Below are 288,358 nucleotides of genomic sequence, written 5' to 3'. Positions count from 1 at the left end.
TTACTAGGGGACGTAGGTTTAAGGTGCGAGGGGCAAAGTTTAGAGGGGATGTGCGAGGCAAGTTTTTTTACATAGAGGGTGGTGAGTGCCTGGAACTTGCTGCTGGGGGAGGTGGTGGAAGCAGGTACGATAAGGACGTTGAAGAGGCATCTTGACAAATACATGAAATGGTTGGGAATAGAGGGATACGGACCCCGGAAGTGCAGAAGGTTTTAGTTTAGACAGGCATCATGATCGGCGGAGGCTTGGAGGGCCGAATGGCCTGTTCCTGTGCTGTACTGTTCGTTGTTCTTTGTTAATTGTACATGCAATGTATGCCAGAAGTACAGAAATTCACAACAGAAAGAGGAGATGATAGCTACTGAATTACCACCCAGACCATGGCATACTGTAGGAGTCGATTTATTCGCACATAATCAAGAATGGTATCTCAAGTATGGGTTCAGCACCATCACCTCATCACCACACTACCCACGGGGACACAGATTTATAGAGAGACACGTCCAGACGGTCAAAAGAACACTTATGAAATGCCAAGAGACAAAGGAAGACCCAAACCTGGCCTTATTGTCACTCTGATCCACAACTCTCAAGGCTGACATGAAATCACCCGCAGAACTGTTTAATGGAAGAAAATATAAGACAACTCTGTCAAGCAAAATACATCCTTCAAGTGACCAGAGGAAGTGGGACAACAACTCACTGAAGCACAGGTAACAGGAGAGCAACACTTCAACAAATATGCTAAATCCCTACCTGAGCTGTTGAAAGGACAAACTGTACACGTACAGGATCCAATCATGAAAACCTGGAGCCCAGCAAAAGTTGTTGTTGAAGCTGAGACTTCAAGGTCATATATCATTGAGACTGAAACCAGTAACCAAATGAGAAGGAACAGAATCCATATTCGACATACACCTGAGCTGGAACAACAGAAAAGACCATCAACAACACTGAAAACATCACTTTCCAGTGAGACAACATTAACAACATCACCAGCAAGTGACACGACATCGCCTGTACAGCGTGTCAACTCAACGCTGAGAGCAACAAATGCCAAGTCTACAAGATGGAGGCACAACATCTTACCATCCAAGCAATACAGTGAATAATACTTTTTAAAAAAATACATGCTATAAAAGACTCTAAAAAGGGGTTCAGATTAATTCCACAAGTCGGATGATAACCTTTTTTATTTATATTGACAGTTATATTGATATAGGGGCATTATGTTTTAAAGAAAGAGGGATGTTATATATGTATATATTGTTATACTATCTGTAAAGTGTTAGGAACTAATTAGCTGGGAACTAGTTGTTATGTGTAAGTGTTCTATCAGGGGGCCACATTCACGGATGCACTGGGGAGTGTGTTATATGTTATATGTAACACAAGAACCAGTGAATCAGGTTCTATATCACAGAGCATGGGTGCTGTAATAAACAAGACTGACTCCAGCCTTTTCCAAATTTAAAATGTGATTCTTTCCAACATCTGGGCATCAGAAACAACATAAAGATGAAACAAGGAAGAAAATAAATGAGAATTAGAAGGGAGAGAAACAGAAGGGAGAGAAACAGAAGTTAAGGGGAGAGAGACACAAGCAAAAGTTAGGAAGGAGAATGCCAAAGACTTGCAGGTGATAGGTAAATTGGCTGTTGTAAATTGCCCCTAGTGTAGGTAGGTGGTAGGGAATATGGGATTACTGTAGGGTTAGTATAAATGGGTGGTTGTTGGTCGGCACAGACTCAGTGGGCCGAAGGGCCTGTTTCAGTGCTGTATTTCTAAATAAATAAAAAAAATAAATAAATGATAATATGAGGGGGGAGAGAGAGAAAAGCAAAGGAAGGAAGGAAAACAGAAATGGAGGAGGAGAGTTTTTTTTTAAATCACCAACAGTGTCCTTAGCTAGAGAAGGCCTGAGATCAGAGTTAATGTTTCAGGTCTGTGACCTTTCATCAGAAAGGTTAGTTCTGATGAAAGATCACAGATCTGAAACGTTATTTCTGTTTCTCTCTCCACAGAAGCTGCTAGACTTGTTGAGTATTTCCAGCACTTCCTGTTTTTATTTTAGATTTCCAGCTTCCGCAGTATTTTGCTTTGTTTAAGGCCTAAGATCAGTTTTCTTTGGAAAGCATTTCTAAGTGAGGATTTAAAGATTAGAGGACTGAATCCACAATGGGAAAATTAGATAAACAGATTAAAGAAATCACTAAAAAGGCAATGGGTATTAGAATATCGATGGAAATAAATGAGTGGTTAAGAGAGACTGAACAAGGGGGGAAAAGAGTCAAGATAAGGAACATCTACTTCAACAGGCCAAACTGAAACTGTGATTGATAGGGCGTTTTGTCTTGTACTTACTTACCACCTAATAAACCTTTGCATTTGTTGGATCATTTTCCACCACTATTTGATTTGATTTGCGCAACAAAATTGCATCTTAACAAAGCATCTAATATCCTCTGTCCTCACCATCCAAGGCCCCAAACACTCCTTCCAGGTGAAGCAGTGATTTACTTGTACTTCCATCAATTTAGTATACTGTATTCACTGCTCACAATATGGTCGTCTCTATATTGGGGAGCCCAATCGCAGACTGGGTGACCACTTTGCGGAATACCTCCACTCAGTCCAAAAACATGACCTGAGCTTCCAGTTGCTTGCCATATCAACACTCCCCCCTGCTCTCATGCCAACATTTCTGTCTTTGGACTGCTCCAGTGTTCCAGTGAACATCAACGCAAGCTCGAGGAGCAGCACCTGATCTTTCGATTAGACACTCTTCAGCCTTGCGGACTGAACATTGAGTTCAATAACTTCAAAGTATGACTGGCCATTTTAAAATATTTTTATTTTATTTTATTTTTTAACCATGTGCCTGGTTTTCATGTAGACAGAACTGCTCACTATTCCGCTATTAACACTCTCTCTGGACTAGTGCTTTGACTTGCACTACAGGCACAGTGGTGCAGTGGTTGGCACTGCAGCCTCACAGCTCCAGTACCTGGGTTCAGTTCTGGGTACTGTCTGTGTGGAGTTTGCAAGTTCTCCCTGTGGCCGCGTGAGTTTCTGCCGGGTGCCCCGGTTTCCTCCCACTGCCAAAGATTTGCAGGTTGATAGGTAAATTGGCCATTGTAAATTGCCCCTAGTGTAGGTAGGTGGTAGGAGAATGGTAGGGAATATGGGATTAATGTAGGATTAGTATAAATGGGTGGTTGATGATCGGCACAGACTCAGTGGGCTGAAGGGCCTGTTTCAGTGCTGTATCTATGACTATGACAGGGCGATGCAGTGGTTAGTACTACAGCCTCACAGCTCCAGCAACCCAGGTTCGGTTCTGGGTACTGCCTGTGTGGAGTTTGCAAGTTCTTCCTGTGACTGCATGGGTTTCCACTGGGTGCTCTGGTTACCTCCCACAGCCAAAGACTTGCAGGTTGATAGGTAAATTGGCCATTATAAATTGCCCCTAGTGTATGTAGGTGGTAGGAGAATTGAGGGAAGGTGGGGATATGGTAGGGAAATTGGGATTAATGTAGGATTAGTATAAATGGGTGGTTGATGGTGGGCCAAAGGGCCTGTTTCAAGGGCTGTATCTCTCTATGTGGTAGGGAATATGGGATTAATGTAGGATTAGTATAAATGGGTGGTTGATGGTCAGCACAGACTCGGTGAGCCGAAGGGCCTGTTTCATTTCTGTATCTCTCTATGACAAGCATTAACACACTCTGCCTTTGTCCCAGGACAGCTTTGTTATTTAATCTCTCCTGCCCTCTGCCCCATCACACACGTCCCCTTTTGTTCTCTTCCAAACCAACCCCCACCCCATTCACTTGCTTAAAACCTAATTATTTTCTAACCTTTGCCAGTTCTGATGAAAGGTCACAGACCTGAAACGTTAACTCTGCTTCTCTCTCCACAGATGCTGCCAGACCTGCAGAATATTTCCAGCATTTTTGTTTTGTTTCAGATTTCCAGCATCTGCAATATTTTGCTTTTATTAAAGCAAAAATGTACTCAATAACCAAACAAGTAGTTTGCAAGAAAGCAGTGATATTACTACTCTCATTATTAGATATTTTTATCTATATTGCTTCTGTCATTATATCCATTATTCTATTTCAGGTACGTTATCCTTGAATTGTGCCACTCGTCCATCTAGTTTAATAGGTTTTTCTTTACAAAACACTCATTCTGTCATAGTTACATCTTTTATCCATAACTATGTTTCTCTAAAGCCGATCCATCAGATGTATCTTATAATGTTCTTTGCATTCATATAAAAGTGTTTACGTTTTTATACTTCACTGCTTTTATATCCCTATTGATGCTTTTATATTAGACTGTGTTCATTTGCCATGATACAGAACTTCAGTCACCTGAAACATTTTGAAATGAATCATAAAGGATTATCAGGTCACCCAGAAGCCATGAAGCCTACGGCTCCGGAGCTGCATGCGGCTCGAGAACATCTCATTTGCGGCTCCCAAACTTTACCAATTGGATTGCATTGACATGAAAAAGCCTAAAAAAATTAAGTCAAGAAAAGTAAGAGCCGTGTTTTTATTGTGGGGATAAAAGGCTGATCATTATGCTGCACTTTATGGTTTCAAATGATTATTTTAACAAAAAACATCATCAAGCTCTAAGTAAACCTGTTCAAGTGGTGCAGCGACAGCATGGTTACAGATAATACCTTTGGTTTAAGGAACAGGTTTTTTACTTGGGACCATTATTGCTTCTAATATAGTAGAGACGATAAATTATTCTGAATGTGCTATTAGAAGCTTTTCTTTATCATGAGTGTCAATAGCCAAAAAAACTGTCTTCCTTTTATGCATCTTAAGTTATAGTTTATTTTAAAGATGACTTTACTGACAAATTTATAGTAAAAAAAATTCAAAAAGCATGATAATTCAGAATTAGGTCTATTTTAATTTTGATTTTTTTTCTTTGATACATAAATTCAATACATGTATTTTATTTATTATATCTGCAAATTATGCATTCTATCAGAGAGACTAGGCAATTTGCCAAGTATTTGGTTTAGAAATGCCAAACTTTCAGCTTGCAGCTCCCCATAGTTTTTATTTTTTGGCAATTTTTTTTTAAAAGGCTCTTCAGCTAAAAAAGGTTGCTGACCCCTGCACCAGACAAGCTTCATTCTCACATAAACTGCAAAAGGAAAACTATGAGAAAAACAAAAAGCCACAACAGGAATCAAACAAGACGAATTGTCAAGCATCTCACAATGTAGATGGGTATAATGTACAATCTGAATATGCAACACTTTTTATATTATGAAAAACTGCTTATATCAATGAAATTGGCTGGATGGGCATATGGCACAGTCAGTGGCCTCCAGAATCTGTTCCTAACTGCTGTTGTAAGGTTGAATAGAGTAATACTGCAATGATTTGAAAGATTCATTTTGGCACTGGCACTTTACCAAAGGTTGCAGTGTCTGCATCCAAGTCTTTAAGGTTACCAGTAACATAATGCTGGCATTGCAAAAACTATTGGGTGCCAACCTGCTAATTCCTCTTTTTACCCACCTGATCAAAACACATTTACTTGGTGAGTCTAAATTGCTTGGTTCATTGTGTGTAATTCCACTGTATACTATCTATAGGGAACATATCAACTGGAAAGGTTATGTGACGTCTCTAGCAGAACTGGAACTTCATGCCAACATAAATATAGGGGGGAATTTTATGCTCTCCCCCACGTCCGGTTTGGAGGTGGGGAGAGAATGCAAGGGGACCCCACCACCTTCCCGCCTTCACCCAAATTAAGTCTGTGGCGGGAAGGCCTGTGAATGGCCTTCCTTCTCGCCCCCAATTGAGCCCCTTGAGTAGGCAATTAATGCCCAATTAAGGGCCTCATCCCGCCAGCACCGGAATTAGCCCAGCAAGGGGTAGAGCTGTCAACACACGTGGAGCACACCAAGCAAAACTGTGTTGGTTGCTTGCAGGCTCCGGGGTGGGGGGCAGTGTGGGGCGGTCCCTCATTAAAAAGCATTTAGTACCTGATAAGAGACACCCGGCATCAGGAAGGGGGGGGGCCGCTGAGAGCCCGCCTTCTGCCCTTGCTGCTGAACCCCCACACCCCCATCCCTGTGACTCCCACCCCATGAAACCCCTCCTGCTGTGACTTACCAGTGGCCTGGTTCCACGGCCTCAAGTGAGTCCAGCACCGGGAGCAGCTACTGCCTTCGCAGTGCTGCTCAGTTAAAGAGCTGCCGGGTCTGATTGGCTGGCAGCTCTCAGCAGGCGGGACTTCCGTCACCAGGGCCCTTGATCCTAAGTGCCTAATTGGAACTTGATTTGGTGGGCCTTCCCCAGAGGAGGCAACACCGGGCTCTCGTCAGCACTTTAGCGGGTGGTCAAGACCCTGTCGCCAAGACAAAATTCTGGCCATAGAGTTTATAATATAATAATGTTACGAACAAATGCCTGCAAATTGCTTTATAAATGAGCAAGGGTAGTGCTATATTTACCACTTCAAATTATTTACATAGACACAAAAATTGCATACATACAATGGCATATGTAGCTGAGTTTAAAAAATGTAAAAATAGGGTGCAGCAGCAATTAATATGCAAGACCGGATTAATTCTTCAGCACAATTTATGCTCAAATCTGCAGAACAGCAAAATATATATTAGTGGGCTTTGTGTATAACTTGTGTAACTCTGTGGTCTTGTAACAGTATCAGTAACCTTAGGCATGACAGCAATATTTTTTTCAAAGTTTCTAAAAGATAAACACAAACTTAGCCATGAATTAAGTTATTTGAGTTAGGCAACTTTCTCTTTATTTACTTGAAGGGGAAACATGTTGCAGCGAAGTGTTTGGCTGATAGTTTGGTTTCTTCTTTGCAAATGCAATCTACTGTTCACTGAATCGGTTTGCTTTACAGTTGTTAGCATTTCAACTGTAACTTTTTAAATGATATCACATAAACTGAAGACAGCCAATCTTTGCTGTGAATGATGTAACAGTTGTAGAATTCACAGAATGTGTATTGGCAGAGTTGCAGAATAAATGACTAACGGTCATTGAGAGCACAAACTAAATCTCTTCTGAGTTGCACAATTATCCAAAATTAAGCAAACTGAAAAACTACAAGTTGAAACAGAATTTATGTTCCAATTTAAGATATATTAAAAGATTTTATAATTTATTAGGCCCATATTGAACGGCTCTTTTTACATAGTAGGACAAAGCTAAGGAACTGTTGATAACAGAGGAACAGTCTTCTGTGACCTTTTTGCTGTCTGACACTGATTTGAATAAAACAGATATAGCCGAGAGGCTGTCACCATCCCAGAAACACGGATTCCCTTCAAAGCAAACTGGGTCAGAAACATGCAATGCTTAAAAGCATTATAGCCTGTAGATGGTTTTTAAGATTCGTAATGCAAATAAATGCTACAAGCTATGCTATTTTTAACTTGGTAGTAAAGTCAAATAAGGGCCAATATGGAAGATACATATTCTTATACATGGTGCCTTTTTGCCAGCCTAGTGGTCCCATTCTGGGTCAAACTGCTTCCAAATATTACTGAGGGTGTGTTTCTGTATGCAAAAGCCTAAATGCTTAGATTTTTAAAAATCCTTAAAATATTGACAAACCATGCTCTAGTAAAATGAGTTCTGAAATGTTGGGCTGGATTTTATAAGCTCGCCGCTTCAAAAATGGAAGAGCCACCACAATCTCAAGGACAGCGGCTCATTTAAATAGCCAGGGCGGGCCCCCCCCCCCAAGATTATGCGGAGGGGGTGGGATGTCCGTCCCCAGCAATGGCGTCAGCTGCCTGTACGCAGGCGCTGATGCCATTTTTAAAGGGCTGTTAGCCCTACTGGCTTATTTAAATGTTTAAAGAAAGATTGAATTAAATTAAATAAATACATTTTTTGCCCCCTTCACTCCCCCAAGTAACAATAAAATTAATTATTTGCCCTTCCCCTAAAACATTTACCTTTACCATCTGATCTTCCCCCCCAAACTGCACAAACTTTAAACTACAACCCTTCCCACCATCCCCTACACCCATGACGTTAATTTGACCCCATTCCACCCACCTCCCCCCCCACCCCCCCACACTGATAATCTTACTTCCTCCCCTCTCCCCACCAGGGGATTGAAGGCATGGGAGTGCCAGCCACTGGACCGAAGATTGCAGCGGGCTATCAAGAGGAGCCATGAGTATACTTAAATTAATTATTTTAATTGATTTGACTATTCAAATTGTGGTCCCATCACCCAGCGCTGAGGAGGCCACCATGGTGCCTTGCCACCGCCAGGAGGATCGGGCTGGGCCCTGCTGGTGTCAAGGTCCGTGGCGGGCCATCTTCAGACACCGCCCCCAACACCACCACAGATCCAGATGGCGAGGGCTCCTTAAAATCCAGTCCCTTAACACTGTTCCTCTCTCCACAGTTGCTGCCAGACCTGCTGAGTATTGCCAGCAATTTTTATTTTTATTTCAGATTTCCAGCATGTTTGCAGTGTGTAGAAACGGTGCTATGTGAACAAATTTTTTTCCCTATAGAATTGACAACATAGGAAAAGGCTTGACAACATAGGAAAAGGCTAGACAACCAGCTGGTTCATCCAGTGTTTATACTCCAAATGAGCCACCTTCCAATCTCATTAACTCTTCCTGCTCTGAACTCATATCCCTCTATTTCCTCACCATAATTGCTTCAATGCTGTCTGATACACTTGCTCACTATTCTCTGTGTAGAGATGTTCCATCTAAATTGTTCATATGATCTATTACTGGCTATCATATTTATTCACTTATGTTCTTGACTCACACACAAGAGGAAAAAATTTCCCCATGTCTGCCTGATCAAAATTCTTACTTAAAGACCTCTATCAGGTCTGCTCTTAGTCTTCCTTTTTTCAGGAAAGATGAACCCCAGCCTGCTCAATGTTTATTAATAGCTGCATCCCCTCAATTCTGGTAACGCTCTTGTAAATCTTTTCTGCACTTTCTCTGGTGCTTCTATATCCTTTCTGTAATATGGAGATCAAAATAGTGCACCATACTCTACGTGTGACCTAACCATGCTTCTATACAAATTTAATATTACCTCCTTTCTTTTATATTGTATTCCTCTAGAAACGCTTTGCACTCTTTATGGCCTTAACAACTTGTGTTGCTACTTTTAGTTATTAATGTGGCTATATTCACAGATTTCTTTGCTCTGCTACCGCATTTAATTTCTTACTTTCCAAGAAATGAGTGGCTTCCTTATTCCTTCCATCAAAATAAGCCACCTCACACTTTGCTACATTGTATTTCATTTGTCATTTGTCACCCACTCTACAAGCCTTTTTGTCTTCCTGTATTTTGGTGCAGTCCTCCAAATGAGCTGTAAAGCGTGAGAGAAGCAGCTGAGAGGAGAGGTCTCTCTGGGACACAGGGAAGAACCTGAAAAAATAATTCCAAATATGAAAGTGATGTCAGAGGAGTGGTGGAGCCAAGAAAATACAGGTAAGTGATTAATTTATTTTATAACTAAGTCAAGTGTATAATTTATCATATAATTAGGTTTAGTATTTAATTAATTAATCAGTTCCAGTGGGATAAAATTAAAATTAACTGAATAGAGGAAATTAACATTGAGGGTTCTGAATTTCCATTAAATTAAAACCTGATATATAAATAATGAGAGTTAAGTAAATAATTAAACAAAGAACCTGATATAAAAAAAACACAAGGAACAGAAGAGTAAAGGAGCAGGAATCAATGTAGTTTAAAAAGGACCCCCTAATTTTAATTAATTAAGTTCAATAGATAAAACAATGTTATATAGGGATGACCCTGGTTGGGGAGTCTAGAACTAGGGGTCACAGCCTCAAAACAAAGGGGTCAGCTATTTAGGACTGAGATGAGGAGAAATCCTCTTCAGTCAAATTGTTGTGACTCTTTGCAATTCTCTACCTCAGAGACCTGTGGATGCTCAGTTGTTGAGTATATTCAAGACAGAAATTGATAGATTTTTGGATAATAAGGGAATTAAGGGATATGGGGATCGTGTGGGAGGGTGGAGATGAAATAGAACATCAGCCATATTTTGATTGGATGGTGGAATAGGCTCAAAGGGCCAAATGGCCTATTCCTGCCCCTATTTCTTATGTTCTTCCGATTAAAAATACCCCCAATTTCGTATTATCTGCAAATTTTGACACAATTACGGTGCCCATGTTATTTATGTATATGGTGACCGACAATTGTCCCAGCAAAGATCACTGGAAGATACCATTTCCTACTTTGTCATCCAAGAAACAACCCCTTAACTCCTGTTTTCTGTTTCACAGCCATTTTTCAATCTATTCTGCTACTTCGCCGCAACTTCACATGCCCTGGCCATTGCCATGAGTTTTAATATAGCAACTTATTGAAGGCCTTTTGTAAGTCCATTTATACCCATACACTGCATTGCGCTTGACTACTCTTCCTCTTAGTTATTCAAAGAATTCAATAAGATTGGTTAGACAAGACTTTCCTCTTAGAAATCCATTCTGACTTCTCTTTTTATATTGTATTCTCAGTCTCTAGATGTTTTGTTATCTCGGGTAGACTTTCAGCTTTGGGCGCAATCGGGAAACTGGGCACAAATTGTGTCTGGAATTGTGTTGTTTGTCCAAAGTGAAGTTATTGTATAGTTCCACCCAAACTTATTTGCATAATCACAAATGTTAAAATTTTCCATGAACCAGCACAATCAGGCAATGTAACAGAACGTAATTGTTTACTTTTTCTTTGCATTACAATATATTGATTTATGTGTTTGATAATGTTAACCTGAAACAATTTTATTGATACAGTTGAAAATGGGCTTATCACAAAAACAGCATTTTTAATAAACATGTCAAGTCCTCCACCTGTGAATAACCTGATTTTAAACCACTGAAAACTACTGAACTATTTACTAATTTCACTGATGTACACTAGTCGGTTTCTTAGTAAATTTAGTTTTTAATATGTAGAAACTTTTAAATATGCATACTAGCATCTGTGTGCGTAAGGAAACAAACTCAATTTGAAGAGCCTCCTCAAACCGTCATGAACAGGTGCAATTGGCAGAAACTCACCATCCTCATTATTTCAATCTGGGGACATTGCCATTTTTGTGGGCAGGGTCAGCTTCAGGCAAAATGATATTTAAACCAAAATTAAAAATCACTAGAAACTAGACTTACGCTTGACATAACTTACTTTAAAATTCCTCAATATTTTGCATGGTTCGGCCGATTTCACCTACTGTGCACAGTTAATGTAGTGCAATCTGGCAGAAACTTTACTCCTTGATCTTTTAGCAAACATTCTAATATATTTCTTACCACTGACATTAAGCTAGCTGATCAATATTTCACTGGATTATTTCTTTCACCCTTTTTGAAGATAGAAATTACATTTGTTGTTTGACAGTCCTCTGGAATTGTTCTCTTTTCTATTGAATTTTTAAATATAGTATTACTGTCTTGGGGTCTCCTTTCTCCTACAAACAATAGTTTGAAGAAACTCTCCAACTCCCAGGCTCTTTCAGCCTTTTTTCCATTCTCTTCAACCTCACTCTTTTATGCTCAGCTCAATCTTACCCACTCCAGTTGCAATTACCTTTTCATGCAAAGGTTCTTAAAGGGCTATACCCTTACTTGAGGATCAGGGCCCTCATCAGCCTGCACTGGCCCTCAGTCACCTGACTATATTAGAGACTGGTGCCTCTGCTATCCCCTACCTTTTCTTTTGTGTATCTGTGGGTGCAATCCATCTGGACACAGGGTCTTGTCCTCCTTAAGGGTAACTACTTTGAACGGTATCTCCATTCCTTCTATTTTAACTATTCTAACATCGCTTTTGACTTCTTTTCCTGTTGACATTTACTGTCTGTTAGACTGAGGTGAAGGACTGAATTTTTACCACAGAGGCGGGTAACAGGAGCTCAGTGTGTTTTCTAGTGAGAAACCCGCTTCTGGGGGAAACTGATTAAAATTAAGGTTTTCATGTGGGTGAGCCCTTAATTAACATGGAGACAGGTTTCCTGTCCAACTAAGGGCGGCGGGTGGGCTGTCAAGGCTGGAGGGTCAATCAGAGGCCTTCCAGCTTCAGAGGAGCTCCCAGCTGCAATACAGGGTAAGCAACTGGAAGGATACCTCAACCAGAAGGTGCACTCTTAGCAATTTTTAAAAAACTTTTAATTAAAAAACAGAAAAATCTGCCAGGCCACCACTGTTGGGGGTGGGGGAATGATAGCATCCTCTCTACAGGGTGGTCTTTGGCTGTACCCCCACCCAGGCAGGCAGGAAGGGCCTGTGGGCCTGTCAGGAGTGCTGACAGGCACCCCCCGGCCTCTTGCTGGGATCCAGGCAGTTGATCTGCCCCACCCTGTTGAGTCAGTAAACCGTCGGCCGAATGGAAAACCCCAGTCAGCCTCCTCAATTTGCCTTGAACAAGATTGATAATGAGTCTAATGGACTGCCTGGTGGGGGCAGATGGCTTTCCGAGCCCTGAACTCACCTCCCCCAAAATGACCAGTGCCAGGAACAGCGTCGCGATACTGACATGCTGGCCAGTGGCAGTATGTTCGGACCCAACCCGTCCACGTTCCTGACTGCGGTGGCCTAAAAATTCAGCCCAATGTATCAGTACAGTATCTCTACCAATTCAATATAATCTCCTATGAGTTTATCTTGTTCATGCCTTTGTGGCCCTATCTGTATCTTAATTCTCCTTTTGCTACTTATGTGCAGATAGAATATGTTACCATTTCTTTGCATTTTCTTTGATATTTTCATTTCCTCTTTTCCTTCCTAATTGTCTTTTTAACCTCTGTCCTTAGCTCGTCATATTCCCTTTGACATAGTCTCTATTATTGCATATGTATTGTAGGTGCCTTTTCCTTTAGATTCAATTTTATCCTCATCTCATTATTTATCCATGGCATCTCATTCTTGGCTAGTTTGTTATTATTTAGTGGAACATTTTTCACCTGAACTCCACGAAACTCTTCTTTACATATTGCCTACTGTTGTTCTACCTCTTCATCTGTCAATATTTTTCTCCAGTTTACCTTCCTTAGCTCCATCCTCATTCCCTCACAGTTGTTATACTGTGTATACCTCTGTCAATCACTATTTTAAATCATATTACTTTGAGGTCACTCCTTATATATTCCCCAACCCTTACTTCCCTTATCTGCTTTGGTTCACTTCTCATGATTAGGTCAAACAATACTTCCTCCCTTGTTGGGTTTCTTGCATACTGGGTCAAAAAACAGTTTCGTTTACACTGTTAAAACTTCACCCCATTTCCCATTTCGCTCCCTCTACCCCATGATTATATTCTGTTTTTTTTTTACACATTTCATATACTTGTCTACTTATTTTTCCCTGCACTTGCTTGCCACTATTTGGTGGTCTGTGGTACCTCTAAATGTGTGCCAAACCCTTCCTATCCTTTAATGCAATCCATATGTATCCTATTTCTATCTCTCTGTAAGTTATGTCCTTTCTTACCACTGCCATTCTGTTATTTTTAATTAACACAGGTGCCCCGGTACCTGTTTTCCTTCTCTCTCATTTCTAAATATATTGTAGTCTGCAATACTTAACTGCCAATCCTGTCCTGCCTATGGCCAGGTTTCCATTATTGCTATTGCATCGATTTCCTTACTTTTAAATATGCATCAAATTTCCTAATTGTGTTGCTGATATTCTGCAATTTAATATACTCTTATTTTCATTTCTCCTTCTTTATATTTATCAGGTATTTTATTAGGCTGCATTTGCTGACAATGCAACCACTAGGTGGCGCAGTACCAGCACATGCGCAAATGCAGCCTCTTCCACTGGAACGTCACTGTCTGCGACGTTCAGGCAGCTGCCAAGATTAAAGATGGCACTGCTCAATTTATCACAGAAAAACAAACGGAACACGAAAATCCATTCAATGGCTGCCATCGCCACCTCCATCCAATGCCCAACAGTCCCCCACTCCCCCCTTGCCATTGAGCGTCTCTCTGTCCGTCATTCCTCTGCCCGTCTTCTCACGGCTGCTTTCCCTTAAGCCAGTTCCCCCCCTCCATCAGCCGTTCCACACCTCGCCACTGCTCCCCCTGCCCCCCGCCACCCTGCTCTCCGGCTGCTTGATTCCCACTTCCCCCACCCCCCTCCAGATGCTAGATCTAGACTGCGCTGCTTTCCTCCTCTCAGCTGCTTGCTTCCATGTTTGATTATTCTCCACACGCTGCTCAAAGAAGCAAGGTGGGCTGCGAGGGGTGATGGGGCAATGTAGGAGCGAGTGGCCGAGAGGAGGGAAGCGGCGCGGCATACAGCTAGCTGCTAGAGCGGTGGTGAGGGAAGCGGGGAGCGAGTGGCTGGAGAGTGGGGTGGCGAGGGTGGGGGCGGGGGGGAAGCAAGGACTGGGGAGCGATCGGCTGATGGAAGTGAGGGGAGCAGTGGCGAGGTCTGGAGCGAGCGGCTGAGCGGGGGAAGTGGCCGGTTGGGAGGAGGGGGGAGGGGGAGAAAGCGTCGAGGCCTGGAGTTGCCGAGGGGGGAGAGCAGCCAGTGGGGCGGGAGCGAGTACTCAATGCCATTGCAGTGCGTGGTGACGCTTTACCGCATGCACGAACACCAGGTACATGCACGAAGACCAATCAGGCCGGGATACGCGATGTAGTCATGACATGTTGCCGCACATGCGCCAGTTTGTCCTGGCAAGACGTAGGCTGCGCACGTGCAGAATCTCTCTGAGAGCAGGAGACTGTTTGCGCATGTGCGCAGCTTGGAGTGCTCTGATGGCGTCAGCTGGCCACTGTGTTGTCAGGAGTCACTTTGATTTTATTATTAGTTCCAGTAACCTCTGGTGATATTAAACATAACATTATGATGTCAAAATCATAAATCAATTTACATCACCTTTCCAATTATTGTTTTTGGTTGAAATTAAATTAAATCTACAATAGACAGTCAGAAATATAATGTTTCAATTTAACTATTAATCAATCTGAAGTAGGGCAAAAGATATTTATTCAAGCTAAAATTAGGGGCTGGATTTTCCGTTTGATTGTATTGGCGCAATTTGCCCAAAATAATTCGCTAAAAAGTATGCCAGGAGATCGGAAACTGGATATAAAGGAGCAGGAGCCAAATCAACCAGGAGAAATCAAGTAAGTAACATCAGAGTGACATCACAATCAACACAGAGGGAGGAGAAGCAGAGCCAAGGATTTTAAAGTGAGTCTATGGGTTAAGTACCTATACTCCGACTATTGTCTGTTTAGTATTTTTAGCATCTGTTCAACTAGTTCAAGAATCGGAGAGTCCAGATGTAAAGGAGCAAGGTATCAGAAAGAGAGGTAAAAACACCTAAGGTGACATCAGCACAAGGGAAGGAGCTGATTGGTGAGTAGCTGATAAGTTTTTTTTTAGTCTTTAGTTTATATCTGTTAAGTTTCTTAATAGCCCATTAAATAGAGGCATGGCAGGGCACTTCAGCCTGCATCTTACTACATGTGGGAACTCCAGAACACTTCTTATGTCCTGGACAACCACAGGTGCTGGAAATATCATCAGCTGGAGGTGCTTGAGCTCTGGGTTTCAGAGCTTGAGCAGCAGCTGGTGTCAGTGCATCCGTGAGACTGAGAATTTCACGGATAGCACCTTTCAGGAGGTGGGAACCCTGCAGCTGAAGACAATGCAAGCAGAGAGGGGATGAGTGACTGCCAGGCAATCAAGGAGAGCCAGGCAGGTACTACAGGAGTCCGCTGAGTACATCTCACTCTCTAACTGGTATTCAGTTATGAATACTGGCGAGGAGGATGGTTCCTCTGGGGAGTAGAGCTGGAGTTAAGTCCACAGCACCAGTTTAACCTCGGTGGTGGGAAAGCTTTTGGAAACGAAAATCCAGGACAAAATTAACAGTCACTTGGACAAGTATGGATTAATTAAGGAAAGACTGCATGAACTTGTTAAAGGCAAATCATGTTTAACTAACTTAATTGAGTTTTTGAATAAGGTAACAGAGAGGGTTGATGAGGGTAAAGTGCTTGATGTAGTGTACATGGACTTCCAAAATGCACTTGATAAAGTGCGACACAACAGGTTGCCAGCAAAGCTAAGTCCAAGGAATAAAAGGGAGAATGGCAGCATGGACATGAAGTTGGCTGAGTGATAAGAAACAGAGTAGTAGTGAATGGTTGTTTTTTGGACTCGTGGAAATTATATAGTGGGGTTCGGCAGGGGTCGGTATTATAATCACTGCTTTTCTTGATATATATTAATGACCAAAACTGGGTATACAGGACACAATTTCTAAAGTTGCAGATGAGACAAAACACGTAAGTATTCTGAATTGTGAAGAGGGTAGTAACAGACATAGATGGACTGGTGGAATGGGCAGACACATTGCAGATGAAAGTTAATGCAGAGGAGTGTGAAGTGATATATTTTGATAGGAACAACAAGGAGAGGCAATATAAACTAAAGGGTACAATTCTAAAAGGGGTACAGAAACCAAGAAACCTGAGGCTATATGTGCACAAATCGTTGAAGGTGGGGGGAAGGGAGAACGCAATTAAAAAGGCATACAGGACCCTGGGCTTTATAAATAGAGGCATAGAGTACAAAAGCAAGGAAATTATGATGAACCTTTATAAAACTCTAGTTCGGCTTCAACTGTAGTATTGTATCCAATTCTGGGCACCACATTTTAGGAAGGATATGAAGGTTTTAGAGAGGATGCAGAAAAGATTTACAAAAATGGTTCCAGGGATGAGAGTCTTCAGTTGCATGGACAGATTGGAGAAGTTGGAGTTGTTCTCCTTGGAGAAGAGAAGACTGAGAGGAGAGTTGATAGAGGTGTTCAAAATCTTGCGGGGTCTAGACAGAGTAGACAGAGAGGAACTGTTCCCAATGGTGGAAGGGTTGAGAACCAGAAGACACAGATTTAAGGTGATTGGCAAAAGAACCAAAGGCAACATGAGGAAAAACATTTTTACACAGCGAGTGGTTATGATCTGAAATGCACTGCCAAAGCCATCTGTTTTCACCCTTGTCAACTTCTGTGTGCTCTGCCCCACTCCATCAACCTCCCCACCCATCACTTCTGATTATTTTTTGTGATGGGCAATATTGAGTTCAATTCAACATTCACCACTGGTCCGTTATCAAGATCATATTCTCAGAAACATTGGGCTGAACTTTCCCTGCCTCATGGAGGCAGGACGCTGGGAAAACGGGGCGGAGACTGCCTCGGACAGCTCCCTGACACCTTCCTGCATCCAGGCAAATTTCCCAGCAACAGCCTGGGACTGGGAATGGAGGCCTGCTGGCCAAAGGCGGGCATCCAATTGAAGCTATTAAGGGGTCATTAACAGTGATTTTGCACAGCAATTTGAATTTTGCAGACAGCACACTGATTTCCCAGAGCTTTAGTGGCTTACCAGCTCAAACGAGGCGAGAGTACAACAGGAGGTGATTGTTGCCTGAAACTGACAGGCTTTCAGTTATGCAGAGTTTCCAAGCAGGAAGGCTCAGGGCTGCCATTGGAAGGGAGTGCACTTCTAAGGGATTGTTGTGCAGAAGGACTGCTGCAGAGGCCAGTAAATGGAAGGTTTTCTCTGAGGCAATGCAAGAGGTTGGGGTGGGGTGGGGCGGTGACACCCATTGAGCATTGAAGAATGCAAAGGGAGATGAGTGTCCTGCACTCAAGAGTTCACCTCCAGTCAGGAGGAGAGTGAGAGAGGGGAACTTCAGCAGCCATATGGGGAGGGGTAGCAGTAGGCAGAGGTGCACCAGAGGTATGCCACTGTGCTAGCATGTGCATGTGGAGGGCACATCAGAGCATAAGGTCGTTGGAGGCTCAAGAAGGCGCAGGTTCCTGCAGGCAACGACTCAGCTTCATGAACCTGTCAGAGCACCAGTGTCGCCAAAGATTGCATTTATCAAGACAGATGGTTGATGACCTGCGTGGAATGCTGGAGGAGGAGATGAGGTGGGCACCCATTGCCTATGGTGGTGAAGGTGACCGTGGCACTCAACATTTCCATGACAGGGTTGTTCCAGGAATAGGCTGGGGACATTTCTGGGATCTCTCAGTCAGCGGCCCATCATTGCATAAGGCAGGTGATGGATGACTTGTTTGTGAGGGCAGGGGAGTACATAAAGTTCCGAACTGATAATGCAAGTCAGGCTGAGAGGGCACTGGGCTCTGCCACTGTGGCAGGATTCTCTGAGATACAGGGAGTGATAGATTGCACGCATGTGACCATCAAGGCTCCCTCAGAGCAGCTAAGTGCTTTCATCAACAGGAAGGGGTTCCACTCCCTCAATGTGCAAATCATGTGCAACCATAGCAAAAGGATCCTGCAAATGTGCGCTAGGTTCCTGGGAAACTGCCATGATTCATTCATTCTGATATGGTCCCAGGTGTGGTTGGAGAGCATTTAAACTAAATTGGCAGGGGGGTGGATGTAGTGTTTGATTGAACTGAATTTGATGGTTTGGTCTATGTTCACTGGTTTGATTACTTAAGCTTCCAGGTGGAGCTAGAGCGACCAGAAGCTTCCAGAAATCAGACAGTTTGAATCTGCTCTCACATCCACAGGCTGCTGTTAAGACATGTGCCAAAATGTGTAAGACCTTTATAGTTAATGTTGATGTGCTTTAAATAAACCAGTTGGTTAATTAACACAAATGTGATATCTCTATTGCTCAGAGTTAAGTTGGATTCATTCCATCTTCGCTGCCTTCGGAGAATACTTGGCATCAGGTGGCAGGACTATATCTCCAACACAGAAGTCCTTGAAGCGGCCAACACCCCCAGCTTGTACACACTACTGAGTCAGCGGCGCTTGAGATGGCTTGGCCATGTGAGCCGCATGGAAGATGGCAGGATCCCCAAAGACACATTGTACAGCGAGCTCGCCACTGGTATCAGACCCACCGGCCGTCCATGTCTCCGTTATAAAGACGTCTGCAAACGCGACATGAAATCGTGTGACATTGATCACAAGTCGTGGGAGTCAGTTGCCAGCATTCGCCAGAGCTGGCGGGCAGCCATAAAGACAGGGCTAAATTGTGGCGAGTCGAAGAGACTTAGTAGTTGGCAGGAAAAAAGACAGAGGCGCAAGGGGAGAGCCAACTGTGCAACAGCCCCAACAAACAAATTTCTCTGCAGCACCTGTGGAAGAGCCTGTCACTCCAGAATTGGCCTTTATAGCCACTCCAGGCGCTGCTTCACAAACCACTGACCACCTCCAGGCGCGTATCCATTGTCTCTCGAGATAAGGAGGCCCAAAAGAAGTTGGATATCAAAATTAAACCCAGTAACCCTGCGTAAACATAACAAAAACTTGGCGACAAAGATGAGTGAACAAAATCTAGTGTTACCGGTTCCAAAACCTTTCTTTCCGACGCCAGGAAATTATCCTTTGTGTTGGGAGTGATGGATTTCGGGGTTCAAGACCTATTTGCTCGTTGCAAGGATGGACAGCCCAGATATAGTAGCAAAGCATAAGAAAGCAATACTTGTACATTGCTTAGGGGCAGAAGGACAGTGTGTCTTCGAGCAGCTCACAGAAGATAAGTCCATGTTCGATGCGACAGTGAGTACTCTCGGAAAATACTGCGGGCCAAAGAAAAGCATGATGATAAAGCAATGCACGTTCCGCAGGAAATCCCAGGGAAATGATGAGTCCATTAAACAATACGTGACAGCATTGCAGCAACTGGCATCTACATGTAAATTTGACACACTAACCAACGAACTGATTTGTGACCAATTAATTGAAAAGACTTCAATTCCATGAATTAGGGAACGTCTCCTCATAGAGGATGATGATTTAACCTTGAAAAAAGCCATAACCCTAGCAGTCCAGATCGAATCTGCCATGTTAGATTCAAAGAGGTTACGCGCACATGCATCCTTAGACTTAGGGACGCAGGCACAGTTTGCCCAACCAGCTTCAATGCAAGGGTTAAGGCCAAGAAAACCTCAGCAACCTCATCAAAATGTGCCCTATCATGGTCAGTTCCCTGCAAAACTGTGCCCAAATTGCAGAAATGGAAAAAGTGTAATTCATGTTCAAAGTGGAACCATTTTGCCAAGAGGTGCAGGTTGTCAAAAGAAAAGACTTCATTGGTTCGACATGTAGAGGAGTCCCTTCCTGAGAGTGAGGTACAACATGTATATTCCATCAACAAAAGTAAAGAACCAGGTCACTTTAAGGAGCACTCAGTCGAGATTGCAGGCATCTCAGTGTCATTTCTTATCAATATTGGCGCGAAACTATCTATTTTGAGTGACAAACTCTGACCATCAATATTTTGCACAATTCTCTCTTACTCCTGCGACAGACGATCTTCAAGCTTATAACGACACCTTCAATCCTGTTTCAGGGATGATCACAGTTCCAGTACACTACAAAAACGTCACCCTAAACAGCTTCATGTTCTATGTAGCTAAAAGCCGAAGCCCTTATTGGGGTAAACCTTTTCGATAGGCTTGGATTAAAACTTGAAGACCCCACCAGAGGACACATTAATGGGATTGATAATGCAGATTATACATGCCAGTATCTTTCCGTATTTACTGGATTTGGGGAGATCAAAGGGTACTGTCATGCTCCTCATGTCGACACATCAATTTGACCAGTTTCACAGAGTTTGAGCCGGTTGCCATTTGCAATCCATGCTGAAGTGTCACAGGAGCTGAAACAACTAGACACAGAAAGTATCATTGAACGAATCAATTCATCACCGTGGATATCAAATCTAGTCATTGCACAACGGAACAATGGTGAACTTCGACTATGCATTGAGCTAAAGGCAGTCAACAATGCTATCAAACCAGACAAGTATCCACTTCCTACAATTCAAGAACTGTCAGATAACTGCGACAAAGTTATCTTCAGATACCTCTAGCAGAACAAAGCCGATATCTTACAGCTTTTGTTACTCATGAAGGTGTGTTTCATTACTGAAGAATGCCATATGGACTAAGTTCAGCACCTAGCACATTCCAGAAGATAGTTTCTTCAGTCTTGTCGGATGATGAGGGGACTCTCAACCTACTTGACGATGTCATTGCCCACGGACAGGACAAAGCTGAACATGATCAACAATTATATCAGCAGTGCTCACTCGACTTGTAAAACACCATTTGATGCTCAAAAAGGACAAATGCATATTTGCTGCTCCCGAGATTGACTTTCGAGGTTACAGAGTGACAGCAGCTGGAGTAAAGCCTACACATGATAACATCAAAGCTCTTCATGCACTTCCAACACTGTCTCATGTGAGACATCTTTTCTAGGTACTACTAACTTCTATCATAAATTCATTCTGAATTGCACAGAGATCATGCAGCCTCTGAGGAAACTGCTTCCTAAGGAGGCTCACTGGGAATGGACTGTCGCACAGCAATCAGCATTTGAAACGTTAAAGGCGAAGATAGCATCTCCAACAGTCCTTGCGCATTTCAGCCCACAGGCGGAAACGTATGTCACGATAGATGCGTTGGGAACTGCAATTGGCGCTGTATTCTCACAGAACATTGATGGATGCGAATGACCAATAGCTTATGCATCATGCCCATTGTCAGACACTGAATGTAAATATTCTACTGGAGAGCGGGAAGCACTAGCCTGCATCAATGCATGCGAACATTGGCACATGTATCTTTTTGGTAGAAAGTTTACTCTTCACACCAATCACCAAGCGTTGACTAAATTATTAGCTATGCCGGGATCTGTTCATTGGCCTCTATGCATCTACAGATGGTCAGATCGTCTACATCAGTATAACTTTGAGGATCAGATCTAAGCTCTGCAGTCCTGCCACATCCAGTCATGAATGGTGGTGGACAATTAAACAACTGACAGGGGGAGGAGGCTCCACAAATATCCCCATCCTTAATGATGGGGGAGCCCAGCTCATCAGTGCAAAAGACAAGGCTGAAGCATTTGCATCCACCTTCAGCCTGAAGTGCCGAGTCGATGATCCATCTCGGCCTCCTCCTGAGGTCCCCAGCATCACAGATGCCAGTCTTCAGCCAATTCAATTCACTCCACGTGATATCAAGGAAAGGCTGAAGGCACTGGATACTCCAAAGGCTATGGGCCCTAACAACATTCCAGCAATAGTACTGAAGACGTCTGCTCCAGAACTAGCCACACCCCTAGCCAAGCTGTTCCAGTAGAGCTACAACACTGGCATCTACTCGGCAATGTGGAAAATTGTCCAGGTATGTTCTGTACACAAAAAGCAGGGCAAATCCAATCAGGCCAATTACCGCCCCATCAGTCTTCTCCCGATCATCAGCAAATTGATGGAAGGGATCACGACAGTGCTATCAAACGGCACTTGCTTAGCAATAGCCTGCTCACTGACACTCAGTTTGGGTTCTGCCAGGACCACTCAGCTCCTGACCTCATTACAGCCTTCATTCAAACATGGACAAAAGAGCTGAACTCCAGAGGTAAGGTGAGTGTGATTGCCCTTGACATCAAGGCAGCATTTGACCGATAATGGCATCCAGGTGCCCTAACAAAATTGGAGTCAATGGGAATCAAGGGGAAAACTCGCCCTGGTTGGAGTCATGCCTAGCACAAAGGAAGTTGGTTGTGGTTGTTGGAGGTCAATCATCACAGTCCCAGGACATCACTGCAGCAGTTCCTCAGGATAGTGTCCGAGGCCCAACCATCTTCAGCTGCTTCATCAATGACCTTCCCCCCATCATAAGGTCAGCAGTGGGGACGTTTGCTGATGATTGCACAATGTTCAGCACCATTCGCGACTCCTCAGATACTGAACCAGTTCATGTCCATATGCAGCAAGACCTGGATAACATTTAGGCTTGGGCTAATAAGCGGCAAGTTGCATTCACACCACACAAGTGCCAGGCAATGACCATCTCAAGCAAGAGAGAATCTAACCATCTCCCCTTGACATTCAATGGCATTACCATTGCTGAATCCCCCACTATCAACATCGTGGGGGTCACCATTGACCAGAAACTGAACTGGACCAGCCACATAAATTCTGTGGCTACAAGAACAGGTCAGAAGCTGGGAATTCTGCAGCAAATAACTCAACTCCTGTCTCCCCAAAGCCTGTCCATCATCTCAAGGTACAAGTCAGGAGTGCAATGGAATACTCTCCACTTGCCTGGATGGGTGCAGCTCCAACAACACTCAAGAAGCTCGACACCATCCAAGACAATGCAGCCCGCTTGATTGGCACCCCATCCACCACTTTCAACGTTCACTCCATTCACCACCGACACGCAGTGGCAGCAGTGTTTATTATCTACAAGATGCACTGCAGCAACTCACCAAGGCTCCTTAGACAGCACCTTCCAAACCCGTGACCTCTACCACGTAGAAGGACAAGGGCAGCGGATGCATGGGAACACCATCACCTACAAGTTCCTTTCCAAGCCACACACCATCTAGACTTGGAACTATATCGCCGTTCCTTCACTGTCGCTGGGTCAAAATCCTGGAACTCCCTTCCTAACAGTATTGTGGGTGTACCTACACCCCAAGGACTGCAGCGGTTCAAGAAGGCAGTTCATCACCACCTTCTCAAGGGCAATTAGGGATGGGCAATAAATGCTGGTTTAGCCAGTGATGCCCAAATCCCACAAACGAATAAAAAAAACTTCTCCACACTATTACTAAATAGACTGTAGCCATTTGTCAACGCCACAGTGTTTGTTTCTGAGACTCCAGATTATAGTTTGTTCATCACTCTCCATTCCAGGAATCAGGGCTAATCATTCCGTCATCACACCTCTGTCCTCTGAGATTCTCTCCCCAATGCACTTTGTATTGCTTGCTTTCGAAGACCTCCTAAAAACCCATCTCCCTGAATTTGTTCTCCACTCCTTCCCAGATGTCTTCACTCTTCCTGCTGAGCATAGTATTATTTAATTTCTTTATTTATTAGTTTTTCCTCTAGATATCACTCAATAGGACATTTATTTAAGGTTTTAGGACTAGCTAGCACTCCCATGTTGTCAGAGGAAACACTAGACAGCACAGTGAGAACTAGGAACATAGATTATATATCAGAGGAGGTGTTTCCATTTCAGATCACACCATAGCACACAGGGATTCTGATTTGTTCCAGTAATATAAGAGGCTCTTGCTCCAAAATTGTATAGTTAGTTGAGTTAGGAGCACTGCATTGCAGTGGAAGGAAAAAATAGCATTGCTTTCTTCAGCATAGAACAGTGCCTGTGATTGTTTTTGTGTCAGTCCTCCCTTCAATAATAATTATGCAGATGAGCTAGTAATTCCAACTTCTTTTCTGTCATGGGAGGAAAGACAATGTTATTCTTTCAACGTGGAGTAACTGGGATGAGGAGAGTCAACCTTTTTCCTCCTAAGGTCTTTTCAATATTCTGGTTGATTAAATACAACAATGTACATTCCATTAGATTAGCAGAGCCCAGTCAAAATACCTTATCTATCTATATTATAAAAATTGCACTTCCTATTTATCATACTTCAGTTGTCACATACTGTCTAATGCAACTATCATGAGGTCGTTGCCTGGCAGCACATCTAGAATATATTCTTTTACTTTTACTCAAGAATTCTTTCTTCTGCCTTCTGTAGTCCTGTTATTACAAGAGCTTCTATGCTCCAACCTAGAGGCTAAAATCCCTTTTTATCAAATGCAACAGACAGACAGCAGGTGACATTGTGGCTAAAGATTATTCTGCAGTTGCCACAGACAAAAGGAAGCAAACAGTAACAAAGGAGTCCATCAGTTAACTTGACATTTGTAACAGATGCATTTTAAAATACTTCAGAGGGAAACAAAGCAGAATGGATGAAATGGCAAGGTTCAAGCGGTAAGGCTATGTCACAGATTTATAGAGAACAGGTTTGCAACCTTATACTCTAAAGGTATTTTTACATTCTTAAAGAAACATGGAACTGTTTGACTGCCTGATTAAGCGAAGGCAAGAATTATTAAAAAGAAAAAGGTCCGGCAAGTACTGTTGCCATTTGGCAAACTTCTTTCATGATAGTCTTCCTGTAAAGGAAAAACAAAGATTTACTGTCTAAGAGGGGATATGCGAAAGCTCTGGCTGGTAAAAGTAGGGAAAATCCCAAGAAAGTATTGTATTTTTGTACTAAATCCCCAGGAGTGATCTTCCTTGCTTGTGGAGTTATATCAATAACATTGCCTAAATCCCAGTCAAAGGCAAGGTTATTAGCCTTGAGTTTCACTTGCCTACTTATTGCAGAGAGCCAGAATGATTATTTTAGTATGTTAAAAATGAATAAATTCACGATTACCTCAAACTTGTTTAAAATGATCATTCCACACTCACAGAAACTAGAAGGCACGGTAACCCCCCCCCCCCCCCCACCCCCCACCCCCGCCTTCAAAGAGGGCACAGATTTAAGATAATTGGTAATTGAACCAGATGGGAGATAAGGATCTTTTTTTATAAAAACATAAGTTATGATGATCTGGAATGCCTACCTGAAAGGGTGGTGGAAGCAGATTCAACAGTAGCTTTCACAAGGAAATTGGATATATTCTTGAAAATGAAAATATTGAGAAAGGGCAAGAGAGGTAGACTAATTGGATAGATCTTGCAAAGAGCCAGCATAAGTATAATGGGTTGAATGTCTTCCTTCTATGCTGTAACATTCTATGATTGTATTCTGTAATTCAAAGTTATTATTGACTATGTATATTTTACCATGAAATTGCTTCTCTCCACCCAAAACTTGAAAAGAGGCTGGTTTCTCAGGATCTGGCAAAACGGTAGTGGCAGCAGTCAATTAAAGGGGAGTCCGTGACTGCATATTCAACTGGTGTCAAAGCTTTGCACATCTATGAAATCAGGTCATAACACATAATGAAACTAGGAAAGGTCAAAGGCAGGGACACTGAAGGATCTTTGGGGCTACCTAGGTATGTGATACCTCTATGAAGCCTTACTGATGAAATGGGACAAGTATGGGTTTTAGGTTGTTGTGGCTTATGAAAGAGAACACAGGTAAATGTTCTGAAAAAATTCCATAAATTAGGTAATGAGTTTCCAAATGGTATGGGATGTTTATTTTTATAAAACCTTAACTGCAGCATAACCCAAGCTTGACATCAGTTAACTACTACATCTACTAAAGGCCTTAGCCCTTCACATACGTCTCTCAATCAAAATGCCAATACACCAACATTAGTTTTAGTTTCAGAGATACAGCACTGAAACAGGCCCTTCGGCTCATCGAGTCTGTGCCAACCATCAACCACCCATTTATACTAATCCTACACTAATCCCATATTCCTACCACATCCCCACCTGTCCCTATATTTCCCTACCACCTACCTATACTAGGGGCAATTTATAATGGCCAATTTACCTACCAACCTGCAAGTCTTTTGGGAGGAAACCGGAGCACCCGGAGAAAACCCACGCAGACACAGGGAGAACTTGCAAACTCCACACGGGCAGTACCCAGAATTGAACCCGGGTCGCTGGAGCTGTGAGGCTGTGGTGCTAACCACTGTGCCACTGTGCCGCCCCTTTGTATAAAATGAAATAACATGCAATTGGTCAAAGCAGGAACCTTACTTATCAGTGACTAAGGGCAAGAGAATGTCCATTTTTATATTAATAAATAATCCCACTCAAACGCTAAATATCTCACACTAAAAAATAAAAAAAATATAGACTAAGCTATAAGGCTTTACGGAACAATAAAATCATTAGGGACTTTTATTACTTAATTAAACGTTTCACAAACTTTACTCTGAACTTCAGCCTACCTGGAGCCCTCGTAAAGAGAGTAATTTCCTAGTTCATTTTAAGCATGCTCCATAGTTGTGACAGACAATTCAAAGCACTTAAATGTCAGCCATTGTTCTCCAGCAAAATGTGATTGACAGGATTCTTGAGGAAATGCTAGGGTAACCAATCAAATGTAGCCAGGGCATTTAAAGAAAGAGTAGCAGCAATACAAAAATAGTTCTTTCTCAGGCAATTAGATTTCCCACAGGCTGGGCTGAGGCTGAGGATAGCTCAACATTCTAAATCCTAGTAAAATAGAATCAAGTTTCGAAACAACTCAGTAAACCAGTGCAGTTGAAATTTTACTGTTATGTAGCTACTGAGGGATAGAAAACATGGAGTGAAATTTCATAGAAAACCAATTGAAGAAAGAAATAAACCCAACAGTAGCCTGGCACTAACTCTAGTTCTTATGTATTCCAATTATTTTTGGTGCCAGTTGCCAGTCCTACTAATGGATATTAAATGACAGAAGCAATACATGAAACTTAGATCACAGAAATGTCTCCCAGATAGGGACTCCAATTTACCATACAGAAATGTATGAATTTGGGTTACTCTATTGTTTAATTATTGATTTTTAATTCCATCAAAATCACATTTATGCTATCAAAGAATTGTTCATGATTTATTAACAAAAATACTCCCCACGAAAAGCTTACCCAACTCCTGAAGTTTATCAGAAACAGTGAAATAAACATGTAGGCCTGGATTTTACGTTGGGCGGACGGTAGCTGGCCACTGACGTAAAAGTTGGTGGCAAACCCGCTTCTGCCTAGCCTGGGGATCTGTCTTGCATTTTACGGGTCCCCTGTGAGGCGGGACTTCCATCTGCTTGACGGAGGAAGTCCTGCCTTATTCAGCTGCTGGCCAATCAGTGGGCCAGCAGCTCTTAGTCCCAGCAGCGCCACCGGGAGCGGTGGTCACTGCTGAAACCGCAGCCCAGCTGACGGCAGATGAAGACATGGAGCTGGAATTTCAGTTGAGTTTTGGTTTCCTCACCAGGGGCAATCGGTCAGGCCCCAGTGAGACAAGGGTGGTCGTTTGGGGGAAGGGGGACGTGTTGGGGGAAGGGGGTGTTTGGGAAGCGGGGGCTACCCGCAATTGGGGACCCTGCTAAAATCTGCGTGGAGGCAGGCTAAGGCCTTTAAATGGCTGTTAATTGGCAACTTAAAGGCCTTAATTGGCCTGGGGCGGACGACCCGTTTTTTGCCCCCACCCCCACCCTACATAAAGTGGGGTGGAGGCGGGAGCAGGCCAGGAAGGCCTCCCGGAGCTTCCTGCTCCATTTTACGCCACCCCCCTGCTACCATCCAGCTTGTTGGGGTGGCGTAAAATTCCAGCCGTGGTCTCATGGGTTCTGAATTCTTTGCAAATGATATACACATACATTTAAATACACTCTGACCCTAAAGATACATGGCAGAACAAGGAATGATTTCACCCCATAAAAGGTAAAGGTGGTGTTCAATAATAATTGCAAGACGATTACTGCAAAGGTGTGATTCCAGGATCCCATCCAACCTCTTGTACTGTAGATATTTCTAGCCTAGCTAACATGTTCAACAAGGATTTGCTCACAGAAAGTTGTTGTGCTAGACTTGTTGTCCTTATTTGCTTTCCTTATTTGATGTCGGCATATGGCACACTCTCCAGCAAAAATCACTGGAAAGTAATGGGGAGTGGAATCTCTCTGATTTCCAGTACTCTTGCCCAGTGGTACTGAGACTTTAATTGCTGATCCTACTGAAAGCAGCTAATTCAGCAGAAACCAAGCAACATTTAATTTTAATAATCTTTTTCTGTACTTTGAAGTATGCAAAATGGTCCTTTGCCTGCGGATCCTTTAGATAGTAACCTTACATTTTCACAGACATTATATGGTCAATTTTCAGGCCAGAAGCATTTTTCCAGATGCATTAACCCATTCCCTCAGTGCATGATACTGCAGATTTGAATCTCTAGTAAAAAGAAATGATAAAAAATGTACAACTGTGTGCTGATTGCCTTTTTCCACAAAGGATTCCAGTTCTGCACAGTCCAGTCTTTTTAAGAATGCTTGGCGCTATATAATGTTGCTGTTAATAGCAAAGAATTTGTTGATTAAGGCAACAGTTGCAGATGCCTTTCAGCACTTAGATAAAGTCATTTAACACAGTGTGAGATTCTGATGAAAATATACCAGTCCTTAGCCCTAACAATGCCATCGATTTGCTGCATCATTTTGTCAAAACACCTGAGTCAACTCTATCCTAGAATTTCCATAAACAATTCCAGAGAGCCCTTTATAATATAATGTAATAACCTGCTAAAAATTTCTGTCCATTTGTTGTGGAAAGCAAGTCAAATTGTATCATTTAATAATGAAGTACAACTTGACCTCTACTAGTTATTTATTAATAGTGCAACTTAAGTCCTGATGGAGCTGTGATCAGATGAATTCAATCCCGCCAACCATTGTCTATATACAGTTACCTCTCATCACCCAATCCAGAATACTTTAAGCTCATTTGATTTCCCTTGTTGCTGCTATTTATTTGTGTTCTCTCCTTATTTTGGGAGGAAGGACTTGAGCGTGACAAATTTTGCTTTCGTCATCTGCTAATTCTCACCGGTTACTTATCTCGGGTTTGAAATCCACTTATACTTTTTACCTGACAGTTTACATATTGAAGTTACCCATTTGCCCTGCAATTGTACCCAATTGCAGATTTTATCATACTTCTATGATTTCTATGCCGTTTCAATGTGTTATTGATAATGATCGTATATTAAAGGCATTTAAATCTTCCTTATAATTTTATTTAACCTGAGTCAGAAAACAGCAGTGTGTCATGTATGTAAACTGGCGGTTGCTTGTGAACCTATAATACTTGTATGGAAGATATCAGTCAGTATATTCAACAAATACCAAAGATCGGAATTGAAACACTACATACTGAATGCAATGGATCTCAATTACAACATGCCAGAGCAATCAGGGGGTTAAATAATGTAGCTAACAGCAGTGGTTGACACATGAGCTGACCCAGCATCTGCGTGACGAGTTTCATTAGCTCTTGTGCCAGGCCATTGCGGCAGCCTGTCGTGAGTGTAAAATGATGAGTGCAAAATCTGTCTTGCTCCCTCTTGCGGTTGTTGAACTGCAGGTTAGAAGTCTTGAGGAGCCTTAGCCTGATCACCTGTTTTCTCAAACAATAGAAAAGTTGTTGAAGAACAAAAAAGGAACACCGAAGAAAAAATAATTAAATTACACAACTGTGAAGAAGAATGCAAAAGAGGAGGAGAACGTAAACAGGTCTGCGGAGAAGACAAATACGTAGCAGATGAAGTTCAATGGGGAGGTATGTGGGAGAGTACATTTTGGGAAAAAGAACAGTGCAAGGAGGTATATGCTAAAAAGTAAAACTATGAACAGTGTAGAAGATGACAGAGATCTAGAGGTGCAAAAACACAGATATACAAAGGCAGGAGTGCAGGTAGTAATAGTTATAATAGAGCAAATGGAATTTTGATTTTTATTTAACAGCAAGGAAGTGGCATTGAATTTGCATGAGAAATTGATTGTCATAATTGGAGTATTGAATGTAATCCTAGGCAGCCAGCTATAGGAAGAATGGGGTAGAAATTGATCCTTGAATGAAGAAAACAATTTTGTAGGACAATGTTCCCTGGCCTGAAAACCACTGAAATACATCTGATACAATTTGGCTTCCCAGCGCTATTGTGGGCCGTTGCCAACTTGTACTCAGCTATCCACCCCCACTTCACCACCCCTTATCTCCTAAAACACAGAAGGTAAAATTGGGGTTCCAATAGAGGTTTTTGAAATTCTTAAAGACTTTGAAAGGAAAAAAGAAAGTAAAAGATTGTTTTCATTGGTAGCAAGGGGACACAGACCAAAAATATATATTGATGGGATTAGGTGAAGAGGAGTGGAAGGAGGTGGACCATAAATATTGACATGGACCTGTTGGGCTGAATGACGTTTTTTTTTTATACTTTGTAAGAATGATGATGAAAGTTAGAACATTTTTAAGAGAGTGCTTAGCACATGAAATGCTTTACCAAAAGTGGCTATTGACAGAAAAAAATACATATTTATACAGTGCCTTTCATAACCACAGAACTTTCCAAAGTGCTTTACAGCCGATGAAATACTTTTGAAGTTTAATCACTGTTGTAACGTAGGAAATGCAGCAGCCAATTTGCACACAGCAAGCTCCCACAAACAATAACGTGATAATGACCAGCTAACTGTTTTTGTGATGTTAATTGAGGGATAAATATTGACCAGAAGACCAGAGACAACACCCCTATTCTTCAAAATAGTTCCATGGAATCTTTTATGTCCACCAGTGAGGGCAGATGGGTTTCATGTCAAAACATTGTACCTCGACAGTGCTTCTAACTGGTGCTCGGTTCTCAGAGCGGGAGACTTGTTGGATCAGATGTCTGCTGCCTTGGAAAGGTTCATGGGGAAACAGTCATTTCCTTCAGCCTTTATGGATCAAATGGGACATTCTACGGTGACACAAAGAATAGAGGACTTAATGATTGCCACATTTCAAAATGGCCCAGACATTAAATGAAGGCATCAATACAATGGATAGATTAAAGCCAGGCAGAATGAGGATGAAAATACCTGGAGGAAAATACCACTCAGTCTCTGGGGATAGGTTGTCTACTAATATCTATTATAAGCCCACCGACTCCCACAGCTACCTCGACTACACTTCTTCACACCCTACCTCCTGTAAGGACTCCATTCCATTCTCCCAGTTTCTCCGTCTCCGACGCATCTGCTCTGATGATGCTACCTTCCATGACGGTGCTTCTGATATGACCTCCTTTTTCCTCAACCAAGGATTCCCCGCACTGTTGTTGGCAGGCCCCTCAACCGTGTCCGGCCCATTTCCCGCACCTCTACCCTCAATCCTTCCCCTCCCTCCCAGAACGGTGACAGGGTTCCCCTTGTCCTCACTTTCCACCCCATCAGCCTCCATATCCAAAGGATCATCCTCCGCCATTTCCGCCACCTCCAGCGTGATGCCACTACCAAACGCATCTTCCCCTCCCTTCCCCTGTCAGCATTCCGAAGGGATCATTCCCTCCGTGACACCCTGGTCCACTCTTCCATTACCCCCACCGCCTCGTCCCCGTCCCATGGCACCTTCACCTGCAATCGCAGGAGGTGTAACACCTGCCTATTTACCTTCTCTCTCCTCATTATCTCAGGCCCCAAACACTCCTTTCAGGTGAAGCAGCGATTTACTTGTACTTCTTTCAATGTAGTATACTATATTCGCTGCTCACAATGTGGTCTCCTCTACATTGGGGAGACCAAATGCAGACTGGGTGACCGCTTTGCGGAACACCTCCACTCAGTCCGCAAGCAGGACCGTGAGCTTCCGGTTGCTTGCCATTTCAACACTCCCCCCTGCTCTCATGCTCACATCTCTATCCTGGGATTGCTGCAATGTTCCAGTGAACATCAACGCAAGCTCGAGGAACAGCATCTCATTTACCAATTCGGCACACTACAGCCTGCCAGACTGAACATTGAGTTCAATAATTTCAGAGCATGACGGGCCCCCCATTTTACTTTTATTTTTAGTTATTTTTTCTTTTTTCTTTTTTTCTTTTTAAAATTTTTACAATTTTTTTTTTAAGTTTATTTCATTTCATATGACACCTGCCACTGGTGAAAAAGAACTTTTCAGAAATGGAATAAAATCAGACTCTTATGAATTTTATGATATATTGTAAATTATAATGCAGGCCTGACTGTCAAAGCTGCAAGTCTTAAAGTTGAGATGGCATGGATAAACCTCTCAAGTTTGTTGTCTTCAGTTTATGATGGTTGGACAGACCCCACCTGGAGTATTGCATTCAGTTTTAGGCTCTGCACCTAAAGGAATCGGTGCAGGGCCAGTTCACCAGAATGATACCTGGGTTCCAAGGGTTTAATTATGAGGGCAGGTTGCATAAACCTGACTTGTGTTCCTTTGAGTTTAGAAGAATGAGGAGTGATATAAGAGAGGTCTTTAAAATGATCATGTATTTCAAAAGGGTAGATTCAATGGAGGAATACAAAACGTGGGGTATACTCTTAAAATTAGAGCTGGACCACTTAGGAGTGAAATCAAGAAGCATTTTTCTTCATACAAATAGTGGAAATCTGGAACCCTCAACCTGAAAAGGCTGTGCAAGACAGAAATCGATAGATTTTAATGTTAGGGTATCTGCAGATATGGGGAAAAGGTGTAGTAGTACGGATCAGCCATGATCTAATAAAATGTTGGAACAGGCTGGAGGGGCTGAAAGATTAAAATTGCCTCCTAACAGGAGTAGACCAATCAGTCCTTCGGGTGCCACGCCAGTTTTACACCCGTCCGATTTTACTCTCCATTAAAGTCAATACAGAATAATATTGGATGGGGTGTTAAACCAGCATGTTACCTGATCCCGTGTGCTTCCCACCCAACTAGTTGCTCCCAATGTTCCTATGTTTATTACTTTGTTGTCCACAAATTATCTTGGATTTTCTTAATGGTGCCACTTTCTGGTTCAAATATGTAATGGGTAACAGAGAAAGTGAATACAATCACTCATTAAAGGCCTGCTTGGGTCTGCAAAATAAAAACCCGATCCAATCCCGACAGAATCACATCTGACCCAAGCCCAACCCGACCCAAATCCTTCCATTTGTTCCCGTGCCCGACCCGACCATCAGTTACTTACCTTCCATTTTTCACTTAGTTGCTGATCTGCACAAGCTTAAAATAACTATAGTAAAACCACCTTTCTACTCCAAAAATTAAATTAACTGTGGAGCCACTCACCTGTGATAGAGCCTGTCCAGCCTGAAGCAACCCGACCTGAGCCCGAATGCCTGACCTGAAAGTGCAACCTGACCCGACCCGAACCCGACACATGTCGTCAGGTCCCGTTGGGTTCGGGACGGGTAGCCTGCGTTTATCACTCATTGTTCAACATTGTTGTCAGTTCTCCTTAATTTTGAAAATTCAGAAAATTATTTCCCTCTCTAAAAAAGAGCATGCACACTAAAGACTGGCTCGGTTATAAAATTAAAACCCGACCCAGGCCTGACCCGACAACAGTCAACCTGAACCCGACCCGGGCCTGAGTCCTTTAACTTTTTTAAATGCCCGACCCAAAAATAATAAACATATTAGACTGAATGTAGATTAAAATGAAAACAATACAAAACAAAACAGTACAGTCCAGCCCGACCCGACCCGAGCCCAAATGCTGGACGCAGAATACAGACCCGAACCCGACACATGTCAGGTTTAGTCGGGTTCGGGTCGGGTTCTGATCGGGTTTGGCTTCGGGTCGGGTAGCTTTAATGCACACTAAATTTCAAATAGAATTATTGGCAAGTCAGATATTCTTGTTACAATGGGTAGAACAACTTAAAAGCTAGAGCTTAACAAGCAACTATTATATCAATAATTAACAAAAATTATTTTTGAATTAAAAATGATCAAAGTAAGTGATTAGCATGACATGCCCCATATTATCCTTTTCAACATCATAAACATTTCAGATGAAAGGAAAATCCTACACTTCTCAATGGCTCATTCAGTTATCCAATGAGTAACCATTCCACTCAAACCGGTAATTATCCAGTTTTGATCGTAATCTATGCTGAATTAGCTCTCAGACTGGTAGAGGAACTAAAATTTACCTCCATGTTCTGGATTAAAGAGGGAAAAAGCTGACCGGACGTCCATTCCTGATCACTATCCAGCAATGAGAAGGGTGCATGTTGTGGATGTTTGATGAGCACAGGACTGGGTTTGGCTGTGGTGCTCAGTGTGGTTGAATAGCTTTGTTACACTGGGTCCAGTGTCCTTGAAACCATAGGCCAGTAAGGAAGCACCACTGTTAGGTGAGTAATTGAATGTAGATAAAGGATGAGGGGAAAAAAGACAGTCTTTCAGTAATTTAACTTAGATACCCATCACTCCTATCTATTTTTCTTCATTTTCCTTGATTCATGGCTTCCAGGACTTTGGCACATAATTCAGACTGTCATTCCAGTGGAGTAGTGAGACAGTACTGCATTGTTGGAGGTTCTATTCTTCAGATGAAATATCAAGCTGAGGTTCCATCTGCCTGTATTATAATGTTCCAGCTGGACATAAAATATCCCATGGAACTATTCAAAGAGGGGGGAGTTCTCCTGGAGGTCTGATTAATATTATTTCCTCAAAACAACAGAAAAGTATATTAAGCATAGAAGTAGACTAACTGGTCATTCATTTTACTATTGTGTGCGAAATGCTCCCTACGTAACAACAGTGAATGAACAATGCAATTCATAGGCTCCAACATTTACTGGGAAGCTGAGAAGGAGGGGAGTGCACTTGCGGGATCAGGGGTTGGGGCGGGAAATCCAGAAATTCTGATAGCACAGAGGTACTGCTAAATTTAAAGGTAGGCACTCATTATCATTTTTGTTAATCCATCTCTCGCCCGGAAGCCAACCAGATTGACAGGAAATCTGACATGGAGTCTGCTTTCCCTGGAAGACAGAATAAGATGACAGACTTCTCAAATGACTACCGCTGTGTTTTTAGTTGACAGGTGGCTGTTTGCAATTGGGTTGATAAGACTTAATTTCATTTATCTGTCAGGAAATTCTCTTATTTTGTTCTTTCAGTTAACATCCATGGTGAGAAATGACAAAATTTACACCCAAACTGACAAACCCAGAATCATATCGGTGTGAAGTAAATCATATGGTTAGCGAAAATTTTGGTGATCAGAACTGAAGGCTGTTATTTTTGAATCCCTAACTCCATTTTTTACTGTTGTTCCAGATTTGGGTGTTTACACAATGAAATGAAAGTTAAATCCGCATGGAAGTAATGTCACAGTTTATTTTTCAAAAGCTGAAAGAGTAACCATGAGAGTCCCTTCTAGGTTTTTTTTGCAAAATTTAAAAAGAAAGGGTTTGCAAATTTAGAATAGCAAACATCTGTCAACACACCTGCACCCCTGCAGTTTGACAGGTGCTGTGTAAATTCACCAGATTGATTGTCACAACATTGGCATCAATTCTCTGTCTAGTGGAACTTTAATCTAGAAATGATACTAGATTTAGTAACTGAAAAGAGCTTTGTAAAAAGCTGAAGGAAAGAGGACCTGAAAGATTGTATAAGATACTAAAAAATTAGAAATGGTCAGTCCAGAGCACTATTTCAGAATAAACCATGGTGGCAAGAAAAAGGGAGATAAGTACAAAATGGTAAAAGGCATGTACAGAACTGTAAACAGGAAGCACATGATCACACAAGCAGTGATTAATACCTGTAATAGTCTTCTGAATGGGACAGTAGAGGCTATACTGAACACAGTACTAGGACCCTGTACACTTTTAGCATGATGTCCTTCGCCTTAAATTCCAGTGATCTAGCAGCATAATTAAGCATTCACTTTATATATTGATTTAATATGTTAAGTGCCAAATTTATTATTACCCGCTGATCCCTATCAACATTGTCTTTATCTATTTCTACTCCATCCATAGACTAACTAGCTATGAGAACTATTTTACTTTACAATTTGCAGTAGCCTGCACTGGTATGTGCTGAATTTCATCTGCTTCTGTTCGGCCCATTTACAAGTTTTATCTAATTCCTTTTGTAGATCTGTGGTTCCTGCTTGCAATTTGACTGTCCACCCTAGTTTTGCATCATCTGTAAATTTACCCACTTTGCAGTGGGTTTCTGAATCCAAGTCATTACTGTAGGATTAGTAAGAGCTCCAGCAAAAATTTGGGAATACTCATTACTTATCCTCCATTCCAGAATCTCTCATAGAATCATACAGCACAGGAGACCATTCAGCCCATTGTGCCTGTGCAGCTCTTGGAATGAGTTATTCAATTAGTCCCATACCCCTGCTCTTTCCCCATAGCCCTGAAAAAAATTTGTTTACAAGTGTATATCCAATTCCCCTTTCTCTGACGAGAGGTTTACAAAGTTATGAGCGGCATGGACAGAGTGGATAGTCAGAAGCTTTTTCCCAGGGTGGAAGAGTCAGTTACTAGGGGACATAGGTTTAAGGTGCAAGGGGCAAAGTTTAGAGGGGATGTGCGAGGCAAGTTTTTTACACAGAGGGTGATGAGTGCCTGGAACTTGCTGCCAGGGGAGGTGGTGGAAGCAGATATGATGGCGACGTTTAAGAGACGTCTTGACAAATACATGAATAGGAAGGGAATAGAGGGATATGGGCCCTGGAAGTGCAGAAGGTGTTAGTTTAGGCAGGCATCAAGATCGGCGCAGGCTTGGAGGGCCGAATGGCCTGTTCCTGTGCTGTACTGTTCTTTGTTCTTTGTTCACTCACTGTTTCCTTTAATTCAGCTAATTCTGTATCCACATGCAGATTTTTAATCAAATTTCCATTAAATTCAGTTTCAGTGGTGGTCTTACTTGAACAATTTTATTGGAGAATTTTTAGAAATCTAGTACACCATGTCATATGGTTTTCCACTGTCAACTTCAGATGTCACTTCTAACAAAAGTCAAGGAGATTAGTCAGGCAGGATCATCCCCTTCTGAAGTAATGTCAGCTTTAATTACTATATTATTGATGCACAGGTAGTCCTCAGAATTGCTCCTGATATTGATGCAATTACTTTCCCTGGAAAAACTGATGAGTCTGTATTTAGATTAGAAATAACCCCCTTTTTAAAATATGGTACTTCTTTGGTGCTAAATCAGAATAACCACTTGTTAAATTATAATAATGTTAATTTTTTCTCTTTTTTCTTAATTAAAAGCTGCAATTTCTTTCTCTTGCTTTCGCAATTACATATAAAATTTAAGACTGGAAAACCTAGGCAGTGAGGTTACAGTTTGATGATCTAGCGAATAGCCACATCAGGCCCTTTCTGACAGGATCCAAATGACAGCGACAGCAGTTCCCGTTTAACTTGGCACTACATGAGAGATCAGATCCAGACAGACCACTCAACTGATTTTACTGGCTCTGCAAAGTGCTATGACCGAGGCAGGAGGACAGCACTGTTAATTCAGTCCCACTACTCCATTGTGTCCTCAGTACCTTGCTCTATGGCAGCGAGGCCTGGACAACGTATGTCAGCCAAGAGCGACGTCTCAATTCATTCCATCTTCGCTGCCTCCGGAGAATATTTGGCATCAGGTGGCAGGACCGTATCTCCAACACAGAAGTCTCGAGGCGGCCAACATCCCCAGCTTATACACACTACTGAGTCAGCGGCGCTTGAGATGGCTTGGCCATGTGAGCCACATGGAAGATGGCAGGATCCCCAAAGACACATTGTACAGCGAGCTCGCCACTGGTATCAGATCCATCGGCCGTCCATGTCTCCGCTTTAAAGACATCTGCAAATGCGACATGAAATCCTGTGACATTGATCACAAGTCGTGGGAGTCATTTGCCAGTGTTCGCCAGAGCTGGTGAACAGCCATAAAGGCGGGGCTAAAGTGTGGCAAGTCGAAGAGACTTAGCAGTTGGCAGGAAAAAAGACAGAGGCGCAAGGGAAGAGCCAACTGTGTAACAGCCCCGACAATCACATTTTTCTGCAGCACCTGTAGAAAAGCCTATCACTCTAGAATTGGCCTTTATAGCCACTCTAGGTGCTGCTCCACACACCACTGACCACCTCCAGGCGCTTACCCATTGTCTCTCGAGATAAGGAGGCCAAAGAGAACTCCACTGGTCACAACATATCTTTAAATTTTTCCACGTACTGAAACAGTCACTATTTTCCCCCAGAATAGAACACACTAACCAAGTTTCTTTACTGGATGACAAAATTAACAGTTTATTATAAAACAAGTATTAAAACAAGTAAAAACAATATCACATAGATCAAATTTTTAAAAATCCAACATTAAATTTAGAAGTCCCCTTTCTACCTTAACCAAATTTTAAAGTCCCTTTTTACCTTAGTCCCTTCACACTCTCACACACACATATACACCAGTTAACCGAAAAAATAAAAAAGGGATTTTTAGATCAGAGCTCTGTTACAGACAAAAAGCATTTGGGTTAACTACTTGCTTGTTTTTGAATGATTAGGATACTGTAATCAGGCAACAACAGGAAGAGAACTGGCAACTGGTAGAACGTTGGAAATAATTTCACATTTTTTTTCAGAAAAAAATCAGCTGAAACAGCTTGAAAATTCTCCCTCAATTCTCCATATCATTACTGGCAGCTGCCACATGCAAATAGAAAGGGCTTAAGCAGCAGCTGAATCCCTAGGGCTAAATTTTATGAGCGTGGCAGGGGAGCCTGGAAAATTCTTCCGGGAGAGGTCTGCTATGACCCCCGATGCCGAGAAGGCCCTGCCGCATTTTACCGGTGGTGGCGAGGCCTCGGTGCTGCCCCCCAACCCCCACACAGCCAAGCGGCGGGGCCTTCATCTCCATATTGAAAGCAATGCAAATAAATTCAAATAAACTTACCTCGTCCCGACAGCCGTCCCACACTGATATTCCAGCCCCCCGCCCAGAGCTCCTGCGCCTTCGGATCTCTGTATGGATATCCGAGGCATGGCACTGGTGGGGAGGGGGGGAGGAGTGAAATTTTCAGGGCAGGGGGTGGGGAGAGAGGTGAAAACAGTTTCAATTGGCTGTTGGGATGGTGGGAAGGGATGGAAGGGCAAAGATTATGAAGTTTGGGGGTGAAAGGTTGGGGCTGGCAAAAATCGTTTTTCAGGGGGAGGGGGAAATGAATATATTGTTTGATCATTGTGGGGGGGGGGTTGGAGGACGGGCTTTGATGTTTAATTAACTGTTTTTATTGAAATAAAAGGTGATGTTCCCTTTAAAATTTGAAATCATCAGTCAGGGCTTGAAGCCCTTTAAAAATGACACTGGCGCCGTTGCCGGGGACAGAGCGGCTGCCCCCTCTATGTTATCGGGGCGGCCGCTCCGCCCCCTCCATTTAAATGAGCCTCTGCATGAAATATTGCGGGGGCTCAGCGACGGCCGCTCCACACGGGCAGACCGGCGAGATCAGAGCATGCCGCCACAATTTGTGGTGTGCTCATAAAATCCTGCCCCTATATATCTCTTCTAACACGGATGATGGAGTACCTGTATGGCAAAAAAACGTAAAAGGCACACAGCATCGATGTAATAGCAAAATATTCTAACTGGCCCTTTGTGGGCCTACTTAACGCTCTTCGGGAGGTCAGTATGCCTCACTTCACTGTGCATACTGACCTCCCACATTTACACTAGGTTTAACTGAGGCTGGGCAGGTTGGTGCTCCCAGCGTAGAAAGCTCCTGCCTCTCTGAGAAGGGGGATTCATATCTGGGGTGGACACAAGTTTCTCCCCAAAAAAGGCCCACATCCAGTAACTCAGGCCCCCTGGAAACTACCAGAGAAGGCCAGGAACTGGCGTACCTGAGTCTCAGCCTATTTCTTGGGCGTTCCACTGCACTGCCAGAAGGGTCATGCATTTCTGGTGCCTGTTTTTTTTTGCAAAGCATTTATTATAAGATAATAGCCAATTAAGAATCTGCAATTGTAGCAATGAATGAACCACACCAAAATCACAGAGATGTGCAAGAACTAGAGAGTGGTGATTTTGGGGGACTTTAATTACCCAAATATCGATTGGGATAGTATTAGAGTAAAGGGAAAGGAGGGGGAGGAATTTCTGAAATGTGTTCAGGAGAACTTCCTTGACCAGTATGTTCTCAGTCCAACCAGGAAGGCTGAATCTGGTCCTGGGGAATGAGGTGGGCCAAGTGGATCAAGTGTCTGAGGGGTAACACTTGAGTAACAGTGATCATTGTATCATAAGGTTCAGATTATCGATGGAGAAGAGCAAGGAACAATCTAAAGTAGAACTTCTAAATTGAAAGGGGACTAACTTCAATGGGACAAGAAGGTTTCTAAAATGGAACCAAAGATTGACAGGAAAAACTGTAATGGAGCAATGGGTGATTGTTAAGGAGGAGATGTTACAGATTCAGGCTAGGTACATTCCAACCAGGGTAAAAGGTAAGGGAACAAATGCCAGGGATGCTTGGACGATGAGGGAGATAGAGAATATGATTAAACAAGAAAAGAGGGTGTAAGATGCATGTCAGGTGAATTCTTCAAGCCAGAACCGGGCCTAATACAATAAGTTGAGAGGTGAAGTGAAGGGGAAAATATGACTGGCAAAGAGAGAATATGAGAATAGAAAGGCAGTTAACATAAAAGGGAATCCAAAAATCAAATCAAATCAATCTCAGAGAGTTACAGCACTGAAACAGGCCCTTTGGCCCACTGAGTCTGTGCCAACCATCAACCACCCATTTATACTAATCCTACATTAATCCCAGATTCCCTACCACATCCCCATCTTCCCTCAATTCTCCTACCACCTACCTACACTAGGGGCAATTTACAATGGCCAATTTACCTATCAACCTGCAAGCCTTTGGCTGTGGGAGGAAACTGGAGCACCTGGCGGAAACCCACACGGTCACAGGGAGAACTTGCAAACTCCGCACAGGTGGTACCCAGAACCGAACCCAGATCGCTGGAGCTGTGAGGCTGCAGTGCTAACCACTGCGCCACTGTGCCACCCTTCTACCAGCATGTAAATAGTAAGTGGGTAGTAAGAGGTGGAGTAAGACCTATTAGGGCCAAAAAGGATGATATATCCTTAGAGGCACAGAGCAAGGATAGAATATTTAATGAGTTACTTTGTATTGGTGTTTTCCTAAGGAAGTGGATGCTGACAAAATGTTAACAGAAACAGAGATGGTAGAGGTAATGGATGAAGTGAAAATTGATAGGCAGAGTGTACTGGAAAGGTTGGCTATGCTTGGAGTGGATAGGTCGCCTGGTCCGGATGGCTTGCATCCCAGGTTGCTAAAGGAAGTGGGGGTGGAGATAGCAGAAGGGCTTGCCATAATCTTCCAATCTTCCCTAGATATGGGGGAAGTGCCAGAAGATTGGAGAGTGGCAAAAGTGACACCTTTATTCGAGAAAGGGTGTAAGGACAAACCTAGTAACTACAGGCTAGTCAATTTAACATCTGTGGTGGGTAAGCTATGAGAAACAATAATGAGGGGGAAAAATCATCTGGCACTTGGAAAGGTTGGAGTTAATTAGGGAGAACCAACATGGATTTGTAAAAAGCAGATCGTGCTTGACTAATTGAATTTTTTGATGACGTAACAGGGAAGATTGATGAAGGGAAGGCAATGGAAGTTGTTTATACATATTTTAAGAAAGCCTTCAACAAAGTACCACATAAAAGACTGGTTTACAAAATTGAGGCCCATGGAATAGGAGGGTCAGTGTCAGCTTGGATAAAAAAATGGGCTTAAGGACAGAAAATAGTGAGGCGTGGTCAATGCTTCTTTTTCAGACTGGAGGATGGTAGTCAGCAATATTCCCTAAGGTTCAGTGCTAGGAGCATTGTTTTTTTTGATATATATTATATATATATGACTTGGCATACAAAGTAAAATTTCAAAATTTGCCAAAACTAAGAAACTTGGAGGTGAGGCAATGAGGATGATACCAATCGACTGCAACAGGACATAGATAGGCTAACAGAAGGAGCAGACAAGTGGCAGATGGAATCAAATACAGAGAAATGTGAGGTGATGCATTTTGGCAAAAGAGATAGGGAGCGGCAATATAGATTAAATGGCACGGTTCTAAAGAGCTCACAGGGACAGAGGGTGGTGGTGCAGTGGTAATGTCAATTGACTAGTAATCCAGAGCCTAAGCTAATGCCCTGGGAACATGGGTTTGAATCCCACCACGGCAGATGGTGAAATTCGAATTCAATTAATAAATTTGGAATTAAAAGCTAGTCTAATGAAACCATTGTCAACTGTTCTAAAAATCCATCTGGTTCATTAATGTCCTTTAGGAAAGGAAATCTGCTGTCCTTACCTAGTCTGGCCTACATGTGACTCCAGACCCACAGCAATGTGATTGACTCTTAAATTGCCCTCTGAAATGGCCGAGCAAGCCATTCAGTTCAAAGCCAGCGACTCCCACAAATGAATTAAAAAAAAGTGCACAGATCTTTGAAGGTGGCAGGACATATTGAGAGAGTAGTTAGCAAAGCAGATGGGATCTTGGGATTCATAACTAGAGATATTGAGTACAAAGCAGGGAGGTTATGCTAAACCTTTATAAAGCTCTGGTTGCGTCACAACTAGAGTATTGCATCCAGTTCTGGTCACCACACTTCAGGAAGAATGTTTGGGTCCTTAAACGGGTGCAGGAGATTTACTAGAATGGTTCCAGGGATGAAGGATTTTAGCTGCAAGGTTAGGTTGGAGAAGCTGGGGTTGTTCACCTTGGAGCAAAGGAGATTGAGGGGAGATTTGATAGAGGTATACAAGATTCTGACACGTTTGGATAGGGTAGACAAAGAAAAACTGTTTTCATTAGCTGATGGTATAAGGACTAGGGGACATAGATTGAAGGTTTTGGGTAAGAGATGCAGGTGGAATGTGAGGAAGAACTTTTTTACGCAATGACTGGTAATGACCTGGAACTCGCTGCCTATGAGGGTGGTGGAAGTGGAGAATATGAATGTTTTCAAAAGGAAATTGGATGGGCACTTGAGAGAAATAAACCTACAAGGCCATGCGGATACAGCAGGAGAATGGGACTGATTGGTTTGCTCTACAGAGAGCTGGCACGTACTTGCTGGGCCAAATGGCCTCCTTCTGTGCTGTTTTGACTCTAAGACTTAAACATGAAAGTTCAGCAATGCTGTTATATATTCAAAACCAATTTTCTCTTTATAAAGTAAAAACGAGAAGGATTTGAAATAAAAACCAATAAATCACATGGGAGGAGATCTGCTGTCTTGCACACAGTGGTCAGCCCTCCACTCTGCTTTGTCAGCAGAGTGCCAACTTTACTATAAATCCACTTTGTAGTAGATTGCATTAACAAATTCCTTTGGAAGCAAAGGGTTAAAATAACATTCTTTCAATGACACAGCAACATGACTAAGCTCAGAACTGGGGTACTGCAAATTTAATGTTACATATATCCTCCAAAGCAGTACATTATCATGCTTGCAATTTACATCTCAAGTCTTTTAAAAAAGGAAACTTACCTTTCTTTGTGTAATTTCAAAACTAGAAAATAACCTGATATCGCCTTCAAGTGAAACAGTTTCATTCATTAAACTGTAATATATTTTGAAATGGTGAATTTCTCATTAACACACATAAAGGTGAATTTTAATACAAGACAACTAAATCTATTTTAAAAACTCATTATTCAGCAATATTCCTCGTTTTTCCAGTCAATAAGTGGCAGAGAAGAAAGCCTTGGAGCAGATAACCTCCTCATTCAGTTGGTCAATTTATTGATGAATTGTACTTGACATATATAACAATTTCTTCCACATGTACTTTTCCCAAATGTTATACATGCAGATAATTAAAACACATTCCATCACCTCAGTTACAAAGAGACACAATAATATCACCCAGTTGATTAATCATCTGCTATTATCAAGGTTTAAAAAGGAATAATTGTTTGGTACTGGGGCAAAAAATACCAGGGAACATCTGGAGCCCAACAAACTTTACCCCAGCCAGGAATCAACACTGGGAGGAAAGGGGAAAATTGGAGAGGGAAAAAAATGACAGTAGTCGGGAGTGTGTTGAACAGTCACTTTGGGTCTTTAATCACTGAATTATGGAATATATTTTGTATGTGCTTTAAAACTCACTCATGAGGTCCTATCAATTTTTAGACATTTGTTACTTAGAATTCTGAGATGTAAGTAATAGTGGACTCTTCTGCTGGCCACTGAGATTTTCAATTATTACCAGTTATAATATTTAACTTGCCACCTTTAACATTTTTTTACTAGACTAGGCAGGTCAGTCAAAATATCCCTTGTTTTTCTTTTGCTTATTCTCTCCTCCCCCAAAGTGTTGACTCCTTCCTGGGATACAATTTGACAGGCACCAGTCATCCTTCAGTACATTGCCCTATCATTGATCATTCACATGTGGGACTTAACTGTTGGTGTCAGCAATTTATCTAACCTGGGCTTTTCTGATCCCAATTCTGTCCTTATTCAATTTGATACACTCACATTTTTCCCTCCCTAACCCAGGGGAAATGAGGCTAATTATCATGCCCCTACCAAGGTCAGCCAATCCAGCACAGACTGAAGATTGAACCGAAGCTTTCTTGGCCTGTATGATTCAACTACTCATTATCTAAATTGACCCATTTCTTTAGACATAGGAAAATCAAAGATAACATGGACACCTTACTGTAATTGTGACCTCTTCAGACCTTCTTTAAAGGGCACTGCCCTAATTAAAGTATGTTAATACATTTGTTTTATTTGGAGAGACAAAGCACGGTGAGAAAAGCCATCAGAGCACTTCACCAGTGACATAATAATGTGTCCTAATGCAATTCCATGGCTTGGCCATGTGAGCCACATGGCAGATGGCAGGATCCCCAAGGACACATTGTACAGCAAGCTCGCCACTGGTATCAGACCTACCGGCCGTCCATGTCTCCGCTTTAAAGACGTCTGCAAACGCGACATGAAGTCCTGTAACATTGATCACAAGCCGTGGGAGTCAGTTGCCAGTGATCGCCAGAGCTGGCGGGCAGCCATAAAGGCGGGGCTAAAGTGTGGCGAGTCGAAGAGACTTAGCAGTTGGCAGGAAAAAAAAGACAGAAGTGCAAGGGAATTTGTCAATGTATGATAAATAAGAACGGTCAAATAGCACAGCTCTTGTTCAGATATTGATCCAACCAAATATTTAAGAATCTTTAAAGTCAGTTTTTATTGACAAGTTAAACCCTTGTTTTGTCAGGTTTAAATTTAAGAGTTAAAAAATGGGACTAATTCATTGGGAAAACGTTGGACCTCAAAAACCCAGATTCATTCAGAAAAAACAACCTTTTAAAAATTCTTTCATGGATGTGGGCGTCGCTGGCTAGGCCAGCATTTATTGCCCATTCCTAATTGACCAAGGCAGCTGCCAACATGGAGTGATTAAAATCGGGGATGTGCAAGAGGCTGTAATTGGATGAGCACAGAAATCTCGAAGGCTTTTAGGACTTGAGGAGGTTACAGAGATAGGGAGGTGCGAGGCCATGAAGGGATTTGAAATGAAGGATGGGAATCAAGATGTTGCCTGATCAGGAGCCAGTCTTGGTCAGCGAGCACATGGGTGATAGATGAATGAGATGTGGAGCAAGTTAAGATAGGGACAGCAGAGTTATGGTAGAGCACAAGTTTATGTAGAATGGAAGATGGGAGGCTGGCCAGAAGTGTGTTAGAATAGGCAAGTCTAGAGTCATGGATGAGGGTTTCAGCAGTAAACGAGCTGATGCAGGGTTGGAGACAAGTGATGTTATGGAAGTGAAAGTAGATAATCTTGGTGATGATGTGGATTGGTGGTTGGAAATTCATCTCAGGGTCAAGCACAACATCAATATTTCGAACGATCTTACTCAACTTAAGACAGTTGCCAGGATAGAAACAGTGGTCAGGGAGCAGGTTTTGTGGCAGGGCCCGAGGATAATAGCTTTAGTCTTCCCGATATTTTGTTGGAGAAAATTTCAGGTCACCCAATATTGGATGTCACTTATTTAATTAACTGAATTTAAATTCCCCAGCTGCTGTGGTGGGATTTGAACTCATGTCTAGATCAGTAATCCAGACCTCTGGGTTACTAGTTCCATAACATGTACTATGCGACTATCATTTTCCATATATTTTTTTTTTATTCATTCATAGGATGTGGGCATCGCTGGCCAGGCCAGCATTTATTGCCCATCCCTAATTGCCCTTGAGAAGGTGGTGGTGAGCTGCCTTCTTGAACCGCTGCAGTCCATGTGGGGTAGGTACACCCACAGTGCTGTTAGGAAGGGAGCTCCAGGATTTTGACCCAGCGACAGTGAAGGAATATAGCATGCTTGGCAGCAGCAGGTGACTTTGGATCAATGATTCCCAAAGTTTTACACAACTGTGGGTTTCCTCAACTCATGTCTGGCTCTATTATAGACTAATTGATAGAGATTGATTTCTATGATTAACCAACAACTCCATTATCATTGTGTCATGTGACTCCCAAGATGATAGATAGACTACGGTCTTTTCTCATCTAACAATTCCTACGGTCTGGCCAAAAAGATGCTCGTGATCGGTTATGATTGGGAGGGTGATGCAACCCCAACACCCCCTTATAGAACATAGAACAGTACAGCACAGTACAGGCCCTTCGCCCACAATGTTGTGCCGAACCTTTAACCTACTCTAAGATCAAACTAACTACCTACTCTTCATTCTACTATCATCCATGTACCTATCCAAGAGTCGCTTAAATGCCCCTAATGTATCTGCTTCTACTACCACCGCTGTCAGCGCATTCCACGCACCCACCACTCTCTGTGTAAAGAACCTACCTCCGACATCTCCCTGAAACCTTCCTCCAATCACCCTAAAATTATGCCCCCTGGTGATAGCCTTTTCCACCCTGGGAAAAAGTCTCTGACTATCCACTCTATCTATGCCTCTCATCATCTTGTACCCCTCTATCAAGTCACCTCTCATCCTTCTTCGCTCCAATGAGAAAAGCCCTAGCTCCCTCAATCTTTCTTCGTAGGACATGCCCTCCAGTCCAGGCAGCATCCTGGTAAATCTCCTCTGCACCCTCTCCAAAGCTTCCACATCCTTCCTATAATGAGGCGACCAGAACTGAACACAATATTCCAAGTGTGGTCAAACCAGGGCCTTATAGAGCTGCAGCATAACCTTGTGGCTCTTAAACTCAATCCCCCTGTTAATGAAAGCCAACACACCATACGCCTTCTTAACAACCCTATCAACTTGGGTGGCAACTTTGAGCGATCTATGGACATGGACGCCAAGATCCCTCTGTTCCTCCACACTACCAAGAATCCTGTCTTTAAGCCTGTATTCCGCATTCAAATTCGACCTTCCAAAATGAATCACTTCACACTTTTCCAGGTTGAACTCCATCTGCATACTTTTTAAAATATTGCAGCCAGAGAGTGAGATTGTGAAGATCATTTTCAGCTATCTGAATGCGAGCACTTTACAGTGTGTAAGTTTGTAATAAGTGTCAGTTGAGAAATCTTTGGGGTTAGAGTCGTGCATTGTAGCCTTGTATTATTTGAGAAACTATCAATTTTCACATTAGCGCATGAGATGGTTCTGAACAAGTTAAGAGTTGGATTTGTGAGAAGCCTCCTGTGCAGCATTTTGCAGATAAATGATCTGGAGTGAATGATCTGAAAGGGTGGTGGAAACAGATTCAATAACAACTTGAATAAGGGAATTTGCTAAACACGTGAGGTGAAAAAATTTTCATGGCTATGGGGCAAGAGCTGGGGAGTGGGACTAATTGGATAGATCTTTCAAAGAACTGGCACAGACATAATGGACCAAATGGTCTATTTCTGTGATGTATCATTCGATGATTATGCATAGGGAGATGTTTGCAACTTTGCTCCACACCTAACCAAGAGTGAAAGACTGACATGAGTTCATTTGCTAAAATATAAATGTTATCCTCACAGTATTACCCAAAGTTGATCCAGAGAAAATCCAAATTGCACGATCTTCTCTTATTTTCCTGCTGAAATTCAGGTTGAGAAGGCATGTGTATTCCATCAGTAACATCAGCACAGACAGTGCGCGTGTGCTGAAATCGCAGGTATGGATTTTTACAACTGTTTTTGGTTAAACAAATGAGGGATTTCAGTGTCATTTTCTCAAACTCTACAGGAAATCAGTTTTTTACCAATTCATCTACCCCCCCAAATTATGTATTTTCAATGGTGGGAACCAATAAAAGCTGATGAATGATCCCTAAGAATTTATCAGTGTATTTATTGACCACAATGTCTGCTTGACCCAGTTGGCAGGACTCTTGCCTCGAGTCAATAGGTTGTGGGTTCAAGCCTCACTCCCAGAGTTAGCCACACAATCTAGGTTGATTTCCTTACAACAGTGACTCCACTTGAAAAAGTATGTTTTGAGCTGCAAAGCAGCTTGGGGCTCCTAAGGTTGTGAAAAGCACTATACAAACGAGAATTCTTTCCGAATGCTTCAGTGCAGCAATGAGTGAGTGCTGCACTGTCAGAGGTGTCAATCCAAATAATACATTAAACTGAGATTCAGGCTGTCTATTTTAAGATCAGATCTATCTGGTGAATGTTTTTTCTTTATTCATTCTCAAGATGTGGGCATCGCTGGCAAAGGAAATATTTATTGCCCTTAAGAAGGGGTGCCAGGATTTCCATATGAACTGCTGGCAATGGTTTGAGACAGCTGTGGCTTGCTAGGTCACTTCAGAGGGCAGTTAAGAAGTTAAGAGTCAAATGATTGAATTTAGGTTTGACAGCTCTCCCGGATTGCCCGGAATGTGGCATGGAATACTGGGGCGTTGCTACAAGCAGCCCAGGAGACTTTTGCCCTTTAAATTTCCCACCAGAGCAGCTTCCTGCTCCCATGACATCAGCCACCTCGCACCCCACTCCCCCCCACATCTCTCCCAAATACAGAGACAGGACTAGCAGATGCTCCGGGAACAATCTGCATGGAGGTGGATGGGAGCTCGAGAGTCTGAGTCAGGAGCCAGTGGGGGGTAGACAGTGGGTGAGTCCGGGTGGGGGGAGTGGGTGGGGGAGACTGGGGAGTGGGGCTCGTGAATGAGGGAGAATGGGAATGAGGGCAAAAGAGAGATTGGAGTCACATATCGGCTAGATGGGTAAGGGCAGTAGATTACTTCCTTTGAATTACAACAACCTAACAGCTTCCTGATCATTTTTACTGATATCAGCTTTACACTTACAATTTTTTTTTTATGAATTCAAATTTTCAAACTGAAATGGTTTGAACTCAATTTGTTAAAATTATTTCTTAAGGCCTCTGGAGTATTAACCCAGTAACATAACAGCAATGCTCCTATCTTCTTTGGCCTCCTTGTCTCAAGAGCGCCTGGAGGTGGTTAGTGGTTTGTGAAGCAGCGCCTGGAGTGGCTATAAAGGCCAATTCTAGAGTGACAGACTCTTCCACAGGTGCTGCAGATAAAATTGGTTGTCGGGGCTGTTACACAGTTGGCTCTCTCCTTGCGCTTCTGTCTTTTTTGCTGCCAACTCTTCAACATGCCACACTTCAGCCCCGCCTTTATGGCTGCCTGCCAGCTCTGGCGATCACTGGCAACTGACTCCCATGACTTGTGATCAATGTCACAGGACTTCATGTCGCGTTTGCAGACGTCTTTAAAGCGGAGACATGGACGGCCGGTGGGTCTGATACCAGTGACAATGCTCCTATAGCCAGTACATTATACTATAAATACGTAGTAACCAGAGCAGTTATAGATAGGTACGCGGTTACTAGAGGGAGAAGCTAACATCTCCTTACTCTAGGCAATAGGGAGCTTGCTACTGAGCAAATTCCAAGCTTCAAGGGTATGGGAGCAGGCGGGTCCACCAGACGGCAGGGGGCGCAGGTTTGCGCCTTCCTGCCCGCTCTCGGGTGCTCGGCGTCGGCCGATCCTCCAGACGGCTGGGGGCGCAGTTTTGCGCCTTCCTGCCCGCTCTCAGGTGTTCGGCGCCGGCCGATCCTCCAGACGGCAGGGGGCGCAGGGCTACGATTTTATAGCCGCTCTTGGGGGACAGGCGATTGCAGGGAGCCGAATGTTGCGGAGTTCCGAGTGATGGAAGCCCAATGCAGACAGTTCCACTCATATCACTTTGCGGCTGATGTGGTGTTCCAGCGAGGCTTGGCCCAGCTCGGAGAGGGGGTGCGGAGGTCCGAGGAGGGGCTCCTTCAGGCGAAGATCTACTACTACTCCAGGTTAGAGGGTGAGCGAGTCAGGCCTGGCTCAGCCTCACCCGTCCAGCAGCGCTGTCTGGGTTGTGTCCCACTGTCCCTAACCTGGCATATTGAGTCTACTTACAGTACTGCTTTACCCATCTGCTCACCCATCCCGGGAGCCAAGCTGCAGCTGTTTTAAGTGGATTTGCCAATCTTGTTAATCATAAACCTTATTCTTAACACCTCCTCCACCTCTGATTGTATTTCCATCTACCTCCACCTGTGTCCATTTGATATGCCTTTTGTCCTCCATTTCTTTGTTCTGTTTTCTGCGGAGAGGGGCTGCTGATCTTTGCTCCTGGATGACAGCAGTTTTTCCAGGTGTGGGCAGTTCAATTAAGATAAAAAAGGAAAACTGCAATGACGGATATCTGAAATTTTTTTTTTAACAGTGGTAGAAATGCACAGCAAGTTTGTGAGGACCTGTTAAGAGAAAAGACAGAAATAAAAACAAAGTACTGGAAATACTCGCATGAGTCCTAGTTATGCCTGTCTTTTTTTGTGGGATATGTCGAGCATTCTTTGTTCCAGTCCTACTCAGGCCCCCTCCCCCAACTCTTTTTCTGGTACATTGATGACTGTATCGGTGCCGTTTCCTGCTCCCTCCCCGAACTGGAAAACGTTATCAACTTTGCTTCCAATTTCCACCCTTCTCTCACCTTTACATGGTCCATCTCCGACACTTCCCTTCCTCGACTTCGCTGTCTCCATCTCTGGGGATAAGTTGTCTACTAATATCCATTATAAGCCCACCGACTCCCACAGCTACCTCGACTACACTTCTTCACACCCTACCTCCTGTAAGGACTCCATTCCATTCTCCCAGTTTCTCCGTCTCATCTGCTCTGATGATGCTACGTTCCATGATGGTGCTTCTGATAGGACCTCCTTTTTCCTCAACCGAGGACTTTCCCCCACTGTTGTTGACAGGGCCCTCAACCGTGTTCGACCCATTTCCCGCACCTCTACCCTCACCCTCACCCCTCCCTCCCAGAACCGTGACAGGGTTTCCCTTGTCCTCACTTTCCACCCCATCAGCCTCCATATCCAAAGGATCATCCTCCGCCATCTCCAGCGTGATGCCACTACCAGTCGCATCTTCCCCTCCCTTCCCCTGTCAGCATTCCGAAGGGATCGTACCCTCCGCGACACCCTGGTCCACTCCTCCATTACCCCCACCACCTCGTCCCTGTCCCATGGCACCTTCCCCTGCAATCGCAGGAGGTGTAATACCTGCCCATTTACCTCCTCTCCTCACTATCCCAGGCCCCAAACACTCCTTTCAGGTGAAGCAGCGATTTACTTGTACTTCTTTCAATGTCGTATACTATATTCGCTGCTCACAATGTGGTGGTCTCTACATTGGGAAGACCAAGCGCAGACTGGGTGACCGCTTTGCGGAACACCTCCGCTCAGTCCGCAAGTAGGACCCTGAGCTTCCGGTTGCTTGCCATTTCAACACTCCCCCCTGCTCTCATGCTCACATCTCTGTCCTGGGATTGCTGCAGTGTTCCACTGAATATCAACGCAAGCTCGAGGAACAGCATCTCATCTACTGATATAGGCACACTACAGCCTGCCGGACTGAACATTGAGTTCCATAATTTCAGAGCATGACAGCCCCCCATTTTATTTTCATTTTTAGTTATTTTTTCTTTTATTTTTTACAGTTTTGTTTTGCATTTATTTCATTTCGTCTTAGTTTGTTCAGTTTGCTTACCCACTTTTTTTTTCATGTTTGCACTTGCTGCTGTTCAATATTCAGTCCATTAACACCTAATCTGTACTAATGCTTTGTCTTTCAACACACCATTAACATATTGTTTGCCTTTGCTCCATGACCTTTTGGTCAGCTATGTGGCCTTGTCCAATCTACACCACCTCCTTTGTTATCTCTTGCCCCACCCCCACCTCACTTGCTTATAACCTGTGACTTTTCTAATATTTGTTAGTTCTGAAGAAGGGTCACTGACCCGAAACGTTAACTCTGCTTCTCTTTTTACAGATGCTGCCAGACCTGCTGAGTGGTTCCAGCATTTCTTGTTTTTATTATGCTGGAAATACTAATCAGGTCTGAAAGATGAAAGATCAGACCTGAAACGTTAACTCGGCTTCTCCCTGAGATATTGCCAGACCTGAGTATTTCCAGCACTTTGTTTTTATAAGAGAAAAGACAGGTCATGGTGTAATGCAAGTCAGCCAAAGAGAAACAAAAATAGTGAACTAAAAAGTGAGACCAGTCAAAAGTGCCTTTACATCAAGACAATGGTGTTCCCCAAGGGTCAGTGCTGGGACCACTGCTTTTTTTTTACTATATATAAATGACTTGGATCTTGGAATATAGAGCAGAATTTCAACATTTGCGAATGATACCAAACTTGGAGTGGCAAGCTAAGGATAATATGAACTGCCTGCAAGAGGATCACAGAATGGGCAGACAAGTGACAGATGGAATTTAATACAGACAAATGTGAGGTGAGGCATTTTGGCAGAAGGAATAGGGTGAGGCAGTATATACTTAATGGCACAGTTCTAGAGTGCAGGAACCGGGGGTCCTGAGAGTGCATATGCATCAATCTTTGCAGGTGGCAGGAGATGTTGAGAGAGTGGTTAGCAAAGCATATGGGATCTTGGGTTTCATAAATAGAGGCATAGAGTACAAAAGCAAGGAAGTTATGCTGAACCTTTATGAAGTTCTGGTTAGGCCCCAACTAGAGTATTGCGTCCAGTTCTACTCGCCACACTTTAGGAAGGATGTGAGGGTCCTTGAGAGGGTGCAGAGGAGACTTACCAGAATGGTTCCAGGGATGGGGGATTTTAGTTACAAGGTTAGGTTAGAAAAGCTGGATTTGTTCTTGCTGGAGCAAACGAAATTGTGGGGAGATTTGATAGCGGTGTACAACATTATGACAGGCTTGGACAAGTTAGACAAGGAAAAACTGTTCCCATTAACTGATGGTACAAGGGGACATATTGGAGGTTTTGGGCGAGAGATGCAGGTAAAATGTGAAGAACCGCATTTTTATGCAGTAACTGGTAATGACCCCGAATACACTGCCCACAAGGGTGGTGGAAGCAGAAACAATCAATTCCAAAAGGAAATTGGATGGCCAGTTGAAGGAAATAATCTTGTAGGGCCATGGGGATCAAGCGGGGCAGTGGCGCTGACTGGATTGCTGGTATGGATTCTATGGGCTGAATGGCCTCCTTCTATGTTGTTAATGACTGATTCTTGTAGCTATGCTAAACATACAAGCCTGTTCTCATGTGTTTACACTGCTCTGATAATTGGTTTCTACATTTCACTTTAAAGGTGTCCCGAGATGAAGGAAAATAAGGAAGAGAAGCCATGTCTGTAAGACAGGGACAAACAACTAAATAGTAAAGATAGCAGGAGGAAGTGGATATAACAACTGAACAACAGCAAAATGTTAGGACTGTTTAAGGATGCAGTCCCTTTTTTAAGTTTTTAATACCAGTATATTTTGTGGTCATCTGGAGTATGCCAAGGACAAACATTTATCAAAAGTGGTTTCCAATTCAAGCTACTGAGAAATCTGTGTAGGGTTCCATTTGCCCATTATGGAGTGTACACATTCTTCCTGTCAGGATATATTCCAAATTCCTAACTCCAGGGAGCATAGGTACAGATTGACCATGCTAAATCTTAGGGAGTCTCAAGTATGTGAAACTGTAATTTGCAGGAGCAGATCATTGGTCAGTTATCCTGACTGGCTGAACTAAAACCATTTGATCATTGACCCGCAGAGTTAGCTGGAGCTAACGGGAAGAAGCCCAATTCTAGTACTAAGTCCACCCCGTCAGGTTCTATTAAGAATCTAGGCTGGATGGGGCTGGTCATCAGTGGTGCCCTGAACTCCTGTGGAACTGATGAGCTCAGTACGGGATTAACAAAGCTGCTATAGAGGGTTGATTTGCTTCCAAATTTCCAACTCCAGGCCTCTTGTTTTGAGTCACTTTGTCGTCTCAGCAACCCTGTATACTTTCCCTGCTGTCATCACAAGGAGGATAGTTATTAGTTAGTTGTTAAGCAACTAACAAGCATAGGTTTAACCCCTTACTTGCTTAACAGGTAGGTGGTGCTCCTCATGATGAGCATGTCACTCATTATTAAATAGCAGTGCATTGCAACCCTTCTCCTGATTACAGCATACCCCTTTGACTGGTGATTCTACCAAATGGATGTGCAGAGCTTTAGCAACAGCACGCTGAATATTTTTGCCTTTGAGTAAGTGGTTAAACTGAGGCCCTGTCTACCTGCTGTAGTTAAGTGAAATGACTATTAAAATATTCTGGAAAACATTCAGCTCTTTTTTTTAAAAAAAGTGCCAAAATATACTGATTTACTGATCCTTCATCTCATGATTGCATATGGGGCCTCGCTGGCGTAGAATGCTGCTGTATTTGTTTACCCAAGTTTCTACAGTTCAAAATTATTGAATGAAATGCTTTGAAACAAGGCACTAAATAAGTGATTATACAATTAATTTCTTTAATTTTTCTATATGAATAAGCAAATCCATTTTAATTTCTGTTGTGACCAAGTGAGAAAGGGTTCCCTCAGCCTTCACCTGGTCTTGCTGTAACAGGATTTAATTTTAAACACTTTTTTTTTAGCTCCCCCTTAGTGAATCTTTGTTCACCAACTTCCAATTATAAGGCAAAGAAACTAGCCAAACAGGTTTTCTAATTCAGTTAATGCCTGGATAGTCGACGTGCCCACGCTAGCATACATACGTGATACACACATGCAGATAGAGACAGAAAAGAGAAGAAATAAAGTGGAAAAGTTTGAGGCAATATCTGAAGATGGTTTTGGTTACTGTTCTTCGGGCTCGCTGTAAAGTCCTTGATTGTAGGTAGGTCTTGCTTTTTGTTGGGGCCCAGTATTCCTCTTAAACCTTGTTCGATGTAGGAGACTTTTCTGTCTCGAAATTCATGCGTCCTCAGTGGGTCCAGAGGCTTGTGAGAAAGAAATGGAAGCAGACAGGAGAAGTGTTCTCCCTCCAGGAGCGAACAGTTTTTTGAGTTCAAAAACTGTGGCTAGTTCAAAAAAACCCTGGATCAGCCAGTTAGTCATGTGACAAGCTGGTTTAACCAGTCCTGGCTTTTGTGGATTCTCTCACCTTAGCAGTCTTTGGAATGCTCTTCCTTGCACCTCCAATGTCTGGTGATCAAAATCCATTGTAGGTTGAATGCATCAGGGAATGGTCCTTTTGTCTCCACAAGCAGTCAGTATGCAAATATTTTTCAGTTAAGTGTCTGGCAGCCCTTGTAACAGGCCTTCTCTTCCCAGTAAGTTTGAAATCTTTGTTCATATGACATAATTAATATGCCTCATTCTTGGCAGTTGGGGGCCTGCATGACAATTTGTGAATACAAATTACCAGTTTTCTGCTTATATGCTGCACCCTACAGCATTTTGAGGGTCAGCATGATATTGGAAAGTGTTGATCAGATTGGCTGAGAATTTGGGGCTTAAATTTTCAACATCAAAAAGAAGCACACTACTGCTTCCTGTTTTTCTCCTTTATGGTGCCAATATCATGACTGTATCCAAGTCAGTTTACTTATCTGGTATAGCAGCAGATAACCTTTGTTTAAAAAAAAATGCAAGTTTAGAGTTGAGTTTTGCCTTTTAGCCAAGTGTGACACTATGATTCATGAGACGTAATAGGAAGAAACAGCTGTAAAAAAGCCTCCACACTTACATAGAAATTAGGAGCAGGAGTAGGCCCTTTGGGCCTGCTCTGCCATTCATAAAAGATCATGGCTGATTATGTAATTCAGTACCCTGTTCCCACTTTCTCTCCATATCCCTTGATCCCTTTGGCATTAAGAAATATATCTATCTCCTTCTTGAATATATTTAATGACTTGGCCTCCACAGCCTTCTGCGGTAGAGAATTCCACAGGTTCACCACCCTCCGAGTGAAGAAATTTCTCTTCAGTTCTAAATGGTATACCCTGTATCCTGAGACTGTGACCCCTGGTTCTGGACTCCCCAGCCATCGGGAACATCCTCCCTGCATCTAGCCTGTCTAGTCGTGTTAGAATTTTATAGGTTTCTATGAGATACCCTCTCATTCTTCTAAACTCTAGTGAATATAGGCCTAGTCAACGCAATCTCTTCTCATATGTCAATCCTGCCATCCCAGGAATCAGTCTAGTAAATCTTCTTTGCACTCCCTCCATGGCAAGAACATCCTTCCTCAGATAAGGAGACCAAAACTGCACACAATACTCCAGATGTGGTCTCACCAAGTCCCTGCATAACTGCAGTTCAGACATCCTTGTTCCTGTACTCAAATCCTCTTGCAATGAAGGCCAACATACCATTCGCTTTCCTAATTGCTTGCTGTACCTGAATGTTTGCTTTCAGCAACTGGTGTACAAGGACACCCAGGTCTCGTTGCGCCTTTCCCAATCTATCACCATTCAGATAATCTGCCTTCCTGTTTTTACAACCAATGTGGATAACCTCACATTTATTTACGTTATACTGCATCTGCCATGGATTTGCCTACTCCCCCAACTTGTCCAAATCACATTCGAGCCGCTTTGCATCCTCTTTACAGCTCAGATTCCCCCCAGCTTGGAAATGTTACATTTAGTTCCCTCTCCCAAGTCATTACTATATATTGTGAATAGCTGGGGCTCAAGCACAGATCCCTGCGGTACCTCAATTATCCAAGTAATTCAGTATTTTCTCTACAAATGCTTAACAAAAATAGAAGTTTGGAGATTTCCAGTTATTTCCAATGAACTGGTATACAAATAAAAACCTGATAAGCTCTCCATTTCAGATTGACACTGAGCGCCATGTAATTGTAGAATGGTGCAGCATAGAAACTAATCTGCATTCTACATCAAAATCAAAGAATCCTATTGTGCAAAAATGTAATTATATTGGGTTTTTTTTATACATGACTGATAAAGTGGTAACACAACCAAGGTTGACACTTGGGAGTCTGAGGGGTGGATTCTGTGTCATCTAAATGCCTAAGTGCTACTGCCTTGGAACATACTTAAGAACTCATTGTTTCGTATAATATAGAAATACAGCACTTTTTTTTTTTTAAGTTTAGTTCACTGTTTCCACTTTCCTTTGGGTTATTGTGAGACTATCAGCTCCTGCTTGGTTATGGTTAGGCAGTGGTATTTATTTATTTTGACTAAGATTAGCACTTTATAAAAAAAACATTTTCCCGACTTTTTCCAGGTTTATCGGACCTATTGATCTTGAAAGCTACAAAGGATGGCTATCATCACAAATTATTGAGCCCACGAATCAGAATAACTTAGCTGCCGAGGAAGATGTAACAAAAGCTTTTGAGAATCTGCTCAGACAGACTCCAAGTGATCCAGGACAAAATGACCAATCTGCTACAATAGAGACCACAAAGGTCAGTTGCAAGCCACCCAAAGATCAGCAAAGAGAGAAAATGGATGATGCAAGAGTGTATTTTCAGATTAGTAAAGAAATAGAAGGTAAAGGTCACAATGTTCCTTATGAATCAACAGAAAAGAGTCAAATAATGGAACCCCATGAAAATAGAACTGTTGGTGACATTGCAAAACTTTCTTCTGTGACCACAATGAATGAAGAAAACTGCAACCTATCTTTCTCTCAAGTACTTTATTTTGTGCAAAGTGGACAAGAAATCCCTGGGATTCAAAAATGGAACATTACTTCATCCAACAGTATGCCTACTGTTTCACAAATGGCAAGGAAGCCCAAACCTTGGGAAATTTTCTAATAGTATTTAATTAAAATTAGGAAAGCCTTAATTTATAACAGTCAATGTAATTAAAATACTTGCACAAATAGTTTTGGCTGATTTAGAGGCAGAATCGTGGGCTTCCAGCTGACATTTGAATCTTTGCCATAGCAGGCATTTGAACACTGCTACCAGATTTCTCCAGTTCTGCTGGACATCAGGCTTGGTCTAGAAAGGGTTTCATGGTGAGGAAAAGCCATGTCCAGGTATTTACCTACAGAGCTCCTATTCTTGATGATCATAAAGAGATGCTGCTGATCCAGAGTATTCTACCTTCCTGCTTGAAGAATAAGCATAGCAATACTGGGTATTGTAAGCTGGGGTAGAGAAGAGGAAAGCAGACGATGGATTTGCAATTCTAAAATTGGATGTTACTGTATATTAACTTTTTTCATTTTTGTAACATACATGGTATATGTTGATCAATCCCTGCTGCGTGTTTCACCTGTTTGAGATAATCCAATTGCTTTTTGTTTTGTATCATAAGCCTGGTCTACATTCTTCACAGAAATTGTAGGGTTAATTGGCTGCTCCATGTTCAAAGGGAGCAAAGATGAGTGATGCCCTCCTTTGAACCATGCTTCCTGTGAGCATGGAATTAATCTTAATAAATTGCTATATGCTCTTAAGATGAGTGAAATAAATACTCTTTTGCAAGACAGTTTAATAAGTGTTCCTCCTAGTATGTGTTCACTGGAGTTTACATCCCAAAATTCCTGACTTTTTTTTGTGCTGCTTGCACCCCAAGTAACCAATATGTCAGCCATGTGCAAACTTATTTTAAGAAAAAAACTCCTTCTGAAAGAAAATTGCTTAAGCCATCAATTCTTCCACAGCAGGTGTTAGCTGTGGCTCAGTTGGTAGCACTCTTGCCTCAGAGTTAGAAGATTGTGTGTTCAAGTTCCACTCTCGGACTTGAGCACTAAAATCAAGGTGGACTCTCCAGTGCAGTACTGAGGCAGGTGTTGTCTTTTGCATGAGACATTAAATCGAGGCCAGGTCAGCCTTCTGAGGTGAGGGTGAAAGATCCTATGGTACTTTTTTGAAGAGCAGGGGGAAATATCCCTGGTGTCTGGCCAATATTTATCCAATCTATTAGGGACAAAGAGGGTAATATATGCTTAGAGGTGTAGGGCAAGGCTTATGTATTTAATGAGTACTTTGAATCAGTGTTCACTAAGGAAGTGGAATCTGACAAAATAGTGGTAGAAGTGGAGAGGGTAGAGGTAATTGAGGGGGGAGATACTAAAAAGGCTGGCTACTCTTACAGTAAGCCTGGATGGCTTGCATCCCAGATTGCTAAAGTGGGGATGGAGATAGTGGAGGTCTTCCAATCTTCCCTGGATATGGGGAAGGTGCCAGAGGATTGGAGACCGGTAAATGTGACACCCTTATTCAAGAAAAGGTGTAAGGACAGTCCTAGCAACTACAGACCAGTTTAACATCTGGTGGGTAAGATTTGAGAAACAATAATCAGGGAAAAGAATCAACACACACTTGGAGAGGTTCGAATTAAAGATAGCCAGCATGGATTTGTAAAAGGTAGATCATGCTTGACAAATCTAATTACATTTTTGATGCAGTAACAGAGAAGGCTGATGAAGGGAATGCAATGTATGTTTATATGGATTTTAAGAAAGCATTTGATAAAGTACCACATAAAAGGCTGGTTAACAAAATTGAGGCTCATGCAATAGGAGAGTCAGTGTCCAATTGCACAAAAATTGGTTTAAGGACAGAAAACAGTGAGTTGTAGTAAATGGTTGTTTTTCAGACTGGAGGATGGTAGACAGTGGTGTTCCCCACATGCTGGGAGCTGGAAAGGGAAGTTGACAACTTAGTTTGCTCAAGAATCATTTTCATAAAAACACCAAGTTTGCTCACAGTCAATCAAAACATAAAATCTGTCTTACCTGTATCCCATCTGCTTCTCTCTCCTGAGCAGTAGTTAGTGTGGAGTGGCAGAGAAGGGAGCTGACGAGCTGCTGGTCACATTTTTAGATGGTGGGTGCTGGTCACAGGAGAGATCCAGCCAAGGCCATGGACTACTTTTGGTTAACAGTGAATTACAAGGTGACTTCCTGACTGCAGTTATTGGATGTGGCCAGAGGCACAAGCTGGATTTTGTGTTGTGATTTCCCCCTCATTTTCTTTCTCATCTCCCCATTGGAAGGAGGTGTTCATCGAAGAGAACAGGCTAAGAGGCCAGAATCCCATTAGAAAACAAGGTTAGCTGTTTGTGGGCTGATGGGTAAAATATTCCTAAAATTGGTGCGTGGGGGGGGTGATCAACATAAGATTAAATAAACTTTACCTGGCATCAATCTGATTAATAAAATGTAAATAAAACTTGACAGCACCACAGAGAAACAGAACATGGGAGTTGGAGGAGCAGTGGTAAGTATACATAACTAACAGAGTAATAACTAGCTGTTAAAAAGCTGTTGCATTTAGGCTCAATTTTATTGCGCGCACCCCCCCCCCCCCCCCCGAGTCATGTTCGGGGAGGGGGGGGGGGGCCACAGCATTGCGATGGGGGTGGGGGCAGAGGGCCCGTTGCCTCCTTGTTGCAATGCAATTTTGTCAGTGGTGGGTTAGGCCGATGATGGCCTTCCTGCCCAGAGGCCAATTGAGGCCCATTACAGTAAACTAAGGGCTTTTCCTCCCCACCCCCCATGGCTTCCCTGCCATGCGTGAAGGTTGCCCAGTAAAATGAGGTGATCTTCCTGCAGGCTTGGTGATGAGGGGTCCTCCGTGGCCTGCGAATCGCCCATGCCAGCAAACAAAGCACCTCCTTGTACCCGCTATCCCTATACTCAATGCCCAACCCCCCCCCTTCGCCGGGGTCTTTTGGACTGGCCTCTGCCTCACTTACCTGAGGTCTGCATCTCCAGTACTGTGTATGGGCCCAAGGCCTCTGCAGTGCCCACCACTCCCAACGGCGTGCCGTCCTTCTGATTGGCTGGCAGCTCTTGGAGGCAGGATCCCTGTCCTTAAAGGGATGGGGATCCCGGCACTGGGCTGCTAATTGGCCTGTGCTGTAGAATCGCTCCAGTGGGGGTGAGGGTGGCTCCAGCTGGCTGAGATGGGATTCTTCCCTGCCTTTTAGGCATGGCGCTGGGAGCCCCATCGTGCACAGGAAATTCTGCCCAAAGTGTGACAAACCGAAAGGATGTACGAGATGCAAGAGCTTTAATATAGATAAAATCACAATGGTTCCCTTCCTTAGGGACCTTTACTAATGTGCTTACTCTGATGATTATTGATGTAATTACATAGGAGTTAGTTTGCTAATTGGAAAATGTGGAGTGACAAAGTATTAAGCATTTTCAGCTTTTTGTGTTTTAGCCAGCACAATGTTGAACAAAATGGAGGTTGGAGATTAATTAATTGTAACTGGGAGTAAAATATTGGTATGAGGGAGGACTGTTTAAGAGAGTGCTGTCATTAGGCATGTGTAGGTATTTGAATTTGGGAGCCAAAAAATTGGTTAGGAAAAATAATCAACTCCAAACAAATCATCAATAGTTAATCTAGACATGATTTATAAGAAAAGCTTTAATTGGAGAATACACATCACAATCACATTTAACAGTTAAAGATAACTAGCAGTGTCTCAGACTAGTGCAAAGTACAGTAGTTGCAAGCATAAATATTGTCATTTTTGTTCAATAAAAATATGGCTTTCTACAAGTCTAATTGTTCCACAGTAACAAAGGTTGCTCATCTGGTAAATAAACAGGAACTCCATAGTTAGCAGAAGAAATGCTGGGACTAATGCTTCAAGAATTAAAAGAATAATCCACTTTTAATATTCCCCCCCCCCCCCCCACCCCCAAAAATAAACTTTCCCCAATTACACTGTTTAAAAATAAAGTATGTAAGATAGCATGCCCATAATTGTTAACACTCCAGACAGAAATTGACAATTGTAATCTGAATTGGTGTGGGACAGGGAAAGCAAATAACACAATACAGCCTGATATTTTTCCACTCCACAATGTGAAATATTTATCAATCAACACATTTTCATTTGTTTTAATAAGTGTTGTATATTTGTTAAGATAATTTTTTTATACTCATGTTTTAAACAGTTTTGGAATGTTTGGTTATATTGAGCCCAAATTGAAGAAAATTTGTGTAATGCAGGTGGCCTAAGGGGAGCTCAGAGGGCAGAAACCTCCTGTGAAGCAGAAGGGCTCCACAGCAGAAAAATACAAAACAATGCAAACACAAGAAAAATATTCAAAGCGGTGCTTTTTAAAAAGTTATAGCCATTTAATAAATCAAACTTATTGCTAATGGATAGTTTATTCCTATTAATTGCTCATTACAAGATATGCATTATAAACAAAGTAACAAGACAATTACCCACAAGTCAATCATTTATCACCATAATCTATATAATTAGTGCTTCTTCTGGTCTTTTGGACTCAGGCTTCCTATAGATCTGGTATGCTCTTCCCCAAGCATGCACATATACTTATTAAATTACAAGTCATACATTGCAATCTAGGTCAAAAGAATCTCTGTCTTAAATTGTTTTAGACCTGTTGCTGAAGAGTTCTTCTATAACTGTTCCATCTGCAAGAGTTGATGTATCTCCAAGATCCCTTTCATTTCGGGCAATCTGCCTCAGAATGCGTCTCATAATTTTACCTTTAAGGTAAAAAATCCAAAACTCAATACAAAAGGTTTAAACATATTTAATAGTGAATAGATGTATTTACACTATATACCTTACCAGAACGAGTTTTGGGCATCCCAGGAGCATTCTGTATGTAATCAGGAGTGGCAATAGGTCCTATTTTGTCTCGAACTGCAATATTCAAAAATAAAATTGTTAATGAAAATTGACTTTCCAAAATATGCAAACATAGTTAAAAAATTTCCTTAAGGAAGACTCATTATATAACTGCATATTATATAGTGTAACCTAGAAACCCAGCATCGGAATAAGATGTTTTCCTCAATGATTCGGTATCTGAATTTTTGAAAAATCATCTACAGAATGGAGAAAAACATGCACAAATCCAATTGACATGTTAGCTAAAGAAGACAGATTCCAGGTTCCCAGCCAGAAAAAGTATGAGTTCTGAAACCCATGCCTAACACTCCAGTCTGATTAGCCCCTGCATTTCTATTTACATTTGTGGGTGAGTTTACTTCATTATGAACCCAGCAGATGGGCCACCCAATGATGGGTGGGGAGGTATTTCATCAAAAGAGTGGTGAGGACCTGAATTTATTCAATTTCTGCAATAAAAGAGTGCAGGATGTTCTGTAATGTTAGGTTACAAAATGCTCCGGGAACATATCCACTTCCTAATAGTAGATCACACTTTTTTCACACACCAATTTCTAAGCAAAATTTCCTGAGCTGAAGTTTGGAAAGAGACAGGAGTGAAGTGGTAGGACATTGGTCTGCCTTGCAACATTGGCAAAAAATTATTGAGCACATCATCTGCCAACTTCTGAGACTGGGATTGGTGTGTGCTGAAGCATTTAAATTTCTAAACTTCCAGTTCTCAACATCAGAGTAATCTTGCTGCAGAGCTTTTATAAATATCTAATGCCAATGTCCTGTTCTTTCCCACAGGATAAAAACCATACAATATATCAGACTGCTAAGTCTACACGGCTCAATGCAAAGAATCAGAGCAACCCATGAGAACCAAGTGATCGGAATTATGAATTACTTTATATGTTTGAGTTACTTCGAACAAAACCGAATCTATGTGGCGGCTATTTAAAAATAGGTTAATCATACTCTCCATCTGCACTGTGCTAATACTTAACATGTAGTATAATGCTGCTTAAATTCATCATTGTTAGTAAGAACTTTGAACATACAATTTCAAACTGGAGTTCTGAAGTTGCAAGAGGATTTCTGGAGTTCGCAAGGTCAGATGTTTGTATTTTTCTGCACTCTCTGCAATGTTAGTAGTGCTTTCCGTAGAACAGCTGATAGGCTTTTTCAGCAATTAGAACTGTGGATGCTTACAAATATGCCAATATTTGCAAACAGAAAAAGGTTGAAAACCACTGACTTTGAAAGGGAGATGAACATTTACCATTAATGCTGGATTACCACTGCAGTGTAACTGCAACCAGTATGAATCCAACTTTTTAAGTTTTACATTAATAACTGAAAAACTGTACTGTCTTAAGTTTCCAACAATAGAGTACAGTTGAATAACCCAGTGGCTACTTTCCAACTTTAGAAATTTTGTTGGTGGTGAGAGATTGCTGAACAGAGTGCGCTTAGATTTAAATTTAAATATGCACCTCCCTGCTTTCCCAAATTCAAGCATGATGCATGCAGGTAAAATAGTCACAGCTGCCCACACCAATCTCAAATGCTCTGGCCTTGCACTACTTAGGGCAGTGGAGTTACTACTGATTTAAAGCTACAATGTCCCATAAGTGCAACTCCTTAGAAACATACAGACACAGCTGTGCTAACCAGTCTTTGACTGCCAATAAAAGTTTCATACTTAATGAGCGAGTTATCCTATCGTTGTTCCATTATTCATTTAAATGTATTCCCCAGTTGTTATTCTTAAATCTTTTCAGTTCGTCAATATTTTGACATGCACCAGAATGGTCCTATAAATAAACATTCCCATGCAGAATTTGGTGGTGTGCTAAGATCACTGTACTTCAGGTCCATTCGGTCACTGCCTTATTGAAAAGGCTGGAAACTAAATAAAGGAAGATGACACTGTGGGGCTTACCTTCCACCTATTCCTTACTTGTACCTTCTCCAGCCACAACTGCAACTTCAGAGCAGCACAAGGCCCGCACTGCCAGTGGCTGTGAAGATGGCCATGTCGATTAATTTTTATGCGTCTGGTTCCTTCCAGGCTGGAGCTGGAGATATTTGTAACATCTTGCAGTTTGTCATCAATAGTTGCATAATGGAGGCCACTGAGAAACGATGAGAGCTAACTACATATTCTATCCTGAGACAAGCAGGTGGCTTTGTTAGCACTGCAGGCTTCCCCATGGTAAAGGGCGCCATTGGGTGCACACACATCGTTTTGCGGGCCCTACATCTCATCTCTGCCATATACCAAAACTAAAAAGGATTCCCTCAATGTTCAGCTAGTGTGTGTGACCACAGGCAGTGAATCATGAAGGTCAATGCCCAGTATTCTGGCTGCAGTCAGGATGTTTTCATTCTGTGGCCATCCACTGTGCCAGCTGCTCTTGAGCCACCAAAGCAAACCAAAGGGGTGACTACTGGGTGACAAGGGCTATCTGCTGAAAACACGGCTGATGACTCTAGTACACAACCAACACACACGTGCAGCATCCATACAATGAAAGCTATGCTGCCACACAAAATCTGATACAGCAGACCACTGGCATGTTGAAAGAACACTTTTGATGCTTGAATCACTCTTGAAGAGCCCTGCTGTATTTGGCAGAGAGGGTGTCCAGATTCATGGTGGTCCGCTGCGCTACACAACCTCACCATCATGAGGCAATAGCTCTTGCCCCAGTTATAAAGCAAGTAGCTGAGGAGCAGGAGGAGAACAGAGAGGTGGCACCCTAGACAACTCCTTTCTATCTGTGAAGAATTCATCAGAGTGCGATTCTGCTATTCGCAATTCCAATTCCCTATTCATTAATAGTCCTACATCTTACCTTCCTTGTTACTGACCATCACAGCATCTGCTTGACCACAATGCAACAATAAAAGCCACCACAAAATAAAAATTCCAAACCAAATTTGTAAGTGAAATCATATCATGTTGCATATAAAGATCAGCTAAGCACCCTTGTGCACTCCCTTAGTGTCCATCTTCGGTGTGCCTTTGCTTATCCTAGTGCTTCTACACAATGCTATCCCAGTGGTTACAGCATGGCTGGTGGAAGGCTACTATAGATGGCCTTGGAGGGCAACCTCAAGTAGCTCTGGGCCTAGAAGGCCCAGTGGTGGACTGTTCCATCTTGGCATGGGCGACTCTCGTCAGGGCTGATTGGCTGGCTGCAAGGCAACAGCAAGGGAACTGGTACAGTGGCAGGGATGGCAGGATGAATGCTATTTCCTGAGAGAGGACAGCAAGTTCATCTGCCTCAGCAATCCTAGTAAACTGTTGGAAGACAGATTATTGAACTGCTGTGACACCCTGCAATCCCCTTTGCACACTTTAATTCACAGCCACGATGGAAGCACTCAGCTTCCACTGCAGCACTCAGATGTTGGATGGCTGCTGCTTGTGCTGCAAATGAACTTGTGACATTGGCCATCAGATGCTGCATCATGGTTGGGTCCACAAGTGTGCAGCATGAGTTGGCCAGCAATTCCTTGCTACGCTATCCTTGCCCCTGCTCTGACTGCAGCCCACTCATGCCAGGTGTTTCAACATGTGCAGATTTCACCTCTAATCTATCCTCTAAAGATACACAGTGTCAGTATCAGAGCTGGTGGCTGCGAGTGTGAAATCAAGTGATGGTGCTGTTGCTTTCAGAATCACTCTCTTCTTGGTGTTCCTTCACTGCCAGGATAGGTTGCACCTCTTGATTTTCTGAAAAGAAAAAGGCACAAGGGTAAGGTTGTGAGGTAGGGATTGGGCAGGTGAGATGCATGCTGACACCATTTGCAGCTTGTAAATCAGAAGTGTGAGATAAGGGGGCAAGTGGTATGTAAGGAGGAGGATTAGGTATGACAATACTGTCACGTTCGATGCTTTCAGCCCTGCTACTAACCACAGCCTCAGCAGCGGGTGTCCCAATAACATCTGTACCGTCTCCTTCATGCGGTGAGGACATGCAGGCTGCCTGCCCCTCTTTGGTTCCTGCCATGTCAAGTTGTGTGCCACCTCGTCCTGGACGAGGGGGATGTGTGCGAGTGTCATGCAATCTGGCTGTTGTGGCTGTCATGATTGAAAAGCTGGCAGTATGTGTAAGCTGTGACATGTAGGTGTGAGGCTTACAGCAGTGCCAAGTCTGAGAGGGAGGGAAGCTATGAATTTCAGCTGAGTTCTGACTGATAGAGATTGTTGGTAGGTGAGTGATGAGTGTGGTGTCTGAGGCTGGTGGTGCAGCTAGTGGGACATAGGATTTGAAGATGCATTCACTGACCTTGACCACTCATGCGAGATCATTGAATTTTCGCAGCACTGCATCCAGGTCCCCGGGGCTGGACTCATGGCATTGACCATCACAGCTATCTGGTCCCACTGCCTTCCGAGGACTTGTCTAGAGGCCCTCCAGGCCACCTATAGATCTCTCCTCCTCTGCAACTCCTCAACCAAGGCCTCCAATGGAGTGTTGGAAAATCTTGGAGCCTGCTCTGATCCATGTTGTGCCATTATTGAGTGTGTTCCGGGTCAGTATCAGCTGCAGAATGACATTCAGCTCCTGATGCAGCCACAATGTACCTGCCCTTTAAGAGGTGCCAGCTAGCTTTAAGAAGTGCAGGCTAGCTTTAACCAGTGCCAGCAAGTATCGATGTTGGGCCCCCTGCTGATGATAGCAGCCAATAAACAGTGTGGTTAGTGCTGGCAACACACAGAAACCAAATGAGCAGACATCATGAAGATGGCACGCTAACTGCATTACATTGAATGGGTGCGGGTTAGTCGTACATCGTGATCCCCATGCTCCTGTTTTTGGGGCAATCCAATTTAGACCAAATACACTTTAGAGAATTTCTTTGGTGGGGATGGGGGAAAGGAGGCGACAGAAAACTTTTTTAAACAATGTAACTAAAGAATACATCAGGAAGCAATAAATCATCTGGAACACACATTTTTCAAATGTATTACACAGATTTTTACCAGTTTTTAAAAAATTACTTGTTGAGCTTAAATCTGCAGTAGTCTAGAAACTATTACCTTTATCTTTAAGTTCAGCAACTAGTGTTTCAGTAAATTCATGTCCATCTCTCAGAGTGACAAAGCAGTAGAGGCATTCTCCTTTTATGGGATGGGGGTGACTAACTGCAGCAGCTTCTGCTATGGCAGCATGTTCTATTAATGCAGACTCCACTTCAGCAGAACTCAAAAGATGCCCTGTAATATAAACAGTTAATATTTTCTTCTCTAAGGTAGTGTTACAAAGTAATAAAATAGTAATTCATGTTTTGTATACACAACTGAACATTCTTAAAACATTTTTCTATCAGTATGAATCTATGATGGATAATTGCTTATGTACCATTAAGTGACTAAGTATTTAAACTAGGACAGGAAGAGGGGGCTGAAAAATAGAAGTGGATAATATGCATCCAGGAAATAATTTAGAACAGGGATATGGAGTACAGGAATAAAACCAAATGGACCAGTTATAAATAGGCAAATCTGAAGTAAAGGTAGGGGAGTAGTTAGAAAATAAAATCCAAGAGAAACAGAGTGGTGTGTTAAAAAAAAAAGCAAACGAGAGGTTAAAATATATGTATTGCAATTGGCAGATTGTGGAAAATAAACTGGGGGAACTGGAAGCAATTACTTGATAAGAAGATCTAAACCTGACAGCATTAACAGAAACTTGGTGAAAAATGGAAAATCAACATATCAGGATATAATAATATTAAGGAGGGATAGAAAAGATAAAGAGGTGTAGAGTGGCAATATTGATAAAAGAGGGAATACTGTAGATTGCGGGGTATACATCGCCCTTTGAAGCCGCCAAACTTTGTTCCAAAAATGCAGGTTGACTTATACACAGAGTATAAAATGTGATCCTCTGGTGTGTGTGATTGTCATTTTGAAATGTGAGGAAATATAACACCAATAATTCATAATAAATTAATGTGGCACAGTTTACTGAATAAATTAATTCTACAAATTTACCTTTAACCACAATCAAAAAGTGTTTTAAAACTATTCAACTACAAATTTACCTTTAACCACAATCAAAAAGTGTTTTAAACCCGTCAAATTAATTGTCATTAGCATCCGACACAAAGAGTTTATCAAATTCATTTTGAGTCACTTTGACTATGGCATCGTCATAAGGATCCCACTCTGGATCAGATGTGGCTCTTTTAGTTTCATAATCATCCCTCCACAACAAATCATCTTCCTCTCCATCCATTGCAATGGATATTCCACATTTTTTGAACGATCTGATGACAGTTTGTGCACTGATAGCATCTCACGATTTGATGATGAAACTACACAAAACATCAAGCAGGGAGGCGTGCAAATTTCTATTCTTTGTGAAGTTTTTTTCTCTGTCAGCCATTCACCTATTCCATTTGGCATGAACAGATCCTTCAATGGCTCGTTCAGGCATACAGCCAAAGGTTGAACTACGGGAATTAGACCCCCTGGTGTAACTGCAATGTGGATGTTATTTCTTCACAGGCACCTCTTAATCACATCGGTTATACGGGATCTTGAATATTTTCTACACATATAAGCTGCATTCTTTACGTCGGCCACCGGGACACCGATTCCACACATTATTGATCCATATCCTCATCCAAACAACCGTTGTCAGGGACATTCACAAAAACTCCAGCAGGGAGCTTGATTTCGGCATGGTTTTACATTTGAAAATTACCAGAGGCTTTAATTTTGTTCAGTTGGCTGTTCAGGCTAGTACTGCTGTGAATCTGGTCTTCTCATGTCCTGTAGTTTTCACTAGGACTGTTTTTGAACCTTTCCACTCCACAGTTTAGTTGCTGGGGCATATAAAAATTCATGGGCATTTCATTCATGTTGCCAATGCGGCTGAATGGGTATTCTTGCTGCTGCTGTCTGATGAAAAATCACTGGAACCTGGTAATTTTGGCATTGAGGTCTTTTGGTAGTCTCTGAGAAATCTTGATCTACTGCCACAACACTAGACATTTTCATTCCATAAAGCGGCTACACCAACTAGCTGTGGCACTGAAATCTTTGCTGGACACAGGGTTTGATTTGGCCCATTTAAGTGCGTATATACATACTGCATTTCTGGTGGTAACCATTCTGATGATTTTCGTGGACCCATTCCGATACATACTTCTCAAGATCAGGCCAGCGACTGGTCCCTGTTCTCAGGGCACATTTGCTCTTGGGCATCTTCCCTTTTATTGTATGGGTTCTATCTTTCTCAACAAGCTTGTTAGGTGGCACTTTATCAAATCCCTTTTTTGAGGTCTATGTACACCACATCAACTGCTTTATCTTCATCAACCCTCTCTATTACCTCATCAAAAAAACCCAAGCAAGTTAGTTAAACAAGATTTGGCCATAACAAATCCATGTTGGCTTTCCTTAATTAATCCACACTTGTCTAAATCACTGAATTTTTTCCAGAATTATCATTTCTAAAAGCTTTACACCACCGAGGTTAAACTTGAAGTTGCTAGGCTCATCCTTAGACCCTTTCTTGAACAAGGGTGTAACATTTACAATTCTCCAGTCGTCTGGCATGACCCCTGTATCTAAGGAGATTTGGAAGATTATAGCCAGTGCCTCCGCAATTTCCACCCTTACTTCCCTGAGTATCCTTGGATGCATCTCATACTGTCCTGGTGAATTATCAACTTTAAGTACAGCCAGCCTATCTAATAACTCCATTTTTGCAATGTTATCAATTTTTCAATGTCTCAACTACCTCCTCTTTCACTATGACTTGTGCAGCATCTTCTTCCTTGATACAAGATAGATGCAAAGTACTCATTTAGTATCTCAGCCATATCCTCTGTCTCCAAGCAAAAGTTCCTTTAAGGTCCCTAATAGGCCCCACCCATCGGGGTGGTTTTTGATTCTGGATAAATTCTACAGACTTTGAGAAATCTGCAGGCTGTGCGGAAGGCCAGAACAACCACCAGGAATGGCAGCTTCAGGAGGGTGAGAGAGAAGGAATGCCTGCTCTCAGAACACTGACAGAGCAAAAACCTGTGAAGCTTTGAACCTGATTTGAAAGTTGAAGTTTGTAGAGAAGGAAAAGACCAACAGGTTCACCAGAGATCACCTTATTCAAGGAAGTCCAGGTCGAAAGTGCTCAGAAGAAGTGAGCAAAGTGGACTTTGACTTTGAAAAGGTCTGGGAGATCCAACTCAATACGACTGGGAGGAGTTTGGGACTTTTAGCTGCAAAGATATTGCTTCAAGGAGGACTGCAAAACCTATAAATGTGATGTGAGATTTTCAAGTGAAGGAAAATATCTTTCTCTGTAATTTGTAGTATTAGCTACTTATAAAGTTCTGTTCAGTTAATGGGGATTTTTAGTTTAGCTGTTACAATAAAAGTCTTCAAACATGAGATCTTGTGTAATCCTGTAAGTTGGTCTGGGACTTCATATCTCGTGTTTTAACATCAACAGTCTCACTCTGTTCATAACATGATTGAAATTAATAATGCCATCCATGAATTTATTGTGGATGATTGCATCAACATCATGGCCTTAATGTAAACCTGGCTGAGGGATGATGACACCTTGCCACTTAATGAAGCCTCCCCCCTTGGCTGCATCTTCCACCATTTGCTCTGTCAAGGCCGTCACGGTGGCAGTGTGGTGCTTATCACCAGATTACACCTTGGCGTGACTCCCTACTCCTCTGGCACTTTTTCCTCCTTCGAGCATCTCACCTCGTTCCACCCACTCACCTCTCTTTCAAAATCATCGATTTCTATCACCCTCCCAGGTATGATAAAAATTTTCTTACCGGAATAGCTTCACTGCTTTCCTCCCTCAGCCTCTGCACCAAGCAACTTCTCATCCTCAATGATTTCAATCTCCATTTCGACTCATCATGTTCTCTTTCCTCTGAGTTCTCTGCCCTTTCTCCTCCCAAAATCTCCCCCTCCATGTAAACTCCTCGACCCTTTGGGGGAGGTGGTGGTGTAGTGGTAATGTCACTGGACTAGTAATCCAGAGGCCTAGGCTAATGCTCTGGAGACATGGGACATGGTGAAATTGGAATTCAATTAATAAATCAGGAATTAAAAAGCTAGTCTAATGGTGAGCTTGAAACCATTGTCAATTGTTGGTTCACTAAGGTCCTTTAGGGAAGGAAATCTGCCGTCCTTACCTGGTCAGGCCCATGCGTGACTCCAGACCCACAGCAATGTGGTTGACTCTTAAATGCCCTCTGAAATGACCTACCAAGCCACTCAGTAGTCAAGGGCAATTAGTGATGGGCAATAAACGCTGGCCTAGCCAGCGACGCCCACATCGCATGAACGGATTAAAAAAAAAATTTTCATGGCCACCACTCAACCTTGCCATCTCAGATGGTCTTGCTAGTCCCATCGTATTAATTAGAGATAAGGCATCTCATCACTTTCTTGTATCACTGTCCACCCACATCCTCCTTTCACATCCCAACCCTACCTCGTTCTGTTTCCGTCCCTGGAAATACTAGCCCCATTCATTTACAACTACACTTTCAAAATCCCAGCTATTGAGCCTTTTGGCCCTCTGTTCGCCACAACATTTTTGCAGCTACTGATTTGCTCAACCATACCCTTACGCCCTAGTTCCCAATAAAAGATCAGTCTCTCTTACCTTGGCTGTTCCCCCTGGTACAGCCCTCACCTTCGCTCCCTTAAGTCTAAGGGAGGGATTGGAAAGAACAGGGCGGACAACTGGTATAGCTAACCACGACCAGATTTAGGAGGACATCATAAAACAGTATCGGGTCCTGCTCTCGTCTGCTAAGTCTATTCCAGGATTATATTGGAATGCAAAGATAATCCATGGCTTCTATTCTCTACTGCAAACCGTCTTCTTAAACCCCTCTCACCTGTCCCCTCCATCCTCACCTCCAACAATGAGTGCAAGGACCTCATGGACCTCTTTGTCATTAAAATGACCATCCGATCACTGTCTCTGCCACATCCCTCCCTTCCACTGGTCCACCTGGCCAAACTTCCTACTATGCTCCCCCCCACACCCCCTAGCCCTGAACTCGCATCTTTCTCTAGTTCCTCGCCTATCTCCCTTCATGCCCTCTCTGAGCTCATCTTGTCCATGAAGCCCACCTCCTGTTCCCTCAATCCTATTCCCACTAAGCTGATCACCCAACTTCCCCTCCCGGTCCCCATGTCAGCTAATATTGTGAAAGGTTCTCTCTCTTCAGGTGTTGTCCCTCTCTCCTTTAAATATGCCATCATCACCCCTCTCCTCAAAAAACAACCCTTGACACTACCACCCTTGCAAACTACTGTCCCATCTCCTCTTTAAAGTCCTTGAATGTGTCGTTGCCTCCCAAATCCATTCCCACCTTTCCTGGAACTCTATGTTTGAATCCCTCCAATCAGGTTTCTGCCCCTGTCACAATACTGAAACAGCTCTTATCAACATCACAAATGACATCCTATGTGATTGTGACAAAGGTTAACTTTCCCTCCTTGTCCTTCTTGACCTGTCTGCAGCCTTTGACAAGGTTGACCACACCATCCTCCAATGCCTCTCCACTGTCGTCCAGCTGGGTGAGACTGCTCTCACCTGGTTCCAGAATCCATTCTGATCTATTTAGTTGTAGCCAATCACTTGCAATGTCTTCTCTTCCTGCTCCCGCATCGTTACCTCTGGTGTCCCCCAAGGATTTATCCTAGGCCCCCTCCTATTTCTTGTCCACATGCTGTCCCTCGGCAACATCATCTGAAAGCATGGCGTTAGTTTTCACATGTACGCTGAAGACACTCAGCTCTACTTTACGATCACTTCTCTCGACTCTTCCACTGTTACTAAGTTATCAGACTGCTTATCCGACATCCAGTACTGGATCAGCAGAAATTTCCTCCAATTAAATATTGGGAAGTAGAAGCCATTGTTTTTGGTCCCCACTCCAAACTCCATTCCCTAGCTACCGACTCCATCCCTCTCTTTGGCACAATCTGAGATTAAGCCAGTCTATTCGCAACCTTAGTGTGACATCTGACCCCAGCATCCAACCTCATATTCGTGCCATCACTAAGAAAGCCTACTTCCATCTCCGTAATATCTCCCAACTTTGACCCTGTTTCAGCTCATCTGTTGATGAAACCCTCATTCATGCCTTTGTTACCTCTAGACATGACTATTCCAATGCACTCCTGGCTGATCTTCCATATTTTACTCTCCATAAACTTCAGATCATCCAAAACTCTGCTGGCCGTGTCTTAACTTGAGTCATGATGGCGCTTCCAGTATTAAAATTTTTTGAGGACTTGTGTTTAAAGATTGTGAAAATTGGGTCATTTGAAAGACTGCGGAGATGTATGCCTGGATTTGTTATTTTTTAAAAGATTACTGAAAGGGCACTTTGGATTTTTTTTTTTTAAACGCTTATTGGAAGAAACAATGAAGAGTTGAGTAAACATAAGGAGCCTTGCTGGCTATTGGAGTTGTTTACAGAGAACTCACATGCCTAGGTTTATGGTTGTCAGGAGTTTTTGGCTTTCTGACTTGGGGCTTGGACTGTTTGAATGTGTAGCCTGCTAAGAGAAAAGCCACCCAAATCATCCTTTTCCACCTGTTTTGAAAAATCTTCTCAGAATCCAGTATGATAGCTGAAGCCACTGATGCAGTAATTCTCCCGAAAAGCCTGCAAGACTCTTGTGGCTCGGTGTCATACTTTTTAAAAAAATGCTCCTTAAAGCCCCTTGGGATGTTTATTACGTTAAAGGTGCTATAGAAATATAAGTTGTTGTTGAAACTGAATTTCAACGTAATAACTATTGGAAAGCAAACTGAATAAATACAGAAATATTTCTTTAAGTGACTGCAGTAGATTTAGTTTATTTTGCTGCTGCTAAGCTGGCTGCTATCGTTTTATTCTGCGCCTGGGCCTCCAGATCCTGTTCAACTGTTGGTCACAAACGTTCCAGCGATTAAAAATTAACAAACCCCTTTGGCAATTTTGATACTTTCTCCTAACTTTAAAAAATGGTGTTATGTATTCATTAATATTATTATAGACATCTCTGCTTCTAGGATCATAGAATGGTTACAGCACAGAAGGAGGCCATTGGTCTGTTGTCTCCATACTGCCATTCTATAAGAGCAACTCACCTAGTCCCACTCCCTCACCCACTTCCCTGTAGCCCTGCAAATTGTTTTCTCTACAGATAATTATCAAATTATTTTTGAAAGCCATGATTGAATCTTCCTCCATCACACTCTCAGGCAGTGCATTCCAGATTGTAACCACTTGCTGCTTAAAAAAAGTTTTTCCCCCTCATATCACATTTGATTCTTTTACCATTCACCTTACATTGGTGTTCTCTGGTTCTTAACCCTTCTGCCAATGGGAACAGTTCCTCCTTGTCTACTTTGTCCAGACCTCTGATGATTTTGAGCACCTCTATCAAATCTTCTCTTAATCCCCTCTTCTCCAAGGAGAACAGCCCCAACTTCTCCAATCTATCCATGTAACTGAAGTCCTTCATCCCTGGAACTATCTCCTAAATCTTTCCTGTACTCTGTCTTTTTTTTAATTCTTTCATGGGATGTGTATGTCACTGGCAAGGCCAGCATTTGTTGCCCATCCCTAATTGCCCTTGACAACTGAGTGGCTTGCTCGGCCATTGCTGTGGGTCTGGAGTCACATGTCAGCCAGACTAGGTAAGGACGGCAGATTCCCTTCCTAAAGGACATTAGTGAACCAGATGGGTTTGTACAACAACGAACTGATAGTTCCATGGCACCATTACTATAACTGGCTTTCATTTCCAGATTTTAAAATTTTTTGAATTTATGAATTAATTGAATTTAAATTCCACCAGCTGCTGTGGTGGGATTTGAACCAGTGTCCCCAGGACATTAGCCAGGGTCTCTGGATTACTAGTCCAGTGACATTAGCACTATGCCACATTTTCCCTACTAAATGTCTTCACATCGCTCCTAAAGTGTGATGCCCAGAATTGGGCACAATACTCCAGTTGAGGGCAAACCAATGTTTCATAAAGGTTATGTTCTGCATAGAATTAGAAATGCACAGCTCTTTGTGGGATATGTAATTTATAATTTTAAGAAGAAGCTGGGGCAAATTCTTTGGGACATTGTCTTGTCCCGCTGCAAGCTCAGAAATGTCCTGGTGACGGTGTACCAAAATTGCGCTGCAGCCTGTCCATTGATTACCATGTGACCACCACTTACAAACATGAATAAACTGAGTTTGCTAACAAAATAAGTTCCTGGGCCTTTCCACAAGATCATGATAATTACAGATGAAGTATGCCCAACTTAATCCAACCATCCAAGTTTCACATTAAGTAAGTAAAATAAAAATATATACTTTTTATTGTACAAGTTTTTCAATGCAGAAACAAATACTTGTGTTGAGTTGCAGTCGGTCCATGGAATTTTTATAACGTGCAAAAAGGTTCCGAATCCCTGTCTTACAGCAAGTAGTTTCACTCAACTTCACTTGAGTTAGTTCAGTCCTTCATACTTAACTTGCGCTTCAGATTTAGATTTCATGAGAAGTGGTTACATCTTAACATCCATTCTAAACTTGTGATACATAGCACAAAAAATATGATCTATAAATCTTACCAGATACATTCAGCATGTCATCAATCCTTCCAGTGATCCAGTAATAACCATCTTTATCTCTCTTGCAACCTGTCGGTCAAGATTCAGGAACTTTAAACTTAAGTTGTGTTCAAATTCAATTTATAATTATTCAGTAAAAATAGGAACCAGAATACAGACGGTACCAAAATATTGCTGGCTAATCTGATTTTAAAAAACAAATCATGTATGAGTAAAATGTACAAATATTCAGGACCTGATTGGTTCACAGACAAAGAAGGAAAGAACTTGCATCAATGTAACACTTTCATGACCTTTCAACATGCAAGCGATGAAGTACTTTTGAAGTATTGTCACTATTGTAGTGTAGGGAAATATGGCAGCCAATATTCACACAGCTCGATCTCACAAACAGCAATGAGTTAAATAACCAGATATCTGCTTTATTAGTTATGGTGCATGAAGGTTAATTGTTGCCTAGGACACCAGGAAAACTCCAGTTTTCCTTCGAATAGTGCCACGGGAACTTTTATGTCCACCCAAGGGCAGGCAGGATCTCAGTTTAACATCTCACCTAAAAGACGACACCTCATATAGTACTGCACTCCCTCAGTACTGCACTGAATGTCAGTCTGGATTATGTGCTGTAGTGGGGCTTGAGCCCACAGCCCTCTAGCTTAGAGGCAGGAGTGCTACCACTCAACCAAGACTGACCCCTTGGCCAAAATGCCAAAGTCACTTTAAGAAGCTCCTCCAGTGAATTTATTTAGAAGCCTAGTTACTCAGTTTGTTGTTTAGTACATTTGCCAACGTTTCTAAAAAAAAATTCAAGACAATTATATTTAAGGATGAAAAAGTGCATTTTAAAGCTCAAGTGGTTCCTATGCATCTGACACCGAGCATTTGATGTCATCGCATAAATTAGATTTCCAAATTGCATTTACTGGCACTCATCGAGTCCCCATTTGTACAAGTAAATCTGTAATCTACAAAGGTCTGTTACAATTCTCAAGAATCTTTGGGCAACAATAGTGTTTCAGTAATAGTATGAAAACCATAGGGACGTGTAAACATTTGAATTAATAGAAATGAATACAGTGATTCAGGATTTGTTTGTGGTACAGTTGATATAGTACATGTTTATCAAAGATATATAATTTTGTGAGACTGTCCAATTGGTCTGTGCTAAACACATAGTGCTGTCAGTGGTTAGTATGCACCAATCACATTAGACAAATCACTTACTAGAACAAACATAAAGTCATTTTTCTCCACACAATAATAAAAAGATTTAAATAAATTGAGATGAAGCATTTCAAAGTGGTAACAAAGTTGAATTAAATAAAAAAAAATTATGAAGTAGCAACTGAAAGTAAGTGTTTCAATTAAGCACTTTTGAAGTGAAGACACTGTTGTAATGTAGAAAGGCTGAGCTGCCTGGTGGGGCGAAGGGAGGAAGAAATATTCAAGAGGTCAGAATCAGAGAAATGGAGAATTTGGGGAGGGTTATTTTGAATAGTTTTAGATTATTTATAAACCGAATTGTTATAGTATTAGTTGTAGGGGGAAAAATTTGTTTGCGTAGTGCCACTTGCAGCGCGCTACGCAGACTTAGCTCGATTCCCTGGGGCAGGTAGCACTATGGGCCGCTATCTGAACAGCATTTTTCAATGCTAGAAGCAGTGCTACACAAATAAATTTCCCCCCTGCAAAACTTACATTTGCACCAGAATTTACTTCAATTCACTCAAAACATTATGTAGGGATTCTAAACAAACAAATATACAAAGCACAAAGAGTAATGGCCAAAATGGGCACTGATGTAGTCATGTGGAGCACATAAATAACATTTTGCAATGGGATTGTGCTGAAAACAATTGCAAATCACAATGAAAAAGATACACACTTCCTCGATTCAAGAATCATTACAAGTCTGGTTTAAGAAACTCACCATCTCCTGTGACAAAATATCCAGGAAATCTTTTAAAATAGGTGGTTTCAAACCGTTGATGGTTACCATAAATTGTACGCATTATGGATGGCCAAGGCTTCTTGAATACCTGTATGTAAAGGGGTTTAAAGAGTAGTAGCTTAAATGAAGAATGTATATGTATAGAAGTATTTAAAACAATGCATTTTGGTATAAAAAATACAAGCCACACATAGATAAGTTACACTAAGTTTATGGGTCAAACGACACAACAGAATTAATCTGCATAGTTCAATGTTCAATCATAGCTGCAGTGTATGGAATCAACTTAATACTGTTAAATTGAAGTTTTAATAAAGTATTACTAATGTTGTGCTGCTATTATTGATGTTATAATGATTACAAGAATGTCTATTTTAAAAATAATGCTCTCAGTAACAGAAATAAACTGCAATCAATATAGTGCTCAGGCAGGTCATGTCTTTAGAGGGGAGGGGGTAGAGAGACAGAGAAATGTACTGGAGTATAAATGCAACAGATACTACCACAACAGGAACAGAGACCTGACCAATTTCAGAGACTAGCTGAAAATTGTGCTACTACTTCCTTTTAAAGGTTACATTTCTGCTTTTTAAGATTTTGCTGCTTTTCTGTCCAACTCACACACTCCCATTCCTCAGCTAACAGTTTGCATGCTGCTAATCTATATTGTTCCAGTCAGCTACCAGGAGGTGTGCACAATCATCTCAGGGCACCTGCCCTTCAATTTTTCCCACTGTTCCTGCAGGAACACCTCCCACAGATGTCAATGGTAAGATCAGGAACACATCATCTATAGGTGTGAACCATGTTCTACAACTCTGTAGTAGTGTCCTTGGCCACCAATTAAATCATTTAGAATTGAACTGAGTGCTGGATTATAGATCAGGAAAAGCAAGAAAAAAAATGAAGGAAATGTGCTTGTGAACCGATGTTCTAAAATGCATATATGACATGGATGCCCCCTAATGGAAGTAATGGGAAGCAAAGATTCGACATCAACTGGACACATTCAAAGCATCAGTGACAGACTTTGATTGCATCCATTACATTTTCTTTCGAAGACTGCCACAATTGTTTGAAATCCAAATTAATATATTAGTCTTTGAATATTTAAGATCAAACGCAGTACTTTGCTTCAAACAATATAAAAATTTGGTTACAATGAGTACATTTAGCAGCTTGAGACCTGTAGTTACTGGTTCAGCCCAGCAGTTCCTGGCTTTTGCTTTGCGTCTAATCTTACTTCAATCGGCAGTGCTTGATGCTGACACTGGGGAAAACTAACTCTGCTACCCAGGAAACAAACTTTGTGCATGTGTCATTATACTTCCCTGTGCAAAGCTCTTGGTCCAACAGTAACATTTTAAATGTTAAATCTTTGGAGAGCAAAGACAGCAATGTCTGCATTGCTGGTAGGTTTAGGAAGTGTCCTAGATATCCAAGAGACCACTATTTACAGCTGGTTTGAAACTGCATTAGGTTTATGTCCCATAAGATGTCATACTGCTTCAATCAGGAGTTAGGTCAAGCTCCTCCGTCAGATTTTCAGTGCAAGTTCAGCAGCGAGGTGAAGGAGAAACAACTTCACTAAAATTGAAGCTGTAATGTAAATGCACTTACATTACTAGGAATAGAGGTTTTCATAGCTGCTTAGAAGTCTTTAGAACATCCAGTAAGTCAACAGTGGCTAACCAAAAATAAAGTGGTATTCTTCACTGGAGTTTAAAAAAAATTTAGGCTGCGTTTGCTGACAATGCTACCACTAGGTGGGGCTGCAGTGGCACATGCGCAAATGCAGCCTATGCCACTAAAACGCCAGCAGCTGCCAGGACTAAAGATGGCGCTGCTCAGAAAATCACACGAAGGCAACCTAAACACCTGGCAGCACACAATGGCAGGAAGGAGAGAGCGATCAGGCAGGCCGGGGGGGGGTGGGGGGGGTGGTGAAGAGAGTGAGCGGGTAGGCGGGGGGGCGGAGGAGCGGGCCAGGGCGGTGAGAGCCAGCGGGCGGGCCGGGGCAGCGGGAGTGAGCTGGTGGGCCAGGGGAGGGATGCACCCACCGCCACCACCAAGGTCTTCGGCCGCGCTCTCCCCGCTTCCCCCACCCCCGCTCTCTCCCCGCTTCCCCCACCCCTGCTCTCTGCACACGTTACTCGATGACGTAATCTGCGCATGTGCGCAGATTGGCATCGTCTGATGACGTCAGACTGCGTTGTCGAAAATCACTTTGAAAAATTTATTGATTCACAAGACGTGAGCATCACTGGCAAAGCCCTTATTGATTTTCCATTCCAAATTACCTTTGAGAAGGTAATGATGAGTTGCTGTCTTGACTACTGCAGTCCGTATGGTATGAAGGTCCGTATGAAGGTAGTCTCACAGTGCTGTTCAGTAGGGAGTGTCAGGATTTTGAAACAGCAGCAATGAAGGAACAGCAATATATTTCCAAGACAGGATGGTGTGTAACTTGGAGATCGTGGTGTTTCCACCAACACATGCCTGCTGAACTTGTCTTTCGAGGTGGTAAAGGTTGCAAGTCTGTCAAAGCCGCCTTGGTGAGTTGATGCAGTGCATCATGCAGATGGTATACACTTTAGCCATGGTAGAGTAAATGTTTAAGATGGTGGATAGGGTGCCGATCAAGCGAGTTCCTTTGACCTGGATGGCGTTGAGCTTCTTGAGTGTTACTGGTGCCTCATTCATCCAGCCAGGCAAGTGGGGTGCATATTCCATCACACTCCTGCCTTATGCTTTGTAGTTGGTGGAAGGTTTTGGGGAGACAGGAGGTGAGTCACTCACTGCAAAATACTCAGCTTCTAGTCTGCTCGTAGTCACAGTAACTATATGGCTGGCCGAGTTATGTTCCTGGTCAATGGTAACCCCCAGGATGTTAATGGTGGGCGTTTCAAAGATGGTAATGCTGTTGAATGTCAAGGGGAGATGGTTAGTCTTGTTGCAGATGCCCATTGCCTGGCACTTGTGTGGCAAGAATGTTGCTTGCCACTTATCAGCCCAAGTGTGGATGTTGTCCAGGTCTTGCTGCATGTTTCACAGACTGCTTCAGTACCTGAGGAATTGTGAATGGAAAGGGACACTGTGCAATCATCAGCAAACATCAACTTTTGACCTTATGATGGGGGTTAAAGTCATTGATGAAGCAGCTGAAGCTGGTTGGACCTAGGGCACTGCCCTTAGGGTATAGATAATCTTCAAATTGTAAGTTGATTGTTGGTACCCATCATTAGTATGTCACAAACCATTTATTATATGGGCCAAGCAGCTGAAAGGAAATACGTTTTTAAAAAAATGACCTCAGGAGAATAAAAATTATTAACATTAATTATCTCTCCTCCAACTTTCATCCCTCTCTCCTGCCATTTGATAGCAGCAGTGATCAGATTTTTCTCCCTCTGGCTTGCGGAGCTGGGGCCAATTGCAACACTAACTGTTGCCCTGGTTGAGATCAATTAAAACACAAAGAATTGAACTTGGGACCTTCTCTATGACTTAATGAAGAACAATAGAACAAACTATGATTTATGTACCACCCTATACAATGTAAGGACATCCCTTAGCATTTCACAACCAATGAGACTTATGAAGTGTGATTGCTAAAACAATGTAAGGAAATGTGGCAACAAAATTACACACAGAAATTAGATAAACAACCAGATAATCTGTTTTAGTTATGTTGGTTGAGAAATAAATGTTGACCTGGATACTGGGAAAACTTCCCTGTTCTTCTTCAAATAGTGCCATACAATCTCTTATACCCATCTGAGAGGTTGAACACATCATCCAAATGAAGGCATTCCAATAGTACAGCATATCTTCAATACTGCGCTGAACTATCAGCCTAGATTGTGTTTGTAAGGGCTCTGGAGTGGGGATTGATCCTAGGACCTTCTGACTCAGAGCCAAGAGTACCACCACTGAGTCAAAGATACTTTAGTACTACACACACCTGTGCACAGGTATGTGCACACACACATCCAATAAAGAACTCAAAAGCTAAATAACATGAAGGATTTTTCTAAAATCAGTTCTAGTTTTGGCTAACAAACTGAATTTGAGGTTTCTGTTGCACTGCCAGTTACGCAATTTGTATTGTACTTTTTATACCATTCTTAAAGAGCTACAGTACATTTGTAGAACAAATTTCATTGGTCCTATAAAACTGCTAATTGGCAATGCACATAGACAAAAGCATTACATTACAGGTCTCAGACTGGTACCTACAGAATGTAATGTGCAGTTGACAGATAAGGGCTATACTGTGGCTGTGCATCATATTCTGCAAACAGAATAACAGCAAAGCAGCTCAGTACAAGGCTGCAGGTATACACAGACTTCTACTGACTCACCCATCCTTGATATTAGGAAAAAGAGAGTAGGTACATGATGGCTGGAATTTTATGCTGCCCCGGCGGGTCCGCCCCACCCCGCTTCTGCCTCCGGACAAGTTTATGGCGTTGGGCGGGGGGGGTAGGAAACGGCCCGCCTGCCCGAGGCCAATCAAGGCCCTTAAGTGGCCACTTAACGGCCCTCACCCACCTCCATGGGTATTTTACCCGTGGCAAGCGGGTGTGCTGGGGACGTGAAAGGCTGCCTAGCGATAGCTGCCAGCCTTTCCGCGCGCCCTGGCGGGGGGGCATGGCAGTCAGGCACAGGGTGCCTCGCCTCCCAACCCACCTCAGTGACCCAAGACGCTACCCCCCCCCCCCACCACCCCCAAAAACGACCACTCCAGCCTCACCAGGAAGGACCGATCCCCCTGGTGAGGCATGCCCCTACTTACCTTCCCTTCTGGATCCATGGCGTCGGCTGGGCTACAGTCCCAGCAGTGGCCACCGCTCTCGGTGGAGGTGCTGGGACTAAGAGCTGCCATCCGCTGATTGGCCGGCAGCTCACTGAGGCGGGACCTCCTCCCTCAAGCGGGTGGAAGTCCCGCCTCGGGACAATAAATGCCTGGGGACCCGTAAAATACAGGACGGATCCCCGGGCTAAGCGGAAGCGGGTTCACCACCAACTTTCACATCTGAGTCTGGCTCCCGTCCATCCACCGTAAAATTCTGGCCGATGTCTGTCCGAATATGACAATTTAGTTCCAAAAAAATTCCAAGACTATCCAATGACCATCGATTCACACCCAGGGGGAGTTAATCTACAGCAAGTGTGAAACCCAAATTATGTGACATTGCCTATTAGAGATAGTCTCACTTTGTTTGGCTTCAGTACACTTTGGGAGTTAAGCTGCCAACCTGACTCCCAACTTGTATTATTGAGCACCAATGTGCATCAACTTGAAAGTAGTAAAATAGGGCATAAATAGAGAAGCCATCACACCATACTTAGTTGATAAGGCTTTCGTATTTATGAAGCAACCTTAATGCATTTTCTAATATCTAATGCTATACAACATTTTTAAGTATTAAAACAAGACAACATTCAGTCTTTCATACCAAATAACCTTCTGCCTCTCCTTCCAGTTCTTTTCCACATTCATTGAGAACGGCAGGAACAACACCAAAGAAGGGAAAAGTCTGAAAATTAATGAATATCTTACTTGTAAGATCTAAAATTGTAATAAATGTTATAACGAAACACCTCCAAAAGCTGGAGTATTTATAGGCTATTTAAAATAAATCAAAAATCAGGGCTTTGGATTTAGCTAAAGGGACCAAATTTCAGCTGGGACAATGGTGGGATCATTACAATTGTCCTCAACATCCCTGAGCTGTTGAAGGAAAATTGGCTGCGTCTGCTGAAGTGATATATAGACAAGACAGGACTGCACTGAATGGCTTGCCAAGATTACTTTGAGGCTCACACACAAATGAAGCATCACTTGAGTAAAGTACTGGCAGGCATCAAACCCTTTGTCACCAGAACCTAAGAAAGAAGTCAATGCTTTCAAGCAAGACAAGAGGGTCTCCGGATATGGAAGTAAAAGAACCTGAGGAGAAAAGGAAGAAAAAACGGTTCCAGGGGATATCTTTGTTTTTAAAAAATGAAAAAGGTTGAGCAGTAGAAATTTGGAACAGAGCTCTGCATCTGTTAAGGAAACACTAAGATTTAGTTAACATCTGGTGAAACGATATTCAGACTTGAAGTCATAAGCTGGTGTTCGCAAGCATTGTCTCAACAATACCCCATGTTTCAAATGTGAAATGGTGTGGAAAGGACAGAACAGCCAACTCAATTAAATGTTATTGTCCATATGAAATGACATAATTACAAGATTTCCGAATGCAAATTGATTATACAGAAATATAACAAAGAAATGTTTTATGTCTCGGCTGATAAATGACATTTTACTCACAGCTGACCCTGGCTTCAGTGGGATGGCAGCTGGAAGTGGAGTCAACATATGGCCACCCTGCAAACAACACAGAATCTTCATTACAATATAACAAATAGCTGAGTATCAAGACTGAAGTGAACACAAAAATAAATACTGCAAAAGTGGTAACATGCCATCCTGATAATGGAATACCATATTTATTGACTAAAATAAGAGCAAAATACTGCAGATGCTGAACTTTGAAATGAGAACAGAAAGTGCCAGAAATACTTAGCAGGCCTGGCAGCATCTGTGGAGAGAGAAACAGAGTTAACATTTCAGGTCTGCGACCCTTCATCAGAACTGATGATGTTTGATTCACTGGCATTCATTCTCACCTCACCATCCAAGGCCCCAAACACTGCTTCCAGGTGAAGCAGCGATTCACTTGTACTTCTTTCAACTTAGTATACTGTATTCGCTGCTCACAGTGCGGTCTACGTTGGGGAGACCAAACGCAGATTGGGTGACCACTTTTGCAGAGCACACCTCCGCTCAGTCCGCAAGCATGATCCTGAGCTTCCAGTTGCTTGCCATTTTTATTCACCACCTTATTCTCATGCCCACATTTTGTTCTCGGCCTGCTGCAGTGTTCCAGTGAATATCAACACAAGCTCAAGGAACAGCTCCTCATCTTCCGATTAGGCACTCTACAGCCTTCTGGACTCAATATTGAGTTCAATAATTTCAGATCACAAGCCTGATTATTTTTTTGTTTATTTATTATTTTTATTTTTTAAATTTATTGTATACATATATATTTTCTTCTCTTTTTTAATTATTGATTTTTTAACCATGTTTGCTTTCGTACAGAGCTGTTCATCATTCTGCCATTAACACTCTCTCTGGACTCATGCTTTGTCTTTCGCTACAACTATTCAGCACTCCATTTGCATTCTGTTCCATGACATCTGTCCTTTAATCTCTCCCCCCTCCATCCTATCACAGTCCTTCCTTCATGTTCTTCTTCCCACCCCCCACCTTTCACTTGCACAACGACTGTTACATTTCTAACTTTTGCCAGTTCTGATGAAGGGCCACAGACCTGAAACCTTAACTCGGTTTCCCTCTACACAGATGCTGCCAGACCTACTGAGTATTTCCGGCATTTTCTGTTCTCATACCACATTTATTGGTTTAGACCAATTTTCCTTCAATCCGAGGTTTCAAATCAGGAGAAATGTATAGTTCAATCCAAATAATTCAAATACCAAATTTTCCATATTGGCCCAAATCCACAGAATCATAAATTGTGAGCAAATAAACTTGAAACAAACAGAATTCTTTATTCTGGAGGCGAGAAAAAAACATCGACACTATGATGAAATTCAGTATGCAGTAGGTCAATGGCCATAATGTCAATATTCACCAGCAAAGTTAAAAAATTACTTGAAAGTCTGAATTTTATGCGATGTAATAGTGCACAAACAGCACACAAAAACTGAAAGGTGAAACATTCGAGGCAAGACAAGTGGTCCAATCGGCAAATCATTTAATTAGAATCTATAATAATAATGTGTAATTTATAAACTTTCTTTTAAAATATCAGTTCTGAGATTTTAAAGTTGCACATGTATATTTAAAAAAAAACTTACAGTCTCAGTCTGCCAAAAGGTATCCATAATTGGACATTTCCTGTTACCCACTACATTATAGTACCAATGCCAGGCCTCTGGGTTTATTGGTTCTCCCACGGTACCAAGGATTTTCAAAGACTCCCGACTAAACCTATATGGGACAAAATCCAAAAATCAAGCTTCACAACTTCAAAATAAACACAAAAATGTAAGTTTACTGCACCCCCCACATCACACATCTGATTATCTCTCACAAATATTTTGCTCCCAATAATATTGTCATGCCAAGGATGGAGTGCATGGATTATAAACCTAAAAACAGAAATGAAAAGATTTCATCATTAACCACGCAGAAATCTTTCACACTCACTATAATTTATATTTTAATACATTAAACATCACCGGGAAACAGCGAGATCGGAGCGGGACATAAACAGCCTGGCACAGAGGGAGGGAGATCGACAGCGAGAATTCATGGGGAAACAGCGAGATTGGAGCGGGGCATAAAGAGCCCAGGAGAAAAAAAAAACACAGCGGGAGCACAGCTTTAAAAAGCGCGCCAAAAGGAACAGAGTCAGAGACCAGAGAGAGAGAGAGGGAGACAGAAAACACAGCAGAAGCAGAGCCGGGGAAAAATCGAAAACTGACATCAGAGTGAGGTCACAATCAACAGAGCGAGCAGGGAAACAGAGAGCCGCTGGGGTGAGTATACAGGTAAGCTGGGTTAGTAACTAAAGTAAAGAGAAAGGCAAGGTCTATAGTTTTTTTTATACAGTAAGTAGTGTTTTTTTGGGATCAAGGTCCTAAGTGTAAATAATCACTAATTTTTGAGTAATTTAAGGGAGTAAATTAAGAGTAAGTCATGGCAGGGCAGCTCCGCAGCGTGGAGTGCTCCTCCTGTGCAATGTCGGAAGTCAGGGACACTTCCAGTGTCCAGGGCGACCACGTGTGCAGGAAGTGCAGGAAATCCGCATTTCGGATCTGGAGCAGTGGCTGGGGACACTGTGGCTGAGATCATCGTGGACCACCAGGGAGGTGGTCACACTGCAGGTAGAGACTGCTTAGGCAGAAAGGGAATGGTTGACTGCCTGGCAGATTAGAAGAACTAGGCAGGTAGTGCAGGAGTCCCCTGGGTGCATCTCCCTATCTAACAGATTTTCTACTTTGGATACTGTTGGGGGAAGATAGTTTCTCAGGGAAATGCAGCAAGAGCCATGTCTTTGGCATCAAGAGTGGCTCAGCTGCACAGAAGGGAAGGAAAAAAAGTGGGAGAGCTATAGTGATAGGGGATTCTGTCGTATCGGGTACAATAGGCATTTCTGTGGCCACAAACGTGACTCCAGGATGGTATGTTGCCTCCCTGGTACTAGGGTCAAGGATGTCAAAGAGCGGTTGCAGGACATTCTGAAGGGGAAGGGTGTACAGTCAGAGGTCGTGGTTCACATTGGTACCAACGACATAGGTAGAAAGAGGGATGAGGTCCTGCAACAAGAATTTAGGGAGCTAGGTAGCAGATTAAAAAGCAGGACCTCAAAAGTTGTAATCTCTGGATTACTCCCAGTACCATGTGCTAGTGAGTATAGGAATAGGAGGGTAGAGCAGATGAATGCTTGGCTAAAGAGATGGTACAGGAGGGAAGGCTTTAGTTTCCTGGATCACTGGGTCTGTTTCTGGTGACCTGTACTAGTCGGGCTTGTTGCACCTGAACTGGAACGGGACCAACATCCTTGCTGGGAGGTATGCTAGTGCTGTTGTGGGGGGGGGGGGCGTGGGTTTAAACAAATTTGGCAGGGGAATGGGATATAGAGCGGAGGTACAGTAGGGGGTGATGCACAGACAAATACAGAAGAGAAACTAAGTCAGTCTGGAAGGCAGAGCAAATATCGACCTGTTAAGGCACCAGCGAATAATGCAAGGCTGGATTGCATCTATTTTAACACAAGGAGTCTTAAAAGTAAGGCAGATGAATTGAGGGTGTAGATCAACACACGGGAATATGATATCATTGCTATCACAGAGACATGGTTGAGGGAAGGGCAAGACTGGCAGCTCAATATCCCAGGGTATAGAATCTTCAGGCATGACAGAGGAACTTGAAAAAGAGGTGGCATTGCACTGTTGATCAAGGAGTCAATTACTGCAGTAAGGAGGGACAATATCTGAGAAGGTTCCTCAAATAAGGTCATATGGGTAGAGCTTAAAATCAAAAAGGGGGCAATCACTTGGCTGGGAGTGTACTACAGGCCTCCAAACAGGAGGAGGAGAGATACAGGAGCAGATATGTAGGCAAATCTCAGAGAGGTATAAAAACAATAGTGTAATAATAGTAGGGGATTTCAATTTCCCCAATATTAACTGGGATAGTCTTAGTGCAAAAGTCTTAAAGGAGGCGGAATTCTTAAAGTGCATCCAGGAGAACTTTTTGAGCCAGCATGTAGAAAGTTCTACAAGAGAAGGGGCGGTACTGGACCTAATGTTAGGGAATGAAGCCAGACAAGTGTCAGTGGGGGAGCATTTCAGGAATAGGGACCATAACTCTATGATTTAAGGTAGTTATGGAAAAGGACAAAGATGGACTGGAGATAAAGGTACTGAATTGGGGAAGGCCGATTTCAATATGATAAAACAGGATCTGGCCAAAGTGGACTGGGAGCTGCTACTTGTAGGAAAGTCTACATCAGACCAGTGGGAATCATTCAAAAAGGAAACAGCGAGAGTTCAGGGCCAATGTGTTCCCGTAAAGGTGAAGAGTAGGACCAATAAGTCCAGGGAACCATGATGTCACTGGCTATAGAGGATTGGATAAGAAAAAAAAAAAGAGGCTTATGGCAGATTCAGAAAGCTGAAAACAGCGGAGGATCGCCAGGAGTATAGAAAGAGTGGGGGGTACTTAAAGTAATTAGGAGAGCGAAGAGGGGGCACGAAAAAACACTGGTGGGCAAGATAAAGGAAAATCCCAAGGTATTTTATAAGTATATTAAGGGCAAGAGGATAAGCAGGGAAAGAGTAGGGCCCATTAGGAACCAAAGTGGTAATCTGTATGTGGAGCTGGAGGACATAGGTGAGGTTTTAAATGATTACTTTTCATCTGTGTTCACTATGGAGAAGGACGATGTAGGTGTAGCGATCAGGGAGGGGGATTGTGATGTACTTGAACAAATTAGCATTGAAAGGGAGGAGGTATTAGCAGTTTTAGCATGCTTAAAAGTGGATAAATTCCCAGGCCCAGATGAGATGTTTAGTTTAGTTTAGAGATACAGCACTGAAACAGGCCCTTTGGCCCACCGAGTCTGTGCCGACCAACAACCACCCATTTTTCTAATCCTACACTAATTCCATATTCCTACCACATCCCCAACTGTCCCTATATTTCCCTACCACCTACCTATACTAGGGGCAATTTATAATGGCCAATTTACCTATCAACCTGCAAGTCTTTGGCATGTGGGAGGAAACCGGAGCACCCGGAGGAAACCCACACAAACACAGGGAGAACTTGCAAACTCCACACAGGCAGGACCCAGATTTGAACCCAGGTCGTTGGAGCTGTGAGGCTGCGGTGCTAACCACTGCGCCAGCCATGCTGCTACATGAGGCAAGGGAGGAGATTGCAGGGGCTCTGACACAAATTTTCAAATCCTCTCTGGCCACAGGAGGTGCCAGAGGACAGCGAATGTGGTACCATTATTCAAGAAAGGTAGTAGGGATAAACCAGGTAACTACAGGCCAGTGAGTCTAACATCAGTGGTAGGGAAACTATTGGAAAAAATTCTGAGGGACAGGATTAATCTCCACTTGGAGAGGCAAGGGTTAATCAAGGATAGTCATCATGGCTTTGTCGGGAGAGATCGAGTCTAACAAATTTGATTGAATTTTTCTTGGAGGTGACTAGGTGTGTAGATGAGGGTAAAGCAGTTGATGTAGTCTACATGGACGTCAGTAAGGCTTTTGATAAGGTCCCGCAAGGGAGACTGATCAAGAAGGTAAGAGCCCATGGGATCCAGGGCAATTTGGCAAATTGGATCCAAAATTGGCTTAGCGGCAAGAGGCAGAGTGTAATGGTCGAGGGTTGCTTTTGCGATTGGAAGCCTGTGACCAGTGGCGTACTGTAGGGATCGGTGCTGGGACCCTTGCTGCTTGCAGTGTACGTTCATGATTTAGACGTGAATATAGGAGGTATGATCAGTAAGTTCGCAGATGACACGAAGATTGGTGGTGTCGTAAATAGTGAGGAGGAAAGCCTTAGATTACAGCGTGATATAGATGGGCTGGTAAGATGGGCAGAGCAGTGGCAAATGGAATTTAATCCTGAGAAGTGTGAGGTGATGCATTTTGGGAGGGCTAACAAGACAAGGGAATATACAATGGATGGTAGGACCCTAGGAAGTACAACGGATCAGAGGGACTTTGGTGTACTTTTCCATAGATCACTGAAGGCAGCAGCACAGGTAGATAAGGTGGCTACGAAGGCAAGTGCGATACTTGCCTTTATTAGCCGAGGCATAGAATACAACAGCAGGGAGGTTATGATGGAGCTGTGTAAAACGCTAGTTAGGTCACAGCTGGAGTACTGTGTAAAGTTCTGGTTGCCACTCTATAGGAAGAATGTGATTGCACTGGAGAGGGTGCAGAGGAGATTCACCAGGATGTTGCCTGGGTTGGAGCATTTCAGCTATGAAGAGAGACTAGATAGGCTAGGGTTGATTTCCTTAGAGCAGAGAAGGCTGAGAGAGGACCTGACTGAGGTATACAAAATTATGAGGGGCACAGATTGGGTAGATAGGAAGAAACCTTTTTCCCTTAGCGGAGGTGTCAATAACCAGGAGGCATAGATTTAAGGTAAGAGGCAGGAGGTTTAGAGGGGATTTGAGGAAATATTTTTTCACCCAGAGGGTGGTTGGAAGCTGTAACGCACTGCCTGAGGGGGTGTAGAGGCAGGAACCCTCAGAATATTTAAGAAGTATTTAGATAAGCACTTGAAACGCCATAGCATACAAGGTTATGGGCCAAGTGCAGGAAAATGGGATTAGAATAGATAGGTGCTTGATGGACGGCGTGGACATGATGGGCCGGAGGGCCCATTTCTGTGCTGTATAACTCTATGATTCTAACTTGAACTTAGTATGAAACGATTAATATATACAATATTAATTAATAGTTGTACCTATCAGTTACTATATTGGGATTTTCTTGATTTATGGTTGTAAGATTCAGTAACATATAAAAGAACATATAAACTTGAAATGAAAAAACACTGTCCATCAAGCCTGCTCTTTCTGCAGCACATATACAATCCATTCCATCAAAGGCTCCTTTCCATCGATTTAATTTCCTGAGGAAATGTCTTGCATAACACTTCCTGATACCCAAAGATAGTCAAGGAAAACTCCAGAATATTCAGCTTCATTCATCGCATCTCCACTATCCAAACATGGACTGATGTCATCCACAGATAACTTACACCCCAAAATGTTCTAATTTCCAGCCTAATCCAACATAGGAACCTCAGGTTCCACTGCAGCATTTGATCATTTCAATAACCCAAGCCCTTTACATTCTTGTTCCCGAGAAGATGGAAGTAATTAAGCATTCATCTAAATTTACAATAGCTCTGGACAAGCAACTAATGGAAATAGTATCTATTAAAACTGATTAGAGAGGTAGTAATTCTTTTTAAAAAACATTTCTCACTTTTTAACTGGTTCTTCTCCATATTTCATTAGCAATCGAACAGCGGTGGGTGAAGTGTAAAATGTTGTCACTTTATATTTGTCAACAATCTCCCAGAGTCGACTTGCATCTGGATAAATTGGTACACCTTCAAACTGGAAATTAATTTTTTTTTAAATTATGAAAAAGTTAAAACAAAGTTAGCTTTTTCGCAGTTAAATATGCTTATGAAATCTATGTAGTTTTACTCTGCTCAGACAACTGCCTGGGTCTGTTCAATTACATGCTTTTCTATTCAATCAAAGGGTTGGCACTACTGATCTTGACTGCAACAAAGCTGAATTTTCTGATGATGCAGCTGTACCAATTTGAGACCTATCAAAAATAGTACAGTGTTAAAGACATTGCCCTCATATTCAGTGCAACGAATGTTACTACTGGAAAATAAACAAAGATGATTGGAAGTATAAATGCATGCTATTATAGAGTGCATAAGGGAAAGTCAGGTGAGTGTCACCATTTTCTTTCCGATCTTACCCATTTGTTAGAGTAATTTACCTATCGCACATGGAGTATAATACTGGAGCGATTCTGCTTTAAGAACTTCTCCACTCAATTGATCTGTAGATAATATTGATACTTCAAAACTAACCATAACACTTGTAGCACCGTTGGCCAGAGGTCCGTAAGTGAAATAGGAGTGGCCTGTAATCCACCCTATATCAGCTGTACACCAATACACATCATTAGGTTTGTAGTCAAACACATATTTAAAGGTTGTAGCTGTATAAAGAAGATAGCCCCCAACTGTGTGCTGCACACCCTGTAAGAGAACAAACAGATTTGATTATAAACTTCACAGCTTTTATTAAATAGACCAACATACAGGAAAAAATTACCAACTGTAGAATGTATATATAATATACACTAGTTTTAGTTAAATCTCATATTTAATACTGAAAATTACATGCATCAAAAAAGCATTTTGGAAATAGCATCTGGAAATAATGTTAGAAATTGATGTGGAAAATTGAAACTCCAAAGTGAAGGCCAAAGCCTACCTTCTAAATGGCAAGACACTAGGAATTGCAGAGGAAGAGAAAGATAAATTTAGAGGTCCAAGTACAAAAATCAATAAAAGCTAGTGGGCAGGTACAAAAGGAAATTAAAAGGCTAATGGCATGTCAGCCTTTATACCAAGAGGGCTGGAATACAAACAGGTGGAGGTCATGTTGCAGTAACAAATCTCTAGTTAGACCCCATTTAGAGTACCATGTTTAGTTTTGGCCACTGTAATTCAGGAAGGATATATATCGGCCTTGGAGGGAGTGCAGCGCGGATTCACCAGAATGTTAGAAGAGTTAAAAGAGTTAAATGAAGACAGGCATCGTAGACAAGACTTGTATTCCCTTGAGTATAGAAGATGACGAGGTGCTCTAATTGAGGTGTTTATGATGATTAAAGGAATTGTTAGGGCAGATAGAAACTACTTCCCCTGGTGCGGTGTCCAGAACAAGAGAGCATAACCTGAAAGTTAGAGCCAGGCCACTCAGGGGTGATGTCAGGAAACACTTCTTCATATAAAGAGTAATGGCAATTGGGAACTTTCACCCCCCAAAAAGCTGTTTAGGCTAAGTCAATTGAAAATTTCAAAACTGAAATTCATAGATTTTTGTTAGGCAAGCGTATTAACGGTTACAGAACCAAGGCAGGTAGATGGAGTTAAGATACAGATCAACCATGATCTAAATCAATGGTGGAGGGGAGCTGAATAGCCTACTTCTGTTTCTATGTTCCTACAAAGTACGCCTTCAAGATTGGAAATAGGAAGAACAAAACTAAGATAAGTCACTAAGCAGTAGGTATCAGCTGTGGCTTCATGGGTTGCACTCTCACCTCTGAGTCATGTCCTACTCCAGAGACGAGCACAAAATATAGTGTTACGACCAGGTGAGAAAGAGGTCTAGGGTTCCCTTTCAGCCTTCACCTGGTCTTACTGTTACAGGGTTTTATTTTTTAAAGACACTGTGTTTTTGGCTCCTCCCTTGGTGAATCATTATTCACCGCTTTCCGATTAGAAGGCAAAGAAATGAGCACAAACAGGCTTTCTTAGATTTAAAGAAGAAAAGTGAAATTTATTAAACTTAAACTCTAATTCGGTTAATGCCTACAGATACACGAAGCGCCCATGGTAGCATGCATACACGATATACACATACCGATAGGGAAAGAAAAGAGAAGAAAAAATAAAGTAGAAATGTTTGAGGCAATCTCTGAGGAGCTTTTTGTAATGGGTCTTCGAGCTCACTGTATTGTCCTTGCTTGTAGGTAGATCTTGCTTTTCGTTGGGGCCCAGTATTCTTCTTAAACCTTGTTCACTGTAGGAGACTTTTCTCTCTTGGGATTCATGTGTCTTCGGCGGATTCAGAGGTTTGTGAGAGAGAGATGGGAACTGACTGGAGACGGATATTCAGTCCAGGAACAAAACTGCATTCTGCCAGTTCAAACACTGTCTCTACATCTAAAAACTCCCCGAGTTGGCCAGCAAGCTGGTCATTTGACTGACTGGTTTGAGCAGGTCAGTACTGTGTATTGTATGGCAGCAGGGGAAAGCTCCTTTGTTCCAACACTGCTAATATGCAAAAATGTCTTTCCAGCCAGGGGGCCTGTCAACCACTTGTAACAGGCCTTCTCTTCTTCCCAGCAACAACTTGAAATTTAATGTCCATGTGGTGAAATGAATGTGCCTCATTCCTAGCAGGTGGGGGCCTGCATGACACCTCTACACCCAGGGTAATGAAATGCGATCTGAAAAAAGGCGCATTTCATTAAAAGAGTTGAGAGAAAAATAAGATGCAGAAAACCATGCATTTCTCTCATTCATTCCCATTCATTCATAAATCTGAAAACTTATTAAAACTGCCTTTTCTTGCTGCCAGTGCTGCTTTAATTGTCCCCTTTTTGGCATCACAGTAAACATTTGGTTCTTTGAGGAAGTTTTTCTTCAGTTCGCCCATTTCCATGACTGCCATGGTCTTTGTTCCTGCTGAGGTAATTTTTTTTCCAGGAGAGTTAGTAGTGGGCGGGATAATCTTGAACTCTCTTTCAGTGCTTTGCTGAGTCATGTAAAGGCTTCTGACTTCAGGGGATGGGTGGTTCCCTTTTTCTCTAACTGTGGGGGAGGCTTATTTGTTAATCTCCCCTTTGTTCTCTGGGACATTCCTGCCTGCAGGTATTTGTGCAGACTCTGCTGCACTCCCCTGTGGCACTTCGACTAGGTGAGGCATCACCCTCACAATTTCTCTGCCCCCTGGACGTCTTTCTTTGTCTCTGCAGGTTCCTGCAAATGCTGTTAGCAAAGCTGGGGTGTTTCTTGTGTCTGCCTTTACGTAGGAGGATGTGGGGTCTAATGTTTCACATTTTTCGGGGTTGACTGACCGGACAGTAGGGGTTTTCATCTGGGATTCCTCCCGGACTTCCTTTAACCTGCCCTCTTGGTCACCGTTTCCCCTTACCTGTCTAACCTTTTGCCAGCCTTGTGCCTGCCTGTCCCTTACAATTCACCAGCCTTCTGTTGGAGGGTCCTCCTAAAACCGGTACAGCTCTTAGGGGTGCAGGTTTCGCTGTAGGTTGAGGTTTCCCCTCAATCTGGCACATGTGTCAACTCTTGAAGTACTCTACAACATTTTGGTGGAGTTTTGGCCAGTCAAACTGCTGTCTCATGTGGGCTTTGGTCTTTCATATACTGGCACGTACAACCACCGTAATCTCATGGGCCCTTCTTAGTGTTTCTCCCCGGTACTTCTGTGGCACCACTAACTGGTGAACTAATGTCCACTCCTTGCGCTCAGGTCTGTGAGGAGAACTCTATTTCCTCATCAGTACCTCATTCTTTAAATAGTAGCAATCAGGGACTCCCGCTGCTTCACTTTTACACTGGGCAGCCCTGTGCTAAATCTTGCATTACTGGGTCAGCTCGCTGAGCCTCAGCAAAGCAAAATCCATTTAATTCATTCCCTGGGTCTCCTAACTTTCCAAAGAAAGACCTGGTCATCTGCCTGCAGTGCTAATTCAGTCTCCTCTGGGGAGCTGGTTTGATCATGGCCTGACCTACTACACATTCAGGGAAAATGTAGGGGTCCATCTCCTGCCAAGGCCCTGTCTCTCTGACCCTCTGCAGTCTTTCTTTCACTACTGGGGGGGATACCACCTTCACTCCTGCCAGATGATTACCGAAGAACAGGTCAACCCCGTTCACAAGCAAACTAGGGACAATCCTTACGGTCACCGGTCCCAAAACTAAGTCGCACTCCGGGTGCACCCGGTGTACAGGTACTGGCATACACTACACTCCAATACTATTCACCACCATTTTGCTGTGCACTGCACACTCTGGGAGAAAGGTCAGGCCTTTTCCCAGTAAAAGGGATCTTGTGACCCGTGTCCCTGAGAATCACTATGGGCTTGCTTGCCCAACTCGAGGGGAATGGGGTTACTTTCCTTTCAGATACAAAACCCTGGTAACCTTCAGGAATCCTATTTAATTTTCCTGCACGTGCAGCGGTAAATGGTGACAAATGGGGGTAAATACCGTTTGAAGATTTGAAATTGATCATGGAGATGATGATGAATTATACTTGTGGCATGCAGCTTCTATGAAAATTAATGGACAGTAAATGGATCAAACTGCACATGGGTGGGTGCAAATATAAAATGTAGTTTTTTTGAATTGATCCATGTCAAAACTAATTCTGGCGATGATACAAAAGGGTTTAATACGAGCAATCTGCTAAATTAGAGAGCAATTTCATTCTTGACCCATCAACCAAATCCTTCCCAAGGCACAGTTGTCCTTGAAGCAACTTGTATAAGATAGTGCAACAACCTATCATTTCAGTTAATATTTAAACTGTTTCTACAGTAAGCAGGAAGGACGTAATTCCCAAGACACAGTTCTAATTAACTGTTACAGATCTTCAGGGAAAGTGTCCCTAGGTGTTGAGGAACTTTGTTCACAAATTACTATTCCATATAACCTGGGACCATTCTGTATCATGGGGGATTTCAAGTTTCCTAGCATTCTAAAGGTTAAACATAGAAAATAGGAGCAGGAGTAGGCCCTTCGAGACTGCTCTGCCATTCATTATGATCATGGGTGATCATCCAAATCAGTAACCTGTTCCCGCTTTCGCCTTTGATCCCTTTAGACCCAAGAGCTATATCTAACTCCTTCTTGAAAACATACAATGTTTTGGCCTCAACTGCTTTCTGTGGTAGCGAATTCCAAAGGCTCACCACTCTCTGTGTGAAGAAATTTCTCCTCATCTCAGTCCTGAAAGGTTTACCCTGTATCCTTAGACTATGACCCCCTGGTTCTGGACTACCCCACCATCAGGAACATCCTTCCTGCATCTACCCTGTCAAGTCCTGTTAGAATTTTATAGGTTTCTATGAGATCTCCCCCTCACTCTTCTGAACTCTAGCGAATATAACCATCTGGTTTGGTAGGGAGAGTAGTTGAAATTTTTATGTATACTATTAATGATTGTATTCTTACACAAGTTGGTGAAGCAATTCAGGGTAATCAAATTCCAGAACTCCTTTTTGGCAGTGACTCTGGTGTTGCATCAGCTCTATGTAGGCAAATACCTGGTCAGCTCTGATCATAATGCGATTAGATTTAATCTTATTAGCCAAACAAACACTGTGTCCAGTTGTGGTCCCCTCACATAGTGGCCTTAGAAAAGGTTCACTGAAGAGCCACAAGAATGATTCCCAGCTTAAAGAACTTCAGCTACTCAGATAGGCTTAAAGAGCTGGGTCTATTTACTTCAGAGAGGAATGGACTTAGAAGTGATCTGATAGAGTTATACAAAACAATGGAAGAGCTGGACTGCATACCCACTGATAGATTATTTCAGTTTTACAGATTGGGGAGGACCAGGAGTCATACATTTAAACCATGCAAGAGTCCTTATAGGTTAGATTTCGGGTGGTTCTTCTGTTCCAAGAAAGTAGTAGCCTTTGCATGTGTGCTATGTGCTGACTCTGCATGCCTTCAGAAAAGAACGGGACTGGTTCTTGGCTGGGGCAGAAATCACATTTTATATTAAAAAAAGAGTGGTTTACTAGTTGACAAGCATGATCAATGTGGTCTCCTGGACTAGTTTTGATTGCCCTATTTTCCCGTGTTTTTGCCTCGCCCAGGAGATTACATGGCTGCAGGTTGGAGGGGGCAGTAGGAGTCTCTCATTATGATGCTCTAGGTATCATGAATGTAGGGCAGACTTGATGGAGCAGTTGGATTTTTCCTGCCCATCATGTTCAAATGTTCTGCTGTTCTGGGAGGAGTGATGTTATTACCTTTGGTTTTCCAGTTGATCCACTAGTATAAAGGATAAATAGAGGATCTTCAGAGTCACACCATTCTGGTTCACATTTATCACTGGCTTTCTTCATTAGCTCATGCCACCAGATGTCGACATCTGCATTCCATAGAGTCTAAAATGTATAAAGTCCAGTAAACATTACAAAAAATTATCAAAACAACAAGCTGCAGCAATTAAAATACATCAATCATAGTGTAAATTAATAACATGGAACTTTATTCTGTCATGAATTCATAGTATGCTTTGATGCTGAAGCACTTGTGTTCTACAAGAACTGCATCAGGGCTAAACAAGCATCAAATACTCAATCATGATCCTACGGACAACTTTTGATTCTCCAATCTTGGGATAGGTGACAACAACAAAGTAAAAGAGCAGTAAAAGTAGTAAATAAATGCTGGAAAACTGAAACAAAATTATGCTGAAAAAGTACAGATCAGTCAGCACCTGCAAAGAGGGAATGTGAGTTACAGTTTCAGGTATTCTGATGAAGGGTACACTGAAAATTTTAAAGCTGCCCCTTAAAGATGCTGACTGAAGTGCTCATCTTCTGCTTTTGTTATAAGGAAACAGAAGAATCATAGTAGAGTCATATAACAGTTTGAGCCCATTTGGCCTGTTGTCTCCATGCCAGCTCCCTGCAAGAGCAACTCAGCTTGTCCCACTCCCCTGCCTTTACCCCATAGCCCTGCAAATTTTTTCTCTTTAGGTAATTATCCAATTCCCTTTTGAAAGCCATGATTGAATTCGCCTCCACCATACTCTCAGGCAGTGCATTCCAGATCCTAGCCACTCAGGCAGCTTTCAAAAGGGAATTGGATAATTACCTGAAGAGGGCTTGCCCAAATAATATTTGTATTTATATACTTTCTTGTCACAAAATGGCTTCAATTCTTCATTAAAAAACTGCAGTGACTTAAGTCGGCAAATATATTTAATTTGTGTCATTAACATCTCACAAACAACAATGAGATCTGGTGATATTCGCTGAATCAGGAAAGTCAGCTGGGACACCGGCAGCACTTCCTGCTCTATTTCAAAACTGTGCAACAAGATCTGCAGGACCCATCTGAACTCAGAACAGGCAAAAAGGAGCCCACATTAACATTTCATCTGATGATATGGCAGCCTAGATTAGGAGCTCAAAGCCTGATGCTCAAATATACAACTGCTTGAGGCCAGAATGCTTCCAATTGAGACAAGCTAAAGGAGGGTGGAAAAACAATGGCTTTAAAAAAAAACTTTTGGTATTTTAATGGGCTGTTTGAACAAAAAAGAACTGGTTTTAAGATTCAGATATTAAAATTAAGACAATGACCCGACCACATATTAAATTGCTCAATAAATATATTATATACTAATGTACTAAAAACATTGCAGCAAAGTCACAACAGAAGTTTGCAGAGTTCATATTAATATATGTTAATATGGCATGCAGTTCTTAAGGTCAAGAATTATGCAGCAGTATTAGTATACAAGGGATTATACTATGAGCTATTTTGACATTTCTTTATTTACAGGCTGAAGCCATGCAGTCAATGTACAGCAGATCAGCATGATAATTTTTAAAAAGTGCAGCATCACTGATGGTTAAATGATGATTAGTTTTCTGTACCACAACTACAGTATTTGATCAAGATAAATCATTAACACTAAAGAATCCCCATTAATTTGCAGAATGGAATGAAGCCTAAAATTTGAACGGCCTCAAAAATGCAGAAAGGCATTTTTCAAACACCATTGGTATTATGTAAAGCCAGAACAGACATGCATCTGCATGTTGTGGGAGAGGTAAAATGTCTGCAAGACAGCAATGTATTATATATAATTTTTACTTTAGTCAATATAGGTCCCAAACCCAAAATATAATCTCCCTTTTCAGTTCCCTGTGGTCATCAGTGCATTTGCCCAAGGATACTTTAGGAACTTCTATGGTCTTGAAGGGTGCTTTACAGAGTCATAGAGAGATACAGCACTGAAACAGGCCCTTCGGCCCACCGAGTCCATGCCGACCATCAACCACCCATTTATACTAATCCTACATTAATCCCATATTCCCTACTACATCCCCACCTTCGTTCAATTCTCCTACCACCTACCTACACTAGGGGCAATTTACAATGGCCAATTTACCCATCAACCTGCAAGTCTTTGGCTGTGGGAGGAAACCGGAGCATCCAGCGGAAACCCACGCGATCACAGGGAGAACTTGCAAACTCCACACAGGCAGTACCCAGAACCGAACCCGGGTCGCTGGAGCTGTGAAGCTGCGGTGCTAACCACTGCGCCGCCCATGTTTGTTTTATTTGGCAAACTGCCATTGAATACAAAGCACATGCTATTTTAAACACACTGTTACGATCAGGTGAGGAGGGTTTGAAAGGCTCCCCTCTTGTCCTTCTCCTTGTTTGACCACAACAGGGTTTATTTCTTTTAAACAGTGAATGTGCTTACCAATTCAGTGAGTGTTTAATCCTTTATGTGCTATGATCTTAAAAGAACCAATCGGACAGGTTTTCTTGAGCTTAATCAAGAAAGAGGTTAGTTTATTGTACTTAATATCAAAACTCGATCCAAGTAAAAAAAAGATAAACTACGCTCCAAGTTTTCACAGAGATGGACAGACTGTCACATGATTGTCTCAGTGTCTTCTCTGTTACACTTTAATAAGATTCAAAACTAAGAATTTCAATCTCTCTCAGGCCTTATTGTTTCAATGATTATCCCTCTGGACGTTTGTCTCTACTAGGGTTAATTTTCCAAGATGGCTTTGAATGTCTTGCTAATGAAAGCAATATCAGGTAGTTCATTCAACTGTTCAAGGCATTGTTCTGGATGACAGCTATTTAGACATGCGTCTCCACTTCGATACCTTGAAATGTGAGGTATTTCAATGCAAATTGTGGTGGCCATCGTAGCTGCCAGCTTTTTAAAAAGTTGAATGTAGGATTCCAGCTTTCCTTTTAAAAGCTTAATGTAGGTTTCCAACCGATGAATTAAAATTATCATTCAGCATAGCACATTTTCACGACAACTCAAACATTAAAACATTCTAACTTATACAGTGTATAAAAAGCTAAGGCTGCTTAGATAACTCCTATTGTCCAGAGCACACTAGATCATTTGCTTTCAGCAAGGTCTCCCTCATTTTTTGACATTCATAATCCATATACTTTAGAATAGATCAGTTATCCAACAGAGTTCACTCGGACAATGCTGATTTTCAGTCTTGTTCTCTAAAACCTTGCAGGAACCAATTGGTTCTTGATAGCCTTTTTTCTGCGCAAGCAGAAGACTTTGTTTGCACAGAAGGTAGCCAGCTGGATATAGGCCATGTTTACATAATGTGAAACAATGGGGGGAACTTTAACCCCCAAAAATGGGTGGGTTTGTGTTGGGGGGTATTTAAAAATGTTAAAAATCTCAAACTCATAAAAACTGTCCAGCTAAAGAGGAGTGAGGACTGCTGGATTCAACAGGTAAGTGCCTTTCCAGCACTGCTTGTGGGCCAGGTGGAGCTGGGGTGCTTCCCCCACTCCCCCAGCTCAGCAAGCTTACCTGAAGAAAAGTCATCGATCTGAAACGATACAGATTTTTTTCTCTACCTATACTGCCTAACTTGAGTATTTCAAGCATTTTCTGTTTTTCAGATTTTCAGCATCTGTAGTATTTTGCATTATTACCTGTAAATCACTCCCAAGATAGAAGGCCCACTCCCACCCACGATACTTGTCTACATTCCAAGAGCTGTGATCTCACAGGAACATGGCCTCTCCAATCCCCAGCTACCCCCCGAACCCAACCCCAAAGCTTCCGATCTCCCCCAGCCTTTCTGATCATCCCACCATGCCCCTAGCAACCCTTAGCCTCCCATCTCCTGGCCTCCAATTTCTCCCACTGTCCCCCAGCCTCTAGTCTCTCCCTCCCACTCCCCAGCCTCTGATCTCCTCTACTCCAACACACCTCTAGCTTCAGATATTCCCATGTCCTTTCCAGCCTCTGATCTCCCACACCCCCATCCCTTCCAGCATCCGATCTCCCCCACTATCCATTCCAACCTCCAATCTCCAATCTCTTCCCCCCGTCCCCCCCACCACCATCCCTTCCAGCCTCTGATCTCCCACACCCGTCCCTTCCAGCATCCGATCTCCCCCACTATCCATTCCAACCTCCAATCTCTTCAGCAAACCCCCCACCACCATCCCTTCCAGCCTCTGATCTCCAACTCCCCAATCCTTTACAGCCTCCAATATCATCCTGTCCCTTCCAGCCTCCGATTTCCCCTGCTATCCCTTCCAGCCTCTAATCTCTCCCCCCACCCGCCCACCATCACCTCCAGCCTCCAATCTCTCCCCCTCAACATTCCTATCTCCCCCCACCACTGTGCTTTCCAGCCTCTGATCTCCCCCCCACCACTGTCCCTTCCAGCTTCCGATCTCCCCCTGTTCCTTCCAGTCCCTCAATCTCTACCCCACCCTGCTTGCTTTTCCGATCCCACTTGATCGAATCTCTACCCCACCCTGCTTGCTTTTCCGATCCCACTTGATAGCTGTGGCCAGGAAACCGAGGCAAAAAAAATGTTAATCGCATCCTGTGGTTAAAATTAGGTAGGTGCGGAGGGAAACCAATTCTCCCAGGTTTTCTGAACTGCACTACCCACCTCCCCTGCCCACCAACCACCTCACCACCACCCCCACCCCACAAATAACGATGCCAATGTTTCCACAATCAATAACATCTATTTACATGTGGGTTGTACAAGGGCAGGAACATAGGAACAGGAGCAGTCCCTCAAGCCTGTTCTGCCATTCAGTGAGATGATGCTGATCTGTGACCTAATCCACATGGCCGTCTTTGCCCCGTATCCCTTAATATGTTTGAATAACAAAAATCTATCAATCTCAGATTTAGTTTAGTTTAGAGATACAGCACTGAAACAGGCCCTTCGGCCCACCGAGTCTGTGCCGACCATCAACCACCCATTTATACTAATCCTACACTAATCCCATATTCCTACAACATCCCCACCTGTCCCTATATTTCCCTACCACCTACCTATACTAGGGGCAATTTATAATGGCCAATTTACCTATCAACCTGCAAGTCTTTGGCATGTGGGAGGAAACCGGAGCACCCGGAGGAAACCCACGCAGACACAGGGAGAACTTGCAAACTCCACACAGGCAGTACCCAGAATTGAACCCGGGTCGCTGGAGCTGTGAGGCTGCGGTACTAACCACTGCGCCACTGTGCCACCACGGCAATTGATATTGATCAATTGCCATTTGTGGAGGAGAGTTCCAGAGTTCTACTACCCTTCGTGTATAAAAGTTTTCCCTAATTTCACTCCTGAAAGGTCTGGTTGTAATTTTTTGACACTGCCCCCTAGTTCTAGACTTCCCAACCACTGGAAATAGTTTCTCTCTATTTAGCCTGTTTCCCTTCACATCTTGAAAACTTCGATCAAATCAACACTTAACCTTCTAAATGCCAGGGAATACAACTCTGATTTGTGTAATCCCTCCTCATAATTTACCCCTTGGAAGCCAGGTATTATTCTGGTAAACCTAAGCTGCACTCCCTCCAAGGACAATATGTTCTTCCTAACATGTGGTGCTCAGTACTCCAGGTGTGGTCCAACTAGGGCTTTGTATAGCTGAAGCATGACTTCTACCCCCTTGTATTCTACTCCTCTGGATATAAAGACCAGCATTCCATTAGCCTTTTTGATTATTTTCTGTACCTGTTCATGATATTTCAATGATCTGTGTACCTGGACCCCCAAATCTCTCTGGACAGCCACTGTTTCTAGCTATTCCCTATTTAGAAAGAGCCCTGTTCTATTCATTTTAGGTCTAAAGAGCATTATTTCATATTTGCCTACATTGAAATCCATCTATCACAATTTTGTCTATTCACTTAATCTATCAATATCTCTGTAATTTTATGAGATATTTGATAGATAGGAATTACCTACAGGGAAGATGAACTTCAGAGAAAGATAGCCATGCCAAATGTAAATTTCCTACTTCATTCATTTGTTTTCCACATACTTAATGTCACAATAAGTATGGTAATAGATGTAAGATTCAAATTAAGGATTGTATAGCATGCCAGTGGAGCTGGTGTGTTGAGAAAAGCCATCTTGTCTTTGCAGATCACTTTCTAGAATTTCAATCTGGACACTTAAAATAAATTAAAATGAGCTTCAAACTCTTCAGAAATGCATTTGCTGGAACACCACAAAACAGTGTTACAACCAAGACGGGAGTTCCACTTCTCCACAAGTCACAACATATATTTAAATGTGTACCCAGTTACCAATGTGACCACTTATATACTCTATCTATTTCAGTTTCAGAATAAAATCCACCAACCAGGTTTCTTTAATAAACAAATGTATTAATTTATTATAAAACAAGACTTAGTCAATAAAGATGCAAAGCTTTAGCACACAGTTTGAAATATGACAGTAAATATATACATTTCCTTCTAAATACCCAACACACACACACACATTCAAGAAAAATAAAGATGCTTTGGCCAAAGTACTTGTTAGTTTTTGAAGAAAAAGGCTAAAATATGTTATGTTCCAGATGGCATACAGTCTGGCGTCCGAGTACACGCAGATGGGCCACTGGGCTCTTTTCAGAAGCAGTTTTTGTTCAGGAGATGTCGAGAGGAAGTCTTCCAAAAGCTTCTCAGGAAAAAGGCGGCATCAGGCGTTACAACTATCACACACTGGATTTTTTTTTCAGGGTTTCTCAGAGGGGTAGAGAAGAGATGAGCTGGATGTTTCTTTCAGCAGGCTACAAACCCAACTGGCTCAAAACGGTATTCAGAAATGAAACGCACGCTTGAGCACCATAAATCTTGACAGGTCACTTTTCTTGTAAACAACTCCCATAGTCAGAAGGCACCTGTTGTTTACTTAACTGAAGACATGTGACACCCAGTAAATGTTGTTTTTAAACAGAGTCCTTCCAGTGACCCTTTAAGTCCAGCATCTATGGAATCCCTTCAGTCCTCCAATGAATCCATCTCCACATTTCTAAACCATGAGACCTCAAAAAATATTTAAAAATAGAAGCACTTTCATAACAGCATGGACATCTGGCTCCAGAACATGATGTACAGAAATGAAGCGAACTAAATCTTCAATTTGATCAAAACACACAAGATAAAAAAATGGAGAAATGGCTAGGGCGCTAAACTGGAGCTTCAGTTGTAAAATGATTTCACCAGCTGAAGGAGAAACACTGAAAATAGGAGGTGCAGATACAAATAAAAAGGAGATCCAAATAAGATAATTCAGAAGTAATTGCAACTGGCAATGAACCATAGCTACCAATGGGAAGAAAGAACTGAAGACAAACATAGAACTTAATACAATATATCTGGAAAGGTGGAAAGAAATTCATGGCACTAAAGAGGGTACCACAAGTTCTTAAATGGTAAGTTGTCTCATGTAATTTCTTCCTCTATACACACCAGTAAAATAGTGTCTCGTGCTTCAGCTTGAGGACACCTCTGAACCAGTATGGATACGGATCACAGTCTCATGGTATGGTAATACAAATAGTTCAATACTCTTCACTTATCTTCTTCTTGGCCACTATATTAGGCATGGTTAAGTTATAAACTGTTTCTCAGTTTCACAATAACAAATAACATGTCTATGCAGTATCAGTTTATAAATATGGGAAAAGGACATGAATAGTTCATAGCCCATCCTTGTCCCATCTTGATTCGTTTAGTGAATCTTGAACGAAACTTGGATGGAATTCACAAACATTGAGATTCTACTGAATCCCTAATTTAAGTGTTTTTTTTTTAATTTTTAAAAACTTTTGATAGCATCAGTAAGTTGCTCAGACTGTGTGGAACAGGATATGTAAAAACTTGTATTAGGATAATCTTAAAAGAACATTGACAACCACAAGGGCATTCAGTAGAAAAAGTACGCAGCAGCTATCATATTGCCAGGCAGTTCCACAAATAATGTTAATAAACTGGGAGGAGGGGGACGGGGTTGCGAAAGAGAAACATGTAGCCAAAGCAAATGTGCAGATTTCAAAGTTGGCAGCTACATTTTGACTAAAATACCTGTATTTTATGATGAATATTCTTTGCTTTCTCATTGTCTTTATCCTGTAGAAAGTCCATAGATGAAAGACGCACATTTTGGCAAATACAGATTCTCCTTTTGAAAATTTTACACTTTTGTAACTAAGACAGATTTTCTGAGACCTCTCCCATCCAACACTATTGCACATAAATTCCAAAGTAATTCTAAGCAGGAAACGGACTAGTAGTTTGCATTCTTCATATTAGTGATGTTAGAATATTTTTTTTAAGAAATGGGAAGAACACAATTGCTTTTCATATTAAAAAAAGTCAAGGTTTGCTGTTCACACTTTTGGAAAACAAAATGAATCACCACAGCCGTTATCAAGACAAACAATTGATGTTAATCGGTTATAATGAAGAGTGGATTGAGGGAAGAGCAATACAATACTATATTCAAAGAAATATGTGCAGACCAAAGCAAATTCAAAGTGAATCACTTCTGAACCAAGCAACTGCAAAGAGGGGGAAAAAATCTTCTCAGCACAATGAACTTTATCCTACTTTACAGTGTCTGTTAAAATATTACTGCTTTTCCTTACCTGCAGGTTGTGGCAGGATCGTTTTGCAGGTGGAGACTGTGTGTTGGTTGAAGTTTTATTTGTACAGGTTTCTTCTGTATCGCCGAGGTGCTTTACGACAATGCACTTCCCAAGAGGAAAATTCCTTCAAAGTTAAGAAAATTACTTTAGAGCAACTTTCAGAACTTAAAAAAGAAATTAAGAAAGGAGAAGGAACAAAAAATAATTATAGAAGACACCAGAAAGTCTCCTTAGCAACTTTATGATTCACATACCCTAAAAAGGACAGACGTTTGAAGATTACACAATACATACCTCTCTCTGCACTTCCTGAGTGCTTCATCCGCTATCTGTTTCAAGTTTATGAATTTATCCCCTCTGTAAAATCCATCTAAGATAAGAGTTATACATGTTAGATATTTAGTCTTAAATATAGCACTTTTACTGGATTGCTAACCTAGTGTAAATCAGCCAAAAGGGAATGCTGCTACCGACTGAAGATGCCTGACAACTCTCTTCCCCTATTTGGCACAATCACAAACCCCCAGATGCCCTACAACAGCAGTTTTAAAGACCTACTTGAGAAAAGGCATCAGAGGAAGATCAATTACTCCACACTGCATAATTTCTTTCCCTCTACAGACCTGCCAGCAAACACCAGCTCACCCTATAGGAAAATAGGGACAGGACCAGGCCATTTAGCCCCTCGAGCCTGTTCTGTCACTCAATGGCAGAACATGACTGATTGTGACCAAACTCCATATAACCAGCCTTTTCCCCATATTCCTTAATACCTTTGGTTAACAAAAATCTATCAATCTTAAAGTTAACATTTGATCCAGCAGCAACTATCATTTATGGAAGAGAATTCCAAACTTCTACTACCCTTTGTGTGTAGGAATGTTTTCTAACTTCACTCCTGCATGGCCTGGCTCTTATTTTTTGGCTATGTCCCTAGTGTCTTCTTAACTAGCAGAAATAGTTTTTCTCTATTTACCCTATCTGTTCCCCTTAATATCTTGAAAATTTGACCAAATCATCTCTTAATCTTCTAAATTCCAAAGAATACAACACTAGCTTGTGCAACCTCTCATTGTAATTTAACCTTTGGAGGCTGTATTATTAACACTGAGCTTTATCAAAACCCCTTTTGTAGTATAGTGAGGCAGGAAATAAAGCACAATATAAATTGATGCCAGGCTAGAAGGATCATGGGAAATGATGTCAGGCTTTAAAACACTTGCAGCAGCTAAAAAGCGAAGTCCTTGTAGAAACTTCAAATTGGTTATGTAAACTAAAAAAGCAGATGTGCTGGAGACTGTCTAAGATAAGAGACCACGACATGTAGCAGCTCAAGATAAGAACAAGTAGAACAGTGGTGAGTATGGAGAGTTGGAGAGGTAAAGTGAGGGGTATGAGACTGAGGAAAAGTGGACGACTGACTTTCAGAAGTCGCAACCTGTAGCAATAACATTTATTGTGAAACGGGAAGGCAATGGCTGCAACAAGAGGATGACTGTAACTGAGTCAAGGCCTTTGACTCATTCCAACGCGGAGTGCATGGCTCAAGAACTAGGGCCCATACAGGACAGAGATAACCCGATCGCTGAGAACCAGGGGTGGGCTATCTTTAGACAAATCCACCCCGAACTGCTGAAGGGGGCAGGTGGATCTTTAAAGGATCCTTTTTAGTGCTCTGGGCGACAACCTTAAGGCCAATTTTGATGCGCACATTTGGGACCAACATGCGACCATTTACTCAAGCTGCCCTTGATCATTTAGGTATTTGGAATCTGAACCTAACCCCAAAGGCATTCAGCAATCGATTGTACAACCTTTTTTTATTCGTTCATTTCTTTATTTTTTATTTATTTAGAGATACAGCACTGAAACAGGCCCTTCGGCCCACCGAGTCTGTGCCGACCATCAACCACCTATTTATACTAATCCTACACTAATCCCATATTCCTACAACATCTCCACCTGTCCCTATATTTCCCTGCCACCTACCTCTACCAGGGGCAATTTAGAACGGCCAATTTACCTACCAACCGCAAGTCTTTTGGCGGTGGGAGGAAACCGGAGCACCTGGCGAAAACCCACGCAGACACAGGGAGAACTTGCAAACTCCACACAGGCAGTACCTAGAATTGAACCCGGGTCACTGGAGCTGTGAGGCTGCGGTGCTAACCACTGCGCCACTGTGCCGCCCCTTGCGCAACTGTGCCGCCCCTGCGCCACTGTGCTGGGATGTGGGCGTCGCAGGCCAGGCCAACATTTATTGCCCACCCCAATTGCCCTGGAGAAGTTGGCGGTGAGCTGCCTTCTTGAACCGCTGCCGACCATGTGGGGTAGGTACACCCAAAGTGCTATTAGGAAGGGAGTTCCAGGATGTTGACCCAGCGACAGTGAAGGAACGGCGATATAATTCCAAGTCAGGATGGAGTGTGGCTTGGAGGGGAAGTTGCAGGTGGTGGTGTTCCCACTCATCTGCTGCCCTTGTCCTTCTAGGTTTTAGAGGTCGCGGGTTTGGAAGGTGCTGCCTGAGTAGCCTTGGAGTGTTTCTGCAGTGCAACTTGTAGATGGTACACACTGCTGCCACTGTGCGGCAGTGGTTGAGGGAGTGAATGTTTGTAGATGGGGTGCCAATCAGGCGGGCTGCTTTGGCCTGGATGGTGTCGTGCATCTTGAGTGTTGTTGGAGCTGCACCCATCCAGGCAAGTGGAGAGTATTCCACCACACTCCTGACTTGTTCCTTGTAGATGGTGGACAGGCTTTGGGGAGTCAGAAGGTGAGTTACTCGCCAAGGATTCCTAGCCTCTGACCTGCTCTTGTAGCCATGATATTTATATGGCTACTCCAGTTCAGTTTCTTGTCAATGGTAACCCACAGGATGTTGACAGTGGGGGATTCAGCAATCATAATGCTGTTGAATGTCAAGGGGAGATGGTTAGATTCTCTCTTGCTGGAGATGGTCATTGTCTGGCACTTGTGTGGCGCGAATGTTACTTGCCACTTATCAGCTCGAGCCTGGATATTGTCCAGGTCTTGCAGCATTTCTACACGGACTGCTTCTGTATCTGAGGAGTCGCGAATGGTGCTGAACTTTGTGCAATCATCAGCGAACATCCCCACTTCTACCTTATGATTGAAGTAAGGTCGTTGATGAAGCAGCTGAAGATGGTTGGGCCTAGGACACTACCCTGAGGAACTCCTGCAGTCCTGGAGCTGAGATGACTGACCTCCAACAACCACAATCATCTTCCTTTGCGCTAGGTATGATTCCAACCAGAGGAGAGTTTCCCCCCCGATTCCCATTGACCACAGTTTTGCTAGGGCTCCTTGATGCCATATTCGGTCAAATGCTGCCTTGATGTCAAGGGCAATCACCTTCACCTCACCTCTTGATTCAGCTCTTTTGTCCATGTTTGAACCAAGTCTGTAATGAGGTCAGGAGCTGAGTGGCCCTGGTGGAACCCAAACAAAGCTTCACTGAGCAGATTATTGCTAAAGCAAGTGCTGCTTGATAGCACTGTCAATGTCACCTTCCATCACTTTACTGATGATCAAGAGCAGACTGATGGGGTGGTAACTGGCCAGGTGGAATTTGTCCTGCTTTTTGTGCACAGGACATGCCTGAGCAATTTTCCACATTGCTGGGCAGATGCCAGTGTTGCAGCTGTACTGGAACAGCTTGGCTAGGGGCGCAGCAAGTTCTGAAGCCCAGGTCTTCAGTACTATTGTCGGAATATTGTCAGGGCCCATAGCCTTTGCAGTATCCAGTGCCTTCAGTCGTTTCTTGACATTACGCTGAGTGAATCAAATTATGTGAAGTCTGGCATCTGTGCTGCTGGGGACTTCAGGAGGAGGCAGAGATGGATCAACTCGGCACTTCAGGCTGAAGATTGTTGCAAATGCTTCAGCCTCATCTTTTGCACTGGGCTCACCCATCATTGGGGATGGGGATATTTGTGGAGCCAGCTCCTCCTGTTAGCTGTTTAATTGTCCAGCACCATTCACGACTGGATGTGACAGGACTGCAGAGCTTAGATCTGATCCGTTGGTTGTGGGATCGCTTAGCTCTGCCTATCGCATGATGCTTATGCTGCTTGGCCTGCAAGTAGTCCTGTGTTGTAGCTTCACCAGGTTGACACCTCATTTTGAGGTATAGCTGGTGCTGCCCCTGGCATGCCCTCCTGCACTCTTCATTAAACCAGAGTTGATCCCCTAGCCTGATGGTAATCGTAGAGTAGGGGATATGCCGGGCCATGAGGTTACAGATTGTGGTTGAGTACAATTCTGCTGCTGCTGATGATCCACAGCGCCTCATGGATGCCCAATTTTGCACTGCCAGATCTGTTTAAAATCTATCCCATTTAGCATGGTGGTAGTGCCAGAAAACATGATGGAAGGTATCCTCAATGTGAAGACAGGACTTTGTCTACATAAGGACTGTGCAGTGGTCACTCCTACCAATACTGTCATGGACAGTTGAATCTGCGGCAGGCAGTTTGGTGAGGACGAGGTCAAGTATGTTTTTCCCTCTTGTTGGTTCCCTCACCACCTGCCGCAGACCCAGTCGAGCAGCTATGTGCTTTAGGACTCGGCCAGCCCGGTCAGCAGTGGTGCTGCTGAGCCACTCTTGGTGATAGACATTGAAGTCTACAACTCAGTGTACATTCTGCACCCTTGCCACCCTCCTTGCTTCCTCCAAGTGATGTTCAACATGGAGGAGTACTGATTCATCAACTGTGGGAGGGGGGTAGGTGATAATCAGCAGGAGGTTTCCTTGCCCATGTTTGACTTGATGCCATGAGACTTCATGGGGTTCGGATTCGATGTTGAGAACTCCCAGGGCAACTCCCTCCCGACTGTATACCATTGTGCCATCACCTGCCGGTGGGACAGGACATACCCAGAAATGGTGATGGCAGTATCTGGGACATTGTCTGTAAGGTACGATTCCGTGAGTATGACTATATCAGGCTGTTGCTTGACTAGTCTGTGAGACAGCTCTCCCAACTTTGGCACAAGCCGCCAGATGTTAGTAAGGAGGACTTTGCCGGGTTGACAGGCCTGGGTTTGCCATTGCCGTTTCAGGTGCCTAGGTCGATGCCGGGTGGTCTGTCCGATTTTATTCCTTATCGACATTTAAGCGGTTAGGTATAACTGAGTGGCTTGCTAGGCCATTTCTGAGGGCATTTTAAGACTCAACCACATTGCTGTGGGTCTGGAGTCACATGTAGGCCAGGTGAGGACTGCAGATTTCCTTCCCTAAAGGACATTAGTGAACCAGATGGGTTTTTGCAACAATCGACAATGGCTTCATGGCCATTAGACTAGCTTTTTAATTCCAGATCTTTTAATTGATTAAATTCAAATTCCACCTTCTGCCATGGTGGGATTCAAACGCATGACCCCAGAGGAATACCCTGGGTCTCTGGGTTACTAGTCCAGTGACAATACTACTACGCCACCGCCTTCCCCAAGTACCTAAATATCTGTACCAGCACTCCCAGCATCGGGCTCTCAGTGCCCACGGGAGGGATCATGTACAATTTAAAACTATGTTTCTAGCCCAACTACAACCATTAGCAAAGAAGGCTATGGGTATAACCACCCACCAGGAGCAACAGTGGGCGGAGATAACTGAGACTGCCCAATGGACACGGGGCTGTGCCTCTAACAAAAGCCATAACCATTATGGAAGGACCAAAAAAGTATCCTGACTGGACAAGGAGGACCCTGTTACAATTGTACTAAGATGGGACACGTGGCTAGGGATTGTTGCTCTCCCACAAAGGGGCCACCGCTATGCTTCTAACCCCCTCCCACTACCCCCCGCAAACCCGACCCTAAACCATCTGGTGTCAAGCAAAAGTTCAGATAGACAGCTTGCCCTGATAACCCTGGCAAATGCCATGGGGGAGGACAAAGGAAGGCAGCCGGTTAGTGGTGCCCTTCAGGCAAATCCATCTGCACCATCCTCAGAGGGTTTCTTTTTCTCAGTGCCCCCACCCCTGGAAAGCCTCCCTACCCAATGAAAAAGGTCAGCCTCCTTCTAAAAGTCGGTAGCAGGGTTCCAACGTGATAATCACGACAACCTGTGATCCCTGTAGTTTTAAAAAGGGGGCTGGCAACAGTTATGCTAATGGCACAGGATCAGCTGTCCCCATCATAAACACCTCATGCCCTGAAAGCTACGCTATGGCAAGAAGGGATCGCTTGCTACTCACAAGCTTCGACAGGACTGTGACTGCTTCCGCTTATATGGGAGAGAGCTCCCAGCTGCAAATGAGAGGCTTAGTCTGGGAGCTCTCGTCACCCATTTTCATGACCACCGCAGATGGGAGGGGGATTTTGGGAACTGACATACTGAACCAGTATGGGACAATAATTGACTATAATCATAATTGCTTACGGTTGACTTCCACAGCCGATGGAAAAAGGGCATGAACTCTATGAGTATGCAGGAATATACCCAAGGGCTGGGACTAGCATTGACACCTGGAGTGGTAAGCAACATAGTTTTAATGGGCCTAAAGATTGCCTCTATTAATGTGCGTAGCAATAAGTCCAATGCGATGTGTTTCGACCTTGGGTTACTTTGCCAAGGTCAAAGCGGACCTGCTGTTTCTGCAGGTGTGTGGAATACTGCACCTCAGCACCTACAGGCAATGGTTGCGATGGTAGTCCCACTGGCCATTTGGTCGGGGGGTAACGATTCCCGTTCCTCTAGCCTGGGCATTCTGCTGCGGGGAGGCAACTTCACCATCTCCAAAGTTAAGGAGGTGGTTGCCTCCTCATAGCAGATGCAGTGTACACAAAAGATCTGCTCTGGTTAATCAACATATACACCCGGGTTCAAAACAGCGAGCGGCTGACCGTTCTCCAGCAGCTCCCAGTACTGTCTGCAACGTCCAGGCCTGTCACTCTAGGTGATGACTTCAACAGCACCATCGATGCAGCTGGATGTTCGAGTAGGGCCAACAGCAAACTGGACACCAAGTCCAGATTCCTGATGGAAATGGTAAAAGACGCCAAGCTGCACAACGTCTTCAGCAATCCTGCAAGTGGAGGACTGTGTAGATAAACCTGGTCGAGGTCAGACGGATCCATCTGTTCCAGGATCGACTTCCTGTTCTTGTGTTCCAAACGTTCACAGTCAGATCCACCAACGTCAAACCAGTGTTCTTCTCTGACTACTGCATCCTACTGGCTGACTGTCACTTAGAGGAAAAGCAGAAGGTTGCCAGGAGGACATGGAAGCTGAATGTAAAACGAGAGCCTGCTCAGGTCGGGAAAAAGAACCCGACCGAACCACTGCGGACCCGAGCCTGACCAGAGTCCCTTCGATTCTGCCTCGAGCCTGACCCGACCCGAACCCTCCCCGAGCCTGACCCGACCATCCCTGTACTTACCTTCAGACTTGGGATCGCCACGAAGCTGCAACGCATGCGCGATGACGTCATAGTGAAGTCACTCGCACACTGTGCAAACTCAGTTTCGTCCTGGACTCCCAGCTCAGGGAAGTTATTTTTAATTTCAATACTTACCAGCAGAACACTTACTGTGTGTGTCCGGCCCGACCTGACTCAACCTGGACTCGGCCCAACCACCGTACCCTGAAGATGGCCCGACCTGACCCCGACACATGTCGTTGGGTCCCGTCGGGTTCGGGTCGGGTAGCAGGCCTCTACGTGAAACTACTGACCCCAGAAAACATTGAAGAACTCATAAGGGATTACAAAGGTTGGAGAACCGTGAAACCACACTTTGAGTCCCCGATGCACTGGTGGGAAGTGATCAAGGTGAACAACAAGAAGTTCTCCGTCCTCAAAGGTGTTGTCCTGTGACAAGAAGTGCGACGATGAAAAATTATGGGCAAAAAACTTAGAGTTATAAAAACTGACAATGTCTTAAAAAAATGGACCTTCCTTTTAAAAAGAAAACAATATGCTCCAAAACGGTCACCAAAGGAAAAGGACTTGACCTTTGTATATTCAAACTGTCTGACAGGGAGAAAGGAACATTTTCAAAGCTAAGAGGTGCCAATTGCACCCATCCTAAAATATTCCAGAATTAAATGGGTTCTTCTGAAACAAAGGCGGTGTGAAGTAGCCGGTGGGGGGGGGGGGGGCGGGGGGAAGAGACCAAAGCATCTCCCTCCAGCAGGCAAGATGTAACACATCTTTTAGTATAAAAGGTAGTCTAAAGAGAGCGGCGGAGAAAGAGAGACACCCAGAAAGCAGCATCCAAGAAGCTTGTTTTCCAGCAAAGCAGAAGGGACGTGCCTTGCTGTAAAATTCTACATCTACACTTTATACAGCAGTGAACTAGAAGTGATCCACTGTCTTAAACTGAACTTTCAACAAAGAGAGAAATCTACAAAGAGGTTAAACGCCAATAGCAAAACACACTTGCTGCGGTCAGGTGGGAGTTGAACAGTGGGACCCACCCAAATCTCACCACGTGGCCGTTACAGTGTTCAGTAGGTGAGAAAGAGAGACTGAAGGAAATGTGCTGACTCCAGAAAAGCAAGCAGAGTCGTCTCCTGCTGCAGTCAATGGACTGGGGTGGGGTTGGGGGGGGGGGGGCAATGTCAAGGAGGATCTCCAAAAAGTGATGAGCCAGCAGGCCTCACTCTTTTCTGAGGAGGCCTCCAAGATCATCTTTCGGCCCAGAGTCCGCTCCCTGGAGCAGGATCAGACGTGCTCACGTTTTTTCTTCCAAAAAGTACACAGAGAGCTCTGTGATCAGCAGCCTGAAGGAAGAGGATGGCTTGGTAACATCACAGCCCAACATAACAAGGAGCAGCCAATCCTTTCATGCAGGCTGTACAACATGAAGCCCACAGACAACATGGTCTGCCAGTCCTTCCTGTCCTCTATTACGGAGGTCTTAGATGACAGTATGTGGTCCAGTCTGGACAAACCGCTAAGTCTGGACGAGCGGATAAAGGCCGTCAGCTCCTTCAAGACAAGTAAAATTCGCAGAAGCGACACCTTACTAGTTGAGTTGTATTCGACTCTGTGGGACTGGATCAGCCCAGACCTGCTGGAAGTATAGGAGAGTATGCTTCCGGCCGGCAGCATGTCAGAATCCATGAGGAAAGGCATCATCATCCTCATCTACAAGCGAAAAAGGGAGAAGAAGGAAATCAGAAATTGGCAGCCCATCTCACTGCTGAATGTGGACAACAAAATTCTGTCCAAGGTCATCGCCAATCGGGTCAAGACTACTCCAGAGTTGGTGATTCACCCTGACCAGACCTGCACTGTACCAGGTAGGAAGATCTCTGACAGCCTCGCACTACTCAGGGATACGATCACCTATGTACGGCTCAGCGGGGTGGACACCTGCCTCATCAGCTTGGACCAGAAGAAGGCTTTTGACAGGATATCACACACCTACATGATGGACCTGCTCTCCAAAATGGGGTCTGGGGAGGGAATCTGCAATTGGATCCAACTGCTGTACACCAACATCAATGGGTAGGAATCGGAGAGTTTTCCAATCAAATCTGGAGTCAGACAGGGCTGTCCTTTCTCCCGTCTTGTTCCTGTGCTGTATCGAACCTTTTGCCAAGTCTATCAGGAAGGATGCTGGCGTAAGAGGAGTGGTGATCCCAGGCAGTGGAGACACTCAGGTCAAAGCCTCCCTGTAAATGGATGATGTCGCTGTCTTCTGCTCGGATCCGCTGTTAGTTCGCAGACTGATAAGCATCTGCGACCAGTTCGAATTGGCCTCGAGAGCCAAAGTAAATCGCAGCAAGAGGAGGCCATGTTCTCTGGGAACTGGGCTGACCGATCCTTTGTTTCCTTCACCGTCAGGTCAGACTACCTGAAGATGTTGGGGATATGGTTCAGAAGGGCCGGGGCACGGGCCAAAAACTGGAAGGAGCGAGTAGCCATGGTGAAACAGAAACTGGGCATGTGGGAACGATGTTCCCTCTCCACTGCAGGTCAGAACTTGGTCATCAGGGGCGGGATGCTCTCAGTGTTACTGTATGTGGCGCAGATCTATCATATACCCCAATCCAGCACTGTGGCAGTCACCCAAGCCATCTCCTCAAACCTCTAGACAAAGGGTGAAAAAAACATGCCCAACGTCGTCCTCATTCTGATGGCCACCTTTGTGTGCAGCTGCATCAAGCTGTGTGTAGACCCCTGGTATGCGAACACAAGGTGTCACGAAGTGCTGTGGTTTTATCTGTCACCGTTGTTAGGAAGGTCTGGCCACGTTGCCTCGGAACCCTCCATTTAGTTAGAGCGTGCCGTACCACCTGTCCCTCATGAAAAAGTGTGTACAGAGGAACACCTTTAACCACAAGTCCATCAGGCACTTGCCTGAACGTAACATCCTCAAGACCCAGAGGGAAAAGATGATGCATCCTGTCGGATGGTCCCACGAGTAGACTGTCAAACTCATTTGGCAGATTGCCTCATAGCCAGAACTTTCAAACAAGCACCAAGATGTAGCTTGGCTGGTGGTGAGAAGGGCCCTCCCCGTCAAATCCTTCACGCCCAGAGTCTCAGCGCCTCTGCATGTTGCCCTCGAAGAGGCTGCAGTGGGGAAGAGACCATTGTCCACCTTCTTCTAGAATGTGCCTTTGCAAAGCAGGTCTGGAAAGAGATGTAGTGTTTTTTGTCGAGGTTCCTCCAGAGCAGCTCTGTAACACAGGACTCTATGCTCTCCAGGCTGTTCCCAGGAACGGACACCGAGATAAACATCAACTGCTGCTGGAGGATCATCAATTCGGTGAAAGATGCACTTTGGCCTGCCCGAAACTTGGTCTTCCAGTGCAAAGAGCTGTCCACGACCGAGTGTTGCAGACTGGCACATTCCACAGTCCAGGACTACGTGCTGAGGATGTACTAAAGCTTGGGGCAGCTGCTGCAAAGGTTCAATAAGAAAGGCCACTGTGAAAGGCCCACTCGCCATAGTATACCAAGGGGCTGGAAACCGTGTAAAACCCCTTGGGCTGTATGCACCAGAAAATGTTTGACATGTCATGCAAATGTACATTGTAAACAGAACCTGAAATGGCAAGTGCAGTGAGGCACTTCATATACTGTATTGAAAGAAACTGATCTATATTGCACTTTATGTAATGTCCAATTTGAATTATGCAATGTACTTTTACAAATTTTATTAACAAAGTATATTTTTGGTAAAAAAGGAAGGGACCAGTCCCAGCTGTGGATCACTTGTGTCCCGCAGTCTGATTCAGTTCCTGGGAAAAAGGCGTTCAAAGTACACAAAATGGTGTCACGTAAACCAGCTGTAAACTGTACAAGTGGATCAAAAAACACATAGCTTGGAGTTTGCAGTTTCCCTAAAAATAGCCAATGAGGGGTCAATAAAGATATCTCCCCCCTCAAAGTGGGGGAGTTTGTAAGATTAATACTGAGCTTTGTTAAGACCCCTTTTGTAGTAGCGAGGTAGGAAAATATAGAAATAGGGCACGATATAAACTGATGCCAAGGTAGAAGGATCATGGGAAATGATGTCAGGCTTTAGAACACTTGCAGCAGCTAAAAAACTAAGTCCTTGTAGAAACTTCAAATTGCTTATATGAAAGCTAAAAGAACAGATGTGCTGCAGAATCTGAGATAAGAGACCACAGGCAGGATGTAGCAACTCGAGATGAGAGGAAGTAGAACAATGCTGAAAATGGAGAACCTTACTTGATCATGTTCAGGCTAACACAGTTAATGTGGAATGTATATGATTGGTTGAGAAAAGCATGCACAGGACATGACCACGAGGATGAGCATAATTGGTTACTGGAAGGGGCTAACTGGATAAGAGCCAGGATAAAGAGACCATCCCAATCGAGCCTGCGTGACAGAGAAGAACCAGAGACCAGAAGGTAAGAGACAAGAGGGAAGAGAAAGAAGCCTGAAGACCAAAGCGAAAAAAGGAAATGTGCGCTCTTCCAGCCCGACTTAATACCGGTAGTACAGCCCACGTTAAAATATAAATCGCTGCCCGAGTTTATTGCCGAAGTCTGCATGATACCTAATAAACTTGTCTGGACTTTGTCTCAATAAAAGTAGTTTCATAACTGAACTTTGTTACCACATATGTTCCTGTACCAGTAAGGGGGACAAACCTTACAAAATTACAAGGTTAGATATCATTCCAGTAAATTTAGGCTGCACTCCCTCCAAAGCCAATATATCCTCTTTAAAGGTGAGGTGCCCAGAACTGAACACAGTACTCCAGGTTTGGTCAGACCAGGGCTTTGTATAGCTGCAGAATGACTTCTACCCCTTGTATTCTAGTCCTCTGGATTTTATATTTATTTTTTTGTACCTGTCCATGGCATTTTAATTATCTATGTACACAGACCACCCACTGTTTCTATCTTTCTTAGTTCCAAAGTGGATAATCTCACACGTCTATATTGAAATCTATTTGCCACATTTTTGCCCATTCACTTAATGTATGCTTCCACTGACACTGCTTACAATGCCACCTATTTTTGGGTCACTGGAAAACTTGGATATGTGGCTCTCTTTCTATCCCATCACCTTAGTTGTTAATAAATACAGGGAATAGTTGAGGCCCAAACTCAGATCCCTGTGGGACATCACTAGCCTTCAGCTTGAATGCCATTTTATCTCATACAACAATCTCCATGCCACACTTTTCTGGTTCTAAATTGCTTAATTGCCTCTATTAATGCAGAATTGTGCAGAATTAATGCAAATGTGCTGTTATTGAATTGTCCATTTATATGCTGTTCTTTTTTTCGTTTTCACAAATTAAAATCTAGCCAGCATAAATCACTTCTGAATGAAAATCCATACCCAAAACAACAACTTGCCTTTTCTTTTTACAGATACCGGCAGACATCATTGCCTCTACGTTCACGGCAGGTAGGGGGAGGGGTGCGTGGGTATTGGTGGGGGTGCGCACAAGCCTGGTAACAAGCAGCACAGCCAGAGGCTTTGGCGACGTGGAGGCAGTACTGATCTTAATGGCGGGGTCTAATTTTGTCACAAAACCATATTCATTTTCGCCTCAGATTAAAACAGTGTACCTTTAAGACTCTGTTAAAAACTGTGCACTTTTAAGACAGAGAGAGAAGCTTTTGGATTTCTGAGGCAGTGTGCCAGCTGCATTTTGTTACCCAGGTGACAGCAGGGGAGAGAGAGGTCACATGGCATAATATTTCCACTTAACTGTACAAAAACTGGCTGAAACCAGTTTTGAGAGACTCTCCAGCAAAGCATGCTACTAAAGAGAAGAGCTGCCTATTTTCCTCAGCAAAAATTCTACAAGGAGCTACAGGCCAAGTTAATTGCCCAAGGAAGAAAAAACCCTTTGAAGAGATCGTTCGTATTTCTGAAGTAAAGTTTCGACTGAGAAACTGTCGGTTTTAAAATTCAAGTTGACTGATTTCTGTCCTCATTGATGAAAGAACTGCTTGATGCCTACTGCAGCCGAAGTGTCTTGAATGCCTATCAAGAACAGACTATTTCATCAAATCCGCGAGGAGACTTCGAATAGCATTTGATTATTTTCACATTAGAATACCTCACCCATTAGGAATGTAGTCCACAAAGACTTATTTATTTATTCTTAAGAAACAGCTACTTTTTAAAAACACCACTTTTAAAACCGGTTAACTGTTAGTTTTGAATGTATGTGTGTGAATGGGGGAGTTAGATTAAGATATGAAATTATAAGGTCTATAGACATAGGGTTATCTTAATAGTGTTTCAGATTTAGTTTTAACAAATAGTTAATTTGTTGTTGTCCAAAGGTTTGGTCTGGTGTATTCTGGGGGTTACGAGAGGGTTTAATTTGGCTGTTTTCCTGTTGGGTGGGAAAACTTTAATAATATGCTGCGACCTATGGAGTGATGGGACTGAATTAATGGTGCATTGCTCCCGGCTTGGTCGTAACAATTTAAATAAAAGTTCCTGGAGGCCTGCCCGACACCAGTCAGATTCACTACCTGGCTGGCCGGTGGGAGTGGGAAATTGGAGGCAGACGTTTGCTATTAGAAAAGCATGGGTGCAATGTTATTTACAAAATGCATTTTTATCGTATAACGGAGTTATTTTTGCCTACTCTACACTAATTCTATTCTAATGTCAATCAACAGGATTATTATGGGGGAATTTTTACTTTCTGACACACCGAAGATGTGAAGATTGTGATGTTAGGTACTGTGTGGCAAAGCCATAAGTCTGCACGCTGTGGAGTTTTATTTCCACAACATGAGACTTTTGGCCCTGATGGGTTCCCTGGCAGCAAGTCAACCTAACTGACTAGTTTGGCTTCCAGCTGAGCAGGGAGGGTTCTGGAGGAGGCCGTAGGATCAGGTAGATCTGATCTCCCACCCCAGAGAGGTTGGGGTCCATACTAATCACCAATCCCGGTTGTGGTGGTGGTGGTGGTGGGGAGGGATGTCCGATGGTGAGGGAGCATAGGAGGCCAGGAGGACGCATTCCTACTCATCCTGGCCCCAAGGCCGCCCCATATTCGCCCTTCCAGCCTCATTTTTTAAAAATCCTTTCATGGGATGTGAGCGTCATTGGCCAAGCCAGCATTTGTTGCCCATCCCTCACTGCCCTCGAGAAGGTGGTGCTCAGCCTCATTCTTGAAATGCTGCAGTTCATTGGTGTAGGTACACCAACAGTGCTGTTAGGAAGGGAGTGCCAGGATTTTGACCTAGCGACAGTGAAGAATGGTGATATAGTTCCAAGTCAGGTTGGTGTGTGGCTTGGAGAACTTTCAAGTGGTGATGTTCCCATGCGTCTGCTGCCCTTGTTCTTCTAGGTGATATAGATCACAGATTTGGAAAGTGTTGAAGGAGCCTTGGTGAGTTGCTGCAATGCTTCTTGTAAATGATACAGCTACTGCCACTGGGCACTGGTGCTGGAGAAGAGTGAATGTTGACGGTGTTGGATGCGGTGATCAAGCGGGCTGCTTTGTCCTGGATGGTGTCAAGCCTCTTGAGTGTTGTTGGAGCTGCACTCATCCAGCAAAGTGAAGAGCATTCAATCTCACTCCTGACTTGATTTGTGCCTTGTAAATGGTGAACAGGCTTTGGGGAGTCAGGTGGTGAGTTAATTGCGACACAATTCCCAGCCTCTGACCTGCTCTTGTAGTCACAATATCTATATGGCTGGTCCAATTAGTTTCTGGTCATATAGTAACCCCCAGTATGTTGATAGTGGGAATTTAGGGTAAATGATTTAATGGTTTAGGGAGATGGTTAGATTCTTTCTTATTGGAGATCATCATTGCCTGGCACTTAAGTGGCCTGTATATTACTTACCACTTATGAGCCTAAGCCTGAATGTGGTCCAGGTCTTGCTGCATATGGACATGGACTGTTTCAGTATCTGAGGAGTTACAAGTGATACTGAACATTGTACAATCACCAACAAACATCTCCATTTCTGACCTTATGATGGAGGGAAGGTCATTGATGAAGCAGCTGAAGATAGTTGGGCCGAGTACACTACCCTGAGGAACTCCTGCAGCAGTGTCCCGGGGCTTAGATATTTGGCTTTCAACAACGACAAACATATTCCTTTGTGCTAGGTATGACACCAACCAGTGGAGAGTCTTCCTCCTGATTCCCATTGACTTCAATTTTGCTCGGGGTCCTTGATGCCACTCTCAGTCAAATGCTGCCTTGATGTCAAGGACAGTCACTGTCACCTCAACTCTTGAATTCAGTTCTTTTGTCCATGTTGGACCAAGGCTGTAATGAGGTCAGGAGCTGAGTGGCCCTGGCAAAACCCAAACGGAGGATCACTGAGCAGGTTATTGCTGAGTAAGTGCCGCTTGATAACACTGTTGATGACACCGTCCATCACTGCTGATGATTGAGAATAGACTGATGGGGCGATAATTGGCCAGATTGGATTTGTCCTGCTTTTTGTGGATAAGACATATCTGGGCAATATTCCACATTGTCAGGTAGATACCAGTATTGTAGTTGTACTGGAACAGCTTAGCTAATGGCTCGGCTATTTCCGGAGCCCAAGTCTTCAGTATTACAGCCGGGATGTTGTCAGGGCCCATAGCTTTTGCCATATCTAGTACCTTTAGCCGTTTCTTGATATCACGTGGAGTGAATCGAACTGGCTGAAAACTGGCATCTATGATGCTGGGGACTTTAGGAAGAGGCCAAGATGGATCATCCACTTGGCCCTTCTGGCTGAAGATGGTCGCAAATGCTTCAGGCTTGTCTTTTGCACCGACGTGCTGGGCCCGCCCATCAGTCAGGATTGGAATGTTTGTGGAGCCACCTCCTCTATTTTGTTGTTTAATTGTCCACCACCACTCATGACTGGATGTGGTAGGTCGACAGATCTTTGATCGGATCCGTTGGTTGTGGGATCACTTAGCTCTATTGCATGCTGCTTCTGCTGTTTAGCATGCATATAGTCCTGTGTTGTAGCTTGACCAGGTTGGCACCTCATTTATAGGTATGCCTGATGCTGCTCCTGGCATTCTCTCCTGCTCTCCTCATTGAACCAGGGTTGATCCCCTGGCTTGACGGTAATGGTGCAGCGAGGGATATGCCAGGCCATGAGGTCACAGATTGTGGTTAAATACAACTCTGCAGTTTTTGATGGCCCACAGTGCCTCATGGATGCCTAGTTTTGAGCTGCTAGATCTGATCTGAATCTACTTATATCTATTAACATTTTTAAATTGCCAACCTGCCCCTTGTCCTGCCTCAGTAAAACCCAGAATTCAGTGGGTTGGAGTTGGCTTCCTGACACAAAGAACAAAGAAAATTACAGCACAGGAACAGGCCCTTCGGCCCTCCAAGCCTGCGCCGATCCAGATCGTCTATCTAAACATGTCGCCTATTTTCTAAGGGTCTGTATCTCTTTGCTTCCTGCCCATTCATGTATCTGTCTAGATACATCTTAAAAGACGCTATCGTGCCCGCGTCTACCACCTCCGCTGGCAATGTGTTCCAGGCACCCACCACCCTCTGCGTAAAGAACTTTCCACTCATATCCCCCCTAAACTTTTCCCCTCTCACTTTGAACTCGTGACCCCTAGTAATTGAATCCCCCACTCTGGGGAAAAAGCTTCTTGCTATCCACTCTGTCTATACCTCTCATGATTTTGTACACCTCAATCAGGTCCCCCCTCAACCTCCGTCTTTCTAATGAAAATAATCCTAATCTACTCAACCTCTCTTCATAGCTAGCGCCCTCCATACCAGGCAACATCCTGGTGAACCTCCTCTGCACCCTCTCCAAAGCATCTACATCCATTTGGTAATGTGGCGACCAGAACTGCACGCAGTATTCCAAATGTGGTTGAACCAAAGTCTTATACAACTGTAACATGACCTGCCAACCCTTGTACTCAATATCCCGTCTGATGAAGGAAAGCATGCCGTATGCCTTCTTGACCACTCTATTGACCTGCGTTGCCACCTTCAGGGAACAATGGACCTGAACACCCAAATCTCTCTGTACATCAATTTTCCCCAGGACTTTTCCATTTACTGTATAGTTCACTCTTGAATTGGATCTTCCAAAATGCATCACCTCGCAATTGCCCTGATTGAACTCCATCTGCCATTTCTCTGCCCAACTCTCCAATCTATCTATATTCTGCTGTATTCTCTGACAGTCCCCTTCACTATCTGCTACTCCACCAATCTTAGTGTCGTCTGCAAATTTGCTAATCAGTCCACCTATACTTTCCTCCAAATCATTTATGTATATCACAAACAGTGGTCCCAGCATGGATCCCTGTGGAACACCACAGGCCACACGTCTCCATTTTGAGAAACTCCCTTCCACTGCTACTCTCTGTCTCCTGTTGCCCAGCCAGTTCTTTATCCATCTAGCTAGTACACCCTGGACCCCATGCGACTTCACTTTCTCCATCAGCCTACCATGGGGAACCTTATCAAACGCCTTACTGAAGTCCATGTATATGACATCTACAGCCCTTCCCTCATCAATCAACTTTGTCACTTCCTCAAAGAATTCTATTAAGTTGGTAAGACATGACCTTCCCTGCACAAAACCATGTTGCCTATCACTGATAAGCTCATTTTCTTCCAAATGGGAATAGATCCTATCCCTCAGTATCTTCTCCAGCAGCTTCCCTACCACTGACGTCAGGCTCACCGGTCTATAATTACCTGGATTTTCCTTGCTACCCTTCTTAAACAAGGGGACAACATTAGCAATTCTCCAGTCCTCCGGGACCTCACCCGTGTTTAAGGATGCTGCAAAGATATCTGTTAAGGCCCCAGCTATTTCCTCTCTCGTTTCCCTCAGTAACCTGGGATAGATCCCATCCGGACCTGGGGACTTGTCCACCTTAATGCCTTTTAGAGTACCCATCACTTCCTCCCTCCTTGTGCCGACTTGACCGAGAGTAATCAAACATCTGTCCCTAACCTCAACATCCGTCATGTCCCTCTCCTCGGTGAATACCGATGCAAAGTACTCGTTTAGAATCTCACCCATTTTCCCTGACTCCACGCATAACTTTCCTCCTTTGTCCTTGAGTGGGCCAATCCTTTCTCTAGTTACCCTCTTGCTCCTTATATATGAATAAAAGGCTTTGGGATTTTCCTTAACCCTGTTTGCTAAAGATATTTCATGACCCCTTTTAGCCCTCTTAATTCCTCGTTTCAGATTGGTCCTACATTCCCGATATTCTTTCAAAGCTTCGTCTTTCTTCAGCCGCCTAGACCTTATGTATGCTTCCTCTTTCCTCTTAGCTAGTCTCACAATTTCACCTGTCATCCATGGTTCCCTAATCTTGCCATTTCTATCCCTCATTTTCACAGGAACTTGTCTCTCCTGCATGCTAATCAACCTCTCTTTAAAAGCCTCCCACATATCAAATGTGGATTTACCTTCAAACAGCTGCTCCCAATCTACATTCCCCAGCTCCTGCCGAATTTTGGTTTAGTTGGCCTTCCCCCAATTTAGCACTCTTCCTTTAGGACCACTCTCGTCTTTGTCCATGAGTATTCTAAAACGTACGGAATAGTGATCACTATTCCCAAAGTAGTCCCCTCCTGAAACTTCAACCACCTGGCCGGGCTCATTCCCCAACACCAGGTCCAGTATGGCCCCTTCCCGAGTTGGACTATTTACATACTGCTCCAGAAAACCCTCCTGGATGCTCCTTACAAATTCTGCTCCATCTAGACCTCTAACACTAAGTGAATCCCAGTCAATGTTGAGAAAATTAAAATCTCCCATTGCCACCACCCTGTTGCTCCTACATCTTCCCATAATCTGTTTACATATTTGTACCTCTATCTCACGCTCGCTGTTGGGAGGCCTGTAGTACAGCCCCAACATTGTTACCGCACCCTTCCAATTTCTGAGTTCTGCCCATATTGCCTCACTGCTCGAGTCCTCCATAGTGCCCTCCTTCAGCACAGCTGTGATATCCTCTTTGACCAGTAATGCAACTCCTCCACCCCTTTTACCTCCCTCTCTATCCCGCCTGAAGCATCGATATCCTGGGATATTTAGTTGCCAATCATGCCCTTCCCACAACCAAGTCTCAGTAATAGCAATAACATCATACTCCCAGGTACTAATCCAAGCCCTAGGTTCATCTGCCTTACCTACTACACTTCTTGCATTAAAACAAATGCACCTCAGACCACCAGTCCCTTTGCGTTCATCATCTGCTCCCTGCCTACTCTTTCCCTTAGTCACTCTGACTTCATTATCTAGTTCCTTACAGGCTTTAGTTACTACCTCCTTACTGTCCACTGACCTCCTCATTTGGTTCCCATCCCCCCGCCACATTAGTTTAAACCCTCCCCAACAGCGTTAGCAAAAGCACCCCCAAGGACATTGGTTCCAGTCCGGCCCAGGTGTGGACCGTCCAATTTGTAATAGTCCCACCTCCCCCAGAACCGGTCCCAATGTCCCAAAAATCTGAACCCCTCCCTCCTGCACCATCTCTCAAGCCACGCATTCATCCTGACTATTCTTTCATTTCTACTCTGACTATCACGTGGCACTGGTAGCAATCCTGAGATTACTACCTCTGAGGTCCTACTTTTTAACTTGGCTCCTAACTCCCTAAATTCTGCTTGTAGGACCTCATCCCGTTTTTTACCTATATCATTGGTGCCTATGTGCACAACAACAACTGGCTGCTCACCCTCCCCCTTCAGAATGTTCTGCAGCCGATCTGAGACATCCCTGACCCGTGCACCTGGGAGGCAACATACCATTCGGGAGTCTCGTTTTCGACCACAGAACCACCTATCTACTCCCCTTACAATCGAATCCCCTATGACTATAGCCCTTCCACTCTTTTTCCCGCCCTTCCGAACAGCAGAGCCAGCCACGGTGCCATGAACCTGGCTACTGCTACCTTCTCCTGGTGAGCCATCTCCCCCAACAGTATCCAAAACGGTATACCTGTTTTGGAGGGAGATGACCGCAGGGGACACCTGCGCTGCCTTCCTGCTCTTTCTCTGCCTTTTGGTCACCCATTCCCTTTCTCCCTCAGCAATCCTAATCTGCGGTGTGACCAATTCGTTAAACGTGCTATCCACGACCTCCTCAGCATCGCGGATGCTCCAAAGTGAGTCCACCCGCAGCTCCAGAGCCGTCATGCGGTCTAACAAGAGCTGCACTGGACACACTTCCTGCACGTGAAGGAGTCAGGGACATCAGCCGTGTCCCTGAGCTCCCACATTGAGCAAGAGGAGCATAACACGGTTCTGAGATCTCCTGCCATTTTTAATCTTTAATTTTTAATCTCGAATGTTCACCTATTTAACTCCCCACCAGCACCCAATTCCACCCACTTATGTTAAAATTCTCAATAACTCTGCAGTTTATGATGAATTTATATTGCAACTACAAATTAAGTACTAAAAGTGCTTCACGAATGGTACAGCAGGAAGCCTGGATGCATTACTATAGGGTAGGCAATAGGCAGAGTTTGTGCAAAATACAACATTAGAGAAATGGCTGTTTATTTACCTGCTGTAATCAACATTGAACAGCGAGAATCCAGAATTCGTTCACAAAGAGATTCTGCAGAAAATCCTGCAAACTGATTAAAATTATAATTATTCGACAATTCAACCATTGTAAATTGGACTTACATAGAGCATCTAGTCTAATTACTCAGATTGTAAATTTGGTACTTTTGTGGCAGTGAGTGAGCTTCTATGTTTAGTTAGAGTTGTAGACATCCTCAGTAGTCATGGTGACACTGTTGTTTATGCCTGATATTTTGGTCGTGTCACTAGGTATTTGACATTAACCTGGTTAGGCAGCAGAAACTCCAGATGAAATGCATGAAATGTGCTGCTGCAAAGGACCAGGAATAGTGGCAGATTTTAAAGAATTTCTCTGGAAACATATGATCTTCTTAGACTGGGCCAACTTTCATTGTATCTCAATGAACATTACTAGGTTGGGTGGGGTGGGGGGAGCTCCTTCTGCCACCACCTCAGTGAGATGCAGTCATGGGCTGTAAATAGGAGAAAACACAATTTTTTTTTTAAAACCAGTGTTGGCACCTTGTTTGGGGGGGCCTGGGGGGAGATGAGGAGCACCCTATTGCAGAAAATACGGAAGTATGGGGTTGAAGGTGATTTAGAGCTTTGGATCAGAAATTGGCTAGCTGAAAGAAGACAGAGGGTGGTGGTTGATGGCAAATGTTCATCCTGGAGTTTAGTTACTAGTGGTGTACCGCAAGAATCTGTTTTGGGGCCACTGCTGTTTGTCATTTTTATAAATGACCTGGAAGAGGGTGTAGAAGGGTGGGTTAGTAAATTTGCAGATGACACTAAGGTCAGTGGAGTTGTGGATAGTGCCGAAGGATGTTGTAGGGTACAGAGGGACATAGATAGGCTGCAGAGCTGGGCTGAGAGATGGCAAATGGAGTTTAATGCGGAAAAGTGTGAGGTGATTCACTTTGGAAGGAGTAACAGGAATGCAGAGTACTGGGCTAATGGGAAGATTCTTGGTAGTGTAGATGAACAGAGAGATCTTGGTGTCCAGGTGCATAAATCCCTGAAGGGTGCTAACCAGGTTAATGGGGCTGTTAAGAAGGCATATGGCGTGTTAGCTTTTATTAGTAGGGGGGTCGAGTTTCGGAGCCACGAGGTCATGCTGCAGCTGTACAAAACTCTGGTGAGACCGCACCTGGAGTATTGCGTGCAGTTCTGGTCATCGCATTATCGGAAGGATGTGGAAGCTATGGAAAGGGTGCAGAGGAGATTTACTAGGATGTTGCCTGGTATGGAGGGAAGGTCTTACGAGGAAAGGCTGAGGGACTTGAGGTTGTTTTCGTTGGAGAGAAGGAGGAGGAGAGGTGACTTAATAGAGACATATAAGATAATCAGAGGGTTAGATAGGGTGGATAGTGAGCGTCTTTTTCCTCGGATGGTGATGGCAAACACGAGGGGACATAGCTTCAAGTTGAGGGGTGATAGATATAGGACAGATGTGAGAGGCAGTTTCTTTACTCAAGAGTAGTAAGGGCGTGGAACGCCCTGCCTGCAGCAGTAGTAGATTCGCCAACTTTAAGGGCATTTAAGTGGTCATTGGATAGACATATGGATGAAAATGGAATAGTGTAGGTCAGATGGTTTCACAGGTCGGCGCAACATCGAGGGCCGAAGGGCCTGTACTGCGCTGTAATGTTCTAATAAAAAAAAAAATTCATAGGAAGTGTATTGATTCGGGTACAGTGGTATGCTTTGTGATTTATGGATGTCACACAACACCTTCTGCTAAGAGGGCTGGATCTTTGGGCTTTGCCAGTAAACTTGGAGGATTGTGCCCTCCCACCACAGCTTCTCCAACACTCTGGTTTGACACTGGGAGGTTCTAACTGCAGTGACAGATGGGATATGGCATTCCTTAAGATTCATTTTAATTTGTCCTTCTACTAGTTTATTACAAATTGAGACAATGCGCACTGCTTTACAAATGGAGTCTCAATTACCTGACAGGGTCATCCTCAGGTCCCTCTTCCAGAGCATTTTTGCTGCCGTTATGTTTTCCAGACTCATTGAAATGAAGATTCTGTATACCCTTAAAATGTGTTCTACTGTATTTTTGTTGGGAGGAGGAGGAGATTTCTAGGGCTGTGAATGGCCATGTAACGCTACCCCAATTGGTCTGGTCAATGAAGATATTTATTAAACAACTGAACAGATCCTAACATTTAAATTTCCAAACAGTCTATAATTATAGTCACCATGATTATGGAGGCTAACAATCAGATAATTTTTTTCTTACCACAATGGAATGTATGGCCCCTATTCTGGCACAAGCTAACATGGCAACAACCAATTCTATAATCATTGGCATGTAGATTGAAATTCTGTCTCCCTTCTTCACTCCTGTGGATTTGAAATGGAAAGACATAAATAGTGGCTCATCATAGCAGGAAACAACATCTTGGGGTTTTGGTTAGTCCATGAACATTCACATTACAAATCTTGCAAGAGAATGTGCAGCAATTGAAGTTTGCGTCATATCTTGACGCATTTTATGCACAATATTCAAATGTTTGCGTGCTGATTTTCACCTACACGATTTATCTATTCCAATCAGTCAACTGAAAGACATCATTCCCTTCATAAAAAAATGGAACAACGGTCCAAAGTCTTCAGATGATTTATTTCTGTGTCCCTTCCACCTCCTCCAACCGCCCCTCCCCCCCCCACAAATATAAAAATCAAAGCATACTAGATTTATATCCAGTCACTACCTATGTTACTTCCAATTGATGGTCATCAACAGGACCTTAAAAATTCAGACAACTATTTGTAGTTGGAAAAGCTACTTATGACCAAATGAAGCAATGGGAAGTTAAGAAAGTATAGGTACCTCTTTGTTTACAAAGAAATAACAGTACTTAAACATATATAACAGAACATATGGTAAATATCATCAGAAGGAAACAGCTAGGGGAGTTAACGAGCCAGATAAGTGCAGAAAATTAAGCTACTGAGGCTGACCCAGGTTCTTGAGTTGCTATTTCAGGAACATAGTTTTGTCATATTTTCAAGATCCAGATGCACCGATGCATACTATTAGGACAAGGGTTCATACTTGTGACCCTCCATCATACAGATTATCCAACCTCAGTCTACTCCTGTAGGAAGGTAGTTAGAAAAAGCTAGGCATTGCCACACTGGGAAGGTTGAGAACGAATGGTCATAACCAGTGCTGTTCCCATACAAACTCTCACATATTTGTACTAAGTTCCACTGTGCACTTGCATTCACTGGTTTAAAGTGTGGTGGATTTCGATATGAACACAATAAGTGTTGTAACCCTGCTATTTATGAATAGGTAGATTTGTAACATATGCCACCCTCTTTACTTCAGGTGACACCCATATGAGGCATACCGCAGAGCGGATAATGGCAGCTACATAGAAGTACACAAAATGTTTTCTTTTTGAGCCCGAGACAATGGCTGGATTATCTCATTCAAAAAAAAGACAGATGCATCCCGTTAGAAATGTACATGTATATTTTCTGACCAGTGCTTTCCCATATGAACATTTACCACACTTGTATCATAGTCCATTCTGCACTTGCATTACCATACCCAACATAAATATATGAGTTACTCAGAAGGAGTTTGGAAGAACAGCCAATGTCTCAGGAGTTCATTAGGCTTCACTGTGAAGCAGAATATTTGCATAAGGATGGTATATTATATGTCAATATTATTCTGCTTTTATGGAGAGTAAACATTCTATGCACTTGTCACACTTCAATTTTTAGCAAATTTAGCCCATCGTGGCACAGTCAAAGAATAATCACACCTCACCTACTGATATCCACCTAAGTTGTTGGTTAGTCAAGTAATAGTGGCCAGGGTTTTCCACTTCTGTGCTCACCAATCTTTCGGCCCATTAAAGTGAATGGATGGAAAACCTTGGTCACTGCCTCAGCCTCAGTAGGGTCGCTAATCCTTCAGGGTTATCGTCCAGTCTCCACAAATTAAACACTAATATCCTGGACACTGCTGTGAGCAACCCACAAGAAAAATCAGAGGGGCATTTCAAAAAAGACGAGTTTTTTCCTTTTCTTTGAACACTTTTGCTTATTAGTGATAAAAATATTGGATCGGAGATGGGACAAAGCCAGTTTGACTGGGCAAGGTGGTTGGAAGTGGACGGTCCTGTGATGATACTTCCAGGAACACATCCAACCATATTGGGCAACCCTAGCCCTCAGCGCAACAACCTGAGATGACAACATTCTAGAATCAATTATCCATCATGATCATCAACTAAATTGCTCTATACCTACATGTACAAATCTGCACCCAAACCTATAATTATACTTATATTTAAAGAGGAGAAATATAACTTGCCCAGAGAACTACAAACCAGTCAGCTTAACATTGGTAGTAGGAAAAATAATGGAATCCCATCGAGGAACCAAAACTATAATAATGAATAGTCAGCATGGATTTCAAAAGGGAAAGTCTGGCTTGACCAACCTAATTGAATTTTTTGAAGAGGTAACAGTGAGAGTAGATAAGAGCAATGCAGTAGGTGTAATTTATCTAGATTTTCAAAAGGCCTTTGATAGGGTACCACATAACAGACTAATAATGTTCGAGAATGTGGAGTCAGGCGACAAGTAGCAGAATGGATAGCTGGCTGGCTTCAAGACAGAGTAGGGGGTAAAGGGTAGTTATTCAGAGTGGCAGAAGGTGGCAAGTGGTATTCCACAAGGATCAGTGCTGGAACCTCTGTTGTTCACAATTTATATTAACCATTTAATCTTTGGAATCAAAAACACAATTTCTAAATTTGCAGATGACATCACTTGAGAGGATAGTCAATACTGAGGAGGACTGCAGCAAATTACATGATGATATTAACAAACTTGCAGAATGGGCATATAATTGGCAAATGAATTTCAACATAGATAAATATGAGGTATTACATTTTGGCAAGAAAAATGTGGAGGCTGTCCATTGGAAAATAAGAATCTAAATGGGGTGGGGGAGCAAAGGAATTTGGGAATCCAATTACACAAATCATTAAAAATAGTAACACAGGTTTAATTAGGCCATAAAAAAGCAAACCAAGCACAAAGGTTTATTTCTGGACAGATAGAATTGAAAAGTAGTTATGTTAAATTTGTACTGATCCTTGGTTAGCCTACACCTGGAGTACTGCATACAATTCTGGTCGCTAAATTATAAAAAAGAGATAAAGGCACTGGAAAGGGTGCAAAAAAGATTTACAAGGATGTCACCAGAAATGCAGGAGTGTACCTATGAGGAAAGGATGAACAGGGTGGGTCTCTTTTCTTGAGAAGGGAAGGCTGAGGATGACCTAGTAGAGGTCTTTAAAATTACAAAGTGGTTCTTGACAAGGCAGCCGGCAGGGACGTCATCCGCCTGTGCCAACCTGCACACATGCGCAAACGGGCTCCTGCTCTCTGCGCGTGAGCTGCGTTCCGCATTGCAGAGTACTGACCTTACTCAACCAGCCCATACCTGCTAAACTTAGAACACAACGTTTAACGTTAGGTGTGAGTCTGTGATTGGACAGCACTTACTGAACAATCCTTAGTGTGCTAAGAATTACACCAATAACCAATTTAAGATCATCAGTAGAGCTTGCAATGTGGCTCACTTACAATCGTTAGAAGCTACGTATATTCATACTCGGGGACCCGTCCTCTGCAGGCGAAAGGAACATATCCAGACTTCCACCTTTTTGAATTAAACAAAAACATGGGGGACAATAGTTCCCTGCTACATTTCCCATGGCAACGCCTCAACCAGAGTTGACTTACCAACCAATCAGCACCCTTTTCTCATGCAGTATAAATTGTTGCTCCCTTTGAAATTTGGCATTCTTGCGTCTGTCCTGATGAGTGCAAGAAGAAAGCTTCGACAGTATGTCTCTTTTTTTCAGCAATACTCAAGTTCTGTACTACCCAGTGACCAGCGCGTATGCCCATGTATTCTTGGTGGTGCAACTGAGACAGCATTATTTCACATGGTCCAGTCACAAATGGTCAGGTTAGAAAACAAAGGTGTAACGTATCCGAGTTGAATGAGGACAGAGAACTGCCATCACTGCGACTGATTCAAAGTAGGCAAGTTTTTTTTAACAATGCAATCGATAACTTGATATGCCATATCATTTACAGTGATTTTTAGTATTCTAATTTAGTGTCTTGGTACCAATATACAAAACTGAAATAATCATCAATCCATATGCCTGTGGAGCAGAGAGTCAATAAAAGAAAAAAATTCAGATGAATTTTGAAGTTTCAAAATAGCCGCCTTAAAGTTTAGTGTTCTATGAAAAACAGCAAGCATTTTTTGGGGTAAACTTATATTAAAATTCACCAACTTTCTTCTAAAGGATTAGATAACAACAGCACCTTCCTCACAACGTTTAGTTTAATATATACATGAACTATTCATTGTATACTAATAAAAGTTTGTTTTCCCCCACATTATTGCTAACAATTTATGTAAAGTTAGAGGTGTAAGCAGTGCAGCAGGACTCAGCAGCCCATTTTATCTGAAAAGCCTGTTTTAAAAAAATTATCGAAAATGAAAACTATTGGGAGCCACAAGATAAAAATTGGCAAATTGTCAAGTGTCTCTGGTAGAATGCATAATTTGCATATATTATAAATAAAATACTTGTTGAATTTTCGTATCAATCGAAAAAAACAAAGTTAAAATAGACCTAAATTGCGTGTTTTGACTTTTATTTACTATAATTTTGTCAGTTAAGTCAGCTTTAAAACAAACTATAACTTAAGTTGCGTAGAATTAAGACAATTTTTTTCAGATATTGATTCTCGTGATTAAAAAAATGCTTCTAATAGCACATTTCAGAATAATTTATTAACCCAGTTATGTTAGAAATAATGGTTGCAACCATAAAACCTGTCCCTCAAACCAAAGGCATTGTCTATAACCATGGTGTAACTATACCACTTGAACAGGTTTATTTAGAGCACGATGATCTTTTTTGTTAAAATAATCATTTGAAACCCTAACTGCAGCATAAATAATGAGCTTTTTATCCTCACAATAAAAACACGGCTCTTACTTTTCTTGACTTAATTTTTTTTTTAGGTTTTTTCATGTTAATACGATCCAACTGGAAAACATTGGAAGATGCAAATGAGATGTTAAAGATTCGCATGCAGCTCCGGAGCTGCAGGTTGCAAACCCCTGAAATAGAGGAATTATCAAGATTGATGGCCCTGTTAGCCAAAACAATGGGCTGGATGAAGTGCTGGCGGTGGGAGTCCCCCTCAACGGGCTCGAAAACAGGGCGGAAGGGATGGGGATGGCGACCCACATCGGCAGTCAGTAGGACCCAGGGCACATCTGGTCAGTGGCAGGCAATATAGGCTGCCGCCGAGGTGGCCGTTCCTATTAGGGAGGGCTGCCCACCTCCAAGAACTACCAGCCAATCAGAATGCCACAGCTCAGTAGTACCACTGGAAGCAGTGGACACTGCTGGGGTTGCACCTGGAGGAGAAGAAGAGCGTAGCAATGTATGGCGCCCTCACAGCCAGGTAAGTGGGGTCTGGGGGGCACCGTGGCCAGTCAGGCAGGCCCCCAGCAAGGGGCGAAAGGTGTTGGTAAGGGAAGGCGGCACCATCGCTGCAGGGACGGCTATTGCCACTTTGGGGAGTGGGGGGGGGTTAGGGGAGGGGGTGGTGGGAGGGAGCCCTTCCATGGACCAGAGTGCCCGAAAAGGGGCCCCCCCTGGAGCCCGCCAGTGTTTACCTCGCTGTCTCTCCATGCAGTGCCAGGCCACCCCCACCGCTGGCAAAATGCCAACAGAGGTGGGATGAGGCCCTAAATTAGCCACATAAATAATTCAATTGGAGCCATCCGCCGCCTTCCCCGCTGCTGGCAAGACAGCATTATGGCGGGAAGATGACGGGCATGCCAACCCCTGCTTTCCCATGCCATTTTACGCATTTCCCCCACCACCAACTCCCAGCCCATCTCCAGAGGGCTAGTAAAATCCAGTCAAACAGCCCTATATTCTGTTGTACCTTAAGATGTTACTTATAACCAGTGCAGCTAAACGTTTTACATAGTTTTACGACAGTTTTCATTTTCACAACACAAAATAAGTCAATAAAGTATAGCATAAACCATATTGGGGGGCAACATTAGAAAAAAAAATGCAATATAAATCCTTGTCTTTTCCAGCTGCATCAACCCTTAATAAAAATTCAGGTATATAAATCTCGGTAAGTACCACTTACTTAAGTTATTTAAAGGATTTTGCTCTTATTTAGGCCCCTTTATATGTGCCAAAAATAACTAACTTGGAAGGAAACTTACCAGCAGTAGACCAGCATTAAAGATCATGATTCTGGTTTCCATCTTCAACAGCTTCCTTTTACAAAAGTGAAGTTGAATTAGGGAAATTTTAGTTGAGGAACTTACCGAGAGTTCGTAGGACATTGGCAAATTTGCAGACCTGCTGCAAGAGTCCTTTGTAAGTTATTTGCATACAATCCCCAGGTTCATTCCCTTCCCTGCAGTGAAATAACAGAAAGATATATTTCTATGAACTTCGTGTAAATGCATGTGATGTATAGCATTAAGACAAGCATAGAAATATTGGCAATTTACATGTACAAGGGAAGTAACATTTATTGTTCAACAGAATTAAAAGCAAAAATATACTAAGGTACACATGGTCACTAATGTTGTATGGAGTACATTTACTACCTTCCTAATGGATTCTTGGTTGTGCCTGTGCTGTAGTTGAGAAGCCAGGCACCTCCAAATGGAAAGGTTGGGCATGGGGGTTTAAATTGTGTGGAAAATACAGTTGGCAAGCCATTCTCACTTACCTACTAATGGCCAGCTAAAAAACATTGACAGAGCTCTGACAAAACATCTGCTACCCATCCTACCAGTTGCAGAAGATTCAGATGGGGAAAGTTTTTTGTTTTGGAAAAAGAAAAGCACTTTGTACTTACAAGCATTTCACAAATATCCAAACCAAAACAGTTGATGGTATGATAAGAAATCCAAGAAAACTGCACAGATATTGCAATGATCTAGCACTCCAAAGTGGCTTTTAAATGTGTTTTGTTAGATAAAAAATAAGACATTAAAACACACCAGTAAAGGATAATTCACATGATATGTTAATTACCTGGCGATGCCTTCCGTTTGGTAGCGTAACTGGCTTAAGAGTGTTTGAGAATTGTGCTGACAAATAATAAGAACTGATACAAGTGCTGCATTAGGTTGGGAGAGGGGTTTGGGCTGCCAACCTTTCTGGAATGCCAGAAACAGAGGGCTGAATTTCCCAGCTTCTTGTTGGCAGGCATGGAGGCCAGGGGAAAGGGGGGGGGGGCAAGAAACCGGATCAGCTGCCCATAGAGATGGGCAGCCAATTTACAGAGTTAAGTACCCAATTAGGGACAATTTTGTGAGGTTGCCGGCATTTTGCCAGCAGCAGAGAGGTCCCGCGCCGCACACGGAGGCCGCCAGCTCAACGGAGGTGGCCTCCCAGCAGCAGTCCAGGGGGCCAACAGCACCAAAGGCTCCATTCAACAGGGAAGGAGCCGTGCTAGTAAACAGCTGCAATCTTGGCAGTGCCCATTACTGTGGGGGTCTTTCCCTCTTCTGTCCGATGGCCCCAACCCTTTTGGCCCTTATATCCCACATTTGCGGTGGTCACCGGGAACAAAGGAGCCCTCATGCCACCTTACATATACTTCAGCAGCGCCCAGATGGTGGGGCTGCCAAGACTCTAGAGATGCTAGCTCGCTGATTGCTGCCGGCAGCATCGGGAGTCTGTCCATCGTCCCGTTAGTGTGGAGGTGGCCAAACAGGAGGCCGGCTCTAGGAAGATTGCAGTGCCAGTCTCACTGATGGCGGGGTCCCAAAGCCCACTGGAAAATCCTGCCGAGTCTCCCAGAATGGGGCATGACCCCCCAGCTGCTTATGTTAGGAACTAGGGAATGCTGCACTAAAAGTCCATAGTAAGGTGCAGACTAGATGATTTAAAGATTAGGTAGACATTTGAAAAGAAATTTAAAGATTATGGGGAGAAAAGCAAGGAGATTGGATGAGATTAGACAATTCCAGATGAAGAGCTATCACTAGCACAGATGCAAGTGACTGCATTGCCTCTTTTGTGCTATTAATTTCCATGGTTCTGAACGTTAGAATGCAACCATAAATTTGTGTATTTACATACTACAATGATAGTTATTGTGCACTTACACACTACGTTGATTGTACATTCATTAGACAAGTGTAGCCTTTTTGCACCGAACCCCCCGCCTGACCACATTACTGTCTTTATGGAGAGTTTCTCCCATTTCACACTTTCTCTGAATATCTCAAATGTTGATAAATTCAGTTACCAATTTGGCACTCACAAAAAAGAAATCTGTTAATAGCATACAAATGTGATAGAACAGTCAGGAGGGAACTACAGCTACTGCAAAGCAATTCAGATTAAACTTAGCCACAGCTGTAGTTATTGAAAATTTCAGAAGTCAAATAATGCTTATATGTCCTTTGCTCAAATATTTATTCTGTTTTCCTACATTACAACAGTGACTAACTACAAAAGTACTTAATTGGCTGTTGGACACCCTGAGGTCATGGAGGGAGATAGCTAGAAAAGATAGATACAGTGGCTTGCGTCTACAAAATCAGTCCAATTTGTTGTTATACTCCAGAAAGCTTCTTGTTGAAGGATTATGCTGGAACCAATCTTTACTCAGTCTTGCATTTATTTTACAAAGCAAAAAGATTACAAACATGCAGCTCCTCACTCAAACCTTCACTCAGTTTCAGTAAGTGTCTCATATATTTAAAAAAATACACGCACACACACACACCCACACGAAAGACCCTGATTAACACCATCCACCTGCATATGATTAAAATACAATTAACAGATTCTCTTTTTCTTAAAAAGAAACTTAAGAATTTAACATGCACACTCATTTCAAAACAAATCAAAATAAATTTCATATTCTGCACAAAGCATTACATTGCGAGACAACCCCTCCTCTAGGACCCCTAACAAATATTTTGTACAAGCATTTCTTTTTGTAAAATAATCACGTAGTTGATGACTTGCACCCACCCATTTAATTTTAGAGATTTCCTTTTCAGCATTTGTTTCAACCCAGCAGGGTCAATCAGTAACCTGTTTCTGCTCACACTTTTTATAAAGTGTACATTATCCCACAAGGAATGATTATCTACCTAACATTCAATGGATATCTTATCTTCAGTATATCCCTTGTACAAAATCTCACCTAAAATAATTGACAATTAGAACCCGATATCCACTGCCTCCACAAGAGCCAGTGTTTCCGCAGCTAAAGTACTTTTAACAACCCCTTCTATTTTCTTAGCTTCACAAGCTATAAGAGGGCATTTCCCATTTTCACCCACCAAAAATATTATGAAACCAGCTGCATTCGAATACCCATCAGCAAGATTAGTATGTGGAGCATCACTAAAAATAGCTAGTTTCATATTCTTTAGCTCACCCGAGGAATGGAATTTAAGTCCTCATTTCCCTCAACTGAGAACATTTGGTTGAGTTTTGAGACAAATTTCAATCTGTTTAGAACAGTGGACACACCACCTTCAAAAGGGTATAATGGAGACATTGTTCAAAGAAAAAAAAGGTAGAATGCATAATGAAGAGAGTCACCAAGTTGAATTAATTCTTACTGTGGAAAATAATGAAAATGATTCACTGATCTGGTTCTTTAAAATGAATAGTAAAAATTGCATTGTATACAATTATTAAACTTTTCACTATGATAGAAGACGTACAGGACTCAAGTATGAAATTACAAGGCCTTAAACAGCATTACAAATTGAAATCTGCTGTAGCTACCTGCTTGGATTCAGTGGTGTTAATCACTCCCTTACATGCTGGAGTAGAATCTCACTGCCCAATATCTACTTAAATGTAGCATAATGCCCTTGTGATCAAAATCATATATTCATGTTTTTCACATGTGCCACTCCAATCTGTTGTAAAGTAGACTGAGAAAAAGTCAGGTCAGACAAGGCCATATATGAACCATTACGCCACTTTATTTCACAGCAAGTGAAGATACACCGCAACAGTTATAATTGATCTCACTTAATTCAATTATTCTAACTTGTTTTAATGTAATAATACATAAATAGTAATTGCAATGCATCCCCACATCACTAAGTCATCTTGTTTAACCTGAACAAATTAACTCCCAACTGTGCTCCTGCACTGTCCTTCTGAGCCTGGCACACTCTCGCAGCTGTACAAAAACTGACTACCCGTGTCTCTGTCTTTTTATCTTCATGTCCACAACCCAAAAGGAGGATCTAAGCCAGGAAACCCCTGCTGACTGCTCAGGACCAGAGAGCTGCCAACACAATGGCTGGGATTTTGGTGCACTCCTGACATCAGGCTCTGCAGCGGAAGGGCCGGAAGATGGTACCAGCTGCGGCCCGCCAAGGAGCCAGATGCCAGAATTACCAGGCCCAATCTCCCTGGCGGCGGCGAGGCTCCATGGCAGCAGCCCCCCTCCCCGCTGCTTGGCGACGGGACCCAACTTTAAATATTGAAATAAAGGACATGAATATATTAACATACCATTCCCCGCGATCCTACCGGCTGACTGTGATCTTCCATGCGACGGCCGACACTCAGGCGCCTCACTTTCCCGTCCAAGGAGGTGGGAAAGTTAGGATTTTTAGTGTAGTGAGGGTGAGGAGGTCAACTCTGCATGTGTAGTATAGGGGGGAGGAGGGGTGACCTCTGCACTATATTCATGGGTGGGGGGGGAAAAAAAAAAAAAGGTCAACTATTCAATTTAAGTCATTTTGCGGGGGGAGGGATGCGTGGAGAACGGGGCTACCATTTATTTTCTGTGTATGGTGGGAGGGGCGGGGTGTTTCACATTTATGTACAGCGTTGTGGAGGGGGTGGGGGGGGCTGGTTCTGGGGTTGAATTTATATTCAACCCCAGATCTGGCAGCCCTTTAAAAATGGCACTAGCACCTGCACAGAGGCAGCTGACGCCACTGTCGGCATCACAGAGCCCACCCCCGCCACGTGATTGGGAGGGCAGACCGCCCTGCGTATGGAAATGAGCCGCCGCATGCTAGATCACGGCAGCATGACACCGCGTGGCCCATGTATGCGGGCCGCCCTTTTTTTTCAGCCCAATGAATATGACTTAGGCGAATGAATTGCTTATAGTTTGTAGTCTTTGGCTAAACAACATCAAACATTGGCTCGTTTACATTTTAATCACTTTCCATGTCTGCCCTTTGTAAAAATATAAGCTTGCCTGAATATACTATTTTAAAGCACAATGTTTAAATATTACTCCACCGGCAATTCTGTGGAAAAATAAATAGTCATTTAATATGATTATGTGCAAGAATTCCGAACAATGCAATGTTGCTTAAAGAGGGCAATCAGTAATAATTAACTTGTACCAATATTTTAAATGTCTTAACAAATCAAGAGCACAGTGTTTCTTCTCCCCAGTATCTCAAAATTCGTCATCTATTACATTATGCATAACTACATCTTGCAAAGAGGCTCAACAATAGAGCAACAAGTACAAACTCCTAAAACCATAACAGACCAGGAAAGCAACAGTGAAAATGAGGAAGTAGCTGAGGAAACACTAGCACAGGTTCAGGCTGCACTGCATGCTGCAAGTTGAAGATATTTATTCCTTCTGTGGTGCACCTTTAAGAAAGGGTTTTGTGTACACAGACTTCTACTTCTACTTCCTAATTATGACAGCATCCTTATTTAAACAATTCATTTCTTGACCTGGTTGTATTGTGATAACTTTGCATTTAGGTGACCTATTCTTACTGTTTAGCATCTTCTGCCAATAAAAGGATCAAATGGTTAACAGGGAACACTTTCTTGTACGTGTACCTAAGGCAGATCTGGTTATCAATAACAATATTGTTGGTGTACCTCAAGTCTGCTTTTCCTTAACTTGCCAACTCCTGAAAACATAATACACCTACTTTGTCATCTCCTCCCCCCTTGTCTGCTGAACCAGACACATCCAGACAGTTTTCCATCAGTCCCATGGTTTATCTGGCTTCTCCTTAACTCATACAATATGGTTTCTAGCTCAAGGGCAGTAATCCTAGCTTTTCTCAGTAACTGAGCAAAAAAAAATTGTCAAGTTAACATGTTATTGTCCCACTGATTATGAAGATTGTTCTTTCTTCCTTTTCATTGGCTGTACACAGAGGAAGATTGGCCATGTGGGAAATTAACAGTTTCACAGGTAAACACGGGAATGGTTCCACAGTGCTCAGCAAACTCTTGTCTCTTGAGAATCATGAAGAATCATCGGTCTTACAGGCAGCCAATCTGCCCTTGGCTGGCCCTACAACATGGAAGATATAGCTCACAACAAGTTTGTAATTTCCAGGGTTTATAGTTTACAATATTGTTGAAATGCAAAAACAGTACGGCACAGTGGCGCAGTGGTTAGCACCGCAGCCTCACAGCTCCAGCAACCCGGGTTCAGTTCTGGGTACTGCTTGTGCGGAGTTTGCAAGTTCTCCCTGTGACCGTGTGGGTTTTCGGCAGGTGCTCCGGTTTCCTCCCACAGCCAAAGACTTACGGGTTGATAGGTAAATTGGCCATTGTAAATTACCCCTAGTGTAGGTAGGTGAATGGTGGGGATGTGGTAGGGAATATGGAACTAATGTAGGATTAGTATAAATGGGTGGTTGTTGGTCGGCACAGACTCGGTGGGCCGAAGGGCCTGTTTCAGTGCTGTATCTCTAAATAGAAATAAATAAAATTTTTTTAGATGCAACCCACGAATGCACTCCTAAAGTTGATTCGGCCCAGCAACTGGAGTTTCTTTTGGTAAAAATGCCACAAATTTAAAATTCTTGTGTTTAAATCCCTTCATAGACTCGTTCCTCTCCATCTTTGTTAACCCTCCCCAGCCCTACAACCGTGCACAAATTCTCTGTTTCTCCGACTCTAGCCTTCTATGCATCCCCCACACCCAAAATTGGCGACTGCCAATTCAGCAGCGTAAGCGCCACACGCTAGAATTTTCTACTGCCTTTCCATCTCCCTTTTTCCTTTAGGGCCATTCTTAAATCCCACCTCACTATATTCTAATGGCTCAGCGTATACTTTTATCTGAGGACACCTTAGTGAAGCCTTGGGAAGTTTTTCTATGTTAGAACAATTTATTGTTCAAAATCATGACATCAAAAAATGCAATACTGAAGATGGAACTTATTGTAGAGGATACCCAGAACTTAAGCATCGCTTAAGTACATAACCATGAAAGAACAAACACCACCAATTAACTATTGTTTAATGCAAAACTCATCTGGATTTCTCAAAAGTCAAACTGTCCTGTGCTGTTATATTAGTAGATTATACTTTACAAATTCAAAGACTTCATAAAAATTGTAGAAAATTACTACAGCTACCACAAGCGAGCAATGGTTAATTATGACTTTATTTTAAGTCAGGTCTTTCAAATTAAAATCTAAAAGTGCATGAGTCCATTCCAGTTTTATAGCTAAGATCACAGATGTTAGTGTAATAGCAATGCTATTTATAGTGAATCAAGAGAAAAACAAAACAATCGGAGGGCACCAGCTGCAGGAAGTGAGAAAGCAAATACCAAAAATGAGACACGCACCCACCAGGGCCAAGACATATGTACAGAAAGTCCAGAAGTAAGTATGTGGTAATGTTTTGGCAATGTCTGTGGGATTTTACTCACATCAGATGACATTTCTTATCAAGAAAGTAGATATCAAAGCACATGCCTCATATAAAGCAGAGATCGACAACAGTCGCATCATAAATTACTGTATTTGCATACAGTTTATCTGGTGCAGCAATTGTAACGTCCTTGTTAAATTTTGTTACCAACTGCTTGATATGCTCTTTCATCAAACATCTTCAAACAGGAGTACTTTGAGTTGGCATTAGTCACTGCCCCACAGGTAGTAAAAAAAAACTCGAGAGAATCAACACAGGCTTCCTTTGCATGCGTCCTAACAGATGGCTCATGAGCAGGATTGGCAAAGGCTTCTAAGCAGATAGCTAGTTCTTTCACCCACCAGGGTAGATTACCCAAGAGAACAAGCATATGGCAAAGAGGGAGGGAACAAAATTGGGGTAAAAGTGAAAGCAGAAACAAGTTCCTACACGTGCGGTGTTAGCATTAATTACAGGGGCCAGCATTCCAATGCAACACTACTGCACAAGTCTGTTTGGATAGCCTCTGTGACCAAGATGCTCAAAATTCTGCACTGTACCCAATTACATACTTTTATAGTAACAGTGCACTGGAATGAAAGTTTTGTTACAAATTTGGCAACAACTCTTCCCCATTTCAATGTTATGAGATCTGGATAATATTCAGGCTTGGGCTGATAAGTGGCAAGTAGCATTCACACAAGTGCCAGGCAATGACAATCTCTAACCATCTCCTCTTTTCATTCAACTGCATTAACATCACTGAATCCCTTATCATTAGCATCCTGGGGGCCACCATTGACCAGATACTTAACTGAAGTTGCCATATAACTACTGTGGCTACAAGAGCTAGTCAGAGCCTGGATATTCTGCGGTGAGTAACTCACCTCCCAACTCCCCAAAGCCTTTCCAACACCTATAAGACACAAGTCAGGAATGTGATGGAATACTCTCCACTTGCCTGGATGGGTGCAGCTTCAACAACACTCAAGAAGCTCGACACCCTCCAGGACAAAACAGCCCGCTTGATTGGCACCCCATCCACCACCGGTGCACAGTGGCTGCAGTGTGTACCAGTTACAGGATGCGGTACGGCAGCTTGTCAAAGCTTTTTTGACAGCATCTTCCAAACCCGTGAACTCTACCACCTAGAAGGACAAGAGCAGCAGGTGCAAGGGAACACCACCACCTGCAAGTTCCCCTCCAAGTCACATACCATCTTGACTTGGAACTATATTGCCATTCCTTCACCATCACTGGATCAAAATCCTGGAATTCCTTACCAAACAGCACTGTGGGTGTACCTACACCACTCAGACTGCAGCAGTTCAAGAAGGCGACTCTCCATCACCTTCACAAGAGCAATTATGGATGGACAATAGACGCTGGCCTTGCCAACGGCACCCACATCAAATTAAAAAAAACATTGAAAGTTTTTTTTTAAAAAATGCTTCACAGTATCAAAATAAAACAAGTGATGTTCTTGAAAATGGGCTTTTAATTCACCCAGTCTCGTGCCTGCAATACAAATCTATCAAGTTGCAAAGATTCATTTGGTTCAGAAAATTGACTAACAACTTTATCCAAAACACTAATGTTCACATTACAACAATGATTCAACAGCTTGAAAAATTTGAGGGGCATTATGCTTTGGCTAATAAAAACAGAAGTGCTGGAAATACTCAGCAGGTTTGACAGCATCTATGGAGAGAGAAGCAGAGTTAATGTTTCGGTTGGTGACCTTTTATTGGGACAGTGTTGATGAAAGGTCACAGACCTGAAATGCTAACTCTGCTTCTCTCTCCACAGATGCTGCCAGGCCTGCTGAGTATTTCCAGCACTTTGTTTTTATTTCAGATTTCCAGCGTCCGCAGTATTTTGCTTTTATTATGCTTTGGCTAATGTTGCTCACGGTAATACAAGAATGAAAATATGAAACCAGTCAACACAAAAGCAAACACCTATTTTTTTTTTTAATAAGAACCCTTAAAATTGTACGTTTCAACAGGTTAATCTCCAGTGTCTTTGCTATTTGAGAAAAGTGAAAGAAAACTGCCTTGTTCAGTAGATCTGTGAATCTCCCCCTCCCCCTTTATCTTCTACTCATTCTTCTGCCCTCTCTATATGGCTCACACTTTTCTTTTGTTTCTTTGGATTTCAGCTTCTGTACTTTTTTTCATCCTTTTTATCCCCCCTTTTCTGCAAGAAAAAAAGCCAGACACTTCAGGAAGGATGTGAGGGTCCTTGAGAGGGTGCAGAGGGGATTTACCAGAATGGTTCCAGGGATGGGGGATTTTAGTTACAAGGTTAGGTTGGAAAAGCTGAGTTTGTTCTCTTCAGAACAGAGGAGATTGAGGGAGATTTGATAGAGGTGTACAGGATTATGACAGGCTTAGATAAATTAGACAAGGAAAAGCTATTCCCATTAACAAATGGTACAAGGATTAGGGGACACAGATTGAAAGTTGTGGGCAAAAGATGCAGGGGGAATATGAGGAAGCACTTTTTTTTTTAAGCAGCAGGATGTAATGACCTGGCACGCACTGCCCATAAGGGTGGTAGAAGCAAGGATGATCAATGACTTCAAGGCAGTTGGATGGCCACCTGAGAAATAGACTTGCAGGTCTACGGGGATCAAGCCGGGGAATAGGACTGACTGCATATCTCCATGGAGAGCCGGCATGGACCATTGGGTCGAATGGCCTCCTTCTGTGCTGTAACCGACTCTATTCCTTTGACAGACATAGGCTCCTTACAGAGGCTTGGTTATTTTCAGAAAACAAAGCACGAGCTAAGACCAGTATTGCTGTTTCAGCCTATTTATTCTGCTTCCGTATATAACTGTCTTTTAATTCGTAGCTTGGCTTGATATCTTTCTGCTCATCAGAATGATCAGCAGAATAAAGAAGGCATCCTGTACTTCTTTCCAGAGTGCAACTCCAGACCAGGGAAATTCACTATATGCATCAGATTTATGGAGTTTCAGATCACAAGAGGTGTAGCTCTGCTAAGGAGAACTGTCTTAATATGATAAACGAATAAAATGTTGGGAGAAGCTCAACTACAACATTTCCCTTCCATAATAAATCTACACAAGCTTTCTACAATACAGTGCATGGTTGCATTGGCAATGATTGAGAGTTACTGCAAAGATATTCCCAGCAAATATACACACACATCTGCAATGGTTAATGCATCTGATCTAATTTACAAATATGCTGCCCAGTTGTGCGGGGGAGTCTGCCACTAACTTTGATAATGAGGTAGCTCTGACGTTACTTTTCCCTTCTATTTATTGCCTTTCTCAACAGATCTGCAGAAGGAAATTTCCTGAGAAATGTGCTGAAGGTCTAGGCTCATTCACCTCTCCAGGACTGACTAAACCCCATTGTTTGCCACTGTCGGGGTACTACCTGTTTAGAGGCTAAGAGTTTTCTCCTGGCTGGGATTTCTGTTAGTCATTTTTTCATCTAAATATTTGAGATGTTTCAATTGACAACTGCTAATTACAGCTTCTCACCAAACTTTCTCAGCTTGATACTACATCCAGGGTACTGCAATATAATGGAAGAGGAACACTGGACAGCAAGAAGGGTAACTCCTGGCAAATAATTTTCAATAATGCAACTTAGAGATCTAGAAACAGGGATCTTTCTAGGCGGAAAAAACTGGTTTTGTGGTATATATTTTTTACAAAGGCCAACTGAAAACGTCCCTCAAGGAATCTTGACCTGATTCCTACTTTAATTCCTGCTTATCTCCTTTCTTACAAATCTGCTGACTCATGACACTCAAGTTACTTAGCTTAAAACAAGATATATTCTGTAGGAAACTCAAGTATTCAGAACTCCAAAACCTGGATAAGTAACCCCAAAAACTATGCTTGCACCTTTATTAAAATATTACCCATCATTCTTTATATGTTTTTATAGCAGCTCGAGGTCAGGAGAACACTATTTTTTTAAGGAATTTAACTGATAAAATTAGACCAAGAGGAAAATGAAATTGGAGATCTTTCAAATTGCCTATGACAAATGTTAATAGCTGTAAAATGCTTTGGAATGTCCTAAGTACATGAAAGACTTTATATAAATTTTTAAGCTCTTTCTTTCTTTGACCAGCAGGTGATGTGATCCTTAGAAAGAAAACAAAGCAGAAATATCACTACATACATGTTCAATTTTCTATAAACATGATACCATAGTTTACGGTCTGGAATCAGAGCAAGTAGTTTCTACTGGTACATTATAAATTTGGAACCAACAATTCATAAAATTCACTCAATCTGAAATCCTGTGTCCAAACACAATTTGATACCAGCTCCAGTACACCTAAAGATATCTCAATACATAATATATAATGGGATGCATGGGTTTTAATAATACCAAGTAAAATTACTCTATGTGCTTACCAAAAGACTAAATTCACTCCCTACAGTTGTACTTGTACTAATCGATTACATGAGTAAAGCCAGTGAAGCAGCAGCACATTGCACTCTGTGGCATCCTCTAAAAGATGGTCAGCTCTAAAACAAAGCATTACAGCTAGCTGGGTACTTACCCTATTAATTACAAAACTTAACTGTGTCTGCTTTATTGGGCAAATGCAGCAAGTTCACGAAATCAAGGGGAGGTTAAGGCGAAATTCTATTTTTGTGAAGCTAACTACGGAGCAGCACAAATTGACCAGCAACTTGTGGCGATTTGCAATTCACTGGGTATCTCTCCATTGCCACAGTTGGCTGACCAATAATAACAGCATGCACTGTTCACATGCTGTTTTTTTTCAGCAAACTCTGGACCAATATTTCTCACTGCATTTGCAATCATAATGAATGTAAAGTCAGTGCCTTTCAAAACAATTGAAGCTCTCATCAAGTGCTCAAAAATTTAGACTGAGGCTCCCAAAGCAGAAGAGAAAACATTTTTCAAGGATTTACAACACAGTAAATGAAAATCTGAATAAGAAAAAGCATTTTATTAAATTAAATTTTTTCTAGGTTCCTGATAATAACAATGTTACTTTTACCAGTAAAATTTCAAGATGAAAAATTGAAGATCACTGCTGAAACCCACTTCCTAAAATTATTTGTGTGATTTGATTTCCTGCTGTTCAATTCCCATGCCAAACTGACATTAGAAAATAGTTTGCAATATGCAATTATTGTTTTTAGGAGTAGTGTCCCTAACAGCATCACAACTGGTTGTGCTGTCTTAAGGGCAGTGAAAGCAGAATATGCATTGCACCTTGAAAGTTTTATGAATCTTTTTATAGCAGTGCCAATATTGAACCAGTGTGCAACATAAAGGTGTGTGTATCACTGACTGGTAGAATGTATGGCCCCCACCTATGATTCAAAAAGTATAGCATTCTAATCTCAATTGTGTTATTGCTTACATACAGTGAGAAGAATACAGCAATGTGACAGCCAACCTTAATTGCTTTTGTGCCCTGCTCACAAATAGAATTAAAGCAGACAGTCCATATCCTTGACTGAAGAAGAACGTGGAAGCAAGGAAAGGGGATAGGGCAATCTGCAAATTCATTAAAAACAGAAACATCAGTAAAAAGGCTAACTAATATGGAATGCAGACTATAGGTACAATTTAAGAGGCTGAAATTGATCTTTGCACCATATTATCTACTGCATCCTTTGGTAAACCCAAAGTAGTTTGAGAAGCAAATAGTCTTTTGTATGGAATACAAAAGGAGTACATTTTTCAATTAAATTGACACAATCTCAAAGCATTAGGTTTCGCGGCAAAAATAATGGTGAGGCTGATAGCACTCACCATCATCTATGTGGAAATCAGACAGCAAAATCTGATGACTGTGCATGCAGTTAAGTTAAACGTGGAAATCTGGCAGCTGGTAGTCGAGATAAGTTCCTCCGCAAGCTTCCTGAAAATGGCATTTCACAATCAGACTCACCATTTCAATACAACGAACGCCACGAATTTCCTATACTTATCTCATAGATATGCACTAAACTCCCAGAAAAAGCTAGGGTTTGCCCATTCCAGTACAAGTACCCTTTTAACAGTGGGGTAGGTCTTAATTACTGACAAATAACCTGTCTGGCATTGAAAATTAACTTTTACAAGTATAGCATCTCATTCCTTCAGATTTTAATTAACTACTGTTCAAAAAATGTTTTAAAAAAAAACTTTTCCTTTGTCTTTTTTATCTCTGTTAATGCAATCTTTCTTTCCCCTTCTCTATTTTGCTTTCTGTAGATGATTTGACCCTGAAGTCAATATTCTAACTGGCATTTCTTGGTTCAGACTCTAAGCTGCTCAATAACAATTCGTCAACCTGACTGATGAACCTGAAGAGATACAGTTTCTTGCCCTGTTTACACAGAGCCCCTGTAGAGAGCACTGCACTTTTTGGATGGTTGGCTGACAGGAACATCCAGTGCAAAAGCCCATGGAAAGTCTATGGGCAAGTGCAAGTCAGCATTGATTCGTCACACAGAGTAAAACCCAGCACAAAAGGAACATTAGGTCGAAATTGAAATACAATCGCTATTTGTGCAAATTTAGTTTTTTCCCTTTTGAGAGACAAATGTGCATGAACGGGCTTCAAACTGTCCCATTATAGTTCAATTTAACTAACAACAGCGTGAAAAGCTTAGACTCTGTCTCTTTGCCAAACTATTAGCACTAAATGAAAGCAGAAGATTAACATTAAATCCTCCCTAAAAAAATGAAAGTAGTGAATTAAAATTAACTCCTCCCTAAGCAAATATTGTCATTTGACTAGATCCGCAGATTAACTTAGTCAGGCCAAAAAACCGTCTAACTTTTGAGACTTTGAAAAGTACTTTTATTGCCAAGCTAAGTGCTTAAAAGAGTCAGACCTCAAAATCTATCCCAATTAAATTATATTTAACTTTTGGAAGGGAAGAGAGAAAATTTGTACAGAAATGGGGCAAATACCAAATATTCATTCAGCAAATACAGCTCATTACCCTACATTTTGAGAGATTATAATAAAAGGAGACAAAATAAAAATGGAAGTAGAAAGTGGCAGCATAAGGAATAGAAAACATTTGCAGATCAAATACAGCAAAAGGTGGTTTGACAGCACAAAGATGGCAGCAGGAAGAGACTTGAACATCACGACGAATGTGAAAATGAGAAGTCCAAGGGTTTTCCAAATGGGAGCAGGCTCAATATACCTCAACAAACCACAAGGCTAAGGACAGAAGAGTCAGTTAAGTGCCATGTATGGTCTGATTAGCTGAACACGGTCATGAAGCCTGAGTATTCCTTGGACAGGACCAAAGTTAGCACAGATCTGGCTTAGTATTGATCATTTTTGAGTACAGAAAGACTGGAATTGGTGAAACTAAAGGAAAACATCTCTCATACAAAGTTACAGCAACACATTGGGAAGGTATGAGATGACCTATAATAGTGCAAGGTAAACTGGTTGACAATGGATTGCTGCAGATGGTAAAGGAAGTAACCACAACTAATTTAGACAGCAAGATCATTCTGCATCTTATGTATTTGTGAGATAAATTATATAGTCCAATTTACTGTTAAGTGACCTTTGATAATGGATTGCACTGTCAAATTTAAAAGCAACTCATTATTTCAGTCAGTAAGTGTTGAAAACCAATTGATAAGCTACTTATTGAGTCTGTAAATCCTTTGACAAATCCATCTTAATAAATGATAACCCCTGCCATATTATTCTTCTTCTTTGGCCTCCTTATCTCGAGAGACAATGGGTAAGTGCCTGGAGGTGGTCAGTGGTGTGTGGAGCAGCACCTGGAGTGGCTATAAAGGCCAATTCTAGAGTGACAGGCTCTTCCACAGGTGCTGCAGAAAAATTTGTTTGTCGGGGCTGTTACACAGTTGGCTCTCCCTTTGCGCTTCTGTCTTTTTTCCTGCCAACTGCTAAGTCTCTTCGACTCGCCACACTTGAGCCCCGCCTTTATGGCTGCCCGCCAGCTCTGGCGAACGCTGGCAACTGACTCCCACGACTTGTGATCAATGTCACAGGACTTCATGTCACGTTTGCAGACGTCTTTAAAGCGGAGACATGGACGGCCGGTGGGTCTGATACCATTGTCAGTGACGCTGCTCCCTGTACAATGTGTCTTTGGGGATCCTGCCATCTTCCATGCGGCTCACATGGCCAAGCCATTTCAAGCGCCACTGACTCAGTAGTGTGTATAAGCTGGGGATGTTGGCCACCTCGAGGACTTCTGTGTTGGAGATACAGTCCTGCCACCTGATGCCAAGTATTCTCCGGAGGCAGCGAAGATGGAATGAATTGAGACGTCGCTCTTGGCTGACATACGTTGTCCAGGCCTCGCTGCCATAAAGCAAGGTACTGAGGACACAGGCTTGATACACTTGGACTTTTGTGTTCCGTGTCAGTGCGCCATTTTCCCACACTCTCTTGGCCAATCTGGACATAGCAGTGGAAGCCTTTCCCATGCGCTTGTTGATTTCTGCATCTAGAGACAAGTTACTGGTGATAGTTGAGCTTAGGTAGGTGAACTCTTGAACCACTTCCAGAGCGTGGTCGCCAATATTGATGGATGGAGCATTTCTGACGTCCTGCCCCATGATGTTCGTTTTCTTGAGGCTGATGGTTAGGCCAAATTCACTGCAGGCAGCCGCAAACCTGTCGATGAGACTCTGCAGGCATTCTTCAGTGTGAGATGTTAAAGCAGCATCATCAGCAAAGAGGAGTTCCCTGATGAGGACTTTCCGTACTTTGGACTTCACTCTTAGACGGGCAAGGTTGAACAACCTGCCCCCTGATCTTGTGTGGAGGAAAATTCCTTCTTCAGAAGACTTGAACGCATGTGAGAGCAGCAGGGAGAAGAAAATCCCAAAGAGTTGTGGGTGCGAGAACACAGCCCTGTTTCACGCCACTCAGGATAGGAAAGGGGTCTGATGAGGTGCCGCCATGTTGAATTGTGCCTTTCATATTGTCATGGAATGAGGTGATGATACTTAGTAGCTTTGGTGGACATCCAATCTTTTCTAGTAGTCTGAAGAGACCACATCTGCTGACGAGGTCAAAGGCTTTGGTGAGATCAATGAAAGCAATGTAGAGGGACATCTTTTGTTCACAGCATTTCTCCTGTATCTGACAAAGGGAGAACAGCATGTCAACAGTCGATCTCTCTGCATGAAAGCCACACTGTGCCTCAGGGTAGACGCGCTCGGCCAGCTTCTGGAGCCTGTTTAGTGCGACTCGAGCAAAGACTTTCTCCACTATGCTGAGCTGGGAGATTCCACGGTAGTTGTTGCAGTCACCGCGGTCACCTTTGTTTTTATAGAGGGTGATGATATTGGCATCACGCATGTCCTGAGGTACTGCTCAGGTTTAGCAGTTCATATAGTGCTGAGAGTATAGCAGGCTTGGCACTCTTGATTATTTCAGGAGTAATGCTGTCCTTCCCAGGGGCTTTTCCACTGGCTAGAGAATCAATGGCATCACTGAGTTCCAATTTTGTTGGCTGTATGTCCAGCTCATTCATGACTGGTAGAGGCTGGGCTGCATTGAGGGCAGTCTCAGTGACAACATTCTCCCTGGAGTACAGTTCTAGGTAGTGCTCAACCCAGCGGTCCATTTGTTTGCGTTGGTCAGTAATTATGTCCCCTGATTTAGATTTGAGGGGGCGATCTTCTTGATGATTGGCCCAAAAGCTCTCTTAATGCCATCATACATTCCTCTGATGTTTCCGGTGTCTGAGGCCAGCTGACTATGACTGCATAGGTGTTTCCAGTAGTCATTAGCACAGCGCCTGGCTGTTCTTTGTGCAGTGCTTCTGGCGGCTTTAAGTGCTACGGATGTTAACTCGCTGGGGGCTTTCTTGTAGTTCAACAGTGCAATGCGCTTAGCGGCTATGACAGGTTCCAGCTCTTCATTATGAGATTGAAATCAGTCTGCATTTCTCTTCGCAAGTTTGCCGTAGGTGGTCAAAGCTGATTCATAGATGGCGTCTCTGATGTGGGCCCACTTGGTCTCAGCATCCCCTGTGGGAGTGTTTTGAAGGGCTGTTACAAGTGAATTTAGAAATTTTTGTAACAGCTGTGGATGAGAAATTCTGCTCGTGTTGATGCGCGGGTGGCCCTTCTGCTTGGAATGATGCAACTTCTTTGGTCTGAATCTAACCTTGCTGCACACCAGGGAGTGGTCGGTGTCGCAGTCCGCACTGTGGAAGCTGCGTGTGATTTGAACACTGTTTAAGGAGGCTCGCCTTGTGACGATGAGGTCTAGCTGGTGCCAACGATGTGATCTTGGGTGCCTCCATGAAACCTGGTGACAGGGTTTAGTGTGAAAGAACGAGTTGGTGATGCAGAGGTTATGATAGGTACACAACTCAAGCAGTCTCTGCCCATTCTCATTCATCCTTCCAACGCCATAGCGCCCAAGGCAGGAAGGCCATGAGTCATGGTCGGCTCCAACCCTGGCATTAAAGTCCCCCAGCAGAAACAGGTGTTTGGTGTTGGGGATGCTGCTAATGATGTTGTGGAGTTCCCCGTAGAACTGGTCTTTTGCTTCAGGTGGGGAGCAGAGTGTTGGAGCATAGATGCTGAGTAGGTGTACTGGACCAGAGGTGGTGAGCAGTCGGATGGACAGTATGCGTTCCGAGCTATTTGAGGGAGGCTCTATCACGCTGAGCAAGGAGTCTCTGATGGCGAAGCCCACTCCATGCTGTCTTGGTTCTTCAGGATCCCTGCCCTGCAAGAATGTGTAGTCTTGCTCTGCTAGAGATCCACTCGCGGGGAGGCGTGTCCCCTGAAGTGCTGCAATGTCTACATTGAGTCTACTGAGCTCGTTGTTAATGATGGCGGTCTTCCGAGAATCGTTGATTTGTGTAAGGTCTTCCGACAGGCCAGGACACATAGTTCTGACGTTCCAGCTTGCAAAGCGAAGGACTGGTACCTTCTTTCCTTTTTTCATGTTGTTTGGTGCAGTGTTGCAGTCCACTTATTATTATTGGAGCATTAAAAATACATAAATTGAACAAATAGTTATATACGAAGCAGCATTATGTACTAAGGTTATTCATGTCACAATTGACTACAATTCAGATGAAGAAGCTGGGTATCAACAGTATCTGTTCAGTATGAATTATCTTCCTGAGGCCAGGTTTCAGGTAAGACAGCATTGGGTAAATATGATTTGACGTCCAAGAGAGTAGGTTCTGAAATCAAGAAATAAAAATGGGTCTTCCCAAGGATAATTATTGTATCACTGCCAATTTAGTTTCAAACTGCAGCAGTCTAGGAGAGATCCAAGCATCAGGAAATAGCTTCATTGGCACAGACTTTCTACAAATAATAAAGGTGCTTTAGAAAAGCATAAATTTAGAGCAACCATTTTGTAGCACTTTGAACCTCGAATAAGATGCCAGAAACAAAAGCATCTGATTAGTGGGGATGAAAATTCTGTTGGAAGATGCAATAGTCAACAAAAGAATTTCACTCATTCGTGATCATTGTGTCTCACAAAACCAAGAAAGATACTGAGGTGTCATTTCTAATTGGTTCGATATCTCTGTAACCTCCTCCAGTCCTGCAACCTTCAATTCTCCCTTCTTGCACATCAATTTCAACTGCTTCACCATTGCCGGCCATGTTTTCAGCTGTCCTGGCAGTAAGCAGCTGACCATGTGTGGCATCAAGGAGCCCAAGCAAAACTGAAGTCAATAGGAATCGGACAAAAATTCTTCACTGGCTGGAGTCATGCCTAGCAAAAAGGAAGATGGTTGCAGTTGTGCTTGTTGGAAGCCAATTATCTCAGCCCCAGGACATCACTGCAGGAATTCCTCAGGACAATGTGCTAAGGCCAACCATCTTCAGCTGCTTTATCAATGACCTCCCCTTCATTTTAATGCCAGAAGTGGGGATGCTTGATGATTGCACAGCATACATTTCCATTTGCAATCCTTCAGATAATGAAGCAATCCGTGCCCGAATGCAATAAGACCTGGACAACATTCAGGCTTGGGCTGACATGTGGCAAGTAATATTTGCATCACATAAGTAGAGGCAATGAATATCTCCAACAAGAGAGAGTCTAACCTCCTCTCCTTGGTATTCAATGATATTACCATCTCTATATTCCTAACCATCAACATACAGGGATCACCACTGACCAGAAACTTAACTGTATCAGCCACATAAAGATGTGGCTACAAGTACAGGTCAGAGGCTGGATATTCTGTGGCGAGTAACTCACCTCCTGACTCTCCAAAGCCTGTCCACCATCCACAAGGCACAAATCAGGAGTGAGATGGAATACTGAATGAATTCTCTAATAACACTCATGAAGCTTGACACCATCCAGGACAAAGCTGCCCACTTGATTGGTAACCCATCCACCACATTAAAACATTCACTCCCTCCACCAATGGCGAACTGTGGCAGCAGTGTGTACCATCTACAAGATGCACTGCTGCAATTCACCAAGAATTCTTCAACAACACTTTCTAAACCCATGCACCTAATGCCTAGAAGGACAAGGATGACAGGTGCATGGGCACACCGCCACCTCCAAGTTTCCATCCAAGTCACGCACCATCCTGACTTGAAAATATATCAGCGTACCTTCGCTGTCACTGGGTTAAAATCCTGGAACTCCATCTGCAACTGTACTGTGGACGTACCTACCCCACACAGACTGCAGTAGTTCAAGCAGACGGATCACCATGACCTGGGGCGGCACAGTGGCGCAGTGGTTAGCACTGCAGCCTCACAGCTCCAGCGACCCGGGTTCAATACTGGGTACTGCCTGTGTGGAGTTTGCAAGTTCTCCCTGTGTCTGCGTGGGTTTCCTCCGGGTGCTCCGGTTTCCTCCCACATGCCAAAGACTTGCAGGTTGATAGGTAAATTGGCCATTATAAATTGCCCCTAGTATAGGTAGGTGGTAAGGAAATATAGGGACAGGTGGGGATGTGGTAGGAATATGGGATTAGTGTAGGAGTAGTATAAATGGGTGGTTGATGGTCGGCACAGACTCGGTGGGCTGAAGGGCCTGTTTCAGTGCTGTATCTCTAAACTAAACCTCCTTAACGGCAATTAAGGATAGACAACAAATGATGATTTTGCCAGTGACGCCCACATTCCATGAACAAATAAAACAAAATCCACAATCTTCTCAAGCATGTCGTTTGACCCAATTTGCACACAGAGGGAAAGAACACAACCGCACATTAAACTTAATCTCTGTAAGTAGCCTTCACAATGAACAGTCATTCAATTAGTCTTCAACCAGGCTGCTTTTCCCTCAACCCAATTGAATTTGCTGCAAAAAGTTTAAAATTGGTATACGCTGCACAACATCAGCTTAATTGCTTTTGCTCATAAATCTTTCACTGTCTGCAAAATATCAATATTAATAAATTGCAGATGACTGTTGACATCATTGAGAGATGTACCAGAAGACTAGCCATTCAAAAACAAAATGTAGGACCTTACCAATACTTTTACCCAGTCTCTGGTAAACAAACAGCATCTGTTTACTAAAGTACTAAATAAAGCTTGATTAAATGTGACACTGATACAAGATGTAGGGGAGGCGGTGGCGTAGTGGTATGGTTACTGGACTAGTAACCCAGAGACCCAAAGTATTGCTCTAGGGACATTGGTTAGAATCCCACCACATCAGAAGGTGGAATTTGAATTTAATTAATAAATCTGGATTTAAAAGCTAGTCTAATGATGGCCATGAAACCATTATCGATTGTTGTAAAAACCAATCTGGTTCACTAATGCCCTTTAGGGAAGGAAATCTGCTGTCCTTACCTGGTCTGTCCTTACCTGGTGACTCCAGACCCACAGCAATGTGGTTGACTCTTACATGCTCTCTGAAATGGCCGAGACAGCCACTCAGTTGTATCTAACTGCTAAGTAATCAATAAAAAGGAATGAAACTGGACGGACCACCCGGAATCGACCTAGGCACTGGAAACGACAACAGCAAACCCAGCCCTTTGACCCTGTAAGTCCTCCTTACTAACATCTTGTACCAAAGTTGGGAGAGCTGTCCCACAGACAAGTCAAGCAACAGCCTGACATAGTCATACTCAAGGAATCATACCTTACAGACAATATCCCAGACTCTGCCATCACTATCCCCGGGTATGTCCTGTCCCACTGGCAGGACAGACCCAGCAGAGATGGTGGCACAGTGGCATACAGTGGGGAGGGAGTTGCCCTGGGAGTCCTTAACATCGATTCCAGACCCTATGAAGTCTCATGGCATCAGGTCAAACATGGGCAAGGAAACCTCTTGCTCATTACCACCCACCGCTCTCTCTCAGCTGATGAGTCAGTACTCCTCCATGTTGAACACCACTTGGAGGAAGCACTGAGGGTGGCAAGGGCATAGAATGTACTCTGGGTGGGGGACTTCAATGTCCATCACCAACAGTGGCTCGGTAGCACCACTAATGACCAAGCTGGCCGAGTCCTAAAGCACATAGCTGCTATACTGGGTCTGCAGCAGGTGGTGAGGGAATCAACAAGGGGGAAAAACATACTTGACCTCATCCTCATCAATCTGCCTGCCGCAGATACTTCTGTCCATGACAGTATTGGTAGGAGTGACCACCGCACAGTCCGTATGGAGACTAAGTCCTGTCTTCACATTGAGGATACCCACCATCGTGTTGTGTGGCACTATCACCGTACTAAATGGGATAGATTTCGAACAGATCTAGCAATGCAAAACTGGCCATCCATGAGGCGCTGTGGGCCATCAGCAGCAGCAGAATTGTACTCAACCACAATCTGTAACCTCATGGCCCGGCATATCCCCTACTCTACCATTACCATCAAGCCAGGAGACCAACCCTGGTTCAATGAAGAGTGCAGCAGGGCATGCCAGGAGTAGCAACAGGCTTACCTCAAAAAGAGGTGTCAACCTGGTGACGCTACAACAGAGGACTACTTGCACGCCAAACTGCCTAAGCAGCATGCAATAACTAGAGCTAAGCGATCCCAAAACCAAAGGATCAGATCTAAGCTCTGCAGTCCTGCCACATCCGAGTCGTGAATGGTGGTAGACAATTAAACAACTAACTGGAGGAGGTGGCTCCACAAATATCCCCATCCTCAATGATAGGGGAGCCCAGCACATCAGCGCAAAAGATAAGGCTGAAGCATTTGCAACAATCTTCAGCCTGAAGTGCCGAGTTGATGACCCATCTCGGCCTCCTCCTGAAGTCCCCAGCATCCCAGATGCCAGACTTCAGCCAATTCGATTTACTCCGTGTGATATCAAGAAACAACTGAAGGCACTGGATACTGCGAAGGCTATGGGCCCTGACAATATTCCAGCAATAGTACTGAAGACCTGTGCTCCAGAACTTGCTGCGCCCCTAGCCAAGCTGTTCCAGTACAGCTACAACACTGGCATCTACCCTGCAATGTGGAAAATTGCCCAGGTATGTCCTGTACACAAAAAGTAAGATAAGTCCAACCCGGCCAATTGCCGTCCCATCAGTCTACTCTCAATCATCAGCAAAATGATGGAAAATGTCATCAACAGTGCCATCAAGCAGCAGTTGCTTCGCAATAACCTGCTCAGTGACGCTCAGTTTGGGTTCCGCCAGGGCCACTCAGCTCCTGACCTCATTACAGCCTTGTTTCAAACATGGACAAAAGAGCTGAAATCAAGAGGTGAGGGGAGAGTGACTGCCCTTGACATCAAGGCAGCATTTGACAGAGTATGGCATCAAGGAGCCCTAGCAAAACTGAAGTCAATGGGAATCAGGGGGAAAACTCTCCACTGGTTGGAGTCATACCTAACACAAAGGAAGATGGTTGTAGTTGTTGGAGGTCAATCATCTCAGCTCCAGGACATCATTGCAGGAGTTCCTCAGGGTAGTGTCCTAGGCCCAACCAACTTCAGCTGCTTCATCAATGACCTTCCTTCAACATAAAGTCAGAAGTGGGGATGTTTGCTGATGATTGCACGACGTTCAGCACCATTTGTGACTCCTTAGATACTGAAGCAGTCCTTGTAGAAATGCTGCAAGACCTGGCCAATATCCAGGCTTGGGCTGATAAGTGGCAAGTAACATTCGCGCCACACAAGTGCCAGACAATGACCACCTGCAACAAGAGAGAATCTAACCATCTCCCTTGACATTCAATGACATTACCATTGCTGAATCCCCCACTATCAACATCCCAGGGGGCTACCACTGACCAGAAACTGAACTGGAGTAGCCATATAAATACCATGGCTACAAGAGCAGGTCAGAGGCTAGGAATCCTGCGGCGAGTAACTCACCTCCTGACTCCCAAAAGCCTGTCCACCATCTACAAGGCACAAGTCAGGAGTGTGATGGAATACTCTCCACTTGCCCGGATGGGTGCAGCTCCAACAACCATCACGAAGCTCAACACCATCTAGGACAAAGCAGCCAGCTTGATTGGCAACCCATCCACAAACATTCACTCCCTCCACCACCAAGGCACAGTGGCAGCAGTGTGTACCATCTACAAGATGCACTGCAGCAACACACCAAGGCTCCTTAGACAGCACCTTCCAAACCCACGACCTCTACCAACTAGAAGGACAAGGGCAGCAAGTGCATGGAGCACCACCACTTGCAAGTTCCCCTCCAGGTCACACACCATCCTTACTTGGAACTATATCGCCGTTCCTTCACTGTCGCTGGGTCAAAATCCTGGAACTCCCTTCCTAACAGCACTGTGGGTGTACCTACCTCACATGGACTGCAGCGGTTCAAGAAGGCAGCTCTGAATGGCAATTAAGGATGGGCAATAAATGCTGGCCTAGCCAGCGACGCCCACAAACCACGAATGAATAAACAAAAAGGACAGTACGCAGACAAGAAAAATTATAGTAGTACTAATTTTTCTCAATTTTATTGAAAGGAGTTATTCTTGCTAATTTTATATAAATACAAGTGATTTTCTGTAAAATCACAAATAGAAATTAGGAGCAGAATTTTTAACATGCAATGTTCTTCAGGCACAGAAGACCCTCTTCCAATCCTATAATCGTCACCGCCCCCACCCCCACCCCACACACGCCATTCCTCTGACACTGGCCCCTTGTGCACCCCCCCCCCCCCACTTTCTTCCACCACTGGCATCTACGCCTTCAACACTCTGGGCCCTACACTCTGGAATTTACATGGAGAGCACGTAGGGCCGAATGATTATAATACAGCAAAACTCTAGGGAAAAACTGCACTGAGCAAGCATTCAGCCCTCAACCTCTTCCATCCTCAGCAAATGTGGAGACTCTCCAGTCTTCCAAACAGAAACTGCAGACCCTCAGCTATATTCTGTATTCTGTACAGTTTCTACAAATAATAACTGCACTGATTATACATACAAGAGAATTCTACTTGCCTAAGGATGCATCGCCTACTGTGGTGCACAGCGGCACAGTGGCGCAGTGGTTAGCACCGCAGCCTCACAACTCCAGGGACCCGGATTCGATTCCAGGTACTGCCTGTGTGGAGTTTGCAAGTTCTCCGTGTGTCTGTGTGGGTTTTCTCCGGGTGGTCCGGTTTCCTCCCACAAGCCAAAAGACTTGCAGGTTGATAGGTAAATTGGCCATTATAAATTGTCACTAGTATAGGTAGGTGGTAGGGAAATATAGGGACAGGTGGGGATGTTTGGTAGGAATATGGGATTAGTGTAGGATTAGTATAAATGGGTGGTTGATGTTCGGCACAGACTCGGTGGGCCGAAGGGCCTGTTTCAGTGCTGTATCTCTAATCTAATCTAATCTCATCACTCTCAAATATGGATTCCATCTTTACAAATCTTTAACCCTGCAAGACATCTGAATAGTGCATAGATCTCAGTTTTATAGTGTGTAATAGTCTCTTAATAAATTACATTACAAAAGAGCATTGGCATTCTCACAAGACAACAGAAAGTATGGAATTATTCAAGACTACATTTAAACATTACCAGACAATGGAACAAAACATAATGTTAGTTAATTTATTGCCTTACATATTTGTATCACAGATGGAACATTTGAATACACAAGACAGTTTCAGTGTTCCAACAAGATACTTCAGCATAATGCATTAAATAACCACAAAGAATCAGGATTTTTTTTTTTTTAATTGAGAAATCTGGATGAATGGTCCAAGCCAGCAGTGCAAGATTGTCTAAGGAAGTGAACACTGTAGACTGTATTCGCTGCTGTTGATGCAGTCTCCCCTATATGGGGAGACCAAACACATATTTGGGTCACTGCTTTGCGGAACACCTCCATTTAGTCTACAGTGTGACCTCAAGCTTTCGGTCACCTATCATTTTAATTCACTGCCGCTCTCCCACTCTGACCGCAGCCTTCTACACTGTTCCAATGAAGCTCAAGGAACAGCATTCCATCTTTCAACGAGGCAAATTACAGCCTTTCGGACTCAACACTGAGATCAACAATTTCAGATCATAACCACTGCCCCCATTTTTTCAGACAGCAGCTGTCGATCATGATTCTGCTATTCCTATTTACACCTCCTCTAGACCTATCTTTTATTTCTTTACGTGTCCCATAAACATCTCCTTTTGCCTTGCACCATCATCCCTTTTGTCATTTAATCTCTCCTGCCGTCCACCCTATACCAGACCTTCCCTTTTGTTCTTTCCTCCCCTCCCCACTTTTCCTGCCTCTGTACTAGTTCAAACCTGCTACATCCCCTTTTCCAGTTCTGATGAAAGGGTCATTGATATGAGGCATTAATTTTGTTTTTCTCTCTCCACAGATGCTGCCTGACCTGCTGAGTATTTCCAACATTTTCTGTTTGTGTAAACAGAACATATGATTACACCACCAATGTTTGAATAATAGGAGATGGTAAGGGAAAAAAACACACACACAATTTCATCATTTTTCTACTCCTTCTCTCCTTCAGTTCCTCCATGGAGTTTCATTTGACAATATAATTATCTGCATTCAACATTCTTAAATTAATTGCAGAGAACCACCTCCCTTATTATTGTTAGACACATCACAATCTACACTGAAACAATGAATATGCTTAGAAGTACAAAAAAGGAATTTATACAGCTGCAGTTATTCAGCCAAGGAGAACAGATCTGATTTCTGCAGATGTTGATTGGAAACTTGAAGATCCATAGTTTTGGGAAGGGGTATGAAAAGGGGGAAGCGTTGCACTGGCATTAGTAAAAAGCTTGTACATCATTATCCTGTGCTGAAAAGAGTCCCTGGCACGTAGTTTAACTGTGAAGCAGAGCAAAAAAGCAAAGACATATAATACAAAAATGAAGCTACCGAAGTAAAAGAATGAAAATCTATTTGTACTGCCACACTATCAATCTAGATCCCCATCATTCTTGTGACAGTCAGTCACAAAGCATACATACAATAAAGAATCTCACAGAAGTACCATCCATTGGCATGAAGGAACATGTATGATGGCCAGTTTTTAAACCCAGCTCTTCAAAGATGGAAGCGAGCTTTCTGGACTAGTCAGGTTGACCTGACTCTAGCCACCCAGTTCTATTAATCTGAAGGAACACAAACAGGAACGTAATGCTTGCTTGTATTGTGTATTGCCCCAGTCTTAATCATTATGACATGACCACGTACCTGCCTCCAGGTGATACCAAGGAAGCCAGGTTTATACCATCGACAGCCTTGTTTAGTCAATGCATACAGTATTTTGCTTCATGACAAACAGAATGCATCTATATGCTCCAATCTCAGACTTGGCAACATTCCTGATCTGTACAAGAATACAAGTCTCTAATACAGATCTTGTTTGTTTAGGGCTTGCCTGGTAGATGAGAGATAATATGATGGATTATACCACGAAGATGTATAGAGGGGTGGAAGGCAAATAAAGAGACACAAGATCTAGTGTTCAGTAGCCGATTGGTAGGTGGGTTTTGATAGCAAATTGTGTCAGTCCTTCACCAATCAAATGATAGACAACAGATTTAGTAGAGTTTTGTGCCGCCATTTGCTAAAAACTGATAGTAATATATTAGTTATATTAACTACATTATTAAAACAAAAATGACACAGCAATTAATCTCAGATACTTTCTTGCCAGACAACAAATAGCCAGCAGCAACACTAATGACTGTATATGAGAAAGTACTGTAGAAGCTGGAAACCTGAAATAAAAATACAAAATGCTGGGAAAAGGGGGCAAGTAAAGAACAAAAGGAAAAGCTTGTAAAAGGGCAGGGAACGATAAAATGACAGAAGTCCCTTGCTCTGTACCTGCTTATAGGTTGCCCATGTGACATCTTCCAGCTCTGAAGAAAGGTCACCGGCCAGAAAAATTAACCCTCTGTTTCCCATTTCACAGATGCTGCCTGACCTGCTGTGTGTTTCCAGTATTTTCTGTTTTTATGTCAAAATTAATGACTGTCTGGCAATTACAAAGTACGGATTACTGTGGGCTGCTTCTCAATGGCAATCTTCAATTCTTTGGAGTCTCTAATTATTTGTTCATTTGCAACTTTGTTCTTACTGCTTTAGCTTTAGATCCCTAGATCTATTCCAACTGATTTTGGTTTCTTCTTCTGGCTTATAATTGTTCCAATTTCATTGTCCTTCCCTATTAATATTAGGGATAGAGGAAATTGGGCATTTTCCCCTTACACAACAAGTGATAAAACAGATCACCTTTAGGGTAGTTACGACACTGTTAAATATTTGATAAGGCTTCCTTTATACCTCCAGTAATGTTCCTTGAACTATGTATGATCAGTGTGACATTTTTGGCTCTCATAACAATCAGAATTATAGCCTCTGAGTGAGATGGAATCACTCACTCATACCAAATAATGAAAGTTTTGAAATTAAAGCAGAAGTCTCAAAAAGTGCATGGGTATGAAAAAACACACATACACGCACAGACTTTGTTCTAGAAGTCCTCTAAAAGGAATTTAAAAATATGAAACTTTAAAATATGATAGTGAAATCAACCAAGATAGGCACAACTACATAAATACAATGAGTTGAAGCAAGGCAAACAGTTCCCTTTGCATATACTGTCTCCTCAATCATCTTCCAGTCGATTAACTCAAAAGATGCTGGACGATTAGGAGCAGGTATAAACACACTTAACTATTCACAGGAATAAAACAAGAGGAGCCCAGTGCAATAAACCACAGAACAGTCAATGTCAAGAAACTAGAAATTTTAGCATTGCTTTCAAATATAGCAAATATCTACGGATCAAACTGTTACAGGGTTTAAAAATTAAAATCTGAAGAAAATTATCAGGTAATTGATATATATCATTGGCGTCAGCAAATTACTAGCATTTATATTGATACAAAAAAGAAACCATAACATCTGCTTGAATAAGGAAATTAAAAATGGTATTTGAAATGAGCTAGAAAAGAAAATTACTTCCTATTTCCTTTCTTTCCCGCATTGTAAAACAACTCATCTTTTGATTTTCTGTTTTAAAATCCCAGGACATTGATCAAATGGCTTATTTATACTGATCTTACATCTCACAATCTGGATTCAGTATATATATCTACTGGTGAAAAATGAGAGCAGTTACCCTGTTAAAAGCCAGCAGTACAAACACAATAATACTACAGGATTTTTATAAGCAATACCTGACCAACAATATTAGACTATCTTCAAACTGGATACAGCATAAACTTTTCTCCTAAAAAGTTAGTACATATTGAACAAGGATTAATTCATAAATGCAACAAACAGATTGTGGCACCAACCAAAAAACTCAAGTTTGATCCTTTATCCAATCCAAGCAATAGTATAGGACTTCAACAGCACCGGCATTACATAAAAAAAGTAACAAACTTATCGAATCAACTTCTATACCTTGGTTAAATAGCTTCACATTCATTTGAATATTTTTGCTGTGTGTGTATAATGCTGGAGTCCTTCAATAATTTTCAGCAATAATATACCAGGTAGGTGAAATTATAATTAAGGAAACTTGACATAATGGAGCAAAGAAGATTTTTAAACCATTAGGGCAAGTAAGATAAAATTGTTACCTTTAGTTGTGAGAGTCAGTGACAAGGGATCATCAATTTAAAATTATCACTAAGAGTGAAGAGGAGTTTGACAAATTTTTGTATATAGTTTGTTAAAATATGGAATGCTTTGCCACAGGGAGTTGCTGATGCAGACACCTTGCATCTCAAAGGACTATTATTTGATGGAGAGAAAAATATAGATTATGAGGGAGAAGGACAATAATTTTGAATTGCTCAAAAAGCCACCACAGTCAAAATGTGCAAAATGGTCTCCATCGTCCTTTAATCTTCTATGGTTCTACAGCACAATTAAGATTACCATGATTTCAACAGCATTCTAACATCAAGATCACAGTCCGTTTATTTCAATTTCTCAATTTGGTGCAAACTCACCACTTACCAGTAAAATGCAATTTTATCCCCCTGTTTTTTCTCATTAACATTTCTGTCCAAGACATTATAGCATATGTTGGTGGTAGCACCTTCCATCCATTTGATGTAAATTTTCCCTTTCGTGTGATCAAAGTTATAATCCAAGAATCTGCCAGTTCTGGGGCATTTCCAGTAGTACTCTTTTGCAATTTTTCCCCAGAACTCTGCACACAAAATTAAAAAAAACGTAAATATATACAGCACAATGTATTTTGACAAGTGTTCCTGCTAAAGTGAGAAATAGAATGGGGGGGAGGGGTGAACTCTGTGTTTATAAAGAGATAAGTTTCTTATCAAAAGGTACGAGTTCCATTTTTGACTTCGGGTGGTGTGTAAATGTGTAAACATTTGCTCTTTCAGGACATGGTATCTTTGCAGCCTGGTTTCGCATTATGATAATTCTCTGCTTCAGCTGCAACATTGAGGCTCACTATACCAGGCGAGTCACAGACGGAAACAAAAATTAATACGTTCATATTATTCAAGTTATGCAGACGGACGCCGCCAGAGACAAGACAAAAAATAAAGTGCAAGAAGGCCCCGATACCTGAAAACAGGCCTCCTGGAAATGACAATCCAACGCTCTCAAGACACAGCAAAATGTAGCGCAAACATGAAACGTTACAGGTTGCATAGAGTATAAAAAATGTGCCGCGCTCACTAGTTATACCTTCCGGATTCTGTATGGACTGTAAGTAAAGATCCTTGTACTTTTGGAAATTCGGGACATAAGCTCCATTAACAACTTCAGGAGCAGCATGATAGACGTCTTGGTCAACAGGTGTTTTGTCAGGAATCATTGTGGCTGTCAGAGAGGCAGTCAGGGCTGGGCCGAGGCGAGCCGATCGTCGCTGGAGATCAGGGAAAAGCTTCACCTACCAGTCCTTCAGCGAGAAGAGGAGACGGACTCGGGGCCGGGGCTGGGGCTGGAGCTGACAGCAGACACCCACGACCCCTCCCCCGCCGCCCATTGGTTACAGCGCCGCCAATCACAGCCCGGTTCCTTTCTTTCACCTCCACCAATGGCGCAACAGGAATCCGAGCGCTGAACCAATCAAAGCTCAGCGCGCCGGACGTGCTTCAGCGGGCTGCTACAAAGTGACTAGCTACAAAGGGTTTAGTAACTTTCATTGGAGTTCTCAACCCTGTGGGGGCCGCAGCTACAGTAAGAGCTGCATCTTCAGCCAGAGTTATGAGGGGGGGCAACTGGGACACTAGTCTCAATAGCCGCGAAGGTATTCATGATGGACAACAGCAGCTGCTGGAAATCTGATTTGCTTTAAAAAACACAGAAAATGCTGCAAAAGCTCAGCACGTCAGGAAGTATCTGTGGGGAGAGAAAAACCCAGAGTAATAAAAGCAAAATACTGCAGATGCTGGAAATCTGAAATAAAAGCAAGAAATGCTGGAAATACTCGGCAGGTCTGGCAGCATCTATGGAGCGAGAAGCAGAGTTAACGTTTCAGGTCAGTGACCTTTCAGCAGAAGTGGAAGTTAGAGATTTAACTTTTTTTTAAGCACGTGTAGTGCCAGTGAAAGGTCATTGAGCTGAAACCTTGAGCAGAATTTTCGCCACTTCTGGATTAAGGGCAGAGGCAGGCATATGCCAAAAGTCACTGCCAGCTGGTAGACTGGCACCATCCCACCCCCGCCCATGAGCTGTTTTTCCAGAGGTGGGGTCGGGGACGGAAGGGCTATCCACCTGCAGGTGGCACGTAGCCTATTGAGGTAAGTTAATGGTCAATTATCAGAGGCCAACTAGAATTTTACGGTCAGCCTGTGGGAGCCCCGCGGCTTTGGGAACAGGCCAACTGTCCAGAGATGGTCTCCAGGCAGAAGATAGAGGTGGGGTGGGGAGTCAACACTCCAGGCATACTTTGAGGCCTTCCCTGCCTACCTGACATCAACTGCAGACGACCCTGTGGAGGGGATCCCCCTCCACAACGGAGGCCCACTGGCTGTGACCATTTTTTAATTTAAAAGTTACCTGAAATGGCATGCTGCAGATCCTTGCAAGGGCTGGGGTTACATGTGGGCCACACCAGGTAGGTCACCTTTCCTGAAGCATTTTAGTGAATCAGTTGGATTTTTGCAACAATTAAGGCAGGCCTGAGTCATTTTTTTCCTCCATTATAAAATGCATTAAATGTCATAAAACATCTAAAGTACATAACAGAGGCAAGTACTTAAAAAGGAATGGAGGGAGAATGGATGAATTTGTCAGAATGATACTGCGGCTGAAAAGGGTTAAAATATGAGAACAGATTGCAAAGACTAGGTTTTTACACCATTGCATATAGAAGATCATGGGGTGATCTAATTGAGGTGTTTGTGACTAAAGGAATTGTTAAGTTAGAAAAAGTACGTCCTCTGGTGGAGGTTGTTGTGAATAAGGGAATGGTGACCTTAAAATTAGAGTTATGCTGTTGAGGGGTACTGATGATGGGGAAAGCTTATAATAGGATGTCTAGCTGGCTAGCCATTCAATGGCCTTTTGTGATACCAAGTAGAGAAATGAGGTGCCTCCCACAACAGATCTTAGTCGACAAGTTAATGTAACTTGTTCCATGGTTTAGAACTCATGACCACAATCGCACTTCAGGCGTCCCTCATCTTCACCTTATGGAGCAAGTGAGGTCAGGAAGTAGTTCTTTACACAAAAGGGTAGTGGAAATCTGGAACTCTCCCAAAAGCTGTTGAGGTTAGGTCAATTGAAAAATTCAGAACTAAGATTGCTAAATTTTTGTTAAGCAAATAGTATCAACAGTTACAGAATCAAGGCAAATAGATGGATTTAAGATAAAGATCAGCCATAATCTAATTGAATGGCAGAACAGGCTTGAGGGCTGAATGATCTACTCCTGTTCTTATGTTCCAAGAAGGAATAAGGATAGTGCCTGAAAACAAGATTGAAGAAAAGTTTTTGAGGAGGCTTTTAAAGGAAGGCATAGAGGTAGCAAGAGGCTTAGGAAACAGATTCCAGAAAGTCTTCCAGATGGCTGAAAGTTCTGCAACTAAAAGAGGAGTGAAAAGAAGTGTAATTGCAGAGGCCACAATTGGAAAAACAGAAAGTGTGCACAGGAACATCAGACTGAATGAGATTGCTGAGGTATGGAAGGTTGGAGAGATTTGTCGAAAAGCAAAATACTGCAGATGCTGGAAATCTGAAATAAAAACAGAATACTAGAAATTTTCAGCAAGTAAGGTAGCATCTGTGGAGAGAGAAACAAATAAACAAAGTCAGCGTGATCAACTTTTGGGAGAGTTCCAGATTTCCACCGCCCTTTTGTGTGAAGAACTACTTCCTGACCTCACTTGCTCCATAAGGCAGTAGGAATGGACGTGGCGGGCATCTGGTAAAATAGTAGGGATCCACGTCAGGATGGCTCCCTGTCGCTGGCCCGCCACTTGTGAAATTTCCCACTTTTGGGCTGCAAGATGGATCAGCGGCCCACTCCACAGAGGCAGGCAGCCAATTTCTGTAATTAAAGGCCTTATTAAGGTTTATAGGGCTGCCAGCATTTATCCGAAGGTTGGGCACAGCCCCATAAAATGGGAGACAGCCAGCTTCATGGAGACAGCCTCTTTGCAGCAGCCCAGGGTGTGAGGGGGCATCGGAGCTCGAGGTTCCATGGCCCAAAGAGGGGGCCATGGGCACGAAGGGCAGCCCCGTGGCCCCAATGTGCTCGTCGGAGGGGTTTCTCCTCCATCCTGCGTGGCCTACTGACCTCGGCCCCCTAAATTTTATTTTTACTTATCTGTCTGAGGACGCCTCCATTTTGAGGTTACCCAACGTCTCCGACCTGCCTCAATGGGGCTGCTGAGGCTTCAAAGCTGCCAGCCCTCTGCTTGGTGGGTGGGCTCCTAATGCTGCAGGCCCATCCTCAAGGAGGCCACCTGCTGTAAAATCACTGAGCTGGCCTGTTGCTGACAAGTGCAGGCCCACAGCCTGCTTTTTGGCCGGCATCAGGGTCCCGAAGCTTGTAAAATTCAGCCCAGTGATTCAGGTTGATGACTAGTTGTGACAAAAAGTCATCAACTAGAGACATTTGTAGGTGAAGATATAGATTTTGAAACTGATGCGTAGACAGAGTCAGTCATCTGTTTCCTATATGTGTGACCAGTATATTAGCTGACAGTTGTGCTAGCTCAATGAATCAGAGGGAGAAAAATTAAGCAGCTGATGACTTTGAATGCCACTGGCAGTATTGTGCCTAAAGTGCAAGTAGGCAACAGGTGTCCTTGCAGACGATGACAAAGATCTGCTACGAGCACACTGTTGACCATGGCAACAGTTATACAGGGCCGCTGGCAAGTTGGTGTATCCAGTCTTGCCGGTATGGGTGGTGGCATATTGAATGTTTAGCTAATGAGAGCCCTCCCATGCCTTCTTTCATTTTGTATTGCTTCAATTGTAAAAGTGTGTATCCAAACCTACCTCCATCATAAACTTTATCATCACAGCTTGTAAAATAAAAAATAAATTTAAAAATCAAGAATGTAAAATAAACATTAGCATTTTTTCACTCACACATTAAACACAATAGACAACACTATGAACAAATAATTACAGTATGAAATATGTAATTGAATTTTTGAAATTTTGTTTAAATCTTTGTTTTGGACATTATAAATTTCAGTTTACTGAGAAAAAGATTTAAGTGAAAAAATTGCTGATTTTGGCAGGGAACATTGAGGAAGCTATTAGGAAGCATTTAAACAAAGTGAGCTTAGGGGTAGTTCAGCTGACACAAAGTGTAGCTTTACTGGCATAGGCAGGCAGAGTACAACAAAGGTAACTTATAGGAAGATAGGAACAGGAGTAGGCCATTCAGCCCCTCGAGCCTGTCCCGCCATTCAATGAGATCATGGCTGATCTGCGGCCGAACTCCATATACCTGCCTTTGGCCCTTATCCCTTAATATCTTTGCTTAACAAAAATCTATCTCAGATTTAAAATTAAGAACTGTTCTAGCTTCAACTGCTGTTTGTGGGAGAGAGTTCCAAACCTCTACCACCCTTTGCATGAAGAAGTGCTTCCTAACATCTCTCCTGAATGGTCTGGTCCTAATTTTTAGACTCTGCCCCCCTAGTTTTAGAATCTCCAACCAGTAGAAATAGTTTATCTTTATCTAGCCTGTCTTTTCCTGTTAATATCTTGAAGATTTTGATCAGATCACCCCTTAACCTTCTAAAGTCTAGCGAAGACAGGCCTAATTTGTGTAATCAATCCTTGTAATTAACCCCTGTAGTCCAGGTATCATTCTTGTAAACCTACGTTGCACTCCCTCCAAGGCCAATATATCCTTCCTAAGGTGTGGTGCCCAGAATTGCTCACAGTACTCCAAGTGGGGTCTAACCAGGGTTTTATACACCAATCCTCTAGATACAAAGGCTAGGCGTTTCATTAGCCTTTTTGATTATTTTCTGCACTTGCTCGTGGCATTTTAAAGATCTATGCACCTGAACCCCCAAGTCTCTTTGAATATCCACTGTACTTAACCTCTTCCCATTTAGAAAGTACCCTGCTCAATCCTTTTTTGGTCCAAAATGAATAATCTCACACTTGCCAGCATTGAAATCTATCTGCCACAGTTTTGCCCACTCATGTAGTCTGTCAATATCTCTTTGTAATTTTATGCTATCTAGACTGTCTACAATGCCGCCTAACTTTGTATCATCAGCAAATTTGGATATATGACTTACTATGCCATCATCCAAGTCGTTAACGAATAATGTGAATAATTGAGGCCCCAACACAGATCCCCGCAGGACACCACTAGTCACATCCTGCCAATCAGATCCCCACTCTGTCGCCTATCACTCAACCAACTTCCTAACCATGTCAATAATTTGCCCTCAACTCCATGGGCTTCTACCTTAGTTAACAGTCTCTTATGTGGGACTTTATCAAATGCCTTCTGGAAGTCCATATAAATAACATCCATAGACATTCCCCTGTCCACTACCTTAGTCACCTCTTCAAAAAATTCAATGAGATTTGTCAGGCATGACCTTCCCGTCATGAATCCATGCTGGCAATCCCCTGATTAACTGAAATTTTTCTAGGTGTTCAGTCACCCTATCCTTGATTATAGACTCCAGCAACTTGCCCACCACATATGTCAGGCTAACTGGTCTATAACTTCCTTGGTTCCCCCTTTCACCCTTCTTAAAAGGAGTGACATGTGCAACTTTCCAATCCAGAGGAACCACTCCTGAATCTAGGGAACTCTGAAAGACTATAGTTAGGCATCTACAATGTGCTCCCCTACTTCCTTTAACACCCTCGGATGGAAACAGTCAGGTCCTGGGGATTTCTCACTCTTTAGTTCCATTAATTTCCTTGTTACTGATGTTTTACTTATGTTGACCCCTATCGGCTATTAATTTTTTCGGGACTTCCGACAAGTTATCCTCCTTTTCAACTGTAAATACTGAGGCAAAGTAATTGTTCAACATGTCTGCCATTTCCCCATTATCAATGACAATATCTCCATTTTCAGCTTTTAGTGGGCCGTCACTGCTCTTGACCACCCGCTTTCCCTTTATGTAACTAAAAAAAAATTTTCTTATTGATTTTGATGTCCCTTGCAAGTTTCCCTTCATAATCTCTTTTTAGTAGCTCTTATAAGCTGCTTTGTGACCCTTTGCTGGTCTTTGTATCGATCCCATTCGACCGGATCTGTGCTGTGTTTTGCATTTTTGTAAGCCCTTTTTGTTTTATGTTATCCCTAATCTCTTTAGTTGTCCATGGCTGTTTTTTCTGTGAAGTGGAGCTTTTTCCTGTCAGGGGTATATACTCACTCTGTATTTCGTTAAATGTTTCTTTAAATATTCTCCACTGTTCTTCAGTCGTTTGACCCATTAACAGATCTACCCAGTTTACTGTGGACAGTCTCAAATTCTAGTAGCTGATTCGTGCTTTTCCCTTTCAAACGCTACCTTGAATTCGATCATGTTGTGATCACTATTTGATAAATGTTCACGCACAGTTAGGCTACTAATTAAATTTGGCTCATTACTCATAACTAAATCTAATATTGCCTGTCCCCTTGTTACATCTAGTACATATTGCTGTAGGAAACTATCCCGGACATATTCCAGAAATTCACTACCTTTCTGACAGGTGCTAGTCTGCCTCTCCCAATCTATGTGTAAGTTCAAATCCCCCCATTAATACTACTCTGCCTTTGTGACACTTGCCTAATTTTTGCATTTATACAATCTAATGCCTCAGAACTGCTACCAGGGGGTCTATACACAAAACCTATTACAGTTTTCGATCCTTTTCTGTTCCTCAATTCCACCCATAAGGTCTCCACTGGATGCTTTCCCCTCATATCCTCCCTCACCAATGAGGTGATATTATTTCTAATCAGTAAGGCGACTCAACCCCATCTGCCATTTTCCCTGTCCCTCCTGTAAACTTTATAACCAGGTATATTTAGTTCCCAGTCCCGACCATCCTGCAGCCACGTCTCCGCAATGGCCACCACATCATAATCTTCCATTTGAATTTGCGCCTGAAGCTCATCTAGTTTATTCCTTACACTCTGTGCATTTGTACATAGAACTTTTATTTGAGCTATACCCCTTTACCTGTCCCTCAGCACTGATGCTTTATTCGCCTGTTTATTATTTCTCCCTTCTGGTTTAACCAATATACTTCTTGCAGTTTGGTAACAATCAACCTCACCACTAACCTGCACTCCTACCTTCTCCTTTAACTTCCTGTTTCTCCATGCAACATTCCCTCCCCCCCACTATTTAGTTTAAAGCCCTATCTACAGCCCTAGTTATGCAATTCGCCAGGACTCTGGTCCCAGCATGATTCAGGTGGAGCCTATCCCATCGGAACAGCTCCCTCCTTCCCCAGTACTGGTGCCAATGTCCCACGAATTCGAACCCATTTCTCCCACACCAATCTTTGAGCCATGCATTTACCTCTTTAATCTTATTGACCCTTTGCCAATTTGTTCGTGGCTCAGGTAGTAATCCGGAGATTATTACATTTTTGGTTCTGCTTTTTAATTTAGCCCCTAGCTGCTCATATTCCCTGAGCAGAACCTCTAACCTTGTTCTACCTACATTGTTGGTACCTACGTGGACCAGGACAACTGGATCTTTCCCCTCCCACTCCAAGTTCCTCTGCAGCCCAGATGAGATATCCCAAACCCTGGCATCAGGTAGACAACAGAGCCTTCGGGACTCTCGATCCTGGCCACAGAACAGTGTCTATGCCCCTAACTATACTATCCCCGATTATGACTACATTTCTCTTTTCTCCCCCCCACTTGAATGGCTCCCTGTACCACAGGGCTGTGGTCCATTTGCTCATCCTCCCTACAGTCCCTGCTCTCGTCCACACAGGGATCAAGAATCTGGAACCTGTTGGACAAGGACAATGGTTGAGGCTCCTGCAGCACTACCTCCTGGATCCCTCTACCTGCCTCACTCAGAGTAGACTGATAGGTCGGTAATTGGCCAGGTTGGACTTGTCCTACTTTTTGTGTACAGAACATACTTGGGCAATTTTCCACATTGCAGGGTAGATGCCAGTGTTGTAGCTGTACTGGAACAGCTTGGCTAGGGGCACGGCTAGTTCTAGAGCACAAGTCTTCAGTACTATTGCCGGAATGTTGTCAGGGCCCATAGCCTTTATAGTATCCAGTGCCTTCAGCCATTTCTTCATATCACGTGGAGTGAATCGGATTGGCTGAAGACTGGCATCTGTGTTGCATCAGAAGGAGGCCAAGATGGATCATCCACTTGGCACTTCTGGCTGAAGATGGATGTAAATGCATCAGCCTTATCTTTTACACTGATGTGCTGGGCTCCCCCATCGTTGAGGATGGGGATACTCGTGGAGCCTCCTCCTCCTGTTAGTTGTTTAATTGTCCACCACATTCACGACTGGATGTGGCAGGACTGCAGAGCTTAGATCTGATCCATTGATTGTGGGATCACTTAGTCTTGTCTATCACATGCTGCTTCCGCTGTTTGGCATGGAAGTAATTCTGTGTTGTAGCTTCACCAGGCTGACACCTGATTTTTAGGTATGCCTGGTGCTGCTCCTGGCATGCCCTCCTGCACTTATCATTGAACCAGAGTTGGTCCCCCGACTTGATGGTATTGGTAGAGTGGGGGATATGCCAGACCATGAGTTTACAGATTATGGTTGAATACAATTCTGCTGCTGCTGATGGACCACAGCACCTCATGGCTGCCCAGTTTTGAGTTGCTAGATGCTAGTCACTAGAGAGGGTACAGAGGAGATTTACAACGATGTTGCCAGGACTAGAAAAATGCAGCTATAAGTGGGGTTATTCTCCTTGGAACAGAGAAGGCTGAGGGGAGATCTGATTGAAATGTACAAAACAGAGTGGAGGTGAGAGGGCAGTGATGAGAGAGCATAGATTTAAAGTGAATGGTAGAAAAATTAGAGGGGAGATCAGGAAAAACTTTTTCACCCAGAGTGTGGTGGGAATCTGAAACTCACTGCCTGAAAGGGTAGTTGAGGCAGAGACCCTCAACTCATTCAAAAGGAGTCTGGATGTGCACCTCAAATGCCGTAATCTGCAAGGCTACGGACCAAATGCTGTACGGTGGGATTAGAATAGATGGATCGATTTTTGGCCGACACAGACATGATGGGCCAAGTGGCCTCTTTCTGTACCTTAAACTTTCTATGATTCTAGATCTGTTTGAAATCTATCCCATTTAGCATAGTGGTAGTGCCACACAACACCAGGGTGGGTATCCTCAATGTGAAGATCGGATTTTGTCTGTGTGGTGGTCACTCCTACCAAACCTGTCATGGATAGATGCATCAGTGACAGGTAGATTGGTGAGGACAAGATCACATAGGTTTTTCCTTCTTGTTGGGTCCTCACCACTTGCCGCAGACCCAGTCTAGCAGCTATGTCCTTTAGGACTCGGCCAGTTTGGTCAGTAGTGGTGCTACCGAGCCACTCTTGGTGATGGACATTGAAGTCCCCCACTCAGAGTACATTCTGTGCCCTTGCTACTGAGTACTTCTTCCAATTGGTTTTCAATACGGAGAAGCACTGATTCATCAGCCGAGGGCAGGGATGTGGGCGGCGGTAGGTGGTAATCAGCAGGTGGTTTTCTTGCCCATGTTTGACCTGATGCCATGAATCTTCATGGAGTCTGGAGTCAATGTTGAGGACTTCCAGGGTAACTCCCTACGTATACCCCTGTGACTATGTTAGGCTTTTGCTTGACTCGTCTGTGAGACAGCTCTCCTAATTTTGGCACAAGCCAAAGGAGGACTTTGCAGGGTCGACTGGGTTGGATTTGCCACTGTCATTTCCAGTGCCTAGGTCGATGCCGGGTGGTCCGACTGGTTTCATTCCTTTTTACACTTGTAGCGGTTTAATACAACTGAGTATTCAGAGGGCATTTAAGAGTCAACCACATTGCTGTGGGTCAGACCAGGTAAGGATGGCAGATTTCCTTCCCTAAAGCAGTGAACCAGATGGGTTTTTACAACAATCAACAATGGTTTCATGCTCACCATTAGACCTAGCTTTTAATTCCATCTGTCGTGGTGGGATTTGAACCCATGTCCCCAGAGCATTAGCCTAGGCATCTGGATTACTAGCCCAATGACATTACCACTATGCCACCGCCTCCCCCTCAGAGGGAACAGTTTCTCTTTAGCTACAGTGTCTAGACCTCTGAAGATTTTGAACACCTGTCAAATTTCCTCTCAACTTTCTCTTTAAAGGAGAACCCCAGCTTCTTCAATTTATCCATGTACCTGAAGTCCCTGCAGTGTCTTAAAGTGCATATTAATAACAGTAGCTTCTCAAATGTACATTGGACTGCACATATATTCAAGCAAAAGATTAGTTTTCAATTAAGCCACATTCATGTTGCAGCATACAAGGCACAACTTGCAAATAGCAGGTACGTAAACAAACCAGTGGGAGTTGAAGGGGATTCAGGCACAAGGCTCAATTGCAAGAATAAACTTCAGGATCCAAGTGTAGCAGTATCAAGTCCTTGGGTACTGTGGGGTGGAGGCAAATTAATGATGCCCATCGCTGTGGGACTTCATATAGCTAAATATCATAGCAATGATAGTGACAGAGACCAATGTGCAATCTTAGCTAGTCACCATAGCCCAGATAACATCTCTGTGCATGACCTACTTTTCTGAAATTCAAGTCATGGCTTCATTTAGCAGCTATTGGGTTTTCCTGGAAATACCACTCCTAAGATTTGGATCTGAGCCAACATTCTTAGCCACACCCAAATTAGTAAAGCCTTAAAAGTCACAGCTGCAGCAGAAATCCTTTTGGCCTTTCCTAATGAATGAAGTATTGGAAGACCATTTAAAAAAAAAATGACCCAGTGAAGATTGAGACAGGACCATACTCTTGGGAAAAATTATTTTTACGTTTGAGTACCACATAAAAGGCTGGTTAAAAAAATGAGTCTCATGGAAGAGGGGCATCAGTGTCCAATTGGATAAAATAATTGGCGTAAGGACAGAAAACAGCAATTCTTGCTAAATGGTTGTTTTACAGACTGGAGAATTGTAGACAGTGGTGTTCCCCAAGGGGTCAGTGCTGGGACAATTGCTTTTTTGCTATATATAAATGACTTGGATCTTGAAATACAGAGTAGAATTTCAAAATCTAATGATTCCAAACACAGCATAGTAAACAGTGAAGATGATACGAACTGCCTGCAACACGATAGATAGGATAGCAGGCAAGTGGCAGATGGAATTTAATACAGACAAGTGTGACGTGATGCATTTTGACAGAAGGGATAGGGTGAGGCAATTTAGTCTTAATGGCAGTTCTAAAGAATGTGCAGAAACAAAGGGATCTGGGGGTGCATGTGCATCGATCTTTGAAGGTGGTAGGACATATTGGGAGAGTGGTTAGCAAAGTATATGGGATCTTGGGTTTCATAAATAGAGGCATAGTGTACAAAAGTAGGGAAGCTATGCTGAACCTTTACAAAGTTCTAGTTACGCCCCAACTAGAGTACTGTATCCAGTTCTGGTCACCACACTTTAGGAAAGATGTGTGGGTCCTTGAGAGGATGCAGAGATTTACCAGAATGGTTCCAGAGATAGGGGATTTTAGTTACAAGGTTAGATTGGAAAAGCTGGGATTGTTCTCGCTGGAGTAAAGGAGATTGAGGGGAGATTTGATAGAGGTGTACAGGCTTAGATAAATTAGACAAGGAAAAACAGTTCCCATTAACTGATGGTACAAGGATGAGTGGACACAGATTGAAGATTTTGGGAAAGAGATGCAGGGGAATGTGAGGAAGAACCTTTTTTATGCAGTGAGTGGTAATGGCCTGGAACTCACTGCTTCCACCACCTTCATGGGCAGAGACAATGATTTCAAAAGGAAATTGGATGGGCACTTGAAGGAAATAAACTTGCAGAATTATGGGGATTAAGCATGGGAATGGGATTGACTGGATTGCTTCATGGACAGCTGGCATGGACTCGAGGGGCTGAATGGCCTCCTATGCCATAAATGACTGACTCTATGACATGGCTCATCATAAAAATGGTTAATTTCTACTCCTAGGTGTTTTTTAAGAATCAAATAAAATTGAGGTAGCATATTGACAGATAGCTAGAACAGCTTGTGCTGTGACAAATATTACATATCTCAGGCCTGAGAATCCTCCAAGGTAATAAAAGATTTGTTTGACAGAATTCCCCTCTAATTTGAAGAACTGCTGGAGCATTTACCATAAAATTTGTAAGCTATTATATATTTGGCTCAACAACTCAGAACAAGGCAATCAGAATCAGCATATTTTACTTTACTGCAGCACATAACTCACCATTAGTAATCCATTTATAGAAGCTGATAAGATGGGAATATTTTTTGGGAATGACGAACAACAGAAGAACCTTTGACTTCAGCTGCTTTTTCTTAAAAATGAGAAACTGACATTGAGATTTTCTAGCTGGAGCCAAAGCTTCCTAAGTATCAAAAACTCGACAGATAAGTAGTAAGTTCACAATTGGAACTTAATCAGTGTTGTTTGAGTGATCCCATCTCCGCAAAATCAGAAACTTAAGACTACTTATACATGTAGTACTTGTGGCTATAAAGAAATTTGAGACTTATGGTGAAATAGTTATAAAGGGCGCCGAACCCCCTCCCTAGACACAAGGGCATGGTTACATGTCTCAAGTTAGCTTGCAGCATTGTTTGTCACTCTTTGATCAGTGTTTCCATGAGCTTTTCCTACCTCCAAATGATTGCCTGTATGACCTGGACCCACAAGAAAACTTCTTCCATAGGTCCAACTGTAGGAGGGTTGCTTAAGCCATTGGAGGTGAGGATGAGCATCTTGCAAGCCAAGTTAGCAGACGACCTTCTCCTTAAGCTCCACTAGAGTTTATAATAAATTTCATATTTCAGTATTTCTACAATATTGGAACACTGTTACATTATCTGCTGTACGAGTTTTTGCGAAGGACGCAAGATATTTTACACAAATCTTAATGTTGGGTTTTAGCAACAAAATAAGGCAAGTTCACTTGAGTTACAGCTTGAAAAAGGATATTGACCAAACCAAGCCCTTCAGAATTAGTATAAAATGGGAAAAAATGTTCAATACAGATCATCCAACAGAACAGTATGCAACTTTTATACTTTGCAACAATGTTCCTCAATCAAGGCATGAACAGAAAAAGTGGAATATCCAAAACAGGACAATATACTGTGGATTGCAGCGTATAAGACAATTCTATTTTTGCAGCCCCCAAAATCATGCTTTTACATATACTCTGTGTATAAGTCGACCCTCCTTTTCAGCGACAATATGCTATACTTGTATTAGTTGTCAGCCTCAATTTTTCGCCCCACATATGCATGTTTTAATTACCTTATAACTGGGAGCAAGGGATCAAGCAGGCAATACAAGCTGCACTGCTCAGATGCAAGGGAGTTTAAGACATGTCCACAGAGCAGACACCGCTTGGCAAAGGATGAACAGAAATGGGTCCTCCAGCAAAACGAATCAAGTATGAAGCTGCTTTCAAACTAAAAATCATGACATTTGCTAACTTGTCAAATAACTGTGCTGCAGCAAGGGAGTTCAGTGTTAGTGAAAAACTGGTGGGAGAACGGAAGAAGAAATCCACCCTGAAGATACCCAGGAACAAATCTGCTAGGAGAACAGGGACCAGTCACTAACCTGATGTTGAGAAGCATGTACTGGAATGGGTCCTTGAAAATCATCAGAATGGTTACATCATCACCAGAAATGCAATGCCTACATACGCTCTTAAGTGGGCCAAATCAATGAAACCAGCAAAAATCTCAGAGCAACAGCTAGTTGGCGTAGCCACTTTATGGAACAAAAATGTTGTGTTACGGTAGAAAACCAAGATTACTGAGAGACTACCAAAAGACCTCAAAGCCAAAATTATCAGTTTCCAGCAATTCATCAGACAGCGGCAAAAACATGAGTACCCATTATGCCACATTGGCAACATGGATGAAATGCCCATGAATTCTGATATGCCCAGCAACCAAACTGTGGAGTGGAAAGGTTTGAAAACAGTCCTAGTGAAAACTACAGGACATGAGAAGGCAAGATTCACAATGGTACTAGCCTGCATGGCCGACAGAACGATATTAAAGCTGATGGTAACTTTCAAATGCAAAACCATGCCAAACCTCAAGGTCCCTTCAGGAGTTTTTGTGCACGTCCCTGACAACGGTTGTATGGACGAGGATGGAGTGAAGTTATAATGTGTGGAATAGGCACCCTGGTGGCCTACATAAAGAAAGCAGCTTATTAGTGTGAGGCATGTTCAGATCCCATATAATCAATGAGATCGAGGTGCCTGCAAAGAAATAACACCTATATTAGTTACATAGGGGGAAACTAACGTCCATAGATCAACCTTTGGATATGTGCCTCAACAAGTCATTGAAGGATCTGTTCGCGCCGAATGACGGAGAAAAAAAACCTTCAGTGAAAATATGCACACTGCCCTGCTTGATATTGTACAGTTTAATCATCAAATCGCGGGATGCTATTACTGCATAAACTGTCATCAGATCATTCAAAAAAAATACAGAATATGCAATTCAATGTGGAGGGACGATCATGAAACTGAAAATGCCACATCTGATCCAGAGTGGGAACCTTCCGATGATGCCATAGTGACTCAATGAATTGGAGGAATTCTTTGCGCTGGATGCCAAAGACCATGAAATTGATGGCTTCTATAACGCTTTGATTATGGTTAAAGGTATCTTTGTAGAATTAATGTGCCACGATTTATTGAATAAAATTAATTTAGTATGAATTTCCAGTTTTTTTTTCACATTTCAAAATGGTGACAACCCACACCGGCAGATCACATTTTATACTGTGTGTACAAGTCAATCCCCATTTTTGGAATGATATTTGGCAGCTTCAAGTCAGCTTAGACACCTCAATCGATAACAAAGTGGAGAAGGGTCAACCAAATGGGTGGGAAGTTCCTAACAGGGACAGTGTCCAAGTATGATCACTCCCCCTCAAATAACTATGACAGATGAATATTCTAGATGATATAGTTAATCCACGCACCATCCCCCCCACCACCCCCCAAACATGACTGAAGATTTTTGTTATGTTTCTTTGACCACCACAAATGTAACAGATCTAAAGTATGACAGAGGAAAATACGTCTAAAGCCATTACTAGACAAAATATAACCACAAAAGGTGGCAAGTAAATGACAAAATACATCTTAGATTGGTTTTTAATAATTTTCAATATACAAAAGATGGGCATTTTATTTGTAACACTAAAAAAAGGACAAATTTCCAACTAGGAAGGAAATAGAGGCAGAGAAAAATCATATTTCCATAATGCAGCCTAATTAACCTCCTTTCTGGTTCTAATCTTTACTTTATTGAATAAACTAAAATATCAACATCAGAACAAATGCAGCAATTAGCTTTAAATATTACAACTGATCGAATTAAATTAGCAATAAACTATTCTTTAGTAGCAATGTTCTATAATCAGAATATTTCAAAAATTATAAATGTACCAACATTTCCGATAATTTTGTTGAAATATCAAACTTTATTGTTAGTAGAAATTGATTTGAGTAGAAAAACACCCTGTAGTTTTAAAGACCAAGTTTGATTTTTCTTACAGCATACTGAAATCTTAGGGCAGTAAAAGGAAGAAAGGCCACAGAAGAATTCAGGAAATATTTTACCGCTGTAGTTACAACCACAAAGGGTAGTAGGAACTTTTGGCACCACAACGATTTCCTGCAGTTGATCCAATGTCAATTTCACCATACAAAATTCATGCAAGGTATTTATCACCAACTCATTTCTTGCACGTCAAATGAACTGGCTTGCCACATACACACAACATATTTTGGGACACGCTATAGCTATCAACATACAACTGATAATGTATAAAGATCTGAACCATTCTATACACTTTCCATTACAGTGCAATTTACAGTCATCATGCAGTGATCATTCTATCAACCTGTTTAACACTGTCCAAGAGCATGTCTGCTTTCAGTGGTGGCAAGAGCATCAAGATATTACAATAGCACTCTGAAGGACTTTTGAGAATTTCACTTCCACCATCTGCAAATACTCCTCAGATGTGAAGTGTAGAAGCAATCATTGTTAAATATGGACTGAAACTTCTGCAAAGTGCACTTATTTAGAAAGGAGGTACATTTTAAATTTTGCTTACACTAACAAAATTACAAACAAAGCTCTTTTGACTTTACAGAAAATAAGAGTGTCTTTTCCTTTGTGGATGTGCACATGCACACATGATTTTTGACAGGATATTCCAACCATGGGTATGCTGCATCCAAGCAATAAGTTTAATACTCTTCTTGTTCTTCTGGTTGTTCATCTGCTACATCTGGCACAGCAAATCCCTCCTGAAACAAAAAGATTGAGAATTTATTAAGCAACATTCAAATTAGTCAGATCACATTACTGAAAATGGTTAAATGGATTTGTCACAGGTCAGCATCTACTGACCATTTTCAACCGAGATTTAAAAAAAATTAAAGTTCCTTAAAATGTGGTTTAAAGCCTAGTATATTCATGCAAGTAAATGGAATCTGAAATAGTTAGCAGTTAAGATGCTCATAATTTAACTTCAATTATATTTTCTCATTGCAAGCAAGCAATTTATTAACTCATCTCAGTAACTGATAAAACAGCACACATCCAATGTGTTGGAAGTTTTGTTTTTTCAGGGAGTGAAGAGCCAGAAATAAAGCAGAATCATCAATGCAGACGGTCTTGCTCTTGAAAACAGGACACTTACTGTCCTTGCAGTCAGACAGCAAAAGGCTGTGAGGAGGATGAAATGCAGGAGAAAAATGTCAAGTGAGGTGATTTGCTGGAGTTAGGTAGCATAGCATCTTAATTTTTTTTTTTCCATACACAAGTTGTATTAATGGAAATTAAATTAATCCAATCATAACTGTTGTTTTGTATATTCATCCATTGGGAAATAAAGCAGATTAAGGATTCATATAAAGTCTCGCATCACTAAGTGGCCACTTGGTCCACCCTCAGAAATTATAAAAAATGCATGTGCAAAAACAAATCTGATCCACATCACGAGGAGATCCTGCAGTCAGATCCTTGGGTTATGCTATTGCACAAGCAGATAGAGAACAATGCAAGACAACTCTCATAAGAATTATGGAGCTCAAAACAAATGAATGGCACAGGTTTCTACAAGAGACCTGAATGAATAGGAATTGGTTGCAGTGGTGGAAGAGTTGAGCTGGTGATGAAAGAGATTTTAAAGTGGTTGGAATTGAAAATGTGAATAGAATGAAACAAAAATATCAAAAAACGTCAAAAGTCGAGCTCAAGTTGACAGCCAACGAGTGAGTGAATGAGTTTCAGTTAGAGATCGGAGGAAGTAGACAGGAAGAGCAACACCAGTAGGAAGAGATGGAATGTGAATTAGAGGCCGAGAAAAAGAACAGCATCAGCATGGGCAAGTCGAAAGGAAACGGAGTACAGATTGCAAGCTGAGTGTGGAGAATTGAATTTGGTGAATGTGGATTTTAAGTCAATACCTTTCTAAAAATCTGGTCTGCAGTTAGCATTTAACTGGGATTTACCTTCTAGATAACGTAAGGTTAAGAAAGTAAAGTAAGTTTCTTGCAGTCTTAGGCAGGGATTAACAGGCTCTACTGCAGAATAGCTGATTATTAAAGTAGCTGACCAGTCCAATCTGGTTGCTGCAGTTTCAGCTTCAAAAAGTGTAAATACAGATGTCTGGGTACCGCCTGCAAATACAGTGCAGATTGCAAGCTGAGTGTGGAGATGAGAGTTTGGTGAGTGGCGAGTTCGGTGAAGTGGGGAGGAGGTGCTTTTTTTTTTAAAATAAACACTCCAGCATTTGGTTCTTGCTTCGGTGCAGTAGAAGGAGCTGGTTGTTGAGTAACTGGTAAGCTATTCTGCTTACAATAAATAGTCTGTAAAATTAAGATTTGGCAGGGCAGTTCAGCCAAGTGGTATGCACAGTAACACATCTGCAGGAAGTGTCACCAGCTGCACAAGCTTGAGCTCCAGGTTTCAGAACTCAAGCGGCGGCTGGAGTCACTGTGGTGCATCCGTGAGGCAGAGAACTATGTGGATAGCATATTTAGGGAGGTGGTTACACCACAGGTTAGGAGCATGCAGGCAGACAGACTGCCTGGTGGTCACCCATTCCCTAAGAGAACCAGGCAGGTAGTGCAGGAGTCCCCAGAGACAATCTTGCTTGCAAATCAGTTTTCCATTTTGGATATACTAGTGACGGTGATGGTTCCTCAGAGGAATGCAGTCAGAGCCAAGTTTGTGGCACCCGGGTGGCTCAGCTGCACAGGACAGGAGGAAGAAGAGTGTAAAAGCAGTAGTGATAGGGGATTCATTAGTCAGGAGAACAGACAGGCATTTCTGCAGCGATAGACATGACTCCAGGATGGTGTGTTGCCTCTATGGTGCCAGGGTCAAGGATGGAAAGGAACAGCTACAGGACATTCTTCTGGGGGAAGGTGAACAACTAGAGGTCGTGGTCCACACTGGTACCAATGACATTGGTGGGAAAGAGGATGAGATCCTGAAAGCAGATTTTAGGATCTAGGAAAGAGATTAAAAAGCAGGATCTCAAAAGCAGTAATCTCAGGATTACTCCCAGTCCCACATGCAAGTGAGCATAGGAATAGGAGAACAGAGCAATTGAACAAGTGGCTGGAGAACTGGTGTAGGAGGGAGGGCATCAGATTTCTGAGGCATTGTGACCTGTACAAGATGGACAGGTTGCATCTGAGCAGGACTGGGACTAATATCCTTGCAGGGAGATTTGCTAGTGCTGTTGGGAAGGGAACCTGAGAGCGCGCTCAGATTGAAGGGAAGCAAAACTGGTAACTTGTCAGGGTTGTGGGAACCAGGAGCAAATATCAGACAGGAATACCAAGGTGCACAGAAGACTGGGGGAGATAGATAGCATGAGAGTAGGGAATAGGAAGTTATTAGGTGGGGTCAGAGTAAGGGAGAAAGTAATAAAGTCTAAATCAGGGTTAATATGCATGTATGTGAATGCGTGGAGTGTGGTTAATAAGATTGGTCAGTTACAGGCACACATTGACATTGTAAGGAAATTACAGAAAAGGTGCAAAAATTATTCTTTGGCCTCCTTGTCTCAAGAGACAATGGGTAAGCGCCTTGAGGTGGTCAGTGGTTTGTGCAGCAGTGCCTGGAGTGGCTATAAAGGCCAATTCTAGAGTGACAGACTCTTCCACAAGCACTGCAGATAAGATTGGTTGTCGGGGCTGTTACATAGTTGGCTCTCTCCTTGCACTTGTCTTTTTTCCTACCAACTGCTGAGTCCCTTCAACTCGCCTCTCTTTAGCCCCGCCTTTATAGCTGTCCACCGGCAACTGACTCCCACAAGTTGTGGTCAATGTCACAGGACTTCATGTCACGTTTGCAGACGTCTTTAAAGCGGAGACATGGATGGCCGGTGGGTCTGATACCAGTGACGAGCTCACATGGCCTTTTCTTGGGAATCCTGCCATCTTCCATGCGGCTCACATGGCCAAGCCATGTCAAGCGCCGCTGGCTCAGTAGGGTGTATATGCTGGGGATGTTGGCTGCCTCGAGGACTTCTGCGTAACAGATACGGTCCTGCCACCTGATACCAAGGATTCTTTGGAGGCAGCGAAGATGGAATGAGTTGAGACATACATTGTCCAGGCCTCGCTGCCATAGAGCAAGGCACTGAGGACACAGGCTGTAAACACTCGGATTTTTGTGTTCCGTGTCAGTGCGCCATTTTCCCACACCCTCTTGGCCAGTCTGGACATAGCAGCGGATGCCTTTCCCATGCACTTGTTGATTTCTGCATCAAGAGACAGGTTACTGGTGATAGTTCAGCCTAGGTAGGTGAACTCTTGAACCACTTCCAGAGCGTGGTCGCCGATATTGATGGATGGAGCATTTCTGACGTCCTGTCCCGTGATGTTCGGTTTCTTGAGGCTGATGGTTAGGCCAAATTCGTTGCAGGCAGCCGGAATCCTGTCAATGAGTCTCTGCAGACACTCTTCTGTGCAGGAGTCAATGCAGCATTGTCAGCAAAGAGGAGTTCCCTGATGAGGACTTTCCGCAATTTGGTCTTCGCTCTTAGACGGGCAAGGTTGAACAACCTGCCATCTGATCTTGTGTGGAGGAAAATTCCTTCTTAAGACTTGAACGCATAGGAGAGCAGCAGTGAGATGATGATCCCAAACAGTGCAAGTGCGAGAACATAGCCCTGCTTCACGCCACACAGGATAGGAAAGGGGTCTGCTGAATTGTGCCTTTCAGATTCTTATGGAATGAGGTGATAGTAGCTTTGGTGGACATCCGATCTTTGCTAATAGTCTGAAGAGACCACGTCTGCTGACGAGATCAAAGGCTTTGGTGAGATCTATGAAAACAACATAGAGGGGCATCTGTTGTTCGCGGCATCTCTCCTGTAGCTGGTGAAGGGAGAACAGCACGTCAATGGTGGATCTCGCAGCTCGAAAGCCGCACTGCGCCTTAGGGTAGACACGCTCAGCCAGCTTCTGCAGTCTGTTTAAAACGACTCGAACAAAGACTTTCCCCACTATGCTGAGCAGGGAGATTCTACAGTAGTTGTTGCAGTCACCACGGTCACCCTTGTTCTTACAGAGGGTGATGATATTGGCATCGCGCATGTCCTATGGTACTGCTCCCTCAACCCAGCATAGACAAAGCAGTTCATGGAGTGCTGAGTAAAGCAGGCTTGGCACTCTTGATTATTTCAGGGGTAATGCCAGCCTTTCCAGGGGCTTTTCCACTGGCTAGAGAATCAATGGCATCAGAGTTCCGATTTTGTTGGCCGTTCGTCCAGCTCATCCATAATTGGCATGGACTGGGCTGCATTGAGGGCGGTATCAATGACAACATTTTCCCTGGAGTACAGTTCTAGGTAGTGCTCCACCCAGCAGTCCATTTGCTTGTGTTGGTCAGTGATTGTATCCCCTGATATAGGCTTGCAGGGGAGGAGGGGGTGATGGAGGCGATCTTCTTGATGGTTGGCCAAAAGCTCTCTTAATGCCATCATACACTCCTCTGATGTTTCCGGTGTCGGAGGCCAGCTGAATATAACTGCATAGGTGTTGCCAGTAGTCATTTGCACAGCGCCTGGCTGTTCTTTGTGCAGCACTTCGGGCTACTTTACGTGCTACGGATCTTAACTCGCCGGGGGCTTTCTTGTAGTTCAGCAGTGCAGTGCGTTTAGCTGCTATGACAGGTTCCAGTTTTTCAAAGTGAGATTGAAACCAGTCTGCTTCTCACGTTTGCCAAAGGTGGTCATTGCTGAGTCATAGATGGCGTCACTGCTGTGGGCCCACTTGGTCTCTGCATCCCCTGCCAGAGTGTTTTGAAGGGCTTTTTCAAGTGAATTTAGAAACTTATGTAACAGCTGTGGATAAGAAATTGTATTAGTGTTGATGCGCGGGTGGCCCTTCTGCTTGGAGTGATGTAGCTTCTTTGGTTTGAGGGTAGTGATAATGGGGGACTTTAATTATCAAAACAGACAGAGCCAGTAGTAGTGTAAAGGGCAGTGAGAGGCAAGAGTTCAGAAGAGTGTTCAGGAAACTTTTGTTTTTTTTTTTACAGCAGTACAACGAAAAAGGAGGCATTGCTAAACTTGGTTCTTTGGAATGAGGTGGGCCAACTGGATCAAGTGTTCGGAGAGCATTTCGGGGGCAGTGATCATTGTATCATTACGTTTAGGCTGACTATGGAAAAGGACAAAGAATAATCTAGAGCAAGATTAACTAACTGGGGGAAAGCCAACATCAATGGGGTAAGAATGGAGCTGGGGGCGAATATATTGGAGTCAAAAGTTGGTAGGAAAACCAGTAGCTGAACAATGGGCTACCTTCAAAGAAGAGATAGTCCGGGCAAAGTCAAGGTATGTTCCTTCGAAGGGGAAAGGTAGAGCAAACAAATCCAGAGCTCCCTGGATGACCAAAGAGGTAGAGATTAAGACAAAGAAGAAGTGTGCTTATGACAGAAGCCAGGTAGAAAATTGAGAACCAGGCTGTATATAGAAGGTCCAGAGGGGAGATGATAAAACAAAGAGCATGAAAACAGACTGGCAGCTGACATTAAAGGAAATCCCAAAGTTTCCTATGAACATATAAATAGCAAAAGGGTGGTGAAAGGAGGAGTGGGGCCGATTAGGGACCATAAATGGGATTACACATGGAGGTAGAGGGCATAGCTGAGGTATTAAATGAATACTTTGCATCTGACTTTACCAAGGAAGATGCAGCAGCCCAGGCAATGGTGAAAGAGGAGGCAAGATAAAGGTGACGTATTAGATATGCTGCCTGTACTTAAAGTGGACCGGATGGGATGCATCCAATTATACTGAAGGAAGTGGGGGTGGAAATCGTGGAGGCACTGGCTATAATTTTTCAGTCTTCCTTAGACTTGGGGATGGTGCCAGAGGACTGGAGAATTGCAAACATTACACCCTTGTTCAAAAAATGGGTGTAAAGGTAAGTCCAGCGACTACAAGACGAAACTTATAGCTCATGGTATAAAAGGGAAACTAGCAACATGGATACAGAATTAGCTGAGTGACAGGAAACAAAAAGTGTAGTGGTTAATGGATGTTTTTCAGGCTGGAGGAAGGTTTGTAGTGGAGTTTCCCAGGGGTCAATGTTGGGACCGTCGCTTTTCCTGATTTATATTAATGACCTAGACCTTGGCACACAGGGCACAATTTAAAAGTTTGCAGATGATACAAAACTTGGAAGCATTGTGAACGGTGAGAAGGATAGTGTTGAGCTCCAAAAGGACATAGACAAGTTGGTAGAATGGGCAGACGGGTGGCAGATGAGGTTCAATGCAGAGAAATCGGAAGTGATTTATTTTGGTAGGAAGAACATGGAGAGACAATATAAAATAAAGGGTATAATTCTAAAAGGGGGTGCAGGAGCTGAGGGACCTTGGTGTATATGTGCAAAAATCATTGAAGGTGGCAGGACAAGTTGTGAGAGTGGTTAATTAAGCATACAGCATCCGGGCTTTATTAATAGGGGCATCGAGTAAAAAGGAAGTTATGTTGAGCTCGTGTAAGACATTAGTTTGGCCTCAGCTAGAATAGTGCGTCCAGTTCTGGGTGCCACACTTTAGAAAAGACTGAGGACATTGGAGAGAGTGCAGAAAAGATTCACGAGAATGGTTCCAGGGATGAGGGACTTCAGTTATGAAGACAGATTGGAGAAGTTAGGACTGTTTTCCTTGGAGAGAAGGCAGAGAAGTGATTTGATAAAGGCATTCAAAATCTTGAGGGGTCTGGATAGAGTAGACAGAGAAACTGTTCTCGATCCTTTCACGAGTGGGAACAAGGGTACAGATTTAAAGTATTTGATAAGAGAAACAAAAGTGTCGAGGAAAAACTTTTTCATGCACAGAGTGGTTAAGATCTGAAATGCACTGCCCGAGTGTTATGGAGGCAGGTTCAATTGAAGCATTTGAAAGGAAATTAGACTGTTATATGAAAAGGAAGAATGTGCAGGGTTACGGGGAGAAGGCATGGGAATGGAACTGAGAAAATTGCTCTTTCAGAGAGTCAATGCAGACACGATGGGCCGAATGATCTCCTTCTGCGCTGTAACAATTCTGTGAAAAAAGAATGTTGTCACAGCTTTGTACTGGCACACAAAACCTTGAGTAGCAAGTGTGGCATGTGGGGTTGTAAAACTTAAGGGGAAACCATTTTATTAATTCAAATCTTATTCCAAATTTTTAAGAGGGGGTTGATAGCTTTGCCCCAACATTTGAATTGTTAACTGATCACATGGCACTGCCCACTCTGTCAATACAGTCTTCCAAGTGAGGTATTGGGTAGGTGTCTGCCTTTGTTACAGCATGAACTTTTCTGTTGACTAAGCAAAATCTAGTTGATCTGTCAGGTTTAGGCTCTAAAACCACTGGCGAACTTCAGCTACTTTGACTGGGTTCTATTAGGTGGTTTTCCAGCATGTATTGGATTTCTGCTTTTACCTGGGTCAGTTTCTCTGGACTTAAGCAATAAGGATGCTGTTTTATAGGAAAGGATTCCCCTACACCCACATCATGTTTGGCTAAGGTTGTACATCCTGGCTTATCCCTACAGACTCTTAAATGCTGCGAGTAGCCTTGCTAGTCTTCTTCTTGTTCTGCATCTAAATGTGAAAGCATAGTGTCCAATCTCCTTCGCAATTCAGTATTAGCTAACCGGATAGTAGGAGGTTCAATTTGAGAATGGTCTAGGCCTCCTTCTGCTTCATCCTCACTATCCATTTCATCCTTAACTGTCCCTACTCTCTCATACCCGTGCTTGCTTCTCCTCCTCCTGGCGATATTGTTTCATGTTATTGTTTTATGACACAGCTGATCCTTTTTCCAGCAATCTGGGATGTCAAATAATTTACCTTACCAATTTTCTTGACCACTTTCTATAGACCATTGAACCGTGATTTTAACGGTTCACCCTGTTGAAATACTAACACCTCATCCCCTGGTTGAAATGTTTGGGTCTTGGCACGCTTGTCTGCCCATTTTTTCATTGTTGTTTGGGAAGCGTTAAAGTGTTCTTGAGCCACTTTGCGTGCTGTCGTAAGCCATTCCCAGAACACAGATACATAATCTAGCACAGAAGATTCATCCCTCGGTTTTTAAAACCTTTCTTTAATTAGTTTTAGAGGACCTCTCATCTCATGTCCGTAAACAAATTTTAAAGGATTAAAACCTGTAGACTCATTAGGCGAATCCCTAACTCAAAACAAAATAAATTCTATCCCTTTATCCCAATCATGAGGATATTCATGACAGTATGCCCTGATGTGCTTATCTAGGAATATATTCTCTGGGAAAACACCAATTTGCATGCACAGCAATGTCCCATACATGACGTGAATTGTTCAATGAAAGGAATATTGACATCCTGGGGAACTTCCTGTTCCTCTTCAGTCCTATGAGATCTTTAACATCCCTAATAGGGTGGTGGATACAGATCCAATAGTCACCTTCAAAAGGTAATTGGATAAATATTTGGAGAAAAAAAATTGCAGGGATGTAGAGAAAGAGCGGGAGAGTGGAACTAACTGGATTGCTCATTGTAAGAGCCAGTGCAGACTCGATGGGCCAAATGGCTTCCTTCTGTGCAGTACTATTCTATGATCATTGTTTTGAGGGTCTGTTGGTATCTTTCTAAAGCTCCGCTCCCTGTGTCTGTGGGTGGGATGAAGACTGACCGTTCTACTCAAATTACCCATAACTTCCTGAAAATTTTTAGACATAAAATTGGAACCTTGATCCGATTGAATTGCAATCGGTAATCCATATCTAGTGAATAACTGGGTTAACTTCTCTACCACTACCGTAGCAGAAATTGTTCAAGAGAATGGACTCTGGGAACCGAGTAGCCATATCCATGAGTGATTATATATTGGTGTCCTGCTTTTGTTTTCGGCAAAGGTCCTACACAGTCTTCCAACGCCCTCTTAAATGGTTCCCCAATAACTGGTATGGGAATTAGAGGTGCCGGTTTTATGGCAGGTTGTGGTTTTCCTGACACGTATAGCACGATCTACGAAACTGCACTAGGTCTTTGGAAAGATCTGGCCAGTAAAAATGTCGACTTACATAAATTTGGTCTTCTGGATTCCCACATGTCCAATTATAGGAATTTCAAGCGCTATCCTTAATAGTTCCCAGCAATACTTTGATGGTACCACTATCTGATGAACAACCATCCATTCTTCGTCCACAAGTCTGTGAGGAGGTCTCCACCTCCTCATCAGAATCCCATTTTTAACATAATAGCCTTCCGGAACTCCTTTTGCCTCAGCTGGTGTTAGAGCTGATTGTCTTCTCTGATCACGGCTCAACAAGTTGATCCAGAATTAAGTAAAGTGGCACAAACATTTCCTTCGGATTATCCAAATTCCCAAAGAAAGTTTCAGATATTCGACTAACTGACAGTGCCAACTTTACCTCCGACAATGTAATTTGTTTAGCTATTGCTTGGGTTACTACACATGAAGTAAAAATTCCTGGAACTTTTTCCTGCAACTGTTCTGGCTCTTTAACTTCACTTGGTTTTTCTGTGACTACTGGAGAAGCTACTACCTTCGCTCCGGCCAAATCATTCCCAGGAGTAGGTTAACTCCATCTACTGGCAAACTATGGACAACTCCTACAGTTACCGTCCCAGTCATTAGGTCACACTCTAGGTGCACCCGATACAAAGGTACGGTATATACTCCCCGCCAATACCATTCACTAAAACTTTAACATTCAGTGCACTCTCTGGTGGAAATGTTATGCCTTTCCCCAGCAAAAGAATTTGGGTGGCTCCTGTATCCCTGAGTATAATTATAGTAAAGTGGGACCAGTAGGGCAACATTAGAAGATTATTTAGCTTTTGGATACGTCAACAGTCTTAGAGGGAATAAGGAAAAACACTCTAGTTGTGGGGAACCAGGGCATGATGGGATACATGGCCAGAGCCCGGGGAAAGTAGTACAACCAGAGCCTAATTGCCTCCACATCTGTGTAAACATGCTTCACTAATCAAGGAGATAAGGGTGCAAAACTACAGATGGAACAGGAAGCCATAAACTGTGGTATTTGCCAGCCTCAAGGCTGACAAAGGAACGACAGGAGAATGTTGTTAGTGGGGCAATACAATCCAGTTTATTGATCAAGCTGCAGACTTGGAATGTGTTGTGGTAGTGTGAACAAATGAGTAATGGTTATTGTATTCTATAAACTTATGCTACAGATTCTTTCACTATGAAGCCTCTGGATGTTTCACCAGACACTTCTCCCTTGCACCGTGATCGAATAAACCTTTATTTCCTTTAATCCCGTAGATTCGAAAGAGTGGTTATTTTCTCAATAGGTTTACCTGCTTCACTTGAGGGATAAGGAGCTACTTTTCCATTCGACAAGAATTTCCTATAACTCTCATATCTTATTCACAACCTCTGCACTCAAATTTATTTATTTATTTTTTTAAACTTGGCCTTACAACTGCAGTCGGAGCTACAGCCTGATCTGCTGTGCTGTCGATCAGGGCCCCTTTCACAGCATTGGCTTCGTGTACCCCAATAAGTCCCATGGATTTCCCCCACAACTTCCAGCATTCGGCACAAAGATGTCCCACCTTGTGGGCAATGGTAATATTTAGACTTGCAGAGCTCACTTACACCCTCAGCATCTTCCTTTCTAGCCTGAGAAGATCCCGGGGCATTCCCAGCTGTCCCTTCCGGTCGCCGGCTACTTGCCTTCCTTTCACTCACCCACCTTCTATCCTTCTTAGGTTTGTGTGGGGTGACGGACAAAGGGTTTGGTGTTATACACAAGCTCAATCATCCATTTCTGCTGCCTGTCTGGACCTTGAAACCTTCTGGTTCTCTACATGGGTTCTTACTGATGGAGTGAATTTTTAAAATTCTTCCAGGAGAATTAGTTCCTTCAGCTTCTCATATGTGGCTTCCCTCTTTAACGCCCGTATCCAACGATCAAAATTAATTGGCTTTACCCTCTCAAATTCTATGCAAGTCTTCCCAGACAATCTCCAGAGGTTCCGAAATTTCTGTCTGTATGCTTTCAGGAGCAAGAATAACCTTTTTTGCCATCTGAATCTGCAGAAGCCTCCTCAGAAAGGATGGCATATACTTCATGAGCTCTGCCCATCAACCTCCTTTGCATAAGCAGTGTCCAGCTTTCTTTTGGCCACTTCATCTGTCTGGCTATCTTTTCCAAAGGAAATGAAAATGCTCCACTGGGTCCTGGGCTGGAGTCAGATTTTTCCTCACCAGAACTTTCCTTGGAGTCAAAGCCACTCTTCTGTCTTAGTTCCATCTTTTTTTAAATTCCAATTCTTTTCCTTCTTTCACTTTCCTTTTCCTCAAGTTCAAGTTCCTTTATTGTCAATTCTCTTTCAAGTTTTTTCAATTCTTTTTCCTCCTTTTTCTGTTCAAGCTTAAGTTCTTCTATTTCCCGTTCCTGCTCAAGTTTGTTCAATTTTTTTTCTGTTCGAGCTGCTTCATTTGTCACTGAATTTTAGGTAATTCAACTGCACTACCCTCTGGTTTGCTTTCTTCTTCCAATTGCAAATAATGTGCTATTACTTCAATTAGTCTGCTTTCTTCACTCCTGGTTTTAACTCCAACTCCAATTTGCTGCCAATGCTATTTGCTTAACCTTGATTAAGCTCCTCAAATTACTCAGGGATACATCCTCCGTCCCCAGAAAAGTCGCAGCAACCGTTAAAGACATTCCGGTGGCGTAGACTTTACAATATTACACAAGAAATCTGGTTCTTTTAACTTTTCCTTTTTCAATTATTACCCCACTTACAATTGTATGTTGTTGGTGTTGGGTTTATCCCACAAAGAGCCCCCAATTATATGTTACGATTGAGGCGAGGGGAGTGCACTGTTTATTCTAGTTCCACTTCTCCACAGGTCACAACATACATTTAAATTTTCCCACTTACTGATACAATCGTAGACTCCATTTTTCATGGAATTAAACACAACCAGATTTCTTTAACAAAATTATCAGATTATAAAACAAGTCCTAACCAGATTGAAGTATAGCAGTTTCCTTTTTACCTTAGCCCCTCACACACATACATAGGTTAACCAGAAAAATGAAAGGGATTTTGGTTTTAGAGCTAGATTATAAAAAAGACAAAAAAAAACTTAGGCTGAATACTTGCTCATTCTTGAAGGGAAAAAAAATGGAAAGATGTCCTTTATTTATGGTTTGGTGTGGCTATTACTGGAATCGTCCCAGAACAGTTCTTTCCAGATGATGTTGATGATCAGTTGGGTAGGCTTTCCAAGAAATGCAGCTACAGAGGCTTCAGACAGGCCTTACAGCAGAAATGTGGCTACAGGGGTTTCAGTTCCCACACATTTGATATGCAGGGTTTCTTTCGGGGGGGGGGGGGGGGGGGGGGGGAGGAAAGAGGGGAAGAGTGATGAGCTGGGTTTTTCTTGGTAGGCAAAAACCAACTGTCTTCAACAATTCAAAAAAGTGCAACAATAAACCTTCTAGAAGTCAAGCTTCCTGACCTCTATAAATCTTGACCCGTCACTTCTCTGTAAACATCTTCTCCAAGTCAAAACAATAAGCTCCCTGCCGGTATTTTATCTGAAAACTGGTGCCTTCCAGTAAGGGCCTGTTTACAAGTCAAGTCCAGGTACCTTATGGTGACTTTTTAAAAAAACATGTTCGGCAACTCTTCAAGCTTCCAGATGAATCAATGTCCATAATTCAACTATAAGTCCTTAAAAACATATTTTACAAAAAATAGAAGCACTCTCGAAACATACAGCATCTTAGGCTTCATTAATAGGGGAATAGAGTACAAAAGCAAGGAAGTTATGTTAAACTTGTATACAACACTGGTTCAGCCTCAACTGGAGTACTGTGTCCAGTCGTGGTGCCACACTTTAGGAAAAGGTGTGAAGGTATTGAACAGAGTGGACAAAACATTCACAAGAGTAATATCGGTGATGAGGAACTCCAGTTATGTGGATAGACTGGAGAAGTTGGGATGGTTTTCCTTTGTGAAGAGAAGATTGAGAGGAGATTTGATAGAGATGTTAAAAATCATGAAGGGTCTGGACAGAGCAGATAGGGAAAACATACTGGTGGAAGGATCAAGAACAAGAGGGTACAGTTTTAAGGTAATTGACAAAAGAAACAATGGCGACCTGAGGAAAAACTTTTTCACGCAACAAGCGGTTAGGATCTGGAATGCACTACCTGAATGTGTGGTGGAGGCAGGTTCAATCAAGGCATTCAAAAGGGAATTCGATTGTTGTCTGAAAAGAAGAATGTGTAGGGCTATGGGGAGGCAGCAGAGGAATGTCACTAGGTAAACTGCTCTTTTGGAGAGCCAGCACAGACACGATGGACTGAATGGCCTCTTTCTGCGCTGTAACAATTCCGCGATTTCCATCTAGCGCATGCTGTTGCACAAGTTACGAACTGTGTGCAGTGTCTAGGGTCCATCATACCTGAAAAGACTGTAGGAGTTGAGCGGGGATTATATTAAATGGCACTGAATGGGATTCTAAGGGTTTCAAAGTCCAGGAAGGCCACAATGGTATAAACAGAGTTTGTGGGGGTGGTGGGGAAAGGGGGGTAAAAGGACTTGCTGGACGCAATGCAACTTTACAAATCACACCAAGGGCTCAAGCAAAAGCAAACCAAATCACCTCACATCGCAGACTGAAATTTACAAAGGCATCAAAACCTACAAGTGTGTGTTGTTACACAAAGGAGGGAATGGGTGTTCAGGATGCAGGTCTACATCACATGGCGTGCAGGAAGAAATAGCCTTGTGTTTCATTGGCTCAAGAGGGAGAAATGGGAGATTATGTAGAATGCAGTAAGCCAGTGAGCAATGATAGTTTATTAAGGGAGTAGATGCACAATCAAGGCAGAACCCAGGCTTCTGCCCCAAGAGCAAGCTGGGCGGGGGGTTCATGGTAGTCCAGCTGCAGGGCTGCATAAATAATTCAGGGCACTACAATGGCACAGGCACATCCCACAGCACAATATGTGGAATAATAATAATATTGTAGGTGGTAACAGCTGATCACAGGGCTTTACTTCTTTTGGGTAGTTTTTCATGCAGCTTGCAGACTTCTCAGGGTCCAGAAGGATCAGAAATCAGAATGATGGTCTTGTGTGCAAAGTACCTAATTGGGATGTAGTAATTGAATTTGGAATTTAACATTTTCTTCCATCCCCAGAAAGCATACGTACATATAAAAAAGCAATTAAAAATGCTACTTAAAATGTCTGACTACAAAGCCTAGGTGTTAGCCATGGCTCAGTTGGTCGAACTCTTAGCTCTTCAGTTACAAGGGTGTAGGTTCAAGACCTACTCCAGAACTTCAGCGCAAAAATATAGGTTAACACTCCACTGCAAGTACTGAGAGTGCGCTGCACTGTTGGAGGCACTGTCTTTCAGACGAGACTTTAAACAAAGGTACGGCCTGCCCACTCAAGTGGACATAAAAGATCACACGGCACTATTTCGAAGATGAGCAGGAGAGTTCGCTTCAATGTCCTGGCCAATATTTATCCCTCAATTATCACCACAAAAACAAATTACCTGGCTGTTATCACATTGCTTGTGGGAGCTTGCTGTGCACAAATTGGCTACCACATTTTCTACAACAATGACTACACTTCAAAAGTACTTCATTGTCTGTAAAGCACTTTAGAACGTCTGATGGTTGTGAAAGGCACTATATAAATGCAAGTCTATTTCTTTTCATAATACAAGGGCCTAGAGTTTCCACTAGCTTGCACTGCTTTTTTTTTTAAAAGCACAGTTCACCTGAAAGTGGCTAAACCAGCTTAAAGTTTGAGGAAGTTCAAGCGCTAATTACATCCAGCACAAATTGAGTTTGTGATCTTTTACGCTGATTTAAACACATCATGCTGGAAGCTGGCCGCGCTCTCAAAATTCCACCATACCCGCAAACCAAATGAATCACGATGGAGAGTTTCTACTAACTGCATCTGTTTGCAGGCTTGAGGAAACACAAGTTAGCTTTTTAAAAACTATTTAATTTACTCCAAAACTGACTACTGTACACCAAAAATTAGATAATGGATCTCGATTAGTCATTTCCAATTATTTAAAATCAGGTTACTCACAGGTGGTGGACTGACTCTCATTAAGCATATTTTTTTTTGTCATAAACCCATTTTTAACTGTTAATAAAACTGACCAGGTTACCACATAATATAAAAGGATTTTTTTAGTGCAAGAAAAAAATTACATTTTAAGCACTACCTGATTACGCTTACGCATGGCAGATTTTATGTTCAGTGATATGCCAACTAGTGGAAATTGAGGGGGAATTTTTAAAAAAATTCAGAAAACTAGCACAATTTTGAGTAAAATTTGTGCCCAGATTGCTGAAAGCACCCAAAGTGGAAACACTGCTCCAAGCTAGACAAATGAAATAAAGGAATCCAATCTTAATTGTTCAGTCTGTTCACTTGTTAGGAAATAAAGCAGTTTAACGATATAGATCGTGTTGCATCTCACTAAGTGCTCATTCCGTCCCCTTTGAGATTGAAAAAAAAATACAAGCAAAAGACAGAGGTATGAGAGCCGGATCACATGGGGCTGCTGGTGTTACATCGTTGAGTTACGCTATCATAGAAGTATACACAAGGTAGAGTACTAATTGACATTTGAAAAACTAAAATACAATTTTCTTTTTCAGTACTTAAATTGAAATGTATAGATATTTTCACTTAAAACTAGGTTCTTTCCTCAATTAAAACAATTTCAATTTTAAATTACCAGATTTTCTTGGGAACATAACTATCCAGGCAATACTCTCCACCACATGGTCAACCTGTGATAATAAAAGTTCAGGCATATACACAAAGAAAGCCAATCTAAATACAGGGAGAAATAAAAAGGTTCTTACGTCTGTTGCATACAAAATCTCCACAATTCGCTGGATCACTGGATCATTATCTTGTTCATTTTCTTGACAGATTAATTCAATATTTCTCAGTTTCCCAAAATAAAAGTCTCTTTCCTTTTCAAGATCTTCAACTGTAATTTTTAGTACATTGATCTGTGTAAGCAGAGATACTTTCATGATCATTTCAAAGTCAAACCAATTAACCTTTAAAAGATTAAAACAAGGTTCATTGTGAAACATAAAAGTAATTTTTTTCACCAATTGGATAAAGTTGACAAGAAAGCTCTCCTTTATTAGCAAAATAAAAACTTGAGTTGAGATGTTTATTATATTACTTTATTATAAAATTAAACAATCTCACCACTTGCTCTAAAGACTAAGTAAGGTTAACACACTTTACACAGAAAATAACTTTCACCAAAGCTCTAAATTTTTCGAATTCATAAAATAATCAATCTCTGGTCTCTACGAAGTTATCGGATTGGATAGAGTGAGGAAGCAGTGGTTGGGGGGCGGGGGGGAAAGGAGAGAGAAAGAAGAGGGAGAAGGAAGAGGAGGGGGGAGGCTATACACCATTGGGAAATTCAGCTGGAAATGCAAATACGTGAAGTGGATTGGTTGTGATGCCCCCAGCAATTAAATAAATGGCCACACAGGTAAGGTACCAGCGAGTACTAGAGGAACTAAACCCCAAGCAAAGAGAGAAGACATTGGAAAATAAAGCTGTTAAAAAAATATTGGCAAACGGCTCAAGTTTATGCAACAAATTTTGGATTTGGCTTGAGCATCATTTTGCTCGTGATTCACAAAAGTTACTGAACTTGACAATTCTTTAGGTCAAGTTTTTTTTTTAGAAAAATCTGATCTTGGTTTAATTGTCAAGTTGCAATAGAACCATTCCTTTGAAGGGAAAGGCATCTATTTGAGCATACATCTATTTAGCCTGATTAAGCATCTGTACTCCCTGTCTGATGACTTATTGTTATAGTAAAGTAGCTAGCCAGCATAAAAGATATCCAAGAAGGAAAGTAAATTTCTATGTCTCTGCCCCATTATCAAATGCAACATTTCCCTTCTTTACCTAGCTTAGCACAATTTAATATGACCTTTGTAGTCATGTGCAGGGTTTTTTCTGCTTCTGAAGTTGCATATTTACACTGCCCTATTCTCAGGACTGGAGCCTACATGCATACAATATATTATAATAGGGAAGTGACCACACCCTTTATTAACACCTGGAATCAAGGCCAATAAATTATTTTATTCCAGATCATTTTATTAACGATATTATTGGAAAATGAGCAAAACAAGAATGCAAAACACTCTACTGGAGACAGACTTGGCAAAGATTTAGCAGATGAAGTATAATACGGGAAAGTGTGATCTTGCCCACTTTGGCCAGAAAAATAGAAAAGCAACATATTTTAAATGGAGATTGCAGAATTCAGGTACAGCAAGTGACTTAGGTGGAAAATACAAGGTAGTCATTTATTGCAAGGGGAATGGAATATAAAAGTAGAGAGGTTTTGCTATAGTTGTACAGGGCATTGGTGAGACCATATCTAGAGTATGGTTTACAGTTTTGGACTCCTTACTTAAGAAAGGATACAATTGCATTGGAAGCAGTTCGGAGACTGTTCACTCGACTGATTCCTGGGATGAGTGTTATCTTATGAGGAAAGGTTGGACAGGATGGGTCTGTATTCATGGGAGTTTAGAAGGATGAGAGGTGATCTTACTGAAACATACAAGATCCTAAGGGGACTTGACAGAGTGGATGTTGAAAGGATGTTGCCTCTTGAGAGAGAGACTAAAACTAGGGGGCACAGTTTAAAAATAAGGTGTCTCCCATTTAAAAGAGTGATGAGGAGAAATTTTTTCTCTCAGCTTGGGAGTCTGTGGAACACTCTTCCCTGAACAGCAGTGGAGGCAGGGTCACTGAATGTTTTTAAGGCAGAGATAGACAGATTCTTGACAAACAAGGGAGTCAAAGGATATTGGGGATAAGCAGGAAAGTGGAGTAGAGTCCACAAACAGATCAGTCACGATCTTATAGAATGGCAGAGTAGGCTCAAGGGGCCAAATAGCCTACTTCTGCTCCTAGTTCGTACATACTTCCTCGCCAGTTGACAGATGTTCAGCCACCATATGCAGTCGCCACATTTTACAACCATTCATTAGGAAGGGGCAGGAAAGGGGAGGAGGGGAAAAATAACTAAACATGCTTTAAAAATACTACTGGAGTAGCAAGGCATTTGGTGAATATGAACACCAATAAAAGGGCAAAATACATGTTGAACTGGTAAAGGGCATTCAGAGTCCAACCTCAGGTGCATTGTGGGACTCCTTAATTCAGAAAGATATGGCTACCAGTTAATTCCCAAAATCCTGCTAAATTGCCATGCTACTTAACCTTTCTGAATTGTTTAAATTGTGAGGTAAAGCCTCTTATAGTCTGAAGGTAGGAGTAGAATGTGCACCAAGCTGCAGAAACTAGAAATTCGAGCAATGCTCACAGTTTTTAAGCGGTTTGTGTGTTTTTAGAAGCCCAAGATGGCTTTTACTTAAATCAACATCCTTTTCCTACAAAAGATATCAATAAGCCCTTAGTTTCTAGACCAGCCAGATATACTTGCAGTGGAACGTTTTGGCCTGCTGCCCTGGATTCTAAATCAAGGATGCCCTGATAATGTTACCTGCATCAATTTTGGTGAAATGCCCGACTGAACCATAAAAAGGCCAGCCAGTTGTGTCCATGCTGACCAAAAAACTAGCCACCCAATCTACTCTCACTTTCCAGCACCTGGTCCATAGACCAGGTTACATGTTACAGCTCTTCAGGTGTAAATCCAGATACCTTTTAAAAGAATTGAGGGTTTCTGCCTCCACCACCATTCCTGGCGGTGAATTCCAGACAGCCACCACCCTCTGGGTGAAAATGTTTTTCCTCATGTTCCCTCTAATCCTTCTACCAATCACTTTAAATCTGTGTCCCCTGGTAATTGACCTCTCCGCAAGGGGATACAGGCCCTTCCCGTCTAACTAGGCCCCTCAATTTTGAACACCTCCATTAAGTCACTTCTCAGCCTCCTCTATTCTAAGGAAAACAACCCGAGCCTATCAAAACTTCTCATAGATGCAACTTTCAAGGCCTGGCAACATTCTTGTAAATCTCCTCTGTATTCTCTCGGGAGCAATTATGTCCTTTCTGTAACGTGGTAACCCGAACTGTATGCAATACTCCAGCTGCCTAACCAACGTTTTAAACAGTTCCAGCATTACATCACTGCTTTTGTATTCTATACCTTGGCCAATAAAGGAAAGCATTCCATATGCCTTCCTCACCACTATCTCCCTGTCCTGTCACCTTCAGGGACCTGTGGACATGCACTCCAAGGTATCTCACTTCTTCTATCCCTCTCAATATCCTTCTGTTTATTGTGTATTCCTTCGCTTTATTTGCCCTCCCCAAATGCATTAACCTCACACTTCTCTGGATTGAATTCCATTGGCCACTTTTCCACCCACTCAAGCAAACCATTGATATCATTCTGAAGTCTACAGCTATCCTCTTCACTATCAACTACAGAGCCAATTTTTGCATCAGCAAATTTCCCAATCATGCCTCCCACATTTAAATCAATTCATTAATATATACCACAAACAGCAAGGGACCCAACACTGAGCCCAGTGGAACGCCACTGGAAACCGCTTTCCATTCACAAAAACATCGGTCGACTACTACCCTGTCCCGGAGCCAATTCTGGACCTGACCTGCCACATTCCCCTGTATCCTATGGGCTTTCATTTCACTGACCAGTCTGCCATGCGGGACCTTGTCAAATGCCTTGCTAAAATCCATGTAAACCACAGCCACTGCAATACCATCAATCCTCCTTGTTACTTCTTCAAAAAACTCAATTAAGTTAGTAAGACATGACCCTTCACTAACAAATCCATACTGACTACCCCCGATTAATCTATGCCTTTCTAAGTGGCAGTTTATCCTCTCCCTCAGAATTGATTCTAACAATTTATCCACCAAAGGTCAGACTGACCGGCCTATAATTATTTGGCCCATCTCTCGCAACCATCTTAAACAATGGTACAGCGTTCAGACCTCCAATCATCTAGTACCTCACCTGTATCTAGTGAGGATTTGAAGATGATCCTCAGCACATCCGCTATTTCCTCCCTGGCTTCCTTTAACAACCTGGGATGCAATCCACCTGGCCCTGGCGATTTCTCTTTCAAGGACGTCAGACCCTCTAGTACTTCCTCTCTCATTATGCTTCTCCTATTTAATATTTCATACTCCTCTTTAACTACAATGTCTGCATCAACCCTCCCCTTTGTGAAGACAGAGACAAAAAACTCATTCAGAACCCTGCCCACATCTTCTGCATCCACGCATAAGTTCCCTTGTACATCTCTAATAGACCCTACCCTTTCCTTAGTTATCCTCTTGCTCTTAATGTACTGATAAAATATCTTTAGGTTTTTCTTGATTTTACCTGCCAATAATTTTTCATGTCCTCTTTGCTTTTCTAATTTCCTTTATTACTTTTATGCACCTTGGCTACACTAATCTGGACAGTTTACACAAACTCAATCTTCTGTGTCTCATACAGTGACTCATTTACAAGGAAGATTGAGAATACAATCTATTGCCCTAGTTTTATACCTCATTGGCCTTTCTGTTGGAATAAGTCTTTGCCTGCATGGGAATTTTCCATTTTTTTTGTTTCAGCACTAAACGGCAGGGGCATGGAAAAGGAGAAAAAGTAAATCACAGCCAATCCTAATCGAGCCTCTCGAAGATTTTAATAAGGATCCTAAGATCGTAAATCAGGAGTAATTCTCCCATCATAACCTGGAGATATTAGTTTCTCCACATTCATTCAAGCAGAGATCGGATGACTACACAGACTAGGAATCAAACTAGGAGCCATCTACATATTAATTATATTAAGCAGTGAATTTATTCCTTGAACAATCAAGGAGCTGAGTGGTACATATCAACTACATTAAAAAATGCTGACAGACATCACTGTGCAAAGACAGAAACTTGCAGTTTCAGTAACATTTAGAACAGAAAACGCTCAAACTGTAATAAAAACTGCTTATGTGAAGACAACATTGGAAATTGTTGACTATGATAGGAGGGTAAAGCTAAGGATGTAGTTCAGAACTAAGCTTTGCATATAAACCATCGGTAGTAAAATATTAGCTGATCAAAGCAAGGAGGTAAGTTTCTTACAGCGAAGTGTCCAGATAGGATTTGTCAAAATCCAACTGAAAAAGAACCAACCATATAAAAGTTTACATAAAATCTGGAAACTCCAGCACACAAGATAGCTGTTGCATTGTATCAGAGCTATCTACTCTTTCTTCTTTCTTTCTTTCTTTGGCCTCTTATCTCGAGAGACAATGAGTAAGTGCCTGGAGGTGGTCAGTTTTTTGTGGAGCAGCACCTGGATTGGCTATAAAGGCCAATTCTAGAGCGAAAGGCTCTTCCACAGGTGCTGCAGAAAAATTTGTTTGTCGGGGCTGTTACACAGTTGGCTCTCCCCTTGCGCTTTTGTCTTTTTTTCCTGCCAACTGCCAAGTCTCTTCGACTCGCCACACTTTAGCCCCGCCTTTAAGGCTGCCCGCCAGCTCTGGCGAACGCTGGCAACTGACTCCCACGACTTGTGATCAATGTCACAGGACTTCATGTCACGTTTGCAGACGTCTTTAAAGCAGTGACATGGACGGCCGGTGGGTCTGATACCAGTGGCGAGCTCGCTGTACAATGTGTCTTTGGGGATCCTGCCATCTTCCATGCGGCTCACATGGCCAAGCCATCTCAAGCGCCGCTGACTCAGTAGTGTGTATAAGCTGGGGATGTTGGCTGTCTCAAGGACTTCTGTGTTGGAGATACGGTCCTGCCACCTGATGCCAAGTATTCTACGGAGGCAGCGAAGATGGAATGAATTGAGACGTCGCTCTTGGCTGATATATGTTGTCCAGGCCTCGCTGCCATAGAGCAAGGTACTGAGGACACAGGCTCGATACACTCGGACTTTTGTGTTCCGTGTCAGTGCACCATTTTCCCACACTCTGTTGGCCAGTTTGGACATAGCAGTGGAAGCCTTTCTCATGCGCTTGTTGATTTCTGCATCTAGGGACAGGTTACTGGTGATAGTTGAGCCTAGGTAGGTGAACTCTTGAACCACTTCCAGAGCGTGGTCGTCAATATTGATGGATGGAGCATTTCTGACGTTCTGTCCCATGATGTTAGTTTTCTTGAGGCTGATGGTTAGGCCAAATTCGTTGCAGGCAGCCGCAAACCTGTCGATGAGACTCTGCAGACACTCTTCAGTGTGAGATGTTAAAGCAGCATCAGCAAAGAGGAGTTCCCTGATGAGGACTTTCCGTACTTTGGACTTCGCTCTTAGACGGGCAAGGTTGAACAACCTGCCCCCTGATCTTGTGTGGAGGAAAATTCCTTCTTCTGAAAACTTGAACGCATGTGAGAGCAGCAGGGAGAAGAAAATCCCAAGAAGTGTGGGTGCGAGAACACAGCCCTGTTTCACGCCACTCAGGATAGGAAAGGGGTCTGATGAGGTGCCGCTATGTTGAATTGTGTCTTTCATATTGTCATGGAATGAGATGGTGATACTTAGTAGCTTTGGTGGGCATCCCATCTTTTCTAGTAGTGTGAGGAGACCACGTCTGCTGACTAGGTCAAAGGCTTTGGTGAGATTCGGCATTTCTCCTGTATCTGATGAAGGGAGAACAGCATGTCAATGGTCGATCTCTCTGCTCGAAAGCCACACTGTGCCTCAAGGTAGACGCACTCGGCCAGCTTCTGGAGCCTGTTTAAAGCGACTCGAGCAAAGACTTTCCCCACTGTGCTGAGCAGGGAGATTCCACGGTAGTTGTTGCCGTCACCGCGGTCACCTTTGTTTTTATAGAGGGTGATGATATTGGCATCACGCATGTCCTGAGGTACTGCTCCCTCGTCCCAGCACAGGCAAAGCATTTCATGTCGTGCTGAGAGTATAGCAGACTTGGCACTCTTGATTATTTCAGGGGTAATGCTGTCCTTCCCAGGGGCTTTTCCGCTGGCTAGAGAATCAATGGCATCACTGAGTTCACAAAAGTTCACACAAAATCTGGAAACTCCAGCACACAAGATAGTTGTTGCATTGTATCAGAGCTATCTACTCTGACACTTGCCTAAGTCCTACATCTTTTATATTTTCTTGAATATAAAAGGGAATTGGAATATACATAGTGTCTCCCTTTATCAGTCTGCTAACGCCCTGTATATTTTAATAACTGCAAAAAAATTTCTTTCTTACTGCCCCCTTCATGCTTCCAAGATAATCCTGAATCTATAGTTTTGGTTCAAGAATAAAAATTACAGTACCACTTTTTGTTAAGAAATGAAAATGTGCACATTTGTATTATCCAATACATTTTCAATGTAATCAAGTCTAATAGTCTTTAAATTTAGGAGCCTTCAAATACAAGTAGACTTGATAATCTTAAAACCATACCAAACAATTAATACTAAAAAACAGAATTTCTCATCACCTGTTGAGCTAGCTCTGCAACTTGCGCATCTCCGTTACCCACCATTGCAGGCCTTTTAGGTGCACCAGACACAGGTTTTGGAGTAGTTGCAACTTTTGGTGTTGGATGAACTTTTTGAGTAACTGGAATATTAATATGCACATTCACAAATATAGGTTAGAATAGTCATGTTCAAAAATATTACATTGTTACTAAAACAATACTGCCAATACACAGTAGCGCTCGATTCCCAGTAGTTGAGAAGTTTAAGCCCACAGCTACTACATATCGGGTTACATTTGGCCTTGGCCAGGTTAATAAATGACGTGCCACTCTAACATCTTTTCTTTAAAAGTTTGCAGCTTGGATGGTTTGCCATTGTTGTTGGTGCTTATATGGATATCGAACACTTAAGACAATGAAAGTGCAAGAAAGTTTTTCTGCAAAGTACATGTCTCAGACAGATCTCACTGAATAGTCGTGAAGTTGCAGTGTGATTTCCACCCACCACCATGCAGCTATAAGCAGAGTTGAGCCTCCTAGTTGCTAGTCAATCATTTACTTCATTATCCACACCTAGGAGTAATTTTAGCTGAGCTGCAAGATTTAGTGCATCATTTTAGTGGCTATCATTTTAAGATTAGAACCTGGACAATCCACTCTTGCAGTTAATAGCAGAAACAGGCTAGAAACCTCACCTGCTATTAACAAAATAATTTTGGTGAGGAGGAACAAACATGATAAAGGCAAATATAATACACATCAAGTGTTAATGAGTGGAAAAATGGTACACAAAATGTAACCTTACCTCCAACTAATAAACCAAAACAAAAACAGTGCAACCAGTGAATGAGAGTTGAGTTTAGATAGCAACAAAATACACCTGTAATTCAGGCTCGACATCTTCACCGTACCTACCAAGAAGGTGACTCCAAATTTTCAGTTAATCTTCAAAATGTGTGTGTTAAGTTTGATTGGCAAGCATAATGGTGGTACGAATGTGGACATCAAGCTTGTAATCCATATGGGTAGATAACTCGTGCATTCACAACGAATAGTAATTTCAGGATACATAGTGGAACTTCAATTATCCATGCTTTCGAGGAGTCAGAACTAATTTATTCCATATTTAATAAATTCACTTCCTTTGTCTACTATCACTGCACAATGAAATGCATGTCCCAACAGACCTTTCCAATTTAATTTGAGTCACATTGTCAATTTTCTTATTCTTCAAATTGCTGGTGTAATTTGGGATCTTCCAATTTCCATTACAGGCTGGGGGAGGAGGGTTCCCTCTATTTGATAGTTAACTGAGATTCCACTATAATTGTGCTTTTGTGTGGAGCCTAGATAATTGCTGCAGAGTATTTTGATTTAATGCTGAACTTCCTCTTTTCTTCCCTCAAAAATAGTGTGAATATACTTTCACCCAGTGCGCGAAATAACTTGCTGGGAAAGTTTCCCTGAACATAAGGCATGTGCCGAATTCCATGCTTACTTTCAACACCACAGTTTGTGTACAGGACATAATGCAAATATTTTTTTTTTCTATAAGTACTAGAAGATTGTACCAATATTTGATCTTGTTAAATTTGTTAGAGAGAATGTTGACTTCAGAGCCTTCCTCTCTGGTGCTGTGGTATTTAGATTGTCATCTGTAATTTATAGAGCAGAAAATTATCCAATATGAACAACAAGGTGGCCCACAAATCCACAGCATATTCAAAATATGCCAGCATTCTGTTAAAATGTCAAGCTTCTCTTCAATTTATTGGCACAAGGGAATGGGAATCCAGTTAGTTAAATATGCCAGCCAAAAAGTGACATTAAGCACAAGTAACAACAGGAGTTTGCTTCCATACAATGAAACATTTCCCAAAGAAACACTCAAGGAAGTATTTTGTAATAAGATTCACTTGGGGAGATTGATCGCATTTAAAAAGGAGTTGTTCATTTTTAAATCCTGTAAAACCTAAATGGGAATGATGCACTGGTGTGCATGAAAATTACAAGTAAATTTATGAAAATAGACAAGGACAAAAATGGAATCAATAACTTTACAGGAATTTCAATAGAAAGATTACAAACACAATGGATTGCAACAAGGATATTTAAAAGGAAAAAGTTCATCGTAACTATGCACTCAATTTTTTCTAAACAATCTGAAATCCTCAGACAAGTGAGATACTTAAAGTCAAAGGGAGGATACGCAGTAATGCAAATTACTCCTACACTTTCCCTTTTCCTTATTATATTTTTAGAGGATATAAATTGCATAAGAGATCCATACACATACACAAGACTAAATAATGACAATTATGAAGATTCAATATACATTAAGTGTATACAGTATTCCTCGCCATATCTGCCTTCAACAAATGTTTCCCATGAGAAATTGGTTTTCACTCTTACAATAAAGAATTTGATACCAGCATCAAAATCAAACTTATAAATTGCAAGGACAAATTCTATTTACATGTAGAATTCATGTTGACACCTAGTGGCAAAGCAGATAACCATCAGCAATTTACATACAGATATAACCATAGCCTAATTTACTGAAAATATAAAATACGACCTTCAACAAATTATACTCAATACTGATGTATTCTATACATTTTAAAGATCAGGCAACTTGCAATTTAAGTTGAATCACAAGTTTTTCCACAAGTTTTAAATATGTTAATTTTTGCAATATGAACAGCTTGTAGAGATCAAGATGAGAGGCTCAGAGTGCAACTGCTAAAACAGTACACTTTTATTTTCCAGCACATTTATAAATGCAAGTTGATGTACTTTTAATGTAGTAAAAATGTCCCAAGGAACTCCACAGGTGCATTGACAAATGTGCTACATTTAGAAATATTGGACAGGTGACCAAAAGCTTGGTTGAAGAAATAGGTTTTAAGGAGCATTTTAAGAGGAAAGATAGAGAGGCTGAGGAGGCTACAGAGATAAGGAGGTGCAAGGCCATGGAGAAATTTGAAAAAATTTTAAAATTTCAATGATTTATGTGGATGAATTTTATAACTTAAATGCTTTGTTGTAACAAGTCATTGACAGGTAACTGAGCAGCTCAATTCAATCACCAATGTAAAAGAACCTTCACAAGTGTTGGAAAATAAGCAAGTTAGTTAAATGTAGAGCGGTCAGTAATCCTAAAAGCCTAGACAATGTTATCAGTAACAATAACATTAGATCTAGACTATCTTACATGATGGCTCAGTTCATAGCATTCTCAACTGAGAATGCAAGGTTAGAACCATAGAAAAAGTACATCACAGAAGGAGGCCCTTCAGCCCATCATGTCTGCACCAGCCGAATAAACTAGCCGCCCAAAACGAATCCCACCTTCCAGCACCTAGTCCATAGTCCCGCAGGTTACAGCACTTCAGGTGTATGTCCATGTACAAAGAATTAAGGGTCTCTGCTTCCACCACCATTCTTGGCAGCAAATTCCACCCCATGGGTGAAAAAGTTTCCCCTCATGTCCCCTCTGATCCTTCCACAAGTCCTTAAATCTGTGTCCCCTGGTCACTGACCTCTCCGCCAGGGGAAGCAGGTGCTTCCTGTCCACTCTATCTAGGCCCCTCATAATTTTGTAAACCTCAATTAAGTCATCCCTCAGCCTCCTCAGTTCCAGGGAAAATAAACCGAGCCTATCCAGTCTTTCCTCAAAGCTGCAACTTTAAAGCCTTGGCATCATTCTTGTCAATCTCCTCTGTACTCTCTCCAGAGCAATTATGTCCTTTCTATAATGTGCTGACCAGAACTGCATGCAATACTCCAGCTGTGGCCTAGCCAGCATTCTATACAGTTCCAGCATCACATCCCCCTGCTTTTGTACTCTATAGCCCAGCCAATAAAGGAAAGCAATCCATATGCCTTCCTCACCACTCTATCTACCTGTCCTGCCACCTTCAGGGACCTGTGGACATGCACTCCAAGGTTTCACTTCTTCTACCCCTCTCAATATCCTCCTGTTTATTGTGTATTCCTTCACTTTATTTGCCCTCCCCAAATGCAATACCTAACTCTCTGGATTGAATTCCATTGGCCACTTTTCCACCCACTCAACCAAACCATTGATATCATTCTGAAGTCTACGGCTATCCTCTTCACTATCAACTACACGGCCAATTTCTGTGTCATCAGCAAATTTCCCAATCATGTCTCCCACATTAAAGTCCAAATCATTAATATATACCACAAACAGCAAGGGACACAACACTGAGCCCTGTGGAATGCCACTGGAAACAGTTTTCCATTCGCAAAAACATCTGTCGACTACTACCTTTTGTTTCCTGTCCGAGCCAATTTTGGATCCAACCTGCCACACTCCCCTGTATCCCATGGGCTTTCATTTCACTGACCAATCTGCCATGCGAGACTTTGTCAAATGCCTTACTAAAATCCATGTCGACCACATCCACTGCACTACCCTCATCAATCCTCCTTGTTACTTCCTCAAAAAACTCAATTAAGTTAGTAAGACATGAGCTTCCCTTAACAAATCCATGCTGACTATCTGATTATTCCATGCCTTTCTAAGTGGCAGTTTATCCTGTTCCTCAGAACTGATTCTAATAATTTATCCACCACTGAGGTCAGACTGACCAGCTTACAACTATTTTGCCTATCCCTCGCACCCTTTTTAAACAATGGTATAACGTTCACCGACCTCCAATCTTCTGGCACCTGGGCCGTATCTAGGTGAGGATTTGATGATCCTCAGTGCATCTGCTATTTCCTCCCTGGTTACTTTAACAACCTGGGATGCAATCCAACCGATCCTGGCGATTTATCCACCTTCAGGGATGTCCGACCCTCAAGCACTTCCTCTCTCATTATGCTCATCAGATCTAATATTTCACATTCCCCCTCTAACTACAATGGCTGCAACAACTTTGTGAAGAGACAAAAAAAAACTCATTCAGTACCCTGCTCACATCTTCTGCATCCACACATAAGTTCCCCTGTACATCTGATAGGCCCTACCCTTTTCTTAGTTATCCTCGTGCTCTTAATGTACTGAAAACACATCTTCAGGTTTTCCTTGATTTTACCTGCCAATAATTTTTCATGTCCTCTCTGCTTTTCTAATTTCCTTTTTTACTTCACCCCAGCACTTTATATACTCTAAGCTTTCTGAATTATTAAGATATTTGTGATCGTCATAGCTTTCATTTTTTGCTTCAATTTACCCCGTAAACTTCTAGATAACCAGGGGGCTCTAGATATGGCAGTACCACCCTTAATCTTTGTGGGGGCATGCCTACACTGTGCCTGTAGTATCTCACTCTTGAATGCCTCCCACAGGTATGCTACTGATTTTCCTTCAAGTAGCTGTATCCAGTCCAGTTTTGTCAGGTCACCTCAGTTTTGTAAAATTTACCTTCCCCCAATTTAGAACTTTTCCGGTTTTATCTTTGTACTTTTCCATGATTATGTTAAAACTAACTGCAATTTGGTCACTATCTACAAAATGGTTACCCACTGTTACTTCATCCAGTTGCCCAACTTCATTACCGAAGACTAAATCTAGAATAGCACCTCCTCTCGTTGGGCTTGTTACGTGCTGGCTAAAAAAGTTCTCTTGAATGCAGTTCAAGAATTTTGTGCTGTCTGTACCATTCACACTGTTTGTATCCCTTTTGATATTAAGCTGGTTAAAATCCCCAATTATTGCCCTATAGTTTTTGCACTCAGAAATTTGTCTGCATCTTTGTTCTTCTATCTCCCTCTCACTATTTGGGGGTCTACAGTACACTCCCAGTAATGTGGCTGCCCCCTTGTCATTTGAGCTCCATCCATATGGCGTTGTTTGATGATTCATTTAGCATATTACCCCTCCTCAAAGCGGTTATTGACTCCTTAACTAGTAATGCTACATGCCCACCTTTTTTATCTCCCCATCACACCTGAAAACTCAATATCCAGGGATGTTGAACTGCCATTCTTACCCCTCTTTATGCCAAGTTTCCGTTATAGCAACAATTTTGTGTTGCCATGTGTCTGTGCCCTCAATTCCTTGCATTTAAATAAATACCCTGCAACGCTGCCAAATTCGTGCGGTGCACATTTAACCTTTGTTTCTTCTATCTTTCAGAGGTTCTGGGTTCAAGTCCCACTCCAAGGCTTTAGCACAAAAATCAAGGCTGACACACTACTGCAGTACTTTCGGATGAGACATTAAACCGAAGTCCCGTCTGTCTGCTCGGGTGGATGTAAAAGATCCCATGGCAGTATTTTGAAGAGCAGCAGGGGAGTTGTCCCCCATGCCCAGGCCAATATTTATCCTTCAATCAGAAAAAATAGTTCATATGCTGATCATCACATCGCTGTTTCTGGGTATTTGCTATGTGCAGATTGGCTGCCATGTTTCCTACATTACAATGGTGGTAAGGCGCTTTTGGAGATGTCTAGTGGTCACGAAAAGCACTATACAAATGTAAGTCCGTCTCTTTCTTTCCCATTCCAGAAATCTATGCTGACACTGCAGTGCAATACAGACTCGAGTCCTGTCCTGTCTGCCTCTCAAGTGGATCCCATGGTAATATTTCAAAAAGCTTGGGAGTGTCCCCCCCAGTGTCCTCATCAACACTTGGACCCTCCACCAACATCACGAAGTCAGATTATCTAGTCATCATCACATTACTGCAGGCAAATTGGCTGCTGCATTTCCTACATCACAACTTCAAAAGTATTTATTTAGCTGTAAAGCACTTTAGGACATCCTGAGGTTGTGAAAGACGCAATATAAATGCAAGTTTTTTTAAGACTTAAAAAGTTCACAGAAATGGTTCTCTTGTGTAGCACACCTCTTGAAATTATCAACTCTTCAGGTGCACCCTGTCCAAACTTTCAAAAGGCAAGCTTAACTACCCAAAAGGAAAAAAAAAAGTACCATAATTGTAGAAATGTGTGCTTAACTAAAACAGAAATAAAATGGCAAGTCAGTCAGCAACGTATCTAAATGCAAGATGGACAGCAATCTGATAGTCTTGACCAACCGCTGGTTAAACACCCAGTGTATAAATACGGTGAAGTTGCGATGCTAAATCAAATAGCAGGAGGGAGAGAAATCTGAATTGTTACCTTCTGTATTGTGTGGATTGATCACCTAAGCTATATTAAAAAAAAGAGCCTGTTCAGTCCAAATATCTTTGTAAATACTTGAAGCATATTGCCAGAACCATACAGGGAAGTAGGTTGATTTAAACAATATTGCTGATAGGCAATACTTATGCATGGCTAAAAAGGCCACCCTTCGACTAATCTATCCTTTCAGCAGAAAGCATCTAGTCAGTTCAGCACCATCTAGATGGCACGGTCAAACCTAAACGATGGAAAATCAAGGGTGAAAACTTGCATCCATAATATTATGGTAAAATTCACTGCAGAACAACAGAGTGCACTACCAGACTACTCCACTTCAAATCCTTCAGGAAATTTATTTTAAAATGAAGAAAATGTTTTTACAAGTTGGGAGGAGTGGATAAGAGGATTATTTCTATATACAAAATATTTTCCATCTCTATTTTCCAAAAAGAAAACCATTGGCAATTATGTTTTTACAATATATTTTCAAACTAGAGTGAAAGTGCAAAATAGTTCCATCAAGATACTCCACATGCTCCTGTAGCAGCTCCATTGATTTCAATTGGAGTGGACACTTCTCAACAGCCTTCGAGTCAATCTGGAGTTACCTAACCCTTTTTTAAAAAAAAGTCAAGTATACGACAATACCCAGATCATCAGTTGAGAAAATCTATCAAGCCACTTTACTTTACTGAACAAAATTACCCTGTGGATGAAACGCATACAAAAAACTTCATTGCCAGACAGCTTAGTTGGTTGATCTGATGCTTGTTCTTTGATTGTCACTGTACTATCCACCTGTTGGACAACTTCCCAAGAGAGATCCTAGAAAACTGACCAGCGATTTTAATTTATGTGAAACTCTTACTTCCTAACAATTCTACCAACCCCATCATTCATGCACTATTCAAAGCTCCACCAACATGTTACCCTGATCACGAGAGCTGAAGCTTAGCTGCATCCAATTGAAAAAAGCTCTCCCATAAAGATGCTAGGAAAATATTTGACCCAATAACCAAATCAAACAAACAAATAGCAGTGAGTACCAACCGTTGGATCTGTTATCCAAAAATGTTATCTTTAATATTGGAACTGCATGAAGGGGCAATAGAGAGAGCAATGCCGAAATATTTCACACAAGAAATATCTAGTAACTGATGGCCTAATACAATATAACTGGATGATGCTTGTAAACTGGTACCATGAAGTTTCCAGTCAGTCATTCTTCAGTGACAAATAATAAATGTAGATCACAAATGTGATCATTCAATTTTAAACTTAAACCAACCCAAGGTCTTCTCATATCAGACAAAACAAAGGCAGATATGGAGTGGCTTTTTCAGAAAATGCCTCAGTATAAAACTACTTTTAGATGCTGCACAAAAAGTGGCCATTTCACTCATCACGCCTATTCTGGCTCTTTGAAAGCTATTGAATTAGAACCACTCCTCTACATTTCTTCCCCTTCGAGTATTTATCCAATTCCCTTTTGAAAGTTATTATTGAAACTGCTTTCACCACCCTTTTAGACAATGCATTCCCAATCATCATAGCCCGCCGTGTATTTTTGTCCCTCACACTGGTTCTTTTGCCAAAGACAATTACCTTAAAAGAAACCAGCTTCCTCTATTCCTAGTCAGGTGAAGAGGGCTGAATAAAATACTTGTCATTTTCCCTGAAGTATTGACTACATCCATTTAGACAACATTATCCGATCCTTCCTTGCTTGCCTTGTACAGATATTGAACAAGGTAATAAGCACCTTTCACAAGAGTATCCATAGCTTCAAGGGGGTGCACATACTTTAGCTGCAGCAAGACAAAAATCTATCTAATTCAGGCTGCAGATAATCTCAGCCCCTGCGCTGCAAAATAAAAACTGACTGATGCAATGTAGAATGTAAAACACTAAACGTTTGGTGCCGAAGGCATTTTGAGTGCTATGAAGACATCGGGTGCTATGAAGAATTGAAACAATACTGAAATACCAAAAGGTGCCAATACAACAGTAAAGCTAGATGGGATGGAGCTTACATGATCACCTACTTCTCCCTCTGTACCAAAGATGAATAAGCAGATCTAACCAGAGCTTAGTTATAAATGAATACGACTAACATTTGGAGTCCTCGCTTTTTAGGAGACAGTTTAACCAAAAGAAACCTTAGTTGCCTGCTCATGACGCTAACAAAATCAGAACCCACCATTTAAATGCTGTGGAGCAGAACTATTACAAGGAAACCATCTTAACTGTACAATCCAGTCTATCAGCTGACTGACTGGAAACGTCATGGTACCAGTTTACAAATATCTAGTTATATTGTATTAGGCCATCAGTTACAAGATATTTCTTTCTGGTGTGAAATATTTTGGCATTGCTCTATTGCCCCTTCATGCATTTTTTCTAATATGAATATAAAGTGCACACCCAGACACAAAAATACATCCGGACTCCAATTACCCTAAAGCTTCATTAGAATAAAACCAAATCTGTTTCTGGTACTTCTGTCAACCAAAATCAAACCTGGAAAACAAATACTAATAGTTTCATAACTAGATCAGTTTTGAATACACAATACATTTCCACAGCTGTTTCATTAAAAATATTGAATAAAATGCAATACCTGTGCTTCCTGCACTGACTGCTTTCTTAGGTTTATTGAAAACCTGGTCACCATGATTGGCTGGTGGACCTGCTTCCTGACCTTGCCGGGCAAGTATGGGATCATACTCTTTACCATCGTAGTTTGCATCAAAGAATTTCTTGAACCATTGAACAAACTCAAAATTGTCTTGAAATTTTCCTTTTACTAGTTTATCAACAGGGATAATCTGAAAAAACAAAAGAAAATTAGACAAATTTTGTCTCCACTTTGACTTTTTGCTAACTTTCTTTTTTAGGCGGATGATCTGTTCAGGATCAGCAGGAGTGAGTGAAATTCACTAATTGCTAGTTTCGAATTAACAATTCAAGCCTACCATATATTTCTGTTTTTTTTAATAAAAATGATTAAAGAAAAAGTTGAATTCAGATAAACAAATTGAACAGAGAAAATCATCCAGGAAGGAGATATTTGGAGGTGTGACAAAAGGAGAGCATTTTGAGGAGGATCTTAAAAAGGAGGGAGATGGAAATGCAGAGTTTAGGGAAGATAACTCCAGAACACAGAACTTAAGCAGCCAAAAGCACAACTGCCAATGATGTCATGAAGGGAGGGAAGAATGTACAACAGGCATAAGTCAGTGGACCAGAGAATTCTGAAGGGAAATCTCGAGCTGGAATAAATTACCACAGATAGGTAGAAGCAAACCAAGGAAGGGATTTGAACAATAAAAAAAAAAATCAGCATTTTAAATTGGAGGATTGGGAGCAAGAGTAGAACTGAGCAGGACTTGGTGTAGGATAGGATACTTGCAACAGATTTTTGGATGAGCTGAAGTTTATTGAGTGTGAAGAATAGGAAGTCTTCCAAGAGAACATTAGAAGAGTCGAATATGAAGATGACAATGCCAAGGATGTGCATTTCAGCAGGAGATGGGCTGCAGATGTGGAGGCAAGGGATGTAGAAATGGGAGTAGGCAACCATTGAGATTGTGATAAATAAAGATGCAAAATATTGTTGATACAGTTTTAATTTCAGATTTCCATCAAGTGTTGGAAATACTCAGCAGGTCTGGCAGCATCTGTGGAGAAAGAGTTAATGGTTCAGGTCTGTGCCCTTTCATCAGAATTGCAAGAAGTTAGATATGTAATAGGCTTTGAGCAAGTGAAAGGGCACAGGGGAAGAACAACAAAAGGGAAGGTGCATGATAGGACAGAGGGCAGGAAAGATTAAATGACAAAGATGTCATGGAATAAAAGGCAAAGGCAGTGCTAATAGGTATAGTAAAAGACAAAGCATTATTCCAGAGAGTGTTAAAGGCAGAATAGTGAACAGCTCTGTCTGAAAGCAAAAACATGAAGTTTAAGACAGGCACATGGTTAAAAAAAAAATTGGCAGTCATGCAATTTCAGAGCATGACTGCCAGTTTTTTTTTTTTTTTAAAACCACGTGCCTATCTTAAACCTGTTCATGTTTTTGCTTTCAGACAGAGCGGTTCATTATTCTGCCAATAATACACTCTCTGGACTGATGCTTTGTTTATTACTATAACAATTAGTACTCCCTTAGCCTTTTATTCCATGACATTGGTCAGTTAATCGCTCCTGCCCTCCGCCCAATCTCCCACCTTCCCTTTTGTTTCCCCCCCCCCCACCTCACCTCCTCTCTTGCTCAAAGCCTATTACATTTCTAACTTTTGCCTGTTCTGATGAAAGGTCACAGACCTGAAACGTTAACTCGGTTTGTCTCTCCACAGATGCAGCCAGACCTGCTGAGTACTTCCAGCACTTACTGTTTTAATTGTGCTTGTGAGGACAAGACATTGGAAGTTCAGCACGGAGTCAAATAGCATGCTGGGGTTGGAACAGTTTAACTCAGCTCAACTCCGTGGCCAGGTTGGGAGTTGGAATCAATGACAAGGCTAAGAAAGGGACAAAGATGATGGCTTTAGTCTTCCAATTCTTAACTGGACAAAATTACAGCTAACTGAAGACTGGATATCGGACAGGCAGTCTGAAAGCATAGGGGCATTGGAAGGGTTTGAGAGGAAGGAGAGGTAGAGCTGGGTTGAGAAATAAGTAGAAACAATATACAAAATTGCACTTGTACACCATTTTGCAGTTTGTTAAGAGTGTAACCAAACTACAAGTAATTTTTGAAATACCAATTTTCAAATAAGTCTGTACATTTATGAAACTTTATTAAGTTATGACAAAATACTGAACTCGTTTTTATGCATCTGACAGAGCAACAATCATGGAAATAAAATTGGCTGCTTTTGATGGCAATCTAATGTATTGCAAGATGACAGTACAACTGTAATGCAAACAATTTATAATTAACTTACTTTGTCAACACCCATTCTCTTGAAGGCGGCTTGTAAAAGTTTGAAATTGTGAATATATTCATGTTCCAGTTTGGCTTGAAATTTCACCTTTTTCAGTCCAACACAACCAGGGAAAAGCATGTCCATAAACTGACAATACGCTGTACCTTTAAAATTAAAAAAATTATTTTACAGGTAAGGTTACAATACGTCACTTGCGTGCTCCAGTGTTAAATTATCTATCATACTTCTTTGAAAAACATTTAATTTCCACATACAATTACTATTTGATCATCTACCAGGGAAATGGAAAAGGCAAATAAGTTACCTGAAACCACTAACTTGGAGGAATTTTCATCTTTTAACATTGATTGGGTAAACACCATCCTTCAGCTGCACATTGTTCTGAAATACATGGGTAATTTTTTGTTTGGAGGAGCCAGAGAATGCGTAACCTCAAGGTAAGGTGGCTTCCCTCCCACACCCTCAAATTCATCAACTAACTGGATTATAAGATTCCAATTACATGTGGAAGTTTTATGAAAACCAGATAGCTACAATGTGTGTCATGGCTTAATAACCTTGAAACATCTCAGTATCTATAAAACTACATCTTGCATGATCAGGATTCAGATTCTTATGCTAGTCACATCTTTTGATGACCAAGATATTTCTTCAGCCAGTAGCGTATCTCCAATGGCTTTTCTCATACATAGTTAACCATCACTATAGCGATAGTTAACTATGAAACTGGACTGCCCCTTTAAGCCCACGAGACGGTGTCTAAACAATCAAATGCAGCGACTTGCAAAGTCCTGGCGCCAAGACAATCACTGTCTGTCTTGTTTCTTTATTAAAAAAACAAACACTAAACTGATCTCTTGTATATTTACTGTACATCAATTGTATTCAGGTGGTGGGTAGAAATTGGGAACTCACATAGGAGCAGGCTTAAAGAGGGCTTTTTGTTGGAGGTGCACAGTTTGTAATGTATCTCTGCAAATAAAAGCTTATAAGTGAATAAAGACTAGGCTTTAGTATTCTATCATTCACTACCTAGTTCTCCGAGTTTATATATTGTATAGTTACTAAGGACCAATAAAGCGTGACTAGAATTTAAAACTTTTTTATATTTCCTTTCCCCACAGGTTTTAACATAAATGTAAGGATAAAATTCAGTGGAAAATTTCTGAACCTTTGAAAACCTGGGTAAATTCAATGAGGGAAAAAAGAAAAATCTAGTTTTTATTTTGGACATGACAAATTTCGAACGCAAGCAAGGGACTTAAAAGGCAGGTCAAGCTAGATGAATCTGCCTATATATTAATAATTGTGGGTTAACAGGGTGGGGCAGGCAGCATGGGAGAAAAAGAATGGGGAGGAGGGGAGGAGGAGACGACGAGGCTCAACTTGGGCATCTGATCCCGAACAGCTCCAAACCTGCAGAGATAGGCGAGTCCAGATCTCCTGGGTTATACTCCAAAGATCCTGCACTGCTTCTCTCCCATTAATACTGGATTTCAGAATCTCCCTTTAATGTTTCCAGGGAAGATGGTGGTGTAGTGCTAATGTCACTGAACTAGTCATGCAGAGGCCCAGACTAATGTCTGAACACTGGTTCAAATCCCACAATGGTAGCTGGTGGAATTTAGATTCAATTAGTTTGTTTCATGGCTAGATTTTTTTAAACTATCGATTGTAGTAAAACCCCAACTGGTTCATCAATGTCCTTTAGGGAAGGAAATCTGCTGTCTTTACCTGGTCTGGCCTACATGTGACTCCAGACCCACAGCAATGTGGTTGACTCTTAACTGCCCTTGAAATGGCCAAGCAAGCCACTCAGTTGTCAAAGGCAACAAATGCTGGCCTTGCCAGCAACACCCACATCCCATGAAAGAATAAAAATTAGGGTTCTCCTCTCCTGTGCTAACTGCTCCTTCACAATATTGCTAAACCCTAGTACAGACATTTCCCCCCAGACTCCAGGATCCATCACATTTCTCTCAAACCCTACTTAATTTCTTCCTACCAATTCCTTGCTTGGAACAACTGGGGAGCTCTGTTTGGAAGGTTGCAGTCGGCTGATCTGCTGATAAACTGTGTGAAAAAATTTAAAAACTAGAATGCCAGAATATTCCGATGGAGCCTACTATTACAACCTTATCACTTGAAAATTATCCACATTTCGGGCAAAAATATTGCGTTGAGGGCATTTGTTAATGTGTTTCCAATCGTAGTTAATAGAGTCACATAGCTGGGTTGGTATTGCCTGTGGTCTGTCCCAGATCTTCTATGTAGAGATTCATTCCTTGCAAGTCAGCAGGATGGTTATCCAGTAACATGGGAGAGTACATAACTTTAACAGCAATTGCATGACCCATTGTCTGGCTACCCTTTTGCATTTAGTGGGGACATCAGTTGTCAGGCTTTGGAGATTTTTTTTGATGCATACAGTAGCCCTCAGTTATGATATTTTCTCTAAGGTAAAGCCCCTAGATGAAAAAAAGAATAATTGGGGAGCAGAAGGCAGCTTATTTGAGGGGGAGCCATTTCCAGTGATAGATGGGCCGGTTGGTGATTTCTCCTGCTGCTGGGCTGAGCCAAATGCATACTAAATTATGCTTTCAAGTCATCTGGGACATTTTATGCTAATACTGCAGTTTGGCAATTAAAAATTTTTGTATTTTACTGCTCTGGTACATAATGTGGCAGTCTAAGCAACTTTCTTTTTGAGCTGGGGCCCAAAATTCAGGTTGAGGTTCCTTTCCTGTACGGATGCAGAACTTCAACACAATCTAGGCTGATAATTCCAACAATGCACCACTCCTTCCATAATGCACTGGAGCACGGTCTTTCAATTGAGGCATTAAACCAAAACCCTGTCTGCCTGTTTATGTAAATATATTTTTTTTTAAAAAAAGAGACTCCATGTTAACTTTTCAAAGAGCAGGGAGCTATCCTGGTGCACTAGCCAAGATTTATTCCTCAAACATAACTTGCTTTGAAGGTTCACTTATTAACAAAGCACTTCAATAATTCTTTCCTGGCCTAGTCTTAACCAGGTGTTTGTCAGGCTGCCTACTGATATAACCCTGCACTGCCTTATCATATAAAAGTTAAAATGGGCAGTGAGTCAGTTCTGACATGTAATGGGTATGGGATTCAATTATAGGAGTGTTACCTACAGAAAATCTTAAGCTTATGACAGGGGTAACTGAGAGACCAATTAGCGCACGAGAATGAAGGAAATGGGGCAAGGACAAGCCATGAGGTAAATCAAAACAGCAATGTAGGCAACAGAGCAAGTAGGGATACAGTGGAGGAGGGGGGGGCGGTGGTGATGGGGGAGATAAGAGGTAATGGGAAAGAGCAGGTAGTGAAGTATAGAATGCAGGTAACATGTCAATAAGTTGGAGTGGAGCACCACCATCTTCATATTTACTGCTAGCACACCATGACCTACTATCCATCAACTCAAAGTCATCATGCACCTTCTAAACAAATGTCTCTCCTACAACTTAAAGTCAACCTACAGCCCAGGCCATATTTATCCTTGCTGCCACCTGTACCTTCTATCAACGAGAAAAAAAATCATGCAGTGGGTGGTTAAGATAGGCAGGAAAGAGACAGAGACAGTCTTCAGATAATGAAGCAGCCCGTGTCGAAATGCAGCAAGACCTGGACAACAGCCAGACTTGGGCCGATAAGTGGCAAGTAACATTCGTGCCAGGCAATGACCATCTCAAATAAGAGAGAATCTAACCATCCCCTCTTGACATTCAATGGCATTACCATCAACAACATCCTGGGAGTTATCATGGACCAGGAACTGAACAAGCCATATAAACATTGTGGCTACAAGAGCAGGTCAGAGGCTGGGAATTCTGCAGCAAGTAACTCACCTTCTCACTCCCCAAAGCCGGCCCATCATCTACAAGGCACAAGTCAGGAGTGTGATGGAATACTCGCCACTTGTCTAGATGGGTGCAGCTCCAACACTCAAGAATCTCGACACCACCCAGGACAAAGCAACGCGCTTGATTGGCACCCCATCCACCACCTTCACTATCAACGCACAGTGGCAGCAGGTGTACCATCTACAAGATGCACTGTAGCTACTCACCAAGGCTCCTTCGACAGCATCTTCCAAATCCACAACCTCTAGCACCTAGGAGGACATGGGCAGCTGATGCATGGGACCACCACCACCTGCAAGCTCCCCTCCAAGCCACACACCACCCTGACTTGGAACTATATATCACCGCTCCTTCAGTGTCACTGGCTCAAAATCCTGGAACTCCCCAACAGCACTGTTGGTATACCTACACCCCAAGGACTGCAGTGATTCAAGAAGGCAGTTCACCACCACCTTCTCAAGGGCAATATAATTTTATATTTTCTTCTAACTTATCCCGTCTCCCCACCACCCACACCTCCTATCCACTGAAGATTTGATTCTATACTGTAGTATTAGTCCATGGGAGCCAGCTGTTCTCCAAATGGAGGTTTGCCAGATATGAGCTTTAACAGCATTTTTTTTTTTAAAAACAAAGTGCTGGCAGTTATTTGTCAGAGGATGGCAGAACTCTTCAGGAGAGATGGCTCAGAAGCAGGAATTCTGGAAGACATTATCCTCAGTCAGTCATAGCAGCCTAATCACCACCACTGTGATCAGGGTTCAGAGATTAAATCTGGAACGTTTAAAATAGTGAAGGAACTAGTGGTAAGCTTAATAAAATATTTTTAAAAAGGAAAATAAATAATTGAATAAAATAATTTAGTAGTTAATTGAAACACATGAAGGATGGCAGAACAGGTGACGTGTCATGACTGCAGCATGTGGGAGCGCCTGGATGCCAGTGTGATCCAAAGCAAACACGTCTGCAGTAAGTGTTTGTGGCTCGAAGAGTTTCGGTTCAGTCATTGAACTGGAGTGCGAACTGCTGACACTGCGATACATCGGAGAGGGAATAAGTTACCTGGACAATTTGTACCAGGAGGCTGTCACAGCCCCTTAGGATAGGGTCTTCTGATTTGGTCAGTGGTTAGGGGCAGGAGTGTGGCTGCAGCTGAGGCAGGTAAGGGGACCCAGAGGGCAGGAGTGTAGGAGCCTCAGCTTTTGCGATTGTCCAACAGGTTTGAGATTCTTTCAGCTTGTTTGGATGAGAGTGGGGCTGCAGGGTGAATGAGCAACCTGACCATGGCACCATGGTACAGGAAGCCATTCAAGCATTCAAGTGGAGGGAGAAAAAAAAAAAGGAAGGTAGTGGTAGTAGGGGACAATATAGTTAGGGAGATTGACACTGTTCTCTGCAGCAAAGGGCGAGAGTCCAGACAGCTGTGTTGCCTACCCAGTGCCAGGGTTTGGGACATCTGCTCAGGGCTGGAGAGGAACTTACAGCGGGAGGGGGAGGATCCAGTCATCGTGGTCCATGTAGGTACACATAGGCAGGACAAGGAAAGAGGTTCTGCAAAGTCAGTATGAGGAACTAGGCGCCAAATCAAGCAGAACCTCAAAAGGTAATAATTGCTGGATTACCTGAGCCACGTGCAAATTGGCATAGGGCAAATAAGATTAGAGAAATTAATGCATGGCTCAAAGACTGGTGTGGTAGAAGTGGGTTCCAGTTCGTGGGGCACAGGCACCAGTACTGGGGCAAGTGGTAATTGTACCATTGGGACGGTCTACACCTGAACCATGCTGAGGCCGGAACTCGAGCGAGCCGCATAACTAGGGAAGTACAGAGGGTTTTAAACTGAATAGTGGGGGCAAGGGATCAAATTTGGGAAGATATGGTAAATCAAGGAGTAGAAACAAGGCGAGAGAGAAAAGGTATTAATATGGAAAATGATAGATTTGTACACCGTGTCCCTTCCTGTCACAGTCTAAGAGTAAATCAACAGATAAGGCTAGAGATTACAAAAAAAAAGACAAAACTAAAGGCTCTGTACCTGAATGCACGTAGCATTCGAAACAAAACAGATGAACTGTATGATCTGATAGCCATTACAAAGACATGGCTGCAGGACGACAGATTGGGACCTGAATATAGAAGGGTACTTGGCATTTAGGAAGGACAGAAAGTTAGGAAAAGATGGAGGGGTAGCTTTGTTAATTACTGATAATATTAGTGCAATAGAGAGGGATGAGCCAAGTTCAGGAGACCAGGATGTAGAAGCAGTTTGGGTAGAGATGAGAAATCATAAAGGCAAGAAGTCACTTGTGGGAGTAGTGTTCAGGCCACCTATTAACCACAGTGTAGGATGGGGTATAAAAGGAAGAAATAATGGCAGCTTGTGGGAAAGGTACAGTGATAATTATGGGGGATTTTAACCTACATATAGACTGGAAAAATCAGATGGGCAGAAGTAGCCTAGATGAGTACATAGAATGTTTTCAGGATAATTTCTTGGAATACATTCTGGAGCCAACCAGAGAGCAGGCTATACTAGACCTGGTGCTGTGCAACGAGATAGGATTAATTAATGACCTCATAGTTAAGGCACCCCTAGGTAGCAGCGATCATAATGATTGAATTTTACATTCAGCTTGAGGGAGAGAACAGTGGGTCCAAGACTAGTATTTTAAACTTAAATAAGGGCAATTATGAGGGCACGAAAGCAGAGCTAGCTAAAGTGAACTGACAAATCAGGTTAAGGGATAGGTCAATAAAGATGCAGTGGCAAACATTTAAGGGGATATTTCAGAATACACAGAATAGATACATTTCAACGAGAAAGAAACATTCCAAGGGTGCGATCCGCCATCCGTGGTTAACTAAAACAGTTAAAGATAGTATCAAACTTAAAGAAAAAGCACAAAGACAGGAGGCAGGTCAGAAGATTGGACAGAATATTAAAAAAAACAAAGAATGACTAAAAGATTGATAAGAAAGGTAAAATTAGAGTTTTGAGAGAAAGCTAGCTAGAAATATAAAGACAGATAGTAAGAGGTTCTATAGATATTTAAAGAAAAGAGTTAAAGTGAGCGTTGGCCCTATAAAAAGTGAGTCTGAGGAATTAATAATGGATAATAAAGGAGATGGCAGATGAATTGAACAGATATTTTGCATCAGTCTTCACTATTGATACAAAGCAACATCCCAGTATTAGCTGCAAGTCAGGAAATGGAAAGGAGGGAAAATTACAGTCACCAGAGAAGTGGTCCTGAACAAACTGTTGGAGCTGCAGGCTGACAAGTCCCTGGGTCCTGATGGACTTCATCCTCGGGTGTTAAAAGAAGTGACTAGTGAGATAGTTGATGCGTTGGCTTTAATTTTCCAAAATTCTCTAGATTCGGGGAAGGTTGTTAGATTGGAAAATAGCAAATGCAACTGCTTTATTCAAAAAGGGAGACAGAAAGCAGAAAACTACAGGCAGTTAGCTTAACATGTGTCTTAGGGAAAATGTTAGAAGCTATTATTGAAGATGTTACAGCAGGGCATTTAGAAAAATTCAAGGTAATCAGGCAGAGTCAACATGGTTTTGTGAAATGGAAATCATGTTTAACCAATTTATTGGAGTTCTTTGAGGGAGTTACATGTGCTGTGGATAAAGGGGAAGCAGTGGATGTATTGTACTTAGATTTCCAGAAGGCATTTGATAAGGTGCCATCAAAAGTTATTGCAGAAAATAAAATCTCATGGTGTAGGAGGTAACATTGGCATGGATAGAAGATTGGCTAGCTAACAGGAAGCAGAGAGCATAAATGGGTCATTTTCTGGTTGGCAAGATGTAACGAGTGGTGTGCCACAGGGATCATTGTTGAGGCCTCAACTTTTTACAATTTATAGAAATGACTTGGATGAAGGGACCGAGGGTATGATTGCTAAATTTGCTGATGACACAAAGATAGGTAGGAAAGTAACTTGTGAAGAGGACATAAGGGGGCTACAAAAGGGATATAGATAGGTTAAGTGAGTGGGCAAAGACCAGGCAAATGAAGTGTAATGTGGGAAAGTGGGAAATTGTCCATTTTGGCAGGAAGAATAAAAAAGCATATTATCTAAATGGTGAGAGATTGCAGAGCTCTGAGATGCAGAGGGATCTGGGTGTCCTAATGCATGAATAGCAAAAGGTTAGTATGCAGGTACAGCATGTAATTATGAAAGCTAATAGAATGTTATCATTTATCGCAAGGGGAATTGAATACAAAAGTAGGAGACCATGCTTCAGCTATACAGGGCATTGGTGAGACCACATCTGGAGTATTGTGTGCAGTACTGGTCTCCTTATTTAAGGAAGGATGTAAATGCATTGGAGACAGTACAGAGAAGGTTTATTAGATTAATACCTGGAATGGGCAGGATGTGGAAAGGATGTTTCCCCTTGTGGGAGAATCTAGAACTAGGGGTCAGTTTAAAAATAAGGAGTCACCCATTTAAGATAGATGAGGAGAAATTTTTTCTGACGGTTGTGAGTCTTTGGCATTCTCTTCCTCAAAAGGCAGTGGAAGCAGAATCCGTGACTATTTTTAAGGCAGGGGTCGATAGATTCTTGATAAGCAAGGGGGTGGAAGGTTATCAGGGGGTAGATGGAAATGTTGGATAATCAGTTCAGCCATGAACATATTGAATGGTGGAGCAGGCTTGAAGGGCCGTGGTCTACTCCTGCTCCTAATTCATATGTTCGAATGGAACCTTTCTTCTCTTTAAGGCTCTGAGATTCACTGGATAAATTTAATGAGGTGTGCAATCTTGAGAGCCATGGCTGTCAGTCTTCCAGATGTACTCCTTCAATTATAACTTCATCAGTAGAGGGGTCAGAACCTTTGGGTTTAGCATTGGCTATCCAACATGGTGCAGATATTTGATCTCCAGACTTTCCACTTGACTTCTCTCTTGAAGCTTTCAATTACACGAAGAACGACCTTTTCAAAAGCACTAATGCAAGAGGGAGCCAATGTACATCCAGTAGGAGTTGGTTAATTTTCTCCTCCTTAACCCAGGCCCCACACCCAGACTACAAGTGTAACACTCCCTGAGGTGAGCCAAGTCAACAAAGTAAATTTAAATGAGACCTTCACAACTGCATAGTTCAGCTGCTCACTGTGATCAGACAAGCCATTAATAAAGTGCAGTATTTTCCCTTTCAATACAAAGTATAGCACAACGTTACATTGAGGGGAGAGCGAAATGGAACGATACACGGTGGGCTTTATCTGTTCCGTTGAAATATACTCACATTAAAATTCTGTTAGCCATGGTTCACTGGAAGCACTCTTGCCTCTGAGTCAGAAGGCTGTGGGTTTAATCCCACTTGAGACTTGAACACACATTCATGGCTGACACTCCAGTGCAATACTAAAAAAAGAGTGCTGCACTATCAGAAGTGCAGTCTTTCAGATGAGACATTAAACAGAGATCCCGTTTGTTCTTCAGGTGGACGTAAAGGATCCCATGCCACTATTTCAAAAAAAAACAGTACAGGAATTCACCCCAATGTCCTGACCAGCATTTATCCCAAAACCAATATTATTAAAATGATTATCTGGCCATTAACACACTGCTGTGTGCATATTGTAATGCAAGAACCCAGCACCCATCAGTGACTATACTTAAAAGTACTTAATTGGCTAGAAAGCGCTCTGGGATTTCCTGAGGTCGTGAAAGGCGCTGTATAAATGCAAGTATTTTTCCTCTTTATGTCCTACAATACAGGAGACATGTGGATTTTAACATATGCATTACCATAGGAGCCAGAATGGCACAGGAACTCCACACTGAACCAAAAGTACCTTAAATTTTTATACTCCAGAAAATCTGGAATTTCATAAGGGAAAAAGCGTGAGAATGGGAAATAAAGAAGGGTAAGAAGTAATGGTAAAGAGAGAAAGGAAAAAGGAAAAATAGAAGCAAAAAACGGAAAGAGAACGAACTTGCACTTTTAAGGCCTCAGGACATCCTGAAGAGGTTTACAGCCACAAATATTTCTGGACTGCAGACACTGTTGTGATGTAGGAAAATGCAGCAGCTAATTTGCACAAATCAAGGTCCCCCCCAAAAAAAGTTAAATAAGTGCCCAGATCATCTGTTCTAGATGTTAGTTGAGAGATGCAAGTTGGCCAGGACGCTGGGAGAGCTTCCATGATATTCGTGAATTGTGCCATAGGATCAATAAGGCTCCCGAGGGCACAGACCAGGGCTCAACGTGACAGACAGTACTGCACTGAAATGTCAGCCGCAATTATGTGCTTAAGTCTCTGGAGTATGACCCGAGCTCTTGACCTACTGACTCAGATGAGAGTGCCGCCACAGAGCTAAGGCTGACATGATGTGCAGGGATTGAGGGTGGGCGAAAGAATTTAAAAAAGCAAGCAATTTATTTTGGAGTGCGCAAAGCAAAAACAGAAGGAGAGCATCATAATTGCACAGGACAAGAAATTCATTGGTTGATGCTTTCCTGTTACCATTTTCCAAATTTGGATCCTTTATAATCTTCAATGCATGTGTATACCCTCCTGGGGCATATATATTGAGATCTACAATATATCCTCTACTCCATTCTAAAGCATACTTTAATTACCTGAGCACAGCTGTTCAATCTTTGTGTAGTTCAACTGAAGAGAATCGTTAATCCATGCCAACATATCATGTCGACTTAGGTTGTCACTGGTCACAGATGTAGAATAAACGTTCACTGCCATTTTTTAAACCTGGAAAAGCAATTGAATTTTTATACTATGCACAGGAAAAACTATGACAAAAAGCATTATTCCACTATACAAAAAAAAGTGTTATGGACTAAGGAGACAGTTGTACAGTTCTCAAAACTTTAAATACAACATATTAATATATATCCCAGCACTGTCACAGATGTTCCCCCTCAAAGTGGCAACACAAAACAAAAGCTCTTGCAACTTCCACCTTATAACCTATGCATCGCATTTAAAGTATCTTTAGATTACAAGATTCTTTACTTTGATAAAAATCTGCATATAAAAGTTGCAGAAGCTGAGAGGACTATTAACAAGTGGCGTGATCACGAATGCAGAAAATTGTTACTATGCCTGGAGATGCTAGCGTAGTAACAGGCAATGTTACCTGGTCGACAGTATCCTCAATAGATTCACTCCAAATTTTAAAAGTGATTTGTGCCAGAAGAGCAGATTGAAAGGCTTTCAGTTATATTAAAATCATGCAGCACAAAAAGATGGCCATTCTTTGAAAAAGCTAACCAGTTAGCCCAACTCCCCTGCTCTTCCCCATAGCCCTGCAAACTTTTAAAGTATATATCCAATTTCTGAATGTTACTAATGAATCTGCTTCTGCTACTCGATTAAGAACTGCATTCCAGGTCATAATGCACTTACTGAAAAAAAATTCTCATCACCCGCTAGTTCTTTTGCAAACTCTCTTAAATCTGTGCCCTTCAATTTTGAACACCTCTATTAGGAACATAGGAACAGAAGTAGGCCTTTCAGCCCCTCGAGCCTGTTCTGCCATTCAATGAGATCATGGCTGATCTCTATCCAACTCCATCTACCCACCTTGACTCCATATGCAATTATACCCTTACGTAGAAAAATTCTAATCAACCTCCAATTTAAAATTAATTGAGGGAGCATCTGCAGCTTTCTGAGAGAATGTTCTGAACTTCTACCACCTTTTGTGTGACATTTCCTAACTTCTCTCCTGAATGGCCTGACTCTGATTTTAAGGTTAAGCCTCCTTGCCCCAAACACCCCCACAGCAGAAAACATGTCTCCATCTACCCTATCAATTTCTTTCTAAATCCTAAAGGCCCAAATATAAAAAAAACCTTATCTTTCTATGTTCCTGGGAATACAAATAGAGTTTATATAAACTTCCCTGATAATTTAACCCTTGAAGCACTAAGAAATATTGTGGTGAAACTGCACGACACTCCTACCACGGCTAATATATCCTTTTTAGGGTGTGCTGCCCTGAACTGTACACAGGTGTGGTCTAACCAGAGCTTTGTATAGCTGTAGCATAACTTCGCTTCATATGCTAGTTCTATAATGGTTAAGATTCCGTTAGCCTTATTGATTATTTTTTGTATTGAATTGAATTATAACATTTTAGTCATTTGTGTGCATGGATGGTAAATCTATATGGACCTCCAGTTCCTAGCTTTTCACCATTTAAAAATAGTCAGACCTTTTGTTGGGTCGAAAATAGGTGAATTGCAGTTAAATCCATCTTCCACAGTTATGCCCAGTCAGAGCCTATCAATGCCCCTTTGTACTGTTCTTCTTCCGTGCCCAATGTTTGTGTCTTTGGTTAACATGGATATGTGGCTCTGTCCTCGTCCGTCCATCCATCTATCCACACACACACGCGCGCGTGCGCGCTTAGGGGGGGGGGATGGAATTCCAGAGCTTAGGGCCTACACAGCTGAAGGCACGGCTGCCAACAGCGGGGCAAAAGATGAGGGTCATAAAGACACTTGCTATAACTGGCAGAGGCACACAGGGCCACATTCTCCATATTTGACTACAATTCTAAGTACTACACTAAGATGGATGCTCTAGAAATGATTTAATTGTATTGATACCAGACTTATGAAAAGACAAGTTTACAGGAATTCCGATTATCTGACAAAAGGCAAAGTATGATAAATGTTTCAAGTACCAGTTACACAAACCTTTTAGTCTGAAATAAAATTTCAAAACAAGCTGACACCCATATTTAAGTGGCAACAATCTAAAATGTACTTGAATCATTTTGCAAGCAATTCAGAAATTCAAAGTTTCAAAGGTGCACGTTCTGTAGAACAAAAAGATCTTCTGCAAAGTGTGCTCCTGAGGTCAACATTGAGCCTCAGGACAGCAGTATCCATGCTACCTTTGAAGGATAAAATGCTGCACAAATTAAAGAAAATGTCTTGATGGGTGAAACATTAGGTAAAATCAACTCTGGAACTCATGCCAGATGAAATAAGGTTGCTTTCCACATTGGAGATTAGAGTTCAGTATGCAACTGTAATATATACATATAGTTGAACTATTCAGATCTGACCTACCACTGAAGAATGGCAATTAGAAGATGGGCATTCAAACTTTCTGACTATGGGTTATACTATGCATGTGTCAAGATGACTCAACTGCTACATAAATTTGCATATAATTTGAGTTGATACCAACAGACCTTGAATTCTGATTTAGGATTTATAGACCTAAATGAAGCAATAGTATTAAGTACAGAACTTTCCAAAACACTCGTTCCATAAAATTCAAAACAAGAGAATCCAGTAAATAAAAAGTTTAGGCAGAAAATGTTGGAAATACTCACCAGGTCAGGCAACATCTGCAGAGAAAAAAAAAGTTAATATTTCAGATCAATAACCTTTCATCAGAAAGTGATGACAGGTCATCTAGCTGCAACATTAACTATGTTTCTCTCTCCACAAATGCTGCCTGACCTACTGAGTATTTCCAGCATTTGTGTTTTTATTTCAAGGTTTCCAGTATCTACAGTATTTTGCTTTTGAAATAAAAAAAAAATGTAAATGTATACAAGACTGAGTTACTTGGGCTCCAAGGGTGACATTGAGAGACACCATTTTAGGCATATTTCATGCATCAGGAGTTACGGCATGCTTTTCAGCTCAGCTTAATTGATCAAACTCATTTGAGTTAGCAAGTTATGGGTGCAACAGCCCCACCTCACAACTTGAACTAAAAACAGACCAACACACCAGTGCAGTACTGAAGAGTTACAATGTTAGATGCTTATTCCCCCATCTACCTGTACCTCAAAGCAGAGCAGAGTTCTCTTTGTATCACAATCAACATTCCTCCATCAACCAACAGCAAAAATAGATTCATATGCCATTTGCCTGCCTCATTTCTGTTCATGCTCAAAATGGCTAGTGTTTGCACACAGAGAAGTTCAAAATGCAAATTTCTTTTTGCAAAATATAGAGACTAGATGAATGCAATGCTCCCCCAAACAAAAATAGTGTGTAGGCTGCCTGTGTAACAGTCAACTCAAAAGCCACGGCAGAGTAACAGTTTAACATATTTGGCTGTGGGCACACACAGCACTTGCCGGGGACAGGTTTCTTTTTTTAGGGCCTTTGAAACAGAGGCACTGACTTCAAACAAGTTTGGGAGTGGGTTTGTGGTGTTGGGAATTGGTGTACTTGAGTCCTGAAGCAGGACGTGGACGCAGAAACAATGGAGATGGAGGTTGGGCCAATTTTAACAGCCGGGTCTCATTTCCGTAATTTTCATCGGACTCCTGCCACCTCCCCCCACAACCAGGAATCGTGAAAATGGTCGTGAACATCAGAATAAGTGGTTTTTGGAGGGGCTAGTACGAGCAACTGCAATGAGAGATGGAGGGTGACCCAAAATAGCACTCCTGCTCCTCTTGGCCTAGAAAGGAAATGTAAACATTTTTAAAATAAACTTACCTGCAGCCACCTCTTTTGGTCTATCAGTTCCCAGTAGATTTGACTGGTTGGAAAAGCCATCACCAATCCCTTGCTAATGGGTACCAACATAAAATTGCAATCGGGTCCCAATAGCAGCTCCGGGACATGGTCTGCATATTTAAAGCTGGACTGCGACGCCCTCCTTCGGGTGAACTGTGCAATAGAGTAGGTTATCAGGACCCGACCGGAAGGCAGTGGGATCATTCCCACCAACCCCAGGAAGGCAGTGGAAATATTTACACCACAGCCACCAATCACCACCTCCCTCCCCTCGTCCCCAAGGTTAGAAGTCAAAAATCTGCGGTAGTGTGCGAATACGAATCAGTTAAGGTCTTCAGCAGGGATAGTTTTGCGAAAGCCCTAACAAAGGCAAAAATGAGGGCCATAAAATCGCAAAAAAATGGGTTTTGGCATTGAGAATTAGCAAAGAATAAGTCTGTCATTTAACATATACATCAAATCATTGTAGTCAGCCCAGAGATATCCCCCATTTTGAATAGGAAGTACATAAATGAAGAATGGACAAGCTACAGATCTCAATCTCAAAATTTAGATTTGCCACCATGCTTCAATTTATCTTGGTTGTTTAAGTAAACCAATATTGTTTGGTCCAGCTGTAATTTTGCATCTCCTCATGCCTGCTGCTGTAAATCAACCTCGCGTGCAGAGGTTTTATCAGCTATAAACAGGAACTGCATATTTAAGAGTTAAAGTTAACTTTTTTTAATTTGTTCATGGGATGTGGAATGGCAACACCAGCATTTATTGCCCATCCCTAATTACCTTTCAGAAGGTGGTGGTGAACCACCTTGAACTGTTGCAATCCAGGTGGTGTAGGTACACCCACAGCACTATTAGGAAGGTACTCCAGGATCTTGGAAAATATCACTTCCTTTATTGTTTCTAGGCCAAATCAAGATGGTGTGCAATCTGGAGGGGAAATTGCAAGTGGTGGTGTTCCCATGCACCTGTTACCCTTGGCCTGCTAGGTGGTAGAGGTTGTGTGTGTGGAAGGTGGTGGAAGGTACACACTGCTGCCATGGTGCACCAGTGGTGGTGGGAATGCCAATCAAGAGGGCTGTTTTGTCCTGGATAGTACAGGGCCTCGAGTATTGTTGGAGCTGCACTCATTCAGGCAAGTGGGGAGCATTCCATCACACTCCTGACTTGTGATTTGTAAATGGTGGGAAGGCTTAGGGAAATCAGAGTCATACAGCACTGAAACAGGCCCTTCAGCCCATCGTGTCTGTGCTGGCCATCAAGCACCTACCTATTCTAATCCCATATTCCAGAACTTGGCCCATAGCCTTGTATGCTATGGCGTTTCAAGTGCTCATTTAAATGCTTCTTAAATGTTGCAATGATTCCTGCCTCTACCAGCTCTTCAGGCAGTGCGTTCCAGATTCCAACCACCCTCTGGGTGAAAGAAGTTTCTCAAATCCCCTCTAAACCTCCTGCCCCTTACCTTAAATCTATGCCCCCTGGTTACTGACCTCTCTGCTAAGGGAAAAAGTTTCTTCCTATCTAATCTATCAATGCCCCTCAATTTTGTATACCTCAATCATGTCACCCCTCAGCCTTCTCTGCTCCAAGGCAAATAACCCTAGTCTTTTCAGTCTCTCTTCATAGCTAAAATGCTCCAGCCCAGGCAACACCCTGGTGAATCTCTTCTGCACCCTCTTCCTATAGTGTGGTGCCCAGAAGTGTACACAGTACTCCAGCTGTGGCCTAACTAGCGTTTTATACAGCTCCATCATAACCTCCCTGCTCTTATATTCTAGGCCTCGGTTAATAGAGGCAAGTATCCCATAAGCCTTCTTAACCACCTTATCTACCTGTGCTGCTGCCTTCAGTCATCTATCGACAAGTACACCAAGGTCCCTCTGACCTTCTGTACTTCCTAGGATCCTACCATCCATTGTATATTCCCTTGCCTCATTACTCCTCCCAAAATGCATCACCTCACACTTCTCAGGATTAAATTCCATTTGCCACTGCTCTGCCCATCTATATCGTCCTGTAATCTAAGGCTTTCCTCCTCATTAAAGACACCACCAATTTTCAGTTCATCTGCGAACTTACTGATCATACCTCCTATATTCATGTCTAAATCACTAATAAATTACACACAAACAGCAAGGGTCCCAGCACTGATCCCTGCCGTACACCCCTGGTCACAGGTTTCCACTCGCAGAAACAACCCTCCACCATCACCCTCTGCCTCATGCCACCAAGCCAATTTTGGATCCAGTTTGCCAAATTGACCCTGGATCCCATGGGCTGTTACCTTCTTAACCAATCTCTCATGCGGGACCTTATCAAAAGCCTTACTGAAGACCATGTAGATTACATCAACTGCTTTACCCTCATCTACACATCTGGTCACCTCCTCGAAAAATTCAATCATGTTAGTTAGACACAATCCCCCTGACAAAGCCGTGCTGACTATCCTTGATTAATCCCTGCCTCTCCAAGTGAAGAATAATCCTGTTCCTCAGAATTTTTTCCAATAGTTTCCCAACCACTGATGTTAGACTCACCAGCCTGTAATTACCTGGTTTATCCCTGCTACCCTTCTTGAATAATGGTACCACATTCGCTGGCCTCCGGTCCTCTGGTACCTCTCCTGTGGCCAGAGAGAATTTGAAAATTTGTGTCAGAGCCCCAATCTCCTCCCTTGCCTCACAACAGCCTGGGATACATCTCATCTGGGTTTGGGGATTTATCTATTTTTAAGCCTGTTAAAACAGCTAATACTTCCTCCCTTTGATATGTACAAGTATATCACAATCCCCCTCCCTGATTTCTACACCTACAGCATCCTTCTCCATAGTGAACACAAATGAAAAGTAATCATTTAAAACCTAACCTATAACCTCCGGCACCACACACACATTGCCATTTTGGTCCCTAATGGGCCCTACTCTTTCCCTGATTATCCTCTTGCCCTTAATATCCTGTTCGCCAGTGTTTTTTCATGTCCCCTCTTCGCTCTCCTAATTACTTTAAGTACCGCCCCACCCCCACCCCCCCACACTTTCTATACTCCTCTAGGGCCTTCGCTATGTTCAGCGCTCTGAATCTGCCATAAGCCTCTTTTTTTCCTGATGCAATCCCATATAATCCCTTGACATCCAGGGTTCCCTGGACTTGACGGTCCTACCCTTCACCTTAACGGGTACATGTTGGCTCTGAAATCTCATTATTTCCTTTTTGAACAATTCCCACTGGTCTGATGTAGACATGCCTACAAGTAACTGCTCCCAGTCCACTTTGGCCAGATCCTGTTTTATCATACTGAAATCGGCCTTCCCCCAATTCAGTACCTTTATTTCTGGTCCCTCTTTGTCCTTTTCCATAACTATCTTAAATCTTATAGAGTTATGGTCACTATCCCCGAAATGCTTCCCCACTGACACTTCTACCACTTGCCCAACTTCATTCTCTAAGATTAGTCCAGTACTGCCCCTTCTCTTGTAGGACTTTCTACATACTGGCTCAAAAAGCTCTCCTGTATGCATTAAGAATTCCGCCCCCTTTAAGCCTTTTGCACGAAGACTACCCCAGTTGATATTAGGGAAGTTGAAATCCCCTATTATTTTTACACCACTGAGATTTGCCTACATATCTGTTCCTCTATCTCACCCTGACTGTTTGGAGGCCTGCAGTACACTCCCAGTCAAGTGATTGCCCCCTCTTTGTTTTTAAGTTCCACCCATATGGCCTCATTTGAGGAACCTTCTCAGATATAATCTCTCCTTACTGCAGTTGACTCCTTGAGCAACAGTGCAATACCACCTCCTCTTTTAACCCCTCCCCGGTCACGTCTGAAGATTCTATACCCTAGAATATTGAGCTGCCAATCCTGCCCCTCCCTCAACCATGTCTCTGTGATAGCAATAATATTGTAATCCCATGTGCTAATCAATGCCCTCAATTCATCTGCCTTGCTAGTAAGACTCCTTGCATTAAAATTGATGCAATCCAGCCTTGCATTTTTCACTTGTGCCTTAACAGGTCGATATTTGCTCTGCCTTCCAGACTGACACTGTTTCTCTTCTATATTTGACTGTGCATCACCCCCTACTGTACTTCCACTCTGTATCTCACCCCCCCTACCAAATTAGTTTAAACCCCCTCACCCCCACCAGCACTAGCAAACCTCCCAGGAAGCGAGTTCGTCACTGCAGAATACCCATCCTCTGACCTTTTCTTGTAGCCATCATATGTGGCTGGTCCAGTTAAGTTTCTGGTCAATGGTGACTCCCAGAATCTTGATGGTTGGGGATTCAACAATGATATGTCATTGAATGTCAATAATAGTAATTTATGTATATTAGTGCATTGCCAGAAACTACACATTATTTAACTCAAGTTATATACGGTCACGAAAATGTGCGAAGTCAAATGATGATTTAACTGGTGGAGACAAACCACTCAAACCTTGCAAGCTTCGAATGCTGCCTGATGACCGTGACCACTGAGGCATCTCTCCTGCTGAAGACTGTAGTATTCAGTGGTTTAACTGATCTGTGTTGGTCTGTTCACTGATCGATGCTCACTGTGCTTAATTACTTAAGCTCGAGGATGGTGTTAATGGGTGAAGATTTCTGGAAAGAGACAGAGACCCCCTCGAAGAAAATCAACCATTGCCTCCTGAAGACCCACCAAATCAGCAAACTGAAAGCCGAAGAACCACTAAAGGAAAGTTGCGTGACCACCAAATTCAGCCGGAAGCCAGCCAAGTTACCAAACTCCACAGACTGTGTACTCTGGACTCTAATTAGACCAATCTATCCTTCCCCACTCTAACCTATTTATGGGCGTGAGAGAAATTTGGAGCATATACTATTTTACTTAGATTGGTTTAAGGACAATAAAGTTAAACCTCTCTGTTAAACTAAAGAAAACCTATTTGATTGGCTCTTTTTATAATCACGGCATGTAAACAGTTAAACACTCACTGAATTGGCAAGTATATCCATTTAAAGAAATGGACCTCTATTGGTCAAACAAGGAGATGGAAAAGGGGAGAGCCCTTCGACCCCTCTCACCTGATTATTTCCTATTGTTACACTTAAAAAAAAAATTCTAGCAACTGTTGCTACAGTATCACAGATCCTCCCAAATGTGCACACAGCTGTCCTGACCCTGATTAGTATTGAAATTAAAGCCTATTCAACTGAATAGGATTTTGAACTATGGAATTCAAGCTATTTGAACAGATGCAATGAATTGACATCCTGCTCTGGGTCAATATTTTATCCTGATAAGAAAATTAAGGATAATATTCTCTCATTTTCCAGGGGCCTGGTTGCACAGATATAGGGTACATAAAATTGGTTTAATCACACAACTTGACCATCACAAAATAACAGCTCTAATAGGACACTCACATTGCTGCATGTAGAGTATTATTAGACAAAATTCTTGTTGGAGGAATGCATGACATGAGTGAATTCAGAGTGCCTTCTGCACTAATGAAAGACATTCCATAATGCACAACCAGGAAAAAAGGGGGGAGGGAGAGGGGGGGGGAAAAAAGAGAAGACAAATGCACATCCTGTGCAAGTTACTTCCCCCACATTCAAAAGAATAATTTAAAACAAAGTTTATCAATTAAAGCCATCCATAACTCATAAGTCATTACTTTTAGTAAATTATTTTGTACTTCAAAATTAGTTCTGAGCACTCAGATGTCAACAGTTGTCAGATAAACACTTTTCTGTGGTAGTCAATTACTTCTATAAATATAGGCAAATTATTTTGCAAGTGTGCAGGGGGCAACAAGGTGGCCAAGTCATACGGAAAGCTATCAGAATTCTAGAAAAGACACCCATCAAGTGCAACTTGACAAACTTGGTCTACAGAATATTAAGAAAATGTTTTCAGACAGCCACAAAGCAAATTATTTTTTTAACACAGGAGCAGGAATGGGCCATTCAGCCCCTTGTGCCTGTCCTATTTTAATTGGATCAGTGCTAATCTGTACTCCATTGCCTCCATTTGCAAATCATTGCTTCATATCCTTGAATACCCTTACCTATTAAAAATCAGTTGATTTCCGCATTGAAATTCAATTGACCCTGCAGCCACAGTGCTTCAGGGGAGAGAATTTCATGTTTCCACTACCCTTTGGTTGAAAAACTGCTTCTAGATTTCACTTGTAAAATTACCTAGCTCTAATTTTAAGATTGTGCACCCTTCTTCTGGATTCCTCCATTAGAGGCAATAACGTGTCTATTTACTCTAATTGAATCCATTTTAAACATCTTAAATACATCACCCGTCAACCTTCTAACCTCAAGGGAATACAACCCAAGTTTATGCAGCCTATCATTTTAGTAAATCTGCACTGTACCCCAAGTTCAATACAGCATTCCTGAGGTGCAGTGTCTAGACGAACACAATTCTCTAGATGGGTTCTGTCCAAAGCTCATACAACTGAAGCATACCTTTCTACCATTTATATTCCAACCATTGAGGTAAAAGCCAACATTTCAAAAATCACTTTTTGTTTTAGTTTCAGATTTCCAGCATCTGCAGTATTTTGCTTTTATTTCAAAAATTTATTTAATTACTTTTTGTATCCATGCACTAGCTTTTAGCTATTTGTGTACCTGGACACCCAAATCCCTTGGCTACAGTTTTGCCATTTGGAAATTATTCTGATTTGTCTTTCTTGGCTCCAAAGTGGATTATATCACACTTCTCCACATTCCACCTGCGGCCAGAGTTTTGCCCACTCTGTAGTAGTCTTTTCCCCTTTGTAACTTCTTGCTTCCATCCACATAACGTTCCTCCTAATGTAGTACTGCCATGCAGGCCCCCAACTGTCAAGAATGAGGCACACTGGTTTTGTCATATGAACATCGATCTTGAACTGTTGCTGGATCGCAGAGATGATTTGAACAGATCAGCCATGGCTGGAAAAAAAAATCTGCATACCAACAGACAGTGCTTGTGTAGACAAAAGGACCATTCCGACACATTCAACCCACAATGGATGCTGATCACCGGACAGTGAGGGGGTGGGAAGCTTGCTTTCCAGGGCCTGCTGGGGCGATGCAATCCATGGGCGCCGGGACTGGGTGGACCAGCTGTTCCAGGCTTTGTTGAACTAGCCACAGAGAGTTTGAACTGAGAAAGACTGTTTGCTCCTGGACTGAAGATCTCTTCTGTCTGCTCCAATCTCTTTTTCACAAGCCTCTGAATCCACTGAAGACACATGAACCCCAAGAGAGAAAAGTCTCCTACAGCAAACAAGGTTTAAGAATACTGGGCCCCAATGAAAAGCAAGATCTACACACAATCAAGGACTCTACTGTGAACTCAAAGAACCATAACAAAAACTTTTCAGATATTGCTTCAAACTTTTCCACGTTTTTTTCCTACTGCTCTTTTCTGTCTCCATCTGCATGTATATTGCATATGCATGCTAGCGTGGGCACATCATGTATCTGTTGGCGTCAACCAAATTCGAGTTTAAGTTCAAGTTTAATAAATTTCAACTTTTCTTCTTTAAACCTAAGAAAACCTGTTTGTGCTGGTTTCTTTGCCTTATAATTGGAAAGCATTGAACAAGGATTCAAGGAGGAGCTATAAACAGCGTGCTTAAAAATAAAACTCAGTTACGGTAAGACCAGGTGAAGGCTGAGAGGAACCCCTAGACACCTTTCTCACCTGGTCATAACAGTACCATCTGCAAACTAGGTATACAATTTCCTAATCCTGCATCCAAGTCATTAACACATATGGTGAAAAGCTGAGGCCCCAGTACATCTCTGGAGAACATCATAGTTCACATCCTGACACATACTTTTTTTTTTAAACCCTACTGTTTCCTACCTCCCAACTTTCAACCCATGTCCCAAGATTATTTCCAATTACATGTGCTTACAATGCTAAGAATCTCCTGTGTGGAATTTATCAAATGCCTTCTGTACGTACGCCCACATAGATAAAATCCATAGGAACTCCATGTCTACCCCAGTTAGTGGCCTGCTGAAAAGATTCAACTGAATTTGTCACACATGACCTACCCATCACAAATCCATTCAGAATCTCTGATCAGCTCTTACTTGTTCAAATTCTCTACTACTTTGCCCCTCATGACAGATTCCAGTAACTTCGCTACAACTGACAGGTCTGTAGGTTTCCTCCTGTCTTAAATAATGGAGTGGCATTTGCAATTTTCCAACCCAAATTTTTCAATCCAAGGACGACCAATCTCCAATTTAGAGCACTTTGAAAAATTACAAACCCATTTACAATTTCGCCATCCATTTCTTTTAATGCCATAGGGTGTAAACTCTCAAGTCCTGGAAATTTATCTACCTATTATTTTCTCCATTAAGATTTTTAAAAATTCTATTGTAAATATATAGAATTCATTTAACAAGTCTGCAATTTCATTATCCATTATAATCTCACCTGCATGTGGCTCTAATAGGTCCACATTACCCCAACCACTCTCCTCCTCAGTTTATTAAAATATTTACTGTTGGCTTTGATATCCTTTGCAAGTTTTGGCTCATGCTCCATTTTTCACCTTATTACTGTCTTTGTATCTTTTGTTTTCTTTAGTTTTCAAGTCTGCTGGATTTTCTTTTTTTTTTTAAATTTGTGTAAGCCTTTCTTAGCTTAATACTATCTCTTACCTTGTTTATTGACCATGGATAGTTAAATGCATATGGAGCTTTTTCATTCAGGGAATGTAGTGGTTTTGTACTTTGCCAACCACTACTTGGAATATTCCACATTCATTATCTGAAGGTTCACCTACCAACAGCTGAGCCCTGTGGTCAATTTATTTCTCATCCCTCAGAATTTTTTCCAATAGTTTCCCAACCACTGATGCTAGACTCACTGGCCTGTAATTACCTGATTTATCCTTGCTACCCTTCTTGAACAATGGTACCACATTCGCTGTCCTCCAGTCCTCTGGTACCTCTCCTGTGGCCAGAGAGGATTTGAAAAGAGGCAGCTGTGCCTGACCCTGAAGCTCCACAATAAGAGTAGCAGAAGCTGGCCAGGCCAAGAAGGATCCACATACGCCAGAGACTCTACAGGACTCGCATCACTTACCTCCAAATCTCCAAGTGACACAGTCAACGAAGACTACAAATCTCCAGGGAGGCAGCCTTCTGCAGGATGATTTGCGACCTCTGGGACTTGGGGCCACCCTGTCCAGTAGCCCTAAAGATTACCATGGCACTAAACTTTGACGCATCTGGATCTTTCCAGGGATCCACTGGGGACATGTACAGGTTCTCCCAGGCTGCAGCCCACTGCTGCATCAAGGAGGTGACCAATACCCTGCTCAAGAGCCGGCAGCTATGTGCGCTACTGGACTGACCCTGACAGTCAGGCTGAGAGGGCCATCGGTTTCGGGGCCATAGCTGGATTCCCACAGGTGCAAGTCATAACAGATTGCATTCATGTAGCCATCAAGGCTCCCGTGAACCAGCCAGTCAGCTTCATCAATAGGAAGGACTTTCATTAAATCAACATTATACTGGTCTGTGAGCACCTGTGAGCGTTTCCTGCAGGTGTGTGCCCACTTACCAGGAAGCAGCCACAACGCCTACATACTTCAACAGTCCCTGGTGCCTCATCTTTTCAATGCCTCCTGATTGGCTTCAGGGATGGATTCTCGGGGATGAGGGCTACCAGTTGAAGACATGGCTTCTGACGCCTGGGAGGAACGCCGCAATGCAGCAAAGAAGAGGTACAACACTTGCCATGGCTGCACCCGAGTGACCATGGAGCTGCTGATGAGGTTCCGTTGCCTCAATTGATCTGGTGGAGTCCTGCAGTATACCCCGATGAGGATTCTGTGTATTGTGGTAGTCTGCTGTGCTCTGCACAATCTAATACTACAGAAAGGGGAGGCCTTAGATGAGGAAGATATGCCTGAGCAAAAATCATCCTGCAACAATTCAATTCTGGGTACTGCCTGTGCGGAGTTTGCAAGTTCTCCCTGTGTCTGCGTGGGTTTCCTCCGGGTGCTCCGGTTTCCTCCCACATGCCAAAGACTTCCGAGGTGATGGGGCAATTTATAATGGCCAATTAACCTTAGTATAGGTAGGTGGTAGGGAAATATAGGGACAGGTGGGAATGTGGTAGGAATATGGAATTAGTGTAGGATTGGTATAAATGGATGGTTGATGGTCGGCACAGACTCGGTGGGCCAAAAGGGCCTATTTTAGTGCTGTATCTCTAAAACTAAAACTAAAATCTTGGTTTCGGTCTTTTGCTTCTCCCTCTCAAACCCAATATTAAAACATAAAACTGCCCAAAATACATTTTAGAAATTCACTGTCTTTACTCGGAGCTATTTTGCTTCTCCATGTTTGTGAAAATTAAAATCTCCCACCAGAACCACATTATTTACATCACATGCTTTCCTGATCTCCATAGTGATACAGTTCCACACAGCATCACCACTGTCTACAGGCTATAGACAACTCCCACCAGACACTCGCATCCTTTACTGTTTCTTAGTCATCCCCATACTGTTTCCACTGCCTGATTCCCCTTATTGATAGTCATTCTTTACACTGCTGTGATTCTATCAATATTGCTATTCCTACTCCTTTCGACATCCCTACTGCCTGGAATATTTTGTTCTTAATCATACCCAGTTTGTAGCCAGGTCACTGTAATGGTCTGTAATACTACAGCATATCCTTTAATCTGAATTTGTGCTTCAAATTCATCTATTTTATTTCTTATGATTCAACCATTTGTGCAAAGAACTCTCATCCAGGTAACTCCCCATCCAACACACACGCCTCAATTGTGTATTGCTCACACTTTTTGATTGTTGCCACACAGGCAATTTAATATGAATATCAAAACCCACTTCCATACTGGAGGACTTATAGAGCTTACTCAACAAACCAATGACTAGTGGTTATGAGGCTAGTTCAAAAGGCACATGACTGAAATGCTCAACCACAATCACACTTAAACACGCCTGTGCTGCAGAGCTGCTAAAACTGCTACAAGAGAGCAATGTATAGTTAAGCATCTAATCAAAGTATTGTAAACTTTTGATCAGGCTATGCAGCACTCAATTGTTACTGAAAAATCAAGTGGATTAAAAAAAATACTCCAAGTTCAGTGCCAGTTTCAACAATACTCAAGGCTGCAATTATGGTCTTTAGTTTTAAAATTATCTGTACAATTGTTACAAGATTCATTCTGACACTTAAGGGACAAGGACCTATCACGACAAAACAGCAATTATGAACAGCCAAAGCACTCTACAGTGCAGGCACAAATGCCAAATGGTCTGCTTGTATTATGCCATTCTATGAAGGCCTTTTAATAAATTGTTGACCCTAGCTGCCCGATTACACCAACATATCCCAACAGTAGCCCAAAATATTCTATTCCAGTCTAAAACGCCCAGGTATGGTCATCTTGCTCGATGAATTTCACGAAAATTTAACAGATCACCATGCTTGCCTTCCATACCTGGAGAGAAATATTTCATGTGACAAAATGGAATATATTAAAACATTCAATCTTGGTAATTTTTTGTAATCCCACTAAAATGTTAATAGATTTGTAACTAGGAATAAAGGAATAATCTATTGTTGGACGGCAGGGCCATCATAACTGATATCAATTGCAGATTCACCACACATTGCATAACCCAGCATTTTCACATGCTTCAACCTGTAGGATCTGTATGGATTTCTTGATCTTACGTCACTTCATTAAATCCTTGCATCATATAACTAGCTTCAGGGTTCACAAGCTATATGAGAAAGATTTCCACTGTGTTACGTGCATCAAAGTTGCAAAAGAAAAACATGCTTACAGATTATATGTAGCACACAAAAAATTCTTCTCTTCACTTGCAGTAAAGACCACATGAATCTTGTCCAGATTACAACCATTTACTTTGTTCTCAGGTAAGATCTACAATACTACCACCTTTTGAGAATTGATGATTGCAGTGATAAGAGGTGGGGATCACAGCAAGCAAAACGAGCACTGCTCAACTTAAGTAATTTTGAATATATATTTTTTTTTAAATTTCATACTTGGCACCCACAATAAATTTTTGATTAGATGTCTAAATAAAACTAATTCATTAACAAGGACTGCAGAGAAGTAACAAGAATGCTAAATCATTGCTACATTACCAAAAATCTACAATTTATATGCACCTTAATTGCCAGAGGCTAGGAATGGTGAGGAGTTCCGTCTAAAGTGAATGCACCCCAGCTTGTTTTTAAACTCGCAATCTCAAAGTATACAACATAAAGAGGAACTAATTTAACATTTATTTAGTGTCTGAACTGTGGTCACAACAACTTGTATTTATATAGCACTTTTAATGCAGTAAAACATCCCAGGGTGCATCGCTGTTTTTGACGTAACGCCTGTTGTCAAGCTGCTGTAGCAACTGGTCATTGTGGTAGTGCACACCAGTCCACAGGATATGTTGCCATTTCCCTTTCGCAAGCTAGTGACTCACAATTGCAATCATCATTTAGGGCCTTCATGTCACGCTTGCAAGCATCCATGAAGTGGAGATTTGGGAACCCCACGAGTCGTTTGGCCCCTGCTACCTCAATACAAAAAGTCCTTGGGTGTGCGATCATCTTCCATTCTGCGGATGTGTCCGATCTACCGAATCTGCCTTTGCTCGATAGTGCCAACACACTGGATCTCTACCTTTGAGAGTATGATGGTATCTTCTCGAATAACATTTAGGGTTATGAAACGATTTAGCTTAATTTAGGCTTACCACAATTCAGTTTTTAAAAAATTCCCTTTTAATCTCAAAAATGACCACGGAGAACAATGCATTCTAAAGATACTGTAATATGAGTGCAGTAAAACTGCTAAACTACATTTAATTTCATTATATGCACATGAAGCTCATGGGCCATTTAATATTCAAAACAATAGATATCTTAGCCAAAAGCAATAAAGAACAAAGAACAGTACAGCACAGGAACAGGCCATTCGCCTCTCCAAGCCTGCGCCGATCTTGATGCCTGCCGAAACTAACACCTTCTGCACTTCCGGGGCCCATATCCCTCTATTCCCTTCCTATTCATATATTTGTCAAGATGTCTCTTAAACGTCGCTATCGTATCTGCTTCCACCACCTCCCCTGGCAGCAAGTTCCAGGCACTCACCACTCTGTATAAAAAAAAAAAGTGCCTCGCACATCCCCTCTAAACTTTGCCTCTCACACCTTAAAGTAACTGACTCTTCCACCGAGAAAAAGCTTCTGACTATCCACTCTGTCCATGCCGCTCATAACTTTGTAAACCTCTATCATGTCGCCCTTCCACCTCCGTCGTTCCAGTGGAAACAATCCAAGTTTTTCCAACCTCTCCTCATAGCTAATGCCCTCCAGACCAGGCAACATCCTGGTAAACCTCTTCTGTACCCTCTCCAAAGCCTCCACGTCCTTCTGGTAGTGTGGTGACCAGAATTGCACGCAATATTCTAAGTGTGGCCTAACTAAGGTTCTGTACAGCTGCAACATGACTTGCCAATTTTTATACTCTATGCCCCGACCGATGAAGGCAAACATGCCGAATGCCTTCTTGGCTACCTTATCCACCTGCGTTGCCACTTTCAGTGGCCTGTGGACCTGTACGCCCAGATCTCTCTACCTGTCAATACTCCTAAGGGTTCTGCCATTTACTGTATACCTCCCACCTGCATTAGAACTTCCAAAATGCATTACCTCACATTTGTCCGGATTAAACTCCATCTGCCATTTCTCCGACCAAGTCTCCAACCGATCTATATCCTGCTGTATCCTCTGACAATCATCATTATCCGCAACTCCACCAACCTTTGTGTCGTCCGCATACTTACTAATCAGACCAGCTACATTTTCCTCCAAATCATTTAAATATAATACAAACAGCAAAGGTCCCAGCACTGATCCCTGCGGAACACCACTAGTCACATCCCTCCATTCAGAAAAACACCCATCCACTGTTACCCTCTGTCTTCTGTGACCGAGCCAGTTCTGTATCCATCTTGCCAGCTCACCTCTGATCCCGTATGACTTCACCTTTTGCACCAGTCTGCCATGCGGGACCTTGTCAAAGGCTTTACTAAAGTCCATATAGACAACATCCACCACCCTTCCCTCATCAATCATCTTCGTCACTTCCTCAAAAAACTCAATCAAGTGAGTAAGACACGACCTCCCCTTCACAAAACCATGCTGTCTCTCGCTAATAAGTTTGTTTGTTTCCAAATGGGAGTAAATCCTGTCCCGAAGAATCCTCTCTAATAGTTTCCCTACCACTGACGCAAGGCTCACCGGCCTATAATTTCCTGGATTATCCTTACTACCCTTCTTAAACAAAGGAGCAACATTGGCTATTCTCCAGTCCTCTGGGACCTCACCTGCAGCCAATGAGGATGCAAAGATTTGTCAAAGACCCAGCAATTTCTTCCCTTACCTCCCTCAGTATTCTAGGGTAGATCCCATCAGGCCCTGGGGACTTATCTACCTTAATGCTTTGCAGGACACCCAACACCTCCTCCTTTTTGATAATGAGATGAATGAGACTATCTGCACTCCCTTCCCTCGGCTCATCATCCAAGTCCTTCTCCTTGGTGAATACTGATGCAAAGTACTCATTTAGCACCTCACCCATTTCCTCTGGCTCCACGCATAGATTCCGATCTCTGTTCTTGAGTGGGCCAACCCTTTCCCTGGTTACCCTCTTGCTCTTTATATATGTATAAAAAGCCTTGGGATTTTCCTTAATCCTGTTTGCCAATGACTTTTCATGACCCCTTTTAGCCCTAACTCCTTGCTCAAGTTCCTTCCTACTGTCTTTATATTCCTCAAGTGCTTCATCTGTTCCTAGCCTTTCAGCCCTTACAAATGCTTCCTTTTTGTTTTTGACTAAGCTCACAATATCCCGCGTTATCCAAGCTTCCCAAAACTTGCCAAACTTGTCTTTCTTCCTCACAGAAACATGCTGGTCCTGGATTCTAATCAGCTGACGTTTGAAAGACTCCCACACGTCAGATGTTGATTTACCCTCAAACAGCAGCCCCCAATCTAAATTCTTCAGTTCCTGCCGAATATTGTTATAATTAGCCTTCCCCCAATTTAGCACCTTCACCCGAGGACTACTCTTATCCTTATCCACAAGTACCTTAAGACTTATGGAATTATGGTCACTGCTCCCAAAATGCTCCCCCACTGAAACTTCGACCACCTGGCCAGGCTCATTCCCCAATACCAGGTCCAGAATGGCCCCATCCCTAGTTGGACTATCTACATACTGTTTCAAGAAGCCCTCCTGGATGCTCCTCAAATTCTTCCCCATCCAAGCCCCTAGCACGAAGTGAGTCCCAGTCAATATAGGGGAAGTTAAAATCACCCACCACTACAACCCTGTTACCGTTACATCTTTCCAAAATCTATCTACATATCTGCTCCTCTACCTCCCGCTGGCTGTTGGGAGGCCTGTAGTAAACCCCCAACATCAATACTGCACCCTTCCTATTCCTGAGCTCCACCCATATTGCCTCATTGCATGACCTTTCTGAGGTTTCCTCCCACAGTAGAGCTGTGATATTCTCCTTAACCAGTAATGCAACTCCCCCACCCCTTTTACATCCCCCTCTATCCCGCCTGAAGCTTCTAAAGCCTGGAACATTTAGCTGCCAATCCTGCCCTTCCCTCAACCAAGTCTCTGTGATAGCAACATCATCATATTTCCAAGTACTAATCCAAGCTCTAAGTTCATCTGCCTTACCTGTTATACTTCTCGCATTGAAACAAATGCACTTCAGACCACCAGTCCCGCTGTGCTCAGCAACATCGCCCTGCCTGCTCTTCCCCTTAGTCCTACTGGCCTTATTTACTATGTCCTCCTCATTTACTTCACTAGATGTCCTACTGCTCTGGTTCCCACCCCCCTGCCACACTAGTTTAAACCCTCCCGAGTGACGCCAGCAAACCTTGCAGCCAGGATATTAGTGCCCTTCCAGTTTCGATGCAACCCGTCCTTCATGTACAGGTCCCATCTGTCCCTGAAGAGAGCCCAATGGTCCAGATGTCTGAAACCCTCCCTTCTACACCAGCTGTTCAGCCACGTGTTTAGCTGCACTATCTTCCTATTTCTAGCCTCACTGGCACGTGGCACAGGGAGTAATCCAGAGATTACAACCCTAGAGGTCCTGTTTTTTTAAACTTACTACCTAACTCCCCCTGCAGGACCTCATCACTCTTCCTGCCTACGTCATTGGTACCGATGTGTACCACAACCTCTGGCTGTTCACCCTCCCCCTTCAGAATGCCCTCTGTCCGTTCAGAGACATCCTTGATCCTGGCACCAGGGAGGCAACATACTTTCCTGGAGTCTCTTTCATGTCCACAGAAGCACCTATCTGTGCCCCTGACTATAGAGTCCCCTATAACTATTGCTCTTCTGCGCTTTGTCCCTCCCTGCTGAACAACAGTGCCAGCCATGGTGCCACTGCTCTGGCTGCTGCTGTTTTCCCGATAGGCCATCCCCCCCGCCCCCCCAACAGTATCCAAAACGGCATACTTGTTAGAGTAAAGGCCAGACTATCACAATGTGAAATGAAGCACTGCTGCACCACAAATTGAAATGACACCAGGTTTTCTTTAACAGTGTGCTACATGGAAATAGTGTACCCTGTATGCTATAACAGCTCATCACCATCTAGATTAGGTGCAGTCAAATGTTATGAGGGGTACAAACAATTCAACAAACCATTCCAGGAAAGAGACATGGTGTCAAATGTATGGCATCGCTGATTTGCAGGCAAGTGTAATTGACTGCTCAGGCACACTGCAGTGTGGAAGAATTCATGCATTTGTTCAAAATCAATCTCTTGTTCGGATTACAAACTTGCTCTCAGGTAGGATCTGTAATGCCACCATCTTTGAGGACTGATGACTGCAGCAACACAAGAGCATGAGCCATGGAGCTCAGTAACCAAGTAATCAATCCACCCTGCATAGAATTCTGCAGCAGCCAATCAAAATTGTACCCTTTGTACCTTTCCATCAGCTGCCAATCAATTTCAAAATAAGGATTAGTAAATCTTATTTCTCTCCAATGAGATTATTACATGCTTTATAATTTACTTATGACAAAACTTAAATTTCTTCCTATAGTGTTACTTTCAGCATCTTAATCTGGTGTTGAGACTCACCTCATGGGATTGACAGCTAAACGTTCTTGTACAAAACGTGTGAATACTTAATCTGTGATGGATTTTTAGCCCTCGAGTACGGTTATAGATTTTAATAGAAGTCATAAAATGTGTATAACTGACTGAGGTTTATGTTCAGTATTTGCACATTAAATGAAGTTAGCTATTAAATGTCTTGAACTTAAGTTCAAGGAGTCTAGATTTGAGATATTTATCCACCTTCATTTGGAATGGAGTACAGAATATAACAAACATGTGTATTCTGGAGTATGCGATTTTCTTTGCAATGACATTCCAGCAAAGGTTGGCCTGCAATTTGGAACAAAAATGTAAAATAGAATAAAACAATAATTATTAATACCATTGAATGCAATGAAAGAGATTGAGCATGGGTGATCTGATAGTAGATGACCAACTGAGTGATAGGTAACAATTGGCAGGATCAGGTGGCTTACCAGCACAAATAAGCTGTACTTCAAGCTAGAAGTGAAAACAGTTCAAAATCTAAGAAATGGGAGATCTGGATGAAGAGGTAGAGTGAACCAGAATGAAGGAGGAAACAAAAGCTCTGCATATACAGGCATTCAACTACAGTAACTGCCACTCCAGGAGACTGGGGAACAGTTACCAGCATTGCCTTAGAATGCTAACAGATCAGAAAAAAAGGACACCTGGCCCATCAGGTCTGTGCATTGTTTCTCTTTATCTGCACCTAGTTTAATCCTCTGCCCATGCTAAACTGATGTCAGACAAACAGCAGAGGTGGTAGGGGGCGGTGAAGAGGTAGATCTGAGTACCATCCTTGTACATGTGAACATTAAGATAACGGGGGTGGAGATCCAGGATGGATCCTTGGGGGATTTTAAGGTGATAGTGTGGATGTAGGAAATAATTCATTGCTCATGTTCTGACTGCACTGGATTAGTGAAAATGAAACCAAGCAAGGACACTCCCACACAACTAGCAATGAAGAAGGCACCTTCAAGGATAGTGTAGCCAACTGAGTCAAAGGTTGCAGAGCACTTGGAGGAATAATGCACCATAAAATCGTATAGCATTGAAGGATGTCATTAGTCACATGCCCGTCCATTTTCCCCATGGCTCTACAAATGTTTCATTTAAACACATGTCCAATTCACTTTGAAAGTTACTACTGAATTTGCTTCCACCACCCTTTTCAGTAGTGCACTGCAGATTGTAACAATTCACTGCGTAAAGTAATTTTTAAATCTCTCCCAAATAAAAAATATGGTCACAATAACAATGTTGTTCATGACTGCAAGGTCTGCAGCAAAGTGTATTTTCCAAGATGGGTCTAGTCAGGGGTGTAATATTAGTATTACTGTGGAGTTGAATATGATCTAACTAAATAAAATAACTGGGCTAGATTGTATTCATCCCAGCACTCAGTTGCAGAAATATTTAGGGATTCTTTGATAAAGATAGATATGGCAAATGCAGTCCCTTTAAGTCTCTAGGTCTAGGCAGCATAGACTATCAGTGAAATAAGTAGTTCACATAAGGGCATGCATGTAATGTTTTGGTATTGTGAAGAACTCAAAGAACACTTAGCAATACAACTGAAAATCATTATGCAAACTTTGTTTTTTGTTTCAGTAAAGTATTTTTGAACTTTTGAACTAAAATTTATCCTGCAAGTATTGACACTCTTTAAAACAGTTAATGTGTCAATGCTGACATTCAATTGAAAAAAACTTCTCAAAAATGTAACAGGCAAGTTAATATTCAAGATGAAATATCCTTAAAAGCAAATTAAATATAGCATTCACTGAAGCATTTCAACACCTGCTTGATGCAACTTGTATTTAATATAGCACCTTTAACACAGTAAAACGTTTCAAAGTGAATTAGTTCTTATTTCATTCCTATCTCTACAGCCATACACTTGTGAAATAAAAACATTATGCCATTTAATATCCTTTAATACATCCAAACTGTAATTTCTCACGATTAACCAGCCCTTTTCTCTTCAATATTGATAGTATAAAAATAAAGCACAACGCACTTTTAATGCTGCCTCCCTCAGTACTTCAAATGTATTTTATTTCGTGGAGACTGGCGATAAATTTCCATGTTTTGTATTTTGAAATAGGGTTGAGCAACACCAAGGATTAATACAAAACAGCATCTACATAGGCTTCAGCCGCACGTACGAGACACCAACAATAAGGGCTGGTTCGTTGGCCCATGCGAATGAACAACTTGAAAGAAAAGGCAGAGACAAACAAAACAAAAGAAAGTTTATGTAAAAAGTACAAAGAAACCCACAGGGTCTGAGCGAGATTAAGGCCTGCGCCATGTTAGCCATGTGTTGTGCATCAGGACAGCTCTCCTACATTACAACATTGCAACTCCTGCCTCTCCGAGGTGAAGACGACATGAACGGACGGGGCGAGACAAGGCTAAGAATGACGTCGTGAGCAGCCAATAGGAGGCACGGTGCCGCTGGTCCAGACAGTGGCTGCCAGCCAATGAGGCGGCGCCTTGGGCGCAGGCGGGGCAGGGCACGGCGAGGACAGTATTGAGCAGATGGACCCATCCGTCTTTAAAAGACCAGACCCCTATTTGACAGACAACTAAAAAAAGGAAGCAGAGGAAAAAGTATCTAATAAAATTGTTTTACCCTAAACACAGAGTCTCAAACAACTAAAATTAAATACCAAAACAACTCGGGGTAGTTCAAACCTCCTTGTGACATGATCTCCATCTTAAACCTGAAGCGATAAAGACTCCAAACGTGAATAAAAATTTAAGAACTGCATTTCCTACAGAAATTAGTTTTAAAGGAGTTATAAAAATGGTCCGTCAACTTTTATTTTCAGAGTATGAAAAGGCAGACTAAGAGACAAAAGAGAGAAGGCCCCTTCAGCCTCACTTAGTACCAAGATAAACGAATACACCCGTCGCTGGACAAACCCAACCCATATAAAAAAAACCATTTCAGTCCATCGCCAATGCACTCCGCTGTCATGTAGGCGGATCGTTCTCACCCAGCTTAGTCCAAGAAAATATTTCTTCCCCTCAAAATCTCAGTAACGAAACTAGTAAACGGGGCGACAACATAACAATAAAAAAACTCACTTACCGGCCGCGCCTTCAGATCGCACGCTCGAGCTCTACCCTCCTCTCTCTTCCTTTTCTAACCGACCGGATCCGACGCTCGAACTCCCTCGAACGTGAAAGCCGCTAATTCAAACCCGTCCAGCGCGCTGCGATTCACCCCGCGCCGTTGCATCAACGTCACACGTATTTGCAACTACGTCATACGCATTCGCAATACGTCAGACTGTTCGCTCAAGGCCGCTTCACCGTAAACCGCCCGTTGCTAAGGCGACGGCTGCATTGCAGCGCTTTAAGGTCTCTTTCAATTCAACGGTAAGCTGCTCCTGTGTCATCAAGAAACGCTCCTCCTTTTAACAGAACTAATTTTGATAGATATCCGCCGACCATTCACCTGCTGTGCTCACCGGTGGCGATAGGCAGCGCTGTTTTGGTATCTGTGCTTCTTACGGCCTTTGTCGTGGTAATTTATTGTTGTACAGCACCGTGGTTCAGAGCGTCATTCAAGTAGGGGGAGAAAGGAGAAATGCAGTTGTGGTAGGGGATATCATAGTTAGGGAACAGATACTGTTCTCGACAGCAAAGATAGAGAGTCCCAAAGGCTGTGTTCCGAAGAAGGGTCACTGACCCGAAACGTTGACTCTGCTTCTCTTTTCACAGATGCTGCCAGAGTGGTTCCAGCATTTCTTGTTTTTATCCCAAAGGCTGTGTTGCCAATCTGGTGCCAAGGTTAAGGACATCTCTTCTGGGCTGGAGAGGAACTTGGAGTGGGAGGGGAAAGATCTAGTTGTTGTGGTCCACATAGGTACCAACGAGATAGGTAGGACTAGGAAAGAGGTTCTGCTGAGGGACTATGAGCAGCTCGGGGCAAATTAAAAAGCAGAACCACAAAGGTAATAATCTCCGGATTACTACCTGAACCACGTGCTAATTGGCATAGGGTAAATAAGACTAGAGAGGTAAATGTGTGGCTCAAAGATTGGTATGGGAGAAATGGGTTCCGATTCATGGGACACCGGCACCAGTACTGGGGAAAGAGAGAGCTGTTCCGTTGGGATGGGCTTCACTTGAACCATGCTGGGACCAGTGTCCTGGCGAATCGTATAACTAGGGTTGTAGATAAGGCTTTAAACTAAATAGTGGGGGGGAGGGTTCAATTGAAGGGAAGTTTAAAAAGTCGAATAGTAACAAGAGAGCAGAGGTGCAGGGTAGTGATGGAACATACATTAATCAGAGAGTGACAGGAAGGGGCAGAGAATACAAGCACAAGAGTACAGCAGAAATTAGAACCAGAGTAGGTAAAATGGTAAAAAATCAAAGCTTCAGGCTCTTTATCTGAATGGACGTAGCATTTGTAACAAGATAGATAAGCTGACGGCACAGATAGAAATAAATGAATATGATTTGATAGCTATGACTGAGACGTGGTTGCAGGATGACCAGGACTGGAATCTAAATGTTCAAGGGTATTCAACGTTCCGGAAGAATAGGCAGAAAGGAAAAGGAGGTGGGGTAGCTTTGCTATTAAAGGAAGGGATCAGTGCAGTTGTGAGTAATGATAGGTGTAATAAATCGTGATGTAGAATCAGTTTGGGTGGAAATAAGGAATAGCAAGGGAAAAAAATCACGGGTGGGAGTGGTCTATAGGCCCCCGAAGAGTTGCCTCTCTGTAGGACAAGATATAAATCAGGAAATAATGGAGGCGTGTAAGAAGGGCACTGCAATTATCCTGGGTGATTTTAATCTGCATGTAGACTGGACAAATCAAATTGGCAAGGGTAGCATGGAAGACGAATTTGTAGAGTGCCTCAGGGATTGTTACTTAGAGCAATATGTTGCAGAACCTACCAGGGAACAGGCTGTTTTAGATTTGGTATTGTGTAATGAGGTAGGATTAATAAGAGATCTCATAGTTAAGGATCCTTTAGGGGGAAGCGATCATAACATGGTAGAATTTCAAATTCAGTTTGAGGGTGAGCAACTCCGATCTCAAACCAGTGTCAACTTAAACAAGGGCAATTACAGAGGTATGAAGAAAGAGTTGTCTAAAGCGGGCTGGGAAAATAGACTACAGGGGAAGTCAGTGAATGAGCAGTGGCAGACTTTTAAGCAGATATTTCATAACACTCTGCAAACATTTATTCCAGTCAGAAGGAAGGACTCGAAGAGAACGATGAACCGCCCGTGAATAACAAAGGAAGTTAAGGAGAGTATCAAATCAAAAGCAAAGGCGTACAATGTGGCGAAAACGAGTGGTAGGCCAGAGGATTGGAAAGTTTTTAGAAACCAGCAGCAGATGACTAAAAAAGAGGGATAAAATTGATTATGAGAGTAAATTGGCAAGAAATATAAAAACAAACTAAGAGTTTCTATGACAATAATAATAGAGTTTCTATGGGTATATTAAAAGGAAGAGAGTAGCTAAAGTAAGTGTAGGGCCCTTAGAGGATGAGAATGGGGAATTAATAACAGGGAACAGGGAAATGGCAGATAATTTAAAACAATATTTTGCATCAGTCTTCCCAGTGGAGGACACTATAAACATCCCAACAATATTAGATGAACAAGGTGTAAATGGGAGGGAGGAACTTGTAACAATCTCTATCATGAGGGAAAAGGTGCTGGACAAACTGATGGGACTGATGGCAGACAAGTCGCCAGGACCTGATGGCCTGCACCCCAGGGTTTTAAAAGAAGTGGCTGCAGAGATAGTGGAGGCATTGGTCATAATATACCAAAACTCACTGGATTCCGGTAGGGTACCAGCGGATTGGAAAACTGCTAATGTGACACCCCTATTCAAGAAAGGAGGGAGGCAGAAAGCAGGAAACTATAGACCAGTTAGCTTAACATCAGTCATTGGGAAAATGCTTGAGTCGATTATTAAGGAAGAAATAACAGGACATTTAGAAAAACATAATACAATCAAACAGAGTCAACATGGTTTTATGAAAGGGAAATCATGTTTGACAAATTTGTTAGAGTTCTTTGAGGATATAACAAGCAGAGTGGATAAAAGTGAACCAGTAGATGTGTATTTGGATTTTCAGAAGGCGTTTGATAAGGTGCCACATAAAAGGTTATTGCACAAAATAGGAGCTCAGGGTATTGGCATGGATTGAGGATTGGCTAACACACAGAAGGCAGAGAGTCGGGATCAATAGATCTTTTTCAGGTTGGAAAGCCGTAACTAGTGGGGTGCCACAAGGATCGGTCCTAGGGCCTCAGCTATTTACTATCTACATTCATGACTTAGACGAAGGGACAGAGTGTAGTGTATCCAAATTTGCTGATGATACAAAAATAGGTGGGAAGGCATGTTGTGATGAGGACACAAAGAATCTGCAAAGGGATATAGATAGGTTAAGTGAGTGGGCAAAAACTTGGCAAATGGTGTTCAATGTGGGAAAGTGTGAGGTCATCCACTTTGGTAGGAAGAATAAAAAGGCAGATTATTATTTAGATGGAGAAAGACTACAATAAAGGGGCGGCACAGTGGTGCAGTGGTTAGCACTGCAGCCTCACAGCTCCAGGGACCCAGGTTCGATTCTGGGCACTGCCTGTGTGGAGTTTGCAAGTTCTCCCTGTGTCTGCGTGGGTTTTCTCCGGGTGCTCCGGTTTCCTCCCACAAGCCAAAAGACTTGCAGGTTGGTAGGTAAATTGGCCATTATAAATTGTCACTAGTATGGGTAGGTGGTAGGGAAATATAGGGACAGATGGGGATGTTTGGTAGGAATATGGGATTAGTGTAGGATTAGTATAAATGGGTGGTTGATGGTCGGCACAGACTCGGTGGGCCGAAGGGCCTGTTTCAGTGCTGTATCTCTAATCAAATCTAATCTAAAATACTGCAGTACAGAGGGATCTGGGTGTTCTTGTGCATGAAACACAAAAGGTTAGCATGCAGGTACAGCAAGTAATTCAGAAGGCAAATGGAATTTTGGCCTTTATTGCTGGGGATTAGAGTTTAAAAATAGGGAAGTCCTCCTGTTACAACTGTACAGGGTGTTGGTGAGACCACACCTGGAGTACTGCATACAATTTTGGTCCCCGTACTTAAAGAAGGATATACTAGTATTGGAGGCAGTTCAGAAACGGTTCACTAGGCTGATTCCTGGGATGAAGGGGCTGTCTTATCAAGAATGGCTAAACAGGTTAGGCCTTTATTCATTGGAGTTTAGAAGAATGAGAGGTGATCTTATAGAAACATATAAGATTTTAAGGGGGCTTGACAGGGTAGATGTTGAGATGTTTCCACTAGTGGGGGAATCTCGAACTAGGGGACATAATTACAGAATAAGGGGGCACACATTTAAAACTGAGATGCGAAGGAATTTCTTCTCTCAGATGATGGTGAATCTCTGGAATTCTCTGCCTCAGAGAGTTGTGGAGGCACGGCCACTAAATGTATTTAAGGAGGAGGTAGATCGATTTTTGACATCTCGGGGAGTCGAGGGTTAGGCAGAGCAGGCCTGAAAGAGAAGTTGAGGACTGGGACAGAGCAGCCATGATCTTATTGAATGGCGGGGCAGGCTTCAGGGACTGAATAGCCTACTCCTGCTTCTTATGTTGTTGGTGTCATGAATTGGTAGTGATGGGCTTCAGTTTTTTTAACTTTGTTGACATGCTTAACCTGAGCTCAGCTGCTGGAACAGCCTGCACCATCCATCTTGGCATTTCTTCACGCAGACGAAGATTTTAGGAAGGTTGTACTTATCGGTTGCAGGCCCACTGGTGGCTAGTCAGGCCTATCCGTGACCGGCAGATTCTCCCACAGCGGGTACAAGTAAAGGTGTAGTCGCTGCTTGGGGCAATTGGATCTATCCTCCTTTTCTCTTTCATGCTGGTTCTTGACTCAGTCTCAAAGGTGTCTAGTCCTCCTGATATAGCATCTTCAGGCATCACGATCTATGGCCTGCGCTTCCCACTGACAATGATCCATGTGGCACAGTGAGGGACTTCTTCAGGCAGTCCTTGAAATGTTTGCATGGGGCCCCTCTGTTCCTCTTACCAGTGGTCAGCTCTCCATACAACACGATCTTGGGCAGGCAACTGTCATCCATCCAGGCAACGTGACCCGCCCAACGCAGTTGGCTTTGCAGGAGGATGGCCTTGATGCTGGTGAAGTTGTCTGTTTCCAGGACTTCAATGTTTGTGATGCGGTCCTGCCAGTGGATCTTGAGGATGCTGCGGAGGCAGTGCTGTTGGAAGCGCTCTGGAAGGCGTACATGATGGTGGTATAGGACTCATGACTCAGTGCCACACAGAAGAGTGGTGAGGACTACGGCTTTGTACACTTTGGTTTGTGCTCTGAGGCTCTGGTTGCTCCACACTCGTTTATAGAGTCTGCCGAATGTGCTGTTTGCTTTTGAGAGCCTATTGTCCACTTCCTTGTCTAAGGTGGCATCAAATGAGATGATGCTACCCAAATAAGTAAATTGCTTGATGGCATTCAGCTCTGTTCCCTCGATGTCAATGCTTGGTGATCTATATTCTTCTTGGGGTGCAGGCTGATGCAGGACTTCAATTTTCTTTAAACTAATTTTTAATCCGAAGAGTTGTTCCGCCTTGGAAAAATATGTTGATATACGTTGCGGGTCTGACTGACTGTGAGTCAGGAGAGCACAGTCATCGGCGAAAAGAAGTTCACGGATGAGCTTCTCTTGTGTCTCTGTGTGAGCCTGAAGACGCCTGAAGTTGAAAAGGCCTCCATCAATCCAGAAGCTTGCGTAAACTCCCTCCTTAAGGTCTTCTGTTGCCTGCTGCAGCATCATGCTGAAAAAGATGGTGAATAAGGTCAGGGCCAGCGCACATCCCTGCGTCATGCCATTGGAGGTTCAGAAGGGACTCGAGAGGTTGCTGTTTTGCTTGACTTGTCCGTACTGATTTTCATGAAACTGCTTCACCATGGCCAGGAATCTGGGTGGGCATCCACGTTTTACAAGGATTTTCCAAAGTCCATCTCTGCTCACAGTGTCGAATGCCTTGGTGAGGTCTACAAAAGTAACATACAGGCCTTTGTTTTGCTCAGGACACATTTCTTATAATAGTCTGAGTGCAAATACCATGGGCTGAATTTTAACAGTGCCTTGATGCCACGAGTCGTGGCATGGGGGCCGGTAAAATTCTGTGGGGAGAGGCCCGCCTCGGCCAGCGATGTCGAGACGGGCCCACCGCATATTCCCGACGGTGGGGGGACCTCGATGCGGCCCCCCTAGTGGTGGGCCCTTCAGCTCCATATTAAAATGAACCCTAACGATATTTAAATAAACTTACCTGCAGGCGGCGGTAACCTCCATTCGGCCTTCATAGAAATCATATAATCGTAGAAAGTTTAAGGCACAGAAAGAGGCCACTTGGCCCATCGTGTCTGTGCCAGCCAAAAAAAGATCCACCTATTCTAAGCCCACCTTCCAGCATTTGGTCTGTAGCCCTGCAGCTTACGGCACTTGAGGTGCATATCCAGACTCCTTTTGAATGAGTTGAGGGTCTCTGCCTCAGTTACCCTTTCAGGCAGTGAGTTCCAGACCATCACCACCCTCTGGGTAAAAAGGTTTTTCTTCAACTCCCCTCCAATTTTTCTACCAATCACTTTGAATCTATGCCCCTTTGTCGCTGACTTCTCTGCTAAGGTGAATAGACCCTTCACCTCCATTCTATCCAGGTCCCTCAAAATTTTGTACATTTCAATCATATCTTCCCTCAGCCTTCTCTGTTCCAAGGAGAACAACCCCAGCCTATCCAATCTTTTCTCATAGCTGCATTTTTCCAGTCCTGGCAACATCCTCGTAAATCTCCTCTGTACTCTCTCTAGTGCAGAGTTTCGAGGTGAGAACCTGGTGGGGAGGGGGGAGGAATAAAATTTTCAGGGTGGAGGAGTGGGGAAAACAATTTTGATTGGATGTGGGGATGGTGGGAAGGGGTTGAAGGGCAAAAGATTGAAGGTTGTGGGCGGAGGGGGATGTTCGGATATTTGAAAAAGCCAATTGGGGAGTTTGGGGAAGGGCCTCCATCACTTAATTTTACATTTAATAAAAATTACTGCTGATGTACCTTTAAACACTAAAATTAATTGTAAGGGCTTAAAGCCCTTTAAAAATGGCTGGCGCCTGCGTGGAGGCACCGGATGCCGTTGCCGGGGATGCGGCGGCTGCCCCCCTACATCATCGGGGGCGGCCCCTCCGCCCCCTCTATTTAAATGAGCTCCTGCGCATATTATCGCGGGGGCTCAGGGACGGCGTATCCGCGCGGGATGCACGCCACCAGAACTGCGGCGCACTCAGAAAATTCAGCCCCGATTCTATGGTGCCTCTGTTTTCTCCAAAACCACATTGGCTCTCTGGAAGGTTTTCTTCTGCAATGGTAGGCACAAGCCTGTTCAGAAGTATTCTAGCCAGGATCTTCCCAGCAATAGAAAGGAGGGTGATCCCACAGTGGTTGGAGCAGTCTGATTTTTCTGCTTTGTTTTTGTACAAGGTGATGATAACGGCATCACGAAAAGCCTGTGGAATCCTGCGCTGTTCCCGGCAGGCCATGAAAAACTCATGGAGCTTGATGTATAGGGCAGGGCCACCATGCTTCAAGGCTTTGGGTGGAATTCCATCGACTTTGGGGGCTTTGTTGCTCTTCATCTGGTTGATGGCGGTCACAGTTTCCTCTAGAGTTGGACTCACGTCCAGTTCCAGCCTGCACCAGAAACCTGCCATTTACATACCATCAGCTGCACAGAAACAGGCTATGCGGCCCATCCAGTCTATGCCGGCGTTTATGCTCCACGCCAGCCTTTACCCACCCTGCTAGATTTGCCAATTCTGGTTGCACATATTCCTAGAGATTTGATCACAAGATATCTGCATACGTTCATTGCATTTATATTATAAAGGTTGCGCCCCCACCCCGTACTTGAGTATATGAGCTCATGCTTTCGCAGCAGCAGCTGTTGTGTGAATAACTTCAAGAACCAGGAAGCCACCAGCAGGCTGGCGAAGAAGGGCAACTGAGGAAATTCAGACTCCTTCTCCCTATATAGAAACATTCAGCCTATTGTGTCTGTACCAGCTGTAAAAGAGCCTAATCCCACTTTCCACCTGTTAGTCCCTACCCTGTGGGTTACAACTTCAAGTGCATATCAAGTTATTTTTAATTCGATGAGGGTTTCTGCTTCTACCACCCTTTCAGGCAGTGGCTTCTAGACCTTCACCATCTGGGTGAAAAAATTCTCCTCAACTGTCCTCTAATCCTTCTAACAATTACTTTTAATCTATGCCCCTGGTTATTTATCTCCCCACTATGGCAAATAGGTCCTTCCTATCCACTCTACGTAGGCCCCTTGTAGTTTTACACACCTCAATTAAATCTCCCCTCAGGCTCTTCTGTTCAAAGGAAAACAACCTCAGTCTATTCAATCTTTCCATGTAGCTAAAATTCTCCATTCCTAAAAATCTCCTCATAAATCTCCTCTGTATTCTCTTTAGTACGATCATGTCCTTCCTGTAATGTGATCAGAACTGTATGCATTTCTGTGGCTTAACTTGTACTTGATACGGTTCTAGCATAACGTCCCTGGCTCATATATTCTATGCCTTGACTAATATAGGAAAGTATTCCATAAGCCTTCTTAACCACCTAGTCTACCAGTCCTGCTACCTTCAGGGACCCATGGAGATACACTGCAAGGTCCCTTTGTTCCTTTATGCTTCTCAGTATCCTATCATTTATTGTTTGGCCTCCCAATGCATTACCTCACAATTCTCCGGACTGAATTCCATTTGACACTTTTCTATCCACCTGAACATTTGACGCTTTTCTGCCCTCCTGACCAGTCCATTGACATCTTCCTGCAGTCTGCAGCTTTCATTTTCACTATCAACTTCACACCCAATTTTTGTATCATCTTAATCATGTCCTCTTCATTTAAATCTAAATTATTGATATATACCACAAAAACCAAGGGACCTACTACTGAGCCCTGCAAAACCCCACTGGAAACAGCTTTCCAGTCACAAAAACGCCTGTCGACCATTACCTTTTGCTTCCTGCCACTGAGCCACGTTTGGATCCAATGTGCCACTTGCCCTTGGATCCCAAGGACTCTAACTTTTCTGACCAGTCTGCCATGTGGCCCCTTGTCCAAAGCCTTGCTAAAGTCCTAATCGACTACATCAAATGTGGTACATTCATTGACCCTTCTTGTTACTTCCTCAAAAAATTCAATCAAGTTAGTCAGACCTGACCTTCCCTTAGCAAATGCATGCTGACTGTCCTTGATTAATCTATGCCTTTCTAAATGACGATTTATACTGTCCCTCAGAATTTTTTCCGATAATTTGCCCACCACCAAGGTTAGGCTGACTGGCCTGTGATTGCTCAGTCTATCCCTTCCTTTTTTTAAACAATGGTACAACATTAGCAGTACTCCAGTACTGCTGCCATAGCCAGAGAGGATTGGAAAATGATGATCAGGGCCTCTGCTATTTCCTTCCTTGCTTTACTTAGCAGCCTGGGATAAATTTTAAGTGGGCCTGGCAATTTATTCACTTTCAAAAGCACTAAAGTTTGAATATTTCCTCTCTTGCTATGTTTATCCTATTTAATATTTCACACTCCTCCTCCGTAATTACAATGTATGTATTGTCCCCCTATTTTGTGAAGACAGACACAAAGTATTTATCAAGAACCATGTTTACGCCTTCCGCGTCCACACACATTACCCTTTTGGTCTCTAATTGGTCCTACTTGTTGATTAGTTATTCTCTTGCTCTTTAAGTATATATGAAACATCTTTGGGTTTTCTGTAATAATAATAAAAGCAAAATACTGCAGATGCTGGAAATCTGAAATAAAAACAAGAAATGCTGGAAATACTCAGCAGGTCTGGGTTTTCCATGATTTACTTGCCAATATTTTTTATGCCCTCTGCTTGCTTTCCCAATTTTTTTTGAATTTCATCCCTGCACTTTCTATACTTCTCTAGGTATTCTGTAGTATTGAGCTCTCAGTATGACATAGCATCCCTTTTATGCTCACTGTATTGAAAGTAAGGTTCAGTGACTGTCTCCCACTCCAATTCATATTGTGCACAGTTTTGGGCCCTCCATTTTAGGAAGAAGTTAGAAACAATGCTGAACATACAGGGGTATAGTTTCCACTTCTGGCACAAATTGCACTGAAATTTGAGGGCGTTCGCAGATTTTTTTTGTTGGGTTTCTACTCAAACTCAATTGCATATTGCTGAATGCAAAATCTACCATGAACCAGCGCAGTCAGGCAACCTTTAACCCATAATTTTTTTTATTTTTGATTTAAAAAACATTCCTTCATATATTTATAACTGGTAACTTGGTTAACTTTCATTTTTACACCTGAAAGTGGATTTATTACAAAAACTTAAGCATTTTAAAGTAAAGTGTCAATCCACCATTTGCAAGTAACCCGATTTTAAATTCCTGAAAATGACTTTTAAAAAATATTATTAAAAAAGTATTAATTGAGTTTGGGGGTGTAGCCAATTTTGTGGGTTTGGACCACTTCTAGTGTGATAATTTTAAATCTAACGCAAAAGAGCTGCAGAAACTCGAGTTATGCTGAATGCAATTTATGCTTAAAGTTCCACAATCTTTTGCACAAGTTACGTCGATATTGGGGCAATCGTGACGGAAAAACCAGCGCAACTGAATGGAAACTCCAGATCAAAATATAAATTCATTAGGATGTTACCATTATCAGAGATGAAGGGTTACGATTATCAAAATTCTTAATAAGTTAGAGGTATTTTCCGACTAGAGCTGAGAACGTTATGAATTCTGAATCATTATAAGATAACAAGTGATATTTTGCACGGGTCAGCGAGTCAGTAGCATAAGGGTACATATTTAATATGATCACAAAAATAATTAATGAGGAAATTAGAAAAAAGGTTTACACAATGATGGTTAAAATATGGGAGAGAAATTTAATATAATCGCACCTGTTTCTCAGACCTAAAATGAACATGCTTCTTTCTTTGGCCTCCTTGTCTCGAGACACAATGGGTAAGCGCCTAGAGCTGCTCAGTGGTTTGTGAAGCAGCGCCTGGAGTGGCTATAAAGGCCAATTCTAGCGTGACAGACTCTTCCACAGGCGCTGCAGATAAAATTGGTTGTTGGGGCTGTTAAACAGTTGGCTCTCTCTTTGCGCTTCTGTCTTTTTTCCTGCCAACAGCTAAGTCTCTTCGACTTGCCACTCTTTAGCCCCGCCTTTATGGCTGCCCGCCAGCTCTGGTGATCACTTTCAACTGATTCCCACGACTAGTGGTCAATGTCACAGGACTTCATGTCGCGTTTGCAGACGTCTCTAAAGCGGAGACATGGGTGGCCGGTGGGTCTGATACCAGTGACGAGCTCACTGTACAATGCGTCTTTGGGGAACCTGCCATCTTCCATGCGGCTCACATGGCCAAGCCATCTCAAGCGCCGCTGGCTCAGTAGGGTGTATATGCTGGGGATGTAGGCTGCCTCGAGGACTTCTGCGTTGGAGATACGGTCCTGCCACCTGATGCCAAGGATTCTCCGGAGGCAGTGAAAATGGAATGAATTGAGACGTCGCTCTTGGCTGACGTACGTTGTCCAGGCCTCGCTGCCATAGAGCAAGGCACTGAGGACACAGGCTTGATACACTCGGACTTTCATGTTCCGTGTCAGTGCGCCATTTTCCCACACCCTCTTGGCAAGTCTGGACATAGCAGTGGACGCCTTTCCCATGCGCTTGTTGATTTCTGCGTTGAGAGACAGGTTACTGGTGATAGTTGTGCCTAGTTAGGTGAACTCTTGAACCACTTCCAGAGCATGATCGCCGATATTGATGGATGGAGCATTTCTGACGTCCTGTCCCATGATGTTCGTTTTTTTGAGGCTGATAGTTAGGCCAAATTCGTTGCAGGCTGCCACAATCCTGTCGATGAGTCTCTGCAGACACTCTTCTGTGTGGAATGTTAATGCAGCATTGTCAACAAAGAGGAATTCCCTGATGAGGACCTTCCGTACATTGGGTATAGGCTATTTAATTCCAAGCAGTTTCGCTCCCTCTCCCATTGGTTTTATATCAAGTGCTGTTTCTGACATCGGTGGTACTGAAGAGCTGGGTGAGAGGAAGAGGAGCTGGGATGGGGTGGGGAAGAGGAGCAGTGGAGGAGGAGTCAGGGGGTGGGTTGGAGAGAAGAGGAGCCAATTGGGGCGGTGGGGGGGTTGAGGAGCCAGGTGGTGTTGATACCCGAGGGACAGATCCCGGCAGATGGGATATTTAGGCAAAACCAGGAGTCAGAGAAGCTTTCAACAACACTAACTCATATTTTGACTAATTCCAGGGATGAAGGCCTATATCCATTGGAGTTTCGAAGAATGAGCGGTGATCTTATTGAAACATATAAGATCCTGAGGGGACTTGATAGAGTGGATACCAGAAGGATGTTTCATCTTGTGGGGGACACTAGAAGTAGGAGACACAGTTTAAGAATAAGAGTAATCCCTTTTAAGAAGGCGACGAGAAGAATCTTTTTCCCCTCAGACGGTCGTTAGTCTGTGGAATTCTCTTCTCCAGAAAGTAGTGAAGGCTGAGCCATTGAATTTAAAGGCTGAGTTAGATAGATTTTTAATAGACAAGGGAGTCAAGGGTTATGGGGAGTTGAGACCACAACCAGATCAGCCATGATCTTATGGAATGGCAGAGCAGGCTTGAAGGACCAAATGGCCTACTCCTGCTCCTAAGTCTGTCAGGAAACCCTGTTATGCCAAATGGGAAATATTAATTTCATCAGTTGGAAACTTACCTTAGACCTTTAATGGAAAAAACCCTACAAGTAACTTTAAAAAAATCTAGCAGCCAAGATGGCCACTGCCATTTACATTTGAAATACCAGGAGATTGAACTGGAGACAAAAAGTCTTAACAAGAAGCCAGCCATAACAATACTTTGGCTAACTGAGTAGATTAGGATTAGCCAGATCACCCTCGTTAGTGGGACATTCCAAACCATCTCGAGGTATTCTTAATGGAGACGTCCCTCCAGGGGATAAAGACTGCCTACCCAACCTAAGAGAAGTTTTGGGTTTTAGACTTTGGACCTCATTAGAAACAAAGGGGATTGAAAAGAACCATGTGACTGCCTGTTCATCTTTGAAGAAACAAGTTTTTTTTACACAAACAGGCATTTACTGAGTGTACAGCAGCCTTCTGGGCTCCCCTGTCTCTCCCCAGAAAATATCAAGAAAAGAACAGTCTGCAACTAGGGGACCCTCCAAGCCTACAGACTGCTACAGCCAGCAATCAGGGGAAGAGAATCAACTACCAGTTCTACCTTCAGGAAAACTCTGAGCAAAGCAAGCCAGCAGAAGTGCACTTTGACCAACCAAGAACTTCAAGAATACAGGTTCAGCCGAGGACTACTGAATTTACAGACTGTATTTAAGTTCCATTTATTCTGGACTTTAATCCAACAACCAAATCTATTTTCCCTTCTATAATCTATTCGTGTGTGCTTGATTCCCATGTGAATGTGTAGGATATTTTTAAATTGGGTTAGAATGTTAAGTATAATAAACTTACCTCTTTCTTATTTAACCTCAAGAAAACCTGTCCAATTGGTTCTTTCATGATCACATTAAAGGAAAAAGGTAAAACACTCACTGAGATGGTAAGCACAACCACTGTTAAAGAAAGGAATAAACCCTGTTGCAGTCAAATAAGAGGAAGGGTGACGGGAGAGCCCGAGACCCCCTCCTCACCTGGTCGTAACAAGTCCTATGTTCCTATGTAATAAAGAACTTTCCTGTACCTGTCAACTCTCCAAACCCAGTGGCACAGACACATGCCCCAAGATGAGTACTGGCTCTGTGGGGAAGAGGGAAGGAGATTTAACCCTGGCCTTGAAGTCACGCCAAGATTTTGTTTAAAGATGCTGTGAGGGGCTGGTCGGTATGAGGAAGTAGGTTCTAACTTGTCTCCCACTCTGTCTCTGGGTCTGGTGTTTCAGTCTCTCCCTCTGGATCTTGTATTTCAGTTTCTCCCTCTATCTCAGTGTCTCTGCTTGTGGGTCTCTCTCTGTGTCAGTGTGTGTGTAGGGTTTTTCTCGCTGTGTGTCTGGTGGTTTAAGGCTGTCTCTCCCTCTGTGTATGTATTTGTCTCTCTCTGTCAGTGTTTCAATCCACTCCCTCATTGTGTTTCTCCCTCTAGGTCTGGTGTCGGTGTCTCAGTTTCTCTCTGTCTCCTTCTCTGAGTGTCTAGGGTCTCTGCCCCAGTTTCTCTCCCTCTCTGTATATGACTCAGTGTCTCTCCTCTCTCTCTCTGTCTTCCTTTTTGTCTGTCTGTCTCTATCTGTCTCCCTCCCTCTAAGTCTCTCTCCCTCAGTCTCAGTATTTAAAAGTTTGTAAGGTTTTAAAGTTTATGAAAGTGTTAAAAGTATTTAAAAGTTAATAACAGCTTTAAAAGTGTCATAACTGTTTTAAACTATAGTGACCTCACTAGGGGGCGTGACTTGGCCAGCAATGTACCATGCTGGATGACCTCGCTGTTTCTCTCAATGCTAGATTGTGCTGTAGCAAGAAGAGGAAGTTCTCATTGCAGCCAAAGAACAAATAAGTTTGTGCATTCAGCGGCAAGCCCACAGCTTTTCCACCAACCGCAAAATCGAGGTCAACAAAATAAGTGTCCTTGTTACGACCTGGTGAAGAGGGGGTCTTAAGCTCCCCTTTCGCCCCTTCTCTGGTTTGACCGCAACAGGGTTTATCCTTGTTTATCACAATGATTGAACTTACTACCTCAGTGAGCGCTTGCTCCTGTTCCTCTAATATAATTGCAAATGAACCAATCGGACAGGTTTTCTTGAGTTTAAACAGGAAAGATGTAAGTTTATGAACAAATTTTTAAAAACTGTAAATCGGTTAAAATTACTAAAATATGCTACACATCCACAGTCACATTCACATGAGAGACACATGCACACAGAAATAGATTACAGAAGGAAACAGAGATGTGTGGTTGGAGTAGACTATAAAATAAATGGAATTTAAATACTGAATCTGAATCCCAGAGTCCTTAGTTGAAATTGTAGTCCTGAAGTCCTCACTGGGCCACGTGTACAGTTGTAGGTTTGCTTCTCAGGTTCTGGAAGGCAGAAGAGGAGGTTTTATCTTTGTTCCGTAGTTGCTGGCTGTGCTGATCTGTAGGTTTGAGGCTTTAGAAGTTTCAGCCAAGGCTTCTCTGGATCTTTACTGGAGAGAGGGGGATAGAGAGCTGTTCCCTTGATGGCTTCCAGTTACTGTCTGCTGTCTTCTGACTCACAAAAACTCAGACTCCCAGAGTTGCACAAGCATGACATAACCACCTCTTTGTGTTTTAATGAGCTTCTTCTGTAATTTTCTCTGAGATTCAAGGCTTTCCCCTCAGGCTATCTGGACATACTTGGTGGGGGGTTGGCTCTCTCAAAGTCAAAGGGTGTTGATGGCTCTTAACGACCGCATTGATAAGGCTGTCTCAGGTAATTGAATCAGAGAGCACCCTATTGTTCTGGTTAAGTTGGGTTAGCCATGTTTGTCTCTGGTCTACTCTGTTGATGATTCTTGTGCAAATTGGCCATCTTTGCTGCTAGCTTTTTAAAAAAAGTTATTTGTAACAATTTCCAGTAAAAGTCTCAGGCAAAATTCTAATCGATGAAATTAATATTGCCCATTTGGCATGTGGGGTTTTCATAACAGTCCTTCACTTGTTTTCCCAAACTGAACTACAGGAGCACCAGATTTGTGATTCTTCACCTCTCCCAGTAATTCTCGGCAGCAAAATTCAGCAAATAAGTTGCATCAACAATATTTAAAGGGATCTTTAGCTGCACTGAGCTAAGTCCCTGGATAGTCTTTTTAACCTATTAGTAAGCTTGTAGGCTGTTTTGACTATTGTGGCTGCTATAGCTGTTTGCAAAACTTGAGGATAACTGACTTTTAGGAGTTACAGCACTAATACTGTACAGGGATTACACCTCATTGTTGATGAAAATCTGGCTGCCATTGCAGCTGCAGGATGAAGAAAAGGGGTAGAAGCAAAGATGTGTAGTTGGTGGCAGAAGAGGATGATGGACAATATAGGACTGGGCTTTACATCATATGGGCCTTCCGCTATAGATTGTCCTATCTCAAATTAAGTGAGGAGAAGTGAATCCAGGGAAGGTGGTATAGAACTTTGTCATCTGTTGCAGATATTACGGTCTGTAGCTCAGGGATAGGCACCAACATGTTTCATGACAGACATTTGACAAAATTATTGACTCAGCCATGGACATGGGAGCAATTAACCTGTATATAAAGTATATAGCCAATCTAATGCCATCAAAACGCAGTCGGATTTAAAACATATTTCTCCCTATAAACAACGTAGCTAAGCATATAAACATCAATGGAGAGCAGCACAACTGTATTAGCTAGCTTGCAAGCAAAACAGTATGCAATGCCAATGCAAATTACTTTTGTTGACAGAATAGAGCTAGCTGCACCATGTCACGGGGTAGTAGGTAGACCTTATTGGATGACCTCTGTGGACTCACACTGTGTCAGAAGTGCAAATTCATCCAATAAACCATGAAACTCAAGGAGAAGTTTGTTGTTGTGGTTACTGAGGTGAAGCAGTAGAAAAAGTAGCAATAAGAAGATGGACCATCTCTGATACTGCTGTTGTTACAAGACAATATAACCCGCGATGGTCAATATTTGTGCAACTTCTCCACCTCCTTGTAATCTAGGACCTGGATGCTAAATCACAGAAACAACAGAATCTCTCATGGACAAGTTGACATTTGCTCACCAAAGCTAGTGACAAAATTAGATAAACACAATTACAAATAAAGAGCACCCTTCCGTTCCTCCAATAAAGCATTTGTCTTAAATTCACTTATGTCTATATCTCAGACTATCACTCTCAATTGCGATTCAGCTCTGACAAGATGATTAACAAAAAGCTTTTCTGAAAAAATGTTGAGCAGTTGTTACTGCATGTATTATTCAGTTACAAAATGTTTAGTCACTATCTGTAAGATTGTACTCCAGACTAACCAATTTATGTCCAAGCCAAATCTCTTGCCTGTTAGCAAAGGTGCACTTTTACATAATGTGATACAGACAACTTTCAAATGACATTGGCCACTCAGGTTATCTGCTCTCAAATTAAATCGTAAATGATACACATCGCAGTGACTGATCGTTGACATACTTGTAAAACTTGCCCTTTAACCCAATTCGCAGCAAAAAAAAAGTTAATGACTGTTTCTAACATGGTCATTGAAACAATCTTTTACTATGTCTTACCTGACAGTTTTTAAAACTGCAAATATAGCATGGATTTTGTTAAGGAACCGTACACAGTTCATCATAGATTAAGCTTTATTAAAGCTATCCATTACATTGTATTTACTAACTATTGTATATGGGTCAGCAGCATCCTGTTTTTTTCCATTATCACTCAACCCCATTACACTGTACTCTTGTATTCATGAGTAACGTACAGTGCTGACTTCTTGAGATTCCTTGGATTTTCTTGCCTGTTTTCCCCTCAATACAAGTTATGAAATGATGTGATTCCAAATGGAGAGCAGCAGAATTGTGACATTTATGTAGAAATAAAAGTCAGCAACTTTGAACAAGGCCCAAGAGAAAGTGATACATGCCAGAGTGTAGAAATCGAGACATCTCCTAAGTGACTTTTGCCATCTTAAAATTAGTTTACATAACACAAGTCTTTAAACTTGTGTTTTAAAATAACCTAGCTGCTAGGGTTTTTTAAAACACAAGGTTAAAGCCTTGGAGCAGGCCTGTCGAACCAGGGGTGGGGGGGGGGGGGGGTAACATTACAATTTTTGTCTAACATAGGGCCTGGTAAGAGAATTATGGAGAGATAGAACATAGAACAGCACAGTACAGGCCCTTTGGCCCACTATGTTGTGCCAAACCTTTAACCTACTCTAGGATCAAACTACCTACATACCCTTCATACTACTATCATCCATGTACCTATCCAAGAATTGCTTAAATGTCCCTAATGTATCTGCATCTACTACCACCGCTGGCAGTGCATTCCACGCACCCACCACTCTCTGTGTAAAGAACCTACCTCTGACATCTCCCCAAAACCTTCCTCCAATCACCTTAAAATTATGCCCCCTGGTGATAGCCCTTTCCGCCCTGAGAAAAAGTCTCTGGCTATCCACTCTATCTATGCCTCTCATCATCTTGTACCCCTCTATCAAGTCACCTCTCATCCTTCTTCGCTCCAATGAGAAAAGCCCTAGCTCCCTCAATCTTTCTTCGTAAGACATGCCCTCCAGTCCAGGCAGCATCCTGGTAAATCTCCTCTGCACCCTCTCTAAAGCTTCCACATCCTTCATATAATGAGGCGACCAGAACTGAACACAATATTCCAAGTGTGGTCTAACCAGGGCTTTATAGAGCTGCAGCATAACCTCTCGGCTCTTAAACTCAATCCCCCTGTTAATGAAAGCCAACACACCATACGCCTTCTTAACAACCCTATCAACTTAGGTGGCAACTTTGAGCGATCTATGGACATGGACCCCAAGATCCCTCTGTTCCTCCACACTACCAAGAATCCTGTCTTTAAGCCTGTATTCTGCATTCAAATTCGATCTTCCAAAATGAATCACTTCACACTTTTCCAGGTTGAACTCCATCTGCCACTTCTCAACCCAGCTCTGCATCCTGTCAATGTCCCGTTGCAACCGACAACAGCCTTCCACACTATCCACAACTCCAGCAACCTTCGTGTCATCGGCAAACTTGCTAATCCAGCCTTCCACTTCCTCATCCAAGTCATTTATAAAAATCACAAAGAGCAGAGGTCCCAGAACAGATCCCTGCGGAACACCACTGGTCTCCGAGCTCCAGGCTGAATACTTTCCATCTACTACCACCCTCTGTCTTCTATGGGCCAGCCAATTCTGTATCCAGACAGCCAACTTTGCCTGGATCCCATGCCTCCTTACTTTCTGAATGAGCCTACCATGGGGAACCTTATCAAACGCTTTGCTAAAATCCATATACACCACATCCACTGCTCTTCCTTCATCAACGTGTTTTGTCACATCTTCAAATAATTCAATAAGGCTTGTGAGGCATGACCTGCCCCTCACAAAGCCATGCTGACTGTCTCTAATCAAACTATGCTTTTCCAAATAATCATAAATCCTGTCTCTCAGAATCCTCTCCAATAATTTGCCCACTACCGAAGTAAGACTGACTGGTCTATAATTCCCAGGGTTATCCCTATTCCTTTTCTTGAACAAGGGAATAACATTTGCCACCCTCCAATCATCTGGTGCTACTCCAGTGGACAGTGAGGACGCAAAGATCATCGCCAAAGGTGCTGCAATCTCTTCCCTCGCTTCCCGTAATATCCTTGGGTACACCCGGTCTGGCCCCGGGGACTTATCTGTCCTCGTGTCTTTCAAAATTTCCAGCACATCCTCCCTCTTAACATCAACCTGTTCGAGCATATCAACCTGTTTCACGCTGTCCTCACAAATGACCAGGTCCCTCTCACTAGTGAATACTGAAGCAAAGTATTCATTTAGGACCTCCCCTACCTCCTCCGACTCCAGGCACAAGTTCCCTCCACCTTCCCTGATCGTCCCTACCCTCACTCTGGCCATCCTCTTGTTCCTCACATAAGTGTAGAACGCCTTGGGATTTTCCTTAATCCTACCCGCCAAGACTTTTTCATGTCCCCTTCTAGCTCTCCTAAGTCCATTCTTCAGTTCTTTCCTGGCTACCTTGTAACCCTCTAGAGCCCTGTCTGATCCTTGCTTCCTCAACCTTAAGTAAGCTTCCTTCTTCCTCTTGACTAGCTGTTCCACATCTCTTGTCATCCAAGGTTCCTTCACCCTACCATCCCTTCCTTGCCTCATCGGGACAAACCTATCCAGCAGTTGCAGCAAGTGCTCCCTAAACAACCTCCACATTTCTGTTGTGCATTTCCCTGAGAACATCTGTTCCCAGTTTATGCTCCCCAGTTCCTGCCTAATAGCATTGTAATTTCCCCTCCCCCAATTAAATATTTTCCCATCCCGTCTGCTCCTGTCCCTCTCCATGACTATAGTAAAGGTCAGGGAGTTGTGATCACTATCACCGAAATGCTCTCCCACCGAGAGATCTGCCACCTGGCCTGGTTCGTTGCCAAGCACCAAATCCAACATAGCCTCCCCTCTAGTCGGCCTATCCACATATTGAGTCAGGAAACCTTCCTGGACACACCTGACAAAAACTGCTCCATCCAAACTATTTGCACTAAGGAGGTTCCAATCAATATTAGGGAAGTTGAAGTCACTCATGACAACAACCCTGTTATTTCTGCACCTTTCCAAAATCTGCCTCCCAATCTGTTCCTCCGTGTCTCTGTTGCTATTGGGGGGTCTATAGAAAACTCCCAATAAAGTGACTGCTCCTTTCCTGTTTCTGACTTCCATCCATAATAACTCAGTAGACAAACCCTCCTCGACGACCTCCCTTTCTGCAGCTGTGATACTATCCCTGATTAGCAATGCCACTCCCCCACCTCTTTTACCTCTCTCCCTATTCCTTTTGAAACATCTAAACCCCAGAACATCCAACATCCATTCCTGCCCCTGTGATATCCAAGTCTCCGTAATGGCCACAACATCGTAGCTCCAAGTACTGATCCATGCTCTAAGTTCATCACCCTTATTCCTGACACTTCTTGCATTAAAATAGACACACTTCAACCCATCATACTGGCTGCAACTTTGCCCTGTCAACTGTCTAACCTTCCTCACAGACTCTCTGCACTCTGTATCTGCCTGTTCAACAGCTACCCCATCCACTGATTCGTAGCTCCGGTTCCCATCCCCCTGCCAAACTAGTTTAAACCCTCCCGAAGAGCGCTAGCAAACCTCCCGCCCAGGATATTGGTGCCCCTCCAGTTCAGATGCAACCCGTCCTTCTTGTACAGGTCCCACCTTCCCCAGAAGGTATCCCAATGATCCACATATCTGAAGCCCTCCCTCCTACACCAGCTCTGTAGCCACGTGTTCAGCTGCACTCGCTCTTTGTTTCTAGCCTCACTAGCATGTGGCACCGGTATCAATCCTGAGATTACTGTCCTGCTCGTCCTACCTTTTAGCTTCCAACCTAACTCCCTATATTCGCTTTTCAGGTCCTCATCCCTTTTCCTAGCTATGTTATTGGTACCGATGTGTACCACGACTTCTGGCTGCTCCCCCTCCCCCTTAAGAATCCCGTAGACTCGATCCGAGACATCCCTGACCCTGGCACCTGGGAGGCAACATACCATCCGGGAGTCTCGTTTGCCACCACAGAATCTCCTGTCTGTTCCCCTAACCATCGAATCTCCTATCACTATCGCTCTCCTATTCTCCCCCCTTCCCTTCTGAGCCACAGAGCCAGGCTCAGTGCCAGAGACCTGGCCGCTGTGGCTTTCCCCTGGTCGGTCGTCCCCCCCAACCGTATCCAAAACGGTATACTTATTATTGAGGGGAACGGCCACAGGGGATCCCTGCACTGTGCGCCTATTCCCTTTCCCTCCCCTGACGGTCACCCAGCTACGTTTATCCTGTAACTTAGGTGTCACTACTTCCCTATAACTGCTCTCTATCACCCCCTCAGCCGCCTGAATGATCCGAAGTTCATCCAGCTCCAGTTCCATAACGCGGTCTGTGAGGAGCTGGAGTTGGGTGCACTTCTCACAGATAAAGGCTTTAAAAATATATCTTACAACAAATCAAATCAAAACAACAAATGTGCATATTTATGAAGACACTTTAAATAAGAAGACTAATTTTTTGACTTACTTTCTCATCACTGTTTTGGACACTGATTTAGTGGCATACCTGGCATTGTTTTTGCTTGCATAAGTACTCAATCTCTGCCACACACTTGATGTAGCAATGCAGTATATTCCGGATAGATGTCCATCTGTCAGGAGTGATCTGATCTCTTTCTCTCGCCTCTTTGCATCTATCTCTCTTTCTCAGCCCCCCTCTCTCTCTCCCCTGGGCTCTCTCTATCTCTGTCCCCGCACACTCTCTGTCTCTCACTCCTCTCTCTCTCTGTCTCTGCCCTCTCTCTGCATGTCTCTATCCCCCCCCCCACTTCGTGTCTCTCTCCCCGCTCCCCTGTCTGTCTGTCTCTCTCTCCCTGCTCTCTTTCTGTGTGTCTTTCTCGCTCCCCGCTCGCCACACCCCACTCTGTGCACTCACTATAAATGCGGATAATAGAGGCAGGCTGTGTACACTGCCTCTCCATTGGGCACAGCCATGTTTTCTGGGAATGGGGTCCTGACAAAACTGTAGCTTCCTGCCGAGGTGCCTGACATTCTGGCAGTTTACATCTGTGGGCCGAATGGAAACCTTTGGCGGGCTGTATGTTGGACTATCATGCAGCCTTGGAGCAAGTCATTTAAAATTACCAGTCACAAAATTTTTAGCACGGACACTAGTGTCCATGTATGAACACGTTGCTGACCCCTGCTGTTGCCCTCAATTTCTTTGCCTCTAGGACATTCCAGACTGTGACAGGTCACATAAGGATCATCAGTCAATTTACTGTGCAGTTTCAGATAGACAGGTGGATGGGAACCTTTGCAAGGAGTCAGAGGAGTGGGGATCAAAGACAAAAACAAAAGACAGTAAGGGGAATAAGAAAAGTGATAGGCAGAGAAATCAAGGGCCAGAATCACACAGGGCCACAGTAAAAACTAGTGGGAAGGGGACAAGTAATGTTAAAAAGACAAGCCTTAAGGCTTTGTGCCTTAATGTGGAGCATTCGCAATAAAGTGGATGAATTAATTGCGCAAATAGATGTAAACGGGTATGGTATAGTCGGGATTACGGCGATATGGCTGCAAGGTGACCAGGGATCGGAAATGAACATCCAGGGATATTCAGTATTTAGGAAGGGCAGACAAAAAGCAAGAAGCGGTGGAGTTGCATTGCTGGTTAAAGAGGAAATTGACGCAATAGTGAGGAAAGATATTAGCTCTGACGGTGTGGAATCTGTATGGGTAGAGCTGAGAAACACTAAGGGGCAAAAAACGTTAGTGGGGGTTGTATATAGACCCCCAAACTGTAATGGTGATGTTGGGAATGGTATTAAACAGGAAATTAGAGATGCATGCGATAAAGGAACATCTGTAATTATGGGTGAATTTAATCTGCATATAGATTGGCCAAATCAAATTAGTCACAATACTGTAGAGGAGGAATTCTTGGAGTGTATACGGGATGGTTTTCTGGACCAATACGTTGAGGAACCAACTAGAGAACAGGCCATTCTAGACTGTGTAATGAGAGAGGAATAATTGACAATCTAGTGGTGCGAGACCCCTTGGGGACGAGCAACCATAATAAAATAGAACTCTTCATCAAGATGGAGAGTGACGTAGTTGATTCTGAGACAAGGGTCCTGAATCTTAGTAAAGGAAACTACGAAGGTATGAGGCGCGAGTTGGCCATGACGGATTGGGAAACGTTACTTCAAGGGATGATGGTGGATAGGCAATGGCAAACATTTAAAGAGCATATGGATGAACTGCAACAATTGGTTATCCTTGTCTGGCGCAAAAGTAAAACAGGAAAGGTAGCCAAACCATGGGTTACAAGGGAAATTAGAGATAGCATTAAATTCAAGGAAGAGGCATATAAATTTGCCAGGAAAAACAACAGACCTGAGGATTGGGAGCAGTTTAGAATTCAGCAAAGGAGGACCAAGGGATTGATTAAGAAGGGGAAAATAGAGTACGAGAGCAAGCTTGCGGGGAACATAAAAACTGGCTGTAAAAGTTTCTATAGGTATGTGAAGAGAAAAGGATTGAAGACAAATGTAGGTCCCTTGCAGTCAGAAACAGGGGAAATTTATTATGAGGAATAAAGAAATGGCTGACCAACTAAATGCATACTTTGGTTATGTCTTCACAAAGGAGGACACAAATATCATACCAGAAATGTTGGGGAACACAGGGATTAGTGAGAGAGAGGAACTGAAATTAATCAGTATTAGTAGAGAAATGGTGTTGGGGAAATTGATGGGATTGAAGGCCGATAAATCCCCAGGGCCTGATGGTATGCATCCCAGAGTACTTAAGGAAGTGGCCCTAGAAATAGTGGATGATTTGGTGGTCATCTTCCAAGATTCTATAGACTCTGGAACAGTTCCTACAGATTGGAGGGTGGCTAATGTAACCCCACTATTTAAAAAGGGAGGTAGAGAGAAAGCAGGGAATTATAGACCAGTCAGCCTGATGTCGGTAGTGGGGAAGATTCTAGAGTCCATTATCAGATTTTATAGCAGAGCACTTAGAGAACAGTGGCAGAATCGGGCAGACTCAGCATGGATTTACAAAAGGGAAATCATGCTTGACAAATCTACTAGAATTCTTTGAGGATGTAACTAGTAGAGTTGATGAGGGGGAGCCAGCGGATGTGGTTTATTTGGACTTTCAGAAGGCTTTTGACAAAGTCCCACATAAGAGATTAGCATGTAAAATTAAAGCGCATGGGATTGGGAGTAGTGTATTGCGATGGATAGGAAATTGGTTGGCAGACAGGAAACAAAGAGTAGGGATAAATGGATCTTTTTACGAATGGCAGGCAGTGACTAGTGGGGTATCGCAGGGATCGGTGCTAGGACCCCAGCTATTCACAATATACATTAATGATTTAGATGAGGGAACTAAATGTAATATCTCCAAATTTGCAGACGACACAAAACTGGGTGGGAGGGTGAGTTGTGAGGAGGATGCAGAGAGGCTTCAGGGTGATTTGGACAAGTTGAGTGAATGGGCTAATGCATGGCAGATGCAGTATAATGTGGATAAATGTGAGGTTATCCACTTTGATAGAAAAAATAGGAAGGCAGATTATTATCTGAACGGCTATAAACTGAGAGAGGGGAATGTGCAGCGAGACCTGGGTGTTCTCGTCACTGAAGGTAAGCATGCAGGTGCAACAGGCGGTAAAAAAGGCAAATGGTATGTTGGCCTTCATAGTGAGAGGATTCGAGTACAGGAGCAGGGATGTCTCGCTGCAATTATACAAGGCCTTGGTGAGGCCACACCTGGAATATTGTGTGCAGTTTTGGTCTCCTTATCTGAGGAAGGATGTTCTTGCTATAGAGGGAGTGCAGCGAAGGTTTACCAGATTGATTCCTGGGATGGTGGGACTGATGTATGAGGAGAGATTGAGTCGGTTAGGATTATATTCGCTGGAGTTCAGAAGAGTGAGGGGGGATCTTTTAGAAACCTATAAAATTAGATGCAGGAAGGATGTTCCCGATGGTGGGGGAATCCAGAACCAGGGGTCATAGTCTAAGGATACGGGGTAAACCTTTCAGGACTGAGATGAGGAGAAATTTCTTCACCCAGCGAGTGGTGAGCCTGTGGAATTCGCTACCACAGAAAGCAGTTGAGGCCAAACATTGTATGTTTTCAAGAAGGAGTTAGATATAGCTCTTGGGTCTAAAGGGATCAAAGGGTATGGGACGAAAGCAGGAACAGGTTACTGAGTTGGATGATCAGCCATGATCATAATGAATGGTGGAGCAGGCTCAAAGGGCCGAATGGCCTACTCCTGCTCCTATTGCCTATGTTTCTATGTCCCAGATGCCCTCTTCAAAAAGTGCAACCAATTTCTGTTAGATGCAACTAAACAAGAGAAAAGAGCTCTGGGCTTTGCCAGAATTATAGGCTTTCCACATATCCAAGATGATTGCACACACATTGCTCTGCATGCACTTTATGAAGACCCCAGATTATTTGTCAACAGGATGGGGTTCCACTCCTTGAATGTGCAGCTGATGTGTTACCACATGCAATGCATCATACAGGTCTGTGCCCTGTTTCTTGTCATTTGTCGATACATTAATACAGCACTAGTCTTCAATCCCACCCCCACTTCCATCTAGACTATCAGGTGTCAGGTTGACTGCTTGGGGACCAGGGGTATCCTTTGGCCACCTGGTTCATGACTGGTGTCAGGGACCTGAGCACAGATGCTGAAGAATGCTATAATGAAAGCTATGTCACAACAAGAGCACTGATAAAGCAAACTATTGGCCTTCTAAAGCAGAGATTCCATGACCTGGATAGATCTGGAGAAGTCCTTCAGTACTTCTTGGCGAGGACCAACCAGATTTGTCATGGTATGCTGAATTAACCACAACATTGCCCTCCAAAGGGAGCAACATTAGGAGGAAGAAATAGAGAAGCAAGACAAAGAGGATGATCAAGAATCCAAGGATAAATCGAATGATGAGGGCTAGAAATGCTGGCAGCTTCCAGAACTCTACAGCAGCAAATCATCAGTGAGTAGTTCCATTGAATTATCCATCCACCCCAATGCGGTAACAGTCCATTACACACACTGCTTATAGCCAGATGATAAATGAATGCCCTTATAATTACACACCAACACCAAACAAACTAGTTCATAACTGACCATTGCACAATTTATTACAGTGAAGTTTGAAAATTAAAAATCCTTCTTGTGCAAATTGCTAGTCCCTGTTCCCATGCCCATTTGTCAGTTCTGGTGCTCCTACGAAGTATTCCCCAATGGTTGCTGTTTGGGAAGTGGAAGGTTGCTGAGCTTCCATTGAAGACACCACTGATGACTATGGTGGGTGACCCTGTGCTGCTCTGGGCCCTCAAGGCCCAGCTGCAGACTGCAGCATTTCAGCATGGGCAATTTCAGTCTGGGGCAGCTGATTGTATGACACTAAGAAGGGCACTAGTTTAGTGGCTGGTGGGGAGCAAGTATGTTTCCATTCTGCTAAGAGGACAACAGGTGCCTCTCCACTGAGCCATAGCCACTCTCCAGGGACAGCACCTCCATACTCCTAGCACTCTGCAGGAGTCTTTTTTCTTTATTCGTATGTGGGATATTGCCTATCCCTAATTGTCCGTGAACTGAGTGGCTTGCTAGGCCATTTCAGAGGGCATTTTTAAAAGTCAACCACATTGCTATGGGTCTGGAATCACATGTAGGCCAGACCAGGTAAGGACAGCAAATTTCCTTCCTTAAAGGACATGAGTGAACCAGATAGGTTTTTACAACAATTGGCTTCATGTTCAGCATTAGACTAGCTTTTAATCCCAGATTAATTTAATTCAAATTTCACAATCTGCTATGGTGGGATTCAAACTCATATCGCCAGAAGATTAGCCTGCATTACTAGTCTAGTAACATTACCACTACACCATTGCCTCCCCTAAGAGAACAGTGTGCAAGAGTGATGTGACACTCTGGAAGCCCCTGTCCTCAGTGGTCCCCACTGCTGAGATAGTAGCTGTTTGTACTTATAAGGCAGCCATCTGTGCTGCATGGAAGCTGTCATTGGAGAAGAGAAGCTCAATGTTGGTGAGTAATACTGTAGTGTTGAGGGATGTGATCACTCAGTCCATGCTCCTTGCAAACACTTGAGATAAGTTGGAGCTGGACCCCTCCATGTGCTACAACATTGTATGAAAGCTCCCAAGCAGGTTGCCCAGTGCACCTAGCATTTCCAGATAGATGCCTATCAGCCTTCTTTGTTAGCCTGGCCCCTTGAAGTTGCATTTGAGTCCTCTACAGCAGAGCCAGTGTGCGACCTCACTCTCTGATGAGTTAGTAGGTGTGACATCCTATTCCTTCTGCCTTGGCTTCAACCCATTTGTGCATTGTGAGTCACCATGTGCAGACTGACACCTACTGTAATCTAACATGTGAAGTCCACATAGTGTCAGTATCTGAGCTGGTACTAATGAGAGATCAAGAGACACTGCATCATCCGATTGTCTGGGCTTATCTTCTTCCACTGGCCGAGGGGTTTCCACATTCTCAGAAGCTGAAATGAAAGAGAGGAACAATGAATAGTCTGCAGTGTGAGAGAGAGTAGAGAGAGAGGTGTTGACAGCATCTACATCTTTCCATGCAGAGTCAATGGGATGAGAGTGAAATCGGAAAGAGGATTATATATGAGAAGAACTATCCACGGTGTTTCCTCCAGTATTGCCAGTTGTAATGTAGTCAACTCTTCACTCGCCCATGATTGCCAGAACACTTTCCTCAAGTGGTGGGGGGAGAGGGTTCAAAGACGGATGCTTCCTTCTCCAGTCCCAGACTGATGCCGCATGTTGTGTGCACCCTTCTTCAAGAAAGAGGTACCCTCTTAGTGAGATTCCTGTGAGGAGTTCAGTGATTGTGGCTGTCATGGTGGAATAGTTGGAGCATGTTGGATCGAGAGCGGGGGCTCGAGGCCTACACCTACTTGAAGTGCGGAGCAGGAGTCGGCAGCGGACCTGTGTGGAAACGGGACCAGAGCGGGAGCTATAAGTAAAGAGCGGAGCTGGACGCCTATATCTACCTGAGGAGCGGAACGACAGTTGGCAGTGTCTCTCTGGCTGTATCGGCATGCACTGGGTTTGAAAAGTGAAAAAAAAACTAACAGTAACATCATGGGAAATCTGTAAGCTGATTAGTTGCCTCCATGATACAGGGGAAGAAGCTGATTGGCAAGTAACTGGTAAGTTATTCTACTTATTACACTGGCAAGAATTAGTTTGTAAAGGTAAGTAATGGCAGGGCAGCTCGGCTAAGCAGAATGTACCTCCTGTGGAATGTGGGAAGTCATGGACGCACCATGTGTCCTTGACAAACACATCTGCAGGAAGTGTCACTGGCTGCAGAAGCTTGAGCTCCGGGTTTCGGAACTCGAGCAGTGGTTGGAGTCACTGGTGCATCCACGAGGCAGAGAACTACATGGATAGCATGTTTCAGGAGTAGTCACCCTGGAGTTTAAGACAGCACAGGCAGAGAGGGACTGGGTGGCTGCCAGACAGACAAGAAGGTCAAGGCAGGGAGTGTAGGAGTCCCTGGAGGGCATTCCACTTTCTAACCGGTATTCAGTTCTGAGTACTGATGGGAGAGGGGGTTCCTCTGGAGAGTGCAGTGCGAGTCATGACCAGAGCACCATGGGTGGCCCAGCTGTGCAGGGAGGGAGGAGAAAATACAAGAGAGCAATCGTGGTAGGGGATTCTATTATTTAGGGGAACAGACGGGTGTTTCTGCAGTCGCAGACGTGATTCCAGGATGGTATATTGCCTCCCTGGTGCAAGGGTCATGGATATCACAGAGTGGCTACAGAGCATTCTGGAGGGCGAGGGTGCACAGCCAGAGTTCATGGTCTACATTGATACCAACGATATAGGAAAAAAGAGGGATGACGTCCTGCAGGCTGAGTTTAGGGAGTTAAGAAAGAGATTAGTAAACAGGACCTCAAAAGCAGTAATCTCCGGATTACTCCGAAGGCCATATGCTAGTGAATATAGAAAGAGGAGAATACACCAGATGAATGTGTGACTGGAGAGATGGTGCAGGAGGAAGGGCTTCAGATTTAAAGGGCATTGGGACCGGTTCTGGGTAAGGTAGAATCTGTTCAAGCCGGATGGTCTACACCTGAACAGGACTGGGACAAAAATCCTCGCAAGAAGGTTTGCTAGCACTGTTGGGGATGGTTTAAACTAGTTTGGCAGGGGGATGGGAACCTGAGCGCTGTTTCAGATAGGACAATTTCAGGGCAGGGAATGGGAGGCAGAAAATTAGCGAGTGACTCTGAAAGGTAGAAGAAGCAAAGGGTAAAAAGTGTGCTGCACAGGAATTTGGCTGTGTTAAAGGGTATCTATTTAAATGCAAGGAGTATAGTAAATAAAGCTGATGAGCTGAAGGCACAGACAGACACATGGCAACACAATATCATTGCTATAATGGAAACTTGGCTTAAAGAGGGGCAAGAATGGAAGCTCAACATCCCTGGAAATAGAGTTTTCAGGCGAGATAGAGAGGGGGATAAAAAAGGACGGGTGTAGCATTATTAGTTAAGGAATCAATAACAGTTTTGAGGAGGGATGATATAAACGAATCATCAAATGAGGCCATATGGGTGGAGCTCAGAAATAAATAAGGGGCAGCCACACTACTAGGAGTGTACTATAGACCCCCAAATAGTGAAAGGGAGATAGAAGAACAAATATGTAGGCAAATTCCAGAGTACAAAAACTATAGGGCAATAATAGTTGGGGATTTCAACTACCTTAATATCAACAGGGATACATTCAAGAGAACTTTTTTAGCCAGCACGTAACAAGCCCAACGAGAGCGGGTGCAATTCTAGATTTAGTCTTTGGTAATGAAGCCGGGCAAGCGGATGAAGTAACAATGGATGACCATTTTGAAAATAGTGACCATAATACAGTTAGTTTTAGCATAATCATGGTAAAGGACAAGTATAAAACAGGAGTAAAAGTTCTAAATTGGGGGAAGGCAAATTTTACGAAGCTGCGAGGTAGCCTGGTGAAAGTGGACTGGATACAGCTACTTGAAGGAAAATCAGTGGCAAACCAGTGGGAGGCATTCAAAAGCGAGATACTACAGGCACAGTGTAGGCATGTCCCCACAAAGATAAAGGGTGGTACTGCAAAATCTAGAGTCCCCTGGTTATCTAGAAGCTTACAGGGTTAGTTAAAGCAGAAAAAGAAAGCTTATGACGATCACAAAAAACTTAACACTTTAGAAAGGCTAGAGGAGTGTAGAAAGTGCAGGTGTGAAGTAAAAGAGGAAATTAGAAAAGCAGAGAGAGGGCATGACAAATTATTGGCAGGTAAAATCAAGGAAAAACCAAAGATGTGTTATGAGTACATTAAGAGCAAGAGGATAACTAAAGAAAGGGTAGGGCCTATCAGAGATGTACAAGGGAATTTATGCATGGATGTTGAAGATGTGGGCAGTGTTCTTAATGAATTTTTTTTGTCTTTGTCTTAACAAAGGAGACTTAATGCAGTCATTGTAGTTAAAGAGGAGGAATGTGAAATATTTGATACGATAAGCATAATGAGAGAGGAAGTCCTTGAGGGTCTGACATCCTTGAAAGTGGTTAAAATGCCAGGGCCGGATGGATTGCATCCCAGGTTGTTAAAGGAAGCCAGGGAGGAAATAGCGGATGTGCTGATGATCATCTTCAAATCCTCACTGGATATGGCCGAGGTGCCAGAGGATTGGAGGTCTGTGAAAGTTATACCGTTGTTTAAAAAGGGTGCGAGGGATAGGCAAAATAATTATAGGCTGGTCAGTCTGACCTCGGTGGGGGATAAATTATTAGAATCAATTCTGAGGGACAGGATAAACTGTCACTTAGAAAGGCATGGAATAATCAGAGATAGTCAGCATGGATTTGTTAAGGGAAGGTAATGTCTTACTAACTTGATTGAGGTTTTTGAGGAAGTAACAAGGAGGATTGATGAGGGTAGTGCAGTGGATGTGGTCTACATGGATTTTAGTAAGGCATATGACAAGGTCCCACATGGCAGACTGGTCAGTAAAATGAAAGCCCATGGAATACAGGGGAATGTGGCAGGTTGGATCCAAAATTGGCTCAGTGACAGGAAACAAAGAGTAGTAGTCGACGGACATTTTTGTGAATGGAAAGTGGTTTCCTGTGGCGCTCCACAGGGCTCAGTGTTGTGTCCCTTGCTGTTTGTGGTATATATTAATGATTTGGACTTAAATGTGGGAGGCATGATTGGAAAATTTGCTGATGACACAAAAATTGGCCGTGTAGTTGATGGTGAAGAGGATAGCTGTAGACTCCAGAATGATATCAATGGTTTGATTGAGTGGGCGGAAAAGTGGCAAATGAAATTCAGTCCAGAGAAGTGTGAGGTAATGCATTTGGGGAGGGAAAATACAGCAAGGAAATACAAAATAAATGGGAGGATATTGAGAGGGGTAGAAGAAGTGAGAGACCTTGGAGTGCATGTCCACAGGTCCCTGAAGGTGGCAGGACAGGTAGATAGAGTGGTGAAGAAGGCATATGGAATGCTTTCCTTTATTGGCCGAGGTATGGAATACTAACGCAGGGATATAATGCTGGAACTGTATAAAACACTGGTTAGGCTGCAGCTGGAGTATTGCGTACAGTTCTGGTCACCACATTGCAGGAAGGACACAATTGTTCTCGAGAGAGTACAGAGGAGAATTACAAGAATGTTGCCAGGCCTTGAAAGTTGCAGCTATGAGGAAAGATTGGATAGGCTCGGGTTGTTTTCCTTAGAACAGAGGAGGCTGCAGGGTGACTTAATTGAGGTGTGCAAAATTATGAGGGGCCTGTATAGAGAACTGTTTCCCCTAGTGGAGAGGTCAATTACCAGGGGGCACAGATTTAAGGTGATTGATAGAAGGATTAGAGGGGACATGAGGAGAAACTTTTTCACCCAGATGGTGGTGGGTGTCTGGAATTCACTGCCAGGAACAGTGGTGGAGGCAGAGACCCTCAACTCATTTGAAAGGTACCTGGACATGCATCTGAAGTACTGTAACCTGCAAGGCTATGGACCAGGTGCTGGAAGGTGGGATTAGATTGGGCGGCTGGTTTTTTCGGCTGGCACAGACACAATGGGCTGAATGGCTTCCTTCTGTGCCATAATTTTTCTATGGTTCTATGTGTGAAAAGTGAATTGTGAGAATGCATTGGTTGCCTAGGCCCTCTCTTGCAACTGCGTTCTGAACAAGTGTCTGGAGGGCCTCTGGTCCCACTGAGGATACAGGACATCTCTTTTTCCTACCTCTCCCATCAAGACTTCCAGGGGAGCATAGGAAAACTTTGGTGTACACTCTCTCTCATGGTCAGCTATTGTTGACTCTTCCAGAGCACAGTATTCAGAATAACCTCAGTACCACCAGCAACAACAATGCACCTCCCCTTTAAAAGATGCAGGCTAACTTTAAGTAGTGTTAGGTACGAACGATATTGGGACCCTGCTAAGTGTGCAACCAGTTAAAAGGGAAGGAGCAATCCAAAGTAAAAAATAATTAATTTGGCAAGGGTCAATTCCAATGGGGTGAGAACGGATCTGGTTTAGGTAAATTGGAATCAAGGTTTGGCAGGCAAAACTGTAATTGAACAATGGGGGAGTGCCTTTAAAGAGGAGATAGTTCAGATACAGTTGAGGTACATTCCCAGCAGGGGGAAAGGTAGGATAAACAAAGCCAGAGCTCCCTGGATGTTACAAGCGCTAGAGAATAAGATGAAGCAGAAAGAGGGTGCATATGACAGATTGCAGGTTGATTATACAAGTGGGAACCAGGCTAAATACAGAAAGTTCAGAGGGGAAATGAAAAAAGAGACAAGAGCAGCAAAGAGAGAGTATGAGAAGAGACTGGCAGCCAACATAAAAGGGAATCCTAAAGTCTTCTCTCGGTATATAAATAGTAAAACAGTGGTAAAAGGAGGAGTAGAGCTGATTAGGGATCAGAAATTAGTTTACATATGGAGGTAGAGGGCATGGCTGAGGTAGTAAATGACTACTTTGCATCTGTCTTTATCAAGGAACAAGATGCTGCCAAAGTCGTAGTGAAAGAGGAAGTAGTTGAGATACTGGATGGGCTAAAAAATGATAAAAAGGTGGTATTAGAAAGGTAGGCTGTGCTTAAAGTTGATAAGCCACCAGACCCAGTTCAGATGCATACTAAGGTACTGAGGGAGGTAAGGGTGGAAATTGCAGAGGCACTGGCCATAAATTTCCAATCCTCCTTAGATATGGGTGTGTGGCGCCAGAGGACTGGAGAATTGCAAATTTTGCACCCTTTTTCAAAAAAAGGTATAAGGATAAACCCAGCAGGCCAGTCAGTTTAACCTCAGTGGTGGGAAAGCTTTAAGAAGCAATAATCCGGGACAAAAGTAATAGTCACTCGGATAAATGTGGATTAATTAAGAAAAGCCAGCACGGATTTGTTAAGGGCACACCGTGTTTAACTAATTTGATCGCGTTTTTCGATGAGGTAACAGAGAGGGTTGATGGACATAATGTAGTTGATGAGTGTAAATGGACTTCCATAAGGCAGAATCACGGAATGCTACAGCACGGAAGGAGGCCATTCAGCGCATCGTGTCTGCACCGGCTCTCCAAATTAACCACCTAGTGCTATTTCCCCCCTTTTGATAAAGTGCCAGATAACAGGCTTGTCAGTAAAGTTGAATCCCATAGAATAAATGGGACGGTGGCAGCATGAATACAAAGTTGGCTGAGTGACAGGAAACAGAATAGTGGTGAACAGTTGTTTTTGGATTGGTGTAAGGTATATCGTGGGGTTCCCCAGTCGTCATATTAGGACCACTGCTTTTCTTGATCTGTATTAATGCTCTAGACTTGGGTATGCAGGGCACAATTTCAAAATTTGCAGATGACAC

At 42.7% G+C, this 288,358-nt stretch overlaps 3 protein-coding genes and 1 long non-coding RNA gene across 8 annotated transcripts; 2 read left to right on the top strand and 2 right to left on the bottom strand.

Annotated features, from left to right (window-relative positions):
- The first annotated feature begins 50,518 nt into the window (after nucleotides 1-50,518).
- LOC137378203 (uncharacterized) lies at nucleotides 50,519-59,208 on the top strand. Its single transcript, XM_068048383.1, has 2 exons — nucleotides 50,519-50,724; nucleotides 57,989-59,208. Exons 1-2 carry the CDS (start codon nucleotides 50,585-50,587, stop codon nucleotides 58,524-58,526), a joined length of 678 nt encoding a protein of 225 aa, XP_067904484.1. The 5' UTR covers nucleotides 50,519-50,584; the 3' UTR covers nucleotides 58,527-59,208.
- Nucleotides 59,209-62,379: 3,171 nt separating this feature from the next.
- On the bottom strand, nucleotides 62,380-167,695 carry acss2 (acyl-CoA synthetase short chain family member 2). Of its 4 annotated transcripts, XM_068048379.1 has the most exons (19): nucleotides 167,408-167,695; nucleotides 166,706-166,901; nucleotides 137,002-137,093; nucleotides 130,819-130,922; nucleotides 128,545-128,617; nucleotides 107,873-107,948; nucleotides 107,579-107,702; nucleotides 107,016-107,060; nucleotides 98,884-99,021; nucleotides 93,173-93,343; nucleotides 92,542-92,675; nucleotides 86,869-87,001; nucleotides 85,253-85,309; nucleotides 84,393-84,473; nucleotides 78,910-79,018; nucleotides 76,980-77,048; nucleotides 68,396-68,572; nucleotides 63,292-63,366; nucleotides 62,380-63,206 (listed from the first exon to the last, which is right to left on the bottom strand). In XM_068048379.1, the coding sequence occupies exons 1-19, from the start codon at nucleotides 167,535-167,537 to the stop codon at nucleotides 63,082-63,084; spliced, it is 2,109 nt and encodes a 702-aa protein (XP_067904480.1). In that variant the 5' UTR covers nucleotides 167,538-167,695; the 3' UTR covers nucleotides 62,380-63,081. The 4 variants fall into 4 exon arrangements, with proteins under 4 accessions (XP_067904480.1, XP_067904481.1, XP_067904482.1 ...); XM_068048380.1 differs by lacking the exon at nucleotides 107,016-107,060 and having other exon boundaries at nucleotides 167,408-167,694; XM_068048381.1 differs by lacking the exon at nucleotides 166,706-166,901 and having other exon boundaries at nucleotides 167,408-167,496.
- LOC137378201 (uncharacterized) lies at nucleotides 119,273-134,658 on the top strand. Its single transcript, XR_010976579.1, has 3 exons — nucleotides 119,273-119,432; nucleotides 120,408-120,444; nucleotides 134,480-134,658. It is a non-coding gene; the product is annotated as an uncharacterized lncRNA (long non-coding RNA).
- Nucleotides 167,696-182,499: 14,804 nt separating the features above from the next.
- On the bottom strand, nucleotides 182,500-254,254 carry LOC137378197 (microtubule-associated protein RP/EB family member 1-like). 2 transcript variants are annotated; one of them, XM_068048376.1, is made up of 7 exons: nucleotides 254,104-254,254; nucleotides 229,921-230,050; nucleotides 219,418-219,563; nucleotides 217,092-217,299; nucleotides 207,389-207,510; nucleotides 199,805-199,957; nucleotides 182,500-183,679 (listed from the first exon to the last, which is right to left on the bottom strand). In XM_068048376.1, exons 2-7 carry the CDS (start codon nucleotides 230,039-230,041, stop codon nucleotides 183,620-183,622), a joined length of 810 nt encoding a protein of 269 aa, XP_067904477.1. In that variant the 5' UTR covers nucleotides 230,042-230,050; nucleotides 254,104-254,254; the 3' UTR covers nucleotides 182,500-183,619. The 2 variants fall into 2 exon arrangements, with proteins under 2 accessions (XP_067904477.1, XP_067904476.1); XM_068048375.1 differs by having other exon boundaries at nucleotides 254,108-254,253.
- Nucleotides 254,255-288,358: the final 34,104 nt, after the last annotated feature.

The sequence above is a fragment of the Heterodontus francisci genome, chromosome 16 (assembly GCF_036365525.1).
Source record: "Heterodontus francisci isolate sHetFra1 chromosome 16, sHetFra1.hap1, whole genome shotgun sequence".
NCBI classification, from domain to species: Eukaryota; Metazoa; Chordata; class Chondrichthyes; order Heterodontiformes; family Heterodontidae; genus Heterodontus; species Heterodontus francisci.
This window is presented reverse-complemented; position numbering and strand designations above follow the sequence as displayed.

Excerpts from the sequence above, each read along its gene's own strand:
- LOC137378203 (XM_068048383.1), top strand. The coding sequence starts at position 50,585 with ATGGAAGCCCAATGCAGACAGTTCCACTCATATCACTTTGCGGCTGAT. Across the intron at positions 50,725-57,988 it reads AAGATCTACTACTACTCCAG|GTTTATCGGACCTATTGATC; the intron begins GTTAGAGGGTGA and ends GACTTTTTCCAG.
- acss2 (XM_068048379.1), bottom strand. The coding sequence starts at position 167,537 with ATGATTCCTGACAAAACACCTGTTGACCAAGACGTCTATCATGCTGCT. Across the intron at positions 107,703-107,872 it reads CTCAGGAAGTGCAGAGAGAG|GAATTTTCCTCTTGGGAAGT; the intron begins GTATGTATTGTG and ends TTAACTTTGAAG. Across the intron at positions 68,573-76,979 it reads TGACATGCTGAATGTATCTG|GGCATCTTTTGAGTTCTGCT; the intron begins GTAAGATTTATA and ends TTTATATTACAG.
- LOC137378197 (XM_068048376.1), bottom strand. The coding sequence starts at position 230,041 with ATGGCAGTGAACGTTTATTCTACATCTGTGACCAGTGACAACCTAAGT. Across the intron at positions 217,300-219,417 it reads AGAGAATGGGTGTTGACAAA|ATTATCCCTGTTGATAAACT; the intron begins GTAAGTTAATTA and ends TTGTTTTTTCAG. Across the intron at positions 183,680-199,804 it reads AGATTTTGTATGCAACAGAC|GAGGGATTTGCTGTGCCAGA; the intron begins GTAAGAACCTTT and ends TTTTTGTTTCAG.